Raw genomic sequence first — 288,358 nt, 5'->3', positions numbered from 1 at the left:
CAGGAGTTTCAACTAAGCTATTAGTCTGTAATACAGGTACAGCCTGTGTTAAAATAAAGGTCAAGACGTTCAGTATAAAGTTTTCTGACAGAAACACATAGCTGTTGTGACATCTATTCTTTAGCAGTTAGATATAAACTGTGTGTCTTGTGCTCTACCTCTGTTATAGCACAAGAGAGTGATGCATGGCAACACATGAATAAAATACATAACACTTTATAGAAAATACAACAAATTTTTCTTTTAAAGATCTAGGCTAGTTTTTGGGTAAAGAGTCAGAGTTAAAATCACCAAATTTTCTGATTGAATAAATAAATAAACAAACAAACAAATAAATAAATAAATCTGCAACAGGTTGAAATGATAATATTAAAAATAAAAATAAAAATAAAAAATCCCCAAAAAAATGGTGATATAAGGTTTCCTTATTTTTTCATTTTCTTCTTAGACATTCAGTTTTACATGCTTCTAGGTCACATGTTCAACTGCAAAGGAACGTAATGAGATGCAGAAACGCCTTAATAACCACAACATTCAATCAAATATAATCCCACAAACGATATGCAAGTGTTTTGTCTTTCACCTCGTTTCAGCTTAATATCAAATTAACAACTCAACTGTTAGTGATCATCATACGAGTCATACTGTAGGTAGTGCACTATAGTTTCTTCAAATAGTCTCCCAAAATCATATTACAAAGTTTATAGTAAGCCTTTGAACATAGCAGATATGTCTCTCAGCTGTAACTCTAAATCCAAAAAACAAAACAGAACAAACAAACAAAACAAAAAAAAAAAACAACCCTTAATATTTATATATTCCATTATAATATAGGTCAAGTAATATTGGAAGAGAAACATCTCTCCTGAACGACACAGATATCTGTTTTTATGCACCCAAATCCTAAAAGAACGGGTCATTTAACCGAAAGTACAAGAATCTGTCATAATTTAATCCTTTAATAAGCCTTTTAAAGCTTATAAAGCCACAAACACATGCGGTATAAATAGGATTAATCTCAGTCCACTGCATCCCTGTGGAGTCCATGTCCTATATTCAAGCTGCCTAAAAAAAAATGGCTTCAAACCCCACACTCCCGCATTTTATCCCCCACACACTATGAACCTCGAACAGGTTTGATCGGTGAGGGAAAAAAAAACCCTGCAATGTTGAGTATATAACACTGATCCTATATGGAGATGTAAGCATCCCTAAACCTCGTGACGGTGGATGGACCTCCATTGTTTTCATCCACTTCTTCATTGAGTTCATCACGTTCCCGTTAACGCATCTTAACGGTTTTTTTTTAGTAGCGCAAACTCACCAGTTCAGATTCTCCAGAGCTTCTTGAAAGACAAAGCAAACACCACAAGGTATTTAATTGTGTCCTGGAGCTGCTTAAAGAGCAATGTATAAAGAACCGTCGCTCTCCGTCCTCCGTTAATCCCTCCCTACTCCGTCCCTTCCCGTTGCTAAGGAGACGACAGAATGATGCAGCGTGCATGCGCAGATCACTATTTGGGCTGTTAGAGATTATTTATATTAAATATGTGGTGTGTAGTATTTATTGAATATACGTGTTATACATACGGTGTATATATATATATATATATATATATATATATATATATATATATATATATATATATATATATATATATATATATATAAAACCCTTTTCATCCAAAAAAAAAAAAACAAAAACAAAAAACATGCTGCTTAAAGTAAAGATTTCAAGACTGTAGGCTTATGATCTGTAAGCAATGTTGTTCAAACCATTAAATTAGGTTTTAAGTAATAAAATGTTGTTTAATATTTCTCCATATTTAACTGACATTGTTTATGCAGGTTTAGGGGTGGTTCAGAAATATTCTGAAATTTATATTTAAAAAAGTGTGGCAATCTGCCAGGACTCATGCCAATGCTGGCACAGCTCTTTTACAGGCCTAGACAGATACACAGAACCCAGTAACATAGTGAGAAAAAACCCATTAACACTCAGCTGTAATATTCCAGCTACTCACATTTTACAGCATTGTCCCATGTTGCACTCTCATGTGCATCCTGTTTACATGTGTGCCACCTCTGTAGCTCATATTTACTTGATCGCATGGCAGTTGTAGTACGAACATGTCGGCATACGCTGCAGCTTGCTATATACCCTCCCTTATCTTCCTATGAGGAAACATGCATGTGTGCAGCCTGATAAAACTGTATGTCTCTCTTTTTCAAACCCATAATGTTGTTTATCATTGAGTTGGTTTGCAAAATATATACTAATCAAGGTTAAAAATGTAAGTTTGTATTCCACCAGCTGATGCTGTTAGTTGTTTTAGTAGCCGGTTTAGTAGAGTATTAAGGTTATTAGTGAAATAAAGAATGTATACTGTACCGTAAGTGTCTAGTACATGAACAGGGTTAGCAAATGACTGTGATTGTGATAACAATTATATAGACCAATCCTGTAGGTAGAATTGATGTAGGATACTCAGGATACTATTTTCAAACTGAACCAGACAACTAATGCATCTACTCCTCATGTTGAGGAGCAGGAGATAGCAATAGAAGAGTTAGCAATAAAAAGATGAAAATAAATTCTGCAGACAAGTTGTGGATACAAGTGGATGCATAAATTTATGTAAGTAAAATTGCATTTGTTTGCAAATGTTTTAATATAAATGTGCAATTAATTATCATTTTACCTATTGAGCCTTACAAATCATGTGGCTTGTACTCACGTGTAAATGCATATATACCAGGAAGTGGGATTATCTCTTGCTCACTTTTCCTCGCCTCAGAAACAGATGGCTTCCTCTGTAGGGAATCATCCTGCTGATGTAACTTAGCAAAATTCACTTGTTCAACTTTCAGACTGTATTCTTCCATTAATGACTGTTCACATGCTTTGTCAGCTCCAGATTGGGGCATCCAGTCAGCCACGGAAGGTTCTGGAATGGCTCTTGTTGAATGTGTTTGCTGGTTGGGATAGCTGTATATGTCTTGTGGGGAGGTGGTCTGAATCGCTGCATCATCCCTTGTATCCCTGGATGTCTGTGCGCTAGTAGATCGAGTGCTGCACGATTTACCACACTTTGTCTGTACCTCTAAACTCTTCTGTTTTGTCAAGTGTGTGTCTTCATCTAGAGAGCTTATTTCACTTGAGTTAGATTTGGAAGAATCTGTATCTGAACCACGGTGGCTCTTTTGTGATAGCTTGAAAATGTCTTTTTTCTGAGACCATCTTCTTCCTATTTCCTGAGAAGATGAGTCTTCATTTTGTGCCTGAGTAGATATCAGACATGTGGACTTTCTGTCAGAAAAACTATCAGCTTCTCTGATCACATGTCTGCAAGTTCTACTCTTCAAAGGAAATTGGTCACTCTGGTTGAGTTGTCTGGGTGTGTAAATATAATTTGATGTGGCGGTTTCCGACTCAGGTCTACAGATTCTGGGCAAATGACTGGATTTAGCAGATGATCCATGACTCTTCAAAGGGAATCGGAAGCAGTCCGTCTGCTTGGTTTGACTAAGTGTGCTAATACATGTGTCTGTTTCTGAAGCAGTGAATCGAGGCTTGCTGTGATGAGTAGATTTATGGTTTTCAGTATTACTGGTATTTAATTCAAGCAAAGAAGAACTGCTGTACTCATGAACATCTGCAGGGCCTTCATATTTTATTTTCTGTGAAACCTCAGTGAACTGGCATGAGTTGGGAGTCTCTACATCACAATATAGATGTGAAAGAGCTTTGAAAGAGGATGAGGAAGATACTATGTTTGATTGTTTTGGAGATACACCGAACTCATGGTCTTTAGGAAGCTTAGAAGATGGTTCACGTTGACTGTCAGGGCTTGAACTGCTCTGACACATGAGTCCTGATGTTTGATTACCTGCTTCAGATTTTACCATTTGTGGCTTAGATTGAGACAAATCTGCACCATCTTTTTCCTTCTGCATTTTTAACAAAACTTGGTTAAACTTTGAATTTGCCCTGTCAAATAAAAGTCTTGATCCAGGGGTCACAGTCTTCACTGTTTTGTTTAAGCCTAGGCGGGCTTGAATTAAGACAGGATCCTGTGTTAGATATCGTCTTTTATAGAGTCCAAGGCTCTGAGGACCTCTTACAATGTGTTTCAGGTTTTGGCGACTTATAATTTCCTTCTTTTTCATGGTATCCATGATGTATTTGTTTCCTGAAGCCACATCTTTAGGATGCATCCCTGGGTACTGGTACCTAGGTAACTGTTCCTGTCTCTGCTTTTGCTGAATTCTTGTTTTTGAAATTGGGATTGTCTTAGCCCTTCTCTCACTGGATGATTTTATTGTCAATTTAGACTGACCATTGTCTGATTGGACAGTGGTTTGGTCTAAAGGTTGATTGCTTGGAAGAGATTCCAGTCTATCAGTAACAGATCCTGCTTTGCTGTAAAGAAAAACGGCAATATTGCGCAACATTTATTCCAATCAGTTGCTGACACTTGACTGACCACTTTAAGGATAACAGAGACATTGTTAAGTACCTGCTGCATGGAAAAATGTGGGATGAAGGATCCAAGAGGCTGCCACTGTCACTGAATGAGGAGATGTGGATAGGCCTTTTCAGGATGACAGGGGAAGAGAGTGGTATGGAACATGGAGAGAGTCTAGTAGGGCTATGAGAAACAAGCAGCTGGGTACATGGAGAAAGCCTTGTAGGGGATGAGTGGAGAGGCTGTGTGCAAGGAGAAAGCCATATTGCAGGGGTGGAAGAGGACAGAGGATGAGGTGATGGACAAGGGGATGTACAGATAGAAGAGGAAGATGATGAAACAGTTTGGGGAGATGGAGAAAGTCTTGAAGGTGAAGATGAATTAAGAACCAGACTCGGAGAGAGCCGAGAGGGAGAGCTGGATGAGGGAGAAGAAGAAAGATTTTGAGGGGTTGGAGAGAGACGAGTAGGAGATGTGGAGGATGGACGCTGTGGACAAGGTGAAAGTCTTGTACCAGCATGAGAGGAGACATACAGGGGACATTGAAAGGAGGTAGGGAGTAATGACGATTCACTGTGGTCTAGCTTGCTTTGGTTCATATTGTAGTGGTGAGGTTTAGTTCAAAGCACAATCCAAGTGATTGCAAGTTATGGGGTGTTTTTAGGCAGTAAAAATTACGGCAAGCAAAAGTAGACTTAAAAGATAAAGTCAGTGAAAGGGGTTACAAAATACTGTCATTAAACACAATTTGAGATAGAGTACAATTTTTTATACAGTGTTACAATATATACACAAATTGGATCCTCAATCAAACTTTAAAAAGTTTATGCACAAAGGTTAAGAATCAGACATTTTCAAATGGGAAGAAGTCTATATCACAAATACGACAAAAGAAAAAGAGAAGAACTAAAACCAACCTGTTAGTCTGCATCTCTCTGCTGACTGCGAGAGATAGACTGAGAAAACGAGAGAAAAACAGAGCAACAGAAAGTGGTGGGTACCAGTATCACATTCTCTCCATTCCTTTTATGTAAAGCCTCGCTGTCTCACTCACCCACTCCCATCACTCCATGCTTGATAAATCATGGAGAGTGTGTGAAACTCCCGAAAGATCATGAAAAAGGACACAGACAATGAAGTTTTGTAATTTTTGTAGTCTCATGAATTAAAACCTTGGCTAAAACATAACCCATGTATTAATGTAGGTTATTTGTGATGCCATTTAATGTGTAAAAAAATAGATCTTTTGTTTTGTCGATGTTTTGTACAAAAATAAAAATCTAAAATCTTGTAGAAAAACTTTGTTTCTTTTTTCGTCCCCCAGAAACATTGGGAAAACGGAGGAAAGAAAGGCAGCACTGTCATTTGTTGTATATAGCAAAGTTATGTGAATTCTGTTGGGCTGTTTTTTTTGTGTGTTTTATTAAACTTGTTCAGTCAAACCTATTCAGATTCTTTCTGTATGTATCTCTCTGTGATATTTCCAAATTAATTGCAAATGTTTTATTTCACATAGACTTTTTAAAAAAATATGTTATCTTGATTTAAACCGGGGGTGGCTTAGTGGTTAGCACGTTCGCCTCACACTTCCAGGGTTGGGGGTTCGATTCCCGCCTCCGCCTTGTGTGTGTGGAGTTTGCATGTCCGGTTTCCTCCCCCGGTCCAAAGACATGCATGGTAGGTTGATTGGCATCTCTGGAAAAGAGATGTGATTGCGTGAGTGAATGAGAGTGTGTGTGTGCCCTGTGATGGGTTGGCACTCTGTCCAGGGTGTATCCTGCCTTGATGCCCGATGACACCTGAGATAGGCACAGGCTCCCCGTGACCCGAGGTAGTTCGGATAAGCGGTAGAAAATGAATGAATGAATGAATGAATGAATGATTTAAACCACTGCGATCCTAACCAGGCAGTTACTAAGGATGATGGAAACACATTATGTGCTCCTAGTCAAACCTTCTGCTGGCAAGAACTCTTAATCTGAGTCCCACAAAATTCTAGTGTCAATGACCACCTCTAGTCTCAACTAGACCTTTCTGAAAAGAATACTACACCCTCTATATCTGGGTCTGTATCTTTTCATAAGGATCAGTTCATTCAAAAGAATATATTTGTACTGTATGTATGAATTGGTAATCACTTGGTCAACTTTTCTTAAACACATTTTCTCATGTTTATTGAAGTTATTCATTGAACCACAAATGACATCGTCTCACATTTATTTGACATCTCCTTATATTTTCATACTTATTGTAAATGTTGTTGTTTTTTATATCTAAATGAACACAAACATGGTTCTGTCTTGGGAGAAACACAGATAACTTGTCTGGTTAGATTTAACTGTTTATAGATATGCATCCTGACATATGCCTGTAGAAAATTTGAGTAATTCTTCAGGTTTCACAAAAGACAACAAGAATTAACAGAGAAATAAAATTCCATAGAGGGTATAAGGGAATAGACAGAACATAATACAAGTACATACAGTATGCAGGGAAAAGTCACCTAAAGGTTCGATGTATTGATTTAACTGATTTAGACAATTGATATCAGATTTAAGATTACAGTACCAAAGTCAAAGGAAGATCTTTCATGTATCTGCTAAATGGTAATGTGAACGTAGAATACCTACGTAGAAAAAACCCAGCGATAAGGAAAGGTGCAGTATAATATCACTTTTTCTGAGAGTGTACACCAAAAAAACAATTAAACTATATTCAAAGATTTCTATAACACACATTCATTGTCAAATTCTTCATGTTAACCAATCAGAGAACTCTTATTGCAAAAGAACATCTTGACATTTTGCTGGACTCGTCATCTTAAGCGTCTACTGATCACTGATCTGAATCCAATCAGTTTGACGACTCCTTGTACACATTTTGTCATATGAGCATGCTGCTGTCGTCATCTCTGTGGGTTTTCAGTGTGGGCACCAAAGGCTGGTGCTTGATGGACTTGTTACTCCACTTGTGAGCATCTTGAAGCCCAGGCTCCAAGAAGTAAAGGCAGGCTCCAAACCCAGCCAGGACCAGCACAGAAACAAGCAGATAGACCGGGACGAACCAGTCCACAAACATCCTGTGGTGAATGTGATGAAGGGAAGTGGATTTTATGATACTCTCTGAGTATCAAGCACCAAACCCTATTCAATAGTTTTCTACTATCATAAGGCTTTTTTGTTCTAAAATACACTGCAGTTTAAACCATAAAATATACAAACAAAGGGAGAATATTGTGACTAGACTTTATATGGCACCTATGCACATGAATATCCAGCATGCACTACTTCATACATGCTTGGTATCAGCACATACCTGGATTTATATGCTCTTGTATTGCTTCTGGTTGTGTGAATTCACACTGGTTGGAAGATAAGAACACCTGGGCTGCAGTAGGACTATTAAAATCCGTGGAAGGCTGTGAAGGTGAATGGAAAGATACAGCGATTTGATGATGTACTTGAGGGTCTGCTTAACACACACATTCCCTCTCTCTCTCTCTCTCAGTCCAAATCAGGGCTGTGCCATTCTCGTTTCACATGGGGGGGTGTGTTACTATAGTAACAGCTGTGGTAATGACGAGGAAAGGGTGAGTGTGTGATAGAGTCTTATATAAGGGATTTTTTTTTGGTTTTTCTGACCCGCTTTCTCTCCCTCCTTTAGTCTGTGCAGCAGTTGAAACAGAGTGTCATTATAACCGGTTATTATTAGTGAGTTACAAGATGCATAATAGCGCATGCTTGGTTTTTATATTAAACACACCCACTCTGCATCTAAACTACCTCTCAAAATAGTCTCCTTTTCTCGTCTTGCATAAGCTGCCTTCCGAGACTCCAAATTAAACTCACTCACACACAGCTAACGGTGCAGTTGGCACGGTTGTGTTGGTAAAACCAAAAGAAGATTGTAGAGACAATAAAATTTAAACTGTGTAATGATCAGATCAGGTTCTTTTAGCTAGACAGTCTGGTGCATTTATTCAAAAAACATAGAAGAGAAGAGAAACTTGGAACAGTCTGCCATTAAACACAAGAGACGAGGAGCATGTGATACAAAAGATATCAAACGCTGCACATCCCAAGGTGTCTGAGCTGAGACTAAAATTGTTGATGTGAAGTGATTTAAAACCTATTTCCCCAAAATGTTCTAGTTAGTTTGTAGGCATGTGCTTAATACAGAAACTTTTATTGTCATTTCAACCATACATATATATTGCAGTACACTCATGATCAGAATCCCAGGTCCGCCATGGTGCCATTGCTGGGCCCTCAATTGCTCAGTTGTATCAGTTGAAATGGGCCTGTGGTAGCCTAGTGATTAGTGTGTTGGGCTACCAATCAGAAGGTTGTGAGTTCGATCCCAGGTCCACCAAGCTGCCACTGTTGGGCCCCTGAGCAACGCCCTTAACCTTCAATTGCTCAGCTGTATAAAAATGAGATAATGTAAGTCGCTCTGTATATAAGGGCGTCTGCTAAATGCTGTAAATGTAATGTAAATAAATTGTAAGTCACTCTGGATAAGAGTGTCTGCTAAATGACAAAGCTGTGCCAGTATACAGTGAAATGAGACAACGTTTCTCCAGGACCAGGGTGCTACATAAAACAGACAAAGATAAGGACTTAATAAGTTAGTCCTAGATACATAAAGTGCATCTGTGCAACCTGGTGTAAACAAATAAATACAAGACATTACACAAAAGACAATAAACAGAAACAGCGCCGACCAGCATAAATACTGTATGTTCAATCAATGTTGCGTGTGCAGAAATACTGGAATGAACACATTATTATAGCATCAGTTATATGAGATATCGTAAAGGATTGTGCAAAATGGCAATCAACTGAAATGTGAGACAGCATGTGCAAAGTGTGCAAAACAGCATGTAAACAGTTAGATGGATATATATTGGAAGAGTGTGTATTTGGTGTAGGTCTGTGAAGTCCATACAGTTGATGTGCGTGTGTGTTGTTCTCAGTACAGTTCAGTTCAGTTATTGAGGATTATTTATACAAGAAACACAGTTGCACCTAATTTAAGTAGCAGCAAAAAACTTTATAGAGACATTTTCTAGCTGAAATATAATTTTTGAAACTGACAGAGGAACATTTTGTCAATTTAGTTATTTGCTGTTTTGCTGCACCGAACAATCTAATTATCCTCATTGATGAATCAAAGCACTGTTGCTCTAACCATCTGTTCTTATTAACACAGTCTCCTCAGTATTACTGAAACTGCATCGTAAACATCAGTGACTTCTAGCATTTAATTAGTGAAAAAAAAAAAAGATCTGCTAAAGATTAAGATTAGTCTTAATCTTAATCTTTTGATTCCACCTGTTTAATCAGTTGTTCTTGGCTTTTAGTAGACTCTGGTGTGGCTTCTGCTTGATTGGAATGACAACCTGCAACCACACCGGCCCTTTTCCGGATAAGATTGGACACCGCCGGTCTAAACAAATCAGATCGACAGCTTTTGTTAACCAACTGTCCAGGTGATGCACAGTTAAGTTTAATACTGTAGAAAACAAAACAAAAAAGACAAGACAGCAACTACTTTTTTAGGCAGCTGCATATCACAGATTTATCCCATTTATTTTAGCAGTCAGTTAGTTTACACGAGGGCTGAAGAAAATCCAGGCTCATGTTTTTCAAATACAGCTGTATGTTTGATATATAAAGAGCTTAAAGAGCTACGATAAAGAGCTGTGTTTGATATTTATTTCACTCAGATTATGACAGTCTATCAAAATGTCTGTGATGTTCCTGTGCCACCTTCAGCGGGATCTTCAGTGAAATCTTTTAAAGCCGTTTCCTCCTTTTTTTCCAGTCTTGCACATACCCAGGTTTACAAATACTAGAACTTGTTCAGAAGAGAAACATATTTTCAGTTCAGTTCAGAAAATAAAGAAAAAAAAACATAAAATGTAAACAGTAAAATGTCTCTGTGGACATTATAGACCCGGGCTATTAAATTGGCGGCTTGGCCCTACAAGTAGCCCAGTGTGAAAAAGACATCTCTATAATAAATTAAGCTCAGTCGGACAACGGACCCTACAGTTAAGAAGTGACACGTCTGTTCCATTCAGCACGAGCCGCACGCACAGAGCAGGAGTAACCTAACGTTAGGCGAGTGGCGCGAGCAGCCTCCCTGTGAGACTCAATGACTGACAGGATGATGACAGATGAGAACCTTTGTTAGTATCATTTCTTCTGTTAATTTCTTCCTTTAGTTTTTCACAAAAAAGAAAAAAAAAATCGGGAAATTAACCCAACTCTACCACCCTAGCTCTACTTACACGTGTGAATCGTCATTCTTACACATGAATGTCATTAAAACGAGTAATAACACATCCCAGAGATGACTTCTGGATGGGAGCATATGTTGTTCTAGAACTTGGATATACCTTCAGAGATGCAGGCTTCTGAACTGAGCGCTGATAACAACTTGGTTTGTCCTTGTCCTCTTTAGTCCGGATGACATGGCGTCCCAGTTTTCCAAAAAGAACTTCAAATTTTGGTTCGTCTGACCACAGAACAGTTTTCCACTTTTCCACAGTCCATTTTAAATGAGCCTTTGTCCAGAGAAAACGGCTGAGCTTCTGGATCATGTTTAGATATGGCTTCTTTTTTGACCTATAGAGTTTTAGCCAGCAACGGCGAATGGCATGGTGGATTGTGTTCACCGACAATGTTTTCTGGAAGTATTCCTGAGCCCTAGAGAACATTCAGGTGGACGAACAAGACTTTTTTCAGTTGAACAAGAGCATGCCATTGTTGACATGGTGGTCCAGAACAACACCCTCCGCCTCCAAGAAATTCAGCAAAGAATAACACAGGACAATCAACTGTTCCACAATATCCACCAATGCAGTCGCTCCACAATTGACCGTGTTCTAAGAAGAAATGCTATCCGAATGAAGCAAGTATACAAAGTGCCCTTTGAGAGGAACTCCGTTAGAGTGAAGGAGTTGCGATTCCAGTTTGTTCAAGTATGTGCAACCCAATTACTGCAATTTTACTGTCAACTCAAAGATATATTTTTCCTGAATTGTAAGTATGTGTCCATAAACTATTCCGTGCTACAATATGTGAAAAGATTTAGGCATATCTATGTATACTGCTGCTTCAAAGTGTGAACTCAAACTTCAGCAACAATTTCACAGTAGTATTGACTGCAATCAATGCCATTACTGTAAAACACAAATTGACTATATTTTACCTTGTGTTCTTTTTTACTCTAGAGAATCTTGGAGTTGGATAGCAGTGCAACTCATTATGAGTACCTGTATATTGATGAAGCAGGCTTCAATCTTCAAAAAAAAAGGAGAAGAGGGAGAAATGTGATTGGCCATCGTGCTACAGTCAATGTCCCTGGACAACGAGGAGGCAACATCACTCTCTGTGCAACAATTTCTACAACTGGTGTTGTGGCACACAATGCTGTCTCGGGACCATACAACACAGCAAGGCTCCTATATTTTTTAAACCTCCTCAATGAAATCCTCTTTCCGCAGGGTGATCAAGAGCAAATGGTGCGGAATTTTGTAGTTGTTTGGGACAATGTCCAATTCCACCATTCAGCACTAGTGCGAGAGTGGTTTGAGAATCACCCACAATTCAGGATGGTGTTTCTCCCACCATATTCTCCTTTCCTGAATACAATTGAGGAATTCTTCTCCTCTTGGAGATGGAAAGTAAATGATCGCATCCCTTACAACCAAGTAAGTCTTCTTCAAGTGATGGAAGAGGCCTGTGGAGATACTGGGGCACAAGCATGTCAAGGATGGATACAGCATTCAAGGCGTTTTTTTCCCACGATGCATGACTTGTGAAAATATTTTCTGTGATGTTGATTAAATTCTCTGGCCAGATGTAATTAAGAGGCATGATCAATAAAATAATTGATTCAATGAATGCAGTACATTTATCACTTTATTTTTTATTTACCTATGTACTTATTTGGATAATATATATATTTTTGTGTGTGTGGGGTGACAACTTATTGTCGTACACCTGAACTCCTCATTAAAGAACTTAATAAAAAAACATGTATTTTCATTTATTTCTTTGTGTATCTTCAGCTGAATTTGTTATCAAATCAACAGAGAACACACTTTTAGTTTTCATGTTAATAATGAATTTTAATAAATGCATTACTAGAATAAAATGCTGTGTTTCATTGTGCAGTGAATACTTAACGGTTTCGCCAGCATAAGAGTGTGTTTAGTTTGCTGTGTTAACTGTTTTGAGAGCTGTTACCTGAGTTTGGAGAAATGTACCAAATCGATTGAGAAAAACTGTAAAAGAAGCTTTGTTGGGTGTCTTATTTTGCAAAAATACAACATATGGGCTCCTATATTGTTGTTATGTCATCACTCATATTGCAAGCCATATCGCTCCAGGACGCATTTCATGAACTGTCCCCATGACAGATTAATTGATTAGCTCTTATAGACTGTAAAAGTGTGAAACAATAAATCATACAGACCACCAAAGTCCAACCAATCAGATAGATGAGGTATCTCTAACTACGTGTCACTCAGGTTGGTGGCAAAGTGAGAAAAAACTGGCCTAGTGTGTGTGTGGAAGGAACACTGTAAAAAGGGATCATGAGTTTTAAAATATGTAGCATTAGTTCAGATGGGACAGAAATGACTGAATATACCTTTATACACTAATTATATTAGTTTAGAACTACATTTCTACCACCTCCCTGTTACCCCCCCTGTCCCACCTGGACCTACACGCTCATGTCTCAGTTACAGTAAAACAAGAACAACAAAATAATAAAGTAATTAGCAGGAACAAAATGAGTTCCGTTACTGGCATTAAATCCCAGCTATGGTAATTATGTGCATCTCTGAAAATGTAAAAAGTCCATACAAGTATGCCTGTGGATGAAGGGTTTTATAATTTAGCAGACTGATCGACGCCAGATTCGTTAGCCATCTGTTGAGACGTCTGGGAAAGCAGGAAGTCAGTGATGATGGGTGCTACGCTCTCAGGGTTGTTCAAATGCACATGATGATCTCCTTCCACTGTCACAATGGTGTTCTGTAGAACCACGAGAGAGTAAGAGAGAGACAATGCTGAGGGAGTGAGTTTTATATATAAAAGCTAGAATGCATGAGTGAAATGATGAAGGCACTTACTCTTTCTCCTGACCAGCCCTTTAGTAAAGGAACTGCTATCTCCTCAGGTTGGGGGAAAGTCTTCTCTAAACCATGACTCGCTCTGAAATTAATCCAGGCACCAAAAATATGCAAAGTGTATCCCGATCCAATGATAAAGAATATGTGTATGTGATCAGTGATATGTAATGTGAAGGCTGTTGAAGAAGAGTAAGTAAAAATCTGTAGCTTGCTGTTTATTAATGTTCTTTTTAAAAGAATTAATTTTCCAAATTCATTGTCAAATTGAATGACATTTTCAAGTTTGGCTCAAAATCCCATTTATGAAGTAACCTTCAAAATATAGAGACGTGCTTTGTTGTTCTATGTTTACAGCATCTCCTGGTTAGGGTTAGAGGTTAGGCTTTAGGGGTTAGAGGTTAGGCTTTAGGGGTTAGAGGTTAGGCTTTAGGGGTTATGGTTTAAGGGTTAGAATTTAGGCATTAGGGGTTATGGAGTAGGGGTTATAGGATAGGGGCTAGGTGTTAAAGGTTAGGGGTTATGGTTTAGATGTTAGGTTTTGGGGATAGAGTTTAGGTGTTAGGGGTTATATGATAGGGGTTATAGGTTAGGGCTCAGGGGTTATGGGTTAGGGTTAAGGGGTTAGGCGTAAGGTTTAAGGGGTTTGGTGTTAGGGCTAGGGTTAAGGAGTTAGGGGTTAAGGGGTTAGGCGTAAAGGTTAAGGGGTTAGGCGTTAGGGTTAAGGGGTTAGGCGTTAGGGTTAAGAGGTTAGGCGTTAGGGTTAAGAGGTTAGGCGTTAGGGTTAAGAGGTTAGGCGTTAGGGCTAGGGTTAAGGAGTTGGGGTTAAGGGGTTAAGCGTAAAGGTTAAGGGGTTAGGCGTTAGGGTTAAGAGGTTAGGCGTTAGGGTTAAGGGGTTAGGCGTTAGGGTTAAGGGGTTAGGCGTTAGGGTTAAGGGGTAAGTCGTTAGGGTTAAGGGGTAAGGCGTTAGGGTTAAGGGGTAAGGCGTTGGGGTTAAGGGGTTAGGCGTTAGGGTTAAGGGGTTAGGCGTTAGGGTTAAGAGGTTAGGCGTTAGGGTTAAGAGGTTAGGCGTTAGGGTTAAGGGGTAAGGCGTTAGGGTTAAGGGGTAAGGCGTTAGGGTTAAGAGGTTAGGCGTTAGGGTTAAAGGGGTAAGGCGTTAGGGTTAAGGGGTAAGGCGTTAGGGTTAAGAGGTTAGGCGTTAGGGTTAAGGGGTAAGGCGTTAGGGTTAAGGGGTAAGGCGTTAGGGTTAAGGGGTAAGGCGTTAGGGTTAAGGGGTAAGGCGTTGGGGTTAAGGGGTTAGGCGTTAGGGTTAAGGGGTTAGGCGTTAGGGTTAAGAGGTTAGGCGTTAGGGTTAAGAGGTTAGGCGTTAGGGTTAAGGGGTAAGGCGTTAGGGTTAAGGGGTAAGGCGTTAGGGTTAAGAGGTTAGGCGTTAGGGTTAAAGGGGTAAGGCGTTAGGGTTACGGGGTAAGGCGTTAGGGTTACGGGGTAAGGCGTTAGGGTTACGGGGTAAGGCGTTAGGGTTACGGGGTAAGGCGTTAGGGTTACGGGGTAAGGCGTTAGGGTTACGGGGTTAGGCGTTAGGGTTACGGGGTAAGGCGTTAGGGTTACGGGGTAAGGCGTTAGGGTTACGGGGTAAGGCGTTAGGGTTACGGGGTTAGGCGTTAGGCGTTAGGGTTACGGGGTAGGACATTTTGGATCTACACTCAGAATTCTCCCCCAGTTATAGCACCACTAATCCCCTAGTTGTTGCCAAGCTGCTTAAAAGAATTTCTAAAAATAGATGAATGACTGAACAGTTTACAGTTGTTGTTAAGTCAGATGGAGATAAACACAGTGCAGTGCAGTAGTGTGTAAAGTGCAGTTATTAAGGTTAGGGTTTGTGACTCACCGCAGCACTAACACTTTAGCGGTTATCTGTGACTGCATCTCTAGACACTGCTCCAACGTATTACGAATGATGTTAGTCTGAAAGAAACCAAACTCTGTTACGCCTTCAAACAAACCTTCTCTCTTTCTCTCTAATATACAAAAACACTAAATACAGTTTAAACTCCATCACAATCTACAACCATATTTCTGTTTATATCATCATTAAACTTGCATTTATTTATTTATTTGTACCACATACACACATTCACACTGCTTAAGGATAGCCCTGTTTTATACTTTCCATATTATATTAACAATTTATTGCTGTGAATATGTGCAATATTATAACACACTTTATGCACACGACAAAAAAAAGGAAACATGAAACTTGATTTGTTTAGTATTTTGCCATTCTAGCTTCATCAAAACTTTAAATCTGTGTATTTGGTCTCGGATTTAGGTTACAGCCTTCGATATTTTAAGAAAAATGGATGGTTGGAAAGATGAAACTCTTTACTCACCAGGTTTATTCTGACGTCTCTGGTGAACACCACACCTTTAAGAGAAAAAAAAAGACGTAAAAATGGAGTAGATGAAGTGAATGTCTCCATCCATCCCAAAATGGACAATATAGTTATGACTAATGATAGATTTCGAGTCTCTGCTTTAACAGACCCAAGAACACTGTATAATGGTCATGATAATGTAATAACAAAGAGGAACAGTTCATGTTTCACTATAATACAGACGTTCACTTTAATATATCGTCGCTGTCGGGCGGAATCCTCGTATCTCCAAAACCGTTATTTTTCAGGAAATTAAAAAAACGCCGTACCTTATCTGCAGTGCACAGGGTTTAGTCCGCGTTGCAGTGGATTGTCTTGCGCTAAAGTCCTCAGACGAGCACCAGAACTAGCGGGGTCAAGATTTTTTTTCTTTGAGCCCAGTGTTTTGAAGACATTTACCTCAGAAGACGTGTTGATTCGTTGCGACTCGGGTTAGAAATATGCCGTGAAGCTCTCCCGCGGAGTGAGGAAGAGGTGGACAGTTGAAGTGTCCAATGGAGTTATGAGATTTGCGCTCAAGCTATTTTCAAGACTTTAGATTGGTTAATAACTTGTAAAAATAACAGACCCACGTGGGGACTGACCAATAGCATCGATATGTGAAAAAATATGAAATTGACCAAATTTGGACATACGAGGTTTCCGCCTGACAGCGACGATATGTTAAAAAGTCTTTTATCTCACACCTGTTTACACACACAACTCTGGGCCTTCTTCCATAATTCCTGCAAAGTTCTACAAGCTGTCCTTACCCACAATCCCCTTCTCCGAATCAACAATTACCACTATTTGTTCCCTGGGAGTCAAATCATAAGGAAGATCTAACCTCCATCCACCTCCTGGACTCCTCGCTCTAGAAGAATCTCTACTGACTTGTCTGAGAGATACTGATTCGCTGCTTTCAGTCTAGATGAAGAAGCAGAGCCATGAGAAAAAGAAAAACAGAGACATAATAATTAACCCAAAAAAAAAAAAAAAGAGTTACTGGGACTCCTTACCTCTCTTTGGCCTTCTCATAGGTGTAGATCCTTTCTTTTCTCTCCTGCAATTTCTTTTCATACTCCAACATTTCCTCAATCCCTCTGCGCATAATCCTGCCCATTCGTTTCTGCAGGAAAACAAACAAAAAAAAAAGAAAAAAAAAAAAGAAACCAAATTTTTGTCCTTAAGTAAGTCATTAAAACTACACAGTGAGATAATATTAATATGTATTACTTAATGTAATTCAAAACAAATCAATTGTTTTATTTGTTTGTTTTATCTGATGTCTTGTGTTTGTACCACATCTACTGGAAGAAATCCATAAGAGTCCAGGAGCACTAACGCCTCCACCATATCTGGATACAGCGCACACAACTGGAGGAAAAAATGAATTCAAAGTATATATTATATTATATATATATATTTAGCACCATTTACTTATTATTTACTATTACTTATTATTATATATTATTTATTATTATTATTAATTATTTTCCTATATGTTTTAATTTAAACCAAAGGAAAAAGTTATAAATAAAAAGATGACAATGAATCTGTCAGAAACTTTTGGGACTATTCCCCACCAGACCACTAGAGGGAGTGCTCGCAGGTGTTTTCGCTCAATCAAGATGTGCATGTGCTTGGAGGGAGATATAGCGAAAAATTGTTGGCTGCCTTCTGTAATAAAGAGATTTTTTTTTCTTTTTCTGGTAGTTCAAGTCCCTTTATTACTAGACCAAACTTTTAACCGAGCCTCCAGTAAGTCTGAGCTTGTGGCTAACTTTCTTTTTGACTTAAAATCCCTTTCGTAAAGTGAGCATCCGCACACGACCCCAAAATAACAGTACAAATAATAAACACAGATTAACTTGAAGTAGTTCTACAAAAATGTCAATAAAATACATAAATAAATAAATGCCATGCAATGTTATAACTAACTAATAATCTTATAAGTAAATAATAACAAATGATTATGATTATGATTATGATTATGATTATTCATTCATTCATTCATTCATTCATCTTCTACCGCTTATCCGAACTACCTCGGGTCACGGGGAGCCTGTGCCTATCTCAGGCGTCATCGGGCATCAAGGCAGGATACACCCTGGACGGAGTGCCAACCCATCGCAGGGCACACACACACACACTCATTCACTCACGCAATCACACACTAGGGACAATTTTCCAGAGATGCCAATCAACCTACCATGCATGTCTTTGGACCGGGGGAGGAAACCGGAGCACCCGGAGGAAACCCCCGAGGCACGGGGAGAACATGCAAACTCCACACACACAAGGTGGAGGCAGGAATCGAACCCCCAACCCTGGAGGTGTGAGGCGAACGTGCTGACCACTAAGCCACCGTGCCCCCCATTATGATTATTATTATTATTATTATTATTATTATTATTATTATTATTATTAAAGACTTACCATTCCACTGATATTCCCACCTGTATGGTGAATAAAGAAAGTTCAGTCAGTTCAACAGACAGATCAATAAAATATCATGACTGAACTGGAGTAAAAGGTCACACAAAGCAAAAATCTGCCACACACAGAGATGCATCGATTACTCATTAAACTCACAGTACGAACATTCATGGTGTCACAACCATAGTAAGAACAACCTATCACCTAAATACAGACTGCTCACAGAGAACAATGACCAGCGCATGAGTGACTATATTCAGTGAATCACTGCAGACTACAGGATTAAGATTCTCTAACATCAGCAACCGTGAGATCTAATAGAAATCTGGAGAAATAAAGCTTGTCCTGTCCTTCATGTTTAAACCTCACAACCTGAAGAATAAAAAAACATTTTCAGCTTCCTGGTCCTTTCTAACCATAACACAACAAAGCAAAAACATTAATAAATAAATGCATAATAGAAATCTATAAATGACTTGCGCTGACTAACAATCCCAATGTGCCGATATACCGTAACACTGATAAAACAGTGATAAAATTGTCAGCAGATAAGATAAGCTTTGTATTATTAATCAGAATAATAAGTATTATATAATATAAGTTTAACTGGGTATAAGTATAATATAATGAACTAACTGTTACTACTATTTTTCTTCATTTATACTGTGTTAATATTTAATACTGGAGGAATCTGCAAAATGTGATCTAACCGTATTCCTGTTCACTAGTGGCATCTGTGTGTCAAACAACTGCAAATAGATATGAATGTTTTACAGTAATTGTGCAGTACGACTGAAAGAAGTGTGTAAGGCGTGTAGGAAAGAGCATAAACTCCATCTCACCCATACTGTGTCCGATTATAGAGAAGCGTTTCCACTGCAGAGCTGCACACGGACAAAACACATACACAAACCATGAGTACAGACAAACAGACAACTCCAAATATTTACTATAAACAAGAAAACACATGTATCTTCATTAGCATGTACAGCGGTGCCAGATCCATATCATGAAATGACAACGTCTAAGCAGAACTTATGGAAAAGGCTCAGATGTGTTCATCAGTGAACAGAAAAGAGAATAAATTCAAACCTTCAATGACGCGTCGAACGTCTGCAATATAGGTAGGAAACGTGTAGAAAACCCCTGCAGGTCTGTGAGAGGACAAGCCATGACCAGGTAAATCTACTGCCACACACCTCCAATCTGAGAGAGAGAGAGAGAGAGAGAGAGAGAGAGAGAGAGAGAGAGATGATGTTAGACAGATAGGTGCAGACACAATACAGACAAGCCAACAGATTTATAAGCAGACACAGGACTGGTAAAGCCTGATACACAGACGTCAGCAAGATGCATAGATAGAAACAGACACACGCAAAGAATAATAAAGACAGAAAGACAGACAGGACTATAGATGGACAGAAGCAGTAAAAAGAAAATGACTGACAGACAGACAGACAGACAGACAGGCAGACAGACAGGCAGAGAGCAAGACAGGTAGAGAAATATGACAGACAGGTTGTCAGAGAACAACAGACAGAATCAGACAGTCAGATATAAATATGACTTACAGTTATCTGCTAAAAAACAATTATAAATATAAAAGGTGATTATATGATGTTCATGTAAAAGTTACTGCACCAGCTGGCAGCAGCGGGATGAGATTGTTAAAGGAGCCGCTGTTGTCGGACCAGCCGTGAATGCAGAGCACAGGACGACCGTGTTCAGGTCCCCAGACTCGGCCTCTCATCTCACCCCAGGGCACCGGCATCCTGAACTCAGTCACCGGCACTGCAAAACACTCAGTTACACTCATACTGCAAACACAGTGTGTGTATGAAAGTATACACTCATACTGCAAACACAGTGTGTGTATGAAAGTATACACGGTAAACACAGTGTGTGTATGAAAGTATACACGGTAAACACAGTGTTTGTATGAAAGTATACACTCATACTGCAAACACAGTGTGTCTATGAAAGTACACACTCATACTGCAAACACACTGTGTCTATGAAAGTACACACTCATACTGCAAACACAGTGTGTGTATGAAAGTATACACTCATACTGCAAACACAGTGTGTGTATGAAAGTATACACGGCAAACACAGTGTGTGTATGAAAGTATACACTCATACTGCAAACACAGTGTGTGTATGAAAGTATACAATTTGCGTGAGGATTATCCTGGAGTGTGTTTCCTTTTTCATCTAAAAAGGATGCATTAATTTTTCTGATTTGATTTGTTGTGATTTCTCTCACCTGATTGTTTCATTGCTGACATGGCCAACTGTCTGACACTTTTCAGTGACTGAAGCATCCTCTACACACACACACACACACACACACACACACACACACACACACACACACACCACGGTTACACACTTGCGTTGTGCATTTAAACACCTACTGAACCTGAAGATAAACTGCTCAGTATAAAGAGATGTATGTACATTAATAAAGGTTAAAGACTCAGACAGAGACATTCAGCAACACACACAAAGATCCTCTAACATTAGAGAACAACGTAAGGGGGAAAAACAAGAGCTCTGACCTGGAAAGTCACACAACTAGTTCAGGAATTACGAGCTGAAGGAAGTCAGAAATAATAACTCCAAGATGTAAAATAAAAGCCACTCAGTTTAATTCTAATGCTAAGTGATAGTTAATTAAATTGAATTAAATTAAAGAGCTGAACTAAATATTATAATTTAGTGTGTATATATATTTCACAATATTCAATTTAATAACATTTAAAAACAGTATGTTTAACGTTCATACCACATGGGAAAATGCTGTACTATATATTTGTATAGTATACAAAAAGAAAGTAAATTGTAAACATTAGGTTTAAACATCATACTAAACTCTATAATATTATACGCCATAATAAACTGTAAACATTACCATGCTAGGCAATTAAAAAGCTGCATGAAAATGTACTGTATTGTACAGTAATTAAAAAGCAAACTAAACTGTATTAAATCAAATGTTAAAAATACCATATTAAACTTTACTATATAGTATATTACATAGTATTTCCCAGGGATGAGTAAAGGATTATCTTATCTTAAAAATTCATATTAAACAGAAAGCATTTATGTACAAAATAATGTGTGAAGATACTGTACCAGACTGTATTGTGTTACATAAAGAAACAAACTAAACTGTTTGCACATGTACTAAAGTGGAGTGGTAAAATTTCTAAATGGGACAAAATAGTGTGTTAAAATTACAAAATAAGTCATACTATATACTAACATTTGGCAGAGGCCCTTATTCAGAGTGGCTTACATTTTATTTTAATTTATACACCTAATAATTGGTGCCCCCCTGCCCACTCCCCAGGGCTTATTCGACACAAGAACCAGAAACCGGGCAGGAAAAATCACCACTGACCCTTCGCACCCTGGACACAACCTCTTTCAGCTCCTCCCTTCTGGCAGGGGCTACAGAACCAAAACACAAAACTCCAAAACACAGGAACAGTTTCTTTCCCCAGACAATCACCCTGATTAACAACTCACCGTAATTATATTCCCTGCTTCATATCTATAAGTACTGCATTATCAGATCTGTCAGTCATCACATCATCTGTATATATCACACACACTACTGCTGCTATATATTGTACAAAAACATAATATTGCACAATATTGTTATATGCACTCCCACACTTTATTTTTTGTATAGTATAGTGTTATTTATGTCTGTATTGTCTTGTATAGTGTTATTTATGTCTGTATTGTCTTGTATGGTGTTATTTATGTCTGTATTGTATAGTATAGTGTTATTTATGTCTGTATTGTCTTGTATAGTATAGTGTTATTTATGTCTGTATTGTATAGTATAGTGTTATTTATGTCTGTATTGTATAGAATAGTGTTATTTATGTCTGTATTGTCTTGTATGGTGTTATTTATGTCTGTATTGTATAGTATAGTGTTATTTATGTCTGTATTGTATAGTATAGTGTTATTTATGTCTGTATTGTATAGAATAGTGTTATTTATGTCTGTATTGTCTTGTATGGTGTTATTTATGTCTGTATTGTATAGTATAGTGTTATTTATGTCTGTACATTTGAGAGTCACAAACAGCTGGAACCAAATTCCTTGTGTGTGTCAATAAACCTGATTCTGATTCTAAACAGTTGAGGATTAAGGGCCTTGTTCATAATCCCAGCAGTGGCAGCTTGGTGGACCTGGGATTTGAACTCACAACCTTCTGGATTTGTAGCCCAATACCTTAAGCACTAGGCTATCATATACCTATATACTAAAGCATGACCATACAAGAGATTATGGAAAAAATGAAATAAAATTCCACACTAATAATGCAGATAGTATTTTTAAATATCACATTAAACTAGAACAAATATTAAAATTTCACACTCTACAGTACTAAAGAACATGTTAAAATATCATCAAACAATACTTATGAGTATGTACTTCTATATTATTCTGAAAATAAAAATACTAAAAATACACTACAGTGATAAAGAATATTATATGAATTACATTATATTTATACATTATATATAAACTCCATTAAACCTATATATTTGTTTGGTTGATAAAATGGTTGGTTAATTGGTTGGTTATTTAATTTGCTGGCTTTTATTTTGAAACATGTCTTTTTTATGGACTAGTGTGTGTTGTGTTGACGTTCTGGCTTCACATCGTTAGCAGCTCAATCAGTAGGTAAGCATTAAAGAGTAAAAACCTTTACGTGTTAAATATAAAACATACTTTCTGGTGTAAATGCGGCAGAAATCGTTGATTGATTTACTCTTTAATAATTTATTCATAAGATGTTGAATTGTAACATGACTTAGCACGGTGGTTAACCTGGGTTAGCTATGGGAACCAAGCTAGCAGAGCATTGCTATATACATACATACATACATACATACACACATACATACATACATACATACATACACACACACTATATACACACATATACATACATACACACACACATATACATACATACATACACACACACACTATATACACACATATACATACATACATACATACATACATACACACAAACACACACTATATACACACATATACATACACACACACACACTATATACACACATATACATACATACATACACACATATACATACATACATACATACATACACACATACATACATACATACATACACACACACTATATACACACATATACATACATACACACACACATATACATACATACATACACACACACTATATACACACATATACATACATACACACAAACACACTATATACACACATATACATACACACACACACACACTATATACACACATATACATACATACATACACACATATACATACATACATACATACACACACACTATATACACACATATACATACATACATACACACACACACACTATATACACACACATACATACATACATACATACACACTATATACACACATACATACACACACATACACATGCACACACACACACATACAAACTATATATATACACACACACACACATACATACACACTATATATACACACACACACATACATACACAGTATATATACACACACACACATATACATACACACTATATATACACACACACACATACACACTATATATACACACTATACACACACATACACACTATATACACACACATACATCATTTAAACATCTTTTGGCAGTGTGGGCAGGTGCCACATCCTGCTGGAAAATGAAATCAGCATTTTTCAGCATCATCAGCTATCTTGGTAAACGGGTGCAGTGAGTTTGGTTTTCAAAACAAACAGTTGACCAACACCAGCAGATGACATTGCACCCCAAATCATCACAGACTGTGGAAACTTAACACTGAACTTGAGGCAGCTTGTGCTATGAGCTTCTCCACCCTTCCTTCAGACTCTAGGACCTTGGTTTCCAAATGAAATACAAAACTTGCTCTCATTTAAAAAGAGGTTCTTCTTCTGCTTAGCCCAGCTAAGACGCCTCTGACGTTGTCTGCGGTTCAGGAGTGGCTTAACAAGAGGAATACGACAACTGTAGCCAAATTCCTTGACACGTCTGTGTGTGGTTTCTCTTGATGCTTTGACCCCAGCCTCAGTCCGTTCCTTGTAAAATTCACCCAAATGCTTGAATCAATTTTGCTTGACAAAGCTCTCAAGGCTGCAGTTTTCTCGGTTGTTTGTGCATCTTTTTCTTCCACATGTTTTCCTTTCACTCAACTTTCTGTTAACATGCTTGGATACAACACTCTGTGAACAGTCAGCTTTTTGGGCAATGAATGTTTGTGGCTTACCCTCCTTGTGAAGGGTGTCAATGATTGAGTCTTCTCCATGATTGTGTAGCCTAATGAACCAAATTGAGAGACCATTTTGATGGCTCAGGAAACCTTTGCAGGTGTTTTGAGTTGATTAGCTGATGGCACGTCACCATATTCTAATTTTTTGAGATAGTGAATTGGTGGGTTTTTGTTAAATGTGATCCAAAATCATCACAAAAGTACCAAAATCATTAAAAGTACCAAAGACTTAAACTGTGTCAGTCTGTGTGCTGTGTGTACTGAATTTATATAATACATGAGTTTCACTATTTGTGTTGAATTACTGAAATAAATGGACTTTTCCAGAAAATATATAAATATATATATATATAGAGAGAGAGAGAGAGCGAGACGTTATACAGGTTAAAGGTTATACAGGTATATACTGTAGGTTAAACAGCCTCCCAATTTTTATTTTCAGAAATGGAAAATCGCTTCACCAAAGGCAAGTCCGCCATCCTGGAGCGGCCACTCGCCCGAGCCAAGACGGAGGTGAGCGTGAGTGCGTTTGCACTGCTCTTCTCAGAGATGGTGCAGTACTGTCAGAGCCGTGTGTACTCTGTGGCAGAGCTGCAGGGCCGACTCGCCGATATGGGCCAAGGTGTAGGGTCCAGCCTGCTGGACGTCCTCGTGATCAGGGAGAAAAATAGCAAGAGGGAGACCAAAGTGCTAAATATCCTGCTGTTTATCAAGGTGTGTATACATGTACATTCTACTGTTGGCTTAGGTTTTATACCCAAACCTGAAAGTGTGTCCTGAAAGTCACATAAATGATGCAGTATATGGCCAAACGTATGTGGACACAAATTTATATGTGCACAAAGTGAGCTCCATGAAGTCAGGGTGTGTTATGGTTGGATTGAAAGAACCTTACTATCTTGTAACCAATCAGGTTGCACCTTTGGAGACCAGTACTGTAAGTGCAAGAAAAATAAAGATTACTGCACAAATATGAAATTAGTCTTGGTATTAAGTGAATATACTATAAGGAATTTTCTGAGATAGGGCATATTGGAATTCCCTTCACAAAGAACTAGTTTGGTACCAAAACTGCCAGTCACTGAGCTGGCGTCTTTTTATCGATTTAACCTGCTACAATAAAGCCCTCAGCTGACAAAGACTTGTTAATGGTTGCAGTGTCCACATCACATGAGCCACATTTTTCATATGAGCACATATCAGCTCTGCTGCTCTACAAAATATGTATAGTGTCTACAGTCTAAAATGTGTCGTTATGGAGAAATTACTATCCTTCTTTATAAATGAGTTTGAATCTAATGTAATATTACTTAAGTATGTATTAATGCATCAAAAAACGGGGATCATCAAGGAATTAAACACATCAGGGTGACAACCATAACACGCTTCATCCCTTGCCACATCACACCACCCAATCATTTTCATATATTTCATCATTTGCCCTGTTGTGTTTTATTCCATACCAGATTTCATATTAGGTGGATATCTAGTTAAAGCAGTAAAATCAACCTATACTGGACTCTGGCCTTCACAAACCATAGCTTTGTGTCACTGTTGTAGTGTCACTGAACTCATTCCAGTGAGATAATGAGAACAAGGCAACAGATCATCCTACACGATCCATATTTGACTTTTATCTTCATTCCATGCTCTCTCTCTCTCTCTCTCTCTCTCTCTCTCTCTCTCTCTCTCTCTCACTCACACACACACACACACACACACACATTTAGGTAAACGTATGGAAGGCCCTGTTTGGGAAGGAAGCAGATAAACTGGAGCAGGCCAACGATGACGACAAGACCTACTACATCATCGAGAAAGAGCCTCTGATTAATGCGTACATCTCCGTGCCGAAAGAGAACAGCACGCTGAACTGTGCAGCCTTCACAGGTGGCATCGTGGAGGCCATTTTGACCCACAGTGGATTTCCAGCCAAAGTCACAGTGCACTGGCATAAAGGAACCACGCTGATGATTAAGTTTGATGAAGCTGTCATTGCTCGTGACAAGACTCTGGATGGTAGATAAGACGGCACGGTTTTTAGACCTCTGAGGAAAATTGCCCTTTCCCCTAACTGATACTGAAGTTCCAATAAGGCTGAGTGTTCGACTGGAGGTCAGAGATTCAGCGGTGTGATTGAGGGAGTGATGTGATAGCAGAGGTTTAACAACAGATCACATGTTCCTCAACAATTTACATTGTTCATTTTTTTTTAGTTAGCAAGAAATCTTAAGTTTCTTTAAAGTGGTAATGGATGGTTTAAATTTTTTAACTTGGGGATAAAATTATGGTTTTAGAGAAGAAACCTTTAATTAAAAAAAAGGTTTTGGCTGTTCATAATCCATTAGAGATAAAAAATATTGCAATAATAAACAGTTAAAATGAAAGAATAGCATAAATAAGTTAGCTTTGAACACCCCTACAATGGGTCGTACCAGTTCTCTGATAACTCTGCCTCAAGCTAGTCCCCCTTGTTACATCTGCATTTGCTATCATGAGAAAACTGATGAATAATCACACTGAGTATTTTCATTAAATAATTATTAATCTTTACTCTAATTGTACTGTAAGTGTTTGGATAAGGACAGAATATTCGACATAAAGTCTTTAGCCTTTACAATTACGAGTAAAGGTGATGTAGTTTTTCCACTTTAAGGTGCACTGTGTGCTCACAATTCACTGGTAGCTTGCATTTGTGTTTTTTCCCCCTCACACCAGTGTGCAGCGTCATTTCCTCAACGCTTGGATTACTTTAAGCTTTCACTTTTCTCACTATATCACATTCCAAACTTGAAGTTGTACGTTTTTGTTTTTTTGAGGGGAAAAATGTACTGTACTTATTTACCTCTAATTTGTCATAATAAATGTGACACCCATATTATTGAGAACTCTTAATCTTTGTTTATTCTTTAATAGTCATATTTCAATCAAGGCACATACCGTCTTGCGTCCTCGCATGTTAGACTGTATTATCCGTATGTACTATAAAGCCATACATGAATGTCTTTGTGTGACTAACAATGTTTTTATTAAAGTGGCCACGATGTGAATATGAAATACGTCACCCCTAACTATAACATTCATGCGTTCTTGCTGAACATCCCTTTCCAGATTTAGTTTCCCTTTGCTGTTGGCAGTGGACGCTCAAGCGGTTGAGACACAACCGTAACAAAGTGGGTTGTTGTTTAGAGGATCGGGGTTCAAGCTCCAGCACTGCCAAACCACCACTGTTGGGCCCTTGAGCAAGGCCCCTAGCTATCACTGCTCTAGGGTTGCGGTTTCATGCCAGACCCTGTGCTTAGACCCCAACTTCTTATGTTGGAACATGTGAAGAAAGAATATACACATAATGTATATATGACGAATAATAATAATGTGATGTGGTAGCCTAGCGGTTAAAGGTGGGGTGCACGATGTTTCAAAAAAGCTTCAGAAAACCGAGTCGGGCCGACTAACAAAACAAACATGTAGCCAATGAGCAGAGAGTGTTCAGTGCTCATGTCTGACATTAACCAAAAGCGATTGAAGGATTGACATGGCGGATACCTCTGCCGTTACCTCCGCCTTCGGGTTCTAGGCGTTGAACGTCGTCTTCCGCTTGAAACGGAGCTAAACCTTTCACGGTACAACACACAGTACTACAAAAACACACGTGTATTACCATAGTATTACTCATTGAGTTCATTTACTGATAAAAATATCCCCTCGGCCATCTGCCCCAGCAGGTTCCACCATAATAGTTGCCTGGGTTACGTATGTATGTGTGGGGCGGCGCTATCAAAACAGGGGTGACACCAATTTGGGTTAGGCGCGTGTTTGTTTTGGTGATTTCAAATGTCAACATTGGCTTTCAGAGATCGGCTTTCAGACAACTGAGCAATTGAGGGTTAAGGGCCTTGCTCAGGGGCCCAACAGTGGCAGCTTGGTGGACCTGGGATTCGAACATTAAGTGTCGGACTACCAATCGGAAGGTTGAGAGTTCGAATCCCAGGTCCACCAAGCTGCCACTGTTGGGCCCCTGAGCAAGGCCCTTAACCCTCAATTGCTCAGTTGTAAAAAAAATTAGATAAAATGTAAGTCGCTCTGGATATAAACGTTCTTCGTCTTCTGTTATAACGTGCTCCACTGTTCAGGGAAAGCTTTCCACTAGATCACCAGAGCATTAGTGCGATCAGACAGCGACGTTAACCGAGGAGGTCTGGGGTGCAGTCATGCTCCAGTTTATCCCAAAGGGTTGAGTCACAGAAATTGTTTAGTGTCATACGCTTCCGAGCGAGAGAGTGAGAGTGAGAGAGAGAGAGAGAGAGAGAGAGAGAGTGTGTGAGAGAGAGAAAGAGAGAGAAAAGAGAATAAAAAATAACTACATTGCATGTACAGTTGTGCTACAGACGTTAGAACGTGAATCAACAGTATAGACGTCGCCCAGTGACGTCACCAGGTGACTCTTCGAATGCACTAGCGACTTTACCCTGAAAATCGTTAACCACAGTCTGGTCAGAAGGAGCATCCGGTTAAAATTCGGTATCTTAAACGTTTTTGAGTCGGTGTAATAATAATAAAATAAAAAGCTCGGTGCAAGCAAGCAAACCGCCTGAAGAGTGAAAGGGAAGAGAAGCGTGCCGTCACGCGCTGTAGTCACGTGACCGCTGTATGTAAGCGCGAGCCGCTTTTCTGTCTGTCCGTTTAGACCTACGGAACAGCGCGAGGCGACCGGGACGCACGAGCTGGTGCGCGCGAACAAGAAAAACAAACGCGAATCGTTTATTTTTGCGCAACGTTACAGTTTTTTATCATTATTTTAATGAATCGTGACCCAGACTCGCTTTTTATGACGGATATTTGTCTCGCGCTGTCAACATGGCCGTGGTGGAGCAGAATAACCTCATTCACGACGCTACCGGTAAGTCAGCTGTAGTTATTTACGCTCTCTGGTTAGCACTTTATGCTAAACATCAAACTAAAAGGTTTTGTGAATGGTTCAGTCTCATCCAAAACAGAACGACACAAAACACCGGTGTGTAAAGAGAGAGTTTTGGTCCTGCTGTAAAACTAAAATGGCAGGAAAAGCCTGCTGGTGTTTTTAGTAGCTCACAATCAAAACAAACAAATGCAACGTCAGGAAACAAACTTAAATAAGTCCTGAATCTGATCATTAAATAAATAAATAAATAAATAGACAGACATACATTGCAGAGGAACTTAAGCTGAATCAGCACTTCTCTCTAAATAATATCATCTGATCAAACTATACAGAATATATATATATATATATTATATATAATGCTTTATATTAGAATCAGAATCAGTTTATTGGCCAAGTGCGTTCACACACACAAGGAATTTGGTTCCAGCTGTTTGTGACTCTCAAATGTACAGACATAAATAACACTATACTATACAATACAGACATAAATAACACTATACAAGACAATACAGACATAAATAACACTATACTATACAATACAGACATAAATAACACTATACAAGACAATACAGACATAAATAACACTATACTATACAATACAGACATAAATAACACTATACTATACAATACAGACATAAATAACACTATTCTATACAATACAGACATAAATAACACTATACTATACAATACAGACATAAATAACACTATACTATACAATACAGACATAAATAACACTATACTATACAAGACAATACAGACATAAATAACACTATACTATACAATACAATACAGACATAAATAACACTATACAAGACAATACAGACATAAATAACACTATTCTATACAATACAGACATAAATAACACTATACTATACAATACAGACATAAATAACACTATACTATACAAGACAATACAGACATAAATAACACTATACTATACAATACAATACAGACATAAATAACACTATACAAGACAATACAGACATAAATAACACTATACTATACAATACAGACATAAATAACACTATACTATACAATACAGACATAAATAACACTATTCTATACAATACAGACATAAATAACACTATTCTATACAATACAGACATAAATAACACTATTCTATACAATACAGACATAAATAACACTATTCTATACAATACAGACATAAATAACACTATACTATACAATACAGACATAAATAACACTATACTATACAAGACAATACAGACATAAATAACACTATACTATACAATACAGACATAAATAACACTATACTATACAATACAGACATAAATAACACTATTCTATACAATACAGACATAAATAACACTATTCTATACAATACAGACATAAATAACACTATACTATACAATACAGACATAAATAACACTATACTATACAATACAGACATAAATAACACTATACTATACAATACAGACATAAATAACACTATACTATACAATACAGACATAAATAACACTATACTATACAATACAGACATAAATAACACTATACTATACAATACAGACATAAATAACACTATACTATACAATACAGACATAAATAACACTATACTATACAAGACAATACAGACATAAATAACACTATACTATACAATACAATACAGACATAAATAACAATATACTATACAATACAATACAGACATAAATAACACTATACTATACAAGACAATACAGACATAAATAACACTATACTATACAATACAGACATAAATAACACTATACTATACAATACAGACATAAATAACACTATACAAGACAATATAGACATAAATAACACTATACTATACAAGACAATACAGACATAAATAACACTATACTATACAAGACAATACAGATGTGAAAGATATTATGAGTATTAAATATGAATACAGAATATATGACTTATCAGTTATGTACATGAAGTGTGAGAAGTGCAAATAATGTTGTGCAATATTATGCTTTTTGTACAACATACAGCAGCAGTAGTGTGTGTAACGTATACGGATGATGTGATGACTGACAGATCTGATAATGCAGTACTTATAGATATGAAGCAGGGAATATAATTACGGTGAGGTGTTAATCAGGGTGATAAAGGGCCTGGGGAAAGAAACTGTTCCTGTGTCTGTCAGTTTTAGTAAGCAAAGTTCTGTAGCACCTGAGAGAAGGGAGTGAAGTCCTTAGCTCTGTCTTTGTGCCATGTAGCACCCTGGTCCTGTAGAAACGTTGTCTCATTTCACTGTGTACTGCAACATCTATATGCGGTTGAAATGACAATAAAAGCTTTGACTTGGGAGGAGCTGAAAGAGATGTCCGGGATGTGAAGGGTCAGTAGTTATTATTCTATTACTACTGATACTACTACTACTGTTACAAATCTGTTACACCAATTATCTTTTCTGCTGTTTTAACCGTGCGTTGCAGTCTGTTTCTGTCCTGTTTTGTTTTCTGCACCAACTAATAACAGTGTAATGGATGCTATAAGAGGTCAAATATATTAGCTGTCATTATACTGAAATTATTATTATCAGTTCAAATGGTCAGTCAGAGCTCCAGGTAGTTCTTAGCTTCGTTACTCTATGATGGAGGTTTGACAGTCTGAAAGAGTTGTTTTTCTGTGACTACTTACACATAACAAGTTACAATTACACATGACCATGATGCAAGGGTGAGCAACTACAATGTGCAAAGGTCTACTTTTATGCATTTCCTAATTAAACTGACTAAATGGTGACAAGGGCAAACTTTAACACTTAAAGTGATTTGTTCATGGCTTTAGTGTTCATCTTACCGGATTTGATGGTTTTCCGAACAGATGAGATGGGTTTTGGAACAGATGAGATGGGTTTTGGAACAGATGAGATGGGTTTTGGAACAGAGGAGGTGTCTATTTTGAAAGTGAAGTGAAGAATAAAAACATTTTTCTACCATCAGCTTATTTTCTTTGTGAGCAAGACAGGTGATCACTAATCATCACTCATCAGACCGGAGAGTGTTAATGAATTCTTTTGCTCTCTTTTTAAAGTAAAAGCTCAGAAGCTGTTGCGGTTCATATTATTTTATTTTTTTAGTACTTAATCAATGAATCATGTAGCGTTACACAATTGTGTAATGCCTAAGCAGAATACTACAATCATTCACATTTTTATGATCAAGAAATAACTACAAGCGTCTTAGGAACATCTCTAGACCTCGAACATATATTACTATGCAAATATTTAAATCCAAATTCTTGCAAGTCTTGCATTGGTTTGGTCTCAGCGATTTAATTATTAATAAAACAAAACAATAACTTTGATTGTCGCTACCTCTAGCCGATTTGATGAGAATTGTATAAACGCTGGAATATAATAAGGATCTCACCACTAATACTTGGATTACAATTCCTTGCCAGGTAAAACTAATCTAGCTCAGATAAGGCTCATATGACACATTCAAATAATTTTTTTTAAGGAAGTACTGAAAAAGCCTTTGTCCTAAAAAAAACAGTGAAACTTTTTGCGTCATGTTAAAATAAATTTGCCCCAAATACCAACGGATTTTAGTCATCCAAGTTTAAGACTTAAGTGAAGCCTGTAGGATTTCTGAACATTTCAGTTTTTCTCAACACACCAGATATAAATCAAGGGTCAAATTCATGAGGTCATGAGGAACGTCAGAACAGGAAAACACTAAAATGTGCAATGCAGGATGGCCGTGGCAGCAGAATTGGGAAATCTCGGCTCACCACAGCTGACCACACACGGCTACGTATGTACGTGAGAATAAGCAAGTCACTCGTGTATGTTAAGTCATATAATTTGACAGTCGAGTCACGTCTGGTGGGACTAAGACTCAGTGGGTTATGATCAACATGTGCTTTTGTCTTGAGGACTTAATTCAGTTGTACCATGACTCAGTTGCACGTCTGAGACATTACAGTCACTTGTAATCCAGACTGTACAACTTGCCCTACATTTCACACAAAGCTCAACCTGTCGCTCGTTACAAAGCGTGGTATAATCCATACTATTTAAAATGTCCAATAACTAATACATTGTGTTGCAGCTGATGCTGATGCAGTTTCCTTAGCTACATCTTGGCATTCTCATCACGAGTGCTGTAACCCTCATGTGTCTTACTTATTATGTGAGCAAAAGTATGGTAATACTAGTAATCTTAATGTTGTGATAAATTATATCACGTTGTGTTTTCTGACATTTTGGACATTAGGAAAAATAGACTGGGTTTTTTACACACAGTCGTGAAAAAACTGGAGTCTATCCCAGTGGGCTTGGGGCACGAGGAAGCGGACAAACTTGACGGGGGCAAACACATTGCAGGACACAATCATACACACACAATTTAGAAATGATAGTCAGTTTATGCATGTTTCTGGATTGCGGGAGGAAACAGGAGGATCTGGAGTAAAACCGTCCAAAGCACAGGGTGAACATGCAAACTCTGTGCACACAGGACGGGGGCAGGAATTACACCCCCAGCTCTAGAGGTGCGAGGCAAATTTGCAAACAAATAAGGCACTTTGCCCAACATACCATAATGTTGCTTCTTTTTATTTATTACATTTTAATTTATTTGAATATTAGATCATGATTTTTGATATGTTGAATGTATAGAGACTATAAAGATCAGTCCATCAGATATAGATCAGTCTACACAGACTATACCTCGTTGTTAGCCAGTCTAGTTTGACTTCTATTGCAGCAGCATGAATTTTGACTTTTAGTTGTTGATGCGTTTTTTTCCTTGTTGATGCGTCTTTTTCACTTGAATGACATTACAAAAAAAATCCCTAATGGTCAAAATGAGTCAGGAGCTTTGTGGTGTTATTTGATGGCCGTATGCTTCATGCTTTGTCAGAGAAGAACCGAGCGTGGAGACGTTCGAGGGCAGCAATTTGTGGTGACGCCATGTTAAGCTTTTTTGTCGATGGTTTTGTGTTCTTTAGTCTTGGATGGTGTGGGTGCGTGTTGTGTGTCACTGTGGGAGGCTCTGTGTTGACTGATGGGCCTAGATATGACCTGTGATTGTCACACTTGTGCATCTGTCTGACAGCAGGAGCATGGGCCATCCTGCTTAAACCCAGCACAGAGAATATGTGGCGCATGCAAGAGCTGAACAGATGAGATTTTTTCCATTTAAATACCCTTACATGATTGACTCTATCACTTGTCATCAGTGTCGCAGGCTCGACAGGCTAAACACACCCGTATGTTCTCTGATTATTAAGAATTTTCTCTTGTAAGGAAGACACATCTCAGAAGGAGAGGTCAGATATTTAAATCCTGTCACAGATGGTTTTCTGATCATTATGGTGATTGACAGCCACTTTTAATCATCCTGTTAATTCTAATCCTGTAATTCATGTTAGTCACTGAGTGAATACTGCTATGTTGAAGGGTTAAGGTGAGAATTGTTAACATGAGCCTTAAAAATGCTTCACGTGTTCCACAAAAGCTTCACACATTCTGCTGACTCATGCTATAAAGGCATTTTATAGACAAACTATTCTTTTGTTCTTGAATCTTCTCAGCTCGGTTAAAGCAGGTTTTCCTGCTTGGTTTTAATTTTCACTTCCAGTGTTTTTCTGCTCTATACAGTGGCTCTGATTTTCTGACATCTTCACTAAGCAATCCTGGCCATCCTTCCTCTGTCGCTTAGTCTGTTTAAACCACTTACTAGGACACTTCCAGCTACAGGGTCTTTACAGGTCCAAAAAACAAAATAAAAAACACTTTTAGAATCATTTAAATGGCCCAACAGTCGCTCAAACGCTCAACAGTCTGTGTATTTATTCATAGATACTACGTATAAAACGACTGTATGACCTCTGAGCTATGCTGTATGACCTTGTAGCTTGATGTCGTCTTGGCATTTAACTTACTTTTGGAGGAACAGGGATGCTAGGTAAGTTCTGGGCTCTTAGAAAGAGAGAATATCAAGGTGACCTGCTGGAGAGAAAAGAAATATTCACATTTGCCCCTTGTCCACCGAGGCAGTTTGAGTGCTGGTTCGGAGCCTAATTTAGAACCAGTTCTTTCTTTTTCGACAGCCAAAGCACAGGCTCTGGACCAGGAAAAGTGGTTCTTAAGTAGCACCAAAACGTTGCTGGTCTAGACTTAAGAACCTCTTGTGTTAGGGGCTGTGGGCGGGGCTACTGTTAGCGCATTTGATAATGTACCTTAAGTATACTAATGTTTAATACACTTTTACTTTACCGCGATATGATACATTACCAGCACACATGATAGTAGGCAGCTACATGCTAAGGCTAACTTTTTTCTGTGGTAATAATAAAAAAACCTTAATGTAGGTTCACAAAGCCATGAGCATTAACAGTAAATCAACATCCGCCATTGTTGATGTGTTTGTGTTTGCTGCGCTAAAGTTGCTTGGACACGTGACACGTATACAGTGACATCACACTCGGCTCTGTGATGGCTCTCTATCCCATGGAAAGGCAAACTGGTTCTTAGAAGGTTCGCCAGTGGAACCAACTTTGCACCAGCACTAGCTCTGAACCAGCACCCGGTTCTTTTTGGTGAAAAAGGGGCAATTGATTGCCTTTGGGCACCAGACAAAGCCACAGATTTCCTGATTCTGAATTTTCTCCTACCTGCCTCTGGGTTCAGGTTCCCTGGAGGATGAGAGTGTTAACTTGTACATGATGCCTTGTGCTTCACTCCGTGTCATGGCTGCAGTGTCTCGAGAGATGGAACAGCTCCTGAATATTGTACTGCATTGCGTACATTCAAATATTAAGATTATTTCCTCTGTTGCATCCAGGAATATTTCCAATAAACACATGCATGTTTGATGTCTACCAGCAACACAGTTTTGTGGCAGTTACCTGCATAATGCTAACCAGTCCCTACTACCTTTCACATATTATGATTTTTCAATAATGGGTTAAACCCAAAAGCAATCTCTGGCATGTTGCAATGTAAAAACCTGAAGAAGATTAGATTACACGTCAGCTGATTCTTATCTTACCTTTTTGTTGGTGTTTTTTTTCTTCTTTTAGAAAGGGACCGATTGTTGTCTCCAGTGACTTGCTATGGTTCCCAAGACGGCAAAACTGACCATGGCAACTCCAAGCTATACCCGCCGACCGGTACCTGGGTCACCATGGACGAGGAAGAGGAAGAGCTGAGGAGGAAGTTAAAATATTTCTTCATGAGCCCTTGTGATAAGTACTATGCCAAGGGAAGAAAGCCATATAAACTGTTCCTGCAGCTTGTGAAGATCATCATAGTGACAGCACAGGTGAGCAAAGACAGACATTCAGTAGACCTTTTGGCACGTTTGAAACTTACCCTTTGCAGCTTTAAAAAAATCAGATTAGCAACAAAGAGCAACGATTTAACAGCTCCCCTTTCCCTTCCTCTCCAGCTTGTACTGTTTGGTTTGAGCAACCAGATGGTGGTGACATTTAAAGAAGAAAACACAGCTACTTTTAAACATCTTTTCCTTAAAGACTACAGCGACGGTGCAGACGACATGCTGGCAGTGTACACGCAGAGTGATGTCTATGACAACATCTATTATGCAATAGAACAGGTAAAGGCTGCTGACAAATTTACATTCGTGGCTTAGAACCCATCAAGTAAGCACTTAAACAATACAGGGTTTGCTGTGATTGGTAAATTGGGGTGCGATGGTAAAGCCATGGTACTGTACACTACTCTACTGTGTGTTCTCAGCTAATTTAATAGCAATTAGCATTAAACTATACCAATAAAAAACTATAGCCAAGCCTCCTGCGAATTTAATTTTCTGTTGAGTTGGAAACCTCGTATGTCCAAATTTTGTCAATACCATATTTTTTCACATATCGATGCTATTGGTCAGTCCTCACGTGGGTCTGTTATTTTTACAAGTTATTAACCAATCTAAAGTCTTGAAAATAGCTTGAGCGCAAATCTCTTAACTCCATTGGACATTGGACAACTGTCTGAGAAATCTCGTAACTCCACCTCTTCTTCACTCCGCGGGAGAGCTTCGCGGCATATTTCTAGTTTAGGAAGATGTATGTAACTACAGTCATTAGCTTTGGTTAACTATTGAAGCCTTTTCTCTTGTCAAAAGGCCCAACGTGACCGCAGACTTTATTGAACACTGCTGGCAGCAGCGACGTCTGTGTCCGTAACCTTCTTATCAATGACAGCATAATCTCGTATCTCCCAAGTCATAAAGCTTGTGTCTCCGATAAAACGTGACTTTGGGAAAATGTTGTGTTAATGTTGGTACACAACAGTATATGATAGCAATATAAGGTATAATAACAACTTTAACGATACAATGTTTAATAACTCAAAAAAATGTGTTTTTTTTTAATTTCCTGAAAAATAATGGTGTTGGAGATACGAGGATTCCGCCCAACAGCGACGATATGCTGGTTGACAGAAAATTATACGTGTTACTTAATAATGCACAAGTCTGTTTGAAGCTCTAAATTGAAGTCAAACTTGAGTTCAACTGGTGGTCAATGAGAAGTCTACCATTACTGCAAGATGATCAACAGTAAGAGGGTTGATTTAGATACATGTTCTATATGGGGGTCTAAACGTAGCAGAATATAACACCAGTAAAATTTGCTGAATTGTTAATGTTTTATTTGAGAGAAATTATAAACACACACAGATTGAGCTGCCCAATTTAATACAGCCACCGTCAGCACCAGGTTTCTGTCCTACCAGAATAACATGAAGTGCACAACATGCAATCTACACGATTTTCTAAATAAATGGATTTCATAAATTGTTGTGTAACGTAACGCAATTGTACCTTTGAGACGCAACGATAAATTTACCAAAGAAGAGCCACTTGAATCCATACTTCCTGCTGGGTTTTATATGACCGTGAAACTGTGAATGATGCTTTGAGCCATTGTGTTTCTGACACCTTCATGCACAGGCTTAAAGGTAGGGTCTCTGATGTTTGAGAAATACTGCAGAAAACTGCATTGGGGCGACAAACAAAACAAAAATCAAAACAAACGTGTAGCCAATGAGCAGAAAGGGGCGTGTCTTGTCAATATGCGGCGGAGAGAGTGTTCAGTGCGCATGTGTGACATTAGCAGAAAGCGGTTTTAACAATAACAATAACTCCTGAGCTAAACACTGTTACTACACAAAACACGGTTGTAGCTGCCTCTCTACATTACTACGATAGAAAAGAGGTGTTATTTGTGTAGTAACAGCGTTTAACTCCAATCTGTGAATATGCGGCCAACTTCCTGCTCCTTCAGTTCTCTCCAGCGCTGGAAAGCTGATCCTATATTAACACGTCCTACTTCTTGCCTTATCGTAAGCCTTTCTACACTTTCTTTTTTTGTTTTTATCCTCCATGTTAATGTTAAAACCGCTTTCTGCTAATGTCACACATGCGCACTGAACACTTTCTCCGCCAATATTGACATGGCACGCCCCTTTATGCTCATTGGCTACACGTTTGTTTTGATTTTTGTTTAGTTTGTCGTCCCGAATCAGTTTTCTGAAGCATTTCTGAAACATCGGAGACCCCACCTTTAATGGATGATCAGTAATTGCTTATTAAGTCTGAAAGTCCTAGAATGAGCACAGGACAGTAATTATGATTACAGCAGCAGTTCTTGGGAACAAATGTACAGTATTCATTTAAGCTAATCAATTCCCTAAAGTACAATCGTCTTTATTATGTTTCTTGAATTTGCTTTAACTGCCTTAAGTAAAGTGTAGTTATATTCAGCGTGTTTTTAACCGAAAACCTTCCATACTGAAACTAGCGTTGTTTGATTTGACACTGAATTTTCTTCTGTGCTATATTCCATTAGATAATAACCTATAGATAATACACCTATATGCAACTGGATATGACAAATGAAAGTAAAAGTGTTCGTAAATATAAGTTACATTGAGGCACGGATGCACAGCTGGTAGCTAAAAATACTAAAAATACCTAAAAATACTGCTGAATCTGGTTCTAGCGCTAATGCATTTTACTCAATACAGTTATTCATGATCTTAAATATCATGCGAGTATTTATTAGACCTGTATGTTGTAACAAACACATTTTCAGGTAAGGTAACTATAATACACTATAAGGTTCTTTCTCTCTCCATGACAGGGAACGACTCTGTATACAATGCATGACTAATGTTTAATCTGAATTATTATGTTTCACAAAAGTATGAGGAAGAGCATTCTTGAATTGATTCATACTTCCTTTATTTGTAATTACCCTCCTGCTCTATTTCCTCCACTATTTATCGCTAAATAATCGTCGGCCTCTATTTCCCTGTCTCTCCAGTACCTGCACTTGCCGGAAACCACTGTGGGACGCTACGCGTATGTGTACGGAGTGGGCTTCAATGGCAGCGCTCTGTCTCTTTGCCAGCAATATTATAAAAAAGGCCGCATCGACCCAGCCAACGATACCTTCAGCATCGACCCACACATTATAACAGGTATCTGAAGTCAAACCAGAGAATGAATACATAAAAATATTCAACCGTGTAGAAATGTTAAAGTTGGACTTATTTAGGTCACAGCCAGTAAATCTTAATTCTTACTCAGCATGTCCTCAGATTTTTTTCACATCTGTTAAGCCTAATAATCAGCTAAACTTGTGAATTCTAATTAAAAATCCATTTTGTTTCGATTAATCTTCGTCTGTCGGCTCTTAGTGTAGCTCCTGTGGTGAAACATGTAACCATTAAACCATTTTCAATAAAATGAGCAGAAGCTCTACGTGCTACAACCTTTGTGAACGTGTGATTACAGAAATCTTTAATATGCGTCTTGTTCTCCGTCTCTTTCTCTTTGTAGATTGCGTAGGAGTCACGCCGCTCGACGTACCCGACGGCTTCGTGAACAGTGACTACAAAAACTTTACTCTTAAGTTTCACAAGTAAGCTTCACAAGTGAAACACAATCACACAATATCATCTCTGATTTTCATTGTGTTTGTTATTTAATTAGATTTTCCTTCCTTTTTCCTCCTAATCTTTTCTTCAGGCTCATCAATGTTACAATACAGTTTCAACTAAAGGCTATAAATCTTCAGTCCATCATAAACAATGAGATTCCAGACTGTTACACTTTTTTAATCACGGTGAGCTTTCTTATCTGCTCAGTGCCTACGTTAGTATTTTTCACAACATATTTTAATTATGTAAAACAGGACCTGCTACTTATGTAGAACAGAAACCAGTACATCACTCACACGGTTTTATACCGAAGTCCGATCTTAAAGGTGGGGTCTACGATTTTTGAAAGCCAATGTTGACATATAAAATCACCAAAACAAACACGCCCCTAACCCAAATGGGTCCCACCCCTGTATTGATAGCTCCGCCCACACATACATACGTAACCTAGGCAACTAATGGAAAGAAATGTCTTTGTTTATCTGCAATCGTATTGTTCTTCCCTTCAGCTATGATAAACAAGCAAAAATGACACACAAGCATAATCATGCAAAGGACGGCATATATTAGTTCTGTGTAACAAAGCAAAACCAACGTTACTCACCTTTCGAGAAGGAAAAAAGCGCCTCGCCGTCTTAAGTAAAGTTGGTCACATATTCACAGATTCGAATTTCCCGAGTCAATAACTCCTGAGCTAAACACTGTTACTACACAAAACACGGTTATAGCTGCCTCTCTACATTACTACGATAGAAAAGAGGTGTTATTTGTGTAGTAACAGCGTTTAGCTCAGGAGTTATTGACTCAGGAAACTCCAATCTGTGAATATGCGCCAACTTCCTGCTCCTTCAGTTCTCTCCAGCGCTGGAAAGCTGATCCTATATTAACACGGTCCTACTTCTTGCCTTATCGTAAACCTTTCTACACTTTCTTTCTTTGTTTTTATCCTCCATGTCAATGTTAAAACCACTTTCTGCTAATGTCACACATGCGCACTGAACACTCTCTCCACACATATTGACAAGACACGCCCCTTTCTGCTCATTGGCTACACGTTTGTTTTGATTTTTGTTTAGTTTGTCGTCCCGACTCGGTTTTCTGAAGCATTTCTCAAACATCGGAGACCCCACCTTTAAGTGAAAGCTCTTTTACCGTTGATATTTCGAAGTTTCATTTTAGAAGAGTCAAATGCATGTGTCTACTAGTAACAGTTCTGTGTTAGGACCAGTTTCCAGTCACCAGTGTTAAACCTTAACCAGTATAATTGGAGTTATTTCATAACATACCTAGCGATTGATTGATATTGTTGGGTTCATCAATGTTGGTGCTTATTTTTTGGCTGATTTTGTCTGTACTTTTGTTATTCCTCTGAGAAGTTAGAGGTTGTCTGGCATTTACAATGGTGTTGAATAGGAGAAAGAATAACGGTCAGATTTTGCTGTTAGCTTGTTACAACTAAAGAGCAAGTGCTGAATTTTCTCACTCACCATTTTCAGTGACGTTCATATTATCATACATGTCATATTATTGTGAAGTCCGTTGTAGATGTAATGAAGACATTGGTGCAAACGTTGGACTCAAAATCCCAGAATGCAGTGCAGCTGCATACAACAAATTTGCTCCGAATTATGGCAGACACTCGGCTCTGCTTGTTAGCAATCTGCTAAGTGACGAAGGTGATGGTGTTGATGGAGGATTTAGCATGAAAATTGAAGCTTTGGGACCTGAACTTTTCTGAGCAGAATGTACAGATGAGGAGGTAAGAGAGCTGGACAGACTAAAGGACTAAAGTGCTGCTGCATCGGCCAGTCTCGTTAGAGCAAGCGGCAAACCCTCAGGTAGTTGAATGGCATTGTGGGTAACGTAGAACACATTAAAGTCCATGTTGACGAAAGATGTTTGTCCCCAAATGTCAAGTTTTAGCAAGTCATTCTGGAAGTCATTCTGAATGTATTACCCTTTTAGGTTCTTAATAACTTAGTAATGAAAATATAATGTGTTGTTTTTCGATCAGATCGTGCTGGACAATAAGGCTCACAGCGGCAAGGTGAAGATCAGTCTGGATAATGAGGTCTCTATCAAGGAGTGCAAAGACCCCAGTGTATCCGGCCATGGTGAGACCGTCAGGTTCATGTCACCTCACTGATGCTAATCAAGTCTTTCCGTTTCATTGAGACACTTGTAACAATTTGTACTCTTAATGATTGTATTACTCTTAGAATAAATCTGTTTAATTCAATAAAATTATATTATAAATTATAATGTAGCATTAAAACTTCCTAAAGATCTATAGATTTATACTTCTTGATGCTTTCATATAGGACATATAATATTCAATGCAGCCATTTAATATGGATCCATTTAATCCATGTAACAAGAACCAGATAAAACATAACAAATGAATGATCTTTGCATTGTGAGTGTTTAACTTTTCCATTTTGCCTTTTGTAGTTGAGTAGTCATTGTTTTGTCTTGTTCTGCTTCCTAAAACATGCACGTGTTTCTTTTTCCACAAGATTGACTTATTTTTCCACTGTTTCCTCCCTACTCGTCTAGCGGAGAACAACTCCCGTCTGGCCTTCGATGTGGTCGTGGGCCTGATTTGTGCCATCTCGCTGTTGCTCTGTGGGCGCTCCATTCTCAGAGGAATCCTCCTTCAGCGTGTACGAGACATACATATACGTTATTGATGAGCTCCTCCTTAAGAAATCAACTATATGCTTTTTAAATTTGTTGCTTAAACGAGTACTTTTCTTCTCCAGGAGTTTGTCAAGTACTTCAAGAACAAACTGGATCATACGGTGTGCTGGGGGGACAGGATGGAGTTCATCAATGGCTGGTACATCCTGCTCATCATCAGTGACGTGCTCACAATCACCGGCTCTTTAATAAAGATAGGCATCGAGTCCAAGGTACTTCATGTTTTAAGAAAGCAAGCAATAGACTTTCATATTAGAAAATGATGGAAGGATAGGAAGAGTCATACAGGTCAACTTTGACTGTCTTTTAAAAAACAATTTTAAATATAAATGTGTTTAAGATGTGAAAAACTGGTAGAAAAATTTTCCAGGCCATCTGGTGGTGGCTTTCACCCCATGAAAGGGGAGAGGTTTTTTGAACATAGTTAAACATATGAGCATTTAACTTCATTTTAACATTATTGAAAGATTCATTCATTCATCTTCTACCGCTTATCCGAACTACCTCGGGTCACGGGGAGCCTGTGCCTATCTCAGGCGTCATCGGGCATCAAGGCAGGATACACCCTGGACGGAGTGCCAACCCATCACAGGGCACACACACACTCTCATTCACTCACGCAATCACACACTACGGACAATTTTCCAGAGATGCCAATCAACCTACCATGCATGTCTTTGGACCGGGGGAAGAAACCGGAGTACCCGGAGGAAACCCCCGAGGCACGGGGAGAACATGCAAACTCCACACACACAAGGCGGTGGGGGAAATCGAACCCCTAACCCTGGAGGTGTGAGGCGAACGTGCTAACCACTAAGTCACCGTGCCCCATTGAAAGATTCAAGTAATATAATTAAACAAATAAAACCAAAGAAAAGTATTTTTTAAATTATCTGTAAAATGTAATAAAAAAAAATTCCAATTTGTGAGGAATAAGTAAGGACAGCTTTACATTTATTTGTACTTAAATTAGATAAAATGACCTACAATTAAGGTGTAAATAATTAGAACATTATGACGGACGCATTTTGAAGGAGGCTTGTCTTATTTAAACCTCAGATATTTAGTTTAATTTGCTCTTTATTGTTGAAGTCAGAGGTATCACCATGGTGAGATCCAAAAAGCTCTCAAAGACCTTCAGAAAGAAGATTGTTCATTCTTATAAGTCTGGTAAGAGATGTAAAACGATCTTTAAAGAATCTGTAATCAGCCATTCTACTGTCCGAAAATCATTTACAAGTGGAGAAGATTTAAAACAACTGGCAACATGGCCAGGTCAGGACGTCCAAGCAGTAACATTCAACCCAAGAGCAGACCGCAAGATGTTTAAATAAGTCTCCAAAAACCCTAAAATATCATCACAGGACCTACAGCAAGCTCTTACTTTAGTTGATGTCAAAGACAATCAGAAAGAGACTGACAGCTTTAATTATCATGGGGTGTGTGCAAGGAGGAAACATTTACTGTCTAAGAAAAACATGAGAACAAGACTGAAGTTTGCCAAAGAACACAGAGACAAAGGTCAGGACTTCTGGAATAATGTGCTTTGGACAGATGAGTCTAAAACTGAATTATTTGGAGGCTATAATTAGAGGGCATGTTTAGTGTAAACCAAATCCAGCATTTCAGCAAAAGAACCTCATACCAACTGTGAAACATGGAGGTGGAAGTGTTATGGTTTGGAGACGCTTTGCCGCAGCAGGACCTGGTCAGATCATCATCATACAACTCTACATCGTATCAGAAGGTGCTTGAGGATCATGTGAGGCCATCTGTGAGAAAACTGAAGCTGAAATAAACTGGACCTAGAAACATGACAATGACCTAAAACATAGACATAAATCCTCACTAAGGACTCACTATAAAGTAAAAAAAATGAAGAGAATAAAGTAATGTTCAGTCAAAGTCAAAGTAATCTAAATCCTGTTGAGATCCCGTGTGGTGATTCGAAACAGACTGTACATGCAAGAAACCCCACAAACATCACACAGATGAAAGAATTCTACATTGAAGAGTCGGGGAAATTTTCTTCAATTTGATGTCATAAACTGGCAGATGGCTACAAGAAAAGTCTCATTGAGGTTATTTCAGCCCAAGGGGGAAATACTAGCTATTAGGGCACAGCATGTTCTAACTTTTTCCTCAGTTCCTCAGTACTCCTTTTTGTTGATTTCTTTTGTTTAATAAGTGATTTTTTTTTTTGTTTACATTCAATTGTTCACAGTTCATCACAGTTACAAATTAAAACAAGATCAGAAATTGACACGTTGACATCAATTAATAAAGATCTGAATATATACAGTTGTGCTTAAAGTTTGCTGAAAGAAATTGTTAAACATTGCTATTTATTTGGAAAATACGCTGTGACTGATCATGCAATAAATGATAATGCAATCAATGTTTTTCTAGTTAAGGATAGTGGTCATGGGAAGTCCTAAATGATCTCAGTTGTTTGACTCCTTTTTAAAACCTAATGATATGATCAAATGTTCACCATCTCCTTCTCCTCCTTTTAGGAAATCTCCTCCTATGACGTGTGTGGCATTTTGTTGGGAACGTCAACACTGTTGGTGTGGGTCGGCGTGATTCGCTACCTCAGCTTCTTCCAGAAGTACAATGTAGGTCAGGGGTGTCCAACCAGTCAGAGACCAAGAGCCACATTTTTTTTTACCGTGTTATCACAAAGAGCCACATCATACACATGGACACACATGAACATCACCTTCTTTTTTCCTCCTGCCATTTTGAGAGCAAACTTCACACCAATTGTTTACTAAAATGATCTTGCTCCTACTGGGAAACGTTGAGGTATTTTCATCCCACTCACATGCGCGTTTGACGAAACTCAAGCGAAGCGAACACGCATATTAAAAAGACACAAATACAAACTTCGATATGAACGTAAGGATCCGCGGGTTGGCCGACCCTGATGTAGGTCCACGATCCTAACCCGCTGCTTCAATTTCTTTCTTATTTAAGCTTTCATTCACATCGCTAGTATTTCACTTTGAATATTAATCATGCTTCCAATTATTATTTACTTATGCAGTGTACAAAAAAGGCTTGATTTTTAGGGACTAGCTAAATGACCCCACAAGATCAAAACTGTCAGATATTCTTATCTTCGTGGTGACAGTTTGTTCCTCTGAAAATCTAATGCCCACACAGTCGTTATCTGTTTTTGTTTTGAAACGCATTCTTGCAGTCTTGACAGGTAGACGGCACGCATCAAGATATACTTTTTTTTTTTTTTTTTTTTTACATTCTTAACAAACTGAAAACACACACATTCTCTCTCACACACACACGCACCTCTGTCCTTGCTTTCAATTTGTCAAATCAACCATAAACTAATGTAATGTTTACCAAAGCATGAAAATGTCCTCTTGTGCTCCAGATTCTGATTGTGACGTTGAGAGCAGCGTTCCCTAACGTGATCCGTTTCTCCTGCTGCGTAGCAGTGATCTATCTGGGCTACTGCTTCTGCGGCTGGATCGTTTTAGGACCGTACCACGTTAAGGTAACACGTAACAGCCCTCTTTCTATCGGTGAGACAGCTGTAATGGGTAAAGACTGAGAATAGCTGGGAGGCTTACTTCATTTTTTTATTTACCTGATACCTTTTACGATTAGACATTATATATGGTCATTATTTAGATAATAATTAGACCGGTTTTATTGTTATTTAACAATGAAGGTCGATGTATTTGTATTTGTTAGTATGCCACATTTTGTATTTGAATATTCACTAATAACTGTGAAAGAATCTGCAGACCCTGATCTATAAATATTATGTATGTTCCTCTGCTTGCTATCAGTTCCGCTCTATGGCCATGGTGTCCGAGTGCCTGTTCTCTCTGATAAACGGAGACGACATGTTCGTCACATTCAGCGGCATGCAGGAGAGCAGCACGCTGGTGTGGATCTTCAGCCAGGTGTGCTTTATTATATTATACTGCTTACACACACACACACACACACACAGACGTGCTATTACAAGTGTTTTTATGCATTTTCCGTTTTCTTGCGCTGCTAACTCCATTTTGTTTTCCGATTTGATCACCACAGTGTCTGCTGTGTAACATCTATGTTCCTTTCTGTAGGTTCGATTCAGTTCATTGCAAAGACTTGTACATATTTCTTACTGCTGATGTGTTGATGTAAATGTCTTTTTCTCTAGTTGTACCTCTACACATTCATCTCCCTGTTCATTTACATGGTGCTGTCGCTCTTCATCGCCCTCATCACCGGGGCGTATGAGACCATCAAGGTAAGCTGCGAGGCTGGCAGGAGGGTGAATTTATATTTTACATGTTTTTGTTTTTTCTGAATAGTAAGGTGTTTGAGAATGGTTGTCCTTTTTGTTGTGTTTTTGTAATTAGCACCAAACTCAGGAGCCCATTCACATCACCGATTTACACGCGTTCATCGCAGAGTGCAAAGACACACCCAGTTCCGGAAAGTTCCGTGGACTGGAGTCGTCGCCATGCTCCTTCTTCTGCTGCTGTGACAGGTCTGTCATATCAGCACACACTTGTGTAAGCTGTCAGAGTTCGAGTCTGTTCCAGTGACATTTACACTAAACTAACAGCTAGTTGCTGCGCAGCTAGGTGCAAGCTTTTATAATGCTGACTGGCTCTAATTATTGTGCCTTTATCTCTTCTTATCATGCAACGGATCACGACTAGTTTGTTCATTTCCGGCTTGGAGTTTAACTTCTCTGCCAAGTGGGATAGAGCTGCCCCTTTTTGTAAAATACGATGTTGCGACTGTTCAAAAAAATTGCTTTGCCTCACAGGAAGTGCAAAGTTGTAAAAATAACAAACTTCTGCTTTCATTTTTAATGTAATTGTGAACTTAGTAAAAATAGGAAAAAATTCTGAGCACATCCTGTACCTAGTAAGATGGAACATAATTTTGTTTATTGATGAATAAATCCTGCTTTTTTCACAGAACCACCACTTATGAAGACGTTCTACTAGTGAACTAGTCGTTCAACTACAGCTCTTATGCTCCCTGCTGGTGACGGTGTGATGATGGTGCACCGATTCCTTGGTTTGTAACAACGTCAATGCAGATACAAAGTGCCACATGCGATACACATTTACCTCCACACACTCATCACACACTGCAGGAGAGAGGATTTTCCTCCTGGATGTGATGTTGAAAAGAAAGAAAAAAAAAAAAAAGCACAGCATGACCAAAACCGAGCGACAGAAAGGAGAAGATTTCTGTTTTCTATTTCTGTCTGTCACCTGCTCTACAGAGAGCAGCACTATGTTGGTGCAGTGCACATTTAAGACGAGTGTATGTTAGGATGTCAGTGTTTTATGTGTCGTATTGAACATGATTTTAGTGTGCTGGTGACTTAGCAGGAGCTTCTAGATTTAAGTTAACTTAAATATGTTTATATTTAATTTACCAGTGCCAATGTTAAAGTCTTTGCATTGTTTTAAACCGACGAGGCATGTCTAATTTTTCATTTTGACGAAGACGAAACTGCCATTGCACCGTACCTCATTTTCACTACCCCACACGTTGCATTTCGTCAGTAATCACTTCCCCGTTGATCTTTTCATGATTCTAGGATACAAGAAAAAGCTGCTCTTAGATCTACTGAGCCGTTTTGAAATATTTGACGTTCTCCACACATTCCAGCAGGAAAATATCTGCTCAAACAAATGATTTGGATTCGAACGCCAACGTTTTACCAATGAGGACATGGAGGCATCTCTACTAGCCTAGTCCTGTCTTCTGTCCATTCAGAAAGCTCGCTCTGTGGTTCCAGTGTTCAGGCATTCAGATCCAGGCAAGACTTTTGCAGTTAACAGTGAAGTGAGGGGCCATAATCGTGTTTCTGCCAAAATTGTCTCAACTAATTCTTCTTTTGCTGCATTACAGATATTTTCCAAAATGCATTTCCAGTTTGGAAAATATAGGAAATTAAAGACATTTTGGTCGGTTCAGACATCTTTTGAGAAGCTGAACAGTATGTTCAAAGGGTTTCCTCTGTTCTTCTGTGCCTGAATGTAAACAAGCTCATCAGGGTGCAGCGTCAGTTCTTTAAGATCCAGAACAATAGGATTCACTAAATGCATGTGACGGCATGTGACCTAGATCACGAACAGAATACACGTATGCTCTGTTCTGGATTTCAAAGATCACAGCCACTGCGACTACGGGTCAGCATGTGGGGGCCAAGCTTGATTTTAATTCCTTTAATATTCGTTCAGAAGCTCAAAGAACTGGAGTAGACTGTGACTGTGCCAATACTTGTTTATTTTTCATGTTTAAGACTCAATCATGATGTACAGAATTTTAATTTTTATATATATATATATAGAGAGAGAGAGAGAGAGATATGTATATGTGTATTGTAATTAGTTTCTATGTGTATAGTGAGTTTTAAATGCACCAGCAGTAAAGAGGATGCATTTAACTCTACAGTAACGCACAATTTGTTTGAACAAGCTCAATTTCCCTTTGAGGCTGATCTAGTCTCCCTGATTGTAATTTATTTGACTAATCATTACAGTAGAAAGTGGGAAACCAGTGTACAAACTGGGAGATCAGTGTACAAACGCTTTTGTATCGACATGTACAGTCTATGTTGAACTCTTATGTTTTACATTGATGAAGATTCCTAACTAAACTATTCTTTGTGTAATGATTTGCTTATGAGTTATGTAATCTATAAAAATTCTAATTTTCCGTTTTGTCTTTTACCTATTATTATTATTTGTGCTTGATGAACAGTTTACAAGCCCCTAATGTCTGTTTTTTTTAAATATAGCTGTTTTGGACACTTTTAATGCAGAGCAATGTGCTTTTGTTTGTTTGTTTTTTGTTTGTTTTTGTCTCTGGTTATTTGATCAGTTTCGACACACGTGTATTTCTAACACTGATACACATCCAATACAGAGATTTTTCCCAGCAGCCTCTGAGAAAATCCTTGAATCTGTTGTATGTCATGTAAATATTTTCTATAATGTTGTGACCTATTTAAGGATCTTGCTCCTTCTTCATAAAAAATGGAAACATTTCCCAGCCATTTTGTCATCCAGTTTTCTTGCTATTTTTACAGGCCACTAACAGTGTGATATTTTATATTGTGAAAATATAGACAGTTTAGCAAGACAAACTCTGCTGCCTTCTGGAATTAAACAGATCGAAATGGTTCGACGTGAGGATCTTTCTTTAGGATGTATGGAAAATTAACCGCTAGAATAGATGAAAACATTGGAAAATTAAGTGACTCATGAGCCGTGTGTTAATGCTAGAGAACTCCTAACACAGCACTAAATGGAGAACTAAAACTCAGTCATGTGTTTTTATTTTGGCTGCTGAGTTTAAAGCAATTTACTGAATCAGAAAAACCCAACATGTAAATGCAGAGGTTCTCAAACGTTTTCTAACCAAGGTCCTCTTGAACTGTAAAAGAAACTGTACAGTCCACCTCAGTATTGTATTTATTAGTCATAAAGCTGAACATATTTATTTCTATTTGTTTTTGCGCTTTGAAAGACCTATTCGATTCAAACAAACTAATCCTGTAAGTACTTTGATTGTAGGTGGTGATTTCTACTTCTGTAACTAATTTGAAAACTCACAGACCCCATAAGGTTCATTTGTAAGCCAGCGGTTCAGGTCTAATCATCGGAACAGGATGTTCTATGCAGATCTGTCATCGCATTGGGTCTGTAATTCCGTGCAAATGGAAACCATGCCATTTAAATACCCACGCAGGTCTATATTTAAGCATCTGTCAAATATGACTCGTGATCTCATGCTAAACTACATGTTTCAACAAAAGGAGTAACACAATTATCTTTTTACTAAATGTCCTCAGTAAGTCTGAGGTTGAAGTTGGGTTGGAGGAGACACATAGTTCATCGTACTTTGTCCTCAGGTCCTGTTCTTAGGTCATTGTATACAGTCGTGTGCTTTCTATAGCATGTGAAATACTGCTTCAGATATTTAAACGATAATGTTTTCTCCAAAATGAGGTCATTTCCAAACTATTGGTTTTGTCTTTGTATTACAGATATATAACCATTTTCCAAAAAACTGTCGATGCGATGTCAAATTCATTGCAATACATTCGCCAGTCACTTTAATAGAAACCCCCTGGTCCCCTGTTCGTTCATGCCATTATCTAATCAGATCATTTTGGTAGCAGCACAATGCAGAATATTCATGAACTAAAAGGTCAACAGCTGTAGTTAATGTTCACATTATACATCAGAATAGAGGGAAAATCTAATTTACTGCAGTGTTGTAATTGGTGCCAAACAGTCTAGTTTGAGTGATTTAGAAACTGTTGATCTTCAAACACAACCATTCCTATAGTTTACATAGAATGATGTGGAAAAACAACCAAAAAAACAGCAAGTAGCAGTTCCTGCACAAAACTGCTATTCAATGAAAAAAAAATCAGAATGGCTAGTCTAGCAACTCAAATAATCACTCAAGGTAACTGTTTTGAACAGAAAAGCATCTACTTGTATATCTGCACTATGTAACTCAATATCAGACTCAATATTTATTCGTTTGTGTTGTGCCCAACTGACCATTTATGCAAACTGTCTCACTGACCCGAAGCTGAAGCAGGCAATGCGAGTGGAACAGAGTTTAAATGTTACGTCCATGGACCAGAATTACTCATTTGTTTCATTTGGTGAGGAACGTTTAGCTTTTAACTCTAAATTCTGGTCTGTTTTCATGTGAGAAAGGAAAAATATAGTTAGCAGCAGATAACACTCACTATCAGCCGTTTTGTTGTAAACCACACCCTGTTGCTCAAATATTGAATAGGCAGCAAGCAGCTGGTTCCCATTATTCACACATGAATATGAAACCATGTCTGTCCGGAACTGACTGTACATTAAAGATTTTAACAAAAATTCTTAACCATTTTAACACTTTTTACTCAGACTACCTTGCTAGTCTGGTACCATTGCTTGTATTGTCCTTTGCTTGCTATATCACTTTGCTTGTTATTTCCTTATAAATATACAAGAAAACTTAAAAACATCTGCTAACTGAATAAAATGTATATGTAATTTAAATGTACACACACATTCACACCTAGGTTTTGGTGAGGTCGAAGAAAACCTGTGGAAACCCACTGGGGGGCAGCAACGCTATCTGCTGCGTAACCATGTTTCCAGAATGATCCTAAAAACATCTTTACCATCTAAATACTTTTCATATAAGTTAAAAGTAGTTTTTACTAGTTCCTGTTTGGTAATTATCAAATTATTAAAGGCAAGTCATGTTGTGAGACACAGGGGAGTAAATTGGTGGTACAACCTAACCATTTAAGGATACAGAAAGAAAGCCAAACACAGACTCTTATTCTACTTTCAGCTTTTCCCGTTAGAGGTCACCACAGCAAATCATCTGTTTCCACCTAACTCTATCCTCCACATCCTCTACTCTCATGCCAGTAGCTTCATCTCCTCTTTGGTCTTCCTCTTGACCTCTTTCCTGGCAGCTCCATCTCCAACATCCTTCTACCAATATAACAATATATCTAGTCTCTCTGACCTTGTCCCCAAAACAGCCAACCTGAGCCGTCCCTCTGATGTGCTCGTTCCTAATCCTGTCCATCCTCGTCACTTCTAAAGAGAACCTCAACATCCTCATCACTGCTACCTCCATCTCTGCCACATGTCTTTTCCTCACCGCTACAGTCTCAAACCCATACAGCAGAGCTACGTACAGCAAAGCCAAACACTAACATTTGGTCAAAATACCTACAATGGTGTAAAAACCTTGAGCTATCTATAGTCATTAAGTCAGCATGAATTGCAAGGAAGCAACAAATCTGGGGTGGTAAATGCTGCCCTGTACCACCCATGTAGCTACACCTCTCTGTAAAATATAGCTTACTTTTATCTGAGGACCACCTTAACTCAGTGATAGTCTAAGAGGTTTGGTACATAAGATAGTAAATCTTGATTCCTGTTAGTAATATGGCTGACTAATAGATATTGACTTGCACTTTGGTGCATTAAGGAGCAGTAGAATTGCCTGGAAGATCCGTCTGAGTCCATCTACAACAGCAATACTGAAAAAGAAGAAGAATTACTCAGGCATATGTGCTTCAGGAACGTGTAACGTGAGCAGTCCCCAAGGCAGGGCTCATGTACACTACAGCACATTACACATAGAGATATGGATATGGACAGATAAGGTAGATAGAAAAATTTTCTCTGTCATTGTCTAAGACGAGGGCGAGGACCTCGGTTTTATGGGCGTTATTTACTCATATAACATGGGTCTTTTAATTATCTAATGAATTTTAATGATTTGTTGTCATATTCATGGATTTCTAGTCATGTCATGAATACATGAAGATTGCTTTATTTGTTTGAACACTTTGTTCAATCTTTTATGTAAATTGATTGATCAGAGACTCTGGGCTTTAAAATAAAAATAAAATAAAATTTAAAAAAGCCCAATATAATAAAAGATGTTTACACACAAACACAAATAGAAATTAAAATGTGTCTTTTATCCCCTGAATGTTGGAGCTGCATGCTGTTTCACCTCAACCCATTTACCACCTATTAGTTTTGTCATCTCTCTGTCATGACTTGCAGTTTGTTCAGAGGCCTTATTTCAGTCTCTAGTCCATCCTTTTTTATTTATTTGTTTGTTTGTTTGTTTGTTTTACATTTCTCACTTAACCTTCCTTCATTTATATTCCTCCATCTCCAATAGTGACAGCTGCAAGTTTCCATTACAAAACAGCTCTGTGTTCATTATTTAAACAGGTTTGTATAAAATATCAACATAAGAGCCACGTTTTACTTTATAAACGAGCTCAGAGATCTGGGGACAAAACAAAATAAATATCAATAAGAACCACAAATCAAACAGTGTCTGAAATATTAGCCAGTTATTAGCATCATATAGTAAACATTAACTAGAGCTAGGTGCGCGTGCGTAGATGGGAAAGTGGGCGTGGCTGTACTCGCGGCTAATTTGCATAAGCAAGCGCGAGCCAGGGAGGGGCGCTAGTTTATAAATGGGAACACCGGGGTAGCTCGGGGAAACCGGGGGGTTTGTAGTTTAATCGTGGTTTTGAACGCGTGCTTATAACACGAGGGGAGGAAATGTTTAGCCTCTAAATCGTTTGTTTCTGACTTGTTTTGCCTGTGTGTGTGCACGCGCGCGCATATATACATCCTCCGAGATAACGGCGGTAGCGCGCGCGTGCGCTACGTAAAGGTGAAAGACGCGTTTAGAAATTTCCGCGTGCGGCTCCGTTGACGTGTGAAGAAGAGAAAGCGGCCTGCGGTGAGTGGAGAAAACGTCCAAAGCTCACGTTTGTGCTTTAAACAACACTGGGTTCGGATCTCTGCGTTGTGTCTCGGAGCGAAAACCGAATTCATTTGAAGGTGTTTTATTCCTATTATTCCTTTATTATTATTATTATTATTATTATTATTATTATTATTATTATTATTATTATTATTATTATTACTATTATTATCTCGCGCAGCATCTATTGGAGCTGTTTACGTTTTCTGTGGTCCGTTTTTTTCTTGTTTTTGTTTGTGCATTGAACCAAATTCAAATTCGTTGTCTTTGTGTAAATAACATCACGTAGGTCGTTCACGTTTGTTCTGGTCACGTCGATCCTAATGTTGCTCTTGGACACGTTTTTGTAAAAAAAAAAAAAAAAGGCTTTCATATGATCTGAGCCGCTGTTGAGACTCTGACCTGTTTAGTATATAGTGTATTATGTGAACGTGGGTGTCTGACGTGGTCAGGTGCCTTCATTTAAATATCACCTTTTGTCACTAGATCAAGTTGAAGGTGTGTCGTAATTGCAATTAAACCGTTTAAAATGGACCCAAATGGGATCCGGATAAAATGTTACTCATTTACTAACCAGGGCATCAGATCAATAAAGTGTAATAGATGCTGATTGATTGTGTGACCACCTGCCTTGGATGTTTACAAGGAGGTGTTCAACAAATACAACAAATATAGAGATTCTCTATGACTAAATCCCAGCTTCGTTGTGTTTGTGGATGTAAAGTACACATGGTGTGTGTTTAGAGTTCATGAACCCTGTTTACTTTGCATGGAGGTGTGAGTTGTGGTGAGGAATGGAAGAGAAATTTAACCCTGTTGCCCAATGGCAGCTGCAGGGTTTACGCTTCCTGGACTCATTTGCAAACTATCTTATTAACAAATGGGCCGTTTAAGGGGTGACGAATGCTCTGACTGCTCGCGAGAACGTGCTGTTGTATGTCCATTATTGCAGGTTTAGGATTGGTCTAGTGTTTTAAGATGAATTTCTTTCCATGATGTTCCATGATAGGTGTGTGCCACTGGGTGTCAAACCGATCCTTGTCCGGAACATATGAAGTATGTGATTGACACGAATTTGGACACAACAAAAGGGCAGGAAACCTGTTTACATTAATTGCAGTTATGGATCCAACATACTGAAAATTAGTCCTATCTAGTGGTGGGAAATATGAAGAAAATGTCATGGTATTTGACATGTCTACACTATATGTACATGGTGTATCACAAGCTACATGTTTGCTTAAAACAAGCCAGTAGTTTCCTTTTGGTTATAAAATGTCAGTGTGGGATCAAAGTGCCCAAGCTTTTTTAGTTTTACAGGTTTAGTTTCATTAGAAAATGTTTACCTGACCATTATGGCGTTGCTCAAATGTTTAATCTGCTCCTTTGTGAAACACCTGCCATGTTAATGAAATTTCCAGAAGTTTCTAGATGGCAAGATCAAAACAACCTAGTAGTTGCTAAAGGCAGCACTGTTTAACCATTGTGGTTTCAGCTTTAAATGCTCCACCCATGTTAGATGGAGCATTTGATACCTTGGTTCTTTGCACTTGTGTGTCTACTTGTTTCCAAAAACCAGAAACCCAGCTTTTCCAAGATGAAGTTTGGAGGAAGTAAATGAAAATCTTGCATGTTTGGCACTGAACTAAGGTCCCAGAGTAGTTTTCCTTGTGCTAACTAAATCAATTCAGATCTAGAAAGAGTGTGTGTTAGCTGATTAGTTGAATCAGGTGTGTTGGAGCAAGGAAACCATTAAGACATGCCGGAAAGGGGGATGGGAACTTGTGGGTTGCAGGAAGAGATCTGTATTTAGTCACCTGACATAAATCAAATTGTCTTTTTCTAGGAATATAGATATGCTTGGACATGTTTATTTACAAAACACCTCATAGTTTAGCAAATCCAGGCCTTTGATTTTGGTAGCTTCCTGCCTTTCTTGTAATTTTGTGTTGTCCACTTTCTCTGAGCATGTGCCAAATCCTAGGCTTATCCTTTGGTGCAACGGCTCAGCTGTGTCTGGTTATTTTAGACACCTGTTTTAATAAGGGCATTTGGCTTAATTTAGCATTGCTGCCACTAGGTAGGCTTTAAGAAAAGTGTTAAAGGGTCAGATTTACTTTTGAGTGAGATTCTCATGAGCAGGGCAGTGTCAGATTCCTGCATCTGTATGGCTTTGATTGTGGTCTTCATTCAGTGAGCTAATGATTTCATCATTTTTCATGCTTTGTTTATTATCGCATGTTCCGCTGTGGTGTGTTTGTGCGGTCTGGTCAAGCAAATGCAATATTTTTTCATGGTGGTTTTGTTTTGGCTGAATGACCCATGCGAGTAACTCAGTAATTATGATGAAAATATTAGTTACAGCAGTCTCAAGTTGGGATCATCTTTTGTTTGGTTGATACTTGGGAGTGCCGACATCTTTGGTATAGCTCTGTTTGCAGTAGCAGTCCCCTTTTATGTTGATCTCAGAGCGAAATGCCCAACCCAGACTGTCACCATGATTATTGTGAAGAATGTCAAAGGAAACTGGGATACTGCATAAGTTTCAAATTTTGCATCAGTACTTTTTTTTTTATTGTGTTGTTTGTATGGATATTGTCTTTGAGGGCTAGCTATTAAGAAGTTGAATGCAATTAAGCACTAAGCACTTATTAAGAAGTTGAATGCAATTCCTACACTGCCAGCAACTTTGTTTGTTTGCAGTGAAGAGTTTAATAGAATGATGTGGTTCAAGAGTTTAATGTTGGCACTTCAGTTCGTGAATATTGTGCTGTGATCATTGCAATGCTTTGAATTGTTCATTAGTTCATTAATTGTCAACGGTAACATGGCATCTGACAGACTTTCATTGTGCTCTGAATGGAATGTCTGGCATATATAAGCAACCGGCCTCATTTTTAATCCATTTAGGCACAACTCCTGTATGTTAATAAATGTCTGCAGAATCCCCATTGCATCATGAGACGTGACTCAACCCATCTCGTCACTGTTCACCATCTCCACCACCCTCCCTGTTTAACGCTCTGTGTAAATGATCTTCATGTAAGAATTTAGTCTGCCTTTCTTCCCTTTTTCCCTGGCTTTCCTGTGGAAAAAGGCATGTGCCTGCCACCTGACATTGTCTCTCTGTGGTGGTGGCTTACCAAATGCTGCTGTCCTGCTCCATACCAACCCCCCTGTGAATTTGGCACACCATTGAGCTCTGCAGTGTCATTTTACACATTTGAACATTAGACACTCCAATGCATGGCCAATACTAATCCAGTTGAATGAGAGATTCCGTTGGCTACCTTAGGGCTTTCCTGTATCCATGAACCCTTTCAATAGACAAATGCACCAGAATCAAGGCTGTGCATCAACACCCACTTAAATAGAGACATTTTTGTGGTTATGGCTTGGTAATGGGGGGGGTGGTGTTGTATTGAGGGCGCGGTCTTCTTAATGATGGAAGGAGCTTTTCTCTATGGATTAAACCAGTTTTATAGGTTGAGCTACTAAGCTGCTATACGTTACAAAAGTATGTGGAAATTGTTGGAGCTATAAGCTTTGTGTGAGCATTATCCATTGGGAACAGTTTATTGATTGCAGCAGCTGAAAAGCAGTCTTTTTTACAATCTTTATCCTCTGGATATCCAGTGTAATAAATAAAATGTAAAAAAAAAAAAGTGACCATGAGATGGGTGACTTGAATCCTTGTAGTATCTTCATATGACTCTGTACACAATCTTAGTTCAGGATTTCCTTAGTATATGGGCAGTCCTTCATGATTCTCACTTAAAATAACCCCTTCCACTGACATTCAACACCTTGTATCCTATTATAATCTCAAAAGAAAGAAAACCAACACTGGTTACCAACTGCAAACAGCAGTATAGTTGCTGATTAGTGTCACTGAAAGGCCTAAAATCACCATGCAGTGGCCTTGTCCTACTTGGCATGCTGACGTATTTCAGGGCCCCAGTAAGAGGTCTTACAAACTGGCAAACCGCCAGCGTTCTCACTAGTAGTCAGGACATTGATGTACTGTGTAGAATAGTGGGAGAGAGAGGAGGATGAGTATGAAAGCTATGAAGGGGGGACTATATTTCAGCAGTGTGTATTGATGGCATGGTGAGAGTGCAGCCTTTTAAGGTTGTGGATAGTGTGAGCTGTGCATTCTTTGCCTCTTCTCTCGGGTGTCTGTTTCATTGCTTCTGTTTGTCCTATAACTAAGGGGTATTACCTTGTGTCACATATGTGGTTGTATTGTTATTTTTTTTTAATGTAATTTAAATAAAGTGCAAGATGCAGCTGTATTTTATTTTTTATTTTTAATCTTTCTTCATCTAAAGTACAGGGAGAGTAGTTTTTATGACTTCTGCCTTTTCTTGACTGGAAATAAGACTGAGGGGAAGATGGATTTGGTCATCATGCTGGCTCTTGTGTCAAGAATGCAGGATGTGGCCAGTTTGCAGCTGCAAATGAACACAGACGCTTGCTCAGTTTGAGAGAGCTGTTAAACTGTAGTATTTTTGAGCATTTCTACCATTTATAGAACACATGCATTCCATGACTGCTGATCACAAAGTTATATACATTTGGCCCGCTACCCTAAACACATCATTTAATAGACCTGCCTTGTAGTTAAAGCATGCCCTCTTTTCTGCTTCAATAAAAGCCTGCAATCACATGAATAGTAAGTTGTATTCTATTATCTAAAATGTATTCCATTCCCTGTTCCATGCTACAGTCTTAAATGCTTCCTGCATGCTCACCAAGTGTGCCATATTTAATGTCTATGCTCTAATAAACAGATAGGCAGAACACTAGACAGTTCATGCTTCCTGGTCTAGACAGTAAACTGAGTCCCCCCCCCCCCCCCCCCCATCAATTCAGAAATCGGTCTGTCTAACAGTCTGTCCTGCTTAATAATCCAAGACTGCTGAGTAATCAAAGTCTCACACACATCAGACCTAATCTTCTGGGTTTTTTTTAAGGTGGATAATGTGTGGAAAAGTACTGACAGACAGGAGTGAGACTAAGAATGAAAACCAGCCTGGTGCCTTTGGGGTCAGAAGTCCCTTCTTAAAGGCTTTGGTGAGGAAACCGAAAGAATGAAGTCATAATTTGAAAAAGGATTCTTTTGAAATGCTTTTACTTTACATGCTATGACTAATGAAAGCTGATGCTTTACTGGAATGAGGGTGAGGAATTGGCTGTTCTTGCAAATGTTTGAGTAGGGTGGCAAAAAATGTGATGTTACCACTGAAAGCAGTTGTTCAGGATTTATGGTTTCTGATCTTGTCTCTGGTCTTGGCTGTGATCATCTTCAGAGCATTTTACAAATGTGTCTGAGTGTTAGCTTTAACTCGTACCCTAAAACATTTAACAAAATCTGAAAAATGGAAATACTGTAATTGGCAAGCCATTTTGGATAACTGCCACAATGGGTTGTTACCAATATCTGTAAACAAATGCATGATTAATATTTTTGAGTAATAAACATGGTTCTATAAGGCAGTGGTCATTTCCAGTGAAGATTTTGGTATGTAGCTGGATTACTGTGTTTGTGTGAAATTATTTCTCCAGTTGTGATCCTATGAAGAATGTCCTTCACCCAATGCCTTTTTTCTAGTGACTTCTAAATCAGGGTTATTTTAGGATAAATTGGAACATGTATAAATGGGAAAATGTAGTAAATTTTGGCACAATATATTGGCGCTTACATGACCATTCTTCCACCACTTATGACTTTCACTTCCATTCCTTACCAATTCGATTGTCTGCACTAGTATTATGTATGATGGTGATTTCACCCATTATGCTTCTACAGCACTCATTCATGCACTTTAATTATATCCGTTTGCCTGTTCCATCTGTCTAGTAAAACAGAGTACAAATTGAATTTCACTGCTTCAGTCTTTCTTGTATTACATCCCCCACCATCCCCAGCACACAACCACACATTTTATTCATCCTCTTGCTTGCCGGTCAAGCCGGTTTTTTGAACCAATACAATAGCTCTGTTGCCCAGGCCATCTGCTTGCATGGAACAGGTCTCTCAAGGGTGAAATGGGAGGGGGGAGGAAGAAAAGAAGGCAAAGGGGAGTAGAGGTTTAGAGAAAGAAATCCCATGGCTTAAAGGGCAGTGCCGCTAAAGGAAAGTAGAGTGAGAGGTCATGGAGTTCACTGCAAGTGGTTTTCTTTTCTCCATTTTAACTTTTTATTCCCTTTTTCTGGTTGAGCTCTTGACCATTATTTGTGTTTGTCTCCGAACAACGCAAAGTTTTAACACTATGGCAAGACCTTTAGAAGGGAACCAACAAATTAAGGACTACTGTAGTTAAAAATAATTGTCATTTATGTTGGGATCTTCATCAGATTTGGTATAAACCCGAATAGCCTTATAGCTTCCACTCGGTGACTAACATGAAGCATTCCTTACATGCATAAATTGATTTTCATCTTCACTGTGATTTTGTACATCAAGAACCAAAAATACCTGGCAACTCAGATCATCACTAAAATTAAACTACCTCACAGTGTTGTATTCTGTGTAATCATAAAATTTTAAAATAACAAATAAATGGATTTAAAGAGAAAACATTTTAAGAAAATGCGTGAATTAATTTGAGGCAAATCAAACAACTCTTACTGAGCTTCAGGGAATATTCAGGTAATGTTCAGGGAACATTTCACCTGTTACTTATTAGTAAACGGTGTTCATTCATATGTTTAGAATTCATATTCATTATTTGCTATTTATTTGTTACAGTAATACAGAGATGCTCTTTTTCTAACTCTAAAATAAGAAAAAAGTGTTTTTCTTATTTTTAAGAACCCTGCTGACCCTGAGTTAACTGGATCATACAAAAAAGTTGCCAGGCACCAGTTGAGATGAAACCTGATGGGGTTGCTACAACTCCGGCTGAGCCAGCAGAAGTTGTAGTGGAGCCTGTTCCTGAAGTAGCTGCCAATGAGGAGCAGGTCCAACAAGTTTCTAGCCCATCATCTTCACAGCTTGAGAAGCTTGAAAATGAAAGTGAGCAGGATGGAGCAACCATAGCACTACCTCTGCCTGGAAAAGAGGTTAATGGGAAAGTTTCAAAACCTAAGGTCAAGACTAAAGCCCCAATAAAGGCCATGCCTAATACAGCAGGCACTAAAGCAACAACCACAACAGGTGCTGCATCTCGCCCTGCTACAGCTCAAAGCCGAGTGGCCAATGGTGTTACGAAGATGGTCTCAAACAGTGCAAGCAAGAAACCGGAGATGAAGAAAAGTACCACTGTTGGAGTATCCCCTCAATTAAAAAAAGTGCCCACTGCAACAACTGTAGCTCCAAGGACACAAGTGAAGGCAGCTGAACGTAAAACTGCTGGCTCTGTTAGGCCAGTAACTTCTACAAGCAGTGGGGCACGAAAGCCCACAGCAACCTCGCAAGCACTGAACAGTAGGCCGGTCACAGGAGGCAACAATGCTGCAGTTAAACCCAAGACCACAGGTACGGCTCAACAGAAGTACTCTGCACCAATTCTGTCTTGTTTTAGTTTATATTTTAACAGAATTGCTCAACCCAACTATTTGTCTTCAGCTCCAAGGCCTACTGCTGCAACTGCTGCCAAAGCCAGTGTTTCAGCTGCTTCCAAAGCCACCACTAAACCCAAGGCATCCAGGTAAGTTCAATGACGAGGTGTTAATTGGAATGGGAATTCTAATCCTTGATTTAAAAAAAAAATTGGCTGCCAATGAAGCAGCAAATCTCTAGAGAACACAAATGTTTGCCACAACTTTGTATTAAGCAGTGTTCTCACAATATTAGCCTGACACCATTCATGTCCTGGGGGGTGGGGGGAATTCTGTAGTGTGTGGGTTTTTTTTTTTTTTTTTTTTTTTTTTTATTAAATAAAGTGTCATTATTTCTGTTTACATAAAGTAGGCAATTATCTTTGTAGAAACTGCTTACTTCCTCCTAATGCAGTGCCTTATTGGATTAAATCTCTGATCAGCATAAATCCAGCACACCCACACAACCACAAGCAGTACAAGTATACACACAAACACTGAGCCCTTTTAGTATCATTTTTCTTCAGAGGGCACTTGGGAGCCTGCTGCAGCTGACTTTTCTGAGGGCGTGAACTTGCAAAGTGTGCCCATTGTTAAATGGTTCTGAATGGTGAAGTGTTTTTAATGAAGGCATTTCTGCTCCTATTCTTAATGTTAATAATGCAGATAAAAAAAAAAAAATTATGTATTTTTTCTACTTCAGGCCAACTGTAGCAACGTCTCGTCCCACCACTTCCTCAGCAACAGTTAGACCAACAACCACTGCTAGTAAATCTACAGCCTTAAGAACAATGGTCTCTGCTCCCTCTGGTGCCAACTCTGCATCAGCAAAACCTTCCAAGGTCTCTGCTACTGTAGCAGCTAAAAAAGGTAGATAAAATATGGGATTTTCCCTCTACTGTAGTTTGCATATTAAGAAGACTATACATTATTTAATTTTTTTTTATTCTGTGTATTTACCCTTTCAGTGCTATTGGTGATAACCATTCAAATTGCATCTTCCTCCTTTTTTCAGAAATGAAAACCACCACCAGTGCAGCGGCCAGAAAACCGCTAGCCACTACGACTACATGCTCTACAGCAACAAAGACCTCAAAACCTGCTGCAGCTGCCAAGCGATTACATACAGACACTAGAATGTCTCAACAAAAAATGGATAAAGTGCAAGTACCAACAAGAAAGGTCCCACCAAGTCCCCGAAACATTTCCTCACGCACTGCTTCAGGTAGAATGGCTACAGAGATTATTAACCACAAGCAAGTAGTAAGTAGTAATCAAGTCTCTGTGAAATGTCAAACAGCCAAACCGACGCAGTCAGTTTTGCCATTAGTCATCAAAGGGAAGCCTTTAGAAGAACAATCCTTAGTGCCTGTGGAACCCTCTGCTGTTCTAGAAACTGTTGCCATAGCAGCTGTAGAATCTGTGATGGAAGCACAAGTTCCTTCTGTTGAGCTAACACAGACTGATCAACAGATCAGTGCACTTGTCGAAGGTCCGGAAGAAGGGGTGCAAGTACCTGCCCCAGAGCCTACAAATGTGGACCCCAGTTCCCCCACAGAGATGACAGATGCTGAGCCATTAGGTATACAGTCAGAAGTTAATGTACCTGTACTTGAAACCCCTAATCCTCCAACTGTTGTACAGAAATCTGAAATTGTTCATGACTATACTTTGGTTGTAGCACATGACATGAATGAGCAAGAACATGTACCTGCTTCACCATGCGAGGTTCCAGTTACTTCCCAAGTGCCTCCTAAAGACTCGGAGGTTGTTGAGAAACAAGAGCCGATAATATGCAATTTTGAAGAGGAAGAGGAGAGGGAGGGCAGTCAGCAGGTGTCTGTGTCTGACATGAGTGGTACACAGCCTACTGAAGAGTCCAGGCCTGGTTCAGCTGGTCTGGCTGGTTCATTATGGCGAGCAGGAGGCCTGCCCTCTGAATTTGACTCTGAGGATGTAAGCTGCAGCCAGCAGGGGGCCTCAGAGCTTAGTGCTCCTGGTGTTTTAGAGGGCACTGAAAGTATGGATGATCTAGGTGAGGCTAGCCTAAAAGGTGCTGATGGAGAAGGTGCATCAGCAGGATCTCCAGACTTTGAGAAATTCCCTGATATTTTAGCCAATGAAGATGATGACGAAGATGATGATGACCATGTTGATGATATGGAAGTTGGATCAGAAATGACTGAAGACCCACATGGGCAATGCAATGACAATGACGATGAGGATGATGATGTGGAGATGGCAAGTGAGGGTGTCACAGAGAGTGGCCTTGAAAGTTATGGAAATGCAGATGAAGATGACTTTGCAGAAGACTACAGATTGGACAACCTGAATCGTATGCAGCCTTCATCCATTGTTTCTGCCCTTTCTTCACCAAATCCTTTTGCTGATGCCTGGATACAGTCACTTCAACCAGATCCTATCCTTGTCTCCAGTCCTTCTTCCAACCATTGGCAAACATACTCAGAATTGCCAAACCAACCTGCTGCTCAAGCCTGTTTCGATATTGGAACTACCAAAACAGATCTATCCTCTCCAGCTGTTATGGATCCTGTTCCAAGCTCAACTCTGCCTTTCGCTGAGCCTACTTTAGAATTGATTGTGGGCCTCAAACAAGACTTGGCATCCCATTCCCAACTCGTTTCTCAGTCTAGCACTCTGCCTGACTCAGAACTAGCCATCCATACTCGTAGTGGTGCAAGCACACCTGAAGAGCTGAAAGACTACAGTATAAGCCCTGGACTAGAGAAACAAAAACAGCCCTTACCGGTCAGCCCAATTCCCCTTGCTGTGCCAGACATTATGCAAGACCAAGGAGTTTGCAGATCTGATACTGCAGGGTCTGAGCATGAAGAGGAAGAACCTGAGACTCTTCCTGTAGATATGTTAGCAGGACTGTCAAATGTGATTTCTGCACCATCCTCCCATTCTTCTGCCATAGGGGATGAGGCTAGTGACACAGATGGGGATATGCAGATCAGTGACCCTACTGAGCCTGGTTCCACAGGAAATGAGTGCTTTGATGGCACACAAGTTGCTCACAGCATGTTGGCCTTGGTGGAGGAATGTGAGGAGGCCTGTGCTGAGATGGATGGAGGTGGTGGTGGTGACACACCTCAGTCTGCCACTTCAGCTACCTCCTATGGTTTTGAGTGCACCACCTCTAACTCTAATGCCCAGTCTACGACTGAGAGCTGCATTAAAAGCCCAGGCATTCTTTCTCTCGAAAATGAAGAGCAGCTTCCAGATGAAACCAAAGAAGAATCACTTTTTAAGGAGCTGGACCATGCACCTGCTGGTGCTCCTGCAGATGCTGACCTCCTTGACCAGCAAGAGGAGTTTCAAATGAATTCAGGGCAGCAGCATATGTGTTCTTGGAAGGTCAGTGAGGAGTTGCCAGAGACTTGCTCACTAAGCGGTACAGTCCCCATTGAGACAGGCTTGGATAGTTCTTCCTCCTCTGAGCACCAACAAGACTTGGATCTTGATGCACCACATTCCTACTACTCAACAATATGTGAAAAGACAGATAGCTTCTTGACAGGTAATGTATAGATTGCACTTTGCCAATGCACCTTTTAGTGTTGTTTGCTGTCTGTCAGGGTCTTCCCAGGTTTGTCTTGATGTCAAAGATGTTAGATTTTTAGGGGGGGTGGGGGTAGAGGCTGATCATTCAAAATGGTGGTATCACTCTAACCCTAACTCTAATGGTACCTTATCAATATATGGTCCTGTATGTGCAATAACTACTAATTACAGAAAAAATGTTTTGTTTCTCCCTTTAAAAAAGTGTTTCTTTGGACTGGCATGACTTGTGGACTTTGCAGAATATCATGAATGAATTATTCAAAACAAAAAAATTGTCAGATGGGTTTTTTGTGTGTTTATCATGCCATTTTTAATGCAAATACTAATTAATTGTTTTGTATTTTGCCTCTTCTCATTGAGTTTGTAAGTCTTCTCTCTTGAATTTTACTTCCCCCTCCACACATGCCTTGTTTATCCTTTGCACTATTGGGTTTGCTTAACCCTCATATATATATGTATATGAATATGAATATTTTTTCCCCCCTCTTGAATACTTATTGTCCTAGCTTTAAATAAATGTTAGACATTTAACACAATTGTTCTTCCGGTATACTTTTTTTAAATGGATGAAGGCTGATGAATTGCACCAATATTAAAGGAGACCTTTATTTGGAATGAAAATGAACGTGTTTATTGTGCATGGTAATGATTAATGATTAGTCACCACACTCCATGTTTTAGTTTTTGCACACACGTTCATAAAATGCACATACAACAAGCGTTTGTTACAATGATTAACTTAAATTTCCAGGCATACTTTGCATACAAATACTAGCTTTTAACAGTTTTCTTATTTTTACAGGATTAGAGGAGATTGATGTTTATTCTTGTTTATTTCTGAAAGTGGCATGTCATGTTCTATGATGGCAGCCTTGCCACCTTTTACATACATAGATCACACATGCACATCTGCACATGTATCTCAAATTACATTATTTACATAGTTGCATTTATTGAAAACTGGAGTTGGGACATAGCGCTCCTATTCCAGTCTACTTCTATTTTGGTGTACCCCTCGCTGCCTCTTCTTCCCCCCCCACCTACCCTGACTCCTTGAATCCCACCATCAGAGGGAAGGAGAAAGCACGAGATCTACGAGGCTTCTGGATCTCATTCTTTACCAAGGTGCTTAGTTGTCCTTTCCCACTTTTGACCCTTTTAATATGCCTTCATCTCCATGTGGTTTGGTTCTTCTGCTGTTCATCTGACCCACCATTTAGGGCTGACCAAATGCTATGCTTTGACCACCACCCAAAGTCTGTCAGATGAGCTTCTTTAATGGACATGCACTGACTTGCCAAATGAATCATCTTCAGTCTGTCCACTCTGAGATGCCAAACTGTGTACACCACTACACTGACTCATTATGCACAAAGCAGTGATCTACTCACTGATCTTGCTGTTCACTAGGGTTGCTGCTTGAGGCATGCTTGCGTGTGTGGTATGTGCTCCTCCTTCCTCCTTTCCTATCTAGCACATATTGCTACCTTTTGGTAATATGCATGGTGCTTGCATGTGCTCATCCAGGTTAAGAGGTTTTGTGTGTGGTTTTTTTTTTGTTTTGTTTTTTTTATTAACACAAGCTTTATTTATTTGTACTTTTCACAGTAGTCGGTGGTTACTGCATATACAGGGTGTGGCTGTTTTCATTGCACAAAAACTGCTGCACAAATATTCTTATTCTGATGAATGTTTTTATATTGAATATACTTTTTGTCTAAGTTGTGTGCCCTGCTTTCTGTATTGCTCCACTACCAACTCTTATTTATTTATTTAAATTTTTCATTTATGGCTTAACATTTTACTTGTACATGGTACTGTACCCTCTTATCCCACTCACTAACACCTACTTGGACTGTTTGCCATGTTCACAGGAAGTCTCATCAGTGTTCTGCAGCAAGAAAAGGTGCCCACAGTCAGCACAAGACCACCCAAGCCCCATGGACTACGTGTCGATCATGTGACTCGTCTGCCTACTGATCTTCCTCCGAGGATGCCAAATGTGGGGTGTAACACTCAACTCCGTCGGCTAGAACAACATCAGCTGCAACTAGAGGAGATTGAACAGCGACGAGAGAAACAGAGTCAAAGTGTTGAGACACAGATAGAGAAAAGAAGGGTGAAGAAAAGTGATGAGGGATCTGGGGGGAGAGAAGTGGAGAGGGAGGTTGAACAGAAGAGCAGGGAGGAGAAAGAGATGAAATTGGAGGAACAAAAAAGGGATCTGCTTCACCTACAAATTCAACAGCAGCAGCAGGAGCTGAAGCAGAGGCAGCAGATCATGCAGTGGCAACAAGAGCTGGAACAACAGAAACAACAAAGTAAGCACCAGAAAAATTTAAGTGCAGTTCTTCTCTCACCTTCTGGGCTTTGCACTATCTATGAGGGACTAGAGACCAGTGATGCAGAGGAAGAGTTTGAAGACAAAATGGAAGAGAAAGAAATGGTGTTGAAATTCAAGGTAGAACATGAATGTTCTCCCAAAGAGATAAGTAGCATCCCAGAGACAAGCTCCAGTTCAGATAACCCAGATTCTTCACAATCACAGAGCACATTGCCATCTCCTAATCCCATTCTGGATCATGAAGGGTTAACTCACACTGTGACCATGAACAGCCCACCTCTTTCTGGAACCAGCTCTGCCCAACAGCTTTCTAATCTGGAGCTTGACTGGGGCAAGAAAGCTGACATTGTCCAGCATCTGATTAACCAGACATTATTACTAAATGGGGACAACTGTTCCCCGCTTTTGCTCCTCCCTGGAGGGGCTGCTGGGACACTGAGCCCACTGGAGACAAGCCTGTGGCCCAACCTGCCCCCTCTTACACCAACTTCTGCCACAGTGACTTCTGTTAGCAGCTACTCGGCTGAGCTTTCTGGAAGTTCTCCAAAGGGGGAATGGACAGTAGTGGAGCTAGAGACTCATCATTAAGGCCTACTATTGGGGTAGGCAGACTGAAAATGTATCAAGGGCAGCTATAGTGTGTAGAGTGTGAATGAAGAATGAGAATCATGTGATTTGTTTTTACTTTGATTAAAAAAAAGAATTCTACAGAACCATAAATTCACACCCAAGGTTATTCATATAAAACTGTTGGTGTTGGTCATAATGCTGTAATCGTACTCTTCCCCCATGGCTCCACCTTTATCCTACTGGATAGCCAAGAATTGACTGTACACTCCCCTGCCTCTGCCAGACGGCCATGCCATATCGTGCCATATCGCACCAGCTCTCTCAGCAAGCCATGATTAGTTTATTGCAATCGTTTATTGCAATCATTTACCTAGTTAGAGTAGAGTAGAAGGCACTACTTGCCTCTTTTTTAAAAACCATGTTCTTGATGGCTTGCATTCAAGAAAGATGGCACTATTAAGTGCCACTATTGAAACCTAATTGAAGCCTAATCAATGTTTGCAATAACGGCTAAAACAACTGATGCAGGCCCCCCCTTACACTAGGTAACTGGTAACAGTATGAAGAAATTAAAAGCATCAGCAATACAAAAGACAAGGTTTTGTTTAGTATACTAATGATAATGGGGAAGGTTTATAGGAAATTGATCTTTCAGATGAAATGTTAAGGTAAGTACTGTTTCAGTAGATAGTAATTTTCACTTTTTTTTTTTTTTAATTATTTTTTTTATTTTAATGAAGGATTAGCAAAGTTCTTTTTGGGCAGGGGGGGGATGCTATTAATATCTCAAATGAAGTTATGGTAAATATGGTTAATATTTTTTAGCACGGTTTGACGCAAAAACTTGTTTGTGCTACTTGAACGATTCATCTTGAACTATTCAGATGCATTTGATGCACCAAACACTATCTAAAGCCATGTTTAATCCCTCTTTGTGCCTCATAAATGTTTCCAAGACCAGAACGATCATTTTACATGGTGTGAATGGATTTTGCCATGTTGTTTATCATTCTGCACTGTGACCAGCATGATCAAATTCTATAAAAGGTCTTGTAATTCATCTTGTACTGCCCCTTTCCTGTAAAATGTGTTGTATTTGTACTTGTGAATTTTTGTTTCCCAGGATTTTTCACTATTTAACTGTGCATGTATGTAGCATGGCTGCTGTTTTGTCTGGCTACTGTCCTCAAAACATTACAATTGTCCCCTTAGTTCAAAAGGAATGCTTCATAAAATTTGGGTAAACTAAAGGATTGAGACTGCCTGCGCAATGAACTGTGTGTAAATGCCCATAAAAGTAAATCTAAATTAGTGTATACTTGTTTTCAGTTTGTCTAGGTATTTGTGGAAACGTTTACATTTTGTCTGACTTTGTGTGTTTTTTTTTTTTTTTTTTTAGTTCAATTAATAGTTTAGTCACTGAATTCTGTAATCAGGGAATTAAGTCTCCAGGTATATTCAGACCTATAACACTGTCATCAGTATGTGGAATCAAATTTCATGTTTTTATTATTTATTTTTTCAGGATTAGTGTAAGCCAGACACACTGGACTTGTTCTTGTTTATTTACTGTAAATAACATTCAGGGATCAAGGAAAAAATCTGAATGAAATTAAATCCAAAAACTTGTATGAACTGTGGTCACATTAAGCACAACAAATGTAATTATTAGTTTTGTTCTGTACTACTTTGTGTATATTTTTGTAATTTATTTTAAAATGAAGGAATGTATTTTTGTATTTAGTGTGTAGATGTTATCAAACCATGGCAGCTGAATTTATCTTACAAACTGTTACTATTTTTTTCTGTTTTGATGCTGATGGGGAAAAATAAAACTGGATTGGTAGATGATAACATTTGGTACCTGACGTCTTTTCAGCGGTTGAAAGTAACATAAAACGGACAAATACAAGAGAAAATATAAAACTAACAATTGAAGTGAAAAAGCAAATGAACCTACAACAAAAAGAAAAATAGATTCTAACTGTACTTATAAAAATGATTCTCTGGTTCCTGGTTGGGTTACATACTCTTAGTCCAAAGTGATGGGGTGTGTGATGCTCTCATCATCCGTAGGCAACAGCACCCTCAGCAGACAGTCTGTGGCAACGCAGGGCGATGGCTCCTCCAGACCCAGATACATCAGCGGCTTGTATTGACCTTGAGGAATTGTGCACAGCACCCTATGATACATTTATTTTATATGTAGTATCACAGTGAGGCCAGTTTTCCACCTATGCTATGTTTATACGGTAAACTTGCACACACCAATTTAAAGCGTATACATTTACGAAGGGCATGGGGTCATTTTAGGGACATCTTTGCACATTGTAACCTTATAATCCCATCACATTGATTCTCAACAGCACTACAATGCTGCATTGTAAATCTTAGCCTTAAATTGTTAAATATGCATAACTGTAGAAGACTTCCAGAATTATTTGCTAATTTCCCTGTTGTCTGTACAGAGTGATTGTTTTTGTGTGAAGAGCCTATTACCAGTCCATGATGTCTTCTGGGTCTGGGTCTGGATATATCTGTACCCACTTCCCTACAGACCACATCTTCATTACTGCTTCCGCCCCTTTCTGTCTGTCTGTCTGTCCTATCATCACTTCTCCCTCCACTAAGTGGACGTCCTCGTGGCAGAGGAAGTAACTACAACAGGACGGAAGACAAGTTTCCTATAATAAAATTCTACACCACACGCAATGCGAGCTTGTTTTCTATATGATACGTAGATGTTACGGAACACAGGTGTGATATATTTACTTTGAATAAACAAGAACACCTGACTATATTATTTTTGCTCATACTAATACGAAACAGTAATGTTCATGATGTAGAGATGAGTGGAAAATGAGAAAATATGCTAGGTGCGAAAGAGCTTCTCAATATAAACATCATATGGATTTTAAAGCCTAAGTTGGGCAGGTTTTGAAATGCTTCACAGTACGCTCCTGCAAAACACACTTTCGTCTTATGGCAATTTTATCCTCACTCACTACTCTGTACTGTTGCCTTCCATCCTTCTCTCTCTATTTGCCTCCTGTTCTTTTTCCATCCTTTGTTTCACCTCTGTCCTGTTGTCATTCGTTTCTTCTTCTTCTCCTGCCTCTGTCCCTTTCTTACGCTCCACATTCCAGCGCATTCGTTTGTACAGTCCAGTATTGGTTAAAGCCAGGAAGGGTGTGGGTTGACCGTAACGGAAGATTGACAGGTTGATGTTATCCACCTGACATTGGCCAATGTAGAAATGAGAGACACTGAGGGAGAAAGAAATGGGAGAGAAACCTATAAGCCTGGAATAATTAAGGCCCAAATTTCTTTTTTCACCACATATTTCAATCTGTAAAGTAAAAATGTTATTAGAGCTGTAAAAATAAAATAATTTAAGATAATGAGGAAACCATTCCTGATAGAAACTCTGAGTTAATGGGAATATGGTCACTAGGGGCCAGTGTTGCATGAACCAAACCAGAAGTTACAGCAGTGAGACACAGAGAAAGAGTTTTTAACAATAAACTACAGGCATACGTGCTGTTAAACCAGAAACATTACATACTGCACCTTTAAATGATCACATATATAACAAAAAATTCATAATGTATTCATCGTGTTTTGAGAAACAGCAGAGAAAAAAAACCTTAGTATAGTGAATACATATAAAACCCATAATGGGTACATTATTAGCACAAACAGCAAACAAATCTTTTTTACTCTAGGTCTGAAGATTATTGACGTTCATGCTCTGCCTTTATTTCTTTAATGCAAAAGTGTAGTAATCAAATAGGAAACCGTGATAATGCAAAGTCAAAATTTGACTACCAAATTTGCAGCATGTGTCATTAGCATAAACAGAGAACAAGGACAGAACTTTAGATGTTATAGGAAGTTTTAATGACTGCTGTGTTTAACAAACGCAGATTTTATTTCTAACAAGCTTGATCAACATCGTCGATATATTCAAAAATTATAATTACGACTAAACAAAAAGAAACGGTGACTTACCCTATTGGGTCAGTCTCGGCCAGAGAGAGGCAACCGTATGAAGCGTATATTAGTACCAGCTGCTCCAGCTGACTGCAGAGTTGCTGAGAAAACTGCAACAGCTGTGTTTAATGACAAGAGAGTGACAGTGTGTGTGTGTGTGTGTGTGTGTGTGCGCAAGTTTAAGAAATAAACTACAGAAATAAAACATCTCAAAACAACAGTGCTGTACTTTATAATGAGTGAATTCAGTGTGATCAATGAGAATAGCCGTCCGATAAACTTATGTACAGCCAGCTTTGATAAGATTATAAAATAATATTACTTCAGTTAAAGGTTAGACTTACTTAAGTACTTAGGTACTTAAAATACTAGTCATATTTTCACTAAACTAATTCACCACAGATATTTCTTCCATAACCTTGTCAGTAATTCAAACGCTGACTGCATTTGTCAGTTCTTCACTTCAGATAAAAACAGTTCATAGAAGTGCGTTCTTTTGGTCTGATGTGATCTTACCTGGGTGCGAATGTACTGGGGCAGTGGAGAGCGACCAGGACAAGTGTTGCGAGCGGTAGACTCCAGGCAGTTAAAATATGGCTGACACATCTTCAGGAACGTTGGCACCACATCAGTGAAATCCTCCTTCTCGGAATTAAGTTTGCTACAAAGACCATGCATAGGAGTTGCTTTTATTAAGCTGTGTAAACTGGTGATAAAAAGCACACTCCCAAAATAACTGGTTTGTCCTGCTGAGGTAACCATTAAGGTTCTATGCAGAACAGTATAACAGAATCCAAATAACAAATGAGTAGCATTATTTTGCTGTTTCAGAGTGCATTTCACTATATCTATAGTTCTTGGTTTGACTCTAAACTTAGGTTACAGTCTGTGTGGAGTTTTGCATGTTCTCCCCTATGTATGTGTGGTTGTTCTCTGACTTCTCAAGTTACCTCTGGCCTCCCAAAACACCAGCAGGTGAACCCGCTATGCTAAACTGCCTTTATGTATGTGAATGTTGTTTATAACGATATGGAACATTAAATAAAACTCCACGTGGTCCGTTGCATCAATACAACATTTATCAGACTGTATATTTATAATCACACCCTCCAGCATCATCCATATTACGATGAGGTTCCCCTTTGTGTCTGGTTCCTCTCAAGGTTTCTTCCTTTACCGTTCAAGGGACTTTTTCCTCGCCACATTCACCTGAGTCACCTCAGACTTGCTCATTGGGGATAAATACAAACACATTTAAATATGTCTAACATTAATCTTGAATACTTATATTAATCTTTATATCATTCTTTATAATAACCTTTTGTTCTATGTTTATGTTCTGTAGAGCTGCTTTGAGACAACGTCAGTTGTTAAAAGCGCCATAGAAATAAACTCTAATTGAATCAAATAAAAGGAGGTTCAAGCTTTTACAGTCATTCATTCATTCATTTTCTACCGCTTTATCCGAACTATCTCGGGTCACGGGGAGCCTGTGCCAGGCGTCATTGGGCATCAAGGCAGGATACACCCTGGACGGAGTGCCAACCCATCGCAGGGCACACACACACTCTCATTCACTCACACACTACGGACAATTTTCCAGAGATACCAATCAACCTACCATGCATGTCTTTGGACCGGGGGAGGAAACCGGAGTACCCGGAGGAAACCCCTGACGCACGGGGAGAACATGCAAACTCCACACGCACAAGGTGGAGGCGGGAATGAAACCCCCAACCATGGAGGTGTGAGGCGAACGTGCTAACCACTAAGCCACCGTGCCCCCGCTTTTGCAGTCAAAAGTCTTTAAATATGAGTGACTTAAACAGACGTTTTCTTTCACTGCACCTGTGAACCAGGCAGATTTGAAGCTCGTCGGCTTTCACTAGAAGATATTGTACTTGTTCTTCTATGGGTTGTAATTTATTGTCCATTAATTTCAGATCAGATGAAAATGGACCAGAATCAAGCTGCTCTTCCGTGCAGTACGTTTCTTCACCGACAGATGGCGTCGCACTGCAGCCTATAATGGAGCAGATCAAACTGGTCTAATTTAATTTAATTTAATTTTAGTTTGTAATAGTGAATACGAAAATAACTTACCCGCTTCTTTTTGTTTTGCTTCGCTGTTATAAGCCTCGGTAAATGACATCTCAGTGGTCCGTTATATGTTAGCTAATATGTTAGCCGGTTAGCTAACACACACAAACACACACAGACAGACAGCCTTGAAATAATATTAAATATATACGTATATTTAAGTATATTAGTATATATCGTACAAGTATATTTAAATACTTGGATATATTTGGCTAATTTGTCTCCTACTATTTTTCACAGCGTGAATGTTAAGCTAACGTGTTAGCTGCGTTACAGCTAAAGCTAAAGCTAATCATCAACCGTCGTTAACGATCTAAATTGATGCTACCTTCAAGTGATATCAGAATTTAAGGTACAGGCCAGTTTTCGACCCAGAAATTTAACTGAGCTAATTATTTAATGTGTCGTGATTAATGTCCAGATTAAATTGTGTTTAAAATGGGACTATGTAAATATAGCGAACATATTGATGGGTTTAAAACAATAAAACCTGAATGTTTTGTCATTTAAATCCCAAAACTGCTTCCTTATGCCGCCTTCAAGTGCTGATTGAAATCTGGACGACTAAGAGTTTCTGACATAATATTGATAGTAACACCACATGGTTGTGTTGGTACAAAAGGAAGATACCGAATATCATGACCGCATAAAATAGGATCTCTGGATGTGTGCATGAAGTATGTATTTATTTATTTGTGTGTTCATATGTTCATTTATTTATTTATTTGTTCATTTATTTATTTATTCATTCATTAATTCATTTATTCATTGATTCCTTCATTCATTCATTCCTTCATTCATTCATTCATTCATTAATTCATTTATTTATTTATTCATTCATTCGTTTGTTTGTCTATTTATTTATTTATTTATTTATTTATTTATTTATTTATTGTTAAGGCATGGATATAGGGGGAATAATTGGATGGATAAAAAGCTTCTAAAGGATTAAATAAATAAAAAAAATGCACAAAATAATCATGAAAAAAACAACCATAACACAAAACCATTCATCGTAAACGAAACCTCATAAATTAGATTAGAATGTGAGAATGTTCATCAAAATAAGACTCGTATACATTTAATAAGAAATGTATCATCGATATTAACAATGTTTTGAAAATAGATGATGGTGCAGTAATGAGTGATTTGTGAACAGAGTCCATTGAAGGGGTGCATTGTCTCGCCCCTTGGCGTGGTCACGTGATCACATGGGGATACGACGGCAAAAGCTCCCGCTCGGGCCATCATCATCATCATCATCATCATCATCACAATGATAATCATCACTGAACCGAGGACGTAACGAAGACGATATTTTTCTTTTTTTCTGGCAGAAAGAAATTATTACACGCATGTCGTTTTTCGTCTGTGCTGCGCGTGAGCTTGTCTGTGTTGCGCGTGAGCTCGTCTGTGTTGCGCGTGAGCTTGTCTGTAGTGCGCGTGAGTTGGCTCCGGGTCACGACGTGTGTCGAGTGGACGGAAATCCGCGCTGGGACGAAGAACAAACAAATGAACCACTCGGTGAGATGTGTATTGAATGGAAAGAGAGACACTCTACCTACCGCTCTTTAGCTGGCTGACTCTTCAGTACGACTTACACTATCGTTCGTTTTCTTTATCGTTTGTATGTTTTCTATAACGAACCTTGTTGTTTTTGTCCCTTGTTTTGTGCACGTCGTTATTATGTGACCGGTGTCTCAGAGCCGCCAGTGGGGGAAAAGATGTTCGCCTTTGGACAGCCAGGAGATCATTTCTGAACGATTTTTCAGATAAACCGCGTCGTTAGGAACAACTCTCTCTGTCTCTCTTTCTCTCTCTCTCGCTCTCTCTCTGTTCTCTCTCTGTTCTCTCTCTCTCTCTCTGTTTTCTCTCTATCTCTCTCTCTCTCTCTGTTCTCTCTCTCTCTCTCTCTCTCTCTCTGTTTTCTCTCTCTTTCTCTCTCTCTCTCTGTCTCTCTCTCTCTTTTCTGTTTTCTCTCTCTCTCTCTCTCTCTCTCTCTGTTTTCTCTCTCTCTCTCTCTCTCTCTCTCTCTCTCTCTCTCTCTCTCTCTCTCTCTCTCTCTCTCTGTTTTCTCTCTCTTTCTCTCTCTCTCTCTCTCTCTCTCTCTGTCTCTCTCTCTCTCTCTCTGTTGTCTCTCTCTCTCTGTTCTCTCTCTCTCTCTCTCTCTCTCTGTTCTCTCTCTCTCTCTCTCTCTCTCTCTCTCTCTCTCGCTCTTTATTTTGAGACAGTTCTTTTGGACCCTCTTGATATGTTCATCTGAATGTTTTCTTGGATTTTAGTCTCACGTTAATACAGACATCCTGGACCTCTTTGTTATCCATCAGTAAATATCTGGGAGGAGGGAAACAAACAAACTGTTGCTGCCTGACAAGCCCCTGGGATTCAGAGTGCATTTTTTTAAATTCCAATTCCAATTTTCCACCGAGCACAAAATGGCCAATGATTCTATCCAAGTAAGTAAAACTGACCTTTTGTTTTTGTTTTTTATCATCACACGTGTTTAGAAATATAACATCGTGTTAAAGCAAAACAACTGCCATAATAATCTGTTCAGCCAGTGTGAACACCCTGTGGCCAAACTACAGCTAAAACAACCTGTATTTGGAGTTCAGTTTTGACATTTACAACAAACAAATCCACCGAATTAAAGTTTCAAGAGCAACCACTTCTTCATAAGTGTCCAAATGGTCTAAAAGCTCTCTTTCCTTTCCCTTATGAATGGAAATCTTTTTATAGTCATCCTTTTCACTATTACAAATTAATCCCAATTTCCAAGTGCATGTGTATAGTTTCATAACATATGGTACATGACTACAAGCAAAACACAATCGAAGGACCAGACACTGATCCACATCTGTTGTGTGCCTATCTGATGTTTATATCTTGACACCTATTTGTGCAGTGTTAACACTAACAATTTGCAGCCTGTCTAAAGTACTTTCCAATTTTTACGCACTGGCAAAAATAACCATTTTCCATTATCTAATTACCTTCTGTTTGTCTTTTTATTTCCTGTACTACATCTGTCTTGACTTGCTTGTAACGCATTGTAAATATAAATGCAGTATTGTGATAAGGACAATTATATATATATTATGATGTTAATATAATTCTTTCAGGACTAGGAAGTTATTTCTGCTGAATACTTGTAAAATTCCGTAGCAGAAAAGATAAATGTATAAGAAATAACCTGGCCATAATTTGCTGATTCTTGTTTTTTAAACACGAACCAGCTTGGCATCTGTAGCATGATCCTTTGCCTATAGTTTGTCCAGTCCCATGCATTTTTATCATTTTTTTACCTGAAGCCAGCTTATTGGACCAGAGACTAGTCACATGCCTGGAGACATTGGTTAAAAAAAAGGAAAGACTCGGCTTTGATTATCAAACTAGTTACGTGGCTTGTTTCAAAATTGTCAACATTTGGCAGACACACTCATCCAGAGCGACTTACATTATCAAATTTTTTATAAGGATTAAGGGCTTTGCTCAGGGGCCCAACAGTTGCAGCTTGGTAGACCTGGGATCGAACTCAACCTTCCGATTACCTTAACCAGTAGGCTACCACATGCCTATGAAAACAACAAACAAACACAATAAAAATAATAGACAGAAAAATATCATTTTATTCTCCCCACATCACGATCAAAACCAGATCTCATTTCTTCAAAAAGTTTGATGCTAGTCAAAAGTGTTAACATTAAGCAGCACTATGAAACAAAACCACCAGTTTCAATTGTCTTATTTATAGCTGTAACTCACTCATAGCTGAGCATTTAAAGGGAAAATCGTCACCGTCTGATCGTGTTAGTCGCTTGTCTCGACATTTGTAATCATGGAATTATGCAACTGGTTACAAATTTTAGTTAGAATTCTCCCTCTTCTGATATCATTGTCATGTAATATACTCCTGTCTGGCTCGCTCTCTAAATCAGTGCACATAACACTATGAACTTAACAGAATGTAAATGTAACAGTGAGCTCCTTCAGTGAACCATCAGTTTTAATATATTTGGAGAGATGAAACTAGGAGTACTAAGAAGTAGCTGAAGTAGTGCTAAAGAATCCTGACAGAGGCTCCAGACCGAGGAAATTATGGCTTTCATTCTGAAGAAAAGTCAAGGACAAGGACAACCCACTGGCAATCATAAAAAAAAAAGTTAGATATCACTAGCAGGCTACATTGGAATTGAACTGAAAATAGATTTTACTAGCTGATTTCCTCTTTCATCTTAATATAAGTGTGTAAAAAAATGCCTTTAAGAGGCCATGGTGTATGTGAGATAACATCTGTCATTCTTTGCCTGTACTTTACTGGGATGCACTTATTTCCAGGGATTTCAAAACACAGTAACAGATATTGCGTCATCTGGTAGGCGTGGCCTATTTGATAATCTAACCCTAACCCCAATACTAACCGTAGTTTTTGGTTGTTTATTTGTTTTCTAAAATAATTCTACCTGTATGACTGTTTTGTCCTTCATAGTATGCTTTTTTTTTGAAAGAGGGCGTTTTTCCAAGACCTCCGGAAACACGGCCACTTTACGTTGTGGTAACGAAACCCCTGGAATTTAGTGAATGCCGTACTTTACTATCAGGTCACTTTGCAGGATGTGATCTTCTCCTTGTAGTGTACTGTTACTGTTACAAGTCTACTTGTTTTACACAATATCACAGATACCTAACTTAGTATAACATCCTTATTACAGCTCTAATTAAAACTTTTGAGAAAATGAAGCTATCCTTCAATTTCAATTTTGTTGTCATCAATTTTGATGATGAAATCTATTTCATCATCAGAAGTTTCAGAAGTTCCATCGCTTTTCATTTTTAGTTGTTGATTTTTAGAAATGCACATCGCTCACAGGCAAAAACCTCTCCCAAAACCACCCCATAACCATCCCTAAATGCTCCAGATACTAATATGTAAATGAATAGCTTCCATTTGAATATGCGTGTGCATTCTCCATTGAGAGGTCACATGACAAGATATGCAAACTGTCCTAGTATGAGTTCAAATGTCATAGCCATAACACTGGAATTGTACATTTCTGAGACAAAGCGAGGTGACTTGTGGTATTTTGGAGATTTCCCACTCATCCCTGGCTCAATATAGAGTGTCGCTTAAGGACAATGGCTGTGTCTTACAAGAGGAAGACGATTTACTGTACTGACCCCAATTTGATTTAATCATGCAGTGAAATGACATGGGATTAGCCAGTCATAGACAGGCTGACTTATGTATTAATATAAATGGAAATATAACAAGTGGGATAAACAGCCCAGATAAAAGTAGGATTAAAGTGGAAACAGAGTGAGTGCCGCTTAAGTAATGGAAGAGAGAGTAAGAGAGAGGGATCTAGAGGAGCAATAGGGCTTGGTGGCTGATTTCATAGGCAGTGTTTTTTGTGTGCACGTTGAGCCGATGCTGATATTATAAGACTTGGGTGACCTTTATCATCAACTGGCTAAGCTTGACAGGACTGATAAAATGGCAATGTGAAGCTTTTGGCTTTTTGAAATCATCATGGAACTGATAGCACATCATAGCACATTTTTCTAATATGATGTGAAGGAGCGTTTTTGGACAAGGCCTGAGCAGAGAAATAATATATTATTGATTAATATTCTATTATATAACCACAGCACAGTTGGATTCTTGATTCTTATCTGGTCAGAAGGTGTTGATTCATTTCCTGTAATAACAGTTCAGAAGTTATTTAAGTTGCAAAGCAAATGATATTAATTTGCTTCTTGTAGTACATAATCACTTCTATGTAGTTATTGTTACAACTTCTATGATGGACGGTATTTGTAAATAGGTTTAAATAATATGTAATTGTTCGTATAGTGAACTTTTATGCGATTAAATGTTTGATGAGAATTTTGGAAGGAGTTTCCATTACCGGTGCCTTGTATTACTTTAGAGGTAAAGCTGTAACGTTGAGAAATTTTGTTTATATAGCTCTTATAACACAAGTTTTGTGGAAGTTCCATAACATTAGTTATAAGTATAAGCAGATAAAAAGTATAACATGTTCGTTTATGAAGAGAAATTGTCGGCAGATCGATATGGTATAAGAAAAATCAACCTTTTTGTTGTTGTAAATTCAAAAAATGGCCTGTTATTTTTTGTTCCTTATGTGTTGATGATGTTTAAAATTAAAATGTTTATAGACGTGCAGAACATCACTCGCACTACACACACTTTTATCACAAACTAAACACACTAAGAATGTAAAGCAGCTCATATGCTCTTTCCCTGTGGTTTGAAGAAGAAATGAAGGGAGGATCCACTGTACTGTAGCTGTAAGGGGTTATTGTTTATGCTCTATGATTCAGCTCCCATTACGCTGGACACAAGCCAAAATTCATCTTTCTTGTACTGAGTTCTTACTTATTCCCTAAATCCGCCACCCTGTGTTTTTCAGGTACTGAGATTCACAACTATCTTTAACCTCCTTTTTCTTTCACAAGAAAATGATGTTTTACACACTCAGACACAAAGACACACAGACCTCGAGAGCTCCGTATAAACACCCTTGAAATTAATTCCGTCCTGGTGACACACAGCAGTTTCAGACTTGCTGTAGTTCCCATGATGAAATGCAGAGCCATTCAGCCAGAGTGATCATAAGCAAAAGATAAATCTATGAGATTTGGCAGATCCCCATTTTCCAAACTGTCTTTGACTTGTTCTCAGTGGTATTTAAATATCAGCCTGTTTGTGACAATGAGCACGATTATCTGGTTCCAGCAGTTAGTAGGTTGTACCAGGAGGTTTATATAGTCTAAACAGCATAGCGTGTTATCTCATAGCAGATTAAAGCTGTTTATAACAAAGAAGTCACAGAAACCTTATTTCTCTTCTACAGAGCATCACTGCTGTCTGATTATCATAAAGCTACCAAGAATAATTACAAAATCAATCATTTTTTTTCAGTTGCCTTTTGTTTATATTCTCAATCAAGTTATTTTGTGCACTATACAAATGAATTTAATATCTCATTACTGTATGACTATTCGTAAATATTAAATAGTGCTAAAGCTACACCAGTGCAAATGATAAAACATTTTTATTGCAAAATGGAACATTGTTGGAAAAGAAACACATACTGCATGTCTTTTTGGCTGCCTGACCTGGCTAACAGACCATAACAAACCTGGTATTTCTGTGTCTGTGCTGACATTTTGCAACACTTCACTTTTTTTTCTGTATGCCATTTTATGCTTTGAAGGATATATTAAAGAGCTCTGTACGGGAAACAAGTTTGAATCGCTAAGAAGTTCAAGAGACGGGAGAGCAAATCTGATCATACGCTCTGTGTGGGAAAGTTGTTTTGCTGTCTCTCCCCTGTCAATCAGCGGGACGCTAGCAAATCATGGATGCTTGTGAGCTTGTGTATGTGGAAGAGGACAGATAGCACTTTGTTTTGAGTAGGGTTCATTGCATGAGCAGTATTTCATAAACAGGGGATTAGATAATATTTTTTAAGCCATGAGTACAATTCCTCTTTTTTGCTTGGAGTTGAGTTCAGTACTTTTTCGCTCTTAGTATTGTTTAGTATTGTACTCAGTCCTTAGTCCTTAGACTTAGTCCTTTTGCCTTAGTAAATGCTGTTTGGATACTGTTTTATGTTTTATGTCCTTAGTCTTTGCTAGCCTACAACTTGTAGTGTTTACTAAAAACTAATCTTTATGGGGGGTTGTAATCCTGCTCAGCACTCCCTAGCTCAAGTTGGCACTTTACCTGCCTGCATGTCCTGTCCTTAGACAGTAGAGCATCTTCTCATAATTTTTTACCTCATATTTTCTAAAAAGCCGGAATGGCATTGAATGGCCTGCTGTCGTTCACTTGCAAGCAGCCATCTGATTGGTTCCGTCTCGAACGGGAGCCAATTAGCATCGCCGTAACTGCCATGTGTGATTTTTGCCCATTTAATGGTTAAGGACCAATTGGAAGGTTGTGAGTTTGAATCTCAGGTCCACCAAGCTGCCATTGCTGGGCCCCAGAGCAAGGCCCTTAATCATCCACTGCTCAGTTGTATAAAAATTATATGAAATATAAATAAGTCCTGTGGATAAGTGAGTCAAAGTTAAATTCGTATGAACTTTAAGCAACGTGACAAGGTGTCACATCCAGACAAATCCAACAGCTGTCACACTGGACAACATTATGTACCAGTTTTAGTAAACTTTGTTCTAACAATGCTGATGTTCATTGCTGGTATTGGTGGAGATTTCACTTTGCTTGTATGTTGTGTTCTGTATTATATAGTAAGCTACAATAATCCTAGTACAGAACTGAAGTGGGTGTGTTTCTGTCGGAAAGGGAGGTTTGCAGCGGACTCCCACTTGCTGCAGGGTGCTTGCCTGACAATGCAGTTTTGAAGGGGCTCCGTAGTGCACAAGTCTAAATACAGGGCACAATGATTTTCTTTGTGTGAGTGGTGCACTAGATCAGATTCATCGCTTCCCTAATGTAGTGCCACACCCTCGGCCTATTCACAGACCCCATGCAAAGAGCCAGGGAGTGTGTGTGTGTGTGTGTGTGTGTGTGTGTGTGTGTGAGATAGAGAGAAACACACAGAGAGCTGGTGCTGTCGATCTGGGGTTAGCTGGAAGTGGTTGTCGAAGCTTTCACTATTGCTTTGTTTTAAGTGGTTGTTTCCTCTGTGTGTGTGTGTGTGTGTGTGGACATACTAGTTTTCTGCCACTCGGTTTGAGTGTTTGTGCTTCTCCTTAACAGTTGTTTACACTGTTGTGTGTTTGAACATAGCGTCATAAAGGTCAAAGCCATTTGAGAGAATCATTAACTTACAAATCAACATAAAAATAAACACATGAAAAATTAAAAAATGGAATTTTTTTGGAGTTGATGTTATAAATCCACATGTTTCTGTGACATACACGAAGTGCATTTCTGACTCATGGTGTATTTCTTTGTCTAAATAAATCAACAGCTGTCTTAATACAGAGACAGGCTTTTGTACATTTCTCCCGACTCAAGTGTCAGACAGCTGTGTTTTTCATGACCTCACTATGCCATACCGCACCTGCATATTCACAGCTGGTATCAGGTATCGGATCAAATCCCTGCTCAAAAAGAAAAGCTTTGATATCAACATCTGAAACAACGAGATTCTCTGACATAAGCTTATTGTACGTTATACATGCCGAGTGAAACTATCAAGAGGAAGAACGACCTCATTTTCCTACAAGACAACTAACCTGATAAAACATGGCATTTAAACAGTAGAGAGTAAGAGCAGGAATGGGTTGCTTTTAGCTCCCGGAGAAATTGTTATTAAATTGTGTATGATGCTCTGAATTGTGTGTACATAAAGATATTGATATATAGATGTGGGGGCAGTTCAGTTCTGTGAGCACTGAGCACTGACTGACGGTCTACATGCAAATCGAGGTGCTTTTCACTCATTTCACTCATTTTAATGACCACTGCTTTGTGTAATCAATTCAGCCATCTCGTGTTCTTTCCTAGCAATACACAGTGTAAACAAAGCGAAATAAAATCTTCCACACCCGTTTTCTTAATACTAAATTTTAAGGTTCTTACATAGGTGTCAGAATCAGCATTGGCATAAAGGAGCACCAAAAAAAAACCCCCATGTAGTCGTTTCCTCCCTTGTGCAGTAAAGATCCACCGGCATGAAAAACAGACCCATTAACAAAACTCTGGTCTTCATTAGTGTGCAGCTTCAGGCCACATCCACACTTCCAGGCCACATGAATCAATTTTTACCAAAAATGACTTTTTACATCCCACAAACAATCCCTTAGTCCTCTTTTCTTTATCTCTTTAACTCTCATTCCATGTTTGTCTACATGATTGCAACTCTTTCTGTTCTGACGCATTTTCTTGACACAGTTTGAATCTATGATAATAGAATTATTATAATGTCTTCACATTAATGTTTTCCTGAAGTTTTCTTTCTTCCAGTCACTGTTGTGTTTCGTGTTGCACGAACGTGAACACAAACATGATGCATGTGCTATAAATGTGTATGTATTACACATAATAATTTTCACCAGACGCTTACCAGAGTCACTCTTGTCATGTCTGAATCTCAAATGAATCTATGAGAGCTCAAAATAAACCTGAAGCCATTTTTGTTTAGAAACAAAAGAGACACGCTAAATTCATGACATCTTAAATTCCTCCTTGTCAAAGAAAATGAAGCCCTTTTCGGTCACTGTAGTTGATGTAACATTTATCACATACAGCTGATAAACATACAGCCGTCAGCTCGTTCCGGCGGTATAACATGACAGGCTGCGTGGATTCAACTGCTAAACTGTGATTGCTAAACTGTGACTGCTAAACTTTGCCAGAGAGTGAAAGTACTGTGGGTGCTTTGAGAAGAAATGTTTAAACAGCTGATTCCCGCATAATCCGATCATACAGTCGATTGAACTCCATTAACAAAACCATTACATAATAAATAATTAATAGTGGCAGGTCAGCATCTTACAGCCTATAGGCCTAGTCTCATCCTGCATCCCTGCTCTGCTAACGTGTAGCACTTTGTCTGAGAGCTACAGCAGTTTGGGTGGTGAAAACCGATCCTTCGAGCTCCACCAACTCCTGTTCCACTTCCCTCTCTCTCTCTCTCTCTCTCTCTCTCTCTCTCTCTCTCTGTCTCTCTCTCCTTCCCTTTGTGCTCCGTGGTGTCACCACCTGCACAGCTTCTCCCACGAGACCCCCTTCCTTCCCTCTAAAATCCCCTAACTCTCCCTCCCTTTCCCTTTCCACACACACACTCACACACTGCTCCTTCTGCACTCCCTGGGCTCTATGTTTTCCATGCTGAATTTAGGATTCTGTAGACAGTGAGCTCACTGTTCATCATGGGAAACAAAGGTAATGGGAAAAAGCCAAAAGTGAAATCCTCACCAATCCGATATCTGCATTATTTTCTGTCCTATCAGTTAATGCTGAGTGACTGATGCTATCACTGATACAGATGTTATCACTGCTGTATGTATTCACCCCCTTGAACTTTTCATGAATCTACACAAAAATAGTTTTGTAAAATCAAAATCGGTTGCAAAAATCTTCAGAAGTCAAGAAAGTAAATGTCGCGATGCTTTGCATTAGGGATCCGCCATATGACGATATGCTTTTCTGATAGATCGTTGATATTTAGATAATTTCGCAAACTACACCGATTTTGTGTAGATTCATGAAACATAATCCCAGCATTTTATTTCAACAAAGGGGTTTGGGGGTGAATACTTATGAAAGGCACTGTAATTTGGTCAGCGTTTCAAGACTTAAACAGACATGAGGATGACAAAATACATGCTTGAGGTACTGACTGGATTTAACCCAGTGACCCGGAGTTAATCCACACATTGCTGTAGTATGCGCAGTTGTTTTAAACACAAAACAGATCGTCTCTATGTAAACCTTTCAGGAAATATGACTGTAAATCGGTGCACCGTTCTTCTGACACTTTTACCCCGGTGGGCGTGGCCTCTTAGAGGATGGCTCCGCCCCAATCCACAGAGTTATGAGAGCTCAGAGAATGAGAGTTTTGACGAGGATTAAAATGATGTAAATCATATGCCATGATCTTAACAGTCACAAATTCTCTAGCTCTCATTCTAATTTTGGAGATTTTAAGGTAATTTGTTAGACAGCCATCATTAAAATATTCACAGAGGGAATCGTTTTTGGAAGAATGAAGTGTTCATCGCTCCAGTTCCAGAGTAGCACAGAATCAGTGCCAAATTACACTGAAGCTTTTCTGGCAGCTTGTTGTGGTCCAACACCATTTTGAGGCACTTTCTGTTTTGTTTTTTATTTTGTTGTTTTTTTTTTTGAGCAAACCTTCTAAATGTTAAACATCTGACCTTTTGCAGTAATGTGTGTGCATGTACTGTTCAAATGAACTAAAGCATATAGATGCCATTGTTCAGCACAGTCAGAGAAGAGGATGTAGTTTGTGTGTGTGTGTGTGTTTGTGTGTGTGTGTGTGTGTGTGAGAAAGAGTAAGAAGGAAGTTGGATGCATATTTGTGTGTAAATACAAAAGAAAGGGAAACTTTATTTATTTATTTATTTATTTATTTATTTTTGCCTATGAGAATGTGTTTGTCTCTTTGTGTGAGTGCCTCAGTTTCAGTGTAGTCCCCAGGCTCTGTGAGGGTGTGGTGTGTTTTGGGTGGTAGGTTAGACAACTTGATGTAAATACACTCACACAGCTGTTGAGGGATCAGTGATAACACAGTAAAATAAGTCATGTGAAAATGAGCCACTTCAGGAAGAAGCAGGTTTCCTCTTTGGCTCGGTTATTGATCAAAGCGATAGCACTGCTCATAAACAGACGATGAGATGAGTTAGATGATAAAATGGAAAGATTACACACTCTCTCTTCCTCTCTCCATTTGATCCTTTAAGCCGGATAAAATCAGCACTTCACTATATTGAATCATAATCTCCACAAGTACAACAATTAACATATTGTTCTTAGGCCTGTTACAGTATGTGTGTGTGTGTGTGTGTGTGTGTGTGTGTGTGTATATATATATACATATATGCATTCCCAGTTCTGAATGGTCAGATGGTTGTGATTATTTTTCTTATTACAGAAGCTCTGACACTAGTTCTGGCTGTATTTCCAATCATAGGCTTATCTTAATGTGGTCATTCAAATATGTAATCACTTCTTAAAAACGTACAGCATATGGTGGACGATCAAAATAATTACATTTAAAATTGAGTGTCATTAATTTGAAGTAATGTAATATTTTTGAAAGGAGTCTTCTGGGTCAATACCTTGTAAGTGACATAAGGACTCGAGGAAACATGACCTGCAAAAACTGAAACTGAATTTTCTTTCTTATTAAGACACGGTTGGTTCAGAAATGAATGTTTATACAATAGCTATTGTAACGTAAGTGTAATTTGTTTCGCGGATGTCCCGCAACATTAAACATCAGTTGGACTACCGATGTTTAATATTGGGCTACTAATCGGAAGGTCTTGAGTTTGAATCCCAAGTCCACTAATACCCCTATTCCACCAAAAAGAACCGGGTGCTGGTTCAGAGCTAGTGCTGGTGCTGGTTCAAAGTTGGTTCCACTGGCGAACTTTCTAAGAACCGGTTTGTCATTCCATCGGTTAGAAAGCCATCACAGAGTCGGGTCTGACGTCACTGTATACGTGTCACGTTTCCCAGCAACATTAACGCAGCAGCGGCAAACACAAACACAACATCAACAATGGCGGATGTTGCTTTTCTGTTAATGCTCATGTTCATGCGGATGTTGCTTTTCTGTTAATGCTCAATGCTCAGGCTTTGTGAACCTACATTAACACTCAAACGCGGCGAATCAAACGTGTACGTGCAGCTCCATGTAATCTGTATAAACGGAGGTTGTAATCGAGAAAGTACATAACATTATTTTATCATTAACACAGAAAAAGTCCACTGCCTCGGTGGACAAGGGGAATAAGCTGCTTGGCCCCTTAACCCTTAAGCCAAATGCCGTAAATGTAATTAAACATAACTATTAATGGGAAAAGTACAAAGTGTCATTATCCAGTAAATAAAGCTTGGACGGAGGGTCTGAGTTTGATTTCTTATGATAGAAATCAGTCGTCTTTTTGTACTTTATAGTTTGAGAAAGTACATTAATCTAACTCTTCAAATGCTTATCAATAATAGGCAAACAAATACGGTATCATCATAGTTACTTTTTGAAGGTCTGATCTTTCCATTTCTGACCCTTTCATCTGCTGAACCCAAACCATTAACACTGTGTTAAAAGTTTTAAAGCATTTTGTGTTAAATACTGTAAAAAGGGCTTTTTTTTTTTTCTTAGGTTTTATTAGATAATAGATCAACTTTTGGATCAAGTTGATTTTATGTTTGTTATCAGGTTTTAGATTAACTTAACATATGAGATTTAATGCTTCAGTAAAGCCAATTCATTCCAATGGGACATTGAATTGTACTAGACTAGATTAGAGAAATATGATAACTGTGTAATAACAAGTACAAATATATCAGTAGTAGTTATCGCCATATCTGTTAGATGTTGCCAAATGTTTGTACTTTCCTTACGCACTCACAATACCATATGAGCCAACACGTTTAAATCTGCATACTGTTCAATTCAGTGGAGAAATCAGGAGAAATTTAGGAGAAATCAGAGGTATGGTCACCTGTGATGGAATGAGCCAGTTGTGGAGGCTTTGAGTCATTAACAACAGCTGCCATGGCATAGTCGCTTGATGATGTCAGTTGAGATTTTCCTGGAGGAAGCGTAAATCTGTTCCTTCTTTAATTAGTGAGATAAACACGCTGCTTCAAACAGTGTCTGGTTGTAATAGTTTATCTCTGCCGCTCCGATAAGGAAGTGTGGAGGAGTGGATGAGTCGGTTAGGAAGAACCGTTCCCGAGGGTGTCTGGTTCTAACAAAATCTGTTCTTCTTCCTCTCTCTCTCTCTCTCTCTATTTAGTTTTAGTTTAATGTGCTAAATCAGGGTGTTTCCCGGCTTGGGATGAGGGTGCATACTGCTTCTGGTTATCCCCAGTAGGGCCAAGTTTGCTATTTTCAGTAACATGAATAAAGTGTGATTCTAAACTAATTTACCTACAACAGACTTTACCTACAAAACACCACCTGTGACACATTGACTTTTTAGTTCATTCGTAGTTAGATCAAAATAAAAAAGTAGCTTACAAATGAATATAGAAATGTGTCAATGAAGGAATTGATGCTATAATTTAGAAAAGCCTTTTCTTTTTTAAATTAAGTTAATTGGACGACTACCTATTTCCTTCTTGAACACAGTGAGACCTTCATTTTTAAACCATGAAGCAAAGTAGTACTAAAGGTCATATACTTTATTTCATCAATCTACATGATATATTTTAGGTCATGTTTTGTTGCTGCACCCTGTTGGAAAGAAGGCATACATTTATGTCAAAGAGATTACACTGAAATTCCATTTCATGATGGTCAAAATTTACCTGCTGACTTAAAACTGTGAGTAATTTTTAAAAACTTGAGTTAAGTATCCAAATCTTGTCATGGTTATGTCATGGTAACTTACAGGTTCTTTCATGTTTTACAGTGTACTGCCTTTGTAAGACTATTAATTATCCATGAGACATTAATCATGAATAGATTTCCAACATTTAGTATTATTTTGTATGTTAAATAATGAGTGTTTGGGGGTCAAACACATGGCTTCACATCTCCATGTTTGGAGATTCGATTCCTGTCTCTGCCATGTGTGTGTGTGAAGCTTAAGTGTTCATTCCTTACCTCAGGGTTTTCCTCAGGGTTCTCTGGTTTCCTCCCCCAGTTCAAAGACATGCATTGTAGGCTGAATGTCCTCACTAGATTGTCCGTATTGTGTGAATAGGTGTGTGCGATAGACTGGCATCCGTCCAGAGTGTGCCCTGCCTTGTGCCCTGAGTAGGGTTGGGAATCTGTTTTTTAACCGGAACCGCGCGGAATTTTCAAGTTTCAGTTCCAAACGCGGTTCCGATGTGATGACTTGCAAAGCGCTGGGAGCGGTCACTTTAAATAGCCATGTCTTACCTCATGTATATTCATTGTTTACGCTGTTTACAGTCACGCAACCAAATTAACGCAGCTTAGCACAGAAATCAGTCACTCGCGCTGCTGTGCTGAGGTACGCTTTGTGTTAAACATGTCTAAAAAAAAGTCTAAAGTTTGGATTCATTTCCAAAGCTACAACAATGAAGCAAATCTACCCCCTCTGGGAGGGTGTTCTCCACAGCTGGAGATACAATAAGCCAGGAAAGGTCTCGTCATCTCCTAGAGAAAGCAGACATGTTAATGTTTCTTCAGAAAAATTCTGAATTCTTCAGCAACTGTTTTGCTAAGTTTTAATTCTGGATGTTAAATTTGATGTTGGATTTATTTAAATTTAAATTGATATGAATTGAAATGTTCTGTTTAAAATATTTAAAGAGTGATTAATCAAATGGAATTGTTTAAGTATTGTGCATTATTTTTCACATTTCTTTTATTATGGAATCGGAATCAGAACCGGGAATCGTAAGGCAGAACTGGAACCGGAATCGGAACCGGAAAATTTATTTTGATACCCAACCCTAGCCCTGAGTCTCATGTAGAGATTGAAAAGAAATAATGAATGAAACTTTGTGGATTTGTCACTCGACAGGTTTAATTGGAACAATGCTGATTTTATTGAGGATGCTTGCACGTGTATAATGTATGTGGTTTGACCTCACACAAGCGTTAACACGTTACTCGCTCATTCTCTGTGACTCCGCCCTCCATTCACAGCCAGTGCTTGACAACACAATTGTCAACTTTTTTGTTACACCAACATTGTAGACTAATTATAGGATTCTTGAACACAACAACAGCTTTTACTTTTCATTGTCATTGGATGGAAAGCACTAGGCATAACCTATTTATTTCCAAGAACTGTAATGCCACAAGGGTAAAAACTTTATCGATTTCTAATACTTTGAATTTCTATATAAATCTGTGCGGCCCTGTATACCGGCCCGATACTGTGGTGATCTATAAATAAAGATCAACAAATATAGCAAAACTAACACACGGTGTAGATTATCAGGTGGATAATATTTTGTTCTTTCCACTATAGTGTGTCTTATCTCAAATTACACACAGACGCAATATCAATATTGACTTAGTGTAATGATTATTAATACAGAACACTGTACTATTGCAATATTTCCCCATAAGTGCCTCATAAAAACCTGGGGCAGATTGAATTGTTGAATTGAAGTCTACCAGGTCGACATGGAACCATCACAAAAACAAATATTTCCTTTAAACATGCTGATGGGAAAAGGACTAACATTCCTGCCCAATTTTCAGGGTAATTGCTTTGTTTCCACGATGAGTAACATGTTATGCGCACAGCGACAGTGTTTTTGGATAATCTTTGGAGACATCGACGATCAGTGGTTTATTTAGTGGCGTCTGGAATCTAGAGATAAAGCAGAAGCAGTCTGTTTTGTATCAGTCCCATTTGATATTATCACCATTTTATTCCTGAACCTATAATCAACAAGATGCCACAAATTAACGGGAAACGTCGTGGCTCCATGTGGACCTTGGTTTTCCTGATAAACAGGAAACAGAACGTATGGAAGGCCCCTATCTCTCAGACACTGTCTAGGCTAGAACAGGTATATCAGAGAAATGCTGTATATCAGTGAATCTGTAAGTCACTTCTTCTACTTATACACATTAATAGTGCTTTTAAATCAGTAATAAATTCTAAAGTTGGGAACACGTTTAATCTGTTAAACTCCCAGGATTACATTCTTCACTCTGCACTTTTTCTGCAAGCTTCACTGTAATTACAGAATAATATGCTTGATTTGTAAGATGACTTAATGAACAGTAAGCTGGGATTTTATATCCAAGTGAAGTGTGATAATTACAAATGTCGTAAGCACAAATTAAAAGATCGTTGGTAGAGGATCGTAACCGGTAGAGATACATTGTCTTCTGAAATTTCATATCATGTCAGGATCATTTGACTTGAATAATGCAATAAAATGCAATAAAATAAATGGGAAAAAATGCATCTGATGCAGAAAATTTCATACACAAACGTAGCTTAGGTTTTTTTTACTAAAATCTTTCTGTTTCAAAAGTGTTTTAAAAAAAGATGATTCAAAATAAACATCCAAAATTTTGTCCAAACATCCAAAATAATTTTGCTATGGTCGGAAATGTTTGAAAATATATATATATATTAATGGAACATCTGATTATTAGTAGTTAGCTAGATAAAGTTAGTGTTAGCTTTTCACTGAACATTATCACACCAGGATTGGCCATAAAGTGAAAAATTTAATTTTGATTAAAATTATAGGTTTATATATTTACACTACCACATTATGGTGTTCTAGTGATATTTATTCATATACTTGTGTGTGTGTGTGTGTGTGTGTGTGTGTTTGTGTGTGTGTGTGTTAGCTTGTGAACAATGGATGCTAGTGAAGTCCTTGTCTTTCCCGCCTCTCTCTATCTTTGACTATGCTACAATGACCCTATTCATTTTTTACTCATAGGGATTGCACACAAATGGACACAAACACACACACACACACACACACACACACACACATTCTGCAGAGCCTCTGGAGAACAGTGGCAGATTTGGCTCTTTGCACACTGAACCCTGTAATGAACCCTATCCATACTCTTTCTCTCTCTCTCCCTCTCTCTCTGTCTCTCTTTCCAACACACACACACACACACACCGATCCTTTTTACCAACATGCACAAGTCTCATGCTGTGTGTGTTTTCACTCGGGATCAAAGCATATGTTTGTTTGCTGTGCAATACACTCAGCCAGTGCAGTTTGTTTATGTCTGCTCCTGTATCCATGTGTCTGTGGTTATATTAAAATAGTGACCAGTAGGCTTTCATTTGCAGATATGAAAATCACACATACATTTTTTTCCAACGCCGCTCTGTGCATTTCTGAACATTTAGTACAATCCATAGTCTCTTTTCCTGTTTGAGGTGTGTCCATCTAATAGACATCTACAGTCACCACAGAAGAATGTAAAGAATCTTACAGATCTCTCTCTCTCTCTCTCTCTCTCTCTCTCTCTCTCTCTCTCTCTCTCTCTCTCAGTGTGTGTTGTAGAGAGAAGAATATGGTCAGAAAAGGACATGAGGCAGGCCAGCAGTGAGCAGTGGGAGTTCCCTTTCCTAAAATCTTTTTTCCTTTTCATTCTTTTTTCCTCCCTTTTATCTAAAGCGCTCATTCATTTCCACAGTTCCGTCAGCCACTTTCTCAGTTTAGCCGTCAATTTCAATGACAATGTTTTCTTGTCACACGGCCCACATGTATTCATATGGGGGGCTGTCAAATTTCATTTGAATTTAAATGACTTGTATTGAGATGTATTTGAATATGAATGAACCTCTAGCATTGCGCTGTAGCAGCGCCACACGATGCGTTCGAATCACAAAAAACGCAAAGTTGTGGTAATTTCTTCATGAGATAGAAATGAATTCAATTGCATCAAGGTAATGGGATAATTTTGGGGGAATTCAAACTCATCACGACGGGTTTGCTACTTAAATATGGATTTAAAGGGCAGTTTAGATTTCAATTAGACTTCAAATTCACTGCATACTTCATGCTCACTACATTAAGTGTAACAGAAAAATATTGTAACTGTCCTGAAGTGAAGGCAAATGTCTCACAACACTGCCGTGAGCTGATTCGTTTGTGAAATTCATCCCGAACAGGGTTAAGGACACAGCGAGGTCAAATAGTTTTTCTACAATAGCTTCCATACCATTTGAAGTATATTTTCAGGATAGTTCTGTGGTACAGATTAATCACAAGAAGGACTAGATGAGCTGCTGTTGATGGAAACCTCTGTTTGATTCAGTTGGTTGCAGCTCATTGAACTTTGTCCACACAGTAACAGCTAAAAGGAATTAGCATTCGGTTCATTTTTTTGTTAAAATGTTTTTAAAGGTAATTTACGTTTTAAGGATTGTAAGGCTTTATATATACAACATAAATTGAAACACATGACACACTGTAAACAATTGGTTGCTTTTAATTTTTTTTTCATGTTGGCCTTCATCGTGCATTGTCCTGAAGACAAAAAAATGAATCAAAGAATCAACAACAAACTTATATGTTACATCAGATGGAGTTGTTGTAGCATGACTTGTAGATGACTGTTGCGCAGCTGTATCACATGTCATCAGTCATAACTTCTGTGTAGGAAGCATCTGTGTGGCCCTGATCTGGAAGCCTCACTACTTCCCATTTCCTCAATTACTCTGTTTAAACAATTGAACTCAAAGATGGTGGATGTATCAATATTCAAATATTGGGAAGCGCCCTATATGTCCAATATGTAAAAAGGTGTTTGATATTCATTTGATATTCGGGGGGGTATTCCGGTATAATAAAATACTTATAGGTCATTGTATGTTGTTAGAATATAATATACTTTAAAAAAAAAACAGAAAAGAAATGTAATGATTTGCCTTTATTCAGAGCCCTATTTCTATATCGAAGAGCGTTTATCCAAACCGTTTAGAAAACTGTTTTAAAGGACTTGTGTAAGGAGACTAAAAGTAAAGCACCTTATGTTAAAGATTTAAATGTTTTTAAATATGGAAACCGGAACATGGAAATTTGACTGCAGTAACAGTGTTGGTGTGCATCCACCCAGGTTCTTACTTCTCGCCATCTCTAAAAAACAAAACAAAAAAAATCCTTGGTGTCTGTTATTTTTCTCTTTCATGTATGTGTCTCCAGTGTGTTCTTTCTTTTTCTCTCTCTCTCCCGCTGTTCTTTCCGTCTTCTTCAGTTCGTCCCCTAGGGGTTTAACTGAACTACAGGATCGCTGGCATTCTCACGAGTCACGGTAACTGAATAGAGCTCCATCTGTGAGAAAGAGACAGAGTTAAAGAAAGACTGAATTGAATACAAAACAGTCATCTAAGTAATGCAGAGCTGGGAATGAACATTCACTGAACCCACGTGAAGTCTAGATACTAAAGACTAAATATTTGGCTCTGCATTTCTCACTTTATTATAATGTACATTTAACATTAAGACATATGTCAAACATATGACAAACACAATGTCTTGAGTCTTAACGTCTCGTGAAAAGTGGTTTATGAGATAGTAACTTTCCTGTATGTCGCTCTGTGTTTATGTTTAAATGTGCCTGCATGTCTGGTTTAAAACACACACACACACACACACACACACACACACACATCACTATTGTTCCAGGGTATTTATAGCTAATCATGTCATTGTACTATTAAATCTTCATTAGAGTCAAGAATTTTGAGGCGTTTCCTGCAGACACGCTTGATTTGACTGGTGTGTGTGTGTGTGTGTGTGTGTGTGTGTGTGTGTATACATGTACTGCTTGTAGAGTTTGGGTCAGTAAGAGTGTATGAACACTGAAACACTTTTAGACTCCCACCCAAACAGACCAGCTGCAACACACAAGACAAGCCAAAGCACAGCAGCTCCGTTTGTTCTGGTTTTGTCATTCATTGCCAACATGCTATTTTTCCCTCCATGTGAAAGTTTTATTCTGTGTGTGGATTTCGTCTTGAAAGCACCTGTTTTCCACCACCTCCTGCTTCCTGCTTTCTGACGTTTTCCTTTTCCAAGTTCCTCTTTCCTGTAAGTCTTGTCTTCCTTTATAAGGGTGATGTGCACTCACTGACTCCGTCCCAGATGTTAACCGTACATCAGAACATCCAACATGAGTGCACTGCTTTATTTTGAACTTTTTACATGATACCAACTGGATCCAGTAGCAGAGAAAATAAACATGCCATTTAGACAGTTACTGACTGAGTGAGAGGAGATCGATCCTGTTGCAGTACATTCGAGTCCAGCTTGCTAATTGCTCTGCTTCCTAGGATCATTTCAGGACTCATTATGACACACCGTCTGCCTGGAATCACCTTTCATTTCCTAATGCGGTTTAGTCTAATGGTCTACATCAAAGTTTTCTCATGGATATGATGGATATGAATTTTCTCATGGATATGATATCTCATGGATATGATATATCCAGCGTGAAATAAACGGAATTATACCTCAGCACCGTTAAACTCTCAACTGGTCTGAAGTTGTTGATTCATTCGGCAGCTGTAGACTAGAATATTTCCAAGGCAATCATTTAAATCATAGGTTTATTATATGGATCTTATACATTATTGTTTCTATAGTAACATTGAACTGAAACTGGGACATATGTCATAGTCACTTCTGCATCATCAGTTTTACATTCACATGAAGCTCAGTAATCTGTATCATCTCAGCCGCTTGTCTCTGCAATAAGTCATATGACACGTGCGACTTCTGCATACATGCACTGTGTGTAAACTGCATGCTTTTGAGCTCCTTCTGTTCAGGAAGTCGTGGGGTGGGGCTCTGGCCTCCTTCGTCTTTCTCGTTTATTTTTCACATCGTCCTTTATCCAAAAACCTTTTTTTTTTCCGTTTTTTTGACCATTTTTTCAGCATTTGTGCCTGTTTGTTCTTGTGGGTTTTTTAATGAGAATCCATCTCTGTGATTTGGAAGAAACTCAGCTGATCTGGGAGTCTGACTGAGGGAAGATATTACAAGAAGCGGTTTTGTCTCGACCGCCATCATGGCCACGGAAGAAATGGGTGGAGACGTTCTAATGGAGAGTCAAGATATGGTCAGCCACCCAGAACCGGGCGGTACCACTCAAGGGGTAGGCCTCGCCCAGTGTGGTCCAGTGTAGATCTCAATGGGTTTTTAAGATTGTTCAGATACTGCTTTATCTCCTGCTGAGGGCCTCACTCTCCCTGTTTATTTGGCTTTAGGGTGTTTTTGCTATTGATTTTGTTTCACTTTCTTACGTTCTGTCCTTTTTCCTTTATGGCTGACATCTTCAGCGTTCTGTCAGATATCTTCTCATCTTTTTTAAACCTTTTCCATTCTTCCTTTCATGTTCTAACAGTCAAGCCCAACCCACCTCTCTCTGTTTCTAAGTGTGACTATGGGCATTCGGCAGGCAGGAAGTAGCAGTGTCGAGCTTCTCTATTCGACATATTCTGCCTTTTTGTTTTTCTCTCATACTTTGCTTATGAATTCAAACATGTTTGAAATAGAGGTGTGTGTGAAGCTTCTCTTGCACTTTCCTGTCGGATGATAGGTCTGTCCTGGGGAGAGATACACAGATGCCTCAGCAATAGAGACATGTTATATAGGAATCATATAAGATTTACAAGACCCCTCTTCCTCCAAACCTTCCATAAAATTCCCACTATATTCATAAAGCTGATGATTTTTTTCACACTATAGCGCTAGAGCTGGTGAATTTTCCTAAATGGTCACAAGGGTTTATTACAACCTGGCTCTAGGCAAAGTAACACGCATTAATATTTCACACTACAAAACAACTAAGTTGATTATCCCCTGTGGTTAACATGGTTTATTTAACATTTATAGAATTAGACTCTTATGTTTTTGGGTTTAGGTGACTGGGTGTGAGATTTGGTGAGGAATTAGTCTTACTGGTGTTTGCTAATTTAGAACATTTCATCATTAAATGTGCTCATGAATCGCCTCCACAGAAGGACATGTACATGGCAGATGATCTTTTCACACGAGGTTATCATGCTTAAACAAAACTCTTTACTCTTTCACGCTATACTGAATTTGCTTCACTTTTTCAGATCTGTAGTTGTACCTTGCTTCAAAATGTTCAGTGTGTTGTGGAGTCTAGCTGTTGTGGAGTCTAACTGTGGCCAGAAAAGAGTACAAAAGATAGATATTAGACTTTTTGTGGCTCCAGCGAATGTATGGCCGTTTATCTGCTATATAAAGCCATTTTTTTGAACAGCATTAATCTAAACTCTAGTTAAAAGAGTACAAAAGATATATATATATTCTTTAACGAAGAAACAAAGACCGATTGTTCTCAAACTGTGGTATAAGTAGGAAAAAAGCAGAAAATAATGCTGCATTCATGGTGTCATGGATCATTTGCATTTAGTAATTACACCATTTCCCACCAACAGAAAAAAAAAAAACACATGGATGCTTCCTGCATCCAGCAAAGCGTGTCTTTTGTTTGCTCTGTCAGCGCATGTGAAGCTCATAAAAAGCTGCTTTATCAGCACTTTTACAGTTACAAACCTGAGTACAGACCTTGGTTCTTTTCTACTATTGTGAACATTTATGCCAAATCCGTTGTGCAGACAATAGCGAGTCACTTAGCAACTCTATTGTACACTAATATAAAATGAAATAAGGAGTACTTTTGTCGAATTGAAGTCACCCTGTAAAGTTGAAGAGATGAAATTTTCAGTTGTGTGGAGGTTTTTTTTAACCAAGAAGTTGACCTTTAACTTCTGAATGTATGTAGATTCAGTAAATACAACTGAGACTACCTTCCTTTTATTTACCATACGACTCGTCCAGCTTCCTACTGGGACTATTAGGGACTTTTGCCGATTCACTCTTATGTGTTGTGATGTGTTACTGATAACCTGTGACATATTTGGCATTATTACAGAAACTAGACTATATGAAGGTACTTTCAGTCTCTTGAAACAGATCCCGAGTGATTTTCACTTTAAAATCATACTTATAAAGTTTCAAATTAATTATTGTATTAATTATGGCATAGTATTTTAATGCTGTACTGTTACAGCACAGTATTCTTATACATATCCATGTCACATCTGTGAATTTAGGCAGCTTGGAGAATTAGTTTCTTGTCTGAAGAAACCACATGAGGTACAGATTTTACAGTTCACAAAGTGTCGCCCTAACAATGTTTTTCTAAGTTATGATAAACGGCACATAAAACACGCAGGAGCTAGTGGCAGAAACCTGCAAAGTTTCACTAAGTGTATTTGTGTTTTTGCTTCGTCACTACAAACCATAAGTCTGGCTTTTTTTTTTACATCTGGATCTGTTCAGTATCAAGACCCCAGATTAAAAACTTGTAACCAGGCTAAGCTTCATTTTAATGTGCTGAGCTTAATTATTAGGTTGGACTCAAGGCAACCTTATGATTAAATGGCATATAAGTAGAGCTGGAATTTAGCTTCCCAACCCACAAGTCCACTTGAGAAGAAACTTCCCCCTCTCTCTCTCTCTCTCTCTCTCTCTCTCTCTCTCTCTCTCTCTCTCTCAGTCTCACTTACTGTAAATGACTCATGTGTTTTTAAAAAATACTACAGCTACCGACAGTGTTTGTGGCTTAGTTATGGCTTAGTCACTGCCATGCTATTGTGTTTTGTTGTGTACTTGCGCACGTGTGGGTGTGTAGGTGTATGTGTGTAAGCTAATCAGAAGCTAAAGCAGGTATTACATGTTGCTGTTTAATAGGATTATGTTTATGCAAAATGCATGAAACTTAAATAGCTTTAAGCTCTAAAGGCTTGTTTAGTGTGTGTGTGTGTGACTGTAATCTTAACCACTTGCCCAGTAGTTACCAAGATGTGCAGATCTGACAACCTCAACAGAAACAAACTGCAGTAAGCACAAATGCACACATGGCTTTGCAACATGGAAGATAATCATCAAACTACTTCGAGTGAAACCGTACAGTTTGCAAACCGATGCACGATATGGGTATGCAAACATCAAAGTGTGTAGTAGGTAGTAATGTAAACTTTTATACTTCATACGGTTTTATTAGGAAATTATTTATATATATTTTTATTTATCGGTGTGTATTGAGAATACACCCTATACAAGTGTTCAGTCCATCATAGGCCACACACACAGACACACTCATTCAATGAGCAGTTTGGTGTAGAGGGAAAGCGGACACCCTGGAGGAAACCCACAAAGACGAGGCGAGCGTTTGCACCACCACACAGATATGTCACCCAGATATGTAATTGGTTAAAAAATCAGATTCACATCTGATTTTTCTGAGCTGGTGTGAGTTCAACTGGGAACTCGTGTAATTCACACTAGGCTATCCTGTGACACATTGTATGGCATCAAAGATGACATTTACATGAGAAAAAGAAACCCAAAGATTTTGAAAGAGTAAAACCTAACTCAGACACATACTTTAAGCAATCCAATTATTTCTTTTAAATATATCTTTTTTCATAGGCTTGAGTTCATTACTGTAGATCAGGTTAAATCAGTCATTTGGTGTCAATTGGTGTTTGATTTAAATGCCCAAGTGGTTGACGTAGCCAAGCTATAAACTAAAATGGGACAAATTATGTACAACAGATTTTGATTTGTTCAGTCATTTATATTTATTCATTCATTCATCTTCTACCGCTTATCCGAACTACCTCGGGTCATGGGGAGCCTGTGCCTATCTCAGGCGTCAACGGGCATCAAGGCAGGATACACCCTGGACGGAGTGCCAACCCATCGCAGGGCACACACACACTCTCATTCACTCACACACTACGGACAATTTTCCAGAGATGCCAATCAACCTACCATGCATGTCTTTGGACTGGGGGAGGAAACCGGAGTACCCGGAGGAAACCCCCGAGGAACGGGGAGAACATGCAAACTCCACACACACAAGGCGGAGGCGGGAATTGAACCCCCAACCCTGGAGGTGTGAGGCGAACGTGCTGACCACTAAGCCACCGTGCCCCCCTGATTTATATTTAGTAACTCCTAATTAAAAGCAAGTATAATGATGAGACTCCAAAGGGTGCGAGGCAAACGTGCACTAAACACTAACACACTGTGACCCTGAACAACTCAAATGACACTTTTTTAAAAACAATATTTACTCATTTATTCACCGCATGTGAATCCTCTGAAAGGTTTCACGCTACAAATAGAATTTATACTTAGAAGAAGAATACGATTGTTCTCACACTGAAGCAGCTGGCAAATATTTGCTTAGAGGGAAACGTCTGGGCTCTGTTATGATGATAGGGATCAAAAAAATGCTTCAGTCAATCATGTTGTCTGTCAGATCAGGAAGATAAAGATATCGGTCTAGTGGTCGTGCATGTGTTTCACATGAACACTGAAGCTACTAATCAGTTCCCCATCAAATCGATGATTATACACTAAGCAAATCTTTGACTTATATTCTAAGCAAGTTTTGAGTAAGTGAGCTTTATTGCCTTTTTTTGTCAGAACACTGAAACACGATGAACTTCTAGCTGGTGGTAATCACACATTCTGTACAGATGTGGTGAGAGATTAGGATGAAAATGTTGGTGTATTTCTTTAAAAGTTTTCTGCAGTGTGTTTGTTTAACTGGAACTGCATTCAAGGAATCTGAATTGGATGTAGTGCAGGAAGGGCTACTGCTTTGCTGCTATTCACATCCTGTAACATGAGCTAATGATGTCACTGTTCTCTCTCTGTCGCTAGCTCTCTCTCTCTCTCTCTCTCTCTCTCTCTCTCTCTCTCTCTCTTCTTTTTGTTATATTGTGTATATTTGGCGTATGCAGGAAGCTGCACGCTAATATACAGAATGCGAAGAAACCAAAATGCTCATTATAGATATATCTATAGCATGTTAGCAATAGACAGTTTTGCACATTACTAAAACAAACAAATTGAAATCCAGGCACTGCTGTTGGCTAGGCATAACTTTACAGGAAACAGGAAGTGACCGTGCTGAGGCTCAGCCGGATATCCTGCTCAGGGAGGGCGACCCCAGCCATGGCTTTCCCTTCCTTTCTGTCTCTCTGTTTCTCTCCGTCTCGCTCTATGTCTCAGTTAAAGTTTGGATAGTAGAGCTGGAGTAAACAGCATGTGCTGGTCCGGGGACTGGGACCACTGGGATCGCTGGGAATACCTGGGAACACAGGTGGAGTTTCGTCGCTGTAGTTCTGCATGAATTTTGTCTTGAACGGCAAGAGTGAGTAGCACTTTGGCGGTTACTGAAGCACTAATACTGTTGCTGGTTGTGGAATGAGATGGTTTGCAATGCTGTCAAGCACAACTTCCTGGCTTACAAGAACTACAGCGATCCGAATTTTTGTCAAGATTTAAGCGCTGCCAGTTCCTGGAAAACTCTCACTGCTGTTTGAACGGTGTTCTCTGTCGTGTCTCTTTAGCTGATTGTTGTATTTTACATCTTTGATCTAGTTGAACTTGTTATTGCTTTGCTTTAGCAGTTTGTTTCCCTTTTTGCAGCTTGCTGTTTTATTCACATCTCTGGGTGTTTGGTTTTGGGGCACAACCTTAGACACAACCACTTCTGTATTTCTATTTATCTCTTTTATGAGAGAATTTGATCTGTGTTGGCCTCATAATACTTTTATGCTGTCTTTGAAGCAGAATTAAAACACTGTGAAATGTGGTTATAAACAATCTCTCTACTTTTGTTTAGTCTATGTGAAGCATTTGCTGAAAAAAATGTAGCCTATGTATAATGTAAATAAAGAATTATACAAACGATCTTAATTTACATAAATGGAACATAAATGGTATATATATTTATTTTCACTTTTGTAAAAGTTTTACGTCGTCAGTATCAGCTTCTTATGTTACATCTAGCAACAAATAGCGATTTGTTGGCATTTTGTGAAGGAAAAAAGTTTTAGCCAAGGCATCATGTCAACACGTGACAACATGTTGACAACTACATGAAAATAATTTCACTTTTGGCAAAGTACGACTTTGTGCCACGGTGCAAGTGAGTGTCTGTGGTATTTTCTATTTTGTCATGTACAATAATGCTTAGATGGTTAGCTAATCTAGTTAGCTAACGTAAGCATATTTAGGGAGGAGACAGTAGGTTACAGTACTATGGTCATCCACTTCATCCTATTTTCTATATAGCATTTTCTCCTTGATTTGATAATCTTGTAGGATTTCAAAAGTACATTTTTCCTAAATTAAAAACCATCTTTAAAGAAAAAGATGTCGATATCCCGTTTGTTTAATTGCTATGGCGTGATGGCAGAAGTCAAGGACTGGTGAAATGTTCTGCTGGGATTTGTGGTACTCTGTAGTTGTTGCTGGCTTTGGCACGGTTTTCTGTTGCTCTTTAAAAAAACATTGTTAATGTTGTTGTCTTAAGTGTACTGTCATAATGTGAATAGAGCGTTTGACAAAACCGTAACAAAATAAAATTAACTTCAGATATACAATATTTGCAGAACAGTATGTAAACAGCTGATCATTCACATTAAGTGATTTTTGAACATTGTCATTGAACGTTGAAGATTGTCCCCCTTTGGTGTTATAATAAGCTCCACTCTTCTGGGAAGATTTTTGAACATTATCATGGGGATTTCCATGGGGTTGATGTCAGAGCTCAGTGCAGGACACTCGAGTTCTTACCTTGGCAAACCATTTCTTCATGAATTTTGCACTGTTCACAGGAGCATTGTCATGCTAGACCATGTTGTGTGTTTTCAACTTTGTGGCAATAGTTTGGATAAATGCCACATATAGGTGAGAAGGTTTCCACATACTTTTAGCCATACAGTGTATATATAACGTGAACGTATCCATGCCTAAGTCGGGTTTAAGTATCTACAAATCTAAGAGTTTATTTCTCTTGTTGTTGTTGTTAAGTATTAAATCTCTCCCACTTTTGTCCCCAGAGCGATCCAGGTGGGTTGTCTGTGCTGGAACAACTGGGTCTGGACCAAGGCTCAGACTTTTCAGATCCAAGCGTACAGCAGCGGCTGGACGAGGAGCGTGAGAAGATCCGCCGGGAGATCCGCAAAGAGCTGAAGATCAAGGAAGGTGCAGAGAACCTGCGACGGGCAACCACTGACAAGCGCAATGCCCAGCAAGTGGACAACCAGCTGCGCTCCTCCAACCGGCGACTCCAAACGCTTCATGTCCAGCTTCAGGAACTTGACGCCCATATTGTTGTCAAGGGAACGGATGAGGCTCGCGGTGAGTCTTCCAGTTAAAGCACAGGGCGGTGTAATGAATAGGAAAGAAATCTTGCAGTATAAAATATTGCCAGAATAGCTTGACATGCTGCGAAGGGTTTCGAGTCATTCATTAGTACCATCTGTGGGGCTTTTCTGTGGTGAAACTGGTAAATCCAGTCGCTTTGAAGCTAAAATGAATAATTTTTATTGTGTACCCCAGTAGTGACTTCCGAGTCACGATTGTGCTCACAGCTGGATACGCATCCGTTGTGCATAAATACTTAACTTGTTCACACGCACACAAAGAGCCAGTTAGTGACTCAGAACTGAGGAGACATGGTATAAGCACTGGCTGATATTTACTCCTACTAAAATCTTAGACTTAAACCTCATTTTACAGCAGATTCTGACAGTTAGTTGGAAAGTTCTAACTGTCACCTCTGCCCTCCAGATGACGTGCCTCGGTCTCCTGGCACAGAGAGTCGTGCATCGGCCCATCAGGAGCGCATCGCCGCACTGGAAAGGCAACTCAACATAGAGCTTAAAGTCAAGCAGGGCGCCGAGAACATGATCCCTATCTACGCTAACGCCTCTACCAAGGTAACATACGATCGCCTTTTCTCTATCGGCACTGACTGAGATGATTCGTACAGTTTTAGGGTACAATAGAAAAATGTACTGAGCCCCAGAGAAAGCTTCTCATCTTTCAGAGAAGTGGACTATATAGCAGAGTATCCTGTAAAAATGTAAAAGTACATAAATATAGAAAGATATGTACATCTAGACAAAGATATTCGACTGTAGTCATGATTAACACCTTTTGGAAAAGATTGAACAGAATTCTTTCTGTGAAATTTTAACATCCACAAAGGGCCAGAGTGACTGCTGGCTTTCATTCCAACCAATCAGAAGCTACACCTGATTCCACTTTGCTAAATCACTTCATCTCAGTTTCCCATCAGCTATCAGATTTACCTCCTATTTGGCTGTAATGAAAGCCTGCAGCCACACCGCAGATAAAATTTAAGACCCCTGATTGAAATAATTTTTCCGTCTATGATAAATAACTACTCAGACTACACTGCTACTACAACCTATTCAGTTGATTAAGGCAGTGAGAGCTAGTTCAATCACTGGGGCTTTAATCAGAACTCGGCTTTTGCATTTTGTATTTAACTAAATAGCCGTTTAGAGTTGCGTTAGTGGCTAAGAAACTTTAGGGTGGAAACAGGGGCATGAAAAAGAAAAATAAAGCACATCTTTGAGTTTACCAGCACGATACACTCACGGGTTTCATCACCAGTGTCGTATGTACAACACTCACCTCCCTCAGCTACGCCCTCCATTCGCACACTGGCTCTTCATCTTCCCCCTGCTTCCACATTTGGACGTAAATTCAATTAACAGTTTAAGGACTTTAATTGATTTGAATAAAGCTTTATTTTTTTAAATAGTATTTTAGGGACCTTGGATTTAATATAAATTGGTGATAACAATGAGGCATGTAATATTTATAAATCATTAAAAATCAAATATACTGTTTGCGTGTGTGTGTGTGTGTGTGTGTGTGTGTGTGTGTGTGTGTGTGTGTCAGGATAAGAAGATGTTGCAGACCGCACAGCAGATGCTCCAGGACAGCAAAACCAAAATTGACATCATTCGCATGCAGATCCGCAAAGCAGTGCAGGCCTACGAACACAATGAGGACATACAAGGTGTGTGTGTGTGTGTGTGTGTGTGTGTGTGTGTGTGTGTGTGTGTGTGTGTGTGTGTGTGTGTGTGTGTGTTTGTTTTCTGGGTGGACCCATGTGAGATACTCACATATACCTGTGCATGATATTTCGTTGTTGCCGTGTGAGCACAGGTAAAAACAGATGAACTAGCAGATAAATCACTGTTAAATATATATGTGTGTCAGTGTGTATGTCAGTGTTTGTGTGTGTTTGTGTACGGTGGTGAGTCGTAGGCTTGGAGTAAATGGATAATGGGGTAAAACACACTCGATGGTACATTTTCATTGCTATACTGAAATTGAATCATATTAAAGGCACATTATTGTTGTGTGTGTATGTGTGTGTGTGTGTGTGTGTGTGTGTGTATTTCTTTGAAACTCTGCCCAAAACTTGCACCTAATATATTTCCTGTGATCTAAAGTGACTCAATTTTGAATTAGATGAATTTAGTTTTATATATAAAACATATTTAATACCACAGAGCTGTTTAATTCTTGTTTCTAATTGGTTAGAAGGTCTAATTTTCTACAAAGCAGAAAAGCAGTTTTTGACAGTAAAGCCGTCAAGCAAGGCACATCACAGGTTTATATTAAAAACATATAATCATTCATATGGTAAAGTTTTTTCACATTCATGGAAGGAGTCTCAAGTGTCAGCCTTAGACATTAACACCTCATTCTTCGTTATTTTCCTGTAACAAAATGCGTCAAGTGTTTTATATCCTAATTAATATAAATATTGCACAAGTCTACACACTCAGCCACAATGTGATGTCCAGCTCAGAGACCACAGAAAGTATTAAAAGGATGTTTGTGTGTAATGTTATTATCTGCGCTCTACTGCATTACATCTCTCACCTCTCAGAGCAGAGAGGAAACACTGCACTGCTGTCTGGAGTCGACATAAATGGCGTATTATTAGCTCAGCATGCACACACACGCTATTACACCTCTGCAACACATACACACGTTTCTGGTTGCATAGTTGTGAACAAGGTATAGAGAGTCTGATGCCTTATTAGGACATAAAAACATCTCTTCTCATCCAACGAGCACCCCTCTCCACCCCCTGTGTTTTCCTCACACATTCTATCTCTCTCTCTCTCTCTCACACACACACACACACACACACACACACACCACAAACTCCTCGTCTCTACCCCCTCATGCTACAGACTTATCCTGAGCAAGAGAGATATGACAGTCTCACTCATAATTCGTAGTACCTGCAGAACATATCCGTGTTTACACACCAGAATATTACAACACACCAAAAATTCTCACGGATACTCAAGAGCTTAACAGACAAAAAGTATTCCTGAACGATGAAAGATCATTTTGAATAAATGCCAGAATTTTGACTTGTTGAAGCACAAAGCAGAGCTATTCCTGATTTCTTCTTACATTTAGAGCTATAAGGGAATATACTTTATGTATCGTGGTGTGACCTGAGCAACAACTCAACGCACAATAACTTTGATTATTTTTTTCTGCAACAGCAAATCTCTATTTGTTTTATTCCTCTTATACCACAGCAGTTTGCCAACAATCTTTATTATTTATTTATTTATTTATTTATTTATTTATTTAAGTTTAACACGTCATACTACTTTTTATATTCATTTACAGTTCGATTTAATGTTGTGGAACGTTCCAATGAACAAGGCCTCTCTTTTATAGGAAATAACACAGAAAAATACAGCTTGTTACCTAGAAAGTCATTACAGCTTCAACTTTATCCATTAGGAAGTGCCGACACTGGAGACTCCTTCCGAAAATCTTTAACCATCTCCTTAAAATATTAATTAATAGCAAAATTAACAAAAAGCTGCTTTAGAAGGAGCGCATTAATATAAACTGATATATTATATATCATTATACTGAAGCAATTAAATGAGTAATTAATGAATTCGTTATCTAATTATCTATTTGTTTGTTTATTTATTTTATTAATTCTTTAATTAATTACTTACTCGATTGTTTGATTGTTTAATCAGTTAATTAATTATTTAATGGATTCATTTTAACAGAACCTAATCAACACTTTTTGACCCAATCTGAATCTTAAACCGCACCGTTTTACACCGTAGTCATGCTATTTTTGTATTTTTAGTGCTTAATTTTAATCCTTGTTTATATATCAGTATATTAGCTATACATTTGACCTCCTCATTATGAAATAAGGTTTATGTACGTTAAATATTTTTACATGAAAAATCCCCAAAAGTTCATTATTTGCAGTGAATTTAAGACCTTTAAAAGAGTTATTCACTGTTTGATTATCATCACCATGGCAACGATTCTCCTCTATCAGCTCATACGACTATCACATACTTCACCTCTGAGTCACTCCAGACATTTCTCATATTGTTCTTTTTCGTTGACCTCGTCAGCTTTTCCTCCTGTTATTGCTCCTCTGTGCTAATGTGTTAAATCCTTCTACTGGAAAGGATTATCAAGATGTCATCCTTTCCATGTTGTTCTGATTTGTTTCCCTAGAATTGTTACTAGGTTTTGTCTTGGTTGGCTACTGTTAAATCCTTTTGTAAAAATCGAATCTAAAGGCATGCATTAATAAGTTCCTGGGTAGGGAACTGTGGCTAAACCCCGAATGTGTCACAGGAAAGCCTGACCCGTGCGGGATAGAGCTGAGGATCGAGGAACTGAGGCACCACTACAGGGTGGAGCACGCTGTTGCAGAGGGAGCCAAAAATGTGCTGAGACTGTTGGGAGCCAACAAAGTACAGGACAAAAAAGCCATGTCAGAGGTACACACACACAGACACACACACAGACACACACACACACACACACACACACACACACACACACACAGACACACACACAGACACACACACACACACACACACACACACACACACACACACAGACACACACACAGACACACACACACACACACACTCACACACACACACTCTCACACACACACTCTTACACACAGACACACACTCACACACACATACACACTCTCTCACACACACACTCTTACACACAGACACACACACACACACACACACACACACACACTCTCTCACACACACACTCTTACACACAGACACACACACACACTCACACACTCACACACACATACACACTCTCACACACACACACACACACACTCTCTCACACACACACTCTTACACACAGACACACACACACACACTCACACACACATACACACCCTCTCACACACACACACACACTCTCTCACACACACACTCTTACACACAGACACACACACACTCACACACATACACACTCTCACACACACACACACACAGACACACACACACACACACACACACTCTCTCACACACACACACACACACACTCTCTCTCTCACACACACACACACACACACTCTTACACACACACAGACACACACACACACACTCACACACACATACACACTCTCACACACACACACACACACACACACACACTCTCTCACACACACACTCTCACACACACTCTTACACACAGACACACACACAGTCTCTCACACACACACACACACACACACACACACTCTCTCACACACACACACACACACTCTCTCTCTCACACACACACTCACACACACACACACACTCTCTCACACACACACACACACTCTCAAACACACACACACTCACACACATACACTCTCACATTTATTTGCAGTCTTTTATTGTAAAAGTATCCATCTTTTTGGACTCTCCACGTTTCTATCACTTAAACATCATCCTTTCCTCATTTGTTTTTATTGCCTTTAATTTGAAATCACAATATAGAGTTCACTTCACAGTTAAAAGAAGCTTGGCACTAACAAATAAGACTCTAATGCAAATTCTTTCACTGTTAAGAATCATTCAGCTTCTCATGTATTCTCATCTCTCTCTCTCTCTCTCTCTCTCTCTCTCTCTCTCTCTCTCTCTCTCTCTCTCCCTCTCTCTCTCTCTCTCTCACTCTCTCTCTCTCTAGGCTCAGTGTCGTCTGAGCGAGTCTTCTCAGAGGCTGGATCTGCTGAAGGTTTCTTTAGATCAACGTTTGGCTGACCTGCCTGAGGATCATCCCAAAGCTTGTCTGATCAAAGAGGAGCTCGTCCTGGCCTCCTCACCCACATTCAGCTCGCGTCACGGCACTCCCTACCTTCACAACCAGTACAGCACACTGTCCAAACCCTCCCCTCTCACTGGTAACTTTTTAACATCTTTATAAATCTTTATGAATTTTATGACAAAACAAACAGGGTTTAAACTGCACTGTTTTTTCAAGCAGTACTAAGAAGTGTCATATTCTTACTTTGTGTGACTGTGTGTCTCAGGCATGCTGCAGGTGAAGCTACTAGGCTGTGTGGGATTGTTGGAGGTGGTTCCGGGTCGTAGCCGTGGCAGCCCTGTGGTGTTGCCGTGCCACAGTCCCGGCGAGGCTCGCTCCTTCATACGCGGTGGGAAAGGCCTGTACAGCCGCAGTGGCAGCGTCAGCGGCAAGAGTGCACTGAAAACAGATGAGCTCTCCAGTGAGTTTGTGCGCACGTGTGTTTGTGCGCACGTGTGTTTGTGTGTGAATTTTTTGTGTGTGTTTGGGTGCATGAGTTTATGTGAGTGTGTGTTTGTGTTAATTTATAAATAAGTTTAAGTAAACAGTTATTATACAATTATTTTTGCTATAAAGTTAAATCTTGCACATCATGAATTGCCTCCTTTTGGTGATTGGTGTCACTTTGTGTGGTAGATTTTTTTTGAGCCATTTCAATGGAGATGACTCCTGTATGTCTGTGTGTGTACAGCGGAGGTGAGTGCTGTGCTGAAGCTGGATAACACTGTGGTTGGTCAGACAGCATGGAAAACAGTCGGAGATCATACCTGGGACCAAACGTTTACTATAGATCTGGAACGGGTGAGTATTAATAACCAACACAACACAACACAACACAACACTTCACTGCAGTTTGCTTCTAATCAATACGTCACAGCTTCACGGCTGTAGAGATTACAAATATGACACCGTATTATATGTATAAGACAGCATTCATAATTACAAAGGTTTTACAACCTTTATTAAAATAAATAAATAAATACATCTGTGTATAAAATTGTGTGTTAACTGCATTTAGAAATTGTTTCTGATGCTTAATAAATTCGTTAATTCATTTTTATAGATTTTAAACTATGCATGGTTTTACATGTAAGCCCTCAGAGATATGGAAGGATGTGTGTGTGTGTGGGTATGTGTGTGTGTGTGTGTGTGTGTGAGAGTAGTCTAGAGAAATGGAGATAGCTGTGTATTGGAGGGACTATCGCTCTCTGTGTGCACTGAAATTCCTGAAGCTGGAAGATTTCCTGGATAACCAGAAACACACAGTTAAGCTGGAGCTGGAGCCACAGGGCCTGCTGCTGGCAGAGGTACACACACACACGCATACACACAAACACACACATACACACACATGCAGGGCATTACGTATTCTTCCATTAATAAGGATGCTGTTACTCTTGGTCGCATTGAGATGTTTGTGTTTGTGTCTGTGCGTGTTTATTTATGTTCCAGGTGACATTCTTTAACCCAGTCATCGATAGAGTTCCACGCCTTAAGAGACAGAAGAAAGTATTCTCTAAGCAGCAGGGTAAAGCCCCAACAACCTTCATCTTTTACCCCAAATGTAGTCATTCACTCCAGATGAGCCTTAAGCCTTTAGCTGCATTTGGTTCTTCAGTATCCTCACATAGACGTGTTGATGTGAAAGACCCAGTGTGACTATAAACATGTAGCTGCATATTTTCCACATCTGCACCTCATCTGCTTTGTACTGTCTGACTGACTGGATAAGCTAATGGCGGATCAAACATTCGTTCCAGATCATTCTCTCTTAAGCTCATGTATGGATGTAGACTTTATATAACCGTGTTTAAAAATACACACTAAAAAAAAAGGAAGTGGATGAGGAAATAAGGGCAGGGAAATAAATGAAAATGAGCTTGGATGGATACATATAAAAATAGTAACAGATGAGTAAATAATAGCTCTCAGAAAGAACTACAGTGCATCTTAGTGAGCAAATAAAAGTTTTACTGGATTGTGTGCAAAGTGTGGGTTATTTATCATGTGTTTATTGACAGGTAAAGCTTTCCTGCGCGCTCGCCAGATGAACGTGGATATCGGCACATGGGTGCGGCTGTTAAGAAACGCCATTCCAACCGTTAACAACACGGGAACCTACAGTCCTAATGCAGCTCACACAATACACTCTGGGTAACACACACACTAATAATACGCTAATAAACACAGCACTGTAGAATACAATAAGATTTAACATGAAACAAGTTCTCATGGATCTGTGAATAAACTTATGTTCATTTATCATCACATATCATATGATTTTGGCTGATTTTGAGTTCATTTAACAGATCATAAAATCACAAACTCATAACATCGGTTCTCTCTCTTCTGTGTGTGTGGGTGTGTATGATGTAGTGAGATCTCTGTTGAGAAACTGAGCCTGGACACGGATTCCCCCATGAAAGTGGAGCTCAGGAGAGACATGACAGATGGACAAACACTGGTGAGAGACCAGACATTAGTAGATGAAGACGTCTGAAATACAATATTTGCATCTATCCTCCATTAGGAAATTCCCAGAGGATGAGATTACAGAGTTTCTTTTCTACTTACCTGAACGTTTGCTTGATAAATCGTGACATCACATTAACACATGATTTATTTACAACACTCACAGTCTGTGAGTGATACTGCCATTCAAGTGAATTTTGTATGAACGATGTACCCAGTGTCCAGTCTTACTCTTTATCCTCTTTTTTTTGTCATTCATTTGTTCCTTCCTTGTCTATTTTTCTTTATGATTTTAGGAGAGACCACATGTCATTGAGCCAAGCTCTCCTCAGGACTCTTCTACACCTCAACGACCCAACAGAACATACTCGCTCAGCAGGTACCCACACACACACACACACACACACACACAAACACGCACACACACGCACAAAGATTTATACATAATTGCTGTATTTTGGCCTTTTTACACTGTGTGTGTGTGTCTGTGTCTGGTCTTCTGCAGTAAACAGAAGAAAACTCCACTGGGGCTTCAGGATTTCAGGTTGATTGCCGTGCTGGGTAGAGGTCATTTTGGCAAGGTAAACTTTGTCCCTTGATTTGTCTTAAATATTTTTTCTGTTTCTGCGCTCAAGCATTAGACTCTCACAGTAAATGACTTCTGTAAATCACTTTTCCAGGTATTGCTGTCAGAATATAAGAAATCAGGCTCAATGTATGCCATCAAGGCACTGAAGAAAGGAGACATTGTGGCCAGAGATGAAGTGGAGAGGCAAGTGTGCATCATGGGGAGTGGTTGAAGCGCTGAGTTTAAAGCTCGCAATCAGATCAGGTCGAAAGGGCAAAAGTAGAAATTTACATCCATCAGCAATCAAAGACAATCGATGCGCAGTATGTGGAAAAGCTATTCTGGAGTGTTTAACAGAGATACATACGTGGGTTAAGAAGGCTCAGTCGCAGAAGAAAAGCTTTTTCACTATTGTCGGGAGATCAAAAGTTCGAATACTGATCATGTCACAGCCATCCATGGAAGTCTAGAGTGCAAAATTACACCAGTGTTCACTGTGAGCTCTTGTCCCTGTCTATCAGATTGTTATTTAACATCAGTGATGTGGAAGAGGGCAAAACGCTGTGTCCTCACTGTTAAGCTGCCCTGTTTTGCAGCATCATCAGCAGATTAAAAAAATGAGGTCAGCTTCACATACCAGGTGTTGTGTGAAAGGATAGAGCTGGCTGGTTGGTGGGAATTGACTAATCTGTGGGAGAAAATGGGGAAATAATTCAAAAGAAGGCTCTGCAATATGGCACAAGGGGTGTGTGAATATTAGTACATACAAACAAAGTGTTGTTGATTCAGAAGTGGTTAGTATTCAGGCAGAGATGACCTCTGGTGGTGTGGTGTGGAATTGCATGCGACTGTAATATATTATTACAAAATAATTGCATGTTGATGCCATGATATAGTGAAGGAATTGCAGTTATAACACATTACATAGTCTCTGAATGCAAGTCCTTATTGCTCACGTAAATTCCGTGTCTTTCTCTTTGTCAGCCTGATGTGTGAGAAGCGGATCTTTGAGATAGTGAACAGCTCTCAGCACCCGTTCCTGGTGAACCTGTTCGCTTGCTTCCAGACACCGGAGCATGTGTGTTTTGTCATGGAGTACACAGCGGGCGGAGATCTGATGATGCACATCCATGCCGACGTGTTCAACGAGCCGCGGGCTGTGTATGTAGATTGTGCGCGTATCTGATGGACTGGTGATTAGTGGATTTGAAGCTGCATCATGATACTTCTGTCTGTCTGCAGGTTCTATGCTGCCTGTGTGGTGCTTGGCCTTCAGTTTTTACATGACAACAAGATTGTATATAGGTACGAAACCCGTCCCTCGTGTATGTTATCTTTAGTTTAATCTATCAATATTATCTGGTAGGTCAGTGACAAGTCATATTATCTTCTCTCTGTTTATACTCAGGGACCTAAAATTGGACAATCTGCTGCTCGACACAGAAGGATATGTGAAAATAGCTGACTTTGGACTGTGTAAAGAAGGTATGGCGTGTAGTAAAAGCATGTTAGCATTAGAACTACAGTTAAATAAAATGATCTCCTCAATAACCTTTGTTTTTCTGTGCTTTTATTCAGGTATGGGATTTGGGGACAGGACCAGTACGTTCTGTGGCACTCCAGAGTTTCTGGCTCCGGAGGTTTTGACGGACACGTCCTACACACGGGCGGTGGACTGGTGGGGACTCGGAGTCCTGATCTACGAGATGCTTGTTGGAGAGGTGAGACAGCGACACTGTGGTTGTGTGTGTTTTAGGTAAAGCTTTTAAAGGAATACTCTAGAATTTTTTTAACACAATCTTTAGTTAACACATCTGTGACAAATTTTCCAGTCTTCTAGGGGAGGAAAAAAACAGATACAAGTTTTAATAAAATCCAAAGAAATAACATGAAATCATGCAGTGTTAAAGGGTTAAATGAATCCTCCCGTTGTTTATCAGTCTAATAGCTGTGTATCACGTGTGTTGTGTATGTGTAATTAACACAGACAACAATTTTAAAGTCTTCCGTTCAAGAGACACGAACAGAAAACCTGTCCGAGGGCAATTTTCTCAGTAAATATTAACATAAATCAAATCAAATCAACAAACTTTATACTCTAAAGTAAACTTTATACTGAAGAATTAGTGTTCATGCTTATAGTTCACGCTAAAAATTTCTCTTAGCACTTTTTACCAGAGGCTAAAAAATGTTAAATTGCACCTGTTATTTTGTGCCCATGTTCAGTCATGTCCCGGTCCACAGTGGTGGTCTTAATACCACTTATGAAAGTAGACACTCAGGGCTTTAAGAATTTGTAATTCAGTATTTCTTTTGTTTTTGCACAGCTTGATAGGGAAAACAGTTATTTCCATGAAAACAGTTATTTTTTTTCCACCACACAATAAAAGTAAATGTTGATATCAGAGCCATTTCTGCTCTCTGAGACGCTCCAAGCGCTTGTGCACACGCATATAAAATCTGAAGACGTTTTCTTCAACCTCTAATATACTGTGTGAGATTATAAACAGAGGGAAAAACACACGTCTCACGCTAAAAGCCATTTTCTAATTCATTTATTTATACTGACTGACAGAAGTTGATTAAACCAGTGTATAAAAATCACTATCAACACTTATTATCAGTTAGAAGCCAGTTTTGAGTAAGCAGGTTATCTGTTGTTTTGAGTAAACCTTTTATTAGTTGTCGATTGTTCTTTTCACAGATCAGGTAGCCAGGTTAAGATTCTTATTTTGTTTATCACTCAAACGCTGCTGGTGTTCAAAGCCACTAAATAGTGTATAGCGAAAGATTTTTATCTTGTGGTAATGCCTGTCGTTTTAAATTTCATCAGACATCCAGATGTGTTTAACATTATTTTACTAATCAGGTTGCTTTGAGGAAATGAACGAATGTTTAATTCCTTCTGTACCGTCTGTTCTTCTTCTCTTTCTCTCTGTTTCTAGTCTCCGTTTCCAGGAGATGACGAGGAGGAGGTGTTTGACAGCATAGTGAACGATGAAGTCCGTTACCCACGATTCCTGTCGTCAGAAGCGATCGGCATTATGAGGAGGGTGAGATCCCTAAACGCACAAACACTATTAAGATTATAGAATAAGAGCTGGCGTGTACATGATGAATGAATCATGAATGGTGATAAAATAAAAGTAAAAAAAATAAAAATAAATGATTTTGCTATATTTGAAAACTCTGAGATAGAACTAGATTCCTGAATGGTTGCTTTGTGTCGTTCGACAGCTGTTGAGGAGGAATCCAGAAAGGAGGTTGGGATCTGGAGAGAAGGATGCTGAAGAAGTTAAGAAGCAGCCTTTCTTTAGGGTAAGTGAATGAAAGAACAGGGGTATACCAACTTTTATATCAACTGAGAGATATATGCTGCCAGTAATAAGATGAAACACTACAGTTTTGAAACACTAAACTTTTTATTATTTATTATATGCACTTCCCTTTTAAGGAAATACTTGTATTTTTGTAACGGTCCATCTATTACGAATGTTCAAGTTTAATTATAATTACTGGCTTTGTGACACCTGTTTATTTGATGCCACCAGTTTGAGATACCTAGGGCCGTATTCAGGGTCTGCAACTTAAGTCCAAATGTTACATCAGTATTTACTCTCAGAAAATTCTGCATACACAGCTGCTTCAGTGTGTTTTTAGTTCTGTCATTCAGATGATGCAAATGATCTGTGTGTAGTTCACACCTCTGATGTTGCCAGGATGTTTTTAGATTAGGCCTTTAATATGTACCTTTAAAATTAAAAACAAATAGGGATAGAAGATATAGCCTGAAGAAGTAAACCTTGTGTTTTTTTGCTGTCTAATGTAAAATAATGAAATCAGAATTTAAAGAAGAAGAAAAAAATAACGATCCTAAAATGCCGGAGTTTATTATATTGGGGTTCAAAATGTGCTGTTTGTATTGTAATTGTCACATTTTAGAACATTGCTTCCATCCTCGTCAAACTGAAGCTTATAAAATTGCACTTGATCCAGCACATGCTATTATTTGGTATTTTTATTCTTTTTTCCATAAATAATAGTTAAATACTTCTTCTCTCTTTCCTTCATATAGAATATGGACTGGGAGGCTCTCCTCCAGCGTAAACTTCCTCCTCCGTTCGTTCCCACTATTGGAGACCAAGAAGATGTGAGTAACTTCGATGAAGAATTCACGACCGAGGTGCCGACCCTCACGCCGCCACGAGAACCGCGCGTGCTCTCCCGCAAGGACCAGGACAGCTTTCGTGACTTTGACTACGTCTCTGACCTCTGCTGAGCTCCTGACATGGTTGCAGTGAGGTCAGAGATCATGCAGGAGCCATCTAGGATTGTTTCTTTTTCCCAAATGTGATATTATAACAAAAGACGGTCATAACCACTACACTGTGACTCAGTGAAAATGAAGGGCTCATTCGTGGAAGAAAATGTGTGGAGTTTTACACTGTGATGGAGGAAAAAGTGGCAAGAAATGTGAAAGAAACGTGGACTCTTTCTTCAGATCTTCATCTGTCAGAAGTGAGATGAAATCCAATCCGAATCCACAGCTAACCAAGGTTAAGGGACACAACAGTCCTGGGATTTGTGTTCCCAGCTTTACATTGAGGAGTACAGCGCTCTAACCTCTGAGCTACCACTGCCTGTTTAGAAAAATGTAGCTTTTATCATCTGACTTTCACCTCACCGCCGTTCAGTAACAGAAGATCCTGGTTCTTTCTTACCTGACAAGGTGTTTGGACCCACGGAAACTCTCATTCTCAAAAACCACGAGAATGCCTTAACTTTATACTCTGTCGATTTTAGACCCTTCTGGTCTAGCTGTCTAGTTAAAAGAAATGAAACTGGGAAAGATCTTGAAAACGGATAGAAGGATGTGATGCAAGAATCATGACCTGATATAAAACAATATGTCATCATGTATACAGAATCGGATTGTGCGTCAAAAACTCCAGATCTAAATCAAGCTCTGTATTAAACTTCAGTCATAACTGCAGGCAGATAGCATCATACCCCAACCATTTTAATTAATTTCTGAGAAACAGAAAGGTTTAAGACTAAAATTAAAATTAAAGATCAACTCCAGTCTAAAACCATCATTCATTAAGCATCTCAGAAACAGATGACATTTCAGCTAGAGGTGTAAAACCTCACACGATAAGATTCGATTCTTAAGGAAATTAGACAAAATTTGACATTAGTTTTAAATACGCTACAATACTCTACAGTTTGATTTAGTAGCCTCTGTCCGATACGCCATCATCTTTGAATAGAAACCTGGGATATCGGGGATAACCTGGGATCTTAATTCACAAAGGAGAATCGTGATAATGAAAGTGTTTTAAGTGCTTTCACACAAATCAACTTGTTAAATCTATTTCTAGTTTAAAAATAAGAATTCTTTTTTTTATACACCATTTCTCTGTCTGATTTATAATCAGTTGAATTTCATCATAAATGATTTATGGTAGTTGGCCCAATTCAGTACAGTAGATCAAATCAGCCAGTCGTTATATCCCGTAGCGCTAGCACATACAAATGTACTTTTAACTAAATACAGCTTGGAGTTAAAAAATAAATAAATAAATAATTCTCTAAAAATTATTGAACAGAAGGAAACCACTGGTTTGGATTCAGAATTGCTGTGAGTTTTTGGCTTATTTCTTTGTTTCGTTTAATGAAGGATGAGTTTTTAGTTCTTGTTTTTTGTTTGTTTGTTTTTTTGTTTGTTTTTTTTAAATTAGGAATATGTAGCAAATTCTTTTAAAACATTCTGAATCTCTATTGTTGAATTTAAACCCATTTTATAATCCCCGTCTTTGAATCACTGGCTTGTGTAATATAATAGATTTTATGTGCGAAATAGACTTTGGCATAGCACTGTGACAAACTTCTTAGTGTGTAGCACAACCGCTTGACTGCAGATATTATTTATGTCTGTGTATCAGCCATCATGACGACCGGACAGTAAATCAAACTACACTCTGCTTCTGTTTCCAATGATGTGGAGGTCAGTATGAATCCTGCCTATCCAGTGTACTCTCACAACACAATGTTTGAGATGAGCTCTATTTATAAAGATGTCCTGTACAAAACCTGTGTTTGTCTACATGAATAATGAATAAATAAATAAAATAAATAAATAACTAAACAAACCAATCAGCCATAATATATAATATCCTTCTGAAAGAGGACAAAGCCATTAGGAAATACCGTTGCCATGAAGGGTGAACTTGAGCTGCAGCAATGTTTGGGTAGGTGGTACGTGTCAAAACAGCATCTACATGATCCAAGGGTTCCCAGAAGAACATCGTCCATCCGACGGCTTGTTTTCTACCCATAGTGCATCCTGGTGGCATCTCTTACCCAGGTAAGTGATGCGCACACACCCAGCCATCTACATGTAAAATAAAGCGTGGTCATCACACTAGGACATCATCTTCTGCCATTGCTCCATGGTGATGAACTGTGGTCCCTAGATGGGACACCAGTCCTTCTGAGTGCACCAGGCACACACAGTCAAACACTAATTCATATCGGGAGGAATTTTAGCATCACCAGTTCATCGTTCTGGCATTCATTTGGGATGTGTGAGGAAAAAATAGAACCCAGAGGACCTGGAACTTACATATAAACCAGGAGAACGTGCAAAATAAGTTCAATATCTGTATAATATGTGGTCTTTCAAAACAGGAATACATTATAGTGCTGTGTTCTGTGCTTACTGATTTTAGATTGAGATGGAGCAGAGAGAAGGTGAAAGATTATTAAGTGTCTATAAAAGAGACCAGTGTAAACACAAACAAGTAATGCAACCAATGCAACTTTATGCAAAGATCATGTCTGTATTACTTAAATAAGTAGAGCTGAATAAGATTGGGGGCACGGTGGCTTAGTGGTTAGCACGTTCGCGTCACACCGCCAGGGTTGGGGGTTCGATTCCCACCTCCACCTTGTGTGTGTGGAGTTCGCATGTTCTCCCCGTGCCTCGGGGGTTTCCTCCGGGTACTCCGGTTTCCTCCCCCGATCCAAAGACATGCATGGTAGGTTGATTGGCATCTCTGGAAAATTGTCCGTAGTGTGTGATTGCGTGAGTGAATGAGAGTGTGTGTGTGTGCCCTGCGATGGGTTGGCACTCCGTCCAGGGTGTATCCTGCCTTGATGCCCGATGACGCCTGAGATAGGCACAGGCTCCCCGTGACCCGAGGTAGTTAGGATAAGCGGTAGAAAGTGAGTGAGTGAGTGAATAAGATTGGAAGAAGCTTTTCTTTTATTCTTCAAGCCAACCCCTATTTTCAGACCCAGTAGTGGCTCGACTTCTAGCTGATAACGATTCAGCAGTTGCTGTCGTTGTTACTTTTTAATAGCCATGTGGTATTAGCATGTTAGCAGGATGCGAGGTGACTGTGAGGTCTCTAAAATGAATGGCCTTGAATACACAAACATGCCTTCCGAACCATGAGGCCTTTCCATTTCGTTGCCAATTAATATTATTCTCTTGATGTTACAGCTTAAATAATCGTTATTTTCCTGCTCATTCATATTATTGGTAAGAAACAAAATCATCTATTGCACATTTAATATGATACTAAGCAAACTTGTTTATTACGCTAGTGTTGTGTTGCTCTGCTGTGGCTGCATTAATTGTCCCCATTGCTGGCTGGCATGTGAGTGTGAGTGTGTGTGTGTCTGTGAGTGAGAGAGAGTAAATGAGTGTGAGTGTGTGTGTGTGTGTGTGTGTGTGTGTGTGTGTGTGTGTGTGTACACAGTCGTATGCAAAAGTTTAGGAACCCCTGACAATTTCCATGAATAAATATTTGGGTGTTTGGATCAGTAATTTTATTTTGATCTAGAAAATAACTGAAGGACACTTCAGTAATATTTCAGTGGTGAAATGAGGTTTATCGGATTAACAGAAAATGTGCAATATGCATCAAAACGAAATTAGACAGGTGCATAAATTTGGGCACCCTTGCCATTTTGATTTGAAAACCTGTAACTAATTAGCACTGATTAATAGGAACACACAATTGGTTTGGTGGCTCATTAAGCCTTGAACTTCATAGACAGGTGCAGCCAATCATGAGAAAAGCTATTTAAAGTGGCCAATTGCAAGTTGTTGTTCTCTTTGACTCTCCTCTGAAGAGTGGCAACATGGAGGCCTCAAAACAACTCTCAAATGACCTGAAAACAAAGATTGTTAACATTATGGTTTAGTTGAAGGCTACAAAAAGTTATGGCAGAGATATAAGCTGTCAGTGTCCACTGTAAGGAACATGGTGAGGAAATGGAAGACCACAGGCACAGTTCTTGTTAAGGCCTGACGTGGCAGGCAACGTAAAATATTGGAGAGGCAAAAGTGAAGGATGGTGAGAACGGTCAAAAACAGCCCACAGACCACCTCCAAAGACCTACAACATCAACATGCTGCAGATGGTGTCACTGTGCATCGTTCAACAATTCAGTGCACTTTGCACAAGGTGAAGCTGTACGGAAGAGTGATGCGAAAGAAGCCTTTTCTGTACACGTACCACAAATTGAGTCGCTTGAGGTTTGCAGACGCACATTTGGATATGCCAGCTTCAATTTGGAATAAGGTGCTGTGGAGTGATGAAACAGCGTTATTTGGTCATAACAATGGGCATTATGCATGGCGGCAAAAGAACACAGCATTGCAAGAAAAACACTTGCTACCCACAGTAAAATTTGGTGGAGGTTCCATCATGCTGTGGGGCTGTGTGGCCAGTAGAGGTACTGGGAATCTGGTTAAAGTTGCGTGTCACATGGATTCCACTCAATATCAGCAGGTTCTTGAGAATAATGTTGAGGAATCAGTCACATTTATGCAGAGGAACAAGGACAATGTTCTGGAATGGCCATCCCAGTCCTGAGACCTGAATATCATTGAACATTTGAAGCGGGCTGTCCGTGCTCAGCAACCATCAAACCTAACTGAACTGGAGAAGTTTTGTAAGGAGGAATGGTCCAAAATACATTCATCCAGAATCCAGACACTCATTACAGGCTATAGGAAGCATCTAGAGGCTGTTATTTCTGCTAAAGGAAGCTCTACTAAATATTGATGTGATTTTTCTGTTGGGGTGCCCAAATTTATGCACCTGTCTAATTTCGTTTTGATGCATATTGCACATTTTCTGTTAATCCAATAAACCTCATTTCACTATTGAAATATTACTGTGTCCTTCAGTTATTTGATAGATCAAAATGAAATTGCTGATCCAAGCACCCAAATATTTCTAAATGAAAAGTGTGTGTGTCTGTCTAGTGGTTAAGGTGTTGGGCTAACAATCGGAAGTTCGATTCCTATGTCCACCAAGCTGCTACTGCTGGGACCCTGAGCAAGGCCCTTAATGCTCAATTGCTCAGTTATATAAAAATGTAAGTCGCTCTTTAAAAGGGCGTCTGCTAAATGATGTAAATGGAGAGAGAGAGAGAGAGAGAGAGAGAGAGTGTGTGAGAGAGAGAGAGAGAGAGAGAGTCAGAGAGAGAGTGTGGGTGTGTGTGTGTGTGTGTCAGAGAGAGAGTGTGTGTGAGTGTCAAAGAGAGAGAGCGTGTGGGTGTGTGTGAGTGTCAAAGAGAGAGAGCGTGTGTGAGTGTCAGAGAGAGAGAGAGAGAGAGCGTGTGTGAGTGTCAGAGAGAGAGAGTGCGTGTGTGTGTGAGTGTCAGAGAGAGAGTGCGTGTGTGTGTGAGTGTCAGAGAGAGAGTGCGTGTGTGTGTGAGTGTCAGAGAGAGAGAGAGTGCGTGTGTGTAAGTGTCAGAGAGAGAGAGTGCGTGTGTGTGTGTGTCAGAGAGAGAGAGTGCGTGTGTGTGAGTGTCAGAGAGAGAGAGAGTGCGTGTGTGTGTGTCAGAGAGAGAGTGCGTGTGTGTGTGAGTGTCAGAGAGAGAGAGAGAGAGAGAGAGAGAGAGTGCGTGTGTGAGTGAGTGTTAGAGAGAGAGAGAGTGCGTGTGTGTGAGTGTCAGAGAGAGAGAGAGAGTGCGTGTGTGAGTGTCAGAGAGAGAGAGTGCGTGTGTGTGTGAGTGTCAGAGAGAGAGAGAGAGTGCGTGTGTGTGTGAGTGTCAGAGAGAGAGAGAGAGTGCGTGTGTGTGTGAGTGTCAGAGAGAGAGAGAGAGAGAGAGAGAGTGCGTGTGTGAGTGTCAGAGAGAGAGAGAGAGCGTGTGTGTGAGTGTCAGAGAGAGAGAGCGTGTGTGAGTGTCAGAGAGAGAGAGTGCGTGTGTGAGTGTCAGAGAGAGAGAGTGCGTGTGTGTGTGTCGGAGAGAGAGAGAGAGAGAGAGAGTGCGTGTGTGTGTGTCGGAGAGAGAGAGAGAGAGAGAGCGTGTGTGAGTGTCAGAGAGAGAGAGTGCGTGTGTGTGTGTCGGAGAGAGAGAGAGAGAGTGCGTGTGTGAGTGTCAGAGAGAGAGAGTGCGTGTGTGTGTGTGTCGGAGAGAGAGAGAGAGCGAGAGAGCGTGTGCGTGTGTGCGAGTGTCAGAGAGAGAGAGTGAGAGTGTGTGTCCGAGAGAGCGAGAGTGCGCGCGCGCGTGTGTGTGTGTGTGTGTGTAGAGTTTCTGCGGGGAGACGCTCCGCTCCGATGGTGCTGAATTTTTCCAAGATGTCGTCGCTGGAACAGAGACTCTCCCGAATCGAGGAGAAACTGAAGCAGGAAAATAACGAACCTCGTAGACGGATCGACCTCAACATCGACATGAGCCCACAGCGCTCGCGCCCGAGGCCCAGTAAGTGCGCGCGGATATTTCTGAGTGTTTAGCAGAGAGACGGGAGCGAGCCTCGGTACAAGCTAACGTGCTAACTGGCTAGCTACATAAACAAAACCCCAAGCGCTCATATCTGAGCTCAGCTTCACTCTAAACGCTTGACATCGTCTTAACCGATTAAACAACTGTTTATTAATCGTGTGTACCAGCAGACATTTTAAATAACATTTAAATCACAGACATCGATTTCGTTGTGTTGTTGACTTGCGAAGCTAAACTAGCAGGCCCTGGTCATGACATGGCTAATGATAGCTAGCCTGGCTAATGCTATATTCTGCCTACATTGCTTTTGTTTTCGAAAAATATATTTTTCTCACTCAAGTGTACTTGTGTTTATAAAGAAGCGAAGTGTCTCAACGTAGTAAGAATGTGTGAAGAAGAACGTCAGCGGTTTAGCGTTAGCTTCCAGGTTTGACCGCTCTGAAGGTAGGCAGTTAGCATAACTTATAATTACCCGTATAATGTGAGCTAACATGCTAATGACAGTAGCTGCTTTTCTGAGTACAGAGCGCTCAAATAACTCGCAGTATACTTTTGTTTTATATCCAGAAATGTTTAGACACAGAAAAATAAAGTAAAGATATAGACGGTCGGTTTATTCATCTCACTCTCACACACACTCATTCACTCTCACACACACTCATTCACTCTCACACACACTCATTCACTCACACACACACTCATTCACTCACACACACACTCATTCACTCTGTCACACACTCATTCACTCTGTCACACACTCATTCACTCTGTCACACTCATTCACTCTGTCACACACTCATTCACTCACACACACACTCATTCACTCTGTCACACACTCATTCACTCTGTCACACACACACATTCACTCTCACACACACATTCACTCTGTCACACACACATTCTCTCGCTCGCTCACTCACTCGCTCACTCACACACATACACTCATTCACTCTGTCACACACACATACTCACTCTCACTCACTCACTCACTCACACACACACATACTCTCACTCACTCACTCACTCACTCACTCACTCACTCACACACACACATTCACTCTGTCACACACATACTCTCACTCACTCACTCACTCACTCACACACACACACACGTACTCTCACTCACTCACTCACTCTCACACACACACAGACTCGCTCACTCACACAGACACATACACAGACTCATTCACTCACTCACACACACATACTCTCACTCACACACACACATACACTCATTCACTCTGTCACACACACACATACTCTCACTCACTCACTCACTCACACACACACACACACATACTCTCACTCACTCACACAGACACATACACAGACTCACTCACACACACACACACATTCACTCACTCACTCTCACACACACACACACACACACACACACAATCTCTCTTACTCACTCTTACACACACTCACACACACATTTAGTTGCCGATTATAAATGTATCATGTTCACACTGGTCTCTGTTTCGCAATCAAACCTGTGCCAACTATGAACAGATTCAGTTAGGGATTTCAGATATTTCTCTGTCTTCATGTTTGTAGTCCATTCTTCATCTACACACTTCAGTCCTAAAGCTGTTAAATCTACAGAGAATCATGGATGAGGTTTTGGAAAACCTGCTCACACGTATGTGGGTTATTTTCTAAATATGGATTTGTATAATTGAACCTTAACATGTAAATAAAAACAGATTTTAAAAAAGTGTTTTAAACTTTATCGATCCATGCGTGTTGTCTTGGTTCGGACCATCCACGTATATTGTAAAACAGAGATATGCTTTGACTGTGAGTTCATTCACACTTGTGTTTGTGCAAACTTCTTCACAAGAGCAGAGAGCTATTTTACCTACAGCTTTACTTAACTGAAATCTCTAAATCTTACCAGTTGATTCCTGTGTATTCCTTTAACCAAACTGGGCTTGGATGGGGTTGAGGGAAGATTAGGTGTAGAATCTGTCAACATTAGGAATATATTTATATATATATATCCCACAAGCTATGTGACAAGCGTCTGTTAGATTAACACTTACACATCATCAGATTTGGTCCTGCCATTTCCTATCCACTACATAACTCTCTCCAACAAACCAGGAAGAGTGTTTTTGTTCACTTCAGAGAAAAGTGCCGTCTACCCGTTTCCACATACATGAACTCACTAATCAGGCAAGTTTGGCTAATGTCGTTTTTAGTGACAGTCAGTTTTGCTCTCTTGAGGGCTGTGGCAAGGTCTTAATTTTTACATTTACAGCATTTTGGCAGATGCCTTTATCCAGAGCGTCTTACATTATCTTATTTGTTTTTATACAGCTGAGCAATTGAGGGTTAAGGGCCTAACAGTGGCAGCTTGGTGGTGTACCTGGGATCGAACTCACAACCTTCCGATTGGTAGCCCAACACCTTAACCACTAGGCTTCCACATGCCTTCAACATAATTCAAACTTGTGATCTCCAAACTACAGGATTAACGCTATTCATTTCTTGTAGCCATGTCTTAGTCACCTATAGGGGTCAAAAACTGCCATCTTTCACGAGAAGAACAGAGCATTTTACAGACAACTAAAATGATGGGTTGATTTTGGAAAGATTGCCATGACCTGGATGTAGTGTGTCTTGCCACGACTTAGCAGAGTTGATGAGATGCTTTTGTTTACACCAAATATGTGATACCTGTAAAGCTCATTGATATTATTGTGGAGAGTGTGGCTGGTCAACGAGACACTGTAAATATCAACATCCATATAGTCGTGCCAGGTTCCATGTACAACACTTAATCCTGACCTCTTCACAGTAACTGGAATGTCTCAGATTATACCAACACTCGGTATCCAGTTGGTTTGTTCTAATAACACACACGTTGGTTGGTTTCTAGGCACATAAGCTATTACCGAGTCTAGATATTAATGCACCGCCTCATGTGTGAATTGGTTTCAAATTCTCTAGGGTAGGGTTTGGTTTTATATCCATCCATCCATCCATCTTCTACCGCTTATCCGGGGCCGGGTCGCGGGGGCAGCAGTCTGAGCAGGGACACCCAGACTTCCCTCTCCCCAGACACTTCCTCCAGCTCCTCCGGGGGAATACCGAGGCGTTCCCAGGCCAGCCGAGAGACATAGTCCCTCCAGCGTGTCCTAGGTCTTCCCCGGGGCCTCCTTCCGGTTGGACATGCCCGGAACACCTCCCCAGGGAGGCGTCCAGGAGGCATCCGGAACAGATGCCCGAGCCACCTCAGCTGACTCCTCTCGATGTGGAGGAGCAGCGGCTCTACTCTGAGCTCCTCCCGAGTGACCGAGCTCCTCACCCTATCTCTAAGGGAGCGCCCAGCCACCCTGCGGAGGAAACTCATTTCGGCCGCCTGTATCCGGGATCTTGTCCTTTCGGTCATGACCCAAAGCTCATGACCATAGGTAAGGGTAGGAACGTAGATCGACTGGTAAATAGAGAGCTTCGCCTTGCGGCTCAGCTCTTTCTTCACCACAACAGACCGGTATATCGACCGCATCACTGCAGAAGATACACCGATCCGCCTGTCGATCTCCCGCTCCATCCTTCCCTCACTCGTGAACAAGACCCCAAGATACTTAAACTCCTCCACTTGAGGCAGGAGCTTTCCACCAACCCGAAGGGGACAAGCCACCCTTTTCCGGCTGAGAACCATGGCCTCGGACTTGGAGGTGCTGATTCTCATCCCTGCCGCTTCACACTCGGCTGCAAACCGTCCCAGTGCACGCTGAAGGTCCTGATTTGAAGAAGCCAACAGGACAACATCATCTGCAAAAAGCAGAGACGAAATCCCGTGGTCCCCAAACCGGACTCCCTCCAGCCCCTGACTGCGCCTAGAAATCCTGTCCTTGGTTTTCCTTGGTTTTATATAACATATATAATAGGTATCTTTAAAGTGAAGGTCTTTTACATCATTTTTCAGCTTTCTGCCATAAAGTGTTTGTACTGATTTGTGGAGCTCAGAGTTGCAGTAAACTCCAGGATTGTGGTTAAACACTGACTTTCTTGGCTACAATTTATTTCCACTCTTTGGACATCATATCAGGTTCACTTAGCTGGTGTGATGTATAACTGACACTGGTACTCCATCGGTGTTGAGATGGTTATGGATTCACATTATTAATACTTTTTAAATGAAGCTTATTGTCGTTTTCTGACAATTTTTTTTTTTTTTGCTAAAAAGGATTTTACTATTTAAGTAATATTTAGTTACTGGTGGTCTCGTGGTGTCTAGTAATGGAAGGACTAGGAAATGGCTGGGCTTCAGTCAGTAATTATGTACCTACACACTGCACTCATGTCTGTGTGCTTTATTGCTTAGTGCAAGTCATTATTGAATGAAATCTTGTGTGCTCTTATTTTGGTGCATAAATATTGATCCACATGGCATGAAGGTTTGTAGAGGTTTTGCTCTGTGTGTGTTTGTGTGTTTATAAGAGTTTATAAGAGTTTGCCTTGAGTGGAGGATAAGATGTAGTCTTGTATCATACATAGGTGTGTGATGTATTTTTGTAGATGAATTCCATGAAGAGATTGTTTGTCTTTGAGAGAGAGAGAGAGAGAGAGTGTGTGTGTGCGTGTGTGTGTCAGAGGCGGAGATTGACCGACTTTATATTTTTTTTCTCAGTAACGAGCGTGTGTGTGTTTTTCTCTCCTGTATCTAGTCATCGTGATCCAGCTCAGTCCTGCTCCAGCCCCTTCCCAGCGTGCAGGTACCATTCACCAAATCACCCTCTGCCACTGCATCTCTCTCTCTCTCTCTCTCTCTCTCTCTCTCTCTCTCTCTCTCTCTCTCTCTCTCCTTCTCTCTCCCCATCATACATACATCATGCCACACTCGCACTCATCCAGTCACTCTCACTCTGCCTTTTTTTCCCTCTATCTCTCTTGATCTTTCTTTTTGATTTGCTGAGCTCACACACAGCCTAATATTGCATAGTCGGTCATGTTACATGTACTGAGTCGCAGTAAAACAAACCAAATTCATCCTTTCACTATTTATTAACTTCAGACCATTTAAGATGAGCAAGAAAATGAAACACTGCATTTCATTTGATTTAAAGTTTGCATTAATTATTTATGGATTACATGCAAACCTTTGCATGTACACATAGCCGTAATAGTCCTTCTATCTCGGCACCTTTTTTCTTTGCTTTTTTTCTTTTTTTTTTTTTTCCCCTAATTCAATTCCTCCCCACACTTTCCTGAAGACATCATGATTACATTTCGTTTTATGGCTCATTGCACTTCATGCAGCAGAATAGAGATAAATTGCAATCACGTCAAGTTTCCGACTCGAGTGAAGACTTTACACTTTACACTGTCTGCATCACCTTAATTTCATTCTGTCCTATCCTGCATATTCTCTCCTCATTTTCTTTCCCATCCATCCATCCATCCATCCATCCATCCATCTATCTTACTATTCATCCACCTTTCCTCTCCTGTGCTAGAGTGAGTTTCCGTGGCAGAGCAGTGTGTGTCTGTGTTTGTGTGATGGTGTGTTTGAGTTGGAGAATGGATTAACCCGTTTCGATGGATGGAGAGACACTTTGCATGACGTCGCTGTAACTGCACGTCTCGGTCGTACACACACGAGCTAATACAGCACTTGACAGAGCATCTGAAGCAGTCGGTTGTTGCTGGGATTGAACTAGTCTGACGTTTTTCCTCCTCTCTAAAGCTGCCTGTTTGTTAGTCTGTCTTTCGGAATGGCTTCTCAGAGTTCTCTCTGTCTGTGTGTGTGTGTGTGTGTGTGTGTGTGTGTGAGAGAGAGAACTGCAGGTGTCTTGATGTTTGTGTGTGTGCCTCAGGTGCCTGACTGCACTGACTAACCCGCACTAACCAGTTTTCATCCACAGGCATGTTTTTTCTGGTGGAGGAAATCAGAAGCACGGCAATTAATAAGACTTCTTCTCTGTGTAAGGCTGACCGCAGGAGCGCCGACCGCTATTTCAGCCACGTCGACATTTTCATGAGCCTCTAATCTCAGGCTGTTATACTGTCTAACACGTTACTATAAGGTCTATAAGGTACACAGTTTGCATTGAACAAACGACTGTGATCGCGAGGCAAGGAATAAATCGTTTGGAGCTCTAGAGATAATTCTAGCTTGTTTTTGAAGTAGTCTATTTATTTAGGTGACGTGAGGCTAGAGCTTGAAAATGTTTTTTAAGCCAATCCGTAATTTAAACGCAAGTCATTTTCCCCAGAGTTCCAGTGGTCACCCTGACATGATGTTACTGTCCATGTTGCCTCTGATTGAGTTCTGCCTTTTTTTTCCCCCTGCTTTTTTCCATCTTCTTTACGTTCAGCTTTGCAGCTGCCGCTGGCCAACGATGGTGGAAGCCGCTCCTCTTCCTCAGAGAGCTCGCCACAGCACAACTCGTACCCCAGCCGACCACGTCACATGCTCACGTTGCCTACTCCACCCTATGGCCTACAGAAGAGCTTAGAGAAGTATGAAACCTATATATATATACACGATTATTTATACGAATACACACACACACAGAAATGTAAACATGGTTTCTCTGTGTGCAGTGCTGAAATAGACCAGAAACTACAGGAGATTATGAAACAGACGGGTTACCTGAAGATCGACGGACAGGTGAGACACACCATTGACCATCATCATGTATAGCAACAATCACAAGATCCTTAACGTTTAGGTGGTAAGCCGATGCCTACAGAGGTGCCCACATGTACGTTTTTCTGTAACGTTTACGATCTCTGAGCCGTCGCTGCAGCCATACGGGAGACTGGATAAGCCACTTCGCAGATTGAGTAATGACACAAAAGACAAACATTTGTTTCCAATTTAGGAAGTTTTTATTTAATCCTCGGTCTTGTGAGTGAGTAGGAAACAAGAGGGATGGACTACAGTCACTTTGCCAGTCTCTATATTTAAAAAAAAAAGCTGTTCTGATTATTAAGCAGTGCTTACACTTGATGTTTTCTAGCTGTTGTTTAGCTCCCATGGCAAATTCAGTAAGTAAATATCATAGTAAGGATCATATTGTCTGTCAGCGTGCACTTCTAAGTGGCCAATTTTTATATGTTAAAGTTCATGTCCTAAGAGACAGAGCGATTTTCCAGAAAACTCTCAGCGGCTAAATGAGCTAAAACGACCATGAAGGCGATACAGGCTACAGGCACTAAATGTGTACGGCAGAGTGACACATGCCGTGTGTTGTACCTAATGAATTGGCCAGAGACTGCGGAACTATGAAAGTCTTAATATCGATCTGTAACCTGTTTCAGCGTTACCCTGCGGAGGTGACGGATCTGATCAGTGAGGGTGAGATCGGAAGCGGTACCTGTGGACAGGTGTTCAAGGTGCGCTTTAAGAAAACCGGCCATGTCATCGCTGTCAAAGTGAGTGCGCACACACACACACACACACACACACACACGCACACCATCAGTATTTGCTTTGTAATAATGCAGGGTTAAAGAGCAAGTGGTAACTTATTTTGCGATATCTGTTCACAATCAAACAGAAAACATGATTCTTGTAAACTGTAAAATGTGTTTTGTTATGTTAAGTCTCACTAACGTCTCTTAATATATTTACAGGTATTTAACGTTGTCCCTTTGTCTCTTTTTCACATTAAACCATATGTATGATTTTAGTATTTGTGTGTTAAACGTGCTGCGAAAGGGAAAATAAATGAATGTGTGCACAAATTCGCTCGGGCTTTTCTTTTTTTTAATGACTCTTTAATTGCTTAGTTGAATGCCTGCTATTAAAGCCAGTAAGTAATTACTGTTTACTCTTTCCATCTCTGCATGTAACCAGCAGCGTATGTGTTTGTGAACAAGCACAGCAGAGCGTATGTGATTTATTTAGCTGTATTAACACGCCCCGTTTGTTAACGTGCACGTTCACAGCAAATGCGGCGGACGGGAAACAAGGACGAGAATAAAAGAATTCTAATGGATCTGGATGTCGTGTTGAAGAGCCACGACTGCCCGTATATCATCCAGTGCTATGGAGCTATAGTCACCAACGTGAGTCTCACATTCATGCATTTTTCAGTCAGCCAATCAGGTGGCAGCAAAGCAGAACCTAAAAATCATGAATATAAAGGTGTATAGGTGTTCCTAATAAAGTGCTTGGTGAGTGTGTTATTAATATTGTTGTTTTTATTTATTTTTATGTATTGTTTGCTGGATATTGTGTATAAATTCCTAATGGTGTGTTGCTGTGCTTACAGACTGACGTGTTCATTGCCATGGAGCTGATGGGGACGTGTGCGGAGAAGCTAAAAAAGCGGATCCAGGGGCCCATACCAGAGTGCATTCTGGGGAAGATGACCGTGGCGGTGAGCCACAATTGTGTTCCCTTTCCTCTCTAAGGGCCTTTTTACACCTGGTCACTTCATGTGTTTTCTCTGATCCGATAGTTATCTGATTTGTTAAAACTGTTCCATTTACATTAGGCCACATAAATGCGTCTTGGCGAATCGGACATCAATCTGATCTTTCTACTCCCGCCCAAAATGCTAATATATTTTACCTCATTTCCGGGGTAGTTGAAACGGAACACGCTTTGGTGTCTGCGGTTTTCAGAATGCAATCAAAAAGAAGACGAAAAAACTTGTTACGACGGTTATGCTACAAAAAACAGCATTTACTGTTTGCTGCATTTTCGCTGGCAGCAGCAGCGCATTTTAAGACCCAACGAGACACCTGGGTGAAAGATCACCTGTGAGTGATGTACTTCCGTTTGGGAGGAGTATAGTGCTGACGTATGTGGCTTAAACAACCACATTCACTTACACCTGTCCAGTTTCATCTGAAATGCGTCCCAGACCTCCTCCTGAAGGGGTTTGATCCATTGGATTTATATCTGTCTCGAAAACGTTTCGGAGGGCATTTAGACCTGGACTTTTTACCATCGGATAGATATCTGATCACAGAAAACGCATGAAGTGACCAGGTGTAAAAAGCCCCTATTTTCCAGTTATCTGTTTCTGTATGTCACGTAGATGAAATGAAACAATGTTAAGAAACTCTTTTCCTGTTCGTCACTCCGCAGATAGTGAAGGCTCTACTGTATCTGAAGGAGAAGCACGGCGTCATCCACAGAGACGTGAAACCATCAAACATCCTGCTGGACGCTAAAGGACAGATCAAGCTCTGCGATTTTGGAATCAGCGGCCGCCTCGTCGACTCCAAAGCTAAAACCCGCAGCGCCGGCTGTGCTGCTTACATGGCGGTGAGTGAGGAGACACTTTACTATGAGACTTCAAGCCCACACATGCAACTGTGCAGCGACTGACTGGTGTTCTCTCTACACTACACAGCCATATTCTGTGCTACAGCCGTAACGTAATCATGCGGTGTGTGTGTTTGTGTGTTAATATGTTCAGCCTGAGAGAATAGACCCTCCAGACCCCAGTAAGCCCGACTATGACATCAGAGCCGACGTCTGGAGTCTCGGCATCTCTCTGGTACGTTTTATATTTTCCTCATAAAAAATAATATTAACTTTTAACAGCAAAACAAACAACAGGCCAAAAGCATGGAAGTATATATGTCTTTAAAGGGTTCAGAAATCTTTTTAAATGAATTCACCATAGAGCAAAACAGGAAAGCTCTGGCACCTAAGCTATGGCACAGACCCTACATTACCATTACTTATAAACCAACCTCCAGGAAAACACCCACAGAGGGTTCGAGCTAATTGTCAGTGCTACTGAGAATCTCTGATGGATTCCAAGTTATTACTTAATCCTACACCAGACTGCTAGACCAGACTTGTGCTATTTAGTTGTGACTGTATTCTGGCTCTTGTTGCTGCTGTGTTTTTTATTGTTTGTTTGTTTGTTTGTTTGTTTGTTTTTTTCCCCTCCTGTTTTTTTTTTCTCTCCCCTTTGATTGACTGCTACAGACCGAGAGAGAGAGAGCAAGATAGAGAGAGATTGAGGCAGAGGGGGAGAAATTAGGGAGACTGAGACAGCGAGAGAGCTCGAGACAGTGAGACGAGACAGACAGCGAGAGAAAGACAGATTACAACAGTGCGTGAGAGAAACACAGAGCAAGAGACAGAGACTTTGAGAAGGCGCGAGAGAGACTGAGAAAGAGACTGAGACAGCGTGAGACAGACTGAGGAAGGGAGAGTGAGACAGAGTGACTGGGAGAGATCGAGCCAGCCTGTGAGAGAAAGACAGAACGAGCATTTAACTCTTTTTGAGATTGAATTGAATGCGAAGGCTTCATTTATATTGTTTTATGTCTTCTAACGAGACGTTTCTAGGAGCAGCAGCATGTGCTTGGTTTATATGTATTTTCACATGTGATTCTGCTGGTAATCAACAAGTAGGATGTCTTTTTGCCCATGTGCTTATTCCCTGTAGGTGGAACTGGCTACAGGTCAATTCCCATATAAAAACTGCAAGACAGACTTTGAGGTGCTGACCAAAGTGCTACAGGAGGACCCTCCACTTCTGCCTCTCAGCATGGGCTTCTCCCTTGACTTCCAGTCCTTTGTTAAAGACTGGTATACATTCATACACACACACACACACACACACACACACACACACACACACACACACACACAAATCAGCACATTCTGCTCAACGAACATGTATACCAGGGGTCGGCATCCTTAAACACTCAAAGAGCCATTTGGACCAGTTTCCCCACAGAAAAAAAACACAGGGAGCCACAAAACCCTTTTGACATCTAAAATGAAGAGAACACCGCATATATCGTTTTTTACGATATAATTTTTTTTTAGAAAAAACTGTAGTGTTGCATTTATGAAATCAATGAACTGCTACCGAGTAAACAAAATTTTATTTCTGCAGGCAAACAAAAAAATTTTGAACAGTTTGAACTAACCTTAACAAAAAAGACGCTGGGTTGAAGGTTACTTTCAAATAAAATGTTCAATGTCTAATTGAGTCCTCTTCATATTCATGACATCAAAATCTTAACTTGCCGACTGGTGCAAACCAAAACTGCGTCTGCTTCTGTGTGTCGGATTTCGCAGGTCGGCAGTTATGACGCATATTTTGAGCGACAAACAAATTAAACACGGTTTATTTTAATGTTACAAGAGCATCATAATCTTAGAATTTAGAATTACATTTTTTTTTAAAAACTAACTAACTAAAATAAAATAAATTTAAATTAAATATTTATTTTCCAAATCTACAGGGAGCCGCAGCAGAGGGATGAAAGAGCCACTTGTGGCTCCGGAGCCGCGGGTTGCCGACCCCTGATATATACATTACACAGTAAAGTTCAGGCTGCTCAGTTTAACCATTGCACTAAATCTATATTGTTTTCTTCTTTGCCGTTGCAGCCTCACAAAGGATCACAGAAAAAGGCCAAAATACCACAAGCTGCTCGTGAGTGTCTCACTAACAACTTTTTAAAATATAATAATCTATATTAGAATAGCTGAGTAATGTTGCTTTAATATTCATTTAAATATCACATATTAAGTGTATTGTACACTTTGTGTCACCTCAACAATGTAAAGTTTAAAATAACACACAAGCAGCAGTATTTCAGAGCTTATATCAGCATATACGTGCACTAAAAGAACACGATTTGTGTGTAAGTTAAGTGTGTGAACACCTTACATTCATCATTAATTATAAAATGGATCGATTCTCTTCTGAAATATGATTGGCTGAGCATGCGTAATCGACACCACTGTGATACGTGATACTGTTTCTTTATAGACGGAGACAGATGGGTAGATAGAAGGAGATATTTACATGATGCATGAGATGCTGGTTTTATGTTTTTTTTTTTTTGTTTGTTTATTTACAACAATAAACAAACAATTACAACAAGAAATGTAAGGCTTAATCTAGACAAAAAACTCAAAGTAATATTGACTTATTAAGTGTCAGCAGATTTTATGTTTTAGCAAATGAAAAAAAAAAAAGTATGATCTATACTTTTGGACTAGTTTATAGTTCTAGTATATATGTCTGTACGCTCCGTTGCTCGAGCCTTTGACCGTTCAACCTTTCGCCTTCATGCCACAGGAGCACAGTTTCATCCGACGCTACGAGGTGCTGGAGGTGGACGTTGCAGGCTGGTTTCAGAGAGTGATGGAGCACACCGAGTCTCCACGCAGCAGCCAGTGCTACAGCCAGCACCAGCTCCACTCTCTGTGCAGCAGGTAGCCGCGCACGCAGAGACGAACGGACGGCAAGACAGAGTCAGGGACGGACGAAGATAGAGCGTGAAGGGTTGTGTGTGAAAAGGGGGAAGGGATGGAGCAAAGCTGGTTTGAGACAGAGTAAAGATGACTGACAGACAGACACGAGCAAGTGTGTTGTAAATTTGAAACCTATTTATATTTATCTTTATTTTTTTTCCCTTTCTTTCTCATCCACCACTCTATCAGGACGGACCTTAGCCTTAGGAGTTGCTAGTCGTGCACGTTCACATGTATAGTGTCATACACATTCACTACCGTTATAAGCTATAGAGCACTGTACAGTGTAAAGCGACAGCTGTGAATATCTTCACTTCTTACATCACGTATTGACTTCAATTCAGTGTAAGCCATAAGGCTGCGCGGTGTGTGTAGCCGCCCTGCATAGTGTGTGTACAGTTTTGTGTTCATACTGACACTGTGTCCTTCACCACGGTCGTTAGCTCCGCATCCTCCATTAGCCCCTTACTCAGGGACTGAACAGAGTAGTCGAACAACACTGAGCCAAGGTGTGTGCGTGTGTGCGTGTGTGTGTGTGTGTGTGTGTGTGTGTTTTGTGCATTTGTGAGTAGTGTTATTAGTTATAAAGTCCTCATTTTCCTGGACAGCTCACATGTCCAGAGATAAGTAATAACTTGAGGAAAATCCATGGAAGCAGTAGTGTTTGGAAAATGTCTGTTTGTCCATCACATAAGAGCTAACACAAGGTTAGACATTTAGGACTTTGTAGAAATAGTGCTTCAGTGTTATCGATCGAATTTGCTGATGGAAAGTTCTTTTGCTGTAAAGACAAAAAAAAATGTGTTTATCTCGTAGCATTTAATCTAGATCATGCTTTTATTATACACATCACAGGAGAGTCGAATAGACATGCAAGTGGGAGAAAGACTGAGACAAATTGCTTGTAGATAAAGATAACAACTGATTCGGCTATTTGTAAGCAGAGTCTAGATGGAAGTGGCATTTTTTTTTTCACCAAGCTTCCACAGAGGTCAGATTGTAATAGTTAAAAAAGTCTATCAACAAAAAACAGTGACTTCGTAAGTTAATAGCTTTATTGTGTTGATAGGAAAGTGAGAGAAATCGAAGCGTCATGTTCGTTACACAACGTTAATGTGTCGCTGTTGGAAACGTCATTGTACCTGTAGCTTTGGTACTTCATTGAGTTCAAGGTGGTATTAATTCCCACCTGTCCTTTTCCTGTCTCCGTTGGCCAATCGCAGCGCAGTTGGGCGGCGTCCAGCCTTTGACCAGCCCTCAATCATGAACTCCTCCAATGTTGTTTTCTGAATAAAATTTCAGCAAAAAACAACCTGCAGATTATATATTTGGGGGAAAAGCCGAATGATCAAAAGGACAAGAATTTGCGTCATGGTTAAGCAGTTTTATTTATATTTGTACAAAGAAGATTGAGAAGGTGAAAAACAGATCAAATTAAATCTGGATTGAAAGATGATGACAAATAAATTCTCTCGAACGGTCAACAGAACAGTTTCAGTTAGTCGCTTGTCCAGCTCCATCTTAAATCCATCCTTTTATCATCATTTTCCCTCTTTCTATAAGTTTGGCAAACCAAAGCATTTTAGATTTCTTCACTTCTTCTCCTGTAATCCCTGATCACCAGTCCACAGCTTGTAGAGGAGCCATGTTTCCCAGAACCAAAGTCGTAGCAGAGAAGTCACTGCTCTTCAAAGCCAAATCACTGCATGAACGAAGGAAGAAAAACGAGCGAAAGTAAGTGAGCTAGGGAGAAACGGGACACGGTACGTCGACAGAAGGAACCGGATAAGCAGAGAAGCAGCAGGATGTTTGGAAAGGTGTCTAAAGGAACGTGAAGGATGTTGGGAACGTAGGAACGGACAGGCGAGGAGAGATGGGAAAAGAAAGTGTGATGGGAGTCGTGAAGTTTTTATAGTGTAAATCTTCCTGGCGGTGTTGAGGTTAGCGCTTGATCTTCACTGACTGCTGGACATTGCAGAAAAGCTTTCCACATTATCAAACCAATATACTTGTTTTTTTATTGCTAGGGAAACTTAGTGTGTTTATTTTTATTGCGTTGTTCATTATTGTTGATTTTTTTTTTTATTATGATTATATTTATTTATTGTTACTGCTGCTATTGCTTTTGCTTTAGATGCTGCTGTCAATATATTTTATTAGCCTTTTATTTTTTTTGTTCCCCAAAGGTCAAATAGGGTTTTCTGTTTCCCAAAACCAAAAAAAAAACCGTTGCAATGTCTACGAATTAACCAAATACATTCAAGACTGAACGTGAAGAAAAAAGACTGTAAGATCGCATCAAGGAGGTTTTTATTTTTTTAATTTTTAATTCAACATGTATAGTTTTGAAAGTCGTACAAACCCAGTGTTTCAATTTCCTAGCTAACTAATTATTCTTAGAACAAGTATTAAATGTGTGAGTGGTCATGTTTCTATAAGAGCTCTATTTCAGCACTCGGCTGTAATCATGTACGTAGACGTGATGTGTGTTAGCTGTAGTCCGTTCCGTCCTGTGGTGGGTGGTAGCGTCTCGTTTCCTCTTTATTAATTTTCTGTTGAACACCAGTGTGGGTCGATGGGCCTTCAACAGAAAGCTGGATTTGTATAGAATAGCGATTGATCTTAGCATAGCTAGAAGACCGGCTTCACACTTTTCCACCAGTCTGCCGTCTTTAGCAGCGTATCTGCATTAAACGCGCTATAAAATATCATCTTGTGTACAGTCTAGAAAAAACAAAATCTCCAAACCTGCGTGTGACTCGACTCGACTCGACTCCGCACCATCACCTTCTGTCAGTTTGTCAGTCAGTCATTTTCTCTTTCTGTCTGTAGATCTATCTTAATAAAAGTGTCATCCATTTGTTTAAAAAAAAAAAAAGACACGCCGCATCAAGCATATTAACGCTGAGTCATGACTGTGATACAGACACGTCTGTGTGGCTCGCTTGTTAACGTCACGTGCGGATAAGAGAAGCCACGTTTACATTTAGAGTACGTTCACCGAGTGCGTTTACATGCATAGTAATAATCCGATTATTACCCCATCTGGGGATTATCCCAGAGCTCGTGGGACTCGACACATCCGGTGCATTCACATGGTCGTGTAACTAGCAGACTGCATTTTATTCTGCATTATATGTGCATTTCATGACCTTTGCTACTCAGGTGACACCTAGAATTCATCCCAATAATCTGAGCTACATTTGTGATAGAAAACATTTCAACAGCTCAATAGCATTAAAGTCTGAGCCACACAGAGGATCATCCGGACTGATTTTTACGCCTCGGATGAGCACCGGTTTGTTCGATTATCTTCTGTTTATACCGTGGTGCGGGGTGTAAATTTGTAACCCCTGAGATTTTGATGTCATGCATAAAAGACTGATCCAGTACACAGACCTGCTGTCTGTAGTGTTTGTTTTGATCTGAAGTCCCACTTATTTTTATTTTTTTCAAGATCTTTTACAAAATCCCCGGTTCTAAAGGTCAGATCGAATCTGGGATCGTGTAAGAGGTCTCGCCTGTTCGACCTCGGGTAAAGTGGATCAGACATTACAAGCTCCCACATACAGATTTAGCGTGATGACATGACTCGGTTCTAAAAATATAAAAAGCTGTGTGGTACTGAATTCTTTTTTTGAGATAAAGGTGATAGACATCGAAGCAGTGGGAATCATCTGATAACCCAAACTGACCACCTCATAGTAACATGTATACGCAGCAAAAATGCAGATCCAGTGGATTGGATTTGATCAGCACTCGGGCCCTGATAGAGACATACACTTTACTATTAAGCAATATTTGTAGCAACATTTACTAAAATAAATCTACTGACTGACTCGAGTAAAATGACTTTTTAATCTTTAATAATCTTCAGATTATCCTGTGCATGTAAATACACTCATACGGAAGCTTGGATTAATCCGCTTAGATTAGATACCTGCATGAAATTTTTAGCAGTTAAACATTTCTTTAAAAAAAAAAATAAAAAAAAAATCTGCATCCTGCTCTCTCTTAACCCTGTACCGTTACTACACACACACACACACACACACCCCAAGGAAAGCTCGAATTAATGTTCTGATTTTCCAACTGTACCTCTCTTCTTTTTGCTGACACTTTTATTCGTGTAATGTTATGATTGTTTTTGACTGTTCTTTATTTTGTGTGTCAGTGCTGTGTGTTTGTGTGCACATTTTTTTTCCATTTCCGATGAGCAGTACATGACCTCAGCAAAGCGAGAAGCAGATAACACCAGTGCCACTGCTTTTATAGCATTAATGTGTGTGTGTGTGTGTGTGTGTGTGTGTGTGTGTGTGTGCTCGCTCCTCTAGCGCTGTACGATGGGAGTTTATTGATATCCCCCATCTGTAACCAAATATTCACTATGCAGTCTTTCAGTCAACTTGCTCAAGCCCTAAATCTCCTGTACACACACACACACACACACACACACACACACACACACACACACTGTGGTGAAAACCTTTGCTTTTATGATGGACTTCTTTGCCTTCAGCCAGAAGAGAGTTAAAGTTCTTCTTTTCTGTTTTATTCATGTGTGTGAATGAGCTGACACGTATTTAAGGATTGTACTGGGGTGGGCGGGGCTTGTACGGGTGGGCGGGGCTTGTTCCTATTATAGGGCGGGGTTTAGACCAGGGATCAGTTAGTCCAATGCTGTAAAGTGTATCGATTGCATGTTATCTCAGATGTAACTGCCATTGATTTGACTTATTGATGGGAGGGAAGGGGCATAAAACTATCTATTTATGATTTTTACATATTATAAATATATATAAATATATATTCTGTACTTTTTATTTTCATCGTGTTCTTAGAAAAAGACACTTTTTTTTTTTTGCTTTGTCTTCTTACCTTGTTTGAATATTTGCAATATGACGTTTTTATTTTTTATCCTTGCTTGATTTCATGCTGTTCTCGTTTATGGTCATCGGTTTATACGTGTGTAGCTTTTAGATCATCACCACGTTCCTGTCCCAGCGTCGTGCAAATCTTGCGTGCAAACGCGGGACGGATCGTGTTTATCCGTCGTTAAGTTTAGAAAGCCAAAACGTTTTGTCACGGTTGCGATGTTGTACAGTGAAAAATCTTCAGGGGTTATAATCTCACACCAAACCGAACAAAGACATCACGTCAAAGGTGTGTGTCCTTCCGTTGAACTCCTTCATCACCGTGGGTTTCTCACACACACACACACACACACACACACGTACACACACACCGTGTCTCTAGACCACGATCTTACCCCATGTGTATGTACTCGTTCTCTGGTCGTTCTTCAGTTCCTTCATGCTGTATATAGTTAGAAACGTCACCGTTCCGAGCTGCTGTTGCTTTCAGACTAATGGAATGTATCATTTTATTATCAAACTTTTCCACCTGAATTCCAGCTCAGACTCCGAATCAGTCTGCTGTGTTCAGTAGGACGTGTCAGTGATCATCCCAAACCTGTAGGATTACACCGATAAAACCTTTTTTTTTTTTTTTTTTTTGATTATTTATTTATTTTTTTGTTTGTTTCTTTATTACTTTGGTGCCAACAGCTGTAATTAGGCCGCTTTAATTCTTCTGCCGTAGAACAGTACGAGAATCTCCTGTCTGTGGGATTTACTGTGGTGTAACGTAACGCACGTGCTGTAGGTAAATACAACAAATCTGAAATTTCACACAGCCCTGTTTATAGAACAAAAACCCCCGCAGCATCACAGCGTTATCCATGCTTTTGTGTTTCTCTCCTTTTTTTTTTTTTTCACCCACATTTATATCCCTCTTAGTCTCATTTTTGTCACTATTTCAAATGAATTCAATGCCATTATATTGTGAATACCTCAGGATTTTTTTGAGAAGAAAAAAAAACATTTAAGAACTTAAAACAAATAAATCCAAAAAACTTAAAAATTCTGGTGTGTTTTCAGTCTTTTCTTTTTAAACTTATGGTCAATATGGATTTGAATATAAAGTAGGCTGTGTTTTATAATAAAGGATTGTTCATTTTAAACGCGGCGAGGCGGCTCGTCTGTACACGTGCACGTGCAGCATTATTAACAGACATCAACAGCGATCTCTCTTTCTCTTCTGCTCCAGCTAACGGACCGTTAGTCTGATTTGTCTTTGAGAAAACACACAAGATACACACTGAAAACACACAAGATACACACTGAAAACACACAAGATACACACTGAAAACAAAACACACAAGATACACACTGAAAACACACAAGATACACAATGAAAACAAAACACACAAGATACACACTGAAAACAAAACACACAAGATACACAGATCAAACTAAATCTTCTCCCATTTTAAACACACTGATGTACGTTAGAGGCTGACATTTTTTCGGGATTCCCGCGTTTCACGGGAATTCCACGGGAATCCCGTGGGATGGGAAACAAAATCACTATTAATCACGTAACTGGAATTGGGGGAATGTCAGCGGGAGTGGGCGGGACCACACAAATAGACATTTGATATAAATAAAAATATAATCTGTTTGCTTTGTATGGCTGGTTAAATGAATGAAAAAAAAACAACAAAACAAAACACGCGAGTGGGAGGGAATGGGAGTCATTCTTCTGGGATTGGGACGGGATGGGATTTTCCCCAATTTTTTTTGCGGGATTGGGATTGGGATGGGACGGGAATTTTTTTTTTTTTTTTGGGATTGGGACGGGAGAGGTTTGAAAATCCACTCCCGTGTCACCCTCTAATGTACATCACTAATCTTTCCGTTCACACTTTCAAACTGAATATCAGAAGGATTAGAACAATGATTTCCACAATTTAGAATGAATTAGGATTTATTCTTTAGCAGTGTTCGAGTCATCCATTACATTTGTTTAAATAGTAATGCAGAAAGTTTCAAATGAATAAATTATTCGTATTAATCAGTGCAAAAAAGCTAAAGCCGTCTACATAAAGAAACTACACCATAGAATTATTTCTCTACAACATTTCGTTCTGTTGCAATGGTTTGTTTTTTGTTTGTTTGTTTGTTTGTTGTTTTTTTCCAAAAAAAAGTTTGTTGTAAAACAAAAATAAAAAATATTTGCAAGACTTAAAAGTGGTTTTAGCAGGTAAAATTGAAATGCAAAACAAAAAAAAAAAAAAACAAAAAAAACCTTTAAATCTGGAGTTGTTAAAATGAGCGAGAGTGAATTCTCTCAGTGAAACTAACAGGAAATTTCGAACTACTGAAGGATCAGCAGGACCTGCTGACAATATTGCATGAATATTAATGTGCAAGAATTGAAGAAAAAAGAAAAGCAGCTCATATTTACTCTTAGACTATTTTCATTTCTTCAGTACACACAAATAATCCTGCAGCTCACGTCACGTCACTTCACGTCATGTCGCACGCTCCGTTTCTCACTTCCTGTTCTTTCCCTGCTTCAAAAGTACACTAAGATCTTGTACTATATTGAAATGATATTTCTGCGGACATTAAGTCCGGTTTCACTTCGACGCTTTGCGATGTATTAATATTAACGTTCCCTTATTTAGGCGAGACACTTCAGGGAAATAAATGTCACAGTGTTGTGCTAGACTGCATCTTGCTTGTTATTTCGCTGTTTTATTCTAATGCATTTGAATACATCATACATTTTTAGATGTACAGTACTGTGCAAAAGTTTTAGGCAGGTGTGAAAAAATGCTGTAAACAAAAAATGCTTTCAAAAATGGTTTATAAAAGTGAATTTATATAGTGAATGAACAAAAGAGAAATCTAAATCAAATCAATATTTGGTGTGACCGCCCTTTGCCTTCAAAACAGCAGCAATTCTTCTAGCTACACTTGCACACAGTTTTTGAAGGAACCCGGCTGGTAGGTTGTTCCAAACATCTTGGAGAACTGACCACAGATCTTCTGTGGATGTCGGCTTTCTCACATCCTTCTGTCTCTTCATGTAATCCCAGACACACTTGATGATGTTGAGATCAGGGCTCTGTGGGGGTCGTGCCATCACTTCATACTGGTTTGAAGGCAAAACGGTAGCAACAACAAATATTGATTTGATTTAGATTTTTCTTTTGTTTGCTCACTTTGCATTTTGTAACTTGACAGAAATAAACGCTCATTATTTACATTTCTGAAAGCATTCTTTGTTTACAGCATTTTTTCACACCTGCCTAAAACTTTTGCGCAGTACTGTATATTTCTATGCAGTTCATATTATTTTTTTAATGAAACATTAAACGTTTTTCTCTTAAGAGCATCTTCACTGTGAACTAAATATTTTAGTTCTACCAAGATTACATTATTAAGTATGCAAACGTATGCAAATATATGCATATTACATTCCATTTAGGTGTTTTACATAAATCTTTGTCAAATTTAAAAAAAAAAAAAATTCCAGTAGAAAAAAATGTAAGAATATCAACTGGTAAAAAGTGACTGTGATATCTGTTGTTGTAAACTTTCACCCTATTCACCTGTAGTGTCTTGCCTTATAGACGGGCCGATTATTATATATTAATTAACTCCAAATGTTCCTAAATTTTGTGTCATTTTTGTCACATACGAGACGTTCATTACTTATGTGGCTCATTGTTAATGTTGTTGATTAATCGTTGATGGTAAGTTGTAGGTGTTAATAATACTTATTAATAAATAAGTAACTAATAATAAAATTCAATGAATCCGTTAAATCACCTCAGTTTAGTGAAGCTTATTCTTACCTAGTGCACTTTTAAAGCTGTCTTTCTATGTTAGTTCAGTACATTCCTGTCTTCTCTTTACTCCACCACTTTATTTCTAAGCTCTGTCTCTCCCTCTTCTCTGTAATGTAGTTATTTCTAGAAGCTCTGAGTGTTTCTTATTTCTGTGAGCTCTTCACCACACACACACACACACACACACACACACACACCTGTCATGACACTTCCAGTTCTCTGGCACTGTTATCAGATATCCTGGGATGATGTCACACAGTTTATACTGGCCATTATTCTGAGCTAGAGTGTCTTTAATAAGGGGGAAAAAACAAGCAAAAAAAATGATAAAACAGAGAGTTAGAGCCCTTTAACACTCAACTCCCATGATCCTTACTGTGATGTTTTTTTTTTCCTTTGCTTGTTTTTCCACCTCACACAACTAGAGCAGCTCGAGCCACCGTTTTTTCTCGTGGTGGCTTCAGTGGTACCACTGTATTTTTGAGCAGTTATCTTTGGTTGTCCGTCTTCCTCCTTGACTCCTCTTCCTCAGACGGATATGTGGAGGGACGATGCTACTCTTCCATACTTGGAAAAGGATCATGATGCCACGTCGCTTCTGTCTGGTCAGCAGTCGGAGAGCTCGGAGCACGTGTTGGACTCGCTGGGGTTCTTTCTCCGCTGACGGACCGATTTCTCTTCATCCTACAGACACACACACACACACACACACACACACACACAATATCGCATGTGCAGCATTCATAAATAAATATGAATTAATAAGGAAATATGTTTTTGGTGTGTGTGTGTGTGTGTGTGTGAACTCACAGGGAGAAAAATATCATTTGCTCCCCATTCTCCAGGTGACTGGTCTTCAGGGTCATCAGCTTCCTCCTCCTCTTCCTCACCTTCCTCTTCTCTCACCGTGTCCATTCCGTCTTCCTCGTACTCTGTCAGTCCATCTGACTCCTCTGCTACACACAAACAAAACCATTATCAATATTATCAATAAGTTTCAGTGCTAAACTTATTAACATGAGCATGCTGGGAATAGTGTCTGAGATATATGATGATGTAACAGCACTGTACTTATGTTAGTAAGTAAGTAAGTAAATCAGGTCAACAGATCCATTCGATCGCACCGAGCATTGAAAGTTTGTAATTTATAATTGATTTACCATCAGCGCCTATGTAGATCGGCACAGGTTCAATCCTGGAAACGATCTCAGCCAGATCGGTGAAATCTGCACCGGGACATGTGTAGCTCTACAGTACAACAAACAAAGCATCATAAATGAACCCACCCCAGTCAGCGCTTTTCTCCACAGCTGCTCTGTGATGTAGCATGAAAAGATTCTGTGGCTTCATGTGTCCCAGAGGAAGAAACTGTTTGAGCCTTACCAAGTGTCAGGGAAAGAAACTTGCAAATGACCAAATCACAGATTTTGCCCCGTATGTGTCAGGTGTTACTTATTTTGATTATGAACAGAATTTTTGAAACTCTTGAGAAACTCACGTCGGTCTTGCTGTCGGTGTAGTCGGCCGAGCGGTGGTCTTTCAGCATGTTCTCTATGATGTCACCACGTTCCCAGCCAGTAAACAGCAGCTTCCCGTGTTGGTATCCAATGTCCTGCGCATGAATAACATGTGTAAGTGTACATTATTACAAGAGCTATTTGGGTAACATTCTTCGTGTAAATTTCATCTTAATCTCAGATCGTCTAAAATAAATTTCTTTCTGTGGATTCTGACACTGTACATGCTACATGATTATCTGTAGTCATGGAAAAAAAAGGAGGTTTTCAAGGAAGAATCAAGCTTCTGACACAAATTATTCTGTCCTAGCTCAATGCTCATTTGGGCTAAAGGGGAAAAACTGTAAATTGTGAATTTCATATGAAAGCTAACTTTGAAATGATCAAAGTTTTGTGGACACCAAACCATCACATCCATAACCATCCTTTTCCAGATTGAGTTCCCCTTTGTTGTTATAATAAGCTCCAGCCTACTAGGTGTTGGAGCATGTCTGTGGGTTTTGTTATCATTCAGCTACAAGAGCATCAGTGAGATCAGACACTGATGTTGAGTGAGTGTTCCAGTTCATCCCAAAGGTGTTCAGTAGGGTTGAGTCAGAGTCAGGGCTCTGTGCAGGACACTTGAGTTCTTCCACTCCAACCATGACAAACCATGTCTTTTTGAGCTGTCAGCATGGCAGATAGGACCCAAATGCCAAAAGCTGAGGAAGCCTTAGGATTAAAATATTTAAACAGCAACAAAACAGTCGTAAAAACATCCATAATCTGAACACAGAATCAAGCTGTCCAATAATCCAGCCGATCAGCAAACAGAGCAAAGTAGGTCAGGCAGACAACAGGCAGGGTCAAAACCTGTACAGTAACACAATAACAGACAGCAAAATGGCGGGATGACTCAATGAGAGAGTGTTGGCGGTGTGTTTATATAGGTCCGGTGAGGATAAAATGGAGGATGCCAAAGAAGCACTTCATACAAGATAGCCAACAACCCTGAAGTGACATTGTGGAGGCTCGAACCAGGAAATGCATGTTGACAAGAGCTCGCTTTGTGCACGGGGCATTGTCATGTTGGAGCAGGTTTAAGCCTCTTAGTTTCATGGAAGGGAAACTGTAACACTATTGTGTGATTCCAACTTTGTGGCAACATTTTGGGAAAGAACCGCACACTGTAAGGGTCTGATTGTCAGGTGTCCACAAACTTTGGGCATACAGTATACATGCATTATCAAGTGAGGCCAAATATGATAAAGTGTCTGAAAGAAACTCTCACATAGATCTCATCAAATTTGCCGAAGTCCATGGTCTTGAAGCGGTCAATGGGCGGCCGAATGTACTCGCAGTAGCCACTCTTTTTGACCAGCTCCAGTTGCCGGACACACGAAACGTACGCCAGTCGGGACTGGATCTCAGCCATATCAGGCACCTAACACAAGAGATGTTTACTGCTGTTAATCACATTAAAATAGCTCGAGGATAGAGTTTAGATACAGTTTGAACATGGGTTTCCAATTTACAATTCAGATACTATTATCCAAGGAATCAAATTATGTGATTCAAACATAGTGTTTCAACATATGAGTGAGTTATGGTCTAATACAATTGCATTATTAAATGAATTTGTTAGTTCTCACCTTAACTTTCTCTGCCCACGGGTTGATCCGTTTCCACAGCAACCACCAGCCAGACAGACTGTCACCATAGTTACATAGGTCAGTTTCATCCTGGCTGCCCACATCAATAGCGATGACCGTTTTGGCTCCCATATTGCGAGCAATGTCCGCTGTGGGCCATTACAATTGCACACATATCCAAGAAAACATCCGAGTGGCAGCAGGAGGAAGCAAACTTTGCTGTTATTATTTTTTGAAAGCAGCGCAGTTTTGACTTTCTTATTCAAACATGCAACTACCACCAGTAAGCTGCGCACACCACTGTTCATACATTTCATTACGATTCATGCCAATTAACAGACACATATTTCTGCACAGATAGAGACTGTGGTTAATGCAGCTTATTGATGTGTGTTTGGGCCTGAGAGACTAAAGACTGGGACAGGACCATCAAGAACCATTTAAAAGCAGATTTATTAACTGTGATCTGGCCTGAAAGCTTTGTTACTGATCTGTACAAAGAAGACAAAGAGGAACATTACTAAAGCTGCATTCAGACAACCGACTGGCATCCATCTAGACTTAGCATACTGAAAAAAATGTTGTTGCAATGGTAAAGCCCAAATGAAGCTCAAGATAAAGTGGACTCGAAACTGAACTTAAATGTGGTTTCAAAGGCCTAATCTTCCCAGCCGATGAGTCTTTCATGCCCAGTATGAAATAGAAAATTAAACAGTAAAATGACACAACAAAATGCAACACCGTTTTTTCACCTGATGAGTATCAATTAATTCTGTTTGGTTTGAATACTATTTGTAATAATGATAATAATAATAATAATAATAATAATAAAAATAATAACAAAAATAAAAATAAAATAATACTAATACTAATACTAATAATAATAATAATAATTAATTGCAATAGTGTATTCACCTCTTTTTAATTTTTGCCCAATCATAAACCAGACAGAATGATGAATGATTAACATTGCCATTTTTTTCATGTTGCATGTTTAAAGATTTTTGGAGATTTCATGTTGCCTCTAAATAACATCTATCTTGTTATGCTTTCATACAATCAGACAACACAACCAGACATGGACAGAGTTTCCCGAAACCATGGGAGCTCATTATCATAACAATAATGAAGCCAATTTAATTCGAAAATTCTTTCTAACACTTCAGGTAATATTAAGGCTAGAAAGATTTTGCGGGAAACTGGGCCCAGTCCTTTTACAACCCACAACATATTGGATCAGCAGACCGCCCCATGTCTTTCCAGAGGCCCAGCTAATAGAGGTTGTCCCTGCACAAGGCTCTACTTGCCTGGTAGGTTGTTGATGTAGCCGCCGTCCATGAGCAGGTTGCCATCTTTGGGGTCGCAAAGGGGCGGCAGGTACCCGGAGAGGGTCATGCTCGCCCGCACATAGCGCCACAGAGAGCCTGCCACACGGGGGAGGGAGGGAGGAGGAATATAGCCTCTTAATAACCTCGGAATAATGACTAATGTCTACGGAAAAGTAGAGGTTAGCGGTGCGCAGACCAGCGGGGGGAATGCATAACGATGGGCACCCCGTGGATGGTGTGTGGGAGCCATGGGTAATCGCACCTCATGTGTGTATGTGTGATTTCTGAGATTATATTAGCAATTATGCTTTGACTTAAAAACACAGACTTCAAACTCTCTGCCTCACACTGAGCTTGGAGGTGATTTTTTTAATGATATATTTATATAGACATAAGCAGACACACATATATGCATATGTATTTAGATTTTTGATAGTAATGCATTTATTATATAAATGTTTGTCATTTTGACTAATGCTCATCAGTTTGGAAACATGAGATTTCCTAACAGACTTTTTCTTTTTAAGCCATGTTAAGAAATGTTTATAATCTGAGAGGAATTCTGGGGTGAATTTTTAAGTCTTCGTCAATGCTGTTAAAAATGAATAGATAGAAAACCTGACAGGATTTGTGATGAAATCTGTGAGATATCTTACTAAATGTTTAACCTTACCAGATCTACATTTCTAGGAAGATTTTTAGGTCATATAGATAAATGCTTACAATTTTACTTTGTAAGCTAGCTAATTAGATAATATGAGCTAATCTGACAGGAACTCTGAGGTAAATCTTTTTTATTAATGATAAAAGGTGTTACTAAAAAATTCTGCCCGGCTAGTCATTAGCTTCCTTTAGCTAAACTGACAGGATTTCTGAGGGACGTTTTCCAGAAACATTCATAAACATTGTAAGAAGCACTGCTAATGCTAGCCAGATTAAAGTAAGCTAACCTGGTAGGATTTCACAGTTAATTCCCAAGTTATCTTCAACAATGTTTGTAACCTCTATGGTTTATACACACAGCTAATTATTAACAAACATTAAATGGATTCTGGGGAATTTTAAAATAATTTAACCCAGATAAATTCCAGTTATATTATTGCACTTATTCTGATATGTTAGATTAGATCTAATTTTGTTGAAGAAATATTTATTTAGTATTTAGATTAATTAATACGGTAGGACAAACTATACTGTGCTATGCTTAATGACAACATGCTCTAACTGGTTTTGCAGACAATCCTTAACTTTTAGCTAATAAGTCACTTATAGCTTTGTTAGTAGGAGGAATAAAACACATATCATCACTACTACACTACACAGTAAGCTAACCTGACAGGATATTAGAGAAAACCTTCCCTCCCAGTTTATATTAGAGTTCTGCTTATATCCATATCTATCCAACTCTATTAAAATGTCTATTCATTTATATTTAGTACCCGTTTAGACAGTATTTTGCATGTGCACACTAATATTCCAGCAGAGAACTTTGAGGAGCTAGTGTTTTACAGTCAGTCTCAGTGAACATGTCAGGTTCAGCCAGCCAGTCTCGCCCTGCGGTGCTGAGATCAACCAGCAGGAGGCAGGAGAACTGTGGTAGCAGCATGGGTTGGAAGGAGAGACGGGGCACCATAGAGAAAGAGAATAACACAGACAGGTTTGATCTGATCACAGCGTGAATATAAAGGGCAAAACGTGGCATACGACTGAGCCAAAAAAAAAAATAAAAAATTAAAAGGAGTGTTAGGTGAGAAGTGCATCTTTTAAGTAGCCACAAATTATTTAATCAAACATTCCTGTTTTTGTTGTGAAGGGTCCATAGTGCATCACATAAGAATTAAATGCTCACATCGGTTAGAGTGTAAAAACCAATAAAGTGCCCATGCAAACTCAACCAAGGAAATAACAAGGTTGCACAAGACATAGGTTAGCTTAACATAGAGGAAGTGTTCTGCAGAAGTACGCCTTGATGCATCCAAGCAAAGAAAGGAAAAACTTCAGCATTCTTAATGGTAGAACAAATAAAACAAAGCTATGCTTTACAAAGATGACATTATTGAATACTAAGCTGCCACTTTTTGTATAGTCATAATATGTCCTACCTAAAGTTTTAACTGTGACCTACCTGAACTTTTCATATACTCTGTAAAAGCCAAATCACACCTTCAACCCACACTGCCAAAGCCTACCTCAATTAGTCTCAAAATCAAAGTCTAAGCTTAAAGACCATACTTATTTACACATTAGAGGCTTAATTTAAATCTAAACTAAATTTAAAAACACTCTAGGCGTCAATATCAACAATATGTATTAAATATTTTAGGGCTGGTGTGTGTTAAGCTTGTTAAGCTGTCCGTGTGTTAAGGACAGGCAAAAGCTTATAGCTTGACAGTGAGGTGTAATGCATGCACAAATACCATATATAGTGGTATATCTGTAAAGAGTGTAAAGAACAAGCTACATCATCCTATTATTAGTGCAAATTTAGGAAGGATGATGCAATTCTTGCTTACAAGGATTAGTTAAATTTAGTATTAAAGGAATGGCTTGACGTTAAAAATGCTCTAATGGACATGAGACAAAATGATGACCATTAGCTTTTATTCACTGCAATCTGTTAACATCAACCATTTCTTAAAAAAACACAGATTATTAAAAAACTAATAACACTGAGTCACTCGCTTCTGCTCCATCTCATTTTGGACGCTTTAATCTTTCCTTCCAATCCATGGGTTCCTAATGTCCACCTGGTCAATACTGGGTTAGTACCAAAAAAATGAGGGGAGGCTGAATGAGCGGTCGCCATAGAGGTTGTGGGTTGTATTTTTTTTGTTTTTTTTGGGGGGTTCTTGTTTAGAGGATGATACTATAGGGATTATCAGACTGTAAGGGGGATTATCGCTGACCTGGGACATTGTTTACATAGCAACCATCCACGAGGAGGTGGCCATCCTTGGGATCGCAGAGAGGAGGTAAATAGGGGGTGTAGGAGGCACTGGATCTAACATAGCGCCACACACAGCCTGGCAAAAATGAAGATGGAATCAAAACCAAACCCCAGTTGATTGTGAGAGAGAGAGAGAGAGAGAGAGAGAGAGAGAGAGAGAGAGAGAGAGAGAGAGAGAGCGAGAGAGAGAGAGAGAGAGGGAGAGAGACTGAAAGAGTGTGACCTTAACAAAAAAAAGAGGAATAAGAATGATGAGCCAGAAATGCACAATGATAAGGACAGACAGGCAAAGAATTACAGTGGAAATGAGACATCAAATGAAGGAATATATATTGTTGAAGTGATAAAAGGTTGAAATAAAAAAATAAATGAACTGATTTCAGTTTTCTGTTATGGTTTCTCCATAACCCCATCACCACTGTTTAAGCTAGGATTCCCATCAACTCACTTTTATAATTATAAAGAAATAAACAGATTTATAACTTAATCAATTTCTTAACAGTTGTACATCTGTTGTATATGTAAAGATACTGCAAGTGTTAGCACACACCAATGCATTGTTACAGATGATAGTCAATTCAAGTCAAACAGGAAGAAGAGATAAGAAGAGAGAGAGGAAAAGAGAGCGAGAGGAAGTAAAGGGAGAGATAAACAAGCCCATTGCACATACTGACCAAACATATGACAACACAGTAATGCTTTCTCTAAAAGGAGTTACCTCAGGTTTTGTCTAATTGCACATGAATACAACAAAACCTTCTAAAAAGTGTAATGGCTGAAAACATTTTTTACTGCATTACTCCTGTGTGTAAATGTTCTAGAAATATAGATGAGAAAAGTTTGGGTATGACCTTCTTTCATGTCTGTCCTATTCAAAGACCTTTATAATAGGTTAATAGGTTATAACCTATAATAACCTAATAGGTTATGATTTTTTAGACTCTTTAAAAACCTAGTGAAACCTAGTGAATTTCTTGTCCATGATAATGTCTCATTTTGCCAGCTACAGTGGATGCAGTGGATAGAGACTAAGTCAAAAATTGCTGGAGCATCAGACATAAACCCCAGAAAATTCTTTAATCAATAATTGTATAAGTGTATTGGCTCAATAAGGAAAGAATGCACCAATGGACTCAAGCATCAACACCTGGACCATGACCGTCCCCTGAAAATAGACAAGTCCTCCATCCACACTACAAAGTCAAAATCATTCTGCAGGGACTGTTCGCAAGATGTAAGAAGCTTTACATTTCACCCTTGACTCCATCTGTCGGTGGTCATATCACGGGATTAGTGCTTTGTGAGCAAAGCTACGACATCAGACTACCGCTAGAAGAGCAGTCCCAAAAGTGATGCTTGACAAAGACACAACAGGAAACAGCTTTCTGTACAGCCCTACTACAGTAGCAAAAGAAGCACTAACACAACCTCTACACCAAATGATGGCTAATTAACAGATATGACAATGCTATGTAATTGAACATACAGAAGATCTTGGTAACTGGGTAGAAAATGGACTGTTCTAGGAATTTATGGATGGAATGAAAGAAGATGAATCGAAGATCAACGGGGAAAAAAACAGTAAGAGAAAGAAAGGATAGACAAGGATAGATTTTGGATTTATATTAGTCATGCCAAGCTTGTCATGCAGCCCCCAAACCAGAGAGGAAAAACTAGTAAGACTGAAGGACCAAGTACAATCCCAAAATCCACTGCATCAGCATACAAGGCGGGAAAAAAATCACATTGGTGCTGAATTTTAAACGTTTTTATCACCTGCTATCCACTCTGATCAGCAATTTAATTTTTAATGAAATGCAATAAAATTTTGGTTGATTGGACATTACAGTTGGATTTGGGAATAAAGTAATGGTCCATCATCAAGAGATTCAAAAGCAGTTAGTAGGTAGAACTGAGGCAGTGAAAGTATTAATATTTCGGTAAGATGGATGATAAGGTATATACATAACAGAATGACCATTCTCCAGATCTCACAGTGTAATAACAACACATCATCTTCACTTCAACCTCCGAAGGCCAATTATACAGTCTTAACACGTGCAGCATCGACAGCTTCGAGCACGCTTAACTCTTTTTATCAGTACGCTGACTTTCTGTTCCAAATCGACTTATCAGACATTTTCAATCTGCAAGGTCTATATACAGTTGTGCTCAAAAGTTTGCATACCCATAAAGAAAATGTTAAACTGTCATTTATTTTAAAAATATGACTGATAATGCAAAATATTTAAGGATAGTGGTCAAGTGAAGTCGCACGTATTTGGCCACATTATAAACACACAGGTTGACACACAGAGGTTTTAATAGCTATTAAAGGGAAAGTTTCCACACCTGTGACTCAATGTAATTGTAATTAATGTTTTTGCATAAATAGTCAGCGAGTTTCTCAGCTCATGAGGTGATGCACTGACGTGGCTGGATACTGCACCATGGGGAAGACAAAAGAACTGCTAATGAACCTGCATAATAAGGTAGGTAAACTTTATAAAGCATGAAAAGACTGCATGCCATCATTGATGCTAAAGTGGACAACCAATACACAATATTAAGAAATAAAGGTATGCAAACTTTTAAACAGAGATCATTTTCTTTTTTCTTGTTTTGTTTGATGATTGTTCCATTCTGTTAAGCTGTACATATTAATTTGAGTCCTACAAGAAATAAAATAAATGAGTCTTGCCTTCTCACTCATGCTTCCTTTAAAAAAATGGTACACATCTTGCGAATTCTCCCAAGGTCTGCACACTTTTAAGCACCACTGTAAACGTAATCAGACTCTGTTGGCTTTCGGTTTGAGTTGTGTGTATCTCTGTTAATAATCTTACACAGTATTTTAGTGGTTGAAGATAATGCCTTCAGATTTTAGATGATTACAATTGTAGTATCATAGAGAGCAGAAATCTCTATTTACTTTTGTATACATTTGTGTGTCTAAAACTAAGCATCTTTCATCTTCTGGAACTTCTATGAATATACTAAACCTAGTAGGTGAGGGAAAAACAACTACAAATTTATTTTTAAAGCCCTTAGTATTTAATTTTATGAGTCATTAATCATCCCTGTGGAGTGACATGACAAACACATTCAATGCTGAACTTTACAAATGATGGCCTCTTATAAAAATAGCTAATATTAGTTCTTAATTCCTGTAAAATGCAGTGTTTCTGTGGAGTCTGAAATTGTGTGTCGTGTATATATGTGAAGTATAATTGTGTCTCATGGTAAAGTTACAGGTAACACCGAACAAAGCTTTAAGCTCGGTCTCTACTCACCATCTTTATGCACCCGCATTGAAGATGCTGTGATGTCAGTGGTCACGTTGAAATAAGGCAGCCACAAGTCCTGCAAAATCAAGTAACTCATCAATCTGAAGAGCAAAGAGGTTATAAACTTGACATAGTCGAGTTACAACACCTTTTAAATTAATTTATCCATACATTCATTTTTGCTGTTGAATTCTAGTGAGAACGTGGTAATTAACTTATAACAGCATGGCTCTTCCACTTGTATTGACTGCAAGGTAAGAACAACTTATACTATGTGTTTATACTCATGTGCATGCTCTAATATCATTTTTCTATCATTTCTATAGTACTCAGTCACACAGACTGTACAGTAAACTCTCAAATAATAAAGGAATACTTATAAATATTACTCTGGGGAAGATGTTGCTGCGTTTTTTTCACTATTGGAAGGCCTTGCATCTTTTGCATTGTAATTCCTCTGTTGACAAATTTATTTATTTGTATTTATTTAATTTTGACTGTTTATAGATGCTATAACATAAAAGATAACCTGTTTTGGAACCCTTCCACAAACTACAAACGGATAAAACACAAAAAAGGTACAATTATATTAATCTGTGGAAAATGTTCCTTGTCATGTTTTGCTCTTACACACACACAACTCCTTGGACTGTGCATTGAGACATTAAACCAGGCAAGTTACAGATGCAGCCATATCAGGGTTCCCCTAATAGTTAGTACCATAAACCTACCTAATTAAAAAAAATAAATAAAATAATAATAATAATAATAATAATAATAATAATAATAATAATAATAATAATTTCCCCCACTAATTTGCAGGTAGTTAAAAAATGAAACTAAAAACAAAATAAAGCAAACAATTCTGTAGTCTCACCTCAATTTGCTTGTCTTCAAACACGTTGGAAATGCTGGTGTTGAAGGTGGAGCCAGAGAACATGGAGGTGATGGGATAAGTTAGATCTAGCACAGTTTTAAACACAGAGTTCATCGCCTGCGGTTGCAAGAAAACATGTTCGCAATGTTAATAAAGCAGAGAACAAATGCTTTTCCAGGCCAATATCTTCCTCGTCCTAAGTTACACCACAGTAAAGTTGATTCTGTGCTAATCTTCCCTTCCCTACAATATCTGTTAAGTGAATAAAGCTGCTATACCTTAGACCACTCTCTCGCTCTCTGCTTCACCCGAACAGCGCTCCTCTCCTCTGCGTACAGTGCGCCGATGAACGAGCCAATAGATGTTCCACCCACTAAATCGATAGGAATCCCCGCCTCCTCCATGGCTTTGATAACACCAACATGTGAGCAGCCCCTAGGATAATATGCAGATATATGAATAACACATTCAGAATAAAAAAAAAATGAGTGATTAGAAATGTAATGTACTACTGTATGAAGCTGCTCACACCTAAATGTGGATTTATATTAACATGGCCCATGTGGAAAAATACAGAAACACACAAAAACTGTAATGCTGCTCACCTTGCTCCTCCTCCTCCTAGTACCAGAGCAATGCTATTTCCTGTGAGGACTCGAGCCAGACGGGAGAAATCACTGTGTCTGTCTGCCGTCTTCTCAAACATTTTCTCATACACCTCTCTCTGTTAAACACACACACACACACATCACAAACACATCAAGACCGACACTATATTATACCTACGTACACTACAGAATGGCTGTGACTTTAAAAGCATTTTATTTATCTAAAATTATTGAAATTAGCAGCAGTAGTAAAGCACTATGTGTTTGTATCACATAAAACACCTAATCACACTTTCATAGATGCAAAAGTGTTATATAATAATAATAATAATAATAATAACAATAATAATAATAATAATAATAACAACATAAGAATAGTATAAAACATAATAATAATCATTAGGTAAAGTGAAATCTTTCCAGAATTTTTTTCTCACTTTATTTCATTAGTGAGGTGAAGTGACGTGGCAGCTGGAAATTGGTTACTAGTCACAATTATTTAATCTTTCAGAACACATTTTCATGTTTAATTTCAAAAATCTTATGATTTATAACTCTTACGTCAAGGGCCAAAGGTCATTTGGTCATATGTTTAATAAAGAACTTTCCAATGTGGAGTTTTCTCTTAAATATTTTATAAATATATATATAATATAAATATAACTGCAAAAAAGTAAAATTCACTCCTCACACTTGTCATATTCTGCAACAAAAAAAAGTGAAGCCACTGGGCTGATAAATTCATTACCAGTCTGGTGGGACTCCTGCGTGAGAACACTCGACGTGGGCATTTGAGATGAAGGTGACCAGAACACCAGCTACGCATGTTAAGCCACTCCACAGTTCTAGAGGGACCTGGGCCATCTTCACGGTGTAGCAGAACCAGCTGCTTCAGAGCCCGCACTGCCGTGTTCTCCAGCATCTGCTCCAGCTGTAAAGAACAACGAAGAAAGCGTTAGCTCATTGGTTACGATGCTGGACTACTGATAGGAAGGTTGTGAGATCAAATCCCAGGACCACTGAGCGCTGCCACTGTTGAGCAAACCCCTTGAACCTCAACTGCTCAGTTGTATAAAAAATTATATAAAACGTAAGTAAATATAAATATACAAACAAGAACGTCAGACCCGGATGTGCACACAAACCAGTTTAGTGTATGATTATGTAGAAATGTGTTCACGCTACACACCTGACCAAGACTGGGCTCCTGGTCTCCGAGGCCAACAATAAGGATGCAGTCTGCTTGTCTGAGACAGCGCTGGGTCCATGGAGTCATACTGCTGTCAGTCTGATACAGAACTATACGATTGATGTCCTCCTGCTGGGCCAACCAGCCTGACAACCTGTACTCATGAATGCTGGGAAAAAGATAGACAAGAGAGGAATTCTCGCTTCTGATTGGTTAGAAGGTGTATTGGTTCGCAGCTCTGATAGTCGTGCTGACTGCGAGGCAGATGATCCGAAAAATTGCACAGATATTCTATGTATTTTAATTATTTAACACAAATCAACACAATTATGATGTGAAATGTCTAATGAAAAGAGAATACAAAAATGAGCAAATTGCTGTATAAGAAGAATAAAACACTGCAGGACATGCCGTGAGAGGAAGATAATCGTCTTTGGTGTGATAAAACGTCCCACTACACCGCACCTGATGTTTTTTTCCTCTAACAGCTCGACCTGTTGTGTTTTACCCCTAACCGTCTCTCGATCGTGTCTAATCTGTCTCTTACCTTTCTAAAGCAGAAGCTCCAAGTCTCTCTCTGATAATATCACTCATCAGCAGTAAAGTGGGTCCTTAAAGATAAATATGGAAATAAATGAAAAAAAAATAGTAGCATGGTTTATATTATAATTAAGGTCCAGTGGTTATGTACAAATCTTTATTTAAAAAACAAAAGTCAATATCCAATTTTCTCAAAAAATAAAATAAATAAATAAATAAATAAATAATAAAAAAAAATACACATTTCGACTATTAACACAAGTATTAATCCTATATTTTATATTATTATGTTAACTACAACTGATGTATATAATATTCACTAAACAGACGGACATTGCTTATTAAATCTGAGATGTTTAATAGCATTGATCTTAAATGTTCTCGCCTGGATCCTATACAGCGTATAGAGTCAGGTTCATGGCCACTTTTCGTGTCCTGCTCTAGCAAAGGCATCAGCTAGCATTAGTCATATATTAATGCTAGTAAGCATTTGAAAGCTAAGTAGTTTGTACCTATGGCACTGAGCGCGTGACTGAGCTCCAGGTTAAAGGCATTGATTGGCACTTCGTCACAAACAGGAAGTACAGCCACAGTGGAGAGGTTGCTGGCTGGATTGGTGACATCAGGGCTGGATGCCATGCTGGGCAAACCCAAAGCTGAACCTGCAAAAAGATGATCGTGTACATTTTCAGTGAGGATATAAAGAAGAAACAGATCTTTGTTTTCTGTCATTTTCTGTTTAAATGTAACTATGTACTGACCTAAAGGTCCACGGGGCTGCTGAAGGTTTCCTAGAATTTTCTGTCCCAACAAATGGATCAGTCGAGTAACAACCTACACACACGTATACACACATGAATATATACAACAATTCAGATCAGATTAATGATTGTATTTAAAGTGTGTGATGTACCTGAGGATAACGTCGCTTGATGTTGTTTAGTGTTCCTTCTGGAAGTTTCACCAGTTCTGTGTCTCGGACTGCGTGAACAGTCGTCGCACGAGGCTGCCTGGTCAAAGCCTCTACCTGAAAATCATATATACAGAAAATCTAAACATAACAGATAATATAAACAATGGTTAAGATCCTAAGATGAATACATTCAGTCTTTCTCTAGCCATCATTCCAAGATAAAAGATCTCAATCCTAGATTTTTGGTTAATTTGGTTCCTTCCAGCCAATTTGTAGGATTATATAATGAAGATTCTCTAACAACAAAGCTGAATTGTGAGCTTGAGGATTAGGGATATTTTGTTCGGTAGCTGGTTTTGGTTACATTTCACCATTGTGTACATTTCACCATTAAGCACCAAAGCACTGAACACACTCAAATTTGGACAATGGCTGAATTTTGGTGATAATGACACTAAATTGGCTGCCAGCAAGCATATCACATTATCTATTCTAAGCCCATTGCTCTGTCCATCCATCCACCCATCCATCCATGTTATGACCCACAGTCCTGGGGCCTGGGGTCTTTACAACGGGGCATAAAGCGAGGGACAATAGAGTTGCCAATCAGCCTAAAAAGCACATTTTGCACTGGGGAAGAAACCGACGTACCTAATGAAGTACCATGAAGTACAGTAAAGTGAGTAAACTCAATACTTGTAGGAGGTAAGAGAGTCTGGATCAATCCACTGATTAAATGAACTCACCACTCCAATGAGATCTCCTCTACCATACTCTCCTACTAGCTCCTTTTTTCCGTTCGTCTTCCGGATGACGGAGCGCAGACGACCGTTCAGCACGATGTAGGTGCAGTCTGACTGATCGTCCTGCCTAAAGAAGAAAGCATATACTGTGAATAAAAAATTCAGCTTGATTTAATTCAAAACGTGTTTCTAATTCCAGTACTGCAGCACCTGTAGAGAGCACGTCCAGCCTCCACAGCCATCCAGTCTATGGCAAAATCCATCTGCCTTACGAATGGAGACATGCGGATGGCCACAGTGTGAGCTGCACTCAGGACCACACTGGGCTGCTCCCTCATGATCCTACACACACACACACACACACACACACAAAACAAGCTTCATTCAGCACAAGAAACACACTAGTTTTCAATACTTGTGGTAAGCACAAGTATTTAAAGAAAAAAGAAAACAACTTTAGGTCTTAATAACCTTTACAAATTATTTAAATCGTCTGTGATTTAGATCTGAGACTTTATCGACTTCTTTAATCTATAATATTATTTTTCCACTGGCTGGAGTTTATCCAGTTCAAAAGCACAGATTACTGTAAAGCATTCTTCGACAGGATTCCAAACTATAAACCTTTCAATCTAAATCTAATCTAAAAAATCGGCGAGAAACATTTAAATCTTACCTACTTAATGTCTTCTTATCTAAAATCTTCTTATCTGATATTTCTTAAGCCTCTGAGCAATTCAACACATAACATTTCTCTCTTTTCATTTCCCTATTTTTTTGCCTTTTTTTATAGTATAATATTCCATGACTGTTGGTTTCCGACAACAGAACCAATAAAGACGATCTACTTAAAGCCTAAGAAATGAAATTGTAAATATACAAATATTCAGCTGTTTCCATGTTCCCACAAAATGCTGAATTCTTCTTTCATGTGTGTAAGTTTCTAAATCGGATCTGTAGCATGTAAGGAACTAAACACTTTTACAGAAAAACGATCGGTGACAGCAGGATTAAGTGCTAATCCGTGACTAAATGTTAACACCAAGTTGATTATTTTCCAACAACGGCATGTCTGGAAGTCTTTTATCCGTCTTCTACCACAGCAGTTTGCCAAACAATTTATTTTATTGATAAACAAAACACCATATTTTCCTCCATTTATAATTATGTTTAATGGATTAGAATGTTTCTTAAAGTGAAGTTTGTTCCAGGGATCACTTCCAGAAATCGTGTCTCTGAAGACGTTCCTGTGTCAGAAAACCTAAAGTTACGGCTTTATCTCTGACCGTTACGAAGCATTGACGCTAAAGACGCCTTCCGAAAAATCTATACCGACGATGACATAAAAGAAAAGAATCAACACCTTCTGAATAATCAGACTTTCATTTTTAATGAAAACTCGTACTTTAATGTATCTGACTCACTCATAGAAATCCGATTTGGAGATCCTGAGGAAGGTGCAGTCGCGAAGGGCACGGACAGTGAAGATGAGCGGTTCTCCGGTCAACACGGCCAGCTGACCCACCATCTCACCAGGCTGCGTCACGAACAAGCAAACGTCCTCCTGCTTGTCGATCATGCGCTGATACACGTGCAAGCAGCCAGACAACACAAAATGAAGACTCACATCCTGACAGAGAGGAAAATAAGACGCTGTTATTCTCTCACTCTTTTAGTCATTCATTTTCTCCAATACAATTTCTCCAGACAGAGCTTGGGCTGTTGTGGCAAGATTGTAGAGCATAAGAATGAATTTCCTTTACAGTCAGTAATGTCCCGTGATCATGTGCATATGTAAAAAAAATTGTGCACTTCTTACACTAATGAAAACGAAAAGGCTTGTGAACGAAATATCTAGAATTATTTTTCATAATAGTTAAGTGGTTTTTGAGCTAAAGTGAGAAGATACACGATTTCGTCATTAATTATGAAATTATTCTACAGTAAATTAAATTATCTTCTTGGCAAATATGTGTAACCTTATTTACACACTGTTCATCCATGATCATTATAAGAAGAAAAATAGCATGTAGTTCAGATTCATTTTACATATGATAAGATTAATAAGACACGTCAGTGACACGTTCAAACCACGTTTTTTTTTTTTTGTTTTTTTTTTTTTAACAGGCCTGAAGGCTTTAGGCTTTGATATAACTTAGAGAAGCATGAAGGATAGAGATAAAGACAGAAAGATGTGGTGGAGTAGGTGTACCTGGTCTCCCTGTCTGGCCAGGACGGAGCCTGCTTTGGCATGATGCAAGGTCACTCGTCCGTTCAGTAGTGCAGGGTCCTGATAAACGACACAGAAGGAGGAATGATGGAGTGTGGGTTGTAATCAACCTCAGAAATTGACCCAAATGTTATATTGTGAATGATCTGAGACTGGAATTTATGTATGGATATTGAATGTGGCTTAAAATAGAATTGTGTGCATGTTTTTCTATTCTACAGCAGTACATATACATCACCGTACCTCGATTTTCATTAATTTCAGGAACTCTTTCTGAGCCTCCTCAAACAGGGTGGCATTAGGTCGTCCTGGCAACGGACCATAAACGTTCTCTGTGCCCACTTCCTCCTCGGGGTACAAGTACACACCCGATGGCACCTCATCTACTGTTACCTTTCTCTCTCGCTGGTCCTAAAATACACAAATATAACACTAGTCAGAAATGGAGATTTCTTTATTTCACATGAATTCAGAGAAAACTGATATAACTAATATATCAGCACATATTCAAAATAAGCAGTATTTAAATAAAATTTAAATAAAATTTGAATTCATAATCATACATCTTTTAAGGACTTTCAAAGACCCTTAGAGATCGTGTTTGATGTGAGCTTGTGTGTGTGTGTGTGTGTGTGTGTGTGTGTGGCCCTGTAGACCTACGCTGTCTTAATAAGGAGTGACTAAGCCATTTTCATATAAAAAAAAGTGTGTGTGTGTGTGTGTGTGTGTGTGTGTTTCTAACCCGTGAGAACGTGGGTGCTGCAGGTGTTCCATCCTCGGCAGACACAGAAATGCGGCCCCTTTCATATGCCATGTCGAAATCCGAACGCAGGCTCTTTTGCATACCTGCAAGCCCAACACACACACACGCGCGCACACACACACACACACACACGCACACACACAATGACTGGAATAACATTCCCGTTACACTGTGAGAATCATAAGTATAATAAGTTTCATAAGTATAATAAGTTTAATATAATGTTGTTAACAGTTACGGTTCTATTTGTTTTGTTTAGGTATCACACACTAAAACTATTCCTGATTCAACAAAAAGACAAAGCAACAAGATACATGCTTCACTTCAGACACACTTGCACACAAAATGCATTCACACACACACACAAACTCACACACGCACACACACACTCACCAGCAATGTCCACAGGCATGGAGATAGCCCTGCTCAGGGTCGGGATGGTGCTGCCTTCTTTCCCATGATCCACTGCTTGAATTTAATCAATAAAAATGCATGTTTTTCATTTAATATTTATTATTCAGTTAAAGAATTCCGTGCTTCATGCTGATGTGCTGATGTAACAGAGGCATTTAATATGACATTTTTATTATCGTGTCTCTCTCTCCTCCCCACAAATAATCATAAGCAGTAACATTACTACTATGAGCTTTACTGCTACAACAGTCGTGTGGCACCTTCTTTGATTTCACACACCAGTTAACCTCATTACTGTATGGACAGACTTTTGGGTTGTGTTAGAGGTAAATAAACACTGTGTGCTTTGACCTGTTCTTGTTTAGTCTTCCAGCTCTCTGCGTTCTTACCGGTGGCGTCTCGGACGGCGGCTTCCCGCTGGTCCTCTGGCACGTTGAGGCTGCTGAAGCGTTTGCTGTGGCGTACAGGGCTGGTGCGACTGGCGTGTGGCGAGAGAATGGGTAAACGCAGTGGCTGCATCTCCTGAGAAAAGAACATCCGAGTTAAAAATGTGTAATGACTTATAACATAATCATGACAACTTTACCCTTTACCAAACAATATGATGTACCATGTGAAAGAAAAGTCTGTTTGTCGTTTACTGACAATTTAAATATCTCATTTTTCAGTGGAATATGTGTGTGTGTGTGTCTTACATGGCAGAAGAGCTCATTAGTGAGACCTAGGTAGTTGTGTAATGCCAGGACTGTCACTCTCTGCAGCCTCACCATGATGATCTGCAGACAGAAAAAGACCATCTACTGTAACAACCATACATATAGCATTTATAGTAAACGCTTAAGCTTGAGCTATTTAGAAGCTTCAGTAAAATAGATCAGAACACACACACACACAGACCTGCACCACTCGCACTAAACTCTCTGGGTATTTCTCAATGATGGACAGAAAAGCCTCAACAGGCAGACGGAGGACTGTGGACACTTCTGCAGCTCTGGCAGACACAGTCCGATACGGCCTCTGGTGACCCTGCAACACACACACACACACACACACACACACACAGATTACAATGTTTTTTTTTATTTGAAATACCTTGTCTCATTTGCATGTATTTACCTACATACCAAACGCATAACGAATACAGTGATGTGTGTGTGGCTTACAGTGATGACGTCAAGAATGCTCAATAGACTATGAACCGAATCTCCTGGAAACACCTCTTTCACCACTCCATCCTTCCCATCCTTCAGCGAGTGAGAGAGAGAGAGAGAGAGAGAGAGAGAGAGAGTGAGAGAGAGAGAGAGAATAATTTCCCAAATTATTCAAATATTTTGCAGATTAGTGGCTAAAATAATGCCTACAAATTCAAATAATCTGCCAAATAACAGCCCCAAATATTCCTCAATAATACTTCAAATGATTGAATAATTGCCTGAATATTTACATATCATTTTTAAAGAGTAAAAGAAACTCAGATGTAGAAAACAAATCACTTGAAAGCCTCATTCTGTGCATATCATCCCATTAAAATCTTAAAGGGACCAGAGGTAAGAAGCCGTGTCTGTGTTTGCCGACCAGCTCAGTCTGATCCGCTCAAAATAAACACGGAAGTGCTGATGTTTCTGTGTGATGGCATGTTATCACTCCATAAGAACAGCTGTCCTTAGACATTAAATGGGTAAATTCTCATCCACGGTACTCTCACATGAGCCACAGATGAAGTATAGAGGATTTGTTGCTAAATGGAACAAACCCCCATAGTACGGCAATGGCAAAAGTCTACAAAGTGTGTAAAGCCGTTCTGATAACAAAACCATTAATACCAACAACTTGTGATTCAGTGATCATTAGTATCATATACTGTACATATACACACACACACACACACACACACACACACACACACACACACACACCGGTCCTGTGAGACACAGTTCCAGTTTGCCGTCCTGCACTACGTAGATGCTGCTGTCTGGTTGTCCAGGTCTGAAGACGTACTCGCCCTGCTGGAACTGCAGGAACACCATGTGCTTACACAGCTCCAGAAACAATGGCTTTTCAAAGTGGCCCAATACACTACACACACGAACGCACAAAACAGAGCGACACACAATTATGTCATGTTATCTCACATTAAGTCATTATGTCTGTGACTGGACAGTGATTGCATTTCAGTCTGGAATCTCTATAATACTCTGCTGAAAGATCTCGAGCAACACAAGAGCAATGTGATGCTTCTGCTTTTACTCAAATTCTGCCATGGAATCTTCTCCATACCACAGAGTCGTATTGTTATGTATTTACCGCACATTCTTGAGCATGTAGAGCACTTCGGAGGGCAGGTGAGAGTTGGCTACATCAAACTCTGTGAGATCTGCCTCTAGCACTGAGGGAGGAGGCTCCTTCATCTGCAGTGTGGGCACCTCCTTCTTAAAGCGCAGGATCCTGAGAGAGAGAGAGAGAGAGAGAGAGGATGTGGATGAGAGTGGTGAGATGGGTAAATAGAGAGAGAGAGAGAGAGAGAGAGAGAGAGAGAGAGAGAGAGAGAGAGAGAGAGAGAGAGAGAGAGAGAGGGGATGTGGATGAGAGTGGTGAGATGGGTAAAGAGAGAGAGAGAGAGAGAGAGAGAGAGAGAGAGAGAGAGAGAGAGAGAGAGAAAGGGGGTAGAGAGAGGACGAGAGCGGTGAGATGGGTAAATAGAGCGGGAGTGAGAGAGAGAGAGAGAGAGAGAGAGAGAGAGAAAGGGGGTAGAGAGAGGACGAGAGCGGTGAGATGGGTAAATAGAGCGGGAGTGAGAGAGAGAGAGAGAAAGAGAGAGAGAGAGAGAGAGAGAGAGAGAAAGAGAGAGAGAGAGAGAGAGAAAGAGAGAGAGAGAGAGAGAGAGAGAGAGAGAGAGAGAAAGAGAGAGAGAGAGAGAGAGAGAGAGAGAGAGAGAGAGAGAGAGAGAAAGGGGATAGAGAGAGGAGTTGAGAACGCAAAATGATAATTGTTGACACAGTGATTCACACAAATGGTGAAGTTTACTTTTTGGCAATGTTGAGCATCTTCTGCTTCTTCTTCAGTCTTGGACGGGAGGAAGAGGATGACGACGTTCCGACTAAAGATGAAGTGGACTGAGAGACTTTCCTCATGATCTTCCTGCCATAGAATAAAACCTTGTCTCGTTTGCGGAAGCGGTATTTGGGGGCTTCTTGAGCCGCGAGGTCTGCAAAAGCACAAAAGAAGGTTACGTTAGACATCATTAGAAATCAGTGTAGAATATAAAAAAAGCAGATTAGAGTCTTCGAGACGACGCGGAGCTTCTGTACAACGTTTCAGACGACTCACTCCGAAGGTGAATCCTACGCAGCACGAAGAAGATGAAGGTGGCGATGAGGACGATGGAGATGCCGGCACCAAGCACTATTCCCACCATCTTAGAAAGAGAGAACAGAATAGAGGAAATGAGCGATCATATCAGTCAATATCATCTATACTAGATCTCACTAAATCCTTCAGGATGTGCTGTTGATCTTCACATTTGCTCCTCAGTGATTTGTATAATGTGATTTATACAAACCATGCTGGTCTGAAGCTGGTCCTCCACAAACGACTTTATATTTCCATTTCCCTCCTGCAGAAAAAGAAAAACAAACAAAAAAAAAAACAATATGTAAATCATGCATTTTTACAAACAGTGATAACCTCCTGAGACCGTATGCTACTGTTGTGTACATTACAATTTCTACTGACTGTTTCTCTTAATTCATAGCTGATAAATTTAATCAGTGTTTTCAAGGAAGCAGTTTGGCAAAAGAATTATACCTAACAGTCCTCATATAAGGTTGGTACAATAAATATATATAGACAATGAAGTGTGAGAAAATGTTATGTCCTCATATGAGGACATTCGGGTCTCAAGAGGTTAAATATGCAGAATTTCCAGCTACAAGCTTTATATTAATTATAATATATATTCATTCTTATATTAGACATTTTAGTCTCTCCCTCCCTCCCTCCCTCTCTCTCTCTAAGACAACTTTCCAGGATGCATCAGCATGCTGTATTTGACAAATAACATGGAGGTGAATCAATAAGTGATAACGATACTGTGAACAATGGACAAGTGCAGCCGTGTGACTTTTCTTCCTAAAGACATGCATTACAGGCTTCTTACTATATCAGTCACACCCATATTTACATTGTGCATGTGCTTCAATTCCCCATCAGTCTCATTCATTTCACCCGGTAATGTTACACCAACTGCACTAAACTGTGCAAGAGGAAAAGGCTTGTGAACAGATACGCGATGGTTATCTTGCGACACTTGAGCTGTTCCTTTTGTTGGGGCTTTTACTGATGTAGTAAGTGTCAGATGACTGTTTGTGACTCTCCGACTAAATGTATGTTCTGGTATACACGTTTAAAGTCAGTGCTAGGAATAGGAAAGGGCAGCATGCTCACCTCTGGTGGTTTTTGGGTCTCTGGTCCCGAGTTGCTATGTCCCATTCTAACAGTAGCTGTTCACACAACTGGTCCATGAACAAATTGCACTGCAAGACACACACACGGTAAGGCAAGGGGAGTCATGCAGCATATCATCACATGCAAATCAGCCACATGCTTGCATTCTCCATCTTTCATGCAGTATTTGAGTAAAATGTATTTACGCTTGTCTTTCATCGCTTTTCCTGTATCTTAACATCACGTCACATCTCTTCCTGTCTATTTATTAACTCTAGCAAAACCTCATTTTAGATTTTTTTTCCTTGTTGCAGTCAAATCAACTTGGTATTATAAAGTTCTACAAAAACAGTGTTACCTTTTTCCGATCAGAAAAGTCTTGGGGTGGCAAATTATTGCCTTTGAATTCTGTGACACCCCAATTGCTATATCTATTTCTAGAGTGAACCCTGTGAACCCTGTCAGTGGACTGATGGGTGATTCAGCAAAACTACACACAACAAAGCTTGTCAGGATCAATATGGCTGAACCTCATTTACCCCTGCCAAATTTCAGACACTGTCTTACCTTGACCACTTGTCCCAACACAGGGCATAAATACAATCTTAAACTATATTGAAAAAGCACTTTAGTCTAACAAGTCATGTTCCAAGAGACGTTTTACCAAAGATTTACCAACAACCAACAATTTTCTCATTTTGATACCCAGTCTAGGCTGATGCCAATTACGGCAGAACTCAAAGGTTTACTCATAGACATGTGATCACTTCTGCACAACCTCTGTCTCATTAAGACATGCACATAATCCAGTGATGGATAAATACTGGTCTATGACGTAGCTCCTTTCCCCTGAGAGGTCAGTTAACCAGTTTGGATCTCTTGATTTGGCATTACCACACCTCTATGTTCAACTGAAGCATCTCTTGGTAAGTTCCTACATTTCCCTACTGAGCTTCTTTCTGAGGCAAACTGTGTCAGCAAAATCACCAACTGCTATCAACGCTCGAATTACAATCCGTTAACATTATGTCCGCAATACAGCAAGTAACCGTACACTACTTTCAGTGTCTGAGGACATTAGCTTAACACAATATAAGTCAATTTTTAAATCAATTATATTGGCCTCAGTGAACAACTATACTCAATATAATGTGCGGGGCAGAAGCTTTTAAACAAAGTGAAGCAGAAACAACCCAAGCATGAAAGATTTAATGGAGCCGACAGTCCCTGCAAGAAAAAGCTTTAACCATTTCACCAGAAACAAGAGCAAGATAGTTGTAGGCATTAAAATAGGATTAAGTCAAGTCTGAAACAAAATGTCTTTCTGTACTGTGCAATACAACTAGACTTTTGGCTTCACAAAACTGGAACTGGGATTTTTCTACTGGTTAGTACCAAATGGTCCATTTGTATTATCTATTTTTTTTTAATAATCTAGTTACTTTTACATATTTTTTTTATTTTATATTTTTATTGCCTTTGTATCTGTTCAACAAAAACAAATATTATAACCTGTAAAGCTGGGAACGTTTATTGGAAGAACCATTTAATGCTGGTTATACTGTACCAATCAAAAGAACAGTAAAACAAACATATAAAAATCTAAGCCTTCCTTCCTTCCTTGCTGGTCTTAATAGCATCGTTTCAAAATAAATAATGATGATGTAATTCCCTTTGTCATCACTGTTTAATTATGGAGTTTCTCTTAATGTGTTGGTGGAACATAAACTTGAACCCAAGTAGCTTTGGATCCCGGTTTGTCCAGGTTTTTGAATGTGAGTCAAAACAAACTTGAAATACAAATCATTTAAATCAAATATTTACATTATCACATATTTGTGTGTATCACAGATTTTACCAGCTAGCTAGCTAACGTGAATTAACCTGAAACGGTTTCTGAGAGGATTTTCAATCTATATTTTTAGATTTTCATAACCTTTACCGTTAACCTTAAAAAACTAGCTAACACGCAAACCTGACAGAATTCTAAGCTTTTAAGTCATATTCATAAATTTTGCTAATCTTCACTGCTATTACTCGCTAGTTAACGTAGGCTAACTTGAGGTGATCTCTGACAGGATTTATAAATCTTTATAAATATTTATGAATATAATTTTTTTTTAATGTTTATTAATATGTTTTTTTAGATGTTTATTTATTAGAAATTTCCTTAATGTAAAGGACATTTCTAATAAATAAACATCTAAAAAACATATTAATAAACATATTTTTATGAACCAAGAACACATGTCAGAATAGTGCCACCCCTCTTTTGTTGGTCATACAATATCTCCTTGCCAACATTTACAGCGCTGATTGGTCTCCTATAATGCTTCATGAGATAGAAAGAGAACACCAGCCAGGAGGTTATGAATAACACCATCCCTCTGTTGTGACAACAAACATGTGCGCCGTTAATAAAAGAAAGAATTTGATCCTGTTTTCTGAATAACACAAAGAACTGCAGCAGATTTATTTCATGCACCATTTCATGTAGCTCCAACTTGTCTGTCTACTGCTTTTATTGTATTCCTGTATCATTATATTGAGTCTGTTTATGAGTGTAAGGCCAGGTTTGGTTTATATGTCTTCACTAAAGCACGTTTGAGTATTGACCCTGGAGTATTTCCTTGGATTTTAAGGAAAAGCAGAACCATGTGCTCATGTCATTGACTAATTTTATGAAATCCACGTGATGGACTAGCTATGCCATATTGCTCCTAGGTGTGAATGTAGGAGTATGTCCAGACATCTCTGCAATGCTATAGCCTTTATATTTATTCACTGTACATATGTTTACATATAAACATATATATTACATGCTGTACATATGTTTACATATATACATATATATATTAAACGCTATACATATGTTTACATATATACCTATATATATTACACAGTGTACATATGTTTACATATATATTACACACTGTACATATGTTTACATATATACCTATATATATTACACACTGTACATATGTTTACATATATACCTATATATTAAACGCTGTACATGTTTACATATATATATCTATATATATATATAACATGCTGTAAATATGTTTACATATATACCTATATATATTACACACTGTACATATGTTTACATATATACCTATATATATTACACGCTGTACATATGTTTACATATATACCTATATATATTTTACACACTGTACATATGTTTACATATATACCTATATATTACACACTGTACATATGTTTACATATATACCTATATATTACACACTGTACATATGTTTACATATATACCCATATATACATTACACACTGTACATATGTTTACATATATACCTATATATTTTACATACTGTACATATGTTTACATATATACCTATATATATTACACACTGTACATATGTTTACATATATACCTATATATTTTACACACTGTACATATGTTTACATATATACCTATATATTTTACACACTGTACATATGTTTACATATATACCTATATATATTTTACACACTGTACATATGTTTACATATATACCTATATATATATTACATACTGTACATATGCCACATATTTATCTGCACTTATCTATTTGCACAATTGCTTCTCTTTACACTTCTGGTAGATGCCAAACTGCATTTCGTTGCTGTGTTCCTGTACTATGCAATGACAATAAAGTTGTATCTATCCATCTATTTATCTATTTATGTGTGCATGGTGTCCTGAGATGAACTGAGATGAACTGATGTATCATTCTGGGTGTATTCCCAACACTCCCTGTGCTCCAGGGATATGTTCAAATTCTGCTAAAAAGATGTTGTAACAGCAAAAGTAAACCAAAATAAATAAACAAACAAATGTTTTATGTTTTTATTGGATTGAGAGTGGAAACATCTAATCTCTGGTGTCATATTTACTCCTAGCTCATCTCAGATTGTTGGATTAACGCCATCCACGTGTATGTAAGTCCAGTGGTACACAAATGACACGTTTGTTCAGCACTGCGGCTGTGCGTTTGGTTTGGTCTCTGATGCGATTCTCCTGCGCCACTGCGCTATTTGCGGCAAAATGATGCGGATGCGACCTTTGACCTGATGTTAGCTTTACAGCTATGCTAATCATTCAAAACTGACCTTTAGTAGCGTTTAACGCCATAACAACAACACCACGGAGATGCCTATATATCCTTGATCCACAACATAAACCTAGATACCGTTATTTTGTTTATTAACCTGTTCTTTATTTATATAAACAAACTGTAAAAATATGTGTAAATACACAGCCTTTTCTGTTCCTATCGATGTTCAGCTCGCGTCCTAAATACCTCCATTTTAGAAACGAAGTGTACTAGAGAGAACACAAGCTACACCACACAGTAGTGCACTAGAATACAAACTAGGTCTCATTTGGAACACAGCCACATCATCATGACCATACAGCCTTAAGACGCATCTTCATAGTTTAAAGGAAAATCTTTTTTTATCAGCAATCAATTAAAGCGCTAAGTAAGTGGCGTGTACAGCTGTCACACGTGATAGACAGATAATAAACACTGTAAGTGTGGAGAATGTTTTTATAACCCTACCTGAACCTCGAGTCCCCTTCTGTCAAACAACAACTCAATACCGGAAACATCCACATGCAAAGCTCCTCCCAGTCAGGGGCGGGGCTGGGAGAATTAACCAATCGTTGATAGCTCCTGGGTTTTTAACCAATCATTATTATCCACCTTTATAAAGCAATGTTTCATTGAAAAATCAAGCGTACAATAAAGTAGTTAAAATGTAGTTAGGGTTAGGGAGCATTTTTGACATCTATAGTTATTTTACACACACACACACACACACACACACACACACACACACACACACACACACACACATATATATTACATGCTGTACATATGTTTACATATATACCTATATATATTACATACTGTACATATGTTTACATATATACCTATATATATTACATACTGTACATATGTTTACATATATACCTATATATATTACATACTGTACATATGTTTACATACATACCTATATATATATTACATACTGTACATATGCCACATATTTATCTGCACTTGTCTATTTGCACAATTGCTTCTCTTTACACTTCTGGTAGATGCCAAACTGCATTTCGTTGCTGTGTTCCTGTACTATGCAATGACAATAAAGTTGTATCTATCCATCTATTTATCTATTTATCATATATAACTATAAGATAAATGATTTAGGAGAGATTTGTAGTCATACAGTATGTAATAGATATGTGTGATAGATGTAATAGATATATATTGATTTATCTATTAAATTTTTTTTAACTATGAGAGAAATGATTTAGGAGAGATTTGTGGTCAATGTTAAACCTAGTCATACCTGAAGCACAGGTGCAAAGGTAAAGAAGTAAACGTCAAACTTGTCTTCGCTTCTGATTCTGATTCTGATTCTGATTCTGATTGCTCACATGAGAAATATATAAAAGGCTTTGTTTTTTCTGCTTACCTATTGCTTTAATCTAGTTATGGAATGACTACAATCTTTAGAGTCTGTCAGCAGGTGAACTGTAAAAAAGAATGTAATAGATAAATCAATACAGTATATATTACATATATAATAGATATATCTATTACATCTATCACATATATCTATTACATATGATTTATGTACACACACACACACACACACACACACACACATTATATATATATATATATATATATATATATATATATATATATATATGTATATATATATGTATATATATATATATATATATATATATATATATATATATATATATATATATATATATATATATATATACATATATATATATATAAAGCAAAGGTGAGGTTTCGTACAAGAAGGAGACCACAATTATTGGTCTGGCTGATGCCAGATGAACCCATATGAACATGTTAGCTAGCTATTCAGTCTATGAATTTTTTTGTAATTCGTAAGTAAGGACTTCATCTACGATCCACTGTGACACTGACCAGGATGAAGCACTTGCTTACTTACTTACTAACTTACAAAAGAATTATGAAGAAATTAGTAGGCTAATATATATATATATATATATATATATATATATATATATATATATATATATATATATATATATATATATATATATATATATATATATACATATCATATATATAAATCAAAGGTGAAGTTTGGTTCATACAAGAAGGTGACCACAATTATTGGTCTGGCTGATATGAACCCATATGAACATGTTAGTTAGCTATTCGCTCTACTAATTTCTTTGTAATTCCTTATTAAGTAAGCAAGTAAGTAAGTAAGTGATTCATCCTGGTCAGTGTCACAATGGATCAGTAGCCTATCCATGAGACACTGAATGTAATACATGCAATGTAATAAATTCATAGGATACTAGTCCTTGCACACACATTCACACACTCATTCACACCTCAGTGCAGATTAGCGTAGCCAATCCCCTGCCAACATGTTTTTGAGAAGTGGGAAGAAATGGCAGGACCCGGCGGAACCCAACATGAATTTTGGAAAAGCACCTAAAACGCCACACTTAGGTTATTATTTTAAAATAATCTAAACTCAGGACAGAAATAGGGACCCTGAAGCTGTGAGGTGGCATTGCTACCCACTTCACCACTGTGCCACCCTAATTATGTAATTACCTAAATAACTAGATTTTTTATATAGGTGTAATAAATTAAACCCAAATTGTTTCGATTCAATACTCCCTAGTAAGTCCATGGCAACTAATATATATCCAAAATATCAGTTTCAATAATAATAACACTAATCCAAAGGAGATTTCTGTTTCATTCAAGCCTCAAACTGATGCTTGCTGTGAATTTTTAAAAAATGTATAACATTAAACCTGTATTTTATTGTCAATAAAATGCAGGTATGTGCAGATTTTAATTTCGAGCTTGCAAAACGTATGGGCAACGATGACTTGCTAGAAACTACATACACATAAGTAATATTGTCTTATATCTCCGTCTAGGAGCATTTAAATGAAATGTTAGACTTGTTAAGTGTTCATCAATATCTTTTTTGTATTAAACATTACTTTCTTTCCCTGAAACACTAATAATGGTTGTTCACAGGAATGGAACTGATTGCACAAAGGTAATAACAAAGACCTGTGACCTCGGTGCAACTGATAAGATTACAGGGAACAAACAAATAATACACTGTCTGTCACTCGATAAACTCTAACCGGAGATGCATCATGTTGCTTAAATTGTTTTATCCTGTTCCTCTCGGTCTCTGTATAAAAAAACACAGCTAGTTTGCTGATTCACAGTCTCTAAACAATAATTGTTGATTATTATTGAGATCATCATGTTCTAGTGTGCATATTCATAGTATGCCATGCTGCAATCTAAAAACAAATACACACAAAAGTAAGTAATCTAAACTAGACCCCAAATGAAAAATGCACAAAGAATGTCATGTTTACAGACTGTACACATTTCTTTATAGAGACTACAGGGTAGTGATAGGCATGTGTGGCCAATACAGGTACTTTTCCTGGTCCAGCTTGGTCTCAGCGGTTTAAAGCAATCGTGTTTTTGAAGTTCTTCCGCTTGAGGAACAGAACAAAATGTAGATACATTTAATTTTTAAAAAGTGTCAATTATAGACAATAATATTTATTGCCATACAGTAGACCTTATTTATCAAGCTGGAAATTAAACATTTATTGCAGGAGAATTTATTGAGCAAACATTATAAAGATAAAATGCTCAAATGTTCGGTATCCCATACGAGTTTGTTCAGATCTTCCCCCCCTCCAGGCAGTCCCTTTTGCCCCCGGCCCTTTGTTCAGAGTTCACGCATAAGCAGATACATTAATGTGGACCTCAGTCATTAGGCTTCGAATCATTTAACTCTTGCGAGTTACTGCGTTTGAATATATTGATTATGTCATGGTTAATTGGTTATTCAGTTCAATTCAAGCTGGACGTTTCATATTAATAACCTTATGCTTGGATTTGTCACTCATTTAAGTTTATGCTTATTCATGTTAACAAGCTGTACTTCTTTGTTTCCTCATATCTTGCTAATTATTCTCCCTATTTGGGTGTTATAACCTGTTGTTTTTTGCGCTTTTGCTGAGTCCTTCTTTTTGGCCTTTGTTTGTTACCTAGTGGTCTCTGGTTTTGGTTTGTAGGTTCTTGTATCTTATTTGGTATATTAGTTGCTCGTTTTTTTCTCTATCCCTGCATTTGGGTCTGGATTCAGCTCTACAAGCTTTGTTTTTTGTTTTTTGTTTTTTTTTACCTGGAATTTTTGTAGTTAAATGTAAATCAGCGTGTTCCATAAACACAAGTAGGGATATAAGCCTGTGAAAACCAACAAGCTTTTTATTTATTTATTTATTTCGTGTAAATTACGAAATCATTTAATCACAACCTTTACTAAATCTCCCAACGTCTGATGACTGGCTGAAGGATGGTAATGAGCAATAGTATGCATATATCTCTTTCTTGTAAGAACCAATGTGTGTTTTGGAGGTCAAGATTTAGGAAGCTGAACTTTTGTTTTTTTAACAACAAGGAAATGTCTTTTTCGTAAACGCATGTGTAGCAATACATAGTTAAGAAACTGCATTTACAGGATGATGCAAATTTAGTTACACAGAATTATCTAGTAAGGTACAGTACTCTTTAGTACTTGCTTAACTATTGTTAATATAATATAGACAGATTCAAAGCATCAACACATCTTGACTGAATACAAAAAAAAAAAAAAACACTCCTTGTTCAGACTTCTTTTTCTCAGTCTGGTCTAAGAAGCTGCTTTGAGTTAAATAATCAGTCATTGTAAATATAAGGCTGGGTTATTCGGAAACGTGTCCTTTGCTAATGTTGGTGAAACAGTGTAAGAACTGTTATGTAAAGCCACAGGTAGTTGCTCCACACCAGTTATGAAACCCACAACCTTTGCCAAAGTCACACAGACTTCCTGAGCTGTGTCCCAAATCGCATCCTACTGACTCTATAGTAAACTTCATAGGGGGTGTATAAGCTAGTATTTTATATTCTAAGTTGTGGACTTATGTAGGGTATGAGTGCAAAGATTTAAATAACTTTTGTTATTCAGTGGATTTCACAGTGAAGTGAATATACACTTACCGTCCAGTTTATTAGGAACACCTGTGCAAATCAGCCAATTATGTGGCAGCAGTTCAATGCATAAAATGATGCAGATGCTAATACTATTGCTTTTATTACTTCTGTTCAAATTTAGATTAGATTTTAAATCATTCATTCATTCATTTTCTACCGCTTATCTGAGCTACCTCGGGTTACGGGGAGCCTGTGCCTATCTCAGGCATCATCGGGCATCATGGCAGGATACACCCTGGATGGAGTGCCAACCCATCGCAGGGCACACACACACACACACTCTCATTCACTCATGCAATCACACACTACGGACAATTTTCCAGAGATGCCAATCAACCTACCATGCATGTCTTTGGACCGGGGGAGGAAACCGGAGTACCCAGAGGAAACCCCCGAGGCACGGGGAGAACATACAAACTCCACACACACAAGGCGGAGGCGGGAATCGAACCCCCAACCCTGGAGGTGTGAGGCGAACGTGCTAACCACTAAGCCACCATGCCCCCGATTTTAAATCACATTTTTGCAAATAGAACAAGACTAGAAACACAATAACAAATATAGAAATATTATATTTCCGTATATATCGCTTTTCACAGTAACCCAGGATGTCATCTATTATGTCTGTATAGTTTTATTTTCTGAAATGTTTTTGTGTGTGTGTGTGTGTGTGTGTGTAAATGTAAATGAAAGATTTTCAAAGATTTTCTTCTGTGCGTACTGCATCACAGGAAAAATGTTCTATTTTTTCCCCTGTTAAATTTGAAAGCACAGTTCTTAGGTTTTAGAGACCTCTTCTGCTTGCAAGGTGAATTGCAATAATTTTTATTTTAGCAGATGTTAGAGCTCAGCAGCACTGTTATTGGTTGTTGGAGAACTAAATTTAGAATGCTTTAAAATTTAATGATTATTTGCAGGTTTTGAATGCTGAGCTTTAAAAATATCAATATCTATGTCTTACACATCCAAAAAAGTAAAATATTTTTACTTGTAATCTAGATTACCTGAAGAAAGCCAGCATTGTAAATCTGAAGCAAGATAGTACAAGGCTTAATTTGAATTTATGTACTATAAGAAAGCAGACATGGGCAATAAAGTGCAGTCATGTTTATTTGAAAATTATTTCGCTCTTCATAGACAACAGGAGCAGTGAAAAGCCCTCATTTAGCTTACTGAGTGCTTGCATAAATTCCTAAAACGATGTCTATGGAAGTATAATAATGCCTAATGTGTTTGAAGCAAATACTGTAAGTGTGTTGATGAAAAAAAATGCATCGCATCAACAGTGCTTGCATTTTTAATATTTAAAAAATATGATTGATGATGAGGCAATGGCATCCTCTGTGGAGCGGCTTGGACTCACTGTCCAGTGAGTGTAGTAACTGAGTTTTGATGTTATCTGGTCCAGCAGATTTCTGTTGGTTAACTCTACAGAGTTCTCCTCAAGCCGTCCGTGGATAGACAGAGTACCTGATTGTTAAGGGAGGGATGGTCTTCCTTGCCACTACGTTGTTCTGCACCTCAAACCGAGTGTGGATGTCGTGAGTGTGGATTCCCACATGTATGACGTAGAATTTCTTGACGAATTTTGGTTCATTTGTAAAGCGAAATTAAATGGACAAAATGGGCTAATTTTTTAAATTGCTTTTGAAATGTTTTTCTTCAAAAAAACGCACAGCTTAATTATACAACCATGTTGAATTGTAACCCATTAACATGCAAGCACTGTTGACGCAATGCATTTATTTATTTTTTTTTAAATTAGTGCTATTCAACACACATTTGCTTCAAACACATTAGTCATTATTATACAGACTCAATAAGAGCACACGTGTCTCCTTAGCATAAGACTCCAGTCTTATGTCTTGGCTTCTGCTGTGTTGCAGTAGGGGTAATTTTTGGATGTGATCTCTGTGACACCAGCTAGCTTCTGGTTGTTGCCCCTCATATTTATGTTGGCTTTGTAGAAGCCAACATTCTATTTTCCTATTTAAGCTTAGACAAGAATTTATAAAATTTAATGCGGCCTAGGGCTTTCGAGCCACATGAACCAAATTCGGATATGTGGTAGACCCTGGTCTGAAGTTTGTTGCTATTACTTTTCTAAGCGACCCGAGTACCGGTACTTCTGGTACCGGGTCTCAAAGTGGCCTTTTTTCCCATAGACTTCCATTATAAACTTTGGAGGTTTATAACCCGGCAAGCTTTCGAACTATCTACATCAAACTCGGCCAGCTCCTTTAGGGTGATACTCTGAACAAACTTTTAAATTGGTGTACCGACTGGCCTTTCGGTTGTGCCGCAGCCCCGCCCCCAAAATATGCAAAATCAAAAAACTTTTTACAACATGGTCATGTGACATATCAAAACACTCAGAACAATGAGGGGAACTTTCTCACGTGTATTCTGATGACGTCACATGCTCGTCTCTACTTGCCTCCAAATGTTTTGGCACCCTATCTTTCTGTCTACTTGCCTCCAAAAGTAACACTGACCCTTATGTCCACTCGCCTCCAAAAAGCACCGGCCTTTGCGAATACTTGCACCGTCAAAGCCAACATCAAAGTTTGTCGCGACAAATTTTACAAATCTAGTTAACATTGCAGCCCTTAGCAGGATCACTCTTGGCACTGTATGAAAGTTAACTCTGCGGATTGCTGTGCTCATGTCCTTAAACCCCTGTAGTTTCTCCCACCGAGTATCTCTCATGTATTGTACTTGTCTCTCAAGTATGTTTATTTATTTCTTTGTTGTTTATTACTTGTATTTGTATTTGGGGGAGCTGATGCAGGGTTATGTCACCTTTCGTAGCTTTTAATTTCCCATGTTAAAAAAAAGGACTTTTAAACAAATGGGAAGAACTGCTTATAACACCGGATATAAAAACTCAGACTCCGCCCTCGTGAGCATGTTAACTCCGGAGAATGAAAACAATATCGTGCTTATTAGGATATAAATACACGTTTCATATCAATCTGTGGAACAGACAAATCAAGAATTTTAATTAAGAAAAAAAACATCAGAAATGATTCTAAGTCCTTTGACGCGAATGTCCGTTAGAACACGTGACCTCAACCGGCACGTGCGACATGTGGGCGCTTTAAACTCATGTTTTGATGATAGCTGTGAAGAGGAACTGATCCTCAAGTCTTCATCCACGGATATCTTCCAAAACCTGGCTTTGGAGGACTGGATACATGATCATGTCGACTTGCAGAGTCGAAGGATCTTGTTTTTATGGAGAAACGCTCCGGTTGTGGTGATCGGGAGACACCAGAACCCTTGGCAGGAGTGTAACCTGGACCTGATGCGGCGGACGGGAATCCCGGTGGCGAGGCGGCGGAGCGGAGGAGGAACCGTGTACCACGATTTGGGCAACATAAACATGACTTTCTTCTCCTCGAAGAAGAAATACGACCGCATGAGAAACCTCGGTGTGGTCACCAGAGCACTAAAGGAACTCAGGCCGAATCTGGATGTCTGTGTTACAGACAGATTTGATATTATACTCAACAGGTGTTATAAAGTCTCCGGGACTGCAGCCAGGCTGGGAAGGACAACCGCCTATCATCACTGTACCCTGCTGTGTTCCTCAGATCGCTCTATCCTCTCATCAGTCCTGAAGAGCTCATGTACTGGCATTAAAAGCAACGCCACTCCCAGTGTGCCTTCGCCTGTTGCAAATCTATCAGACCACGACCCCACTCTGAACCCCGAGTCCATCATGGACGCCATTGCGTCTGGTTATAATAAAGAGTTTGACCTTGACTGTCCTGTCCTTACAGTTGACCCAGGATCAGAAGTGCTAATACCTGGCATTCACAAGATGACCTCTGATTTGAAAGACTGGGACTGGGTTTATGGAAAAACCCCGAAATTCAGTGTTTGCACGTTTTTTATGGTGGAGAACACTAATGTTGGTCTGGAGATAGACATCAAGAATGGGGTTGTAGAATCCTGCGTCATCAACGTACCCCATGACTGGCTGCCTGCAGACTTCGTGAACGAGTTCTGCTCCAGTTTGACAGGGGTCCGGTTCTGTCCAAATGAGTTTGCTGTGGCTGTAGCAGCTTTCATAAGAACGACCCCATCCTCTCCGAAGCGTACCCAAAATGCACTAAGCCTTTATGAAAGCATTGTATCTCTAATGTAAATAAAGGATTTGAGTTCTCTGCGAAGGTCTGAGTCTAGGCGTCTGATTTGTTTTTTACATTCTCATTTATTTGTGCTGTGTGCAAATTAGTGCAAAGTACAAAAATGCACACAATACTGGCTTCAAATTGTGAATCTCATACCATCATACCATACTGTCAGCACTTGTAAGACACTCCTGTGAATAGAAATTTTAGGAGTGGAGTAACTGCCATACAACGTGCACCTGGTTATCCTTATGTGACAATCTCATCAAATACTATAAAGAAACAGAGTGAAATTAATGCAGCAAAAAGAGAGAAACGAAACAAGGAAAAAGGAAGCTGTGGAAAATAAACTAAAAGAAATGGGGAAATTGTTATGTCATAAAGAAATTGAATATATCTGATTAAAACTGTGAAGAAAAAGACCTAGAAGGAACCTGAGTCAACCCAAAGAGGAACAGACACTGTACCTAGACAGTTGGATCAAGACCCATCATCTTGCTGAAAGAAGATTATAGAATTATAAGTTTCATTTACCTTTATATGAATTTTCTTTTACATTTTATAGAATGATAAGTTTAATTTACCTTTATATATGAATTTATGTAACCATTGTGTGATTAAGAAATTATATAATTTTCATTAGTATGTTTAGATATTAAGAGTAACAGTGAAAGCTTAAAAAAGAAATCACAAGTTTTGTGTCAGCAGCTTTGTGTCAGCCAAATAAGAACACACAGTCAGCTTAGGAGACTTCTCAGGATGTTTTGCAAAAGTATGAGATCATGAGAGACCTGATAGGATGCGGACAGAAGCAGAATGACCGTTATGAGATCATACTAAGAAATGTTATAAATAGGGTTTTAGAACCAGTTATCAGTGTGCATTCACCTTGAGACAAGCTCAGTGTACTATACTCTTATTGCTTATAGAGGGTGCATCAGGAGAACAAACGCAGGCTTACACTTGGAGAGTATTTCCTGGTTTGTTTTATCTTTGCATTTTACTTCTTTCTACTGTTTCTATTGTTTGACTATTTGAAGGAGATTTTGTTTGTAATTTTCTTTTCTTTTACATTACATATATTACACACATCTATTTGTATTACACTACTTTTAATAAAAACAAGGCCTCCTATTGTGAGGATCCTGAAAAGACAAAAAGGTCTAAGTCTGCCTCCTTCATCTAAAGATTCAATCAATAGAATAGGTAGAAGAACTTGGAGCAGAACCTTTGTTAGAAGACCGAGGGACTTTGAAGGATACCTGCGTTCAAGGTAAGAGAAACTCTAATTGTTGATCTTGTGTTTTCAATACTAACCCGTGCAAACTAGGACACATCCTTTAGTGGGATTGCGGAAGGGTTTCCTACGCAATCCGAAAACATGTGTCACTAAAGGACACGTATGTCAGTATAATTACTTCACTCCGAAAACCAGAGCCAGATTTTAGAACCAAAAGTATATAAATAAAAAAATGATTGTATTATATACAGTACATACCTGAGGTCTGTATTATCCTATAGTCTTGTTGAGTTATGTTTTCACACCCTATATAAATCTTTTTATATAAGTAATCCACAAAATATTTGTTTTGCTTTGACTCAATTACAGTATGAGGATTGTGGCATTAATAATTATAGAAAGCTCAAAAGTTTGACATGCTTATGTTATTTTTATTTAAATGCACCTCATTATAATGGAAAGGCAATGGGATCAAAAAACAGCTACTACAAGACCTCCACTATTACTAACAGTAGAAACCTTCGTTCATGAATAAGAATAAATAACTTTTTTAGAGTTTACTAAAACTCTTCACAATAAGTGGTATAAAATATGATTTAAATTAATGAATTATTTTAATTTTACATTTATTTAATGCATTAATCTATCTATCTATCTATCTATCTATCTATCTATCTATCTATCTATCTATCTATTTATTTATTTATATATGTTTATTTTGTTAGTTATGTATTTGTTTATTTAGTTAGTAAGTTAATTAGTTCGTTATGTATTTTATTTATTTTGTTAGTTAGTTATTTGTTTATTTTGTCCGTTAGCTAGTTAGTTAGTTAGTTAATTATGTATTTGTTTATTTAGTTAGTAAGTTAATTATTTATTTATTTATTTATTTATGTATTTTGTTAGTTAGTTAGTTAGTTAGTTAGTTGTTTATTTAGTTAGTAAATTAGTCTCCTGTGGTTCTGTATAATCCACTACCGCAACATTAAATGACAAAATCTCATCCCTAACAGCCATCTAGTGCTCTGCTTTCCTTGTAGCGCCTGATAATATTTTCTGGAACTATGTAGTGCGCCATGATAGGGCACACGAAGTGATTTGGAATTGTGCGAGCCTTCAGTCTGCGCATGCGCAATGCTGCTCATACGGACCATATGCGCTAAGCGGTGACTACACACAGCGGTGCTAAGTGGGGAAATTATCACACAGTAATCATGGGAAAGAAACAGAAAAATAAAGGAGATGACGGGTAATGTATACTTTAATAAAGGACAGCAGTGTAATGCGCTCGTTGTGGAAATGAAAGCTTTATTAGGTTAATGTTAGCGCTCTGAACCACGGGCTTCATGTGGCAATAGCTAGCTAGTTAGCTTAGCGTCTGTAGCTAGGCCTGTGCTCTGACTCAACCAGCTAACGTTATGTGTTATTATATATAACGGGACGTATCTTTAAAGATGTTTAAGATGTTAATTTCACCCCCGCGTGGTAGATTATGCAGTAATGTTCTATGTCAGGGCTGTATAATGTAAAAGCATCTGCTCTGTTCACCTGATGTTCTCACAGCAGCAGTAATGAGTAACGATGTGAATGCAACATCATCTGTTCTCATTGTATTATTATCTGTATAACAGCACGTCGCTGTACCGCACCTGATTGTCTCTCTGCTGATGTTGCAGTGAATTGTGTGGACGATCATGTAATCTTTCTGTTGTGCGACCCGAGAGCACAGTCTCAGTGCTGCCACCCCTTTTCAGGGGAAAGTAGACAACCAATCATCAGAAGCCGATTTATTGCGTCACGGACTAATTAGCATATTCGTTGATTCGCTGTGACGTTGTCGAATTGTTGCCTGAAAAAGCAGGATTTTGTGAAGCGGTGTTTAGTCAGGAAACACACATGAAAAACGATTATTACTGTCAAAAAGTGTTTTAAATTCATTTATTTATTATAAATAAATGTATTTATTATAGACGGATAGATAGATAGATGTGTTGGGTGGATGGACAGACAGACACAGACGGATAGATAGATTAATAGACAGATAGATAAATAGATAGACAGATAGATATGTTGGGTGGATGGACAGACAGATAGATAAATAGACAGATAGATAAATAGACAGATAGATAAATAGACAGATAGATATATAGATAGACAGATAGATAGATAGATAGATAGATAGATAGATAGATAGATAAATAAGAGATAAATAAGAACTGCAAAGAGAAGCAATTGTGCAAATAGACAAGTGCAGATAAATATGTAGCATATGTACAGTATGTAATAATATATATATATATATATATATATATATATATATATATATATATATATATATATATATATATATACACCTAACTGTTCATTCTGCCTAATATTTCACACACACACACACACACAAACTTATATATATTACATGCTGTACATACAGTATGTTTACATATATACGTATGTGTATATATATATATATAGGTATATACCGTAAAACTTCAAATAATAGCCGAGTCCCAAATAGACGCCTGTCTCTTTTAAACACCTGGTGTGACGACAGGTTTGGGTAAATAAAGGCCGGTCTCAAATAGAGGCCGGGTCTGTTTTTTAGTATCGGGTTGTATTTGATCTTCTAAAACCCGTCAGATCGTCTGTTCTATGTTTTGATTAGATTTCACGTGACAGACGCAACGTTCATGAACGACTCATCACTATGGCAACATAACAAAGAGGTTAACGAACTTTCTTTTAGTATTCAGTTTTTCATAATTCTCTCAAAACCACCATGAAGACAAAAAGAAAAAAGTATGATTTGACATTTAAGCTGACAGTTGTCAAATTTGCCGAAAAATTTCGGGAGAAGCAGCGGCAAGACATTTCTCGGTTGATCCAAAGAGAGTGCGAGAATGGCGTAAAAATAAAGCTGAACTGCAACGTCTGTCCGTGGCCAGACTGCGAGGTTGAGGGAGGAAGAAGGCCAGTGAAGAGCTGGAGGTGAGCATGTGTGAGTGGATCCACAGCATGCTGGCAAAGCATCTCAGAGTCTCACGTAAAATGATCAGGGCCAAGGCAAAAGAAGTGTATGCAACAGTTTTACTCCAAGCGCTGGCTGGCTGGACAAATTCCTGAAGCGCAACGACTTTTCAGTCAGAAGACGCACAACTATAAATTATAAATAAAACGTAATATAATGTGGTAACCTCCTACTGTCATGCTTGAACATCTCATCACTAAATTAAAGGCCTGTCTCTTATAGACGCCTGTTTCAGTTCGGCGATTTGGGTAAATAGAAGCCCGGGCTATTATTTGAAGTTTTACGGTATGTAAACATACTGTATGTACAGCATGTAATATATATATAGGTTTGTGTGTGTGTGAAATATTAGGCAGAATGTACAGTTTGTTGTATATAGATACACAAATAAATTAGTGCAGGTGTATGTAAGGCACAATATGTGTAGAGATTGAGGAGTATAAAAAAATACAATATGTAGATTGTATGTATAATTGTACAAAAGTTATATACAGTATTTTTGCAGTGTTCTAACAGTGTAGTGTACAGTCCCTGACAAAAGTCTAGTCGCTTGTGTACAAATTGACCTGAAGTGCCGCTGAAATATATTTCTAATCAAGATTTTTTTTTTTTTTTTACAAGAAATGGCTCATTTTAATCCCAACAGCTTTTGTAATAATGTTTCAGTGCAAAACGAAACTGTCAAAACGTATTCTAATATTCACAGCTTGGTAAAGACCATTGAGTCAATTTTGCAAAGACATAAGTATTGTCGCCTTGTCATATGAGCTTCACCTGTGACTAATAATGGATCAATTAGGTCTCAGGTGTGTATAAAAAGAACCCCAGTACACTAGACCTTCACATCAACTGCAACTAGACCTCTGCAAACAGGCCTAAGATTCACAATGAGACTAAGGTTTTGATTATCAAGAGGCTGAAGACCAGATCCACTGCTGATGTGGCAGACACCTTCAATGTGTCTCTGCGTCAAGTACAGACGATAAAAAAAAGATTTGAAGAGACTGGAGACGTTTTGGACAAGCCCAGGTCAGGCAGAAATGGCCTCCATGGTCGAATCAGTGCCCAGAAGCCAGCAAAAACAAAAGACAATTGAAAAACCGTGTGGCATTTGCCAAGGCCCACAGCCTGCTAAAAGGATGGACGCTGGAAAAGTGGCAGAAGGTGGATTTTTTCAGATGAATCTTCTGTTGAATTACACCACAGTCGCTGCAAATATTGCAGGAGGCCTACTGGAGCCCGCATGGATCCGAGATTCCCCCAGAAAACAGTGAAGGTGGAAAAATCATGGTCTGGGGTTACATCCAGTATGGGGGGGGTGCGAGAGATCTGCAGGGTGGAAGGCAACATCCATAGTCTAAAATACCAAGAAATCTTAGCTACCTCTTATATTCCCAACCATAAATGAGGCCAAATTCTGCAGCAGGATGGTGCTCCATCGCATACTTCCATCTCCACGTCAAAGTTCCTCAAGGCGAAGATCAAGATGCTCCAGGATTGGCCAGCCCAGTCACCAGACATGAACATCATTGAGCATATGTGGGGTAGGATGAAAGAGGAAGATATTAAATTTGGATCTCACAGCACCACTACTTAATTTGCTGACATTTTTGTATTTGCAGTAAATTTGTTCAATTTCTATAGAGGCGACAAAACTTTTGTCTTACCAAAATTTGACCTTTCTGTCTTGATTAAATGATAAATCTTTTTTCAGTGAAACTAATTTATTTCAGTGCATTAAACATCATTTGAGAGGGTTTTAGCTTTTCATATGAGCTATTTCTAACACCAATTGATTAGGATAATAGGTTAATAGCAGGTGTTTCTACAAAATAGATAAGCGACAAGACTTTTGTCAGGGACTGTAGAGTTCAGTAGTGTGATGGTGGATGGAAAAGAAGCTGTCTCTGAACCTGCTGGTTCTGGTGCTCCTGTTCCTGTATCTCTTTCTTGATGGAAGGAGGTTAAACAGTTTGGATGTAAAGAGTCCTTGATGATGTTGTGAGCTCTGCGCAGACATCTGCTGTGGTGAAGGTGCTCGATGGCAGGTAGTTGGGTGCCAGTGATGTGTTGGGTGATTTTGACCACCTTTTGCAGGGCTTTACGTTCACACACAGTGGAGCATCCGTACTATGCAGTGATGGAGTTTGTCAGGATGCTCTTGATGATGTGCTTTCTTAAGACTCCTCAGGAATTACAGGCATTGTTGTGCCTTCTTAACCAGAGCGCAAGTGTACTCAGAGATGTGATCCTCAGAGATGTGAACTCCCAAGAACTTAAAGCTGAAGACCCACTCTACCTCAGTTCCATTGATGTAGACTAGGGAATGTCTCCTGCTGTTAGATTTCCAAAAGTCCACAACGAGCTCTTTAGTCTTCGTGGCATCGAGGGTCAGGTTGTTGATGGCACATTATGCTGTCAGGCTTCCTGTAGGTCGATTTGTCGTTGTTGCTGATCTGGTGGTGTCATCTGCGTACTTGACGAAGATGTTGGAGTTATGCAGAGGAGCACAGTCAAGGGTGAACAGGGAGTAGAGTAGTGGGCTCAGAACACAGCCCTGTGGGATGCCAGTGTTCAGAATGAGAGTTGAGGATAACTGTTTGCTCAACCTAACAGATTGCCTGTTGATGAGAAAGTCCAGAATCCATCTGCAAGTGGAGGTGCAGATACCCAGGTCACTGAGCTTAGTGATCAGTACAGTGGGGATGACTGTATTGAACACAGAGCTAAAGTCAATGAACAGCATTCTGATGTAGGTGGTGTTTTTATCCAGGTGGGTGCGGGCTGAATGAAGAGCCGTGGAAAATGCATATTCTGTCAAACTGTTCGGGTGATAGGCAAACTGGTGTGGGTTTAGTGTAGGTGGTAGGCTGCAGTGAGGTGATTCAGAACCAGTTTCTCAAATCTCTTCATAACAATAGGGGTGAGTGCATCTGGGCGAAAGTCATTCAGGCATTTGGCAGCTGAGTGCTTAGGCACTGGTATGATGGTTGTAGTCTTCAGCAATGTAGGAACCGTGGCTTGGGCCAGTGACAGGTTGAAAATGTGGGTGAAAACCTGTGCCAGGTGTCCAGCGTATGCTCTGAGAACACGTCCCGGTATGCCGTCCGGAGCAGCTGACTTGTGTGCATCCACGCTGCTAAACGCTGAATTGACATCTGTTGTTGAGAGTGAAAGTGAACTGTGAGCTGTAGAAGAGTCAGCGGTTGAGGTGAAAATGTCCTATGCCTTGATCGAAACGGGCAAAAAATTGAGTTTGTGTGGTAGGAAGGCACTGCTGGTTGGTTGAGATGGAGGTGTCGGTTTGTAGTCTGTGATGGACTGGATGCATTTCCACATGCGTCTGGGGTCAGAGTTGTGGAAGTTCTCTTCTATGTGGATTTTGTATGTATGTTTGGCTCTCCTGATGCCTCTTTTCAGGTTGGCCCTGGCTCTGTTGTAGTCCTTTGTTGCCTCTCTCTCTCTCTCTCTCTCTCTCTCTCTCTATATCTATCTCTCTCTCTCTCTCTCCCTCCCTCCGCATGTGCCCTGCCTTGTCTCATCTTGTCTTGTGACTTGACGTGCTCTCCTCTGTCAGGTGCTTTCCATTGCTGATGCAACTGTTTGTAAGTCTTCTCTATATAAAGGGCTCCACGTGTTGTTTCCTTATTGCTGTGGATGCTGCTGAAGGTAAGAACCTGTAGAACTTCACTAGTTTTGCTGCTGACTAAAGAAAGGTCTGAAACTCTGATCATTAATCTTTCAGTCAGGTTTAAATATTATGATTATTGTTGCGTTCCCATTACGCATAAGGATGCGGATCCTGAGATTAAAGAATGCAGAATGTTGGGTTCAGACGATTGATTTATACCATAGCGCTGATGAATTCTCGAATCCGATTGGCCAGAAGGTGTCGACTTATGTTGATTTTATTCACCTGGTCAAATACATTAATGTTTCTATAACGGCTTCAAAAATGTGTTTGTATCGTGAACACTGTGAAGAAAAATGGTGAAGATTTGTGTAAATTGGCGTTTGTATAAAAAAAAAGTTTACCGTGTCGGGAGTCTGTAGGTCAGGAGTTTGTGCTTTCTGGTGTCTTAGTAACAGGATAAACTGTGGGGGCAATTAATGTATACAGCTGTTATAGGCAAATAAAGCACTTTCTCCACACCACTCCAGTGCTGATTTTATTCCTTACATGATAGTGATATTCTGATTAAATCACCTCAGAATTAATATGGTTCAGAAAAAAAAAATCATTTACATAAATAATAAGTCAAAGTATTGTGTTTAATTGCTCACTACATATAAGATATGCTAGATTTATAGCTATAAATACGATATAAATGATCGTTTTTAAAAGGCAGATTAATAGTCTGACAGTGAATAATGACATTTCGTTTGATTTGTTTTGTCTTAAGTGCTAAAGACGACGGCGTTGACATCGATGCCTTAGCAGCCGAGATCGAGGGAGCCGGCGCAGCAAAGGAACAGAGCAAAGGCAAGGGCAAGAAGAAGAAAGGGAAGAAAGATGATTATGAGTAAGTGTTTCTTTGCTTGCTCTGTCTGTCTGTCCATCTATCTGTCTATCTATTAAACTACTCTACGCGTTGTCACTATGGTTACATTCACACAACAAACCATAATGGCCCAAGTCACCAATTTTTATTTATTTATTTATTTATTATAATGCGAAATAAATTTGTTAATTTCATGACTTTAAAAAAACACCTTAAATCGGACAGTTTAGATTTCGTTCCAAGTCCGTGTCTTACCCAGAACTGAAATCCGACGCGAATCCAGTACCACCTCTGTCTGGAGCGGCAGGCTTTTATTACCCCGTTTCACACATCGTAACCTCACACTACTGTTTAGAAAATCTTGAAGCAATATTTATAGCCATTTAGAAAAAATGGCCAAACACGGGTCATAGAAGTGTTAGATAGTTACGTTTAAAAGCAGTTTGTAAACCAGAGCAAGGATGTAAACTAGATAAGTGGCCATGGTTAAATGAAATGCTGTTTATACAGAGACTTAAAACTGCATCGTGTGACATTTAAACAAGCGGCGTGATCTGTCCAGACTACACAGATAAGATATGTTGCAGTCTGCAATGTCGTTTAGGCCATCCTTAAAAATATTTTGGTTTGCAGTAACAGTAAAAAAAAAAAGAAAAGGGTTGGTAGGTAGGTCTATATATTTTTTTTTCAAGTTTCAATGTAAAAAAAAAAGTACAGTTTTGGTGACGGTGATTACGTAGGTATGAATTTAAACAAATTATCATATCATATGACGTCACTGACTGGGTCTTCAACCCGTGCCTTCGGGCGCATCGTTGCAAACCTCATTTTGACGCAGGCTATATAGACCACAAACAAATTTGTTTGAACGGTGACCGCAAACATTTTGTTTACTGCAGCCGCAGCCATCGTTACGAAGCGCGCACCGTTGACTCTGACAGTGAATGAGAGTACGAGACGAAGCGAACGCACAGGTCATAGTGTGACATCCGTTAACCAATAGTGTAAACATAGATGACGTCACAGGTTTTTATTTAAAAGAAAGAACGTAGCCTTCGTTTGTATGTAGGCCTGGGAAATTTATATATTTACAATACTTACTAAAATATAATTAATATTATTTTATTGCTTTTGTATTAGTTGTTTGAAGAGTAAAAAAAAAATTGGCCGGTCTTAACGCAGTCGGTCGGATTTAAAGCAAAAAAAAAAAAAACAAACATTTGAGTCGGTCCTAAATTGACAGGGTCAGTCGGGTTATGGCAAACAAGAATATTTTTAAGGATGTCCTTAGTCAGTAAATCAGATCTGGGCCACTTTTGCTTGCGGTGTGAACGTAGCATATGTTTACTAATCCGAGAGAAGCGAAAGTGCTGATGGTGGTGTTTTTGCAGTGAGGACGACATCCTGAAAGAACTGGAGGAATTATCACTTGAAGCCCATGGTGGAAAAGCAAAAGAAGCAGCAAAGGTAACATAACAGCAGAGTGCTGTGAATCTGACACAATAACACAATATAACTGTGGAAGTGTTCGTTCCAATGAGCTTGGTGGTATATTATTAGTTACAGTCATAGTGTTATTTACGGTGCAATCATTTAAAACAAATCAGACTGCCGCAGACGTGTCCTTAATGATCTCATCATCTCCCACCTGCTGTACCCAGAAATCAGACTCCATAGAAGACGCCGAGCCCGAGCCAGCACTGACCACGGCAGACAAGAAGAAGGCCAAGAAGGGCAAGCGTGAGGACGATGAGGGTGAAGAGGCTCAGGGTAAAGACGACCTGGAGAACGGGAGCAGGACGAAAGGCAAAAAGGATCTGGCGGCTCCCGCTGCTGCTCCTGCTGCTTCAGAGTCTGATGACGAGTCGCAATCACAACGCAAAGCCAAGCCCGTTAAGAAGGGCAGGCGGAAGGGCGTCTCAGACTCGGAGGACGACGATGAGGATGGACACGGCAAGAAAGGAGGTGGAGTCGACGAAGAGCAGTCGGACGACGATTCCCAGGCCACAAGCAAAAAGAAAAAGAAGGCAAAGGCAAAAGCAAAGGCTGACAGCGACAACGACGACGCAGAAGACGACGGCTCCTTCAAGATGAAGACGGCGGCACAGAAGAAAGCGGAGAAGAAGGAGAGGGAGAGAAAGAAGAAGGAGGAAGAGAGGGCCAAGATGAAGGCGAAAAAGGAGAAGGAGGACGAGGCTGCTAAGAAAGAACCAGCTAAGACTGCAGAAAAAGCTGCTGCTGCTCCATCCACAGAAACAAAGAAGACTGAGCTAGAGGAGTTAGACGGAGCTGAAGACCAGGGCGAAGGTAAGATTTTGTCTTGACTGTTTGTCTTGACTGTTTTAATAGTTTATTTATTTATTTGCAATTTCAAGCAAAAAAAAAAATTTTTTTCTTTTTTTTTTTTCTTCAGATGAGGGTGAGGGTGAGAAGAAGAAGAAAGACAAGAAGAAAAAGAAAGGTGAAAAGGAAGAAAAAGAGAAAAAGAAAGGGCCAAGCAAAGCTGCAGTGAAGGCCATGCAGGAGGCCCTTGCTCGGTTGAAGGAGGAGGAGGAACGAGCCAAGAAGGAGGAAGAGGAGAGGGAGAGACGCCTGGCCGAGCTGGAGGCCCAGAGACTGGAGCAGGTGAGTCAAACACAACAGGACAGTTGGATTTTCTCTGAGAAAGCTGGTTTCATTTTGTCTACATAACCTTAGGTTTAGATTTCAGTAGAAAATAAAATGCTCTTGTTCAGAAAGTCTTTTATATGTCACTAGTCTTGCACAGAGATAACGATGACCACCTCTGACAAATCTTTTCTCTCCCGCAGGAACGACTGGAAGCAGAGAGGAAGGAGAAGAAGAAGCAGAAGGACAAAGAACGGAAAGAGAGGCTGAAGAAAGAGGGCAAGCTCCTAACCAAGTCGCAGAAAGAGGCTCGAGCCAGAGCCGAGGCCACGCTCCGTGCGCTGCAGGCCCAAGGTGAGAGAGAAAGACACACAAACTAAGAATAAGTTTATTCCAGTGTTTCTTAGCTCTGAGGGTCGTGTCAGGAAGGACATCTGGTGTCCGTTTGGTGTGATAAACGTGTGTATGTACTCTTTACCCATGCTCATTGTTTAAGGTGTTGAAGTGCCATCCAAAGACTCCATGCCAAAGAAGAAGCCTGTTTACTCTGACAAAAGAAAAAAGAAGCCAACAGTACACACTCCTGAAGGTAGCTTCTTAAACTTCATGCTTCTTATCGCTGTGTTCAAACCCTCGCTTCATTATGCAGTGGAATACAACTGTTTATTCCTGTTCGCTCTGACAGAGACCTCAGAAGTGGTTTCACCCACGTCAGAGGCGGCTCAACCGATCGCCACTGCAACGGACGTCACCGCTTCCAAAGAGGCAGCAGGTAATTTTGCACACACACACACACACTTTTTGGTTGCCGTTCGTTCGCAGACCGACATGTGCAGTGGATATTTCACATAAGCGCAGGTTGTGAATAGTTTGTTTGTTGTCACAGAGGCTAAGGCTGATGCTGCGGACCTCGATGACTGGGAGGCCATGGCCAGTGATGAAGAAAGAGGTAAGACTACTAGATACTAGATAAAATTAAAGGGTGCCATGTGAGGAGGATGTATTCCCTTTTGGGGCTTTTTACACCTGGTCACTTCATGTGTTTTCTGTGATCAGATATCTATCTGATGGTAAAAAGTCCAGGTCTAAATGACCTCCGAAACATTTTCGAGACAGATATAAATCCGATGGATCAAACCCCTTCAGGAGGTGGTCTGGGACGCATTTCAGATGAAACTGGACAGGTGTAAGTGAATGTGGTTGTTTAAGCCACATACATCAGCGCTATACTCCTCCCAAACGGAAGTACGTCACTCACAGGTGATCTTTCACCCAGGCGTCTCGTTGGGTCTTAAAATGCGCTGCTGCTGCCAGCAAAAATGCAGCAAACAGTAAATGCTGTTTTTTGTAGCATAACCGTCGTAACAAGTTTTTTCGTCTTCTTTTTGATTGCGTTCTGAAAACCGCAGACACCAAAGCGTGTTCCATTTCAACTACCCCGGAAATGAGGTAAAATATATTAGCATTTTGGGCGGGAGTAGAAAGATCAGATTGATGTCCCATTCGCCAAGACGCATTTATGTGGCCTAATGTAAATGGAACAGTTTTAACAAATCAGATAACTATCGGATCAGAGAAAACACATGAAGTGACCAGGTGTAAAAATGCCCATCGACTCACTAGGTTATTTCCTCATATGGTCTCGGGTTTTTTCTTGCCACCGTTACCTTTGGCATGCTCATTAGGCATAAATATAAATTTCATTGTAAACTTTGTCATTTTTATATTTCTGTAAAGCGGCTTCGAGGCAATTTCCATTGTTAAACGCTCTATATAAATAACGTTGAATTGAACATATGCGGCGTTTAGACGAGGCTGCACGAGTGAAGCAGGCCAAAAGAACTCTGAGGAAGCAGTTCAACCTTGAATTAAAACCAAGTGCAGGAAGTAACCAAGTATCTCATGTATAACGTTATAGGCAGCAAACTGAAAAGTGATGGAGGGATGACCCACAAAACGCAAGATACAATAGACAATATTAAATAAATATTATTTCATTCTATATTTTATTCCTTGCTCTGTTCTCAATGCTTAGATAAATTTAGTAATATTCCACATGTCTACATTTTTATCTAATGGCTGAAAGAATACATTTTTCAGCCCCTTTAAATGTTTCTTTTTTTTGTTTGTTTTTTGTTTGTTTATTTCCGTGCAGTATAAAACTAAATGCGTAGCATCAAATGAAACGAAGTAGGTTCAAAAGAATTGTTTGAATAATCGGTTCTCACTCTCACTCACTCATTTTCTACCGCTTATCCGAACTACCTCGGGTCACGGGGAGCCTGTGCCTATCTCAGGCGTCATCGGGCATCAAGGCAGGATACACCCTGGACGGAGTGCCAACCCATCGCAGGGCACACACACACACTCTCATTCACTCACACACTCACACACTAGGGACAATTTTCCAGAGATGCCAATCAACCTACCATGCATGTCTTTGGACCGGGGGAGGAAACCGGAGTACCCGGAGGAAACCCCCGAGGCACGGGGAGAACATGCGAACTCCACACACACAAGGTGGAGGTGGGAATCGAACCCCCAACCCTGGAGGTGTGAGGTGAACGTGCTAACCACTAAGCCACCGTGCCCCCCCCCAGAATCGGTTCTTAGGAAGAAAAAAAGGATTTTAAACTAAAAATCTCCACTGTGAGATAATTATGAAACGTTAGACCGCCGTTCCTCGTGCCAATGTTCTGTGAAAAAGACCGTAAGCGTGTGAAAGAAAATCTGCCAGCATGTTTTTTCCCCCCACAAAGATTAATATATCGTTGCATTTCTGATCACTCTCAGAGTTGAAGAAGGTGCACATCGAAGTGAAGGAGACAGCAGCTAGTCAGCCAGCACGCAAACCCTCCGCCCCTGCCGAACAGGAGAATGGTAGCGAAGACGAGGACGAGGATGAAGACGATGACGACGAAGACGAGGACGAAGAGGACGAGAGCGAAGAACAGGAAGAAATGGACAGCCAGGCAGCACAGGAGAAAAGCGCGAAAGAAGAAAGCTCGGATTCGAGCAGCGAGAGCGATTCAGACGACGAGAGCACCAAAGAGGAGAGAATGTACAACAAGGCCAAGAGACGCATCGAGGTACAGACAATAAACGAAGTGATGGAGACACGATTGAAATCTCTGAATGCTAAGGAATAAAAGCCAGGTGGAACTGAGACTAGCAGTAAATCTCACAGGTTCTTCTTTTAGCTGATCCTGTTATTTTATTGTGTTGCAGAAACGGAGACAGGAGAACATGAAGAACATTAACTTGGAGAAATTGAGGTCTCCTGTGGTTTGTGTCTTGGGCCATGTGGATACAGGAAAAACAAAAATTCTAGACAAGGTGTGTGTAGGTGTGTGTGTAGGTGTGTGTGTAGGTGTGTGTGTAGGTGTGTGTGTAGGTGTGTGTGTGTAGGTGTGTGTGTGTAGGTGTGTGTGTGTAGGTGTGTGTGTGTAGGTGTGTTTGTGCGCATGCTATACCGATCAGTTCCATTTTTAGTTCACTCAGTGTGTGGTGTGAGTCACTTGTGCTGTTTTATATCTCCAGCTGCGACACACACACGTACAGGATGGCGAGGCAGGTGGAATCACCCAACAGATCGGTGCCACCAACGTTCCTTTGGAAACCATCGTCGAGCAAACCAAGATGGTGAAAAACGTGAGTGTCTCACCCACCAGCAGACAGTACAGGAGAATATGTGCACTATTTGTACACTTTTCACAATTCAAATGTTAACAATCTTTTTATGATTCTGGTTTGTCTTTTGATTCGATTTGATTTTTCTTCAGTTTGACAGGGAGAATATAAAGATCCCAGGAATGCTGATTATCGACACACCAGGACACGAATCTTTCAGGTGAGCACCATTTCTCTTCCTTTTTTTCTTCCTGCATTTATTCCCTTTTTTTTTTTTTCTTCTTCACTGGCTTCTGTTCATCTTTCAAATCAAATCAAATTTTATGTGTCACATACACACACATACAGGGTACGACATGCAGTGAAATGCTTTTTGCATCTGTCCGGTGTATAAGCATTAAAAAAAGGAATGCAATTTAGGATTAAAAAATAAACCAAAAGGAGATAGATAGATAGATAGATAGATAGATAGATAGATAGATAGATAGATAAACAAATAAAAAATTTTTTAAAAATTATTAAGAATAAAAATGTATTATTAATTTCATTAAAATTATTAATTTATAAATAATTTTTATTATGTTTTTTATAATTATTTAAAAAAAAAAAAAATATATATATATATATATATATATATATATAATTTTTTTTTTTTTTGCAGTAATCTGAGAAACAGAGGCAGTTCCCTCTGTGACATCGCAATCCTGGTGGTGGACATAATGCACGGTCTGGAACCACAAACCCTCGAGTCCATCAACCTGCTGAAGGAAAAGAAGTGTCCTTTTATTGTGGCTCTTAACAAGGTGGGTCTTTTCACAGATCTGAGATCAGACGATTACACAGCAACCTTTGCCTAAAGCATATTAGGGATTATTTTTCCAGACCTCGTATCTGTAACAGTTACGTTACAGTTTCACCTTCAGTAAAATGACCTGGGGGGAAAAACCCCACATTAAATACTGTGTATATATATATATTTTTATTTATATTTATGCCATTTTGCAGATGCCCTTACACAAAGATTGTGTTATATGTTGTGTAGAAATGGGTTGTGGCCTTTTATCACCAGTATAACAATTTATTTGAGGAAGCTTTCACACTTTTCTGTTGTTTCCCTCCAGAATGAAAAGTATCAGAGCAATAAAATATAGATGATGTTTAACCCCTTTATGGTGTTCGAGTCTGTTGGACCCGTATTCATAAACATCAATAGTTTTGAAAAACTTTTCTTCCTTGTAAATTTGTTGATTTTTGTCCACTCATAACTTGATTAAATTAGATTTTCTTTTATTCCATTTTATTAAAAAACAACAAAAAACGAGTAGCACTTTAATTAAAAACTGTGATATAATAAAGGGCAAAGGGTAAAGGGCAAATATTAACCATATATATCGTCGCTGTCAGGTGGAATCCTCGTATCTCCAAAACCGTTATTTTTCAGGAAATTAAAAAACGCCGTACCTTATCTGCAGTGCACAGGGTTTAGTCCGCATTGCAGTGGATTGTCTTGTGCGAAATTGTCTTGAGCACCAGAACTAGCGGGGGTCAAGATTTTTTTCTTTGAGCCCAGTGTTTTGAAGACATTTACCTCAGAAGACGTGTTGATTCGTTGCGACTCTTAAGGAGAAATATGCCGTGAAGCTCTCCCGCGGAGTGAGGAAGAGGTGGACAGTTGAAGTGTCCAATGGAGTTATGAGATTTGCACTCAAGCTATTTTCAAGACTTGGTTAATAACTTGTAAAAATAACAGACCCACGTGGGGACTGACCAATAGTATCGATATGTGACAAAATATGAAATTGACCAAATTTGGACATACGAGGGAGGATTCCTCCCGACAGCGACGATATGCTGTTTATATTGCTTGTTATTGTGATGAAGTAAACATCTGTAGAGTATTTTAACATAAAATTTTTGATTGTGTTGAATGAAATACCCAAAAATGCAGCAGGTCCACCAGACCCACGAACACTGGCTGAGTAACAAAAATACAAACACCACACAAGGGTTAAATAAAGGTGTCGTCATGTGACCTACTAACGATCCCGAGTCGTTGTATGTAGCCGTGTGGAATTTATTAGTATGATGCTCCTGTGTACTTTGTGTAGATCATGAATAGTACTTCATTTCTGTGTTACTCTGATTAACGTAGCAGGAGGCTGAAAGGGTAATAATTATTTATGTAGCATTATTATTTATTATGGATTGTTTCACTGTCATGTACTGACATCTGCTAAAGAAATGTGCAGTACCTGTATTAGTATGACATTTATTTGTTTGTTTGTTTGTTTGTTTGTTTGTTAACGCCATTCTCTCACTCTCAGATCGACCGTCTCTATGACTGGAAGAAGAGCCCGGACACAGACGTTGTGGCTACGCTGAAGAAGCAGAAGAAGAACACAAAGGACGAGTTCGACGAGCGAGCCAAATCCGTCATGCTGGAGTTCGCCCAGCAGGTTCGTGCGCACTCCACATCCACATCCTCCCATAGCCGATAGATTCACCTTTCCCTTTTTTCATCAACGTATTGCTCGTGTTTGATTTATATTTAGAGTTAATGATCAAGTAAGTGGTTCTGAGAAGATCCTTCACACATCTTTGTAATATCACAACACAACGCCTTCATTTCACTTACAATATAAGTGCAAGATTTGTTCAGAATGTGATGTCAAGACAGTGTCTGTGAAGGGGGGGGGTCATTTTTATAATTAAGATGACACTTGTTTTTTTTTTTTGTTTTTTTTCCGTGTGTGTGTGTACAGGGTTTGAATGCAGCTCTGTTCTATGAGAATAAGGACCCGCGTACATTCGTGTCACTGGTGCCCACCTCTGCACATTCAGGCGACGGCATGGGCAACCTGATCGCCCTACTGGTCGAGCTCACCCAGACCATGCTGGCACGCAGACTGGCTCACTGCGACGAGCTCAGAGCACAGGTCATGGAGGTGAGGTTGAAATTTCATTCCCTTTAAAACGATCATAATTGTATATTATAGTATCTGGTCAAAATGTAGCACATTTGGGAAAAGGAAAGCATATTTTTTCATTTTTTTTTATTTATAACCAGCAGTAGAATCACAACCGAATAAACTTCCTGCTGTTTCTTGTCCAGGTAAAAGCTCTGCCCGGTATGGGCACAACAATAGACGTGATCCTGATCAACGGATGCTTGCGTGAGGGTGATACCATCATCGTGCCTGGTGTGGAGGGGCCGATCATCACTCAGATCAGAGGACTGCTGTTACCACCTCCTCTCAAAGAGCTCCGCGTTAAGGTCTGACTCTGGTTTTGCTTAACATCCAGCCAACATACAATACAGGCCATAAAGTTTCTACAGATCTCGAACATCTTCCTGTTAAATATCTTTGTGCAGAATCAGTATGAGAAGCACAAGGAGGTAAACACGTCTCAGGGAGTGAAGATCCTGGGGAAAGATCTGGAGAAGACTCTGGCAGGTTTGCCGCTGCTCGTAGCTCATAAAGATGACGAGATCCCTGTGCTGAGGGTGAGGATTTCTTTCCCTTCTATCTTGCTGCACTGTCTTATTTGGGAACAATGACAATGCATTAAATGGTTAAATAGCAACTTTTGCTAATAGGGTTTTGCTATGTTTTATTTATTTATTTATTTATTTATTTATTTATTTATATATTAAACCAGAGTAGTATTTAATATTAATGCTGGTCTAATTGATTGATTTTTTTTTTTTTTCCTTCTGTTCTCAACAATTAAAAAAAAAGTGTATATTTAAATACAGTCAGAATAATAATACTGACTCAGCAATAAACGTTTCACCGAGTTTTGAAAATTTAAGCCGAAGAAATAAATAAATGAAAAGTAGGTCTAAAATTCCCTAAAATATAGATATACAAATGGATATGTGGATCCATGTGTTACACAGAACAAAAGAGTTAACACAAACGTGTACACACACACACACACACACACTCGCTTTATCTCAACGAGGCAGGAGAAAATTACAGCGGAGTGAAACCAGTTCACTGACCGAACAAACAAATAAAGGCATATTCTGAAAAAATGTATTTGTCTTAGTTCAAACCTGAGACTTTTCTCTACACAAAAACATTTATACTGAGATACCGTGCATCTGTTTATGACCGTGATGATGCCATATATGCTTTTATGTTTGTCCGTGTAGGACGACCTGGTCAGGGAGCTGAAGCAGACGCTGAACGCGATCAAGCTGGAAGAGAAGGGCGTCTACGTGCAGGCGTCGACGCTGGGATCGCTCGAAGCTCTTCTGGAATTTTTGCGCACATCCAAAGTTCCTGTAAGTACAAAAATCTATCTTAAAGCCAACCTCAGACTATCTGTACTCACACGCAGAGTGTAAAGTTTTTTCTTGTGGCTTCACTCATACACAAGCTTGCTCATAACTTACACTCGGTAAAAAGTCTCCAGTATTAAACAGTGAAGAATTTTGTAACGTATATAAACTTAGATACACGACTCTGACGCTGTATAAATGTTCCTAGTGTATTATACTGTATCGTAGTTCAACCTGAAATAAAAATGATTGGATTTGTTTGTTTTATTTTCTTTTGTTTGTTTCAGTATGCTGGCATTAATATCGGTCCTGTTCACAAGAAAGATGTAATGAAGGCATCTGCAATGCTGGAACATGACCCACAGTATGGAATATCTCTTCATTCTTCTCCCAACATGTACAATTTTATGGATTTTTAATGTTTCATAATATTTTCAACAAAAATCAGAAACCATTGCACTTTCCTCTTACCTGCTGCAGGTACGCAGTGATCCTGGCATTTGATGTGAAGATTGAAAGAGACTCTCAAGAGATGGCCGACAGTCTCGGTGTGAGGATTTTTAGCGCCGAGATCATTTACCATCTGTTCGACGCCTTCACCAAATACAGAGAAGACTACAAGAAACAGAAGCAGGAGGAATTCAAGTGTGTGCTCTTTTCTGTGTAGCTCCCAACTAGCAAATTGCTATCCTTTGACCTTAACACTAGCATGGTTACTGGTTAATAGTTTAGTACCTCAGGCATGTTCTTAAACAGGTTAGTTAAGGATCCTTCATTTAAATGAGTACTTTTAGCAGGTATAATTGCATGTGATGTATTGATTGTAAATGCATGTGATGTTCACTAACAGGTACTGCTTTTAGCTAGAGATTTAAGGGGCACATATTTCAGATCAGCTCGTTTGTTCGGTGGTTATCTGCCCCTATCCCTAACCCTTCCACCCCACACAGAGCTAACATGGTCCGTTATCCTGGTCTCGTTACTATTCTGCATTTATTATACTCCAGTGAAAACACTATCGATCTGATTTTGGCTTCTTGTATAATTCTGCCGTCTTTCTGAAATCAGTTGACTTTAAACATAATTCTTTGGCTCAGATATCTTCAGGTTCAGTTCTACTTTTTGTCATGTACTTTATTAGAAAAAAAATTAACTGTACAGAATGATTTTACAAAAAAAAAGGGAAGATGATGTGTTTGAGTAATTATTATTAACTAATTCCTGGCCTCGCCTTTTGCTCATCTTATCTCTCCATTAGGCATGTAGCAGTGTTCCCTTGTAAGCTGCGCATCCTGCCTCAGTTTATCTTTAACTCCAGAGACCCTATAGTCATGGGGGTGACTGTGGAGGCAGGTGTACTGAAGACGGGCACGCCGTTGTGTGTACCTAGCAAAGCGGTAAGTGTGAGTGAGGAAGTGGGGTGTGTGTGTGTTGGGGGGTGGGGGGTACTTTGGTTCACACACTATTCCATCCCTTCCTGCACTGATAAACTATATCTTTTGTGCCCTTTGTTCAGTTTGTGGATATCGGCATTGTGACCAGTATCGAGATGAACCACAAACCAGTGGACACCGCGAAAAAAGGGCAGGAGATCTGCGTGAAGATCGAGCCGATTCCCGGAGAGTCGCCCAAGATGTACGGCCGACATTTTGAGGCCGTAGATATGATTGTTAGCAAGGTGAGACTGTGTTTACTTAATGTGTGCTACGATATTCGAAAACTTACAGGGATAATTTATTCAGCTGTTTAGTTTATTTGACTGCACCTAAAAGGGCAGCTTTTATTTTTCAGTGCAAATAGTAAATGCAAGACGGAACTAAATATGAGATTTGAAGATGGGAACTGAATTAACCACGTGTTGGACCACGTGACACCGATTCTATTGTCAGAATTTGTCCTTTTACTGCATCGTACCTTATCTATGTTCTGTGCTGAAATCAGCTTTTCAGAAGCATTTAGGTTTACAGGTTAGGGACTTTAGTCAAATCCAGCATTAGTCCAGATGGTAAGTTTGTTTTTGTTTGTTTGTTTATTTATTTATTTATTTACCCCACAGATTACCCGTCAGTCCATCGACGCTCTGAAGAACTGGTTCCGAGACGAGATGCAAAAGACGGACTGGCAGCTAATCATGGAATTGAAGAAAACTTTTGAGATTATCTGAGCACACACAATGACTTTCAAACTGACCTACATGCTGAGACCACACACACACTCGCACATACACACACACTCGCACATACACACACACTCACACATACACACATACACACTCACTCACACATACACACACACTTTTATACACACACACACACACACACACACACACACATACACACAGTTGTGCACATGGCCGAGTCCATCTGACTTTCTCGGTCTAAGTGTTGCTGTTGTTTTACACCTATGCGCGCGCACACACACCCAAAGGATAAGTGTTTGTGCGTGTGCAGGTTCGAGACATTTTCCTCCATGTTTTCTCTCCGTCTCCTCCCTTATGAGCGATGGAGATGACAGAAAAAGACAAAAGAGAGAGAGCAAAAGTTTTTCTGTGAGAAACTGAAACTATTACCACTGTTTTTAACAGTGAACGTTAGAGAAACATTTACACACTATTCCAAATGTGCCTGTTATTTCTAATTGACCTGTTTAGTTTCCTTAGGAAATGGAGCTGATTATATTGATTTAATGGAATAGATCCTCCCCAAAATGCTAACATGGATAATAACCTGAGAAAGTGAAACCAGAAGCCATTAGCGTGGTTATTAGCGAGCGCTAATCCGCTCCTGATGGCTTTTACGAATTAACCGCAGTGTTAAAATGTTTGGGTTACGGTGCAGTGCCAGTTTTGCAGGCTCAGTTTCAGCCGGTCTTTTGTGTGAACCTTAGTGTCCGTGGTGATGAAACTCCATCAAATCACAAAGTGCGTTCATTACACCATGTAGTGTTCGAGAGGGAAATGAAAGGCAACTGGGCAATTGATAGATGTGGATTTGTAAACATTAAACAAGGATTTTAGACATAAATAATGATGCCTGGTCAGTTTTGTTTTTTTTTTTATATTATTTTATTATATATTTTCCTCTTATCTCCCTGGTATGCAAGTCTTATGCCCCTTTGTGAATTAAGCCCACGCTGTGCGATATTTGTTTCAAGGCATTTGCTTGATTCTGCCCAGTGCCTGTCTTTACTGACATTGTGTTCAATTGCTAAGAAAATCCCCAATTAAAAACAAGTGATTGGAGATTTAATTACCAATAAAAAGATGGCATATTTCTAAGTTGTATTTGTACCATGATCCAGTTTTCGTGATCTCTAGTTCCTAATTGTTTCTGTCTTTAGCTGCTGAAGGAGAAAGCTTTCTGAGCATGGAGAGCATGAGTTGTAAACTATACACTGAAGCAGTATTTACTGTATGCTACACACTACTCCACTCCAGTGCTGTGTAGTATGCAGTATGAGATTTAAAGGAATCCTCCATCCTGTTTATACTGATATATAACAGCATTGTGTGATGTAGAAAAGGTTCGAATTAAAACCAGTCGTTTAAAATTGAACCAAATCTTTTGTAAAAGTTCACAGAGATCTATATATATATTACCTGACAATATGACTACCCAGCTAGCAATGACTGGTTCCTGAAGCATTCGGATCCCTTTAGTTCCATTTTAGTTTTTTGTTTTTTTTTTGGTTTCCTGAATGTTCATGTGTTGTGAATGGTTCAGAGAACATTCCCTTAGCGTTCTTATGGTAACCTTCAACGGATTTGAGAACCGTTCTGGAACCCTTTGAAATATTTGTATACCTTATAAAACCCAACCCTCTGAGTTTTCAGGAAGGTTCCTGAAACGTCAGGGGAAAGTTCTCTGAACCATCCGTATGTAAACCTGTCTTTATGCTGCTGCAAACCTGACCGGTTGTCATAAGGTACTTGTTATATTTGTATCTAATAAAACGAGACGGACACAAAAAAGCCTTGTAGATGAGAGACGTCACGGGAGAGAACGGCCAGACTAGTTTGAGCGGACAGCAAGATTATGGTAACAACAACCACCCTTTCCAACCGTGGTGAGACGAAAGGCGTCTCACAAGACAGTAAACATTGTAATAAATGTAATAAATGCTACAACAGCAGATCTTATTGGGATTCCACTCCTGTCAGCCAAGACAGGACTCCAAGGCTTCATTCGTATTAAGCATTATTTATTAACAGTTTAATCATCACGTTAATACATGAGCATCAATCGCTGAATGTGTGCGTTTTGACTACTATTTTCAATCCTGCCATCAGAGCCTATTAATGAACCCTCTTAGAAGTCAATTAGAAGTTTTTCTCCTGACATCTTGGTTTTAATTTGAAGGTAATGACACGTGAAACACAGAATGGAAGGATGTTACATAATTACATCATTTTCTCAAGTACTACACCAGTCCGGAAACATCCATTCTTCTCAGCAGATCGTTTATTCCAGCTTTTTCTTCACTGTGTCACCTCTCTGTACACTTTTAGAAAAAAATGTGCCAAGAAGTTATTCTTTAATTTGGTTATTATTTCACCAAATAACCTTTTAGTAAACAGTTCTTAAACACCACATTTTTATACACCAAAAACTCTTATGTTCAATGAAATGTTCCAAGGATGTTAACAGTTCTTAGAAACATACATTCAAACTATTTTAGAACCTTTATTTTTACCACTGTAGTTATAGATAGTGACCTGAAAGCCATTTAAGGATCACAAGAAATCACAAGGTAATAGAATAGTAGGAATTTTCACAATGCAAATTGTTCACAATTTTTTTTTCTCATGTGAATTAAGTGAGAAGAAAATATTAAACAACAAAAACTGCTTGTTTTTATTATCTAATATTTTCTCTAGATACGTGTATGCGTGTGTGTACATTATATATTTTCTTTGTAGTTATTCGCAGATTTTGGTTGAATCTCGTGTATGTGTGGATGACGTGGTGTCGATTAAACTCTGTACAGCACTTGTTCTAAAGAGCTAAAGAGCTTATTGCATATTTTTCCACATTATTTTTCACATTATTGCTTATTGCGTATTTTCCACATTATTGTGTTTAACTTAAGTGGGGTTGAAGTCAGGACTTTATGAAGGTCACTCGAGTTCTTTTACATCTTAACTTTTTGGTTTTGTGCACTGTCACTGTGCTGGAACAGGTTTGCGTCCTTTAGTTTCATCGAAAGGGAAACTGTAATGCTACAGCACTTTGAGGCGACACTTAGAAAGACCTACATATCGTTGTGGTGGCTAAACTTTTGCCCATACAGTGTAGGTAAAAGGTAACGGCTAAATTGGAGGATCATCAGCCCTTAGCAGGGAGTACTGTACACTAATATCTGCCTCATGTACACACAGCCTACTTTGAGAAATTTTTAGTTTCATCAACAAGCAATTTGACTGAATTAACACTGGCTGTGTTTGAGTGATCTCATTCCCTCAGAAAAATCAGGACTAAACATGCAATTGTTAGTTGTTGGTTTAAAATTGACTCAATTCTAAGCAGCCATATTTAAAGTTTTAATGGTTTTTGGAATCAGCTGCAGCAAATGATCCATAGTATTAAAGATTTTGGCTAAAAGTGGCCCAGTTGTATACATCTGGTCTCATCGAGACTGAGTTCTTTCAAGCAGGCTGTAAGTGTGCAATTTCCTGGCAGTGTTCATTTTAGTGTGTTTAGCAGTGTTTAGTTGCTTTAAATAAATCAAAGCGAGTAAAATTAAACCCAAACCATTTTAGTTTCAGAGAGGTGACCTTGGATGCTTGGTCTCACCCTTACTTAAAAAAAAAAAGAAAAATTCATATGAACCCCATTCTACATGCTTCAGATAACTCAAAGGTTATATTCCACAGATTTTATCAGATGATTCATTCATTTTCTCATACATTTTATCCCCATGTATATGATTACGTAATATGTATTCAACTTCAGGGAATACTATGTTCATAATAAGATCAAAAATGATCTTGCATAATTTTTATTCATTGCCAGCATTTTACAGTCATATGTGTGGCAGAGGATGTGCTCACTCTAGCACACTGGGTAATTATTTATTACCCAGCAGGGTTATTACAGTAAAACTCAACCCCAAACAGCATTGTCAGCATCATGGGTTTCATGGAACATTGAAACTAGAACATTGTCATAGATGGAAAAGCAAGACTGGTGGTTTATTTTGGGGCTAGTGGCTACTAAGATCTAAGTTTAAAGGAAATAATAGGAATTTAACCAACACATGGAATATGACAAGCAAAGGGAAAGTGCAAGAAGTGTATCTAATCAGTAAAGATTGGGAGAGCAGCCCTGAACCAAATCATTTCACTGTGCAGAGATGACGCTGGTTGCTTTTTTTCCATGCTTTGTTCTCAACATTGTATGTAAGCATGTTTTGCAAAATAAGAGCCGCCTTTAGACAAAGCTTCCTTCCTTCCTTCCTTTTTTGTTTGTTTTAAACTTCAGCCACTTGTTACCATCAGCAGCACTGAAAACATTTGCATAAGCTGTCAGGGTCTCCAAAGGTGTGTTACTTTTTGTTTACAGGAAAGGAGAGGGAGAGGAAAAGAGAGGGAGAGGAAAGGAAAGAAGAGGGAGAGGTAAGGAGAAGGAGAGGGAGAGGAGAGGAGAAGGAGAGGAAAGGAAAGAAGAGGGAGAGGTAAGGAGAGGGAGAGGAGAAGGAGAGGAAAGGAGAGGGAGAGGAAAGGAGAAAGAGAGGAAAGGAGAAAGAGAGGAAAGGAGAGAGGGGGGTCACTCTGACATCCTGCCAAACAGTTGGAAAAGGCACCAGAGCACGAAACCAGACCCCTACTAGACAAATCGAGGCAGATCGTCATGCACACTGCAGCCAGAAAGAAGGAGGGATCACATCCAGGAGCTACTCCTCAAATGACTGGAGAGGAAAACAAAAGGATGTGTATGATCTGAGGTGACCGACCGCGCAAGCCGATTCCAAAAACCAAATTTAAGGACGCACGTTTCCGAACATGAATCCGGCCGAGCAGACGGTCACATGGCTCATCGCGCTCGGTGTGTTGGAGTCGCCAAAAAAACGCATCTCGGATCCCGAGAGCTTTCTTCAGAGCTCGCTGAGAGACGGCGTGGTGCTGTGCAGGCTGCTCGAGAGACTGCGCCCCGGGTCACTCGTCACGGTAAACTGCCTTAAAAGCTGCTTGTGTTCTAAACTGATTACAAACAAATACCCGATGGAAGAACGGGACACATAGACGCCACTCGGTCTGTGATTTTTGGATCATCCACGCGCTCAGTTATTGTCCGGTACGGCGGAGAGTCAGCGCGCGCAGATGCGGTCAAAGCGCGGGGGGGGCTTTTAGCACCGTGGGCGCGTATATACCGGGTTTTACGACTTTGTAAGAATATAAGCTACCTTTGCGCATATATTCACACTGACCACTTTATTATAAATACAGGATCAGAATGACCAGACTGATTCGAGCTTACAGAAAGGCTACGGTAACTCAATTACTCTTTACAACAGTGGTGAGCAGAAAAGCATCTCACCACATTGTAAGTAAGTAAGTAAGTAAGTAAAGTTTATTTATATAGCACCTTTCACAGATAAAATCACAAAGTGCTTTACAAAATATAACAATAAAACTTAAATGGACAATAAAACATTCTTGCAAAGTAAAAAAGAGAAATTATTAAAGACAGCAAAACTTCAACTCTAAAATAATAAAACACACTACAACAGGGATGAAACCATAAAAGCCCAGTCAGCTAAAAGCTTGTCTAAATAAGAGTGTCTTCAGTTGCTTTTTAAAAGACTCAGCAGAATCAGCCACACGCAGAGACAGGGGCAACGCGTTCCACAGTCTGGGGGCCACAGACTGAAAAGAAAGATCCCCCCGAGTTTTAAAATGGGTTTTAGGGACCACAAGCAGATTTTGACCTGATGACCTCAATGCTCTCGAAGAGCCATAAGGGGTCAACAGGTCAGAAATGTACTCAGGAGCATTCCCATGAAGGGCTCTATAAGTGAGGACCAAAATTTTAAAATCAATTCTATATTTGATTGGTAACCAGTGAAGAGAGTATAAAACCGGTGTGATGTGAGATCTTCTGCTGGTTCCAGTTAAAAGCCTCGCTGCTGAATTCTGAACAATCTGAAGACGATTTAAAGCACGTTTGTTAAGACAAGTAAGGAGTGAGTTACAATAGTCCAAACGCGAAGAGATAAAAGCATGTATAATCATCTCTAAATCTACATTAGACAACATTTTCCTCATTTTAGAAACATTCCGCAAGTGATAAAAACAGCTTTTAACCATCTGTCCTGAATGTTGATCTAAAGACATGGATTGATCAAATACAACACCGAGGTTCCTGAGGCTTGACTGAATAGAAGAGCCCAAAGAACCAAGATGTTGCCTGATCTGTGGAATTTTCTTATCTGGGGCAATGATCAAGGTTTCTGTCTTTTTCGGATTTAGTTGAAGGTAGTTACTGCCCAACCACTCCTTAATACAAGACAGACACTCCAACAAGCTAGACAGCAAGTGAAACTCAGACTCCCTGAAAGAACAATATAACTGAATATCATCAGCATATAGGTGATAGGACACATGCTTAAAACACTGAATTTTCTGAGCAAGAGGTGTCATATACAGTAAAAACAGCAAAGGACCTAAAACTGATCCCTGTGGTACTCCACATGATAGAGACACAGTGTCAGACATGATCTGATTTATCACAACCGAAAAAGTTCTATCAGTAAGATAAGAAGAAAACCACTGGAGTACAGACCCAGATAAACCAATAACATTTTGCAAACACTTTAGCAAAATTTTATGGTCGACTGTATCAAACGCTGAGGTTAGATCCAGTAAAACCAACACTGTGTACTGGCCTGAATCTGCTGCCATCAAAATGTCACTTGACACTTTAAGAAGAGCTGTCTCAGTTGAATGCACTTTGCGGAAACCTGATTGAAACTTATCCAAGATTTGATGGTGTTGCAGATAAGTGGACAGTTGATTAGCTACCACTTTTTCTAAAATTTTGGAGATGAACGGCAGTTTAGATATGGGCCGGTAGTTTATAGGGTCAGAAGGATCCAGGTTTGGCTTTTTTAGAATGGGGTTCACTACAGCTTGTTTAAAACAGGAGGGAACCGTGCCAGTAGAAAGAGACAAGTTTATCATATTTACCAGACAGGGAGCAAGCGTATCAGTAGCATTTAACAGTAGAGTCGTTGGGACAATGTCAACGGGGCTAGAAGAAGGTTTCATCTTTTTTAATAAAACCTTAATGCCCTGTAGACTGACAGGAGAAAAACGGTCCCAAGAGTGGAGAGGAGAACCTCTATTATAGGTGTGCGATGAAGGAGAAATACTGTCCCTAATGCCCTGCACTTTACTGACAAAGAAATGTAAAAATCTATTACAGTCAGCTGATGAATAAACTGATACTTGAGGAGCTGGGGGCGAAACAATATTTTTAATTGTGTCAAACAGGACTTTAGGATTTTTCTTATTTGCAACAATAAGATTTGTGAAATAATCAGATCTGGCCTGTTTAATCATAACATTGAGAGCTATGATCAGCTCCTTAAAATGTAACCTGTGTACTTCAAGATTAGAGGTTTTCCATAAACGCTCCACTTTACGACAATTTCTCCTGAGACTAAAGATGCTTTCATTCAGCCAAGGACAATGTTTTTGTGGGGAAATAAGACTGCGTTTAAGCGGTGCCACATTATTTAAAACGGACACACAATGATTATTAAATGACTGAACTAATGACTCAGCATCAGTACACTCATTAAAAGAACTAGGATCAAATAAAAAACAAAACTTATCAACAGCAACTTGATTTATAATACGTCGTTGAGTGCACACCTTAGATGGATTAGACTCCAAATAAAAAGACAGATTAAAGAAAATACAACTGTGATCACTCACTAGAATATCATTAATAGATATCTGATCCACACACAGGCCCAAACTAAAAACCAAGTCCAATGTATGGCCCTTTGTGTGTGTGGGACCAGAAACATGCTGTGTAAAGTTAAAAGACTCGGTCAAAGATAATAGTTCTAATGCCGTGTTACAGGAATCGTCATCTATGTGAATGTTAAAATCACCGACTATTAACACATTAACACATTGTGAACTATTAACACATTGTGACTATTAACACATTGTGAACCTTGTGCCACTTGGACCAGTAGAACAGCACGTGGGGCTCCAGTCCTGAACCAACAGGTGGCACATGTTAAGTAAAACTGGGCGTTTAATAAAGAAAAACAGCACCTGGTCTATTTATGTATTTATTAATACAGTATTTTATGGTACAGATTTGGTGAGTATGTGTCCACTGTAGCCTCATATTCCTGTTTATGGCTGACAGGGAGTGAAAACCGATCTGACCTTCTGTTGTTGTAGTCCATCAATCTCAAGGGTCGGTATGTTCTGTTTGGAAATGGTTTTCTGCTCACTACAGTTTTAAAGTCTGGTTTTGTTTTGAGTTATTATAGCTTTGCAGACAACTGAAGTCCGACTGACTCTGAGTATATGCTGTATATATGCAGAATTTGCAGAATGAATTCATAAAGCCTGTTGCAATAAAATGACAAGTCATTTTGAAATATCTTTTATTTGTGACCAAGCTATTATATAGTGACAAGAATGCAGTGTCTTGTCAGACTGGTGGTTTTTGGGGCTAGTGGCCAATAAAAAAAACAAAAATAAATAAAAAAAATGAAACAATTTCCATGCACTTTAAAAATCTTTTACATACATCTATCCAGTTAACATACATCTAAACCTTAACATACATCAATCCAGTTATTGTAGACATAAAACTGAGATGTTCATCATTTTGTATATTTATCTTGATTTAAAATCATAAAATAAATTGTTGGCATTGAGCAAACATATTTATAAAAACCACTCTATGAAAATATCTTACATTACACATCACATAAATTTTAACCCAACCCCAAGCACCGGGTCCATAACCAACATGTAAACATACTTTAGTTTTTACATCAGCTGCCTTTAGTGTGATCTTTCACTGAAACACACTCAAACTCATTATTATTATTTTTTTTACTGGAGCTATGAATATAATGTTGCCAACAAGTAAGGAACGCTATGTCTACCAGTTTAGCATTGTGCAAATGGCTTGCACAAAGTGTATAAATTATTAGTATATAAGTTATTAAGCAATTAAGCAATCTCATAGTAATCTATGCATGACCTGTTGTTGTCTGGATGAATAATACAGTTTAAAAGCAATACAGTAATACAGTATAAATATACATTATTTGCACAATGAGTACTTGTAGCTATACCCTGTCTTGCCTCATGAGATGGTAAAAATTTAATTTCTGGTCAAAGTATACCCTTAACCTATAACACAAAAGGCTGTGATCGATTACATCTCACTATCAGCAGATACTTAGAAAGCATTGTGGAAACTGTTAACCAGCAGCACATGACAAACATGTTGATAAAAGAAGATTGAACAACAATATATATATATATATATATATATATATATATATATATATATATATATATATATATATATATATATATATATATACATTAGAGATTTCTATAAATAATTTCATGCTTGACCTGCTCTCATAGAGCGTACTCATGATCTACTATATATATAGTAATCCAAGTTTTTCATTTTAAGATCATGAGTACGCTCTATGAGAGCAGGTCAAGCATGAAATTATTTATAGAAATCTCTAATGTAGAATTATTATAGAGTTATAATAATAATAATAATAATAATAATAATAATAATAATAATAATTTATTATTATTATTATTATTATTATTATTATTATTATTTTTATTATTATTATTATTATTACTACTACTACTACTAATAATAATAATAATAACAATATTTATGTAGTATGTTAGTTTTGAGTCCAAAATGTTCAGTGGGCTTTATTTAAATATGAATAAATCAATACAAACGCACCTAACACATATACGAACAGTAAACATAAAACATGTATTTGATCGTTTCATTTTTAACTCATTATAAACTCAGTGCTGTGTGTAAACACTCCTCCACTCACTGCGTGTCGCCGTCATCTTGCGTCACTTCCGGTACTTTTACGCCTACTCGGTGGATAGGTAGCGTTTTGAAGCTACAGCCGAGATGTTAATAAGTGCTGCTCGTTTATTCTCTATGGTGTAACAGAAACAGTGTGGCTTTAACACCGAGAGCAGAGAGTTTCAGACCTTTTTATTTTATGCACTTAGGTCTATCAGGAGCCGAAGAACGACGGCGAGTGTTTGAGCAACATCAGGGAGTTCCTCAAAGCCTGTGCTTCATATCGAGTGGAGGTGAGCAGCCTGCTGGTGTTGTTTATGTTTACTGTTTAGTCCGTGTGTTCGTACATTTAACTCCATTTCATTCAGATTTTGGCATTTGAAGCAGATAGGGTAAAGCAGATCGGGTAAAGCAGATCGGGTGAAGCAGATAGGGTAAAGCAGATAGGTTGAGGCAGATACTGTGAGGCAGATAGGTTGAGGCAGATACTGTGAGGCAGATAGGGTGAGGCAGATAGGGTAAAGCAGATAGGGTGAAGCAGATAGGTTGAGGCAGATAGGGTGAGGCAGATAGGGTAAAGCAGATCGGGTGAGGCAGATAGGGTGAGGCAGATAGGGTGAGGCAGATAGGGTGAAGCAGATACTGTGAGGCAGAGGGTGAGGCAGATACTGTGAGGCAGATCGGGTGAGGCAGATAGGGTGAGGCAGATAGGGTGAAGCAGATAGGGTGAAGCAGATACTGTGAGGCAGATAGGGTGAGGCAGATAGGGTGAGGCAGATAGGGTGAGGCAGATAGGGTGAGGCAGATAGGGTGAGGCAGATAGGGTAAGGCAGATAGGGTAAAGCAGATAGGGTGAAGCAGATCGGTTGAGGCAGATAGGGTGAGGCAGATCGGGTAAGACAGAGGGTAAAACAGATCGGGTGAGGCAGATAGGGAAAGGCAGATCAGGTGAGGCAGATTGGAGCTCAGTGGGAAGCTGGGAATCACATTGGACTAATCAATTCAATTCTATTCAATTTATTTGTATAGAGCTTTTAACAATTTCCCATTGTCTCAAAGCAGCTTTACAGAAGTATGGAAACAGAAGAGAGAGAAAAATAAATAAATATAATAATAATAGAAGAAAAATAAGGATAAAAACAAATAAACGAATATATACAATTAAAGTTTAAAAATTATTTAAAAAAGATACTTAAAATTTATGATACTATATATATATATAGTAGCTCCTGAGGAACTAATGGGTCATCGTTAAACTCAGAGTTCAGCGCAGACCTGATTGCTGATAAAGACCAGACCATACTAACCCTTTATAAACCTAATCAAACCGCAGGGCATGATGATGCACTACAGATTCAGGTATTGAGTAAAAAACAAACGTGGCTTAGCTTTAAGTTGTCAGAAAAAATGAGCATAACGTCAATGTGCTAGACAGTATAGGAGGCAGAAAATTGCTAGTTTTATTTAAACTCTTATTGATCATCATCTGATTCTTGTAGCCTACTTTTTTTTTTTTTTTTATAACTTTTTGCAGGTGACTGCTTATTGTTTATAAAATACAAACTAGATTCTGTTATTTGTACAGTCATAAGAATCTAATGAGAGACAGGGTTAGTGTGATGCAGACCCATGTACAGTAAAGCAGAATAAATTTACGTTCACAAGTGCAACGTTTTTATTGAGTTGGTGCTTGGTACTTTTGACAATAAATTTGTTTTCTTGTCTGTAAAACAAAATATTCTGCTGGAAGTATGAAATTCAGCAGTTTATATCTGCATCATATCATAAAAGATGAAAGAGAAGCAGTGTTTTCTTTTTGCCAAGGAACACGTGGACTTGACTGTCTTCACGCCCAGTGGAAATCGCTGCACCAAGTCGCTCCACATTTGCATAGTTCACAATTTTATAGTGTTGTTGGACACGCAACATCTAATCACCAACGCTCACTGTCACCTATATTGCTGGAAGCTGTCAGCTCTCAAAGAAAGTTAACGAACTCCGTACGATTTGTCTACGCAAGTCGCTGTATGTGCGAACACCGCATAACTGTTTCCACCCGATGCTTGTCCTGAAGTGCTCTAGTCCTCTTAAACCACTGCTGTTTGCCAGTGATTCATTTTAGTTTCTCAATCTTTATGCTTTTTAATTGCACTTAAAATGGTGGAGCATCCACAATACAAGTTAGCTCCTGTTATAAACAGCTGTTCCTGCTTTATTCTGAAGTTAATAATACAAAAGAAACCACAGCTTGTCTCGATCTCAAGAAAGCAGAAATCAACTCTATAAATGTTTAATAAATATTTAATTTATTTAAACAAACAGCGTTTTATTATCGATCGTAGATTATCAGTATGGGAAGCACACGAGCTCCTGTAAATGAGTTGTTACTGTAGAAATGATTACAGCAAGAGCAGAAATATAAGTTTTTCAGACAGATCAGCTGTTAAAAAATAAACCAGTACCTTCACCTTCTGACCAATCAGCTGTGAGAATTCAGAAAGTCCATATAGTTTAAATGCATCAGGACACGATGAGACGCCTGCGCTTTAGAGTAGGCTTATTTATTATTCTTATAAATACTGAAACTGTAGAAGCTTCCAGTATGAAACTGATCACTTTAACAGGCTACTGTGTTTCTTATTGTGTACTGTAAGCATTCTCACCTCTTCAAGGTTTCAGATAATGGTTCTCTAGAGGTTTTGCAAAACTGTGCCATTGGCAAGTTTTAATCGATCAACCAGTCCCAAAGCTGCCTTTTTATTTATTTATTTATTGCTGAGCTTGGGCTTTAACTCCGAAGCACATTCACTGTTTTTTTTAAAAGACACCGAGATGCACATCATGATCCATGTGTGTTGTTACGTCATTGTTGTGTTGTTTAATTGTACTAAAAGTGTTTCTCGAAAATTCCTTGGATAGTTAAGAGGTCTTATCTTTCTTAAGAGTTTCTACTTAAAAGGAAACCCTCTATGCATGTTTCTGTGTCAGAGCGACAAGCCTTTCCTCAGAAACTTTGCATTGCATCAACATTTTATAGTTTTGGACTTGAACAAGTGCTTAAATAAATTCGAGGCTCAATTTATTCAACTTGAACGATATAAAAACCTTCTGAGATGGCCATGCATTGGCCAAAGACCAATCACCCTGATAAAGGCTGTGCCGTCGATTCTCAACGACAACCGCTTCACCGTTTCTGCACTGACGCTGGTTTTATCTGTAGCTCTGGCCCACGGTCAGCCTCAACACAAGCGCTCTATTGTAGTGAACAGAGCTGTATGTCTGAATAAGCCTGTCTTACAGTTCATTAATGGCTTTCAGGGACAGGCACACTCCAGCCCAGTGAGAGGCTCTCCAGAGAATAAGAAGGAGGGGAAACTCTAAGAAAGGAAAACAGTTCCTCTCTTAGAAGGAAAATAAAGGTTTCACAGTGACAGTGCAATCATTACACAAAGCATGTAGACGTGTGTCACATCGCGAACACTTAGACGTTTATTACAGTCGATAAATACGTGTGTGTGTGTACGGACCTTAAAAGCAGTGCAGCTTTACAGTCAGAGATTTCTGACACCACTGTCACCGGTGGAGGAGGTGGAACTTTACTTCAGTTCCTGTTCAACTGGTATCTAATAAACATGATGAAGTCTAAACTTCCATCGGTGAAGATTAGCAGGTTTTAGAGGATTAGAAGATTCTGACGGTTGTTCAAGCTGTAATATTTTATTTCTAGTAGGTGTTTTTTTTAATGCTATTTATATTAGTGCTTCTGTTCTGATCTACGATTACGTCTATAGGAACAACTCGCTCGTAGGAGACTGTATAGCAGATACTCTACATTATTTAAGGCGAGCAATAAACAGACCGAAAAAAGTGTGTTATTTAATTATAAACATCGCATCGGCGAAGCAATGCTGTAACAAGTCCTTTGTTATCGTCTACAAAAGCAGACTTTGCAGTTTATCACTTACGTGCCAAGCTGAAAACTATTTCCTTTTAAGGGACTGGATTTTCCCCCAGTTTCTCCCCAGTTTGGTCTCCTGCCAATTCACCCCCCACATGTCAGCGCTCTCTGTCACATGACAGCTACTAGCCGGGACGTGTGAAGGCTGTCGTGTTGCGTTCAGTTCAATTCAGATTTATCTGTATAGCAAGTTTAACAACGGACTTTGTCTCAAAGCAGCTTTACAGAACATAAGAAATATTGCAAAAAATTCTACAAAGATTTATACAAAAATTCAAGATTAATATCAGACTTCTGTTTAAATGTGTTTGTATTTATCCCCATTGTGCAAGCAAAACTCCCTTAGATGGAAGAGGAAGAAACTTTGAGAGGAACCAGACTCAAAAGGGAACCTCATCCTCATTTGGGTGCCGGTGTGATTATAAATTGTTGTAAAAGCTGGCACAATCATTGGATGCCTCGGGATGGGTAGAAAAAGAGAAGCAAGTGGAGAGGAATTAATGTAGCTGCTATTCATAATATTAAACACAACTAGATAATATACGTGTATCTACTGGAGCACACGGGTGTAGGATGTATTACGTGTACACCTGGATAAAGAGGGCATTTTTACACCTGGTCACTTCATGTGTTTTCTCTGATCCGATAGTTATCTGATTTGTTAAAACTGTTCCATTTACATTAGGCCACATAAATGCGTCTTGGCGAATGGGACATCAATCTGATCTTTCTACTCCCGCCCAAAATGCTAATATATTTTACCTCATTTCCGGGGTAATTGAAACTGAACACGCTTTGGTGTCTGCGGTTTTCAGAACGCAATCAAAAAGAAGACGAAAAAACTTGTTACGACGGTTATGCTACAAAAAACAGCATTTACTGTTTGCTGCATTTTCGCTGGCAGCAGCAGCGCATTTTAAGACCCAACGAGACGCCTGGGTGAAAGATCACCTGTGAGTGACGTACTTCCGTTTGGGAGGAGTATAGCGCTGACGTATGTGGCTTAAACAATCACATTCACTTACACCTGTCCAGTTTCATCTGAAATGCGTCCCAGACCTCCTCCTGAAGGGGTTTGATCCATCGGATTTATATCTGTCTCGAAAACGTTTCGGAGGTCATTTAGACCTGGACTTTTTACCATCGGATAGATATCTGATCACAGAAAACGCATGAAGTGACCAGGTGTAAAAAGCCCCAGAGATGTGTCTTTAATCTACATTTATTACATTTAAACTGGGAAAGTGTGTCTGAGCCCCGAACACTGTCAGGAAGGCTTTAGTAGACACTGATATTCCGGAAGTCCTGAGTTTTGTGATCTCAAAGAGCGTGAAGGATTGTTGCGTGTTAGAAGAGGATCAAAACTGTTCAGGATCTAAACTTTACAGAGCCTTATACATAGGAGGCAGCAGTTTGTAACCAATTTTATACTTAACAGGTAGCCAGTGTAGAGATGATGAGCATCATCGTTAGCTCATATACATCACCGACTAGATAGAGTCTCTCTCATTGACAGTGGGGAGATTGTGTCATGCCTTTAATATCCCTAATGGCTAAAGCATTTAGAATTGAACTTGAGTGAGAGAGCGAGCGAGAAAGGGGAAAAAAAAAGAAAAGAAAAGGCTCCTGAGGGGACGACTGGTTATGAGCTGTTCTATAATGAAAGTGTATACAGGAACTATCTTGGCACACTAGATGTAATTATAAACGGATAAAAAGCACCCTGAATAGTTCTTTTAATAAATTTTTAATTTGTGCTGTTATAGGGTTCTTGGAAAAGAACCGACTTTGGGTCACGTGTCATCGCCCTCTTGATGATTCTTTTCCTACGACAAGCCATGTCATGTTTTAATTCTTATCCCTTTTTAACTCCACATTATACCATGATTTTACATGGTTTGTCAAAATGTAACCTCATGTTCCGTAGGAGGTGCTGCTGTGGCACTTTTTTGGATCATTTTGGAAGAAGTAAAAATAAAAGTTATTTATCTTTATTTTATTAATCAGGGAATAGAAAGTTTACATCATGTGGTGTTTTTGGTGGTGATTCCAAGAAAGCAGGAAAAACACACGAGATAAACAAGTCAGTTAAGATCCACTGATTATGTTTCTTTTCACTAGTACCGTCTTTAAGACTGATTATCTTCTGCTGATAACATTCCAAGGTTCGAGGCTCTTTCCTGATTATATAACACTCTCCACAAGCCTGTTGTCAGCGTACCTCGGCACCTCCTGGTGTGATTTTAGCAACTCTGTCAATCATTCTTCATTGCTTTGGGTTTAAACAGACTGCAGCTGCCAGCGCTTTGAAATTCACCCTCGGTTTGTTGGGTTACAAAACCGGACTTTGCAGATTCAGTCCGGGAAAAAACAACAACTATGTTATTCTGAGAATGTACAAAAAACAGTTAAACAAATCTAAACATGTAACAGCAAAATGAGAAGAACACCACATGCTCTAAAATTGAACCCAATTCCTTGATTGAAAACTAGAGACAAAAATATGGTACGAGTTTAAAAGAAACGTAATCGGTGGATCGTGTAACTTGGATTAGTAACTTGTATCTTCCTGCTGCAAGCAGCGATGAGTGGGTCCAAGCACCACTATGCAGCAACGTTTCATGAACATTTGGAGGATGTTCTGTCACGTCACTGAACATTCATCCGAACTTCACCCACATCGCATGGTTTATGAAGGTCTTCACGGAGTTGGATTCCTAAAAACATGCTCTGTTTGAGCTGCAAGTTTCATTACATGAGGTTCGGTGGAGTTATCGTACACTTCCTGTTTGTGCATCGTCGCCTTACAGTTCACACTGGTGCATGTTTTTTTTTTTTTTTTGGTGAAATTTGGCGTGAATCTGAACCTTCGTGAAGGAGAATTAAGAGTGTTTATATAAGTATCCCTTATACCTTGTATTCTATGGTACATCGTGTTAAGCGGTCTCCTCGCCATGGCAACGCCACTTACGATAGCGATAACTACTTCACAGTTCAGCATCGCGATCACCACGGTCACGATCACAACATTTAGTCGGGAGCAAATCTGTCAAATGCCCAAGGAGGTCTAGGATTTAAAATATTTGATATCTGTCAAAATGCACAAGAATCAAAATGGCTGACATCTTGTTGGACTTGCGAATGGAGGCGATGGTGAAACGTGCTTATGGTAAGAAGACTCGTATGCTTAAACATGTGCTGGTGAAACTGGATTTTAAGAAAAATGTCCTGCCTCACATCACATCACATCCAATGTTCAGCTGGGATCTGAGGCTGTAGTGAGCTGGGCTTATCAGGCCAGTATGAGGTCTCTGATGAACTGCAGGAACAACAGAGAGTCTGGAGTCTGAACAACCAGACAGACACGAATACACACATTCTTGCACTGGTGTACATAGGTAGCTGAAAAAGTGTGTGTGTGTCACAAGCGAGGGAATATGTGATAGATTAATTAACAAAAAAAACAAGCATACATCACAAAACTTTGTCGTTGTTGTTTTTTAATCTGCTGTTTTTTAGTCTTCATTTGTCAGAGGTCTCCCGGCACTAATGTTGTGGATCTCATTCAGATATACAGTAGAAGCGTCTGTCTCCTGTGTGTGTCTGTCTCCTGTGTGTGTGTCTGTCTCCTGTGTGTGTGTGTGTCTGTCTCCTGTGTGTGTGTGTGTCTGTCTCCTGTGTGTGTGTGTCTGTCTCCTGTGTGTGTGTGTCTGTCTCCTGTGTGTGTGTGTCTGTCTCCTGTGTGTGTGTGTCTGTCTCCTGTGTGTGTGTGTCTGTCTCCTGTGTGTGTGTGTCTGTCTCCTGTGTGTGTGTGTCTGTCTCCTGTGTGTGTGTGTCTGTCTCCTGTGTGTGTGTGTCTGTCTCCTGTGTGTGTGTGTCTGTCTCCTGTGTGTGTGTGTCTGTCTCCTGTGTGTGTGTGTCTGTCTCCTGTGTGTGTGTGTCTGTCTCCTGTGTGTGTGTGTCTGTCTCCTGTGTGTGTGTGTCTGTCTCCTGTGTGTGTGTGTCTGTCTCCTGTGTGTGTGTGTCTGTCTCCTGTGTGTGTGTGTCTGTCTCCTGTGTGTGTGTGTCTGTCTCCTGTGTGTGTGTGTCTGTCTCCTGTGTGTGTGTGTCTGTCTCCTGTGTGTGTGTGTCTGTCTCCTGTGTGTGTGTGTCTGTCTCCTGTGTGTGTGTGTCTGTCTCCTGTGTGTGTGTGTCTGTCTCCTGTGTGTGTGTCTGTCTCCTGTGTGTGTGTGTCTGTCTCCTGTGTGTGTGTGTCTGTCTCCTGTGTGGGTGTCTGTCTCCTGTGTGGGTGTCTGTCTCCTGTGTGGGTGTCTGTCTCCTGTGTGTGTGTGTCTGTCTCCTGTGTGTGTGTGTGTCTGTCTCCTGTGTGTGTGTGTCTGTCTCCTGTGTGTGTGTGTCTGTCTCCTGTGTGTGTGTGTCTGTCTCCTGTGTGTGTGTGTCTGTCTCCTGTGTGTGTGTGTCTGTCTCCTGTGTGTGTGTCTGTCTCCTGTGTGTGTGTGTCTGTCTCCTGTGTGTGTGTGTCTGTCTCCTGTGTGTGTGTGTCTGTCTCCTGTGTGTGTGTGTCTGTCTCCTGTGTGTGTGTGTCTGTCTCCTGTGTGTGTGTGTCTGTCTCCTGTGTGTGTGTGTCTGTCTCCTGTGTGTGTGTGTCTGTCTCCTGTGTGTGTGTGTCTGTCTCCTGTGTGTGTGTGTCTGTCTCCTGTGTGTGTGTGTCTGTCTCCTGTGTGTGTGTGTCTGTCTCCTGTGTGTGTGTGTCTGTCTCCTGTGTGTGTGTCTGTCTCCTGTGTGTGACTTCATGAGAGCTTCAAGGCAAAACTAGCGAATAACGGACCCTGTGTGATATTTTGCATGCCGCTACTGTGTTTGCATAAGCTATTCTAAGCATTGTTCTGAGGCACTAATGCTGTTTAGATCAAATTTCTCTTGGCGGAAAAGCGAAGGGGAAGAACACGTGTAAGATTTATAGGAGATGTGAGCTTTTGATTGCAGTTACTTTCACTTCACACTGACTTTATCAAGGTGAACTTTGACCTGTGATTTCACAAACCTCAGACCTGCAGAGACTGTAGCTCCAGCTCTGATGAATGAAGCAGAGCAATCGTCAACTCGTCAACTCTCAACTCTCTCCTTGATGGGTTTTTCCTCCCGAAGCCCCCACTGATCTTTGGCTATTGCCGAAATCTAAGGTTTACACACAAACGAGTCATTTCTCTAACAGCATTTACAGCATCAAATGGATACACAACCCATTATGATTGCTAGCAATTAGCCAGACCATATTTTAGCTTCTTTCACTGGTTTTGTCAGTACATTTTCAGCTCAATGCTACTTGGTAAAAGTATATTAAAGAAAGTATTTTTTTCAGCCGTACATGTTTATAATGTTGCATCCGGTGGCCCAGTAAAGACAGCGATGATGGCGATGGTTCCACAGGGTTCAAGGAACTTCCAGTCGTGTCATTTGTTACCGTAATTCCGTCACTACGGAGTCCTGCGCTAATGTGCAAAAAACCAAACATATTCATTTGATATAATAATCCGAAAAACTGTTATTGTAGTTTAGTTTTTGTGTTGTTAGTGTTGCTGTACACTCACCAAAACTGCTTTCATATGTGAATGATTTAGGGAACGATATGTAATGATGCCATTAATAAGTTCCACAGTTTTGAACCATTGCATCTCTAGAGGACATGCTGTAGATTATGTTTTTAATAAACCATTAACACTGCCATGCAAATGAAGCCTTGGGTACTGAATTTCACTGTGACATGCGAACTGGCTACCAGGTAGCTCGTCTGCTAGTTGTTTGGAGATGGACGTTCTGCTGTTATAGAAGATGAAATGTAGAAAAATTACAAAGCATCTGTGATGAGGATGAAGGTATTGAGTAGGTTTAGAGGTTCAACGTCTTACGGGTTGAGCTGTATAACTGGCCACTGAACTCACTACAGTCAGAACCTCATACACAGAACCACTTGATATCAACTGTGTTTAATTTACCTTCAGATAATGAAGAAGTGGTTGCTCTGGCCTGAAGTGTGGCTTTTGTCACATCCTTAATTTTTGGGCTTGTCAGACAAGTTTAACCGGAATAAATGTGGGTAAATGTGGGATTTTAGTGAACTGATGCACTGATTTTTTTTTATTTTTTTGGTGTGCAGGCATTTGAGGCTGATGACCTGTTTCAGGGCCAAAACTTCACCAAGGTGCTGAATTCCTTGGTTGCCCTTAACAACGCAACAGCAGGTAAGTGTGTGTGTGTGTGTGTGTGTGTGTTTGCAAATCATAGTATGCCTGGACAAATGAAATTGTCTGTTCTCCTGATGTTCTCCCTTATGCATGTTGTAATGAAGTCTATCGAGCCTGTTTGTGAACAGCTGTACAATGTGCTTGTTTGTGTGTACACATGTGCTTGTGTATGTCACTATAATATAAGCTGAAGGTTTATTTGGATGTACAGATACTGGATCAGGCAGTGACTCCATATGTGTCCAACACTCCTCTCTGAGAATCAAGTCCTTTGACTCCCTGAACTGTCAGCCTCCTCGCAGGAGATCATCCAAACGAGTGCACAGTCAGTACTGCAGTCTGGTCAGTATTAAAACCATTACCAAAGCTATCTAGTACTAAATCTTCTACCAGGTACAAAAATATATTACTAAATTTAGTCCCAGTTTAAAAAAAACCCAAAAAGCTATCAGGTAAATAAAACATTACTAAATGTTAAAAAAAAAAAAAGAGAAACTATTAGTAAACTATTACCAGGTAAAACTATATTACTAAAGTTAGTACTATGCAAAAAATCTAAAGTTTATTGTGCTGAGTGCTAAAATTTAGCATTTTTGTTGAATGCGGTAAAAGCTAAAAACCTTTACTTAAGCTAGTAGCAGTAAAAATATATATGATTAAAGCTAGTAGATGTAAAATATATATGATTAAAGCTAGTAGATGTAAAATATATATGATTAAAGCTAGTAGATGTAAAATATATATGATTAAAGCTAGTAGATGTAAAATATATATGATTAAAGCTAGTAGCAGTAAAAAATGAAAACTATTAATAAAGCTAATCACTAATAAAAAGAATTTGATTTCTGTTGGAAATAGTGTTGCATCTTTCTCTTTCATTGTCTCTTTTCCTTCCTCTGTCTCATTCTCTCTTTTTTCTCTCTGTAACACATCAGGACATGTCTGAGAACAGCTCAGCTCAGCTGTTGGTGAAGGCGCGGTTTAATTTCCAGCAGACGAATGAAGACGAATTATGCTTCAACAAGGGTGACATCATCCAGGTGACTCGACAGGAGGACGGGGGCTGGTGGGAAGGCACGCTTAACGGCAAGAGCGGCTGGTTCCCTAGCAACTACGTCAAAGAGATCAAAGGAAGTGGTGAGTTTTTTAGTGTAAATGTTTATATGTACATCCGTGGCTACATGACCAAAAAGGAAATTATTCAGTAATAGTTCTTCTTTCTTAGAAATCTGTTTTTGAGAACCGCTTTTCCATTTCTTCCAAGGGATTTATCTCCGTTTACTTAGGAGCTGAAAGAGAAAGAAAGTCTCGCTGACGCCATGATGTTGTGTCTGATGATGTCAGGAACCGAGTGTACATTTCTGAGAAGTCATAGCAAGAAGGATAAGAACCACTGAGTAACGCACATGAGTGGTAGTTGATAATGGATGCAAATGCATTTGAACCTGATTATAAGACATGACTAACTATGATGCCATAACTACAGCGTCAATATCTAACCCGACTGAGAAGACGTCTCTACTTACCTGTCAATCACAAAGCTCTGCCTCATCGCTTGCATTGTAGCCCAGTCACGTTTCAGGTGTTTGAGGTAATCAGGAAACATTTAGGGGGATGAGATGTGGTCTTGTGGGATTCTTGTGGCATTTTGTTTGTCCTGGTTACACAAGGACAAAACACACATTATTTGATCCTATAGTAAGTACACAATTAATTATATAAGGAATTATTTATTATCTCACTCTTTAGTGTAACGCAGATGAGGATTCCTCACCAGTTTTGCTTCTGGCTTTCTCAGGGATACATTTAAAATTTAGAACGTATTTCCTGAATCGATATATTTCTTTAGAGCTGCTTTGTGACACGGCCCATTGATAAAAGCGCCGTACAAATAAAACCGAATTAAATTGAACATGTTTATTCTTCAAGATAGAAGCTTATAGTTCTGTAAACATCATTAATGCATTGATTACTAGCTTGATAACAGAATAATAACTTTATTATGTTTTGTTTCCTGTTGTGTCATGTGTCATGATTTTGATTGTCAGAATTGGTGTGCCTCAAATCTGGCCTTGTGATGCCACCAGAATATTTTAAAGCCCCATTCGGTTTGGCATTTGTGAGCCAAGCATCATAAAGCTTCCTCTGAGCACAGCGTAGGCTATTAAAAGGACAATTAACCTTTACATAGATTAAAGCCCGTATGCTAGTTCAGAGAGCAGCACAGAGGATATTAGACTCCAGATTCAATCGCAGGAAACGACACGTCTCCAGTTTGGGTATCAAAAATGTGTCTATTAATGGCACATATACTGCAAAGCCACCAGATTAAATGAAGATGTCAATGAAAGCTAGAGAAGAGCTGGCAGACTGCTAGCGTTAAGTTATTATTAACCATGTGAATGTTTGGGTGAGGTTTTCCTGTTCGGGTTCCTGTATAAAGGCCCATGAGGCACTGTCGGCTTCATCTTCTGCTCTGTGTGGATTTGCTGTTATAGGTGATCTTTTATCATACACTAAAGCCAGATGAATGTTTCGGGGCCCTTTGTATTTCTCTATATACAGTAGAAGGCGTGTTAGCATTATTGAGAGTGAAACTTGTAGTTCAACCCCCAAAACCACACAGGGACATGTGTGCACACACACACACACACACACACACACACACACTCTGTCTCAAAGCCACCTTGGTTAACCGCAGCACTCCATAGGCATCTGTGGTTTCACATCACTACATAAATGCAAATGAATAAGGATTCTTTTGGATGACATCACAGTGCACACTAACATCCCAAGCAGGAAGGAAACTGTTTCCTCAGACAAAGACAGGAAGTGGTGCAGGCACTGAGTGCTGTTTCCCTTTAGGTCAACACAGCAGCGTTCTACTGCTGCCTCTGTTCACTCATCTGCCTGGAGCTGTTCTTACCTGTGTGTGTGTGTGTGTGTATATGTGTGTGTGTGTGTGTATGTATGTATATGTGTGTGTATATATATATATATATATATATATATATATATATATATATATATATATATATATATATATATATATATATATATATATATATATATATATGAGAGAGAGAGAGATGGGGGGGAGGAAAGGGTGAGAGAGGGAGGGAGAAAGAGAGGGAGGGAGGGTGAGGGAGAGAGAGGGAAAAAGGGAGAGAAAGTGGGGGAGGGAGAAGTTGAGGGAGAGTGAGAGAGATAGGGAGAGAGTGAGAGAGAGAGAGCTTCAGTACGTGTCATCCTGCCACTACATGAGGTAGAGACACAGAGTCTTCATCACTATACAGTAGTTTTAGTGAAACTGTCCTTTCTTTCACCTTTAACACTCCTGCCCTACTGCTCCCCTTATTCCATGTGACTCCCAATGTCTTCTTTTTTGTGTATGTATCTATATCTATCTATATATGTCTATATCTATCTATATATGTCTATATCTATCTATCTATCTATCTATCTATCTATCTATCTATCTATCTATCTATCTATCTATTCTTTAGATTGTTTGACTGATATATGTATCTATGCATGTATTTTCTTTTGATTTATTTTTCTTAAATATATTTAAGTCACATTTAAAGCAAAATGAAAGGAAAATAGATAAATAAAGATTACACTAATGTTTAATAGTCTATACCTGTTAAAAAGCTTAACATTGTCTTCTAAGACAGTCCTGCCAATAAATTGATTTGAGAGGGAGCAAGAGAGGGGGGTGTGAGTGAGAGAGAGCGAGAGAGAGAGAGGTGAGGTTGAGAGGCTGAGCGAGAAAGGGTGAGGGTGAGAGAGATAGGGATAGAGAGAGGTTGAGAGCGTGCGTGCGTGAGTGAGTGAGTGCGAGAGAGAGTCTTGAAACATGTTTTGCGGTTTTTTTGTTACGTTGTGGTTACGTTACAGGACATTTTGGTTGCATTTGTGCGTCTGATCTGTTTCAGGTGTTTTCTGAAAGTCACTCTCTCCTCCACAGCCACATTTCTCATTTCACGCTTCACACCTGAAGTGTTTGATTCTACACCCTGAGAGCCTGAAACAGACACACAAACACACACTTTTTCTTTTTATCCTTCACACTGAGCTGAAATCGAGTGCTTTGTACTGATCTGCTCCGATGGTGGATGTTTTATCTGCTTCATTTCATCTTGCCCTTCAGGAGCAGTTCACATCTAATATTCAATCTAATAGAAACAAAATGTCTCCACATGATGCCTGGTATGACTTATTTGTCTTTTCCTCCCTGCTCTGTTTGTTCTGCAGACAAGCCCATATCCCCCAAGCCCGGGACGCTGAAGAGTCCTCCCAAAGTATTCGAAACCAGCGCTACTAAAGCCTACTACAACCTGGTACGAGTCAATCAGCAGCTCACACACTGACATACCAGCAGATTATGATGATGATGATGATTATTATTATTACTACTACTACTACTACTACAAATAAGGAGTGTAGTTCTCTCTCTCTCACTCTCTAACTCTCTCTCCCTCTACCTCTTTTTGTTCTTTGTTGTGCACACACACACACACACACACACACACACACACACACACACACACACACACACACACGTCACACAGACTAGGCAGCATCACTGCTGTAAACTCACACAGCACACAGACGTACATTTTGTTTTCCCTTGCATTCCTCACATTTTTTCTTTTTGTTGTTGCTTTTCCTACATTCTCTATTTCTGTTTACCTACAATCTGTCTGTCTCCTTGTCTGTCTGTCTCCTTGTCTGTCTGTCTCCTTGTCTGCCTGTCTGTCTGCCTGTCTGTCTGCCTGTCTGTCTGCCTGTCTGTCTGTCTGTCTGTCTGCCTGTCTGTCTGTTTGTCTGTCTGTGAATTTGAGTTTCTGACCTGTAGCCTTGGTGAATATCTCGTCTCCTGCTGTTTAAGTTAAAGTGTCAGGTGTCAGGTCAGAGTGATGTTTGCGTGTCTGTGAGTCAGTTAGACTGAGTTTAAATTGTTGTGTTACAGTGTTAGTGTGTGTGTGTGTGTGTGTCTGAGTGTGGAGCTGTAATGTAGGTCGTTGTTTCCTTTTCACTGGTCTTTGGGACAGCTGTGTCTGAGGCCCTTAACACTCACTTTCCTCTCTCTCTCTTTCTCTCTCGCTCTCTCTCTCTCTCTCTCTCTCTCTCTCTATTATATATATATATATAATATCCCTCTCTCTCCCTCCTTCCCCCTCACACACACACAGTCAGGGAGACAGGTCCTGTTTCATGGTTAGAGTTAAGTGATTTAAATAAATTTGATTTAGTCTTGTGAGTTTGTGTGAGTGTGTTGTTGCACGGCGTGGCATGGAATTAAATTAACGGTGAAATTTTATACCAAGGCCTATTGTCCAGAATTATTGGCACCCTTCCAGAGAATTAGCAAACTTGTTACACTGCTCAATCATAATTCATATATGTATTTATATATAAAAGACACACACCACTCAGTATGAAATTTGTCTTTGTTTTTTTCCTTCCCAACTGTTGTTGCCTTTGACTATCTCCTCTTTCTCTTGCTATGATTGTGCACATGTGGAAATCTCCCTGTCATCTGAACCGGATATTAAAATTGCTTAATGGATACATAAATAATAAATACTCTCAACAAAAAGCCAAATGATTTATAACCACCACAAATGAGCACATGCACACCCAGACAAAAACGACTGACTGAAAAACCTGTGATCGGAATCAAAGAGTGCTTGCAGAATTGCAAAATGAGCTTCTGTATAAAATCCGTCTCAGGTTTTCAGGTCTGCACACTTTGTTGTTAAGAGTTGTTGTTTACATGGCTAATTTTACCAGATAATTTCAGCTCTACCCCACCCCTTTAATTCCAATTGTAATATCATTTGTGTCATGCTCGATTGAGGTGTTTACATAAAGCTTTAACGGTCCCAGTGAGCCGTCAGTACAGCAGATACATACTGTATTATCCTCGCATGTTCTCATTAAAAGAGTGAAAATAATTCTGTAGTTGATGGTACTCTAATGTGTAGTTACGTTTGTCTCTAAATAATGAAAAGCTTTTGAAATGTCAGGCCCCAGTCTGCCTTTCTCCTATTGTGGGTTCTTCATCAGAGAAGGTGGCTTTCAGACTTATTTCCGCTGTGACTGGCCTGATTCTGTCATCCCCCACTCCTTCCTTTTCTCTCTTTTATTTCTCTGTGGTTTATAATTGCTTTAGAGATTCTGGCCTCCGTGCACTCAGAGATGAGGTCATGATTCAGAGGCTGTATTAAAGCATCCTACACAACTGTCAGCTGTCAATGGGAAAGCTTTTATATGTGATATACAGTATGTGTGTTGTTTTGAAGCGGTGCGTATGATAGTGATTCTACATTCAGGCTGCAAGGCTAATTATTCAAATTGCTTGGGCCACTGGGCTCTCAAATTTTATTTTTAGGCTGAAATGAATTATGGATGCAATCCCGGCTCCCTCATTCTCCCTCAGCTCAGTTTCGGCCATTTAGTACTGCTTTCTTTAACGTGTTAAATCGGCACCCTTTGGCAGTATGTAGGAAAAAGAATGAATAGTAGCATCAAAAGCTTATGACTTAATACTATTCAGGAAACATGATATTTGATAGGCAAAGGTGTTCTTTTTATTTGATTTTATTATTAGTTTTTATTTTATTTTATTTTTTGCTTTGCTTTGCTTTAGCACCACAAATTTGAATCTGAAATCTAAACAAATATTGTCTGTACATGTATTTATAAAATGTCTGTTTTTTTTTTTGTTTTTTTAGGTGATCCAGAATATTGTGCAGACAGAAACTGAATATGGTAAAGAGCTCCAAACACTGCTTTCAACATACTTGAGACTACTGCAGCCAACAGACAGGTAGCTCTTGTATCTACTGCATTTGATTCAGTGCTTACTGCATTTGATTCAGTGCTTACTGCATTTGATTCAGTGCTTACTGCATTTGATTCAGTGCTTACTGCGTTTGATTCAGTGCTTACTGCATTTGATTCAGTGACTACTGTGTTTGTTTCAGTGCCTGCTGTATTTGACTCGGTGCCAAATGCGTTTGATTTGGTACCAAATGCGTTTGACTCAGTACCAAATGCGTTTGACTCAGTACCCACTGTGTTTGACTCAGTACCTACTGCATAGGCTTTGTGTGCGTGGTGTGAATACAGTCCTGACATACTCTCAACTCTGTCATGTTGGAATTGTCATGTGACCGACACTGGGGGGAAAAAACTGCAGCTGTTTGTTTTTAAGTTAACAATTTACTAAGGTGTTGTTAAACAGGTACGGTTTAACCACAAGGAACAACGTTTAATACCTTACACTTAAAAAGAGCTGACGTGATGCCTTCCTCCATTTTGGATACTGACTGCTCTTCTGTGCCCCTCCTGTTATTTTATGGGATCGCGCAGGGTCCTTACTGTAGATAACCCTTTTTAACATGCATGTTTCTTTGCTAATTTGGTTTATTAACACTCATATCTCCCTCATTCTCTTTCTCAGAGTCACCGGGTCTGATATCGCTCACATTCTGGGCAATCTAGAAGAGATCAGCTCCTTCCAGCAGACACTGGTTCAGTCACTAGAGGAATGCACTAAGTAAGTCTAAGTTGATGTGAGAGCGTACTTGTGCCATTTCCTGTTGTAAAGTTAAAGCTAAGAGACCTGCAGTAGTATATAAGGGGGATTTAAGTGAAGCAATTGATGCATGCCATCTGAGACTCTTCTTGTGAGCATCTGAGGCCATCTGCTGGTGGCTTTCATGATTTCACCGAGCACCTCATCTGTAAAATACATCATCTGTATTTTAAAACATATTCCCTTCTCTTGAGTAACTGACATATTTAGTCTTTTGTATGTATTGGACTCACTCGAATACTGCACGGTAGTCAAAATAGCGCATTGTATTAGAGAGACTAACTAAAATGGCAATCCATATGAATCCGGTTATAAAGTATTCTCTATTTAAAACACACAAACTCATCCACGTGGTTATATTCCATTTTGATTGCTGTTTATTTTGAACTTCCATGCAGGAAGAAACTTTATAACGTTATATAACACCACAATACGGAACAGCGTTCAAAAGCTGTATCACTCAGTCACTTGGTTGCTGCACAACTAACCAGGATGTGATGTTTTACTCACCTCATCAGGAATCAAGGACATGATGATAATAGTATAAGCATTCTTAATATTTATAAAAATACAAATATACAATAAATAAGAATTTAACACTTTTATATGCTCATATTTGCACATGTGCATGTATTATGGCTCTACATACAGTAACACACTGTAATATTCTAACTTTAATATATTTAATACTGATTTATACCTGAAATAATTAAATAACTTGTTCTGTGTGTGTGTGTGTGTGTGTGTGTGTGCGCGCGTGTGCAGACTTCCAGAGAGCCAGCAAAGGATCGGGAGCTTCTTCCTGTCGCTCATATCCCAAATGAAGAACCTTTATGTAACTTACTGCTCCAACCACCCGTCTGCTGTTAACGTCCTCACACAACACAGGTATATTCACATGTGCACACTATTGTTTATTTATTTTTTAAATTGTATTGAGCCTAAAATGTTATACTGAACAAACGTTGAAAAATTAGACAAGGTGAAATATGGTGCTTTAGGTACGATCACAATATTCAGTGTTATTTTAATATTTGTTATTTGTATACTGCATCACAGTTTATCATTTAAAAAATGGCTTCTAGAAGTTCCACACTGTCTGTATATGCTTATTACAGGGATGTGGTAAGATGTTGATGTAGTTCTTTCACATATTAGGATGGTAAGGTTTCCTTGCTTTGGCTGCTAAGACGGTCCATACAATTTTAAAATGCTCTGAGATTAGGACTGAAAGGCGTACAATGTGCTGCTAGAAACAAGCCTCTATTAAAGAGGACGAGTGTCTGTTTATGTTGCAGATGTGATAATTCTGTGTGTTGTCATTTCTTATACTGTGTGTGTGTGCAGTGAGGAACTGGGTGAGTTTATGGAGAGTAAGGGTGCAAGCAGCCCTGGGATTCTCACCCTCACCACCAACTTGAGTAAACCCTTCATGAGACTGGACAAATACCCCACATTACTCAAAGAGCTGGAGAGACACATGGAGGTGCTGTGTGTGTGTGTGTGTGTGTGTGTGTTTGTGTATGTATGTGTGTGTGTATATGTATGTATGTGTGTATATGTGTATATGTGTGTATGTGTATGTATATGTGTGTGTATGTGTATGTATGTGTAGATGTGTGTGTGTATGTGTATATTTGTGTGTATGTGTGTGTATGTGTGTGTGTGTGTGTGTGTGTGTGTGTGGTAACAATTTATTTGCTGTCAGAGAAAAATGACAAGTATTTAAATAGAGTATTTAAACATCTGTTTTGTGTTGCTGTGTGTGTTTGTATATTTACATATGTGTGTGTGTGTGAGAGAGAGAGAGAGAGATTTGAATGATGGATTGATTGATGGATGGATGATTGATTACTGGAGACTTGTGCTTTTTGCTCTTTTTAGGATTTTCACCCGGACTACCCAGACATTCAGAAAAGCTTGACGGCTTTCAAGAGTCTTTCTGTAAGTCTCTTTATTTTATTGACATCACAAGTTAAACTACTTTGGTTTATGTAGTCTGTAACATAGCAAAAGGTTTCCAGGAGTCTTTCTGTGTGGTCTATTAAAAGTTCTATCTACATGTCGATAAGTTTCCATAGTAGCAGCTCTGCCAATAGTAACATGAATTATCGTTTCTATAGTAACTGCTAACCTAAAAACAGGGCTTGAAGGACAGACGCTCCTTTACACACACCTATACACACACACGGTGTGTAATTATCGACATGGTGTAGGGCAAAATGCCGTAAATGTAAGTTTTCAGACAGGAACATTTTCAGGATGCAGGTTTTTGTGGTTTCTCTGCAACATGACAAGCTGCTTAACATTAAGAGAGAAAACAGGCTGATGAGAGAAGGACTATTTATAGCTACAGTAATGCAAGTGGACATTTTATATTATTCAGTGTAACTTTATATGGATAAATACTATGACAGGAAAGTTTGTAGCATTGGCAAATCATTGTGATATATAAGAGGAATAAGCAGTTCTGTTATTGGAGAAACTCGTTGCTGATTTTTTCCCTATTACAGCACAATCATCATTACAATTAATGAATAAAATTCTCTGCTTTTCTATGAAAGAGAGCCTTGCTGTAGTTTTTTTTTTAATTTGTTGTCACGTAGCATAAATGGTAGCTTATGTGGCTCAGGACAGCCAAGTCATGATGCATTTGTGTGCATTTTGTTTGCACACAAAATGTACTGTCCTGCTTTCTGGTTGGTTGGGAAAAAACCCCCCAGAAAAAAGCTGTGAACTTTCAGTTGTTCTGAAAAACATATGAATAAATTAATTTTAGTGAAGCTTTACTGTTTGTGCATTGGTGGATTTTCTCAAAACATGTTCTATTCTAAGCATTTTCTGTTTAAGACCTAATCCAGATTGCATGCGTTAGATGGAGTCTGGGATGTTTATTCAGTGTTAGAAGATGACATGACTATAGTATGTTTTTTTATAAATACTTGGCTGTGTTAAGAGGTTTGCACGCTTGCAAAATCCTTCGCTTGGCATGATTGTATAAAAATCCTCCATCCCTCTCACATTTTTTCTCTCTCTGCATTGTTCTCAGGCTGTCTATCACGGCTCAGCTTATCCCCTCAAACACCTCTTATCGTTCTGTTACAGAGAATAGACAGAAACACAGAGATGAAGGGAGGGAAAGTGGACACAGTGTGCTGTTTCATTAAGACTGTCCACATACAGTCCATTATTGTCCTCGGGTCTTATTTTCACTTGCTCTCGCCTCGTACGTTATTGTTGAACATACAATAGTTGGAATACGGCTTTTCTCGGCAAGTCGCTTTCACAGTAATGACTGCTGGGTGAAAGCCTGTCCTACACTGGAGCGAACAGGATTGCGGGACCTGGAATAACAGTCATAGTAATGTATGGTGCATCCTGAGGGTTGTGAAGGTTTTCAATGTGTGTGTGTGTGTGCATGTCTTAGGCACAGTGTCTGGAGGTGAGGAAGCGTAAGGAGCTGGAGCTTCAGATTCTGAATGAGCCGGTGCGTGGTTGGGACGGGGAGGGCATTAAGACTCTGGGCACCGTCCTCTACATGTCTCAGGTCCTCATGCAAAACCATGGCAGTGAGGTGAGTCTACACACACACACACACACACACACACACACACACGCACACACACACCACTGTAGCACATCCAGATTTGCTGACCAAAATTAATTTGAGTTTTAATTAAACAAAGTAAGTGTACTTAGTAACATTAATAAGGCCTATATTCTCCAGTAGTAGCTCTCTGATGTTAAACAGCTAGCTAAGAGGTAAAATATTTGATTGTGTATTTATAACGAATGAGTTATTTTGCTTACATTTTTTCAGGATAGAAATGAGCGTTACCTTCTGCTCTTCCCCCATGTGCTGGTGGTGCTTTCTGTCAGCCCTCGGATGAGTTGTTTTATCTACCAGGTAACTAAGGCGGTGTGTTTTTATCAACCAGCTTGCTTTTAGCTAGTGTCTGCAGGAAATCACAGCATATTTTTGCTGCTCCACAGGGGAAAATTCCTCTAACAGGGATGACTGTTAACAAGAGTGAAGAAATTAGAAATGCTTTTGAAATATGCGGTATGTGCATCATAAATACACTTATTATAGTTACGATTAATAATTCAGTATTGTGATATTTAGAGTGATGTATATAGCACAATGTGCATTGATTGTGTGTGTGTGTGTCGTCTGTAGGGAGTATGATTGACAGGATCCACGTGATCTGCAATAGCCCTCAGGATCTACAGGACTGGCTGGAGCATCTTCACCGCCAAACCAAACGCACATCAACCAGCAATTCCAGTTTAAAACCATGCCATACGGTCAGAATAGACACACACACACACACACACACACACACACACACACACACACACACACACACACACACACACACACAGAGTCTATAACTGGAAATAAACAGATTTTATTAAACAGGGATTATTTTTTATTGTTAGACTCAGTTATTGACACACATCTTTCTTCTGGACAGAACACTTCACCTTTTGTGTTTTTTTTTAACGTTAAAATATTCTCAGCTCACAGTGTTGTTTGATTCCTCCACCAGCTCCCCTCTCACCCTCCCACCCCTTCGCGACACTCAGAGAGCCGGGGAGCCTATCACACCCTCCCACACCACTCCTCACACTGCACCCCACACAGCACCATGTGGGGACCCTTGGAGCCGCCAAAAACCCAGAAACCATGGAGCCTGAGCTGCCTGCGACCAGCACCACCTTTAAAAGCATCAGCAGCTCTCTGTTATAAAGAGGTTTGGATACTGGAACGTGTTTTATTTTCCAGAGTATTAGAAGTATTATACATGTGTGCCATTAAAGTGCCACTTGTGTTCAGTATAAACACAGAGATTGTTAGAGGACATACCTAAGAAAAGGGTTATAAATCTATCCAAACTTTAAACATCTAGCAGATGAAGAAAACCAGTATTAAAACAATGAAAGAATATGGCACATCTACGATCCTGCCTAGAGGAGGATAACAAAAATTAACTGTTCAAGGAAGTCAAATTTGGAGAAGCGACAGAGAGGAAAAGGGTTTAACCTTTTCCGATTTTTATTGGCAAATTTGTCGTTTTTTTAGATTGGGCCAAATCATCGGCACCCCTGATCACTATAGCACACAATAGCTAAGAGGAAATGGCGTCATTAACTAAATGGCAAATAGAGCAGGGTTTGTTTATTTATTTATTTATTTATTTGTTAGATTGATCCAGCAGGATGGATCATCTTCCCAAACACAATTCTGTGTTTTGTAAAGTATTGGCCCCCTTTTTCTGGGCCTCTAGTACTGCAGCTTAACAGTCTACTTGTGTCTCGTGCTCTAGACTTTGCTCTGTGACGCAGCCAGGTCGTCATGCACATTTTGATGGCCAGTTTATGCATATATATTCATAGTTTTTTATTTATTTATTTTTATTATTATTGTTCTGTCACAGGACAAGAGCATGAAGAAGCTTCTGCACAAACGCAAAGACAGGAAGCCCTCAGATGATGAGTTTTCTCTGAGGAAAAGTATGTTGATGCATGTCACGCCGAGACCTTTTGCTTTAGGTTTTTTGACATGTTCATAGTTATACATTATTTTGTGTACCTCACAGTTCTTGTCTGATTTCCCCATTCAGGCACTGCAGCCTTGGAGGAGGACGCGCAGATCCTGAAAGTAATAGAGGCATACTGCACAAGTGCCAAGACAAGACAAACACTTAACTCAAGTAAGATCATGCTATCAATGAGCTTATCAATCTCTTGAACCTTAGTTGTTGTTTTTATTCAAATTGCTTTTTTCCTTGGAATTTCTTTAAAACATACAGGTTTCTGATAAAGCACGATTACAAATAAATGTAAAAATGTACAACGAATATTATCACACAGACTGTTTTGTTATAGTGAAACATTAGTAGATCTATTGAATGAGGCTTTTTTCAGTTTGTTTAGCACTCAACATTCGCGAGCACTATTTCAGCCTCGATGACACCTGATCTGGACGGAGAAATGCACCTCATTTTATTTACTCTTTAAGATCCTCTGATTGTTGGTGATGTTGCTCGTGGAATCAAAACCACAGCATTGATTACAGGGATTTTTCTTTGTATCCAATAGATGTTGTGAAATCTGTTGTGAAAGCTGTTAATTCTTTGTCACTGTCACTTTATCTGTGAATGAACTGAAACTCTGTCATGCTACAACAAATGCACTGATATCAAACTGATTTGCCTTGATGTATGTATTACAGAAAATGAATACCATCTGACCAATCAGATTGAAGAATTCCTCATCCAGTGTGTTTTTATGATGATGATTGATGAGCCTGTGGAACTGTTACTAGTCAATAGTTGGTCACCCACTTGTTGGACTTTTCTCAGTGGAGATTGTGTTTATTAGTGGACATTTCCACTGTGCTGGAATTTCCAGTGCCACTCGAACAGCACGCAAATGATTTGGTTTATTGTGCAGAATCTTGGAAAATAATTTATACATAGACATGATTTTCTGACCATATCATCGTTTGATTCGAGTGCTCTGAGGAATAACGACATCTCAGCCATCAAACTATTTCAGCTACCTTAGCGTGATTTGTGACACAATAAAGGAAATTGATACCGTGTTTCATCCTGTGATCATCTTTCCACTAATCTTACCTTGTGTCTTGCATTAACTCTTAAATTTTAAAGACTAAATCTGAAATTTAGGGATTCTGCTTGTCTATTTTAACCACATTCTGTTTTCTGTCTTCTTTTTTTTCCTCCTCATTTACTTCCTTCTCCTGTTTTTCTGTGCTCCATAATGTTCCATTATTTCTATTTGATTTAAACATGCGTTCATTTCCATTTTAAATAAATTGTTTCGCCCTTTTTGGATCACCATAATACATGACCTTTGCTTCATCGTTGGTTTGCTCCATCCCTGAACCCTCCCCTCCCCCCACTTCCGTTTGATTGGTTTGATCATTTGACCCGCCCCCAAATTCATTAGCATGGCAGGGCACTGATTTGATGCATAATCACGTGTTGGCTGACATCGGCCAGTCCCGTACGGAAACAGCCGGTTGCCGTACCAGTGCGTTGCGCCTGGAAATATCGTCTGACCAATCAGAAGACTCGGACTATGACAGTATATGGACGACCCATAGTTACAGGATGGGTTCCACCTCTCGTAAGAGCTCCTGCAAATAAACACGCTTAGATTACTAGTCTTCATTTGTTGTGAATGCCCTCAACTTGTTTTTTTGTTTTATCCTCATAGTCCTGATGTTAGAGGTCAGTTTTTCTGTTGACTAGCTGCTTCTTCTCCTGCCTGTCCTTTTGTGTTCTAGTGTATCTGAATATTATATTGAATACTGGTTTCTGTGACTGTGTATAATGTCATTGTGTAGTTGGATCTGATAATAGATTATATTATGCCTTAGATTTTACTGGACATCTCATAATAATGTAATATTTTCAAAATCCAAGTTTCCAGCATTTCATATACAAAGCTGTAGTCTCATCTGACCAAAATAACCAGAAGTAAATCACCTTCAGCGTAATAAAATGTTTGCAATTCGTCATATTTCTGATCGTATCTTCGTTGTAGAGATTGTCAGAAAAGCTACACAATTCAGTCAGACTTATTGGATTAGTAATTATACTTTACTGATTTTATGTGCTCTATTGTAACATAATGTGAAATATATTTGCATGACCGGTGTCAATCTTCTTTGTTTATCTTCTTGAGCATTGTTACCTGAAACAGCTGTAAGTTAATGATCATTATCCAGATGACTTCCTCCAACTGTGACATTTCAAACTGCCGTGTGACTTTTTCTTCTTCTTTTTTTCTTCTTTGGAGCAGGTTCAAGAAAGGATTCAGGGCTGCATATGCTTTTCCCTGAAGAGGAGAAGATCATTGTAGAAGAAATAAAGAGCAATGGCCAGACAGTGATTGAAGAAAGGTATGAATTTGTGAATGAAAGGTATAAAAGAAACCTTAAAAAATTTGAACAAAAAAAACCTACTAAAATGTTTTTTTTTATGATTTTGTTCATTCAGTTTTATTATTACAGCAAACATTCCAAGCGGGCATATCATCTAGTATTGAACACGTTACTGAGAAATATTATTACATCATGAAATCTAAGCACCAATCAGAACCTTAAATGTAAATACAACACCAGTGGATCAGGGAGTAGGAGTGACTTATTCTCAATTTGCATTGTATGCCATATTTCAGACACTGTTTGAGTTTTAAATATTGTACTGTTTTTTTAATCACTTTCTTTAAAGGAGTTTGGTGGACACTGTTTATGCGCTGAGGGATGAAGTTCAGGAACTCAAGCAGGTACATTTTAATGCTTGATAATGAAAGATGTTTCAGCGTATGAGATTTCAGATTGGATGTTTAATAGGAAATCATGTACATGATGCATCGTCTTACAGTTCATTAAATTCTGGAAGTCATAGAGAATACAGTTTTATTTTTCAGACATGGAAGAGTTTTGGAAAAAGATTTTGAAAAGTCTGTGGACATTTAATGAAACATTTTAATGACACAAACGTTGGTTTACTGAGCTAAAGGATAGTTGTCCAAGTTAGATATTTATTGCAGTAGCTTTGCTGTACATAATGTAAATGTCATATTTGCAACAATGTGAAGAATAAAATGATAATTCTAGAAAAATAAAATGTCCTGCATGTACATTTCAGAGACAAGCCTATACAGACTATTTATTTTATAGATGTATACAGGTTTATTACACATTTTATGATTTCATTAAGAACCTATTAAACAGCAAAGAATACATTTAGACAAATACTCGAAATTGTAACCCTTTAGCAGGCACTGCTGAGCTTTAATTGCTTGTGACTAGATATCTGGTGCCGTGACCCGGGTCATTATAATTTTCTCTCTCCAGGATAACAAGAGGATGAAGAGCAGTTTGGAGGAGGAGCAGAAAGCAAGGAAAGAGCTGGAGAAAATAGTCAGGAGAGTATTAAAGAACATGAATGACCCGTCATGGGATGAAACAAATCTGTAAAGTTCAACGAAGATTGTTATGCATGTGGTCCATGCCGGCACGGACAGAGGATTACAAAATAAATACTGTAAAACAGCATGATGCAGCTGAAGAACTCAGCATAACTTTGGACCAAGAAAGTTTTTCAGCTGAGCATAGTGTTGAAGATAATGGAGATGTTATGAGGCTGGAATGGATCTGATCGCTGAGTAAATGCTCTTTAAGTTTGCCAGTGCCAAATTTGCTGGTCTTTGCCAAATATCCTCTGAACTGCAAGTATAAATCAAGGTGCAAATACTAAAATAAGTGGCCAAATACAGCTTATGGGTTTGCCTTAATTTTTTTTAAACATTTTAAGAAAAATACACTAATATATAACTATAACGCTAAGTATGAGTTACCCTGTCTTAGGAAAAAATGTTTCCTATTCAATGCTGTCATTGCCGTCACATCCTTTCTGTACTTCCACTGACGGCGTGTACCAGCATGTACCATTCCTGCAAATAATCCGATGTCACGGTTTGACCGAGCGTCTCAGGGAGTCCTTGAATCAAGAAAATCATTCCGTCAAGAACTTCTTATTAATCTATAGCAACACTGTGAAAAAAACAGATGCATTTCCCACCAGAAAACACAGCAGGTACAGTACTGTAAACATTCAGAGGAAACTGATTTTTCTAATACCTTTTTTTTTTTTTTTTTTTTGTAAACAAACTTCTCTTCTTTTTCTGGTCAGCTTGCATGCACCAGTCAGTCATTGGCTGTGTTTCTTTTCATTTTTTCTTAAGTCAATATTTTTGATTGGTAATGCTAATGAATTTGTACAAAAAAAATCCTATCAGGCTATATTTCAAAATTGCAGATGTGCCTTTTTTAATTTAATTTGGAAATTCCAAAACATACTTGCCATTTTTCCTGCAATACTAAGACCAGCTAAAAGACAAGTACATATGCAATTAATATTTTGAATATGCAGCGCTACTAACTGACAACTCAACATTCTTACATGTCGTCTGTCTAATTTATGTATTTAAATAAAATGAAAATGTCTACTGCAAACATTGTTCATTCTGTTCCGTCATTCCAATTCCAATTCTATGACAATTAATTCCTTCCTAATGTACTTACTAACTTTCTATTCATACCCTTCTGTTCTATCTATGACTACTTTAATCTATATGATAAATTATGTGAATTTAAATAAAAGATTGCTTATTTATCCTTTAATATCTCTGTGATCTGGAAATTTTGTGGTAATGCCTTCTACCACACTTTACATTACACTACACAAAAGTCCTTCCCTCCAAATAAATTGCAACAAAAAAAATTGTCATTATTTACAAATGTGAACCAGCAAAAAAAGAATGCTTAATAAAGGAAGTTAAGCTGGTGTTTCAAGTTAATTTCAAAAGTAATGACAGTAAGAAAAAGAAGTTAAGGTAAGTAAGAAAAAAGTTAAAAAGCATAAAGTTTATAAGAAAATAGTACCGTTACTAAGTGAAGTATGGTATGTAAGAAACATAAGGAAAGTTTGGTTAGTAAGTAAAGTATTGGGAGTAAAGTTAAGTTGGGAAATAAGGAATGTTAAATTACTTAGCAGGGGGGCACGGTGGCTTAGTGGTTAGCACGTTCACCTCACACCTCCAGGGTCGGGGTTCGATTCTCGCCTCCGCCATGTGTGTGGAGTTTGCATGTTCTCCTCGTGCCTCGGGGGTTTCCTCTGGGTCCTCCGGTTTCCTCCCCCGGTCCGAAGACATGCATGGTAGGTTGATTGGCATCTCTGGAAAATTGTCCTTAGTGTGTGATTGCGTGAGTGAATGAGTGTGTGTGTGCCCTGCGACGGGTTGGCACTCCGTCCAGGGTGTATCCTGCCTGGATGCCCGATGACGCCTGAGATCCCCGTGACCCGAGGTAGTTCGGATAAGCGGTAGAAAATGAATGAATGAATGAAATTACTTAGCAAAATTAATGCCAGTCTAGCATCAGTGTTAATTTAATCTCTAGAGTCTGTCAGTTGTTTATAGCACTAGCTTGGTCAAATCTCAGATTGGCACTTTCTTCAATATGAGCTTTATTTAGAGTTTTAAGTTCTGTGATACTGGATTGTAGTGTAAGCTGCTGTTAGTGGTGGTGTTGGTGAAGGAACTTTTGAACGAATAATTTCCTGGGCTTATCTTGTACGCTATCACTTGTTGTCCTTTTAGAGTTAAAACTGGGATCCTAAAAGCTCCTTTAACTTGTATCTATGCAGGAGAAATGCGTTAATGTACAGAATCACGCAGTGTTTGCACTCTTCTGGAGCATAACTGAGGGAATTTGTGACCACTGTTACAAGAACATCAGTGTGATCAGACACTGATATTGAGTGAGGAGGTCTGGGTTGCAGTCAGTGCTCCAGTTCATCTCCAAGGTGTTCAGTGGGGTTGAGTCAGGGTTCTGTGCAGGACACTCAAGTTCTACTGCAAACTTGCCAACCATGTCTTCATGAACCTTGCTTTGTGCACAGGTGCCCTGTGTTCCAGTGAAAGGAAATTAAAAGCTACAGCAAGACATTGTTGTATATGGGTATGATGGTCAAGTGTCTTCAAACTTTTGGCCAATTGGTGTATTGGTTGGAACCTCATAGAGACATAGGTCCAAAAATATTTGACTGGCAGTTTATATATATTCTTTGCTGCCCAAAAGACTTTTTGGTTCTTCAAGATTGAACCACCTGCTCATCTTTCATATTTAACTAATTATCCAAAACTACTAGAGCATGTAGCAGTAATAGCATCAGAATCAATAAAGCATAGATGCATCAGATTTAAATAAATGTACACTGGGGATGATAAGCAGTGATCAGTATTTCTGGCTGCTTTGAATCTCTGGGTGTTTTTCTTTTTGTCACATGCACCTTTTTGCTTTGCCCAAGAATATTTAATTCCTGAAGCACTTCTTGTTAATTCCTCTTTTATTGCTTTGCTATTCAGTATTGTTTGTGGCTAATCCAGATTTGAGGAGCCAAGATGGCTTGCATGTGGATTTTAGCTCATACACATGGGAAGTGGCCAGCATATGTAGGAGGATGTTGGTGAAATTTGGGAAAAGCATGCTATCTGATGTTGACTTGCACTAAGCAGTCTACATTTTTGTTCTTTCTCAGCTCATATTCGTCTTTATATCGCTGGATCGATGTAATCATTAGGTGAGGTGAGAAATATACCCTGGGTAAGATGCCAGTTCATGGCATTACACCAAAGACACACACATTCACATTTAGGGGTAATTTAGAAGAACCAATCCAGGCATGGGACATGGGGAGAACATGTAAACCTCCATGCTGATAGTAACCACGTGTTCAGCATATGAGCTCTTTCCATTCCCAAAGTAATCTGAAATTATTTAAAAAATAAATTGTATTAGAGGCTGTAGAATGAAACATTCTGTACTGGAATGTGTAATACATTCATAATACATTTCTCTCTAATCATCCACAACTGCTTATTTTTTTGTATTAGCATTAATTTGTCTGTCTTCCTAGTTGCATGTGTGACAACTGTTTGTGTAGATGTGAAATGTGAAAAGATGTGTTTTCACTCATACTGCTACATCCACCTTCTGCCTATTATAACAAACAATAAGCAGAATCAAAAGATTCAAAAGACACGCGATCCTCAGGGATAGCGAGCCATTGTGTGAGATTTTAATCGCTGGATATGGCCCAGGCGGGAAGAAGGGAGGTTCTTTTTGTATGGGCACTGAGGCGATGGTGACATTTGGGGAAGAGAATGACGTTCTAAAGACATTTACATGAGGACAAAGCCTGTGGCGGCGAAGGAAAACAAGAAAGTGAAAGAAAATGTTAGCTGTCACTTAATTGGGCCTGGCTGGGTGGCTTCAGCTGCAGGTAGACACTGTGTGAGATGAGTAAAGATTAATGACTTCTTTTCACAAACTCTTTTAAAGCCAGAATGGGGTGTAGGTCTACAAAAGAGGTGTAACCACTGAACCATGAATAGGTGCTTCACTTCTTAACATCAAGGTTACCATTTTTAATGAAGTGTTTAAGACATACACCTGGCATTAAAAGTGTGAATAACAGCTGATCTGGAAACAGTTCTGACTGGTGCACTTTACATTTGCAGCACAGAAACACTGATCCTAAAGCTGTCTGTAACATCAAAGAGAAAATTGTTTCTTTATTCCCCTCACAATAGCAGCGTTTGGTCAAAGCCGGCCTGCCGATAGCTTAGTTCCTATTCATAAGCATACAGAATGAACGACAACAGCCTATTCACTCTCTCACTCTCTCTTTCTACCCCCATATGCATATACACCTGAGGATTTGGGATGTATATACCATGCCTTTATTGCGGTGACAAGTCAATTTCATTCTTTTTATGGACGCTGACCAGCCCTCATTGACTCACAATGGGAAGCATGTAATTTTGCAGATGTTGGTGAAAAGCTCAAATGTCAGCCTCTTTTCAGACGGCTGCTGCTGCCTTTGCCCACGAATGAATAATGTATCATTCACCTTTGTCTAGAGTTTAATATTCGTACATGAGTACAAAGGCGCATAAAAAACATGCAAAAAGAGCGTCTTAATTTATCGTCGAGCCTCTGCGATAAGGGCGAACTCCTCGTTCAGGTTTCCTTAACAAGAACAGGAAAGAGGAGGTTTTAGTGTCCTATACTTCTGTCTCTGTTGAGATGAGAACAAAAGGGAATTCTGCTTGACTGATAGCCTCTGGGTTGAAAGAACTACTGTTCATGGTTGAAGTTGGAGAAAGGAGGATAAGAGAGAAGAATCTACACTTACACCTCTTCTGCTACATTACTGTGCTCTTTCTTAATTCCCCTCCATTCTCCCAGTTCTGACTCTGAATTTTGTAATTAAAATGTAAACCATTCTTGAAATCTGTCAAATTATTCTTTGGTGGAAATTTGACTTGACTGACGGACGATTCATTTATTCATTCATCCTTGATAACTGGTTTATTATAAGTAACCTGCTTATGAGTTTACTGGATCAAGAGTCCCTGGTTTCCTAAAGGAGTTCTACTTGTAGTCTGCTTTCTACAAGGAAGCTTAATGATTTTTCCAGAGATACCTTAGAAAGAACCTTCACTAGTCCTTCACTTCAAGTTAGCAAATCCAGCATAAACCAGCTTAACTGAACCATGCCTAATGTACTGTGAGTGTAATGTGTATTACACTCATGGAACACTTTGTTAAATACACCTGCACATGTACTCATTCATGCAATAACATTATCAGCCAATTGTTTGGCAGCAGTGTAATGAAACCTGCCCAAGGCTGGTGGAGTTGGTGTAATGTGTGAGAATGCATGACGGAAGCATGAATATGAAAGAAATGTTTCTAATATCATGAAGAATTGTTTTGTATGTGAAGGGAAGCCTGTCCTGTATTATTATGGTATTCCTAATAAAGTGTTTAGGAAGTAAACGTAAATCATAAACTGCATTATCCTTGCAAAAACATTCTTACATCAACTTTTATCCTTGTCTGGGTTGTGATGTATCCGCAGTCTGTCCTAGGAACACTGGGTGCCAGGCAGGACATCATGCACCCTATACATTTACACAGTCATTCACACCTTGGGACAATTTAGCATAGCCAGTCTGCCTTCTAACATGTATGTGGAAACTGGGGATCCTGGACAGAACCCACAGGATATCACACATCGTTTAATATTCATTTTATTCAAATAATTTTAAAAAACAAATAGACTTAGGAATGTATCTGGGAACTTCAGTATTGGCCGTGTACAGAAAGCTTCCGGCGACAATTTCAATTGCAAGATTACACTGTACATTGAATGTGAGATTAGAAAACAGTTCTATCCCCCGAGGCACTTTGTCATCTCAAGACTGGACTACTGAAACTCCCTGACAGGGGTTTTCCCCTGCATGCCATCTGACCCTGCAACTGATCCTGTATTGAGCTGTGTGACTTGTTTTCTCCAGATTCTCCCACCTCACCCCAATTAATGCTTTCTATTCACTGGCTTCCTGAGTCTGCCTGCAAATGATTCAAACATTTACCCCACATACCTGATGGTACATGAATGGAAGGTTGCACCATGTCGTGACTTTCCTGGCACTGGATAAACTTCCTCCCAGGGCTGCTTCTTCACCAAGTGCTCAAAACTCTAATTACTTGTTGCTCTAGCAGTGAATCCTCACAGGACTTTATCTGGAAAAATATCTTGAAAATCTTATTCACTGATCTATTTGTACTACTATTTTAAAGGCTATTATATTTAGTCCCTACAGGTTGCTTGTGTCACAATTTCAGCTTTTTTGTGCTTTTATTTTTTTGTAAACTGCTTGTACTTCCCCTTTGAAACTCCTACCAGTGAAAACACAAATGTACTTACTCTATGATGCTAACTCAATGTGAATCGAATATGTCACACATTATGACTAAATGTGTGTTGTGATGATGTCACATAAGATGTCTTGGCTCAAATTTAGAAAAATTGCAAAATATTGTGAATTTGGTTGATTTTGTGTTCATTTCTGCAAATCCTGGAGGGACTGAATATTGCTCTGGCTGACTGTATAGCAAAAGCATTTGGCAAAAGGAAAATGATTATATATTATATACTGATGTGATTATATATTATATACTCATGTGTATGTATGTATTGCATATGTGTACATAAACCCACTATGTTCTTGTTTTCCGCTAGATCATCGCTCCATTTCTCACAGAAGAGGTTGTGCTAAGTGTTTTCCTTTTTGTCTAGCTGTCTGTCTTTCTAACCAGAAACTTTACTACCTGGATCCATCTCCCTCCCTGCTCTTCCTCTTTCCTCCATGACTTTAAGTCCCAACATCATTACCGGAAAAACTTACTCTGCCCTCCTTTATAGTTACTCAGCTGACCACATTCACTTTTAATGCAGACTTTTATAATCGCTCGCACACCAGACAGAATACTGGGTAAAAGACAGAATAGACTGCATTGTGTCTCACTGAAAGCCAGAGAGACCTGGCTGCCATCGATAGGCCATATTCTCAATGGCCGCAAGTCACCACGGACGGTTAACAAAAGCGACCGCCAGCATAATTGTAGTGCTCCGAAACCATTAAGGTGCCTTTATTATTTTTTTTTCACCAGACGGGATCAATCAGGCGTATACACCCCCCACGCACAGGTCTCCTATACACCATCCCCTACTGCTCACACCCCACTGAGCCCATGTGCTCCATGCCAGGCTTCATTCCACTCCACTCTATGGCCTGCCATCATTTAGATTTCACTCGCATTGTGCTGCAAGTCTGCAACCAATCTGCTCTCTCTTTTTCTTCCCCTACTATGCTGTTATTAATTTCTAGCCTTTTCAGTTTTATAAAAAGATGAAAAGGAAGAAAAAAAGGGTGAGCACTGGCTATGTGTTCTCCTTACCTATGTTTACTGGGCAAAATAGCACTGCAATCATTTTCCCTCCTCTCTCTCTCTCTCTCTCTCTCTCTCTCTCTCTCTCTCTCTCTCTCCCTCTCTCTCTCTCTCTCTCTCTCTCTTTCTCTCTCTCATATCTGTGGTTTACTCTAAAAAGTCTTTTCCTGTTTGTGTATTGAAAGGAAAGCAATAAAAGCCTTTCAATAGGCGTGTATAAAAAGGAGAGAGAGAGAGGGAGAGAAAGAAAAGAGAAAATAGAAAAGAGCCTTCAGGGGGTTGGCCAAAGGGCTTCTATTCTTTGGCTGGTAATCAAATTGAAGCTGAAATGAAATGGGGGATTCTTATGAAAATGGCTTTTGTTGACTAAGATGCCTGGTAATTCATATACAATACACAACCTTTTGTACGGGTAATAATTTATTCATGCTTTCACGGAAGGGAAGAGATGGAGACGACCAGGCAAGCGGAGAACGGCTGGAATACAGTGGATAAAAAGCAACACAATGACTAGCTCAGATGTTTGTGCTTGTACACTCCCTTCTTCGTTCTCGTTCCTCACTATCTCTATCTGCTGTTCTCTCACTTCTTTTCTGATTGAGTGATTCTGAGCTTCCACATGTCTGGTCCACATACCTGTGGTACCTGGGAGTCCTGTGCATACTCCATGCAAGTGCTGCTGTGAGAGGAAGATCTCAGGATGAAGGGACAGAAGGAAGGAGGGAGGGAGGGAAGGAAGGAGGGGGAAAAGAACGAGGGAAGGAGGGAACATGTGGGAGGGAGTGTTTCACATGGACACTGGATGCTGTCAAGCTGGAGGCAGAGAAGCCGTTCTGTGTTTTTTTTTCCCTCTTGCATTCACACACACTCACTGCGCCTACCAGGAGCGTGTTGAGAGTTTTATCAGCCATCACGGAGAGGAAAGTACAGGAAACTCTTGTGGACTTTACCTGCAGAAAGACAGAGGACAGACGTTAACTGACACAAAGCAGGATGGAAAGTGAGTACTGTGTGTTACTGTGACAGCTGTGGGCTGAATCTGGTGAACTTACGGCTCTGTGAACCGATGCGTTGAAAGTTGGCTCATTTAGATGCGTATAAACTCTAAGTGTATGTCAGTATGTTGTATGATGACTTACTGATATGTAGTTTTTACATATAAATATGATCTATATTTAAATCTGCAAAAAGATAAAGAGGAAAATAATATGACGCATGCCCTGACGGAAGCAAATCTTTTGTTGTTATTGTGAAATGAAGTGTCTGTTCTACGTTGCGATGGATCTCCTGATTATATTGACTCTGTATTTTCAAAATCAAGTGGCTTTTGCTTACAAGGCACCAAATACAGGAAGTTATTTACTTTCTAACATGTGCAGCACGGACACCTGACATCTCACAGCAAGGTCATGAAAACATGTTCGAATGAGTTATAGTTAATAAACTCATACAGAATCAGCTGCCCTACATGATCGTTATATATCTATGATCACTATATCGTTTGACTTCCTGATGGTTATTGTATGTGTTTTCCTTCAATTATTTTCTCCCTGAGGAATTAATCAAGGTCCACATCTGAAAGGTTTAACAGATCTGAAACATATTCAGTGCATAATTAGCTTGCATCACGGCATCTTTCTGGAATATTCACCAGTTACTAAATCAGCAGTATCAGTATCAGTATCAGCATCCTTGAAGTCACTGCACACTAAACTCATCTTTACAGACATTTTAAGTGCAGCAGAAGTTTATTTGGTCCACAAAATTACAGTTAAACCACAGCTTATAACAAAGTCACGTTCGGACGTGGAAGGATTGATCTTAGGACCATTTACACTGTGTCACTAAGCATTCAAAATCAACAGAAACCATCATGTGTCTGAACCTTTTATTAATATTTAGGCAAAGTTTATTCTTACTACAGGACAATATACAGTGTTTAACTCTGACCATCTCACTACATAGACAACCTGCAATGACACTTAGTCTGTTTCCGAGTATTCAGGGACTGGAGTCTACCTCAGCTGATGAAAAAACAATATTTAGTAATGGTTTTAGAGGTTGTCTCTCCTGATTTATCCTGATCTTTCAGTTTTATTGACTTTTTCTGTGGCAGAAGCCAAGATTGGATAGAAAATTATATTGATATCAAAGCTGCTTCTCTTTCTTCTATTTTCTAATAGGATCAGCGATGGTAAGGTGGTACAGCTATGTAGGCACGCAGAGAATAGAGTAGAAAAAAGAAAAAAAAAGAGGGAAGAAAAAGGGAACAATGATGAGAGAAGGCAAAGAGGCTCAGAGAGGTTATCTCATATACATGAGAACCTGGGATGTGTTGGGATTTCTCATACGGTATTAGATTATTATTTATTATTTTATTATTTATGCCTCGTAATTACTTAAGCAATTACATAATTAATTAAAATAAAATGTTGTCTGTGAAATTAACCTCTGACTAAAAAACCAGAGGCATGAAAAATACCCAAATTTCAGATCTGTTAAGGCTACGCACCTACATTATATAACTAATGAAGCTCATCCTGTATTTGTGGAGGAATACATTAACAAATTAACATTAATCATTATCATGTTAAAATATACAAATACAAAAGTGTGTGTTAAGGTTGGCAGAGTGGCGCTGTTGCATCCTTGCATGTTCAGTGTCCTGGTTCCATCCTGAGCTCAGACTTTGTGCAGATTTTCACGCTTTCTCTGTATCTGCCTGGGTCTCATTTGAGTTCTCTGATTTCCTCATTTCTTCCAAAAACATTTGACTATGTGGTCTGTTGTGTCTAAAATTGCTCTAGATATAAGTGAGGGTGTGAACATGTGTGTTCATGATGCCCTGTGATGGACTGACACCCCACCCTGAAGCTCTCGATCCACCACAACACTGACCAGGATAAAGTGTTAATGAATGAATGAACGGGATGTGGTAGCACAGTGGTTAAGTTGTTGGACTACTGATCAAAAGGTCATGAGTTTGAATCCCAGGTCCACCAAACTGCCACTGCTGGGTCCCTTAACCCTCAAATGCTAATGTGTGCATCAGTTTCTTCTCTGTTCTAGATCTCTTTGCGAAACCTGGTTTCTCTTCAAACCCTGACGGATTATTAGCTAATTATTATTGTTAGCGAATCTACATGGGGTCAAAATAAATAAACATTTCATCCAGGAACTTTCTCAGTCACCTCCACCCAAAATGATAGTTTACTGGTAGAACGGAGTTCACAGAAGGTCTGATGCAGCAGTAAAATGTCACGCTGCTGCCCCCTTCTGGTAAGTGGGATTATGACAGACACATGAAGAACCTCAAATCCTAAGCATTATTTTATTTTTTTTTCTGCTCTCACACTCACTTATCCGTTTAAGTTTTCCAATCTCTCCAGGTACTTTATACAAATATTACATCTTATAGGTGGATAAATGAAATTCTGATCAATCTATTAGATGCTTTGGAGTAACCAGATATTTGCACTAATTTTCCTACACACTCTTCCAATATACATCCATGTCTACAGCACCACCATATCAAACTGTTTACATGCTGGTTTGCACACTGTTTTTGCTCTTTGCACATGCTGTCTTGCACATTTCAGTCCTTTGCTGTTTTGCACAATTTTATTACAATACCTCATATAACTGCTGCTACTACATTAAGTGTTCATTCCTGCATTTTTGCACATGTACTATTTGTGTAATGTCTTGTAGTGTTTTGTATTTTATATTTTATATATTTGTATTATTTTTTTTGTTTGCACCAGGTTGCACAGATGCACTTTATGTGGCTAGGACTAACTTATTTTAAGTCCTTATCTCTGTGTCTCATTTCACTATGTACTGCTTCTGCTATATATGGTTGAAATGACAATAAAAGCTTTTTGACTCTTGACTTGACACATTTCAAACTTTACTAAAGCTCCTTGAACAATATGGGTTTGATTAACAAAAGTTAAACCTAGGTCTGACTTCAGATTTTAAGTTGTTACAGTATACAGTATATTGTGCATTTTATCCAGATGTCCAGCAGGTGGCAGTGTTGAATTACAAAAACAATGTTTTCTTTATATACTGTTTATATATATATATACGTAAAATACAGTTAGGCCTACTGAAGGCAACTAAACGTTTTCCAGTCAGAGTCAGTTAAAAATAAAGAAGTAAATAAACAGATCCCATTAGAACAGATTTCAATAATATTTTTGTTTAGTATTATCAAAGGTTTCCTTAAAGGTTTAAAAAGGGATGTGTAGTAGGTCCAATTATCTTTGGGATGTGCAATTTACGCACAAAATGTTTTCCCCTTATGTCATGCATTACTTGTAGATGGTTAATTTAATTATTCCACGTTATTATTTCAACCTCAAACTGATTTGAACGCCAATTATTACGCTCATTTCATACAGACCTGCAGTTACAATGCTGTCACTTCAGTGAGCATTTCTGTAGTGTGACCAGCAGAGGGCAGTGGCGTTTCATCAGAAACCAGACCTCCATGGTAATTACAAGTTTTATACAGCACCTATTATTCTAAATAAATGAATAAATAGCCAGAAAAAGTAAAACATTCACCTTTGTTGGATTTTGTTATTCAGCAACAACATCCCAGTATTATTATTATTATTATTATTATTATTATTATTATTATTATTATTATTATTATATAAGGTCAGGGTTGTGGTAAACCCAGAGCCGCTCACAAGAACAGAAATAGGACACTTGTCCATCTCAGGGCACAAAGTAAACTCCCACTCCCATCCACACATTTAGGGGCAATTTACTGTAACCAGTCCACCTACTGGCATACTTTTGGGAGTCAGGAGGAAACTGGAAGACCTGCAAAAAAATCACAGCTAAAAGGGAGCACACAAAAAATTCCACAGAGTAACCTGAACTGGAAAGCGCTACCCATGCAAACACTCCAATTGTGACACCCTATTTATTTATTTGTTTGTTTGTTTGTTTGTTTGTTTGTTTATATGTTTCATCGTTTGTCCGTATATTTAATCTCATAACTCCTGTTAGCATCCCCTGGAACCTTCATGATTATATTTGGAGAAACCTATACAAGGAGAACTAGCATGACCTCTGATTACCTTCGGGTCAGAATCATTACACACAGTAATGAGCTACAATCATCAGGCCACACTGCACATGTAATGCCCTGCTCCATCATCTAGTACAAAAGGTCAGTAAGACGAGATAAACTCAGCTTTCTACTGTGACTCACACCAAAGAACATGCAAGTACAAGCTTGATAAGCACTGAATGGCTTGGCTTTGTAGAGCACATCTCTGGCTGACCAGCACAGTGATATTCTCTTCTATAACTCTATAACTTGTGTACTGACGTAAACACTAGCCGTTTGTAAAGGATTTTACTTTAATGGTGCACAAAAATATTTCTACACTTCCACTGATGACAATATTTCTAAGTTACATTAATGAGACTGTAGAGTGCAAACTTACTATGCAACAAATATGACTTCAGGCTTCAGTAAACATTTTACAACCTAGAAGTAAGTTCATACACTAACTGTCACAGAGAACAGGGGCAGTTTGGGTCTAAAATAAATACTGTGAATAATTTCTTGGAATCTCCAGCAGTGAGTGTCCTGATCAATTGATGTGTCCGTTTCTGGTTTTACAGTGTACAGGTTCTCAGTATCACCCATGTTCTCTGATTATGATTTGATCTTTTGCTGCTTTAATGTTCAGGTCTCATGGCTTTCTTGACCTTTTTTGTTCCTTGTTTCCGACAGGTCTGTGCCTCTGAGGCCTTCCATTCACTGCTGCTCTCAGTTAACATGATTTGGGACAGTATGCGGTCCACACTTGATTGTTTTCGATAGGTAGCCTGCATAGCTGAAAAACAAACTATAGCAAAATGCTGCAGCTTTAATGGCTGGTCTCGGCAGGTGGAAAACAGCACACTTTCTTCATTTCTTTTAGTGGAATTATCCCTGCAGAGCACAGCGCAACTCTCACTGCTCTCCTGTGCCTTCTTTACATAAATTATTTGATTCAATTCTTCAATGCTTCCTGGTTCTTTCTCTCTATCTGTTTTTTTAAAGAACTTTTTTCCTGTCTCCATTATTTATAGATAAATGTAGTGAAGGGATCAAGTTTAAATGTTTTTCCCCCTTTTTAGGGTAGAAACAGTGAATTCCTGAACTGCTGTTAGGACAAGTAAGGAAAGCAGTGTAGGATGAATCACTGAACAAAACGTACAGAAACTTCAGAAACTAACATTGAGACTGTTTCACTGTGTCACTACATTGTGAACCTACATGCAAACAACCTGGTGCTGGTTACCATGGCAGCCTGGTTGCCATATCCAGGCCTTTCATTCTGTACAAAGAGTGAGACAGTCTCCAAATGTCAAACACTTTCACTCAACGTCACACGAGACAAATTGGGCCATTCTGGTTGAAATAAAGATTATTCTGTAGAAGACAATATGGTGGTGTGTGTGTGTGTGTGTGTGTGTGTGTGTGTGTGTGTGTGTGTGTGTGTACGTTTCCTGTACATGTCTCTAGAAGTTCAAAAGCTCTGATCTTGTCAAAGCTTAGATGTTTGTGTTGTTTCCTCTGTACAAGTATAATTATTTTCACCATCATGTCTGATGAACACATACAGCACAGATGTGACACAATGTCCCAATACACTGCCATTCTTATCAGAATCATATCAATCAGTATAAACAAATGAATGATTTTCTTACTGCCAGGACTCTGTTGGCTTTCAGTGTGAGACGTGTGTTTTTTTCCAGTTGTTGGATAAAACAAGCACTTGAGCAAACAAGCACTTTACATCAAAGATAGAAACATTTCTGGAAAAAAAAAAAAATATATATTTTTAGAAATCATGGAGGGGTCTGAAATTGTCATCGTAGGTGCATGTCCACTGTGAGAGACATAATCTAAAAAAAAAATTCAGAAATCACAATGTATGATTTTTTTAACTATTTATTTATATGATACAGCTGCAAATAAGTATTTGAACACCTGAGAAAATCAATGTTAATATTTGGTACAGTAGCCTTTGTTTGCAATTACAGAGGTCAAACGTTTCCTGTAGTTTTTCACCAGGTTTGCACACACTGCAGGAGGGATTTTGGCCCACTCCTCCACACAGATCTTCTCTAGATCAGTCAGATTTCTGGCCTGTTGCTGAGAAACACGGAGTTTGAGCTCCCTCCAAAGATTCTCTATTGGGTTTAGGTCTGGAGACTGGCTAGCCCATGCCAGAACCTTGATATGCTTCTTACAGAGCCACTCCTTGGTTATCCTGGCTGTGTGCTTTGGGTCATTGTCATGTTGGAAGACCAAGCCTCGACCCATCTTCAATGCTCTAACTGAGGGAAGGAGGTTGTTCCCCAAAATCTCGTAACACATGGCCCCGGTCATCCTCTTCTTAATACAGTGCAGTCGCCCTGTCCCATTTGCAGAAAAACACCCCCAAAGCATGATGCTACCACCCCCATGCTTCACAGTAGGGATGGTGTTCTTGGGATGGTACTCATCATTCTTCTTCCTCCAAACACGTTTAGTGAAATGATGACCAAAAAGTTCTATTTTAGTCTCATCTGACCACATGACTTTCTCCCATGACTCCTCTGGATCATCCAAATGGTCACTGGCAGACTTAAGACGGGCCTGGACATGTGCTGGTTTAAGCAGGGGAACCTTCCGTGCCATGCATGATTTCAAACCATGATGTCTTAGCGTATTACCAACAGTAACCTTGGAAACGGTGGTCCAAGCTCTTTTCAGGTCATTGACCAGCTCCTCCCGTGTAGTTCTGGGCTGATTTCTCACCTTTCTTAGGATCATTGAGACCCCACGAGGTGAGATCTTGCATGGAGCCCCAGTCCGAGAGAGATTGACAGTCATGTTTAGCTTCTTCCATTTTCTAATGATTGCTCCAACAGTGGATCTTTTTTGACCAAGCTGCTTGGCAATTTCCCCGTAGCCCTTTCCAGCCTTGTGGAGGTGTACAATTTTGTCTCTAGTGTCTTTGGACAGCTCTTTGGTCTTGGTCATGTTAGTAGTTGGATTCTTACTGATTGTATGGGGTGGACAGGTGTCTTTATGCAGCTAACGACCTCAAACAGGTGCATGTAATTTAGGATAATAAATGGAGTGGAGGTGGACATTTTAAAGGCAGACTAACAGGTCTTTGAGGGTCAGAAATCTAGCTGATAGACAGGTTTTCAAATACTTATTTGCAGCTGTATCATACAAATAAATAGTTAAAAAAATCATATATTGTGATTTCTGGATTTTTTTTTTAGATTATGTCTCTCACAGTAGACATGCACCTATGATGAAAATTTCAGACCCGTCCATGATTTCCAAGTGGGAGAACTTGCAAAATAGCAGGGTGTTCAAATACCTATTTTCCTCACTGTATATTCGATAAACTTGATTACGATAAACTACAAATTCTTAAAGCCCTGAGTATCTATGTTCATATGAGCTTCATATTAAACACTACTGTAGGGTGACATGACAAAGACATGCAATGCTGAACACGGACACAACAAAACAGGAGCATGTTCAATTTTTTGGTCTCTGGTGAAAAGATTAAACTCTTCAGATGATCTGACCTAGTTTAAAACATCATCTTTGATGTTAATATCCATAATTTTCTTTTTTATCCGGAATGTATTTGTACATGTATATTGAGTAAAATCACTTCTCCTGTTGTGGCTCCTCTCAGACTCTCACACTCTTTCTCCCCGATGCTGTACATCTGCTTGGAGTTTCTGTATTCTGTATGTGTGGTTCAGCTTCTGCTGCATTTGAAGATCTAACATGACTAAAGACTTACCCCTAAAAAAAAATACAGTCTCAGCCTTGTTTCAGTGGATACTCGTACATCAGTACTGTAGACTTAACACACGAGCTGCTGGTTTAATCATAAAGACCGTCTGAGTTCTTCCTTATGACATCTCAGGAAGTTTTTCCTTCCAATCTGCAAGCTTGTTCTCCAGGGATCAAATATACTTCATGTTTTCTGTAAAGCTGTTTTATGTTTATGTTTAAAAATAAATTATTTATATGTACACCAAAGAGAACTGAACCGAAACCATTTTATAGTCCAATTAATAAGTCTAGACTGCTAGAAGATGAAGGTCAGAATGGTGTATTCGCTGAATTAGAGCAAGCCTTCAGTGTAGCTACTGCCTGCACACATTAATATTTTTGTACAGCAATTAAATGTGTATTTTTAACAAAAAGAGAAAAGATTCAGAGTAACATTTCTAAATTTCGGTCTGCGATGATCTGGTCTACACGCTCAAGGCCACAGTTGTGACGTAATCGTTTAAAGTTTACTCTTACAGTGCTGATGTGTTAAGAATGCAAAACATTTAAATAATACAGGAAAAAAATGCAAACAAGGATTATTGGCATGGGGTAGGACTATATTACACAAATCCAATCTCAGTGCATGCTTTGTTTTTCCAACACTAAATCCTCAGTCCACTCCTCTCTTCTGAGCTGTCTTTTGGAACATTTGCATCATATTATTTTGTTTACAGTCTGTTATTTCAGTGTCGTAGTGCGACAGAGACGTGCCAACAAATGTGACAGAATAAGATCGTCTTGTGGCCTGCCTGTCCTCTAAATGGAACAAAAGCTGAGACTCAGAGATGCTACTCTACAGTTAAAGGAATAATTAGCTTGGGGGAATAATGAGGACAGGAGAAACTGATGGACTGCGGGTCAAAATGTGGTTTTCAGTGTGAACTAGTCTGTATTGTATAGGTTTAAAAGCTCTTTGTTTCACTGTTGGTTTTGACAGTGCTTTATATTCCTTAGGCCAATTTTCTAGATTTAACTTCCACATTAAATGTATTAAAGCAAAACTTTAAAGGAGGTCACTTTGGTTTAAGTAAAAAAATACACATTAAAGCAGAAGATTGATTTTTATTACTGTAATTATACATGGCATCCAATGGCCTAAACGTACCTGTACTTAATGTGTGCGTGTGTGAGAAAGAGAGAAAAAAAAAGCAATGAAGAGAGAACTCTTTCAGCAACATGACAAGTGCAATAAATTCTTTGTTCTTGCCGAAAACCAACAACCCACCAGCCATTTTGATAGGCCAACAGTAAAAGGCCAGCCTTTTGTAACTGACCATCATAAATCTAAAAAAGCCATAGCGGAGATACGAAGCTCCTTTAATCGTGTTCTTTTCACACCCTGTTCTTCACCGTAGATCTCCACAGCTCCACGATGGAGAATGTGAAGACTGTGATATACATGTTATGACCTGAGACAAGTGCCATTAGCATCGCCTCTGAACATCGATTTCCTTCTACGACTTCCTGACAGTGGACAGGAAGTAAGCGTGCAGCGGTGCAATAATGGCACCCATCACTTATCAAGATCAGCATCGCTTGCCCTGTCTGGAAGACACTAGCCCCTGATGTTAGTGATTAGCCTCATATTGCTATCGATATTGTCAGTTCAGGGCATAAAGATGTATGAATGTAGAAATGAAAGTAGGTCGAAATTGTTCTGTGGGGTTAAAAATTAAGATTAAGAAAAAATTCAAACCTGTATAGTGGTTTTGTGGCATTTATTAACAAAAAGAAAGAAAATACAGGCACCCAATAGCAACACAGTTGGCTTTTTTCATATTTCATCCTTAAAGCTAAAATTTCTAATTATTCTGTTTGATTATTAGAATATTATTATTGTTAATCAGAACCATAATGATCCATCTTTAGATTTTTCAGCAAATCTGACTGATTTTGCTGCTGTGAACAAAAACCTCACATTTTGAGAATAAGAGTGTCACTTCAACTGTGATGCTGATCTGAAAGCCACCAATAGATAGCCACTGGATAGCTACAAGCATCAACAACACAACATAAACCATGCTAATGGACAGAAAAAAGAGAGTCTTGTTACCTCACACTCACTATGAAGAATGTTTAGGCACAAACATGCAGTACTGAAAGTACTTTATTAGGCATTATTACCTTAAGAGATTCAGTTTGTAACGCTAGTGCAGTCTATAATATGTAGCTAGAGTTTCTATTAGCTGTTAGCTTCTGTAATTTGTTACACATACAGCTTACACATGTTACTAAAGTGTGCACTTATTCCTTACTCAGGACATATCTATACAGGGGAAGGCACATTATCTCAGTTCCTCTGGATGTGTGTTAGTACTTGCCCTACTCTAGATGGCCATATCATTTGGTCTAACACGGTTCATAGATTTCAAAACTACGTGGATAGCATTAGGCGCACGAGCAATATGCACCACAGTAAACCTTTGGCTAATAATACGTAGCGAAAGACGGATACTTGTAACCTTTAGATATAATGTTTTGCTTGAAGTGTAGCTATTGAAACAGTATATCCACTAACCTGGCAAACATCTACCTCAGTCTCGGATTTTGGTCGAGACTCCGAAAAACACTTACAATTAAACACCCCCTCTCCATCATACCTCTTCAAAGAACCACAAACACACACAACGCAATAAAACAGATTGCTATTGGTCTGTCAGATATCGGACGTCGAACTGGCACTGATATTAGCATAGCACCCCTCCAGCGTCAGTCAAGTCCTCATCGTCCTCTTCAGTGATAAGCGTAGGCTATCGACAGCTCTCAGGACGAGTGGGAGATACTCAGATCTCACCCCACCTCAGGAGAGATCAATGGTAGTTTGTGTAGAGTTGGATAATTGCAGCTGTTAGGCAGAAGTGGCGGTTCCTGCAAGTGACTCTCTATATACTGGGGCAGTTGTGTGTTATTACCAGGAGGTGGTCCGACTAAGTTATCTATAGGTTTGTGCGTGGGTGTCTATGATGGTCCTTGACATTGTAGCAATAAGTTTATGTTGTAAAATACACGGTGAGTAAAATTCTTCTTCATTCAGAACATATGTGTTGTATATTAAACAGCATGTATGTGACTGGAAAATTTACAGCATCAGAGTGAATCCGACTGTGTCTCAAAACAGTCTCAAATGCAGTTCATCCCAAAGCCTATGGGTGGCACTTAAACCTTATGTTCAACCAAAAGGGATCAAACTTTTTGCATGCCTAAGATCGAATCATGCTTCATCTTCTTCATTTATTAGAGCTATTAAAGCTTTTTATTGATGCACAATCCACCAAATAAGGGCAGATTTGATACGCTGGGTCTCAAATTAACATCATTTTATTAAAATCACATTAAGATTCAACTCAACATTACCTATACTTGCTTTCAAGCTTCAGATGAAACCTTTCAATTAAGATAAGCAGGAGTTTAGACCTACATTTACTCAGAAATACACATTGCATCCTTTATGACCTCATGTCATTAAAACGTTAGAGATTCCCAGGATATGTCTGTGTTGTTCATTACACATCCATAAAGTCACAACTGGGTTTTCTGTATTCTGTTGAGAAATAAACCAATTAATTCAAGATTTAAATCTATTAGGGTTTAAAATCAGCAGATCCAGATCTGTAATTGTAATAAGAGTCAGTGTCACTCCAGTGTCACTCAGATCCTGTATCACTGCTTGAATCATCCCACCATCTCTCAGGGTGCATACTGTATATGCATCAAGACCCTTCTCTGTTCTGGCAACTCAGTGATGAAATGAATATTTCCCTAGATGTCAGAACAGCTGAGTCACTGGTTGTGTAAAGACCTACCTCTTCCTGAAATGTTTGTTTGTCTGTGTGCTATATTTCCTCCCGACACCAATAATATCCTTAGTCTGTGACCCAGTGAAGATGTATCAATGGATTCACAATCATGATAGTGACTTTAAAGTACTTTTGTATGTCACTCTTGATAACAGTGTCTGCCAAACGCCGTAACGTAAGTCATACCATAGCGCTGTTCAATTCTCAAACTTAAATAAATCTACTTCTAATACATTATCATTCTTATAATAAAAACACGGAACTTGTATCACATAAGCTCCACTTAAACAGATTAAAAATATGTGTCCTTGTTGAGTCATGTTTGGAAGGAGTCTCCAGTGTCAGTGTCATTGTAACAGACACAAGTAAAGCTCTAAGTTTCCTTTCAAGAGGACTTCAGAGTAACATAATAAGCTACTGAATTATTTTTTTTATTGTTGACAGTTAGCTTTGGTAGATGAATAAAATGCTTGAAAATGCCTGATATAAACATGAGGGTGGTTCAGAAACTCTGTATCACATCACCTCATTGTTTCTCATAGCAGCACACGACAGTCATCTTTTATTCTGTATATAGATACCGAATAATGCACATCACAATGAATAACAAAGTCATTAAAGGTTTAAATGTACAATACATTCTCTATATCCTTTACTTAAACAAACACAAATTAGGGCCAAGTGTGTTTTTCCAGAGCACTAAACGTCACTCCTGTCTGAGTGTGTGGTTGTGTTTATAATTACCTGATTTTCAAAGCAAAGGGTTTCTAGGACTTTTTTCTGCCTTTTTAATATAAAATGTGAATTCTGGGTGTAAATCTGTGAACCATGAGATCCTCACAAGCTCTCCTCATCTATGAAGCACTACGAATACATTTCTAACATAATGCATTTAAATTAAAGTTGTGATGCATTAAAAATAATGAAATAATATTTTGTTACAGTAAATCCGTTCAGTGGGATTCAAAAGTATTGAAATGGAGCTGGAATGTAATATTTATTATTAATTTGCTTATTTATTTTTGTTTATTTAAACATCATAATCAAATAAAGTTTATAAATTTAAAATGAGGTACAGTATTACTTTTTAAATATTAATTATCAAAGTAAAATTGTGATATTGGGCATAATAAGTCCGTTGTACAAAAGATTGACCCGTATCCTTTTCACTGAAGCAGATGTTCACTCCAAAGACAGGTCATCATGTTTACACAAAAACTGTGGAGTCCATTTCCAGCTCAAAAGTGGAAGGTACTAAATACTTCAGAAATCCATTTATATATTTCTCCAAATGTGTTTTCAGTCTGTATTATTGCTGAAAAATGCGAATTTGCATTAAAGTCGAAAAGAATGAAAATAGAAGCATTTTCTCTATCGTTTTCTCTCAGTCTTTTAAACCCCACTGCACATTACTCTTTTTACTATAGTAATATTTATTATGTACTATGTACATGAACGCTATGTGAAGGAAATATAATTAGCATTACATAAAGCAGTACTATAGAAATGCATTATGTGTGTTATGTTCAGTAATAGACACATTGATACATGCTGTGATTTTTTTTTTTCAAATTAAATATACATGAAATGAGTACTGAGGTATTAGAATGGGTCTGATTTGAAGGATCAGCTATAAGAATGTGCTATACAGTATATCTGTTATAATAGTAGACATGAAGAAAAACAGCTTTCAGCTTGGTAAATGCTTCACATTGCTTTTCTTTTGAGAATCAAGTGCATTTATAGCTGTTTGCTCAATGTTTTTTTTAATGTTAGAAATACAACATTGCAAAAATGCTATTTTCTGTCGAATATGTCTGCTTTTACTTACATAAACCATAATTTCCAGTTTAGTTTAGTGTAAATAGGTTAGAATATTACATCTGTCCATTATGTACACACAGAAATAAATAAACAGGTATATACCATTCTGCACTTGATGCTTGTATAAACATGGCAATAATTAATCACAATATGAAAGAGTATAAAATAAAAAATAATATAGTAATTACACCATTTGTTGGAACTCAAAGGTTGGTTAAAACAACACTCAGGAAAGGTATCAGCATGTAAACAAACAGTGGCTCTTAAAAAAGTCTAATGCAAAAACATTACAGTAATATAATAACATGTTATGAGCTTATTTACATATTTTTTTTATAGATATGTCTTTCATAGAAAGTTCTTAAAAAAAATCATAAAAACAAAAATATCCAGGAATCAGGAAGTGGGTTGAGTATTTCACTGATTTATGATTGCTTGGTTTCTCAGTAAGATGCTTTCTTACTACTGGAAAAGCGTCAGCTGTCTGTACAAAAGTGTGTGTGTGTCTCTGTGTGTGTGTGTGTGTGTGTTTTATGTGCATGTGAAAGAGCTTCCGTGCTCCGTCTGACATCCTTTTGATCCCTAAGTAAATGGCTCAGTATTACAAAGCGCCAATCCAAATTACCGGCCTATCGTCTTACACAATACAACAGGAAATCACGTCAGGCGAAGTATTTTCATATCTCGGCCTCCTCAGGTGGAATACCCCACATTAGATGACTTAGATTGACTCTTGTTTACTTTCCAAAAAAAAAAAAAAAAAGGCCCAAAAATCTCATCATGCGTCTTCCTTCCCCCTCAATTCCATTCACCGCCCCCAACTCTCCCAATTAAAAAAAAAAACAAGGAAAAAAAAGCATCTCAGCCTTGCAAGTATTGCTTATCATATTAATTAAAATCTGGCTGACACAATGGGCGCCAGCAGCTGCGGAGGAAAGCGGGGGAAATTAACAAACGTTTGATTTGTTGTATTGTGGATGTGACACGTATTATACAGGTCAGAGTAAAACAAAGCGCCAAAGCCCAAATATGCTAATGGGAATCTGGCAACCCAGGACTAGTGGCAAAAACATGAAGGCTTGGTCTAAATATCTTATTATTTGGCAGAACATGCTGAGAACAGGGGGGTTTGGAGGAACAGAAAGCGTTTTTGTTGCCAGTTCCTGTCGAAGAATGATGGGATGAGGTGCGAGAGGTTGTTTGTGCATGCTTGTGTGTTTATTTACATAGAAATTGGTTGGTAAATGTAATTAATTTGCGACTATTCATACCGTACCAACATGGACACAAGCGAATGAAGAGTAACAAAGAAGTTTGGGAAATGTTCTTAAATTTGAAGATCCTTTTGTTTTTTTTAATGGAAAGAGATGACATAATATGATGTGAGATAATATTTTCTCAGTCGAAAGCCAGGAAAGAGAGGACGATTTGCTAATGGGCGGCAGGAGAAGCTTGCTGTTGTGATGATTTATCTGAAGCAGAGGTGGTGAGAAGTCAACTGTTCGCTTGACACAGCATGACAGAACATTATGTATATTTGCCCAGGGTGGTGAGAGGCTAAACGCAGGGTTAGTGCAGGTTATACAGGGTTAGAGTGTGAGGGGGACGGAGCTGCCCTCAACATGCAACCTTAGACTTCTAGGGGCACTGTGAGATGGATGGTTCAGGAATATTAGGCATCAGCCTTTATTTTTGCCACTGAGGTCAGGCGTAGAGGTTCCACAATTATGCTCACACCTAAAGTAATGTTGGATTGGAGTAATGTTCCTTCCTGATGATTTCTGTTTTTTTTTTCTTCTTTCATTTGCATCTTTGAACATTATTTCATAGACCTTCATATAGCTCCAGAAGCAGCATTCACGTTAGACAAAATGAATCCTGCATTTGTGATGTCATGCTGACTAATGATGATGAAATGAGGGATGGAAAGGATGGTGGCAATGGAAGAGAAAGCAAGAGAGAAAGTGACAGTGAGTGATGCAGTCTGTAATTATGAGTCTATCAAGAGGCGACGAGAGAGCAGGCAAGTGCTGGGAGGAACCATTGACACCCTACGTATTTGCTGGGGGCCACAAATTACTGTGACCCCCCCCAAAGAAAAAAAAGAAGAGGACAGTTTAATGACTTCAAATGTAACCCTGCAAACTGCTTGGCAATTAAGTGGCCTGATGGCAGTTCATAAACGGTGTATCTTAAGACCTCGAAAACATCAAGCAACAAAACTGCATTGTGTCAATGTTTAGCTACGTACAACATTTATTTCCAATGGAAAAATAAAAACTGCTTATTTTATCTGGATTAGTCTTATCTACTATCTACAGCACTACACTAATGTTTGTGTGATTATCATAACAACACTTTTAATCATTTCTACATTCATACGAAGCTGTTTTCATTGAATTTCATTGAATTATTTCTGTCAATAAGAGAATAAATACCTACTTCTAAACTAAACCTTTTATAGTCTAATGATCAAATTCATATGATGACAGAGACAATGAGAGCAAAACTGGTCCTATGTAGCGTTGTTCAAATGTTATTAGAAATAACACATTCGATTATAGACCACAGACACAGTCAAATAGTAAGCCATTATTTGGAATGAACAGTCTTTAAAACTCATATAAAGAATCACAAAAAAATCAGTTTTTATTTATTTGACCAAAATATGGCTTCCTTTTAAAACCCCTCCAGTCTCCTCCACTCTCCCCTCCCAGCACAGACATAGAGTTCACACAGATCACACAATGTGCAAAGGGCAGCAGATCTCTGCTGGGCTTTCCAAAAGGTTTTAAATGTGTGAATGTGTATGTTTATTGCATATTATTTTCCATCATTCTTCACCGTTATCCAATGCAAAATATAAGCATTATAATACAAATTCAATTTAAAGGACTGGACTTTGGATATTTGTTGATATACTGTACTGTATGTTGTTATATTTGTGTATGTGTTGTTATATTTGTGCACATCTATTTTGTGTATGAAATTTTCTTCCAATACATCTGTTGTTCTAGTGGCATAGTGTTTAGATTCGTAGTGGTAATGGATTTTCTTCAATTTCATTTAAAATCAACTATAGCACAAAAAAAACCTTAAGCGATGTCAGCTTCTGGAGAAAATCTGAACCTCGATCCAGATCCAGACATTGGTGTTGTGTTACACTTCTACCCTGGATCAATTTAGAAGGAATTGTGCTGAAGGTTTTAGGGTCCAAGCACCTTCAAAAAAAAAACAAAAAAACAGTGGCACTTCTGTGTTAAATGGATTATGCTTGTCATTTTTCTAAAAGGATGAATTATACAAGATTGAAGATTTAGAAAAAGAAGAAAATGACAGGTTTTGGGACTTACAGTCTAACAGCTGCTTTAGAGTTGTATTATAAATGAGTTTTGAGACAACATCCTCGTCCGATCCTTTCTCAGTAGAGAACTTCCGGTTCATGCCAGTTGCAGATATTCTACACATGCTGTAGTTTGAAAATATTCATGATGGCTTTGAGGTGAATCTGTGAGACTTTGTTTTCTGATATTTTTAAAATAAATTAAAAAACTAACTACAATAAAACCATTAATATTGAGTACATTTTTAATCTCATAAAGTAAATAAAATGAGCATGGACAGAAATAACAGCCGGACCCTTTCCTATGTGTATGTGATATGTTTGAAGCAGTTTTCTAAAGATAAAATGCAGGCAGCTTTCTTAGAAAGATGTTTGGAAGCAGAATGTGGAAACTTGGCCATAAAACCAATCAAGTTGTGAAATATTTTATTATACGTTGTTCAAAAGCTCCTGATTACACAATTGCACTTGACTATATGGTGTACAGTTAAAGAAAAGAAATCACACTCTCTGGTGTCACCAAGACGAGGATGGCTTCTCTTTTGAGTTTTTTCTCACCCTTTGTCTTGCTTATTAGAGATAAATATAAATTCTAATTTTAAAAATGTATAATGTTTCTTCTGACTGATATTCCTGTAGAGCTGCTTTGTGACAATGTCCGTTGTTAAAAGCACTATACAAATAAAATTGCACAAAAGCGGTTTGGATGAACAAAACTATTTCAAGAAGCAAAAGATTCACTTAACGTTAACCTGCTTAACATCTGTAGGGATCCTTGAGACAATAATTTAAGTTGAAGAGGGTCAGCTGATGATAAAAAGGTTGGGAACCTCTGCTTTAAACACAGAAACCTCTGAAGATCTTCAGCAACGTCACTTTCATTACTGTTCACATTCACTACATTCAGCACAAAGACCCCTTTGAAGCCTTCCTGCCACCACACTCGCAGTCACTGGGGGTCGAAAGAAAATTTATGTGAGAAACATTAATCCTTCTGGTCAAACTATAATTAATTTTCAGCTCTGCAGGTGCCTCGTAAACACAATAAAAAAAAGCACTGCTGGCGTCTTGTTAGAGCCGTCAATATAATGTCATTCCTTCATCCTCCTTGTTGAAGTTGTCATTTCATTTGTGTTTAGAATCAGAAAACAGAAAAAATTGTTAGAGGTAGTGAGGAGTGAGCAACCGGCCTGCTGATGCTGGGTCTCCTGGGTAACCTCTGTCTGTTCAGTATCTTTTCCTAGCATTGTGTACAATGGTGAAAGTGAAAGATAGTATGTAATCGCTTATGTGTCGTTATTGAATAGAAACATGCGTCATATAATAGCAGAGCTGGGAGGTGGCATGTTTATGGTAGTTTGGAATTAAATATGTTTTGTTTGGATTGGATGAATGATTATGATAACAACCATTTATAGGCTTTATAATGTAAGTGAGAACAGGAACTAACTATTGCACTAGGAACTAAGTGCTAAAATGTATGATGTTCTTTAATAAATAAAAAAAAAATCCTTAGCAGATCATGCAGAACATGCATGCTACATATGCAGTGAAAGGAGATTAGGCTGAATAACACTGTGTGTGTGTGTGTGTGTGTGTGTGTGTGTGTGTGTGTGTGTGTGTGTGCGTCCGAAAGTGAAAGCATCCAGCTCCTCCTTCACTCCGTCTCATGTGTTTATATGAGTGTGAGCAGAAGTTCTCTTCCTGTCTCTCTCTACAAAATCCTCTTTTCCAAACTGTCATCAGGATGCTGACATGCCTCCCGAACAGGCCGATGATAAACGACTTACGGGCACCAGATTTCCATTGAGTCAACCCCCTCATCCCGCATATGTCACATTTAACCCGCATTTACTGAAATCAATTATCCAGCTATCACTGGGGCAGGTGCTGCGGGGATGAGCTGCCTCCCATCCCTCCGTCCTCTTTTCAATTAGGAGGTAAATAATCAGCGTTCAGTGGAAGGGAGGGAGTGATGACTCTCTCACTCTCTCTTCTCTTTGCCTCAGCTCTCCCCAGGGCCCTCTTTATGTCGATCTAGCCTGTAGCGTCGAGGCTAAAGACTCAATATGGCGTGTAATGGCCATGACAGTTGGTTAATAGATGTTGCTTCTTTCCGCTGATCTGAGATCAGCTTATTTGGTGGTAGAAATGTTCTGAGATGGCATGTAAACTAGAGCAAAGCTGATGTAGAAACAGTGAGAGCCACTTACCATCTGCTGCTGGTGTTTGTTTTGTCAGTGTTCAATATTTACTGAGCCCTTGGAGGCATGAGGGTGGCATGGTGCCAGTGTGTGTGTGTGTGTGTGTGTTTGGGGGAGGGGGTTGTAGGATGAATGGGGTGAAGGGGGAGGTAGAAGGGAAAATGATGTTCGTGTGTAGGTGGTGTGTGATGAGGCCTATCGGTAGGCTGTGTATGTGTGTGTGTGTGTGTGGGTGGGTGTGAGACTTGTTTGGAGGTGCATTTCATCAGGCTAATTAATTTACAAGCACCTGTTTAATCACGGGAACTGCTTGAGGGAAACAGAGAACGCATACACACAAACACACTCTAACATATTAACACACACACACACACACACACACACAGACAAAGACAAACAGCTTCACTGATGGTTAAAATGATTTTATCTCACATGTATATATACACACACACACACACACACACACACAAACAAAGACACACACAAAGACACACAGCTTCACTGATGGTTAAAATGATTTTATCTCTAATGTCTACACACACACAAATCCCTGCAGTATATTATTTATATTTTTGCTAGCAATTCTATTGGACACCTTCAGAGTGATGCTTCATTTTTTTCAGTCATGTGCTTACAGACTCCACTGGCCAGTGCCACTGTGCTGATTACTGCAGACTGAATGCTGGAAACCGACAGCGCCAGCACTGCCACTGAGGCTATCACCCAAATACACAGCTGCTGAGCCGTGTGTACGTGTGTGTATGTGAGAGACTCACACACTGAGAGGAAGAAATTATCCTTTAGCTTTTAGAGAGAGAGAACCTATGATTACAGAATGGTTTTAGCCCTGTTTACTCTCTCTGTCGTCTGTCGCACACACAAACACACAGCATGTCATCACTCTAAGTGGTAACAAGCGCTGGCGATTTCTCCTCTCTGAAGTTCACCCATCAGCATACACACTGAATTTTCAGATGACATGCTACGTTATTATGACAAAATTCAGCGGTGGACTGAAAAAACAGGCTGTTTCTTTATTTGAGTCTTTTTTATGGTTTCAACATTTATGCTTTTTAAGATTTGTAACACTAAAATGTGCTTTTCATCAACTGAAACAACAAAATCTCCAGATCTGACTACATTTGAAAAATCTTTCTGTTATATCAAAATATTTAAATGATGTGGTGTTGTAATGTTTTATAATTCATAAGGCATTAGTCACATATTATTCACAGAGAGTCATGACAATTGGTAACAGTGTTTTTAATGCGCTTAAAGATTTTCAAAAAGAATTTGTAGTGCTTATAAAACATGATGTTGCCATTATCATGCTAGGGGTGCTAGTACATCACAGGGCACACACACACACACACACACACACACACACACACACACACACACACACACTATGGACAATTTAGAGATATCAAGCAGCCTAAAATATGCTTTGAGAAACCCTTGAAGCAGAAGGAAAACAAGCAAACTTCACATTGAGAGTAGGGCAGGAATCAAACTTCCAACCCCAGAGGTGTGGTGCCAACTTGCCCCCCCATCTCCCATTAACGCAATATACAAAGCATGGTTCTGACCGTAATTCTAACTGCAAGGCAAATCTAAAATTATAAGTTAAATGAATTAACTGTTGTCTATCAGATATTCCTCATAAACTGACTTTGACGACGTGTAATCAAGTTTTCTGTGAGGAGATATTTATTTACCATTTTTGTTAGGAGTCTCCAATATAACCTGTACCTTTGAGGTAAACCTATAACTTTTCTGAAGTCTTGTGGAACTTATTTCACTCCTGCTCCACAAGATTAAATATAGCCATAATTAATAATTAGAATAAATCAATTCATAAATGAAATAAATAAATGATTGATCAAATCAGAATGTGAAATTATGATAGGTCTGGGGTTAAGGGTAAGTAGTTGAAATAATCTACAAAACAACCAGAACTGAAGTATAAAATAATCTGAAGGAAGAAGGGACAAGCTGAGAGCCTATAGATGAGCTACACAAAATCAGCAATTATAAACTGTTGACATATTGTTTAAGTTAAGAGACTGGGTGAGGACAGTCACCTGACAATTTGTTACGTCTAAAAGGGCTTGTTTACAAAATGGCTGTTTGTAGAATGTCTACGTCTGACTATCTGCTATGCTTTAAAACCCCATGAAAATAATTGGAATACCTTTACGTTTTTCCTCTCATCAAAAAGGCCAGTATGTATAAATCTACATGAATATACAATTTGAAAATCTGATCCGGCTATTCTAAGCTCTGTCTAGACTAGCAGGCCAGCAAATTATTATATAGTTACTAGCAAATAACTGAAAGTAAATTAGCTCAGAATAATAAGTAAGATTTGAGTATCCGAATTTCAATATTTTTAGGGATTTGTTTAACAACAGCCAAATGTGACAAAATATACCATAACAATAGGCATAGGTTAGCTAGCGTCTCAATCAGCTCCCCAGTTTGTGAAATATTATAAAATATTAAAATTATATATAACATATAGCAATTTACTAGCTTAATTATTTGTGTGTCTGTCATATTACTTCAGGCAGGTACAAACAAATCATACATAGAATATCAAATAAAGTTAAAAAGCCACTAATGTAAGTAATCAAACAACAAGAATCAAACAACAAGATTTTTTTGTCTGCCATTTTTTCATTTGAGCTATAAGGGAACATATTGAGCATAGGGAGCATTGATGCTCCCTGGTTATTGTGGCACATTGTGGTATTTATTAGGGAAGGGAGTGAGCATTCCAGTGACTACAAAATGTATAGTTTTGAGTGAGAGAGATAGAGAGAGAGAGAGAGAGAGAGAGAGAGAGAGAGAGAGAGAGAGAGAGCTTTAAAAAACAGAGCCCTAACTACTAGAGAGCTGATTGAGGCTCAACCCCAAATTAGAGTTAAGGTTAGGTGTTATTAATGTTCAAAACCCAGCCATGTCATCCTTGTTCATACAGTATGAATTCATAATGTTTTATCAGATCCGGTTCTAAATCAGATTACTATAACAGCATAATTGGACTATTGCTATTAACATGTATACTCTGAATGATAATGCTACATGGTGTTGGATTGTTGTTATGTTTCTAATGCTGCTAAATGGTACTGTCGGTAAACTGTTTGCAGCTTGTTTGCGTGCAATGCTCTGGCTTCACATTGAAGCAGCTGTGAGTGTGTTTACTTAGTACTTCAGGCAACCTGATCTGTCTCATTTTTGTGTTTGCCTCCCATATTAGCACCTGGCAGGGTGACGGTGTTTACAGGCAGATTTGGAGAGAGAGAAAGAGAGAGCGAGAGCATATGAGTGATCCATGCATTGTCAATATTTACGTGTAGTCTCGCTAATGCAAAGCCTCCAGGGTATTTTCTATATTGTGTACACTGATGATTAGAGAGCCTTGTCTTCAAATCAAGTAAAGTTTCTGGGATTGTAAACACATCAGAATAAATAGAAATCAGTAATAAAAATGATATCAACTTTGTCTGCATTTATTAAAAGGTCTTTCTTAGTATATTCATTTTATTTGATTCTTTGGTGTTTTATAGCTTTTCTCATTGTAGCTGCATGTGACTGTAATGTGACCTTTATGCAAACCTCACAGACATGACACTTGTCATGACTAATCCCAGTTTGCCCAATTAATGTTTCATTCAATAGCTCTAAATATTTACAAATAATATTCTTAACACAAATGTATAACTTGTGCAGATGGTAACATTCAATATAAATGTCACAATCATTCATTCATTTTGAATTCATCACAATGTCACTTTCTGACAACAACACAGAAAATAAAAATCCTAAACCAACAAAAAACTAGATTTTCATTCTTTCATTTTTTTTTTATGTAACAAGTGTTATATTAAAAATACTGCATTCTTAATGTATGTACAGTATCTATAAATCTATGAAACTGTGGTACACTTTAAAATTGGCTCTGTGTAACACACTGAAATATTCTTTATTAATTTAATTTGTCCTTCTGGAGGATCTTTGAAAACGTCTTTGTAGAGCTTATAGCAGAAGGTTTCCCTTTCAGACAGGGATCTAAGTGGAACCCCATTAAGAAAGTAAGAACTGTTAACTAACCAGAGGACCCTTGAAGAACTCTGTATAAGAGCATATAAAAGGTCTGTAACAGATAATTATGATATGTAACAGATAATTATCATGTGAAGTGCTATAAAGAACAACAACAACAAAACGTAGCATATCCTTTTGTATCAAAGGGGTGAAAAAACTCGCTCACAGTTTGGTTGGTGTAAAGTGCCATTGTGTGAATTATGTGAAGAGTTTTGTAAAGAGAACCGAAAAATGCTGTGCAAGCACAATAATTACTGTAAAAACACTTCTGCCTTTTCTGCTCTTATGAATCACCTGGTAAAACAGTGAAACCCAACCACAATCTTTCAAAATAATAATAATAATAATAATAATTCAAACAAAGAGCACTTGTCTGAGCCAACAAAAGAAAAATAGGATGAGGAAAACAGCATATTAAAAAAATAATAAAAGGAATACTGTGTAATAATGATGTAGTTTGATGGACTGGTATCCCATCTAAAGAGTCTTTTTCCACCTTGCAGCCAGTGTTTTCCAAATTCCACTCAGCCTCATCAGGAGAAAGACATGAATGAATGAATGAATGAATGAATGAATGAATGAATGCCACTGACAGAGCTCTGTTTTGTCATTATGGGACAGCATAATCTTCCAATTTTTTGTTAATGTCAGAGACTGGATCTCTATCTAGATCACTAATCTAGCCCGAGGTGTCACAGGTGACATGGTGAGTATATTTAAGTAATATTTTAATCTTAGTATCTTATGTCCAAAAATGTAATGTAGCCATGAGATATTAAAGTCCTAGCTACATACTATGTAAGTGACCCTATGACTTTTGGGGGTTACATGACCCCATCATTTTGTGGAAGCAGCATAATTTTCTTTATCATATTTTCTTCAAATTTCATTATTTACCAATTCCCACCCACAGGTTAGTTGTCCCCTATCACATGACAGCTACACTCAGAAAAAGTGAACATGTGATCAGGCAGATTTAAGACAACATATTACATATAGTTTACAGATTTTCAGTTCTTCAAAACATGATTGTTTATCCATCAGTTTTCGTGTAACATTTATCCTACACAGGGTCATGGGGAGAATGAACCTGTATCTTTAGACTGGTAGAAATTTAGAGTGCCTGAAGGAAACCCCTGAAGCACAGGGAAAACATGCAAAGTTCACACACACAGGGCAGGCCAACGTGTGATATCTACCTGATATCTGCTACTGTGATTGTCAGAGCAAGAATAATGCCATCCCTTCATTTTGTGCTATTGGGCTACCAAGTGCAGACACCCTGGTTACTCAAGATGAGGGACCTTACACTTACTACATGGTTTTGTTGTTGGTCTTGACAGGAATTGTCCGTAGTGTGTGATTGCGTGAGTGAATGAGAGTGAGTGTGTGTGCAGGGTTGTCACTCCCGTTCAGGGTGTATCCTGCCTTGATGCCCGATGACGCCTGAGATAGGCACAGGCTCCCCGTGATACGAGGTAGTTCGGATAAGCGGTAGAAAATGAGTGAGAGTGACTGAGTAAAGGTTTTCTGTGGCCACAATGATACTAATTCTAATTCAACTGATTTTTCTCTCTCACTCAATTCTAATAATTAAGTGTTTTATGTCTATGAAGTAAATCTTGATAAACTTAAAATATAACTATTATCAAAATTCATAGCCATAATTTATTAAATGATCACCATATCACCTCAGTGCCTCTGTACTTTTATAGCTTTCAGATCTCTAGCCTCACATCTCACCTCCTTTCTATTTCAAAGATTCTATTGGTGCTTTGTGGCAATACATGATGTACACAATGTTATTACACAATGTTGTTATGTTATCACCGTTTAGTTTCACATAGTCTAAGCAGTGGAGAGAAGCTGTATGATCAGCAATAATTTTTCAAGCTTTGCCTAAACATTTTTGGACAAAACTGCTCAGCAACTCAAACTGAGCAACAAGCTAGGCGTTTTCCTCACGATGGTCCAGTACGGGGTCAATCTTATCATTCACAGCTGAGGACTCAACCTGTCAAACCCTGCCGGCCATGATGATACGACATGTCTAATTTATCAGAGATTGATTTTTTTTTCCTCTCTTTTTTGGGCCTTGCAAGCTCTGTCACAAATATTGCAAGTGTAATGGAGGATGAAAGTGTGCTGTAAACCTCTGACGTGCTTTGGCACGCTCCTTTTGTGTATTCAGATCGATGGGCCTTGAAGTATAGATTCCACAAGAGCGATGTCAAGGGAGGCCATTGAGGCCATTGGTCAGCTGCTTTCTTTGTGTGTTACAATGACACGTTTTTACAATGACACAAGTACCGTGGTCAGGATTATTATTACGCTGAGAAGTACAACCTTGAAATGAGGTGGAAAGCTACTTGTGTTGAAGAACACATTTGAGTGACATGATTAAAAAGACATTTTCTCCTTTTCCGATGACAGCAAGCTCTTTAGCCCATTTTGCAATCCTCTGAATTATAGTATTTGGAGTTTTTTAATTCAATTAAATCATAATCCACAAACCAGCACTTGGTTCATCTGCATCAAAGGTTTACAGAATCAAAGTGACAGGATAATCTGTTCAGGTTTAGATCTGAGGAATCCATAGACCTGGATCTTTATCTGAATCTTTCACAAATAGAGAGGTTCTCTTAAATACATCACACACACACACACGCACACACACACACACACACACACACACACACACACACACACACACACACAAACAATTAAACCTAATCTGGAATCCAGTATATGCAGTTCTAAACCAAGAGTTCTTCTCTGTGTATCAGCTCTTGCCAAGGAATTTTGGAATGTCATCCAACATTCCGAACTAAGACCCTGAAAATCCCTAAAATGTTCCAGTCAAGCCAATTACAAATCCCCTACACTGGTATGGTCATCAAAAAGCTGCAGCTTTGGGATTTCAAGTAGGGGAGATTATGATTTACAGACATAGACTGTGTCGTGATAGGATTTGAATTGATTGAAAATGATTTCAAAAGATTATTTTTTTAGCCTTAAGGAACTAAAGCTAAAATAGAAACGAAACGGTAAGATAACATTCACGTGTCATGGTATAGAATATCTATGGAAGCTTGTTTTTTGAAACAGAAATAATTACAGATTTATCACAACTGTGAGAGGAAAAAGTTAAAGAAGAAGCCATGTAATATTATTACTCAATCACAAGTTAGTACTGGGTAATTTGCAACTTTAGTATTTAATTAGTATGCATACTATAAGATATTGTCTAGCATTTGTGAGAAAATTGGTGAATTGAAATGATATTTTCTCATGGCTGAGAATTACGTGAAAGCTCGTACAAAACGTTACTACTTCTTAGATACGCAAAATCAATTAAAAAAAAAGCTGAACATTTCAAGTGGCCGATGAAGTGTCACCCAAAAGAGTGTCGCACTTTTTATTACGGTTTTAAAATGTCATCGAGTACCCATAACCTCTTGAACACCATGCACACTCTTAATACTCTTTCTTCTCCAGTCTTTGAAGAAACCTGGTGTGTTCATTAGAATTCATTATATTGTCATCGTATCAATTAATCAGCCCAACAATGTGGCTCCGTGTTGAAATAAGAGCCGCGAGAGACAGAGCTGTTCTAGGGCTATATGGTCATTTGAGATCCTCTGCGTTAGCCACATACCGTTCTACCTCAGTGTCTCGCTGATTTTTAATCAACTGCGTTTGCATTTGGACTCCTCAGAGGTCACGGCCCTGAGGAATGACGGGTCAGAGCTTCTTCCTACACAGCCAACTGGGTGGTCAGAAGCAGTAAAAGCCTGGTTTTAGTTGAGTTGACATGATAACTCTATTCGTGTATTCTAGCATTTAGCGCTGCAACGTTTCATAGCCTAAGGAGTTTCCAGTGTCAATGACTCTCTATTTGTTGTCCTCCTAGCATTACGTGTGCTATCAGTCAGTAATAGTTACAGCTTTGTGTGCAGGTTAATGCCCAGAAACAGAGGGAAATTATATCTGTGTGTGGCTGATGGGGACAATAGTGAGGGGTGAGTAACTGAATGCTGGAGAATGAATGGGAGCCAACGATATGGGCATATTTGGAAAATTACCCATCACACTCTGGGTATCACACACACACAACACGGTCCCACCGGGACGACGTGCCAGACAGGGTGGATTGACACACACACTTGCTCACCGTGGCTCCTCTGTCTGGCTTGGGAAAATGAAGACGTTCATTTACCAGAGAGGATTAGCGAGTGCTTAAATCATTATTATGGTAATATGTGGCTGGTTGTCGGCCGATAAATGTAGACTTAACCTTATCGAGACGAACACCTTTAAGTACAGGTCTCTCGCTGGAATTTCAACTTAGCGCGATTTTTTTGGAGCCCCCTTCTTTCATTTACCAGAAGCTGCTAGGATGTGGCCTCGTGGTGGCCTTGATGTTGGCCACATTTTACACAAAGTTTAAACATGTAAGGATGGAACTTGAAGTTCCAAGGACTGCGCTAGCGCAGGTTATAGCAAACATTATTATTCTAGTGCTCTCAAGGCCACCCAGCATGCTGAATGTATGGATAGAGCGACGTGACAAATAGAGATGATCCTCCGCTTTCCTATAATTGGGGCGTCGAGTGGGATCTGTAGTTCAGCGCTGAGCTTCTAAGGCTTTGTGTACACGCTTGCGTAGCCTAGCCCTGAGGTTTCCTACTGCTATTGTTCCATCTCATACAAACTCAGTTTCTATTGATTCATAAATGCTCATAATTGGATTAACTGTACCTCTACTGAAGTCACATGTTCTTCTAAAGGACAAAGATGTTTTCTAATAAAAAAAAAGACTATTCTTTTAAAGGTGCATATTTTCCACATATACAATACTTATTACAGAGTAGCTTGTTTGCTAGCTAGCTACGCAAGATACAGAATGTGTTATCTACAGAAATGTTTACGATTTTTTCTGTCTATACACAGGCACTTTCTGCATCAGGGAAAGAAAACTTTTGTCGGGGAAAAAGAAAACTTAGTTTTGACACATTTGATTAAGGATCTGAGGAGAAACACCTGTACAGCTGCATGCACAATAACTTCTCTCCTTGGAAAGATTGATTTTCTACATTAAAACCTCTCTGCTTTTGTCTAAAGCTACGTGGCCCCCTTTGTTATGCTAACGGACCCTGTGGAAGATTTCCAATTCAATTCCACCTGCGCTCTGGTCAGCTCTGCGATCCTTTTGTGTTCTCTCGCAAGTCCCTTCTTGTCTTCCAAACGGCAATTTAGCAATGGCACTTGACAGAAAGTGAATTGACAGATGGATGAGGAGAGAATTCGTCACCATATTGGAAAGATCAAGCCCATTAGGAGTGAGATATTAACACTGATATTGCAGGATGATGAGGAATTTCACCTAGATTGTTATTAGCGGAAAAAGTAATAGAAATAGTAGTTATCGTTATAGAAAATGGGAAAAATATAATTTTGTTCAAGACATGGGGCAATATCACATACATTCAATTATATGCGCAGATCTGGACCTAACAATTGCAATTAAATTGCAATCTCAGAGAGCAAGACTCCTGAAACCGAGAATCGCTCTCACAATTACCCATGCTGCTTTGCTTTATCTCATGTTGCTCTTGCTATGTTAAAATAGTATAGTATAGTAGTAAATAGTATAGTAATATATTGTATATAGTATATATAGGAATGTTCAGCTTATACATTATATTTATATTTATTATAGATTTGGGCTTATATGTATACAGTATATAAGCCACACAAATCACATATATTTTGCCAAGTTATGTAGTACTCTCTACAATTCAGGGCATTTTTGTCAAATTGAAAAAGTCAATCATGGCGTCATTACTGGAGAGGAACACATTTGTTATGGTAATTCAACTCATAAAATAACGTAATTAACACCCTAATTATGATTTTAATGGCAGCGATTACAAAGCTGCAGTACACCACAATGCCTAAGGAACACAGCATACTGTTTTACCATCCTGAATACCCCCTCCAAAGTCACTATCATTAATTAGAAAATGAAATAAAGATTTAATTATGCTCTTTTTTCCCTCCCTGCTTTCAGACTATTTGAAATTCCACGGTGGTTGGGAAATGGCAGCATTCGAACAAAATCCCTTTTTACAGTGAATCAAAACTGATAAAAAAAAGAAGAGAATTCTCAGCACGTCATTGGCTGATAAGCTCGGTGTGATAAGCCTATTCACATGCCACTAAACAGGAACTGCTTTGCAACCATGTTTGACGGACAAAAGAAGAGAAAAGCTTAAATGAGTATGTGATTTACAGGGGAAGACCAAGTACACAGAGACAAAAATAAAGGAAATGAGGAAATACAGTGATTGCCTAGGATATCTGGGCCAGGATCCAAGGTACTGATGTGTAGATGCTCTATGCAATGTGTACTTATAGTCAGAATATTCAGCAACACATTCAGCATAAACATTAAATTTTCCCTGTAAATAAAGTTTTACATTTTTCAGCAAAATACAGCAAAACAGTTGTGAGGAAACTACTTTATGTTCAGTAATAACATTATGCTACTGTACACATTACTGTACATATTCTACAAGAAATAAAGCACATTGTAGTTTGCTGTATAGATTTTCATTACATTACATTTACATGTAAAATTACAGCAATGTTTTTAGTGTGCTTTTCACAAACAAATGGATGAATGAATAAATAAATGAATGAATGAATGAATGAATGAATGAATGAATGAATGGATTAATTAATTAATTTTGACAAACAACAAATCAGACATTTTTTTAACATAGAGTCACAGGGTAATCAAAGCTATGAACGTTCTGGAAAGAATTAAGAGTGTGACTAATAAGTGAATATTAAGTGAAACAGCAGTTGCGGAAAGTGAACTGTCTTGATGCTAGCTATTTATCACTCTGCAATTCTTGTAGATCAGGTCTAGCTATCTATCCATCTCACATTTGTACAACTGAAAAACATTTTTAAATGACACTTCGGACAGTAAATTGTGAGCAGGAAGCAATTTGTTATCTTTTTATAGCCTTCACCTGCTTTGAAGGCATCAATTAGCTTCATTTTTTTTAAGACCCTCCTTCAGCTGCTTAGAGGAACCTATGGATGTTGAGTGTTAGCACAAGGTCTGGAGGTTTGACCTGACTAACTGACCTGACTAAATTCCACATATGCTTAAAGTGTGTGCAATTTTTTTCACATACCATGATGGCTTATTTTTCAATATTTACTTAAATATATATATTAACATTGAAGAAAAATTTTCTCAAAATAGTTTACATACTATACTGCCTACACATTATGAATGATCTACAATAAATAAAATACATTTCTACCTCGGGTCACGGGGTAGAAATCACCTGAGAAATCATCTCAGGCGGGCATCAAGGCAGGATACACCTTGGACGGATTGCCAACCCATCGCAGGGCACACACACTCTCATTCACTCACGCAATCACACACTACGGACAATTTTCCAGAGATGCCAATCAACCTACCATGCATGTCTTTGGGCCGGGGGAGGAAACCGGAGTACCCGGAGGAAACCCCCGAGGCACAGGGAGAACATGCAAACTCCACACACACAAGGTGGAGGCGGGAATCGAACCCCCAACCCTGGAGGTGTGAGGCTAACCATTAAGCCACTGTGCACCCGCTTTTGCAGTCAAAAGTCTTTAAATATGAGTTAAGTTCACACGGGCCAAATGAAATTGCCCTGGTTTGCCCTGCAGTCCTTATATTTGACGCACAATGTAACCTTATTTACTATTTATTTGAAACATACTACTTAACAGCGTATTATGCAAATGAAACCATGCTTCCTGTTCCCTTCAATGTATTAGTTATTAGTTTAAAAGCACTCTAGCATGTTTTGTTGAACTGCCGTTCCTTTATAGATACACTCTTATCACTCCCCACCAGTTCGTCTAGCTAAAAGACAGTATACTCAAGTGGACAACAAATTGCAGATGGCGGAGATGTGAAAGTGCTCCACATTAGGAGAGACCGATAAAAGTGTCCCGTTCCTCAGATCAGTCGACTAACTCTCCATTAATGTTACACGCATTAGGAGATGGGGAGTGTAGGGTACTTCCACTACATCAAAGCCAGAGAGGAAATGCAGGCCAATTGGTGCTCAAACTCATGAGCGTATGTGTGTATTTGTGTGTGTGTAAGAGAGACAGAGAGAAACACACACGTACACATATATACAAAAAAAACGAGTAAGCTCAATTCTTAAGAGGATAGATGGAAGGGATGAGACCTGACAAGATCCAAATCATATAAAGTGGACATGAGCCATATCATTCTGTTAGGACACCACCCGTCTAATATAATTACACTTCTCCTTCTTCAAAAGCTGTCCCAAATATCCCCACTTTCTCCTCAGCTCCCTCCGTCTCTCCATTCTCCCTCATTTTCTAACCACATCACAGCACTGACATGTAAATGCACTGTTATTAAATCCTATTAAGCTAGGCTGTCACATACGTCGGAAACGCTATGAAATAATGGTGTACTGCTGTTGTTTACATCCAGATTAGACCAGGGATTTGATAAACATTTTGGGAGGATTTGTTACTCAAGCATTTCTTATACTGGCTCAAAAAAAAGGTTTTCCTTAAAAGCCACACAGCTACCTTTGATTTTAAATCAGTAAAATCAGCAAAAACAGAGAGAATCTGATTCTACAGAGGCATCACAGCAAACTATCCAGAGTCCTTAACCGCAAGAAGGCCCTTAATTATAGATAATTATCCAGAACCACAGCAGATAAAATGATAGAAATTACTTTTATCTACTTATGTATTATTTAATTATACACAACTGGCTGTTTTCTTTTTGTATTCCACAGTTCTGTTTGTTTTATTTCATGCCACTTCTTGTGTTTCATTGCTCCCCTTTCCGCTTTAATTTCCAATCAATTTCAGCCGACAGTATTAGCTTTTTTATTGGTTTATAGAGTGTTGGTTTAGATCAGAGATCATTAACAGGTGCGATACACTATGGATCAGGCCCCAGCAAAGTATTCTACTAGGCTGAAACAAGCACTTGAGGAATACTGGAGCAGAAATGTTAAAAAATCATGAAAAAGTATAGCAGTAATTCAGAGACTCCATCTTTGCTTCTGTATGATGCAATCAATGTGAAGTCAAAGTCAGGGTTAATGTATAACACCACAATGGATAAAATGGATTCATTTACAGCTATGAAGTAATCCTTACATGTTAAGCATTATAAGGTACCTGTCATCATTCAGTCATGCTAGATGCTTATGATTTTACTTTTTTTTTACTTTTTTTTTTTTTTTTTTTTTAATTTTAAACATTTTATTGTTGCTTTGCCTCTGTAAAGCTTTGAAACAACGTCAATTGTTTTTCTTTTTTTTCTTTTTCTTTTCTTTTTTTTTTTTATGATTTTACTTTCATAAGCATAAAATTTTATGTAGCTAAATTTTAGCTTTTAGCAATGATTGAGACAAACACCGAAGCAGTTGGTCTCTGTTCGTTAGCAACAACGCCTGTTTTCTGTAACATTATCTGGCTAATATTTGCGTATATACTTCTAACATTTGCAATTCATTTTCATTGTAAGTAGAAGTAAATCTATTGTGCATAGAATGCAATGCCACTTCAAGTATCTCATTTTGATGAGGAAGCAGCACTTGCATTCCCTTTGCAGTATCCTGTCCAACACATTCCTTTTCACAAACAAAAATATGACTTGAAATACTATATGAATTAATTAATAAATATTATTCATATTTTAAGTTTGGAATGAAATGCATATTATTATTAATACCATTTAGACTTAATTGTTTTGAGTTCAACATTAGATTTTGAGTCACATTAGAAAGTATACACTTGCACAGTGTTGACTGGCTGAGATTGATTATGAAAGCAACTGAAAGCTGTAGTTGAGGAACTGTGCAAATTCAGGAGTTGAATACAGTTCATCAAGTTACAGTTTGTTAATATCATTTGGGAATGAAAACGTTATTAAACATATTCCAAGATTCATATCCATATTCCTTTTTTCCAGTGTTTCCAGAAGCATTGTGGTAGAGTTTACATATAAGAAAAATCCCTTCATGACTAGACCACACCAACTTCTGGTATTGAGCACAAAAGAGATACAGGTTGTCATTTCCCATAACATTAAGCAATATTATACAACTGACTCCACTTCCCACTGCACATTTGCACTCCTACATTGACAGTCACCATACCTTTGATACCTTTGATAGCACCTGACCTGTTGCTTATTGTCTCATTCACACCATGCACCTTATAAACCTCTTTTAGTTTCAGCCTCAGTGTGAAGCATATGTTCACTTTCCCTAGTGTTCTCTCTGTGCCAATCCTTTTGTTATTGTTTGATCTTTCTGGTTCATGCCTGTGTATGCTCATGGTTTTTGATTCTGCCTATTCCCTCTGACTGTTTGCTGACCGTCTCACCTGTTCATAGTTTTTGAATTTGCCTAATAATAAACCATGTTTACCTGCACCTGCATCCTCCTCAGTGTTGTTGTTCTGACACAGACAGTGCCATTGTGTCACGTCCTCAGTTTGGTAGTAACATAATGCATTTACTTAAGTAATGTTTTGATTATTTGTGAATGCTGTCATTAATGGGTCATTGAATTTTCTAGTCGTTGTAAATCAACCTGTGTGGGATAATGTTATGTTGAATATGTGAATATGCCAGTTTACAGTAGTTGGCCGACTACAAGCTTTATTTGTTCTGCATCCTGCTTCATTTGCATGTGTAAATTACCTCCTTTAAGACCAATTCAGATTCCCAAATCTCTCTTTCACTCTCTCTTCCCCTTCATTTCAGAAGCACACCCCCTCCACATATCCGCCACTTCCATTTCTAATGATGTGACACTTTCTTTTTTTGTGTGTCTCTTATTTTACCCTTTTCTCTTCCTTCTTTTTAATGCAGCATTTTTGCCTTCATCACTTTCGTGCCAAATTTCAGTGAAATTCCACCATTATGCGACAGCTATTTCATTTCGCGTTTCTTAATTCCATCTGGGCAAAGTGACAAGCACACGACGTTAATACTTTGCAGAATGAGAGAAACAGACTTGGTTTTAGAGAAAGACAGAGAGATAGAAAGAGAAAGTAGTGTACTTGATGTTCCACAGAGGTTTAATTAAACCATGTCTACTGAAAGAGTCGCTTTGTTTGTAGTCTGAAAGCATCTTGCAATTTCATCGCAGTGTGCACATTTTTTGCCTTGTCTTTCAAAATATACAATTCTCCACCAATGAGTTTCCATTTAAGTGCAATTCATCAGAATTGAAATGATGGCAAGCTGACTGGAATGAAATTTTAGGAATTTTGACTCATTTGTAAAGTTGATGACCGTATCGTTTGTGTACATTTGTGAATAAAATCCTAACAACGATGTGTCAGTACTCATCAAAATATTCTCCAAAGATTACTAGTCTCTGCATATACTGTATATAACATATCATATAACAGTATATAACACATATATCCATCATCACGATACCATTACATTGGCGTGTTATCTAATATACTACTTAAATTTCAAACACAGTATTAAAACAACAACCACAACAATGAAAAACGTTTTCTCTATTGCAAATACAAAACTTCATATACAACAATATATGTTGTATTAAATCCCAACTCAATAATCATACCAGACCACCATCTAACTCTCGATTACAGCAGCTCTGATAGCTTTCTAATATGCTGTTGTTTCTATAGTAACAACTAGAAAAGGGACAATTACGGTGGACGCTGCACATAAACGATTCAGAAAAAATGTATGATTGTTAAGATTGTTGTGAAATGATGTAGTGATGAGATTAAAAAGTATGTGAGTAAAGATACAGTCAGGATCTTTTTATTAGGCCAAAACTGCACGTTGTAAATTGTATAAAGGACAAAATGATTTGCTGATTTGTTCTGTTGTTTGTCTTTCTCTGGCATGGGTGCTTGAGAAAAGAATCAAAAGTGTGTGAGTTGGCAAATATAGACTTCATCAGTTCACACTCATCTTCAGCATAAAACATCTAGCCCTAAACTTCTTTCATGCCAAGATCATTGATTTTATCAGTGTTTCTGGTCCCTGATTCAGTTCACGATCCACTCAAAGACGGAGAATGAAAAACCACATCCACCAGCTTCGCTCATCCTCCTCTCACTTCTCCCGCTCTTCATCAAACTATCAGTTCCCATTCCAGTCACGGTCAGACGGTCGTTCGTTAGATTAATTATAGGCACTCATCTGAATTATGATTAAAGGACTCGGCAGAAACCCAATTAGCATTGTTTGATTCTGGCAATCAATTAAGAGCTTTCTTTCATGGGGAGGGTTGAAACCTCATCAGTGGAATTAGGTCCAAAAATTACCAAACCAATTATATAATAAAAAAACTATTTTTTTTTACAATACTAAATGGAATGTGCAGATCATATAGATTGTGGTAATCATCTTATCATTTCAGTTATTTCATGTCATCTTCAGAGATATTCCTCATGTTAGAGCACTTCCCAAAAATGATAGAGGTTTGTACTAAGTAGGAGAAAGTATCTCATAGATTATTGACACAGATGAATATAAACTATCTGAATAAAATGCTTCTTCAAACACAAATTCTTTCATTTAAGTTTATTCAGCTTCAGGTAATCCAAAGAAGAGTAGAAGTGCCTTTTTGAATCAGCTGTACTTGTAAAATTAGGTTGTGAATTTTGTATACAATTTGTTACACTTCATTTTTCTCGTTCTTTAATTTGTTCTGTGTTTCGTGATGAACAGAAAAACCCTTCAGATGTTTCTGTGGCTGGATCAGACTAAATTATTTGGCCAAAGGTTAACACTGACATCCCTGCATTAAGAACACACAGTATACTGAATCAAAATGAAATAGAAATGTTTTTAGGCTACTTTATATCCTTAGCTCTGCTTTTGGTTAGATTCGGTTGTGGGATAGCTACATAGACTGGCAAAAGGACAATTCAAATTGTAATCAGATTTTCCGGTGACATTATCATCAAAACTGAGAAGAGATTTACAAATTCTGTACAGATTACAATGGACAAGGTTTAAACGATGTAAGAAAATAACGAAATTTAGTTGAATAAATAACAAAATGGAATAAATCAGTGATGATTGCCCTCACTGATGTTACTGTGAACAGAGAGCAGAGAAGTGAAGAGACAATAATGTTTAAAACCTGCGAAACTTATACCTCAGGTCATGAGACAGACTGATGGGAGGATAATGCTGATAATCAAAGCAAAATATTTTTTCCTCTGATAAATTTGTTTAAGCAATACTGCACAAGCATGAAACAAGTTTATATTGAATATCAGCATGGCTGTGACTCGGCTGTAGTATTCTGTAGAATGGTGCATTTGCAAGAATCATATTGCTTTTGTGTGACTATATAAACAAGTAATAAATAATTGAGTATGTGACATTTCAGACACAATATGAATATGGCCAAATGTTCTGTTTATTTTTGCTCCACTAACAGAAATAAATTTGATTTGCACATTCCTGTACAAGGGGCATCGGGTGAATTTGGCTTCCCTTCTTCTTCCTTTTCATCTTATTTTTTGCTGTCATATATTTATTGTTTGGCAAGTCTGTAGATGTAACTTTTCAGTGGACTGCTGCTAGAAGTGAAATTTTATGTGATGAACTCCGACAAACAGAATGATAACAAAGTGGAATTTCCCAGTGCGTATGCTAAATATACATGCTCATGAATCTCCATTCATAGTCTATCAGATTATTGAACCAGAACAAAATGTTTAAGATAATATATAGTTATAGATATAGATAATACATATATAGCATAATACAGTAGCTATAGTTCATTCTAGAACTGTGCTGCTGAATCCGTGAAGCAGGACGTGTGGATTCATTTTCTATAACAGCCCTTCTGACGTAATTGACAGATGTATATTAATGCCCCCAATCTAGCACATTACTTTTTCTATAGCAACAGTACGTTTACAGGGACATGTATAAGCAATGCTCCATGTAGATCAATTTCCTGCCACTATGAGAAGGTTTTTAAGACAGAGGATTGTGCGCTTTCTGTCTTCTCAGTCACATGAAAATTCTAGAGTTGTCGGGCTAATGCGAATACGGCTGCATAGCCTGTTTCTGATAGCTTGATCAGACACATGCATACATGCATTTTGTAGGGCTCTGGAAGTGCTCCTCATGTTCCTCCTCGCACAGAGGGGCATATACTTGTCCTGGAGCTGGGTTGTTGAGCTTCTGTGGCCCTGTCCAGCTCTAATATCTCCTCCAGGTTCTTGAAACTGTTCCAGTAGACACACCAAACCCTCCTTGGAATGCCACATATGGACGTGTCCTCATGGAGGAGTTGGACTACATGTCCAACTTGACAGGGTTGCTGGTACTGCCTCATGCTACAAGTAGTGACAAGGACCCTAACCATACACAAACACATATCAGTCAGGAAGAATAAGCAGACAGCAAATGTCTGTAGCCACTATTTCACTATTATGTAGGGGGTGGTTTTGCTGTTGCTTTTTCAGGTCACCTGTTGTCACTTTCATTTAAACCAAAGCTGGTCAAACTTATATCACTTATATTTCCTAACTGAAGAGACTGAAATCCCTGAAAATTCATTGATTTGGTTTTATACTGTCATGATTATGTGTTCCATTTTTGAGCAGTGTATTTTTCCTGCAGACTCAGAAAAAGAGTATGTGTACCCTTATTCATGTAGACATATCAGTGTACAAGGACTCGTCATTCTTGAGAAAGCATGTTGCAGTAATTTGTCTCTATAATGACGTTAACGGCTAATCTTCTTCCTGCCCTGATGCTCAACAGCTACCTCCCTACCCACAAAGGAGGAAATGTCCTGGACCTGGATTTCACTCGTCCTTCCCCAACTTCAGACATGACTGCTACCCCACTTCAAACCTCCTGCTTCTTTTTACCATGAGAAGATTAAGAAAATCTGCAGGACCTTCACTTCTGCCTTGACTGCACCTAAATCTCACAGTCAGGATTCCCCAACTCTATTGTTGTCACATTTCTCAACTGTAGCAGCAGAAGAGATTTTACAACTCAATCGGTCTTGCAATCCTACCACCTGCCCATTGGATCCACTCCCTTCCACTATGCTCCAGACCATCTCGCAAGACTTTCTGCCCTTCATCACCATGAACATGAATGGATCCCTAACATCTGGTCATGTACCAACTACCCTTAAGAGAGCAATGGTTATTATCATCCTGAAGAAACCTGCTCTGGATCCATCAGCCATTAGTAAATACAGAGATCACTTCTCTCTTTTCTTTCAAAAATTCTTGAATGCATTCTCAATAAACAATTGTCTGTCTATATCTCACAAAACTACCTCCAAGACCCCAACCAGTCTGGCTTTAAAACAACACATTCAACAGAAACCGCCTGTGTCATCTGTTGTCGTCCTCCGCGACCTTTCAGCAGCATTTGATACGGTCAACCACAAGACTCTTGTCCACACTCAGAAATCCTGAAATTTGCAGATCAGCATGGGAATGGTTTGCTTCCTACCTGGAAGGTCACTCATATCGGGTAACATGGAGGGGAGTGACATCTGCTCCATGCAGACTCTCCACTGGTGTCTCACAGGGCTCAGTACTTGGCCCTCTCCTCTGCTCCCTGTATAGTCACTCTCTTGGTAAAGTTATTTCCTCACACGGGTTCTCTTACCACTGCTATTCTGATGATACTAAACTTATCTTCTCTTTCCCACCCTCAGATACCACAGCTTCTGTTCGGATCTCAGCATGTCTGGCAGACACATCGTCGTGGATGACAGCTCATCAGTTGAAGCTCAATCCCAGAAAAAACTGAACTGCTGATCATCCCAGGTGATTCATCCCCAGGTCATGATCTTGCAATATCCCAGCATAATGATCTGATCTCCTCTTAAGTCACAAACCTTGGGGTAACTATGGACAATCAACTGTCCTTTTCCTTGCATGTTGCTAATGTGACACGCTCATGTCGGTTCCTTCTCTACACCGTTAAAAGGATTCGGCCATTTTCGTCCACAGGTGAGCAGGTACTTGTTCAGTCTCTTGTCATCTCAAGACTTCAACCTGCCTATGTTCCACACCGCTGCTGCGCTCCCTCCACTGGCTTCCGGTAGCTGCACACGTCAGATTCAAAACACTCAACATTCAAAAGAGATCACAGCATTAAGTAAACGAATGTTTATATTGTAATAGTCACTTTGTATTGTGACTCAATTTTCAATTATTTTGTTTGAATAGTTTTTTGTGGTTTGTTGAAATCATTATCATTGTAGCCTCTTTAAAAAACAATTACGTTATAAGAAACATACTACTAAGTAGATTTTTGCATAGATTCTTAAGTGTTATTTTTTTTATTCTTTTTTCTACTCTGTTACTGAGTAATAATACTTTTATTTGATTAGGGATTTTTCACCTTTTTACAGAAGGCTTGAAAACAACATTCCCTAATTAATGAGTCTGACACAGATGAGTCACAGTGTCGTGGCAGCCGACATTATCTAGTGTGAGTATGACCTTAGTCCAAGCTTAATTGGTCTTAACAGGTTTGTGAATAGGTAGAAGAGTAAGTCAACTTTTATTTTTTTTCATTACTTTTAGCCAGAAATAAGTAGACAAAGAGAATGGTCTGTGCTTATCTAATTTTTAATCTTATCATGTTTTTTTTCTGTCCTTGAGATGATAGAAAATTTGTAGCAATGCAAATGGTATTTGCTATATACTGTACATCAATAAACTACTCAATGATGAATGCTTACTGTATATTCTGAAAGGGATGTTGTCCTTGAGTGAAGGAAACCATTTTGACACTGCTGATGAACACGCTTCTGAAAAAAAAGCATGGTGCTGAGCATTTTCTATATATTTCTTCCCACAAATGATTTTCTCTCACGTCCTCCTCCTTTTCTTGGATATCAGTTCCCTCATTGCTCATGTTCATAACAGAGATGTCACCATTTTTGGCATCTCGTTGATTGGTTTACTGTTTCTTGATTGGAAATTAATTAAAGCGATTAAAGCAGGAGTCCCAGCGGAGCTGAGCTGACAATGTTCACTCAGGAGGCCACCGTCCTGACACCAAAGTAAAAAAGAACAAAAAGAAGTAAGAAGAAAGAGAGAAAGAGACACAGACAGGAGGACTTAAAAATTCATGCTATCTTCTCTGACCAATCAAGTCT

General features: G+C 38.9%; 13 protein-coding genes across 27 annotated transcripts in view; 9 read left to right on the top strand and 4 right to left on the bottom strand.

Moving 5' to 3' along the window:
• The window catches only part of septin3 (septin 3), an 8,972-nt gene extending 6,789 nt beyond the window's left edge, over positions 1 to 2,183 (bottom strand). The window contains exon 1 of one of the 2 annotated variants that reach the window (XM_060860295.1): positions 2,025 to 2,183. In XM_060860295.1, the coding sequence (XP_060716278.1) occupies positions 2,025 to 2,112 (88 nt within the window). In that variant the 5' untranslated portion in view covers positions 2,113 to 2,183. Of the gene's footprint in view, positions 1 to 1,324; positions 1,565 to 2,024 lie in introns of those variants that run through there. The other variant, XM_060860296.1, reaches the window with a different exon arrangement.
• Positions 2,184 to 11,246: 9,063 nt separating this feature from the next.
• On the top strand, positions 11,247 to 12,344 carry LOC132839579 (insertion element IS630 uncharacterized 39 kDa protein-like). The gene is made up of 2 exons (XM_060860631.1): positions 11,247 to 11,457; positions 11,710 to 12,344. The coding sequence occupies exons 1-2, from the start codon at positions 11,248 to 11,250 to the stop codon at positions 12,298 to 12,300; spliced, it is 801 nt and encodes a 266-aa protein (XP_060716614.1). The 5' UTR covers position 11,247; the 3' UTR covers positions 12,301 to 12,344.
• A 43-nt stretch (positions 12,345 to 12,387) lies between these two features.
• On the bottom strand, positions 12,388 to 21,072 carry serhl (serine hydrolase like). Of its 4 annotated transcripts, none has more exons than XM_060860627.1 (13): positions 21,032 to 21,072; positions 20,737 to 20,797; positions 20,112 to 20,261; positions 19,563 to 19,676; positions 19,313 to 19,354; positions 18,471 to 18,490; positions 17,334 to 17,408; positions 17,051 to 17,160; positions 16,879 to 16,958; positions 16,008 to 16,042; positions 15,506 to 15,582; positions 13,621 to 13,702; positions 12,388 to 13,522 (listed from the first exon to the last, which is right to left on the bottom strand). In XM_060860627.1, the coding sequence occupies exons 2-13, from the start codon at positions 20,792 to 20,794 to the stop codon at positions 13,376 to 13,378; spliced, it is 990 nt and encodes a 329-aa protein (XP_060716610.1). In that variant the 5' UTR covers positions 20,795 to 20,797; positions 21,032 to 21,072; the 3' UTR covers positions 12,388 to 13,375. The 4 variants fall into 4 exon arrangements, with proteins under 4 accessions (XP_060716610.1, XP_060716609.1, XP_060716611.1 ...); XM_060860626.1 differs by having other exon boundaries at positions 20,737 to 20,801; positions 21,032 to 21,060; XM_060860628.1 differs by having other exon boundaries at positions 20,112 to 20,287; positions 21,032 to 21,060.
• A 2,051-nt stretch (positions 21,073 to 23,123) lies between these two features.
• On the top strand, positions 23,124 to 27,695 carry trappc5 (trafficking protein particle complex subunit 5). Of its 2 annotated transcripts, none has more exons than XM_060860824.1 (3): positions 23,124 to 23,180; positions 25,250 to 25,521; positions 26,538 to 27,695. In XM_060860824.1, the coding sequence occupies exons 2-3, from the start codon at positions 25,252 to 25,254 to the stop codon at positions 26,832 to 26,834; spliced, it is 567 nt and encodes a 188-aa protein (XP_060716807.1). In that variant the 5' UTR covers positions 23,124 to 23,180; positions 25,250 to 25,251; the 3' UTR covers positions 26,835 to 27,695. The 2 variants fall into 2 exon arrangements, with proteins under 2 accessions (XP_060716807.1, XP_060716808.1); XM_060860825.1 differs by having other exon boundaries at positions 23,132 to 23,176.
• Positions 27,696 to 29,449: 1,754 nt separating this feature from the next.
• mcoln1a (mucolipin TRP cation channel 1a) lies at positions 29,450 to 50,390 on the top strand. Its single transcript, XM_060859992.1, has 15 exons — positions 29,450 to 29,707; positions 36,758 to 36,999; positions 37,126 to 37,293; positions 40,025 to 40,181; positions 40,543 to 40,624; positions 40,732 to 40,828; positions 42,658 to 42,757; positions 43,200 to 43,306; positions 43,406 to 43,555; positions 45,860 to 45,961; positions 46,741 to 46,863; positions 47,162 to 47,278; positions 47,524 to 47,613; positions 47,726 to 47,856; positions 48,297 to 50,390. Exons 1-15 carry the CDS (start codon positions 29,665 to 29,667, stop codon positions 48,331 to 48,333), a joined length of 1,746 nt encoding a protein of 581 aa, XP_060715975.1. The 5' UTR covers positions 29,450 to 29,664; the 3' UTR covers positions 48,334 to 50,390.
• A 3,997-nt stretch (positions 50,391 to 54,387) lies between these two features.
• On the top strand, positions 54,388 to 70,575 carry prr36a (proline rich 36a). 2 transcript variants are annotated; one of them, XM_060860030.1, is made up of 6 exons: positions 54,388 to 54,751; positions 61,492 to 62,157; positions 62,248 to 62,329; positions 62,923 to 63,089; positions 63,235 to 65,763; positions 67,682 to 70,575. In XM_060860030.1, exons 2-6 carry the CDS (start codon positions 61,551 to 61,553, stop codon positions 68,737 to 68,739), a joined length of 4,443 nt encoding a protein of 1,480 aa, XP_060716013.1. In that variant the 5' UTR covers positions 54,388 to 54,751; positions 61,492 to 61,550; the 3' UTR covers positions 68,740 to 70,575. The 2 variants fall into 2 exon arrangements, with proteins under 2 accessions (XP_060716013.1, XP_060716012.1); XM_060860029.1 differs by having other exon boundaries at positions 54,389 to 54,650.
• On the bottom strand, positions 70,563 to 74,866 carry c24h19orf67 (chromosome 24 C19orf67 homolog). The gene is made up of 7 exons (XM_060859853.1): positions 74,818 to 74,866; positions 74,563 to 74,737; positions 73,231 to 73,375; positions 72,733 to 72,833; positions 71,727 to 71,987; positions 71,221 to 71,379; positions 70,563 to 70,904 (listed from the first exon to the last, which is right to left on the bottom strand). The coding sequence occupies exons 1-7, from the start codon at positions 74,864 to 74,866 to the stop codon at positions 70,754 to 70,756; spliced, it is 1,041 nt and encodes a 346-aa protein (XP_060715836.1). The 3' UTR covers positions 70,563 to 70,753.
• Positions 74,867 to 77,035: 2,169 nt separating this feature from the next.
• On the top strand, positions 77,036 to 117,415 carry pkn1a (protein kinase N1a). Of its 3 annotated transcripts, none has more exons than XM_060859973.1 (22): positions 77,036 to 77,270; positions 103,894 to 104,194; positions 104,627 to 104,775; positions 105,770 to 105,890; positions 108,530 to 108,675; positions 109,892 to 110,105; positions 110,235 to 110,429; positions 110,700 to 110,809; positions 111,172 to 111,315; positions 111,461 to 111,536; positions 112,030 to 112,162; positions 112,385 to 112,472; positions 112,777 to 112,859; positions 112,986 to 113,061; positions 113,161 to 113,252; positions 114,033 to 114,209; positions 114,291 to 114,353; positions 114,457 to 114,533; positions 114,627 to 114,769; positions 115,994 to 116,101; positions 116,286 to 116,366; positions 117,124 to 117,415. In XM_060859973.1, exons 1-22 carry the CDS (start codon positions 77,250 to 77,252, stop codon positions 117,325 to 117,327), a joined length of 2,802 nt encoding a protein of 933 aa, XP_060715956.1. In that variant the 5' UTR covers positions 77,036 to 77,249; the 3' UTR covers positions 117,328 to 117,415. The 3 variants fall into 3 exon arrangements, with proteins under 3 accessions (XP_060715956.1, XP_060715954.1, XP_060715955.1); XM_060859971.1 differs by lacking the exon at positions 77,036 to 77,270 and adding an exon at positions 96,784 to 97,088; XM_060859972.1 differs by lacking the exon at positions 77,036 to 77,270 and adding an exon at positions 101,909 to 102,146.
• Positions 117,416 to 123,520: 6,105 nt separating this feature from the next.
• On the top strand, positions 123,521 to 140,039 carry map2k7 (mitogen-activated protein kinase kinase 7). Of its 2 annotated transcripts, XM_060859985.1 has the most exons (12): positions 123,521 to 123,776; positions 128,477 to 128,524; positions 130,127 to 130,271; positions 130,356 to 130,422; positions 131,076 to 131,189; positions 131,706 to 131,825; positions 132,032 to 132,139; positions 132,856 to 133,035; positions 133,190 to 133,270; positions 134,177 to 134,319; positions 135,133 to 135,178; positions 135,830 to 140,039. In XM_060859985.1, exons 1-12 carry the CDS (start codon positions 123,632 to 123,634, stop codon positions 135,968 to 135,970), a joined length of 1,338 nt encoding a protein of 445 aa, XP_060715968.1. In that variant the 5' UTR covers positions 123,521 to 123,631; the 3' UTR covers positions 135,971 to 140,039. The 2 variants fall into 2 exon arrangements, with proteins under 2 accessions (XP_060715968.1, XP_060715969.1); XM_060859986.1 differs by lacking the exon at positions 128,477 to 128,524 and having other exon boundaries at positions 123,524 to 123,776.
• Positions 140,040 to 142,806: 2,767 nt separating this feature from the next.
• On the bottom strand, positions 142,807 to 172,758 carry pnpla6 (patatin-like phospholipase domain containing 6). 5 transcript variants are annotated; one of them, XM_060859981.1, is made up of 35 exons: positions 172,705 to 172,758; positions 168,137 to 168,225; positions 167,253 to 167,306; positions 167,021 to 167,108; positions 166,718 to 166,898; positions 165,998 to 166,138; positions 165,610 to 165,769; positions 164,857 to 164,937; positions 164,591 to 164,719; positions 164,389 to 164,469; positions 164,083 to 164,215; positions 163,673 to 163,747; positions 163,259 to 163,362; positions 162,760 to 162,927; positions 162,499 to 162,576; positions 161,711 to 161,916; positions 160,497 to 160,628; positions 160,290 to 160,413; positions 159,544 to 159,657; positions 159,392 to 159,464; positions 159,143 to 159,292; positions 158,638 to 158,701; positions 158,091 to 158,259; positions 157,650 to 157,832; positions 156,899 to 157,017; positions 156,572 to 156,728; positions 156,294 to 156,410; positions 155,423 to 155,492; positions 152,089 to 152,205; positions 147,855 to 148,003; positions 147,494 to 147,646; positions 146,205 to 146,318; positions 145,867 to 145,954; positions 145,517 to 145,662; positions 142,807 to 145,390 (listed from the first exon to the last, which is right to left on the bottom strand). In XM_060859981.1, exons 2-35 carry the CDS (start codon positions 168,179 to 168,181, stop codon positions 145,313 to 145,315), a joined length of 4,041 nt encoding a protein of 1,346 aa, XP_060715964.1. In that variant the 5' UTR covers positions 168,182 to 168,225; positions 172,705 to 172,758; the 3' UTR covers positions 142,807 to 145,312. The 5 variants fall into 5 exon arrangements, with proteins under 5 accessions (XP_060715964.1, XP_060715963.1, XP_060715965.1 ...); XM_060859980.1 differs by lacking the exon at positions 152,089 to 152,205 and adding an exon at positions 149,162 to 149,278; XM_060859982.1 differs by lacking the exon at positions 152,089 to 152,205 and adding an exon at positions 149,162 to 149,278 and having other exon boundaries at positions 145,517 to 145,659.
• Positions 172,759 to 180,168: 7,410 nt separating this feature from the next.
• Positions 180,169 to 181,433, top strand: lipt1 (lipoyltransferase 1). Its single transcript, XM_060860977.1, has one exon. The coding sequence runs from the start codon at positions 180,281 to 180,283 to the stop codon at positions 181,406 to 181,408; it is 1,128 nt and encodes a 375-aa protein (XP_060716960.1). The 5' UTR covers positions 180,169 to 180,280; the 3' UTR covers positions 181,409 to 181,433.
• A 2,322-nt stretch (positions 181,434 to 183,755) lies between these two features.
• eif5b (eukaryotic translation initiation factor 5B) lies at positions 183,756 to 203,963 on the top strand. Its single transcript, XM_060859974.1, has 24 exons — positions 183,756 to 183,883; positions 190,063 to 190,182; positions 191,553 to 191,628; positions 191,823 to 192,468; positions 192,575 to 192,786; positions 192,972 to 193,122; positions 193,265 to 193,357; positions 193,454 to 193,540; positions 193,655 to 193,717; positions 195,562 to 195,857; positions 195,997 to 196,104; positions 196,309 to 196,419; positions 196,551 to 196,618; positions 197,060 to 197,201; positions 198,723 to 198,854; positions 199,161 to 199,343; positions 199,511 to 199,672; positions 199,772 to 199,903; positions 200,558 to 200,689; positions 200,974 to 201,050; positions 201,167 to 201,331; positions 201,945 to 202,083; positions 202,203 to 202,364; positions 202,743 to 203,963. The coding sequence occupies exons 1-24, from the start codon at positions 183,849 to 183,851 to the stop codon at positions 202,848 to 202,850; spliced, it is 3,600 nt and encodes a 1,199-aa protein (XP_060715957.1). The 5' UTR covers positions 183,756 to 183,848; the 3' UTR covers positions 202,851 to 203,963.
• A 3,446-nt stretch (positions 203,964 to 207,409) lies between these two features.
• On the top strand, positions 207,410 to 240,614 carry arhgef7b (Rho guanine nucleotide exchange factor (GEF) 7b). Of its 2 annotated transcripts, XM_060859997.1 has the most exons (22): positions 207,410 to 207,851; positions 212,955 to 213,038; positions 222,861 to 222,945; positions 223,160 to 223,290; positions 223,884 to 224,085; positions 227,206 to 227,291; positions 229,692 to 229,786; positions 230,423 to 230,518; positions 231,323 to 231,445; positions 231,905 to 232,043; positions 232,442 to 232,501; positions 233,985 to 234,131; positions 234,378 to 234,464; positions 234,551 to 234,620; positions 234,738 to 234,865; positions 235,111 to 235,314; positions 235,999 to 236,074; positions 236,185 to 236,274; positions 237,536 to 237,715; positions 238,394 to 238,493; positions 238,825 to 238,879; positions 239,454 to 240,614. In XM_060859997.1, the coding sequence occupies exons 1-22, from the start codon at positions 207,687 to 207,689 to the stop codon at positions 239,574 to 239,576; spliced, it is 2,526 nt and encodes an 841-aa protein (XP_060715980.1). In that variant the 5' UTR covers positions 207,410 to 207,686; the 3' UTR covers positions 239,577 to 240,614. The 2 variants fall into 2 exon arrangements, with proteins under 2 accessions (XP_060715980.1, XP_060715979.1); XM_060859996.1 differs by lacking the exon at positions 237,536 to 237,715 and having other exon boundaries at positions 207,414 to 207,851.
• Positions 240,615 to 288,358: the final 47,744 nt, after the last annotated feature.

This window comes from Tachysurus vachellii, chromosome 24, assembly GCF_030014155.1.
Source record: "Tachysurus vachellii isolate PV-2020 chromosome 24, HZAU_Pvac_v1, whole genome shotgun sequence".
Taxonomy (NCBI): domain Eukaryota; kingdom Metazoa; phylum Chordata; class Actinopteri; order Siluriformes; family Bagridae; genus Tachysurus; species Tachysurus vachellii.
The sequence above is the reverse complement of the archived record's forward strand: the minus strand, read 5'-3'. Positions and strand labels throughout refer to the sequence as shown.

What these genes read in the sequence shown, in the direction of transcription:
- serhl (XM_060860627.1), bottom strand. Translation starts at nt 20,794, where the DNA reads ATGCTTCAGTCACTGAAAAGTGTCAGACAGTTGGCCATGTCAGCAATG. An exon ending in CGTTCGACGCGTCATTGAAG is followed by an intron (nt 19,355 to 19,562) that starts GTTTGAATTTAT and finishes GTCCGTGTGCAG; the next exon opens with CTCTGCAGTGGAAACGCTTC. An exon ending in AGTCCAGGAGGTGGATGGAG is followed by an intron (nt 16,043 to 16,878) that starts GTTAGATCTTCC and finishes TTTCTCTTAAAG; the next exon opens with GTGTGGTGTTCACCAGAGAC.
- map2k7 (XM_060859985.1), top strand. Translation starts at nt 123,632, where the DNA reads ATGGTGCTGAATTTTTCCAAGATGTCGTCGCTGGAACAGAGACTCTCC. An exon ending in GCGCTCGCGCCCGAGGCCCA is followed by an intron (nt 123,777 to 128,476) that starts GTAAGTGCGCGC and finishes TCCTGTATCTAG; the next exon opens with TCATCGTGATCCAGCTCAGT. An exon ending in CTACAGAAGAGCTTAGAGAA is followed by an intron (nt 130,272 to 130,355) that starts GTATGAAACCTA and finishes CTCTGTGTGCAG; the next exon opens with TGCTGAAATAGACCAGAAAC.
- mcoln1a (XM_060859992.1), top strand. Translation starts at nt 29,665, where the DNA reads ATGGCCGTGGTGGAGCAGAATAACCTCATTCACGACGCTACCG. An exon ending in CCCCAGTGTATCCGGCCATG is followed by an intron (nt 42,758 to 43,199) that starts GTGAGACCGTCA and finishes CTACTCGTCTAG; the next exon opens with CGGAGAACAACTCCCGTCTG. An exon ending in GAGGAATCCTCCTTCAGCGT is followed by an intron (nt 43,307 to 43,405) that starts GTACGAGACATA and finishes TTTCTTCTCCAG; the next exon opens with GAGTTTGTCAAGTACTTCAA.
- lipt1 (XM_060860977.1), top strand. Translation starts at nt 180,281, where the DNA reads ATGATTCTAAGTCCTTTGACGCGAATGTCCGTTAGAACACGTGACCTC.
- pnpla6 (XM_060859981.1), bottom strand. Translation starts at nt 168,181, where the DNA reads ATGGGACATAGCAACTCGGGACCAGAGACCCAAAAACCACCAGAG. An exon ending in CGCCGTCCGAGACGCCACCG is followed by an intron (nt 163,748 to 164,082) that starts GTAAGAACGCAG and finishes ATTAAATTCAAG; the next exon opens with CAGTGGATCATGGGAAAGAA. An exon ending in TCACGCGCTCAGTGCCATAG is followed by an intron (nt 158,702 to 159,142) that starts GTACAAACTACT and finishes TTTATCTTTAAG; the next exon opens with GACCCACTTTACTGCTGATG.
- trappc5 (XM_060860824.1), top strand. Translation starts at nt 25,252, where the DNA reads ATGGAAAATCGCTTCACCAAAGGCAAGTCCGCCATCCTGGAGCGGCCA. An exon ending in ATATCCTGCTGTTTATCAAG is followed by an intron (nt 25,522 to 26,537) that starts GTGTGTATACAT and finishes ACACACATTTAG; the next exon opens with GTAAACGTATGGAAGGCCCT.
- arhgef7b (XM_060859997.1), top strand. Translation starts at nt 207,687, where the DNA reads ATGAATCCGGCCGAGCAGACGGTCACATGGCTCATCGCGCTCGGTGTG. An exon ending in TCACTAGAGGAATGCACTAA is followed by an intron (nt 230,519 to 231,322) that starts GTAAGTCTAAGT and finishes GCGCGTGTGCAG; the next exon opens with ACTTCCAGAGAGCCAGCAAA. An exon ending in TGCAAAACCATGGCAGTGAG is followed by an intron (nt 234,132 to 234,377) that starts GTGAGTCTACAC and finishes ACATTTTTTCAG; the next exon opens with GATAGAAATGAGCGTTACCT.
- LOC132839579 (XM_060860631.1), top strand. Translation starts at nt 11,248, where the DNA reads ATGGTGGTCCAGAACAACACCCTCCGCCTCCAAGAAATTCAGCAAAGA. An exon ending in TGCGATTCCAGTTTGTTCAA is followed by an intron (nt 11,458 to 11,709) that starts GTATGTGCAACC and finishes TTTTTACTCTAG; the next exon opens with AGAATCTTGGAGTTGGATAG.
- eif5b (XM_060859974.1), top strand. Translation starts at nt 183,849, where the DNA reads ATGGGAAAGAAACAGAAAAATAAAGGAGATGACGG. An exon ending in TTATTGTGGCTCTTAACAAG is followed by an intron (nt 197,202 to 198,722) that starts GTGGGTCTTTTC and finishes TCTCACTCTCAG; the next exon opens with ATCGACCGTCTCTATGACTG. An exon ending in ACGAGATCCCTGTGCTGAGG is followed by an intron (nt 199,904 to 200,557) that starts GTGAGGATTTCT and finishes TTGTCCGTGTAG; the next exon opens with GACGACCTGGTCAGGGAGCT.
- prr36a (XM_060860030.1), top strand. Translation starts at nt 61,551, where the DNA reads ATGAAACCTGATGGGGTTGCTACAACTCCGGCTGAGCCAGCAGAAGTT. An exon ending in ACTAAACCCAAGGCATCCAG is followed by an intron (nt 62,330 to 62,922) that starts GTAAGTTCAATG and finishes TTTCTACTTCAG; the next exon opens with GCCAACTGTAGCAACGTCTC. An exon ending in GACAGATAGCTTCTTGACAG is followed by an intron (nt 65,764 to 67,681) that starts GTAATGTATAGA and finishes CCATGTTCACAG; the next exon opens with GAAGTCTCATCAGTGTTCTG.
- pkn1a (XM_060859971.1), top strand. Translation starts at nt 97,002, where the DNA reads ATGGCCACGGAAGAAATGGGTGGAGACGTTCTAATGGAGAGTCAAGAT. An exon ending in AGAACATACTCGCTCAGCAG is followed by an intron (nt 112,860 to 112,985) that starts GTACCCACACAC and finishes GGTCTTCTGCAG; the next exon opens with TAAACAGAAGAAAACTCCAC. An exon ending in CTTTGGACTGTGTAAAGAAG is followed by an intron (nt 114,534 to 114,626) that starts GTATGGCGTGTA and finishes GCTTTTATTCAG; the next exon opens with GTATGGGATTTGGGGACAGG.
- c24h19orf67 (XM_060859853.1), bottom strand. Translation starts at nt 74,866, where the DNA reads ATGTCATTTACCGAGGCTTATAACAGCGAAGCAAAACAAAAAGAAGCG. An exon ending in GCCGAGACTGACCCAATAGG is followed by an intron (nt 71,988 to 72,732) that starts GTAAGTCACCGT and finishes TTTCTCCCTCAG; the next exon opens with TGTCTCTCATTTCTACATTG. An exon ending in GAAGGCAACAGTACAGAGTA is followed by an intron (nt 71,380 to 71,726) that starts GTGAGTGAGGAT and finishes GTCCTGTTGTAG; the next exon opens with TTACTTCCTCTGCCACGAGG.